The 288,358-nt window shown below is 36.2% G+C and overlaps 1 protein-coding gene and 2 pseudogenes across 4 annotated transcripts; 2 read left to right on the forward strand and 1 right to left on the reverse strand.

The window, feature by feature from the left end:
- Positions 1-6,280: 6,280 nt before the first annotated feature.
- On the reverse strand, positions 6,281-157,564 carry SKAP2 (src kinase associated phosphoprotein 2). Of its 4 annotated transcripts, none has more exons than XM_016135932.2 (13): positions 157,303-157,564; positions 147,710-147,815; positions 147,092-147,117; positions 139,075-139,182; positions 72,119-72,196; positions 70,996-71,079; positions 60,728-60,852; positions 59,793-59,856; positions 59,311-59,442; positions 27,211-27,288; positions 21,587-21,699; positions 9,110-9,211; positions 6,281-6,883 (listed from the first exon to the last, which is right to left on the reverse strand). In XM_016135932.2, exons 1-12 carry the CDS (start codon positions 157,367-157,369, stop codon positions 9,119-9,121), a joined length of 1,074 nt encoding a protein of 357 aa, XP_015991418.1. In that variant the 5' UTR covers positions 157,370-157,564; the 3' UTR covers positions 6,281-6,883; positions 9,110-9,118. The 4 variants fall into 4 exon arrangements, with proteins under 4 accessions (XP_015991418.1, XP_015991417.1, XP_015991416.1 ...); XM_016135931.2 differs by having other exon boundaries at positions 6,281-8,732; XM_016135930.2 differs by having other exon boundaries at positions 6,281-8,735.
- LOC118610935 lies at positions 92,833-92,951 on the forward strand (annotated as a pseudogene).
- Positions 157,565-175,627: 18,063 nt separating the features above from the next.
- LOC107505651 lies at positions 175,628-176,741 on the forward strand (annotated as a pseudogene).
- The last annotated feature ends 111,617 nt before the right edge of the window (positions 176,742-288,358 follow it).

Consider the following 288,358-nt stretch of genomic DNA (forward strand, 5'->3'; position numbering starts at 1 on the left):
ATTTCCTTGTAAAGTAAAAGATGGTAAAGCAGCTTTTATTTTAGAAAGCAAATAACAGGGACACAATATGACTATTTTAAAACATTAATGAAATTAATTAATGGCTCAAAATAATCAAGGAATCACATTACAGAGCATTATTTTAAAGAGAAGTGCTAAAAATGAACTCTATACCATATTGACATTATCAAATAAGTTACTGGAATTATATGCTACATAACATTATAGATTATAATTGCTAGGTTAAAAAAATGGAATCTTCAAAGCTGCTGTATGGTAACAAATATATTAATAATCTTAAATAAACTCAAACTTACTTTGATGTCTACACTTCTAAGTTATTCGAGACATGAGAAATGAATTTTTTAAAAAGTCAGATCATGAAAGCCATTATTATTTGAAGGAATATGCTCAATTTTTTAGATAATTTTAATTATTTAAGAGTCCTTTGCATTTTTTATTAGCTTTGCCTAAAGTTATAACATTAAAGCAATAAGGTTACACATAATATTCTGGTTCATCCTTTATTCTAGCCCTATATTTTTACAAACCGCAGAGATTAGTGCTATATTACAAGGCTAATTCCATCCAATAAAATTGTCTTATTTCTAGATATGCATCTGAAGAAAATGTTTAACCACAAAGTGTGTATTCACAAACACACACAGATATCCATGTGGAAGAAACAGTTCATAAAGGGGTACATATTGGTCAAAGGGAATCTGTACAAAAATTTTCCTTTAGGGAATCTGTTCCAAAAAAAAAAAATTTCAGCTGAGTCCAACTACTGACAACATGTAACAAGGGCTGTTATTCAGATTGATGCTTTCATATATCAAAGGAAAAGTTTATTTTGAAATTTACAGACAGAAGTAACATCTCTGGTATCGGACTCTCCATTAACAGAAAATGGCCACAGCTTGGAGATCAGCGGCTTGATTCAAAAATGTTTAAAGATTATAGGATAATTTAATCCCAACTTCTTCTAGGATGACTCACATCAATTCTCATTATAAAATAACAAAAACCCACAGCTCCTTAACGTTATTCCAAGCAGGATGACATTAGTGCTGAGTGTTAAAATTTTTTTCCCTTTGCTTGTTTCTGGTGTGAAGGAGAAACTTCAATTTTGACTTACTGTTCCATTTCGGTTCTCATATCTTCTGATGCAGAAAAGCTGTGTCTAACAGCACTGACTTTTCAAGTCACCTAAAATATAATCTCGCTGGATCCTCACTACCCCCTGCGAGGTAGAGAGAACAAGTACCACTGGTATTTTGCAGGCAACGATAGCTTTTTCCAGGGCACGACGCAATAGGGCCGAAACTAGAATTTTGATTGGCTGTAGTTCCAGTGGACTTTCTGCTGCCCAGTCCTGGCTGGACACCACCGGGACAACTCTGTCCCCCACTGAAGAAAAAGAGTCCTTTTTCCCAAAGGGGTAGGGGTCACTCTCGGCTTCCAGAATTATGCTTTACCATAATTGGCAGCGACTCTGCAAAAGACGTTCACATTATTGACACGCACAACAATTAGGTTCCCCTCACACTTACTTAATTCAGTAGCTACAAGCATTTTGGAAATTTTCCTGAAGTCAACTTTTTCATTTAAACCAACACAGAAAAAAACCTTCCCTTCTCTCTGTACCTTCAAATATGTATATACGAAAGGATTCCCAGTTTGTTTCCAAGCTATTCTCCTAGATTCTGGTGTGACAAAATTAGAGAACCTTTCCTGTTATGTCTGAGGACACTGCCGGTGATTAAACCTGCTGAGAACTGCGCCGAGGTGGCTACCTGGGGCCGTTCTCCTTCCCTGAGTTAATGTTCTGTCTATTTTGTTTAGACGCTGAGTCTGTTTGGGAAAGACTGTCGAATTCTATGTTTGAAATGCCCCTAGCACACGGTTGGTGCTTAAATGTAATTATTCAAAATGGAATCATTTAATTAGATAGGAAGAGAAATGGCAAGCCCTGAGACGATAATAAAGAATAAAGCAAATCTGCTGACCGACCGAAGCAGAGCAACAGATAACAACAGGCATTCACAAGATAACCACACCGCGAGGTTCCACTTCGGGATGCACATCATCGGGTAAACACATAGTTATGCCCCTTGCTTTTGCTGGGCTCACAGAAAGCAGAGAGCATGACTGATACTGATAATTCCACAGAGTGTTAAGAACTGTATGTTTCATGCCTCACATGACTTAGCTCCTTGGGAAAGCCCATGGAGGAGGAGGAGGGTGAAGGAAGGACATGAAAGCAGACAGTGATGGGGATTCTCCAGACCACGGGCGCTAGAGCCGGGAATCAGGAACGAGTCACCTATCCATCTGGGTGGGACAGGTCATTGTACACCAACAAGGTCTCCTTGGGTGGCAGCTGAAGATCGGGACAATGCCATGTCATCTGCCCCCTTTGGAAGCCCTGTCCTTTGGAAGCGGGCATTCTGAGCACCAGGCACAGAAACATTTCAGAGTCCGATACAGAACGAAATTCTGTGTGGAACCTGAACTTCAGTACGTCCTCCTCTTTGGGATAGAAGAGAGCCCGTACTTCAGGGCTCAGTGTTAGCCCTCCTTTGGCTAAACTCCGGAGCCGCGTATGAACATCAGTTCTTACCTCCCATGCTCTCGCCCCCACCAGCCTCCAATCGCTGAGCTCCAAAAAGAATGTTAAAAAAAGATTCGTTCAAAACACAACAGAAGGCTTTTGTATGGAGCCCTGTACAACGCACCATGTAGGAGCCCAAGGAATAAGACCTCGCACTTCAGTGCCGGATGTTCCAATAAAAGTTCCTAAATAAATTTGTATCTCAGCAAAGTCTTATGTCAGACACTGCCATCGCTTGGTTACTAAATTATAAAAGCTTTATACTACAGTTTGCTCACTGATTATAAAGGCCTGAACAGTTTAACGATCATATTTTAAATTGGTGAAACAAACAATTTAAGTCCACTCCCAAAAAACCACCATATAACTGAAAACTATTTGAGACAGAGGCAGCCGGTTTTCATGTCCGCTCCAAGGCTTCCCTGGCGGGTCTGTGTCCTTGGGCCTGACGCTGAGGAGCTGGAGAGGACAGTAGAAGGTCATCTGAAAAGAGCCCCTTCGGCCTGGTGTCCTCCCTCCACTCTCCGCTGCCCGCACCGCCCGCCCGTTCTCGGCCATGTTGGGAGTTTGTAGATACGGTCCTGCGTTAGGGTTTCTTCCCCATGGTGGATTAGCTGCTTGGGATTTGAAACAGCCATCATGGTCACTTTAACTGCTAAGTGGGGCAAATTCGGCTGTCCAGCTATCCAGCTGTCTGTTCTCAAACTATTCACATGCTCTAGACTATTTTACAGGAATATCAATTAGCTTTGAGCGCCTACTATATGCAAAGAATCAAGCAGTAGTGGAAGGCAGAAAGGTCCTGAATGCAAGGGAGGGAGGCTGGGTAACTTACTACTCCTGGACCTTGGGATAAATTACTTACCTCCTGTTTCCTAATCAGGAAAATGGGGATAAACCACAGAACTTACCTCACGGGGCTGTGAGAAGACTGAGTGACAGGTGGCCAGCATGACGAGTAAACAGTCGATGTTAGCTATTGCTATTACCAGTCTTAGCTGAATTCTTATCATCATTGCAACACGACGGTCAAAGAACACAAGGTTTTCTAAATGGACTCCCAGGGGAGCTGGGAGGGGGCGACTGTGTATGGGAATCTGCTTACTTGTTGAATTTTCTCCTCCTCTAAAGAAGTCATTTTTAACTGGCATACAGTGGTGCCATTAATTTTCTCCTCCAAGAGTATCTGTGTGACCTTCTCCCCAGATAAGAGGCTCAAGCACTTGCTCCTACTCCAGCGGGAGTGATGTTTTTCTATTACAAAGTTGAAGCCGGAAAACAGAAAACAGTAAGCGGTGTTCTATATAACCTCTCTGCGTGATGGTGAATAACACAGAAAAGGGTGGAAACGGTGAAGAGAGAAACCTAGAAAAACACTGCCCAAGGCTCCAACAGGAAGGAAAGCTCTTAAGAGACGGGCATTCGGGGCAATTTCTTTTTCACGCCTCTACGCGCATTCACAAGTTCTTTGGCGTGATCCTCCTCCGGCCCTACGCTGAGAACTGGTGTGGCTCAGGCTGCTTTCTGTACTCGGGGTTCCTGTCTTCTTGGGGACTCACAGGACTCAAGTAAACATAAACATACGACTTGAAAGAAATAGGGAGCAAAGGTCTTTTTAAAAAGACAAACGTTGGACTGTGGTTGGATTTGGCAACGGTTGTGAAACTTCCCATTTTCAGAATCCCTTTTTGACCCATCCGAGGTGGCAACTGGAATGCTCCCAGGTCACAGGCACCTGATGTGGCCCAGGTGGCACCCGGGGCGGCAGCGATTGCGACGAGCTGGGAAGTGAAAGTAGGTGCCTTGCCCCAAGGTGCCCGAGTCGCCAGTGCCTTCCCCTGAAAGAGCCACAACACCGAACACAGGAAGGGAGGAGGGAATGTCTAAGGACTGGCTGCCACACTCAGCCTTCTTGTTTTCCACCATCGCACTCGGTTCAGTTACCAACACGCAAATTCAGTCCACTTGTTGAAGGGATCACGGGGACAACGACACTGCTTTTAAAGACTCCGTCGAGGGGACTGATTTTTTCGACTAAGACAATGTTGTCGAGTCAGAAAGCCAGTGATGAAGGCACTTTCCCTACCAGGCAGGGACGTCACGTGCTTCTTACATCTCAGGTCTTGAGATACTGTGCGGCGCCAAATCAGCTCATTAACAAACAGTCACTGGATCCACACCATCTACTCCGGCGTACCGTGCTGGCGGTAAATCATATGTTTGCGACCAAGTAATGATAGGGAGATTCTACTAGGGAAAACCAGAAAAAGGCCCTTAAACATAGTATTAGTGAAATGTCATTCCCTGTTACTGTGATCATATGCTTTTGTAAATATGTGCTTCATCACAGCAAAATGTTACACAATCAGCGGTTCTAACAGATATTCTAGAAGAACTCAACTACAAGGCCGTGGATAGTTATGTTGGCTGAAGTTGAGGATGTCCCCAAAGTCCTTGTCCCCAATTCAGATGACCAACTACATAAATTATGCATTTGAGTGTAGGTTAAGTTTGTAGAAAGTCACTTTAATAATATACTATTTATTTGTTTCTCTGTAGTTCAGAATACTCAGGATTTTACTAACAAAACTAGGCCAATTTAACAAATGTTTTTATGTTTTATATATTAATTATATTCCTTCAACCTCTGAGTGAAGCTGTGTTTTCTATGGTTTGGTCAAGTTTTAACCTTTACCATACCTCCTTCTTTACCACATAAATTGCTTTTCAATATTCTTGAACCTACTGAACTCAAGGGAAGTAAAAGCGATATCTATACAGTTTGTGTCTATAGTTCCATTCAACAACTGATATACAAACGACCGGCTTACCTGAAATTTAGAAGTACTTTACCTGATTTAAAAATTCTTACAATGCTTTAGTCAGTCTCATTGATGAAGTTCAAGCTTTTAAACAACGTGTATGTTAGGACTAGTTTTCTTACAGTGGCTGAACTGAAATCTGGATCTTTAATATGTAACTCGGTTCTGGGTTCTGTTTTTAATCATGACCCTGGAAGGTACCAGACTCTATGAAGTGAGTAGGAATAGGATAGACGAGAAAGTATAGAAAAAGTAGAAATCAGAGGAACTGTGAGAGAGTCTTGACTAGAAACATTTTAGAAACAACTGAATAGAATTTTTTCTCTTCATGAAAAGCTATGTACACTAGCAACAAAACAAAGGAAACAAACAAACAAACAAAACAACCCACATGTATAGATTTCACTTACAGATGGTTGAAAAGTGATTTTCTATGATCCTATAATACTTTATATCATTATCTGTAATTAAATTACCACGAAGCAAAAATAATCAACTTAAAAGAATATAAAGTATTGAAAACAATTGCTAGGCTAAATGGCATTCTTTTTCATAAAAGAAAGTGACATATACGACAAAGTGGCAAAAACGGAACGGAGTGAGCTGTAGTTAAGTGTAAATCCTTGTAGCGATGCGAGTCATTTGTACTATCCTTACTTCTTTGAATAAATTCAGATGACAGCCCTATTTCATTTCTTCATTCAGTTTGGAGGCCAGATGGCATTAGAATCATTTACTTCACCTTGTTGTGCTTAATTACTACAATCAACACACTATTTTCCAAATTAATCATAACAAAGTAATTTCATTAGTAACACAGCAGGCTGTTGAATTATTAGCATCATAACAGTTTGCAAACAATTAAACTTTATTTGAACCTTAAAAATTTGCAGAGTGGAACATTATTGTAAGATCTAATGGCAATAGAGTACGAATTCAGTATAGAGCAAATAATCAAGCAAAATGCTATATAAAATATGACTTACAATCACCTTTGAAAAAAATTAGCTCTCTAACTGTTCATAGAAAAACAAATAAAACTAAGCAAACATAATGAGAACATAGCGATTAGCATATTTCCTAACAAGCCATGTTGCTTAAATTCACATTAATGATATTATTATGATCTTGAAGAGTGTGTGATGTATTGCCAAGGGTGCCAAGAAAAGTTTCTCTCTGGTAGTACACAAATGATTTCACCAAATGAACACAAAGTTGTCATGAACTGAAAGTAATGATCCTTCTTCCTGTCACTCCAATTTTAAATCGTTTGTTTGCTTTTTCTATCTCCCTCCTAGACGCAAGTTAGAAAAAGAACAAAGGCCAGAGGAGCTCTGGACAGAAGTTAACACTGTATCTCTGTATCGTCGCCATCCACAGAGAGACAGACTATCGGGCTTGGAATTGTTGGTCATCCGTTGGCAAAGGACTCCCTCTCCTGGATCAACTGTAAAAGGAGGCAGAAATGTTCTCAGGGCTTTACATGCTGTGAGAGTTTGTGCCTGAGTGGGGGAGGGGGTCTCCAAGCGGCGTGGTTTGCAATGAAAAGCTGCTGCCATCTACCGGCCCAGGGCTCAAACCTTCACTTAAGCCAGGAACGGGAAACCTGTCTCCATCCAACTAGCAAGTCTACACTGTCAGTGGAAACCTACGACTGCTTCTGCTTTGCAACCTCTCAGGCTTTGCAAACCAGTCCATTAGCTTCATTTCCGTTTATCTTGCTTTTTCCCAAGATGATTTCGATCTGTTCCAATGGCTCGTTATTAGGAAAAGATTAACGAGCGCACAAATTAATTTCTGAACGCTTGAACTCAATAATGTCAAATTTGTATAGAGTTTGCCCACAATCCCTAAAATTAGTATTTTTTAACATTTCAAATCACATGATCATGGTATTGAAGGAATCATGGTAAAATATACACTCGGAAATACTGCTAGTCAGTAGTTCTATATTAATAATGGAGGTTTTAAAATTTTATCAGCTTGTTTGCGTGGTTACACTCTTTATCTTCATAAAGCAAAGATCTGAAAAGTTCAATGAAGGTCGTACCTACTAATCAAGGATTCGGCATGAGGAGATGATGTGTACTCCAAATACTTATCCATTCAGCAGTACGTTTTGATATATATTAAGGCCATACTGGTACCTTATAGGCATTCAGAATACCTTTGATCTCAAATATACATAAGAAGGCATTGATATAATTTTGCAGATCTTGCCTAGGCAGCACAGTGTACAACTCGAATGTCAGGCTAACGCTACCTTTCCACTCACCTGTGGGTGTGTGTGCCTGCTGTGGTCGCTACGCCCTTCTCTCCGAGCCTTCCTTTTGTTTTCGTGGCTCTGAGACGTGTAGCAGAGACGCACGTCTGGGGTCGCGCTGTTTGTGGTGGGCCCGTAAGACCACAGCCATGATCAGGCAGGATTAGAGCGCTCTGGGCCGTGCCTTCTTACTTTGGGAATACACTGAGATTCTTTGGGCCATTGTATTAGTGAGAATGGGGTCTCTTATGAATTTTTTATTTTATTAAATTAAGACTATGGTAGAAAATTTTGGCAAGCCCTTCATCAGATGAGGGTGTTTATTAATGACCCAGGGCTTTACACAAACCAAGGTTCTGGTCTGTACATGCAGAAAGTGACAGTAACTGCCACTTGCAATTCTATCATTTTTTTTCTTTCTTGTACCTATATTTAACATAAGGTAAATCTGCTAATCAGTAAAAATTCTTTCATGAAAACATGTTACTATTGTGAGAAAAATAAATAATAAGATAAACCGCAAAATTTTAACGCCTTCTTCTTTAGGTAGCATCTACCAAAAACTTGCACGATATATTCAATTTAAATTTTTATGAAATTACATATTACAGTCTCAAAAATAATTGATATCTAATTACCATATTAAGAGAAATTACAACTCATACTGGGAGTAGCAGTGACTATGTGGTACATATAAAACAGTGCTGAATTCTTCACAAATCAAATGAGTAAATAGAAACTACAATTATTTCTTTGCAAAATAGCAACAGGTATAACTTTACTGCTTGCATCTAATTTACATGAATATCCTTCACTTAATTTCACATCCCAGGAATATTACAATGAATGCATAAAATAGCAAAGACACATGATGTTCAACAAAACAAAGAAAGGTTATGAGCTGTCACTCGGGCTTTCACGAAGATTCTAAACCCAAAGCATCTGCAGAGTAGCAGGAGAATCTTCCTTTTCTGCAGGCGGAAAAGGGAAGTTGCATTATGATTTTTTTCTTCAATTGAAATGTTGATTTTTCCTGCTTAGAAAAAAAATACTTTTTTTTTTTTTTAGCCAAGGAAAAATGAATGCTTACTCAAACTTCTGTCAATTTAGTTCCTCAGAAAGGCCATAAAAGTGGTATTTTACTAAAGAGGAAGAGGTTTGGCATAACAGCTGGCTATTATGAAAGGGACTGTCTCTAAATAATCTATTTACTCCCAAAGTAAATTCTATGAAGTTATTTTTAAAATTAAACCATTTTTTAAAAAAAAAAAAAAAAGAAGATAATGGTTTGGGAGCACAATCTCTGTGTTCCAGAAAACTACAAATACTTTTAAAAAGGCAAAGACTCGTAACGCAGAGACCAAGAGAACATATGAGCTATTACAGAATATTGGATTAAAATGTACTTACCCAGGACTCTCAAATATCATACATCTCCATTATGTAGGCTTTCGGCACCAAGCCAATGGCTCCCTTCATTTCTCCTACCCACCAGCCATATCTATTGTATTCCTAATTGAAAACAATATGCAATATTAACCTTTAGACTGGTGAAAGTACAATGTCATTTGTATGCAACTTCTTAGAAATGTTGTTTCTTTTTATAAAGTTACAAGAGCTTGAGATGCAAATTGAAACATTTTAATCTTTTGTTTCTGGACACTTTAAAAATGCTGTTAGGCAAAGATTTAAATTAAGTATAAGACAAAGCCTGTTTCTTACTCAGTGTAGAACACGGCAACAGACACTTATAAGAACCTAGTAAGTAGAACTATGCTTCCTCAGTGCTGGAGGAAGCAAGGTTACAGCCAGGACACTTAGGATACTATCTCTGCCTTCAAGAAGCTTATCATCTAGAGCAAAGACAGAATTTTCTTTCCCCACAGTAAACTACTTAATTCCTAAACTCATATGACCGAAAATCATTTAGAATGTAGAGGTATGCCCTTCTTTAAGAAAATCTACTATATGACGTTTTAAACAGATAAGTTAGAGAATAAGGAAACAATAATAATACCAAAAAAAATATTTCTTTACAAAACCCTTCACAAAAGGGCTCCTTTGAAAAAGCTTCCCCTAAGATATTCATTGTTCTTTTTATCGATCATAAACTGCATTACATTAAAGATGAGTAGAAGGGATCGGAAGGTGGTGTTAGAGCCACTGTCACAGTGAAGATCAACAGGAAATAAAAGTATCTCGAGTTGTAAAGGTGAAATTTTCACACAGCTGTGGAAGAGTGACGGATGCGTCGCTCTTGCCTTTACCCCGCGATGTGAGATGAGCTGCATCTCCATCTCCCCTTTGCCTCCACTGACAGACAGCGCCGATGCTCTGGGTATCGCAAACACTCTGTCACCGGTCTCGCGTGTCTGCCACATTGACTAATGTACTTTTATTTCAAATTTATTTATGTTTACTGAGATACAAACAAAATAAAATGAATTACAAGTTTCGAGAATAATATCTTTCAAAAGCAATACTCTGCAAAAGCACTGTAGGACCCAAATTTAATTTTTCATATAGATAAATTTTTAAAATCAATCCCCAAAGTAATTCAATAGGCTATGATTGTCCAACATCTGAGTCATAGATAAATGTGCGTATGTATATTGAGTTATGTGCGGGGTGAGAAAGTTAATACAGGCACAGACTTAACATCTGAATTGATGAGCATGCTACTGATCAGAAAGGAAAATCATATAATTCAGTATACATGTAGCAATATTAATGTGTGTATTGATATGTAGTCAGTCTATCAATACAGAGGCTATTGGATCACAATCTATAAGTGTTTTTTTTAACAGTGAGATATATGAGAATTAGGTTTACTAAAAAGAATAAGGCGGAAGAAAAATGGGAAGAAAGGCTAATTCTGCACTTGTTCTAATTAGGGCACAGCTCTGGCTTACGAGGCAGTGGGTTCAAGATTTTAAGTTTAAAAGTTCACTGATGAAGTAAATTAGTGGACAAAACTATCCAAGAAATGAAAATAGTCTGATGCCCAGAACTCAATGATGATGAGTAAAATGTATGTAGGATATATTTATCAGAAGAACATACCAACTTACTGAAAGCTAAGATTAGCAACCATTATATCCTAATAGGTACCTAATAAAACTGCCCTTTTCAATTTTTAAGGCAATGAATACAATCAGAGCCTAATGCTTAACAAAACAAATGTATTTAACCTTTCAGAGGCCAAAGACTTACACTGTTAAGATTTCAAACTGGATGGTTAATAGGGTAAGCATACGTGTGAAAGCTCCTTACCAACGCCAATCTAAGATTTCCAGTTGATTCTCTGGAAGGAGGAACTGGTCACCCAAAGAAGGCACGGAACACATTCGATGAGAGGGCATATTGTGACCCAAACCGGCTTGCAGAGAAGAGGCCGCAATCCAGGTTTCAATGTTTAGATTCAAATTTTAAACCAGAAAGTTCATATTACTTTATAATATTCTGCCTTGGTTATAGCCTGTCCTCTCATTTAAGGGACTGTTATTCTCAGAATGCTGACTCACATCCAAATTTAAGAAATCGATTTCCAACAAATCACTTCAACAAAGGACCGAAGACATGCTTCACACGTGAGAGACTTCTGCGTGACGGTAACTGGTAAGATTCATTAAGTAGGAAGCACAGTTGTAAACAGCAGGGAGGAGCTTAGTCAGCTGTAAACAAATCCCTTCAAAGTAACATTCTAGGGAAAAAAAAGTTTTAGACTAAAATCATCTTAAATGCCTCACTTAATTAATTTAAAATAATTGAAAAGCATATGAAATAAACACCTCATAAAAGTATTCTAAAATATCACAGGCTTAAATCAGAAAAGGGTAAAAATAAAAAAAAAAAATTAAAAAAACGGAATGTTTACTACTTTACATCCGTAAAGAATTCCATATAATACTCCTGTGTGGAATTAAGAGGTAAGATAAAATAGAGTGAGGTAAAAATCTAGTAGGCAAATTTATGGGTTTACGCTGCAGCCACTGGAGGACGTCCACAAGACTGCAAACACAGAGGCTGTTACTTTTATTATTACCATCCTCTGTACGAGCCTCTTGAGCAACATGAATCCCAATTAAACCATTTGCAGCCTATAAATTGGAATGAACATGCTTCTTGGAGTACAGCATTCTACAGGATTCTAAACTTCGGCCTGAAGATTCAATATCATACAAGGTTGCCTTTTGGAGGAGAAAATCTGCCTTTCTTTGCTTTCCCCCAAACAAATGTTACTTACAGTGGAAAATAATGCAATCCGTACACTGATGTCTTGCGGTCCACATACTGATTACGGAATTGTTCTAAACGTCACAGGTGGGTCATTAAAAACAACAGCCTTCAAACCTGGTCTTGTTAATAAACAAAAAATAAAGAGACAAAACCATGCCAGGCTGCCATCTAAATCTCTGCAAGGATAGGAAGCCTCCCGTCATCTTTACGGCCCGTGAGCGTCAGGTACAGAAGACGTGCCATCTGGTAACCCTCACCCTATTCGGCTCTTAACGTCAACTGAAACGCTAACATAGGCAAGTGACTGTACTTCAGGAGGACTGATAAAATAATGAAGAGTCCTTTAATCTACAGGAAACCATTCTAGTCAATTTATAAGAAATATTGCATCCCTTTGTAGGACGTGTAATTATTTTCTATTAATCATGTGCTATAAAGCTACATTATGCGGTTATTCTGTTATCACTAGGAAGGGGCCTGCAGTCAGCTTCTGACAATGTTAGGCAATTACTAACACAAAGCTTCTTTCTGCCCCCGTAGTAATGCTATCAAGATCCAGAGGTGCAGTGATGCTTATTGTATAAAAATAGTACTCGAAGGAAATTCAATCTCTGCAAAATGGATGGCTTTAAGGCAAAATGCAAAGGAAAAGAGCAAAACTTCCCCAATAATCGAAGAAAGTAATCGTAAAGCAGCTCTGAATGGTGGTGATTTAACTCCTCTGTTTTCAATTCTCATACCATTAAAATCACTTTTATTTGTAGTTAAAATTTTAGGCCTCAATTAATAGGTATTAAGCAATAAATTAAAGCGATTACGTAATGAGGCAGGAAAAAAGGACTAGTTTTGATAACGTGAAACGGGGACTTTCTCCAACACAATAGTAAACACATGTCCATGTTTACTCACTCACTAAATCCTCTGTCTCTGCCAGTGTGTTATTTTACACTTAAAAAAGGCCCCAACGTTTACTACTTAAATCCTTTTCAGCACCACGATTCTCATTTTTCAAGTAGGTTAATCCACTTTCTGCTAACCATATGGTAAAAGAATGCTGCCTTAACAGAAACTTGAAACACTAATAAGGTTTTGTGATGTACTGCCCCTTTCAGAAATTAGTTACCGATCTGTTTGAAAGCAACAGGTGTTAGAAGGGCCCGTTTTTCAAACATATATCTGTCTTCCAACTATTCGCTGTGATATTTTCAATTTTTCAAATTATTTATAAACATTGTAATAGTACAAAAAACTAGACAAAGGTTTAAAATGTGGAAATACTTTCTTCCAGGCTACCTCTTCAGGCTTTTCCTTTTTACTAGCTCCAATTAGAAATTTTATAAGAACTCTTTCATTTCTCATACATCCATCACTCAAAGGTTCTCTTAAAATGTATGAGAACTTGACAGCCTCAGTGTTTTACTATTTTTATCTACACATCTGCTGCTCCAATCAGTCTCCTGACCTGTTAAATGAGAAAACTGACAGACAAGGTCCTCCATGATGTCTGAACACCACCATTCATGAACCTGCTTGAAGACACTAAGTCTCCTGGTAGCTTATGGAAATCAACCTTATTACTTTATAATTTACTACTAAGGTGTGACTTTGCGTTACTCTGATTCAAAGAATTACTATTTTTTCTCCTTGCACTGCGCATTCCATTTTTAAAGCAAGAAAGACAAAGGACAAGTAAGCAAACTGATAGTAAGAATTTAATTCTTATAATAAATTTTAGTTTATATTCCAGAATCAAGAAACACTTAATTCAAATTTCTACCCTGTCAACATTTACAGTACTATACGTAAAAAGTGATCGAACTGATGATTCACAGATACTGTTAGGCAAAGAAAGATCCAGCTGGGCTCAGTAAAGGCAGGTCGTGGTACTCAGTGTGTTTCGCCAACTAATACACGACTGCTAACCCGTCCTCAGGGTCGCCCGCTCCTCTCCGTTCCAACGTCACCACGCCCGCTCAGGCCGTCATCTCCGCAGCCTGGATTATTGCATCATGAGCTCTGCCTCTCTGTGCTTCCCAGAAACCGCCCTTGTCAGGTTGCTCTGCTCCTCCGAGAACTGATAGCAGCTCCTTAGACTAGCCCCTCAATGCATTACCTGTGAACTCCTCACCTTGGCTCTCCCTGACCCTGCTGGCAACCTTCTCTCGCTGCTCTGACCTGCACAGCGCAACCTCCTCCACTGCACTCACTCCTACCTCTGCACCTGCTGCTCCCCACCCCCTCGCCCAAACTCTCACCAGAGACTGAAACCCAGCTCAAGTTACCCATCACCATGAATTTCCTCTGATTATCTAATCTATACCGACGTCTGTCATTTCAAGCTGAGGATTTATTCCTCAGTAGATTTTATGTACTGTACTTTTGTCCTTTCGACTAAAATAAAGCGCAAACTCATTGAGATCAGGGCAATGTCTTATGCTAAATCTGCGTGCCCTACCCTGCAGAATGTGTAAAAGATGTTTAAAGAATATGTACAGGATAATGAAACATACTCTATCTACATTATGGATGATGCACCAGTTGACTATCTTATTTTCTTAAGAAATATAATTTCCAATAAAAAATATCCTTCCCTTTGTGTACATTAGACATCTTGAAGAATTTTAGGAATGACAAACAGTTAAGATTTATTCTGCAGTACGTTTAGCTTCGCAGTCCGAAGCGTGTGCTGCTACTCGTGGCTAGCCGTGGCCCGCCATGTTTCCAAGGCACCATATGCGATGCCTGTGTAAAGAGCTCACGTCCCATCTGCAGAAAGAAAGAGATCTGTCTCCTGCAGAACTGGGACCAAATGATCCCACTCCGAAGAAACGAGTGCAGCTGCATTTATTGTAAGTACCGAGGAGGTTAAGACAGAACTCTGCAAAGGTAGAAACGAAGGGGCAGGTATGAGGGGCAAAATGCTGGGTTTTCAGCTCCTGTTTACTATTCTTGTGATTATTTTCTCAGAAGAGCCAGAGTCTCAATGCTAACTATGTTACTAACTAGCTATGCGGCCTTGGGTGATGCTCAACTTCTTTAGGGATGATGTGTTTAATTGTTTATTTACATCACTCTTTGAGACTCCACAATAATCCAGTTACATATTGAACATAAATCAAGAAGTCTAAGTATTACATATTTGGACCCCCAAAGAATTACCTTCATGAAATCTGTCATCATACTATAAATCTTTTTGTAGAGGGTATTACCTACCATGGTTGTACTGATTATAAAAAGTTGTTCAGGTCAGGTGATCATTGAACATTCTAGAAGTTCATGTGAGATTTTTTTTCTAAGTAGCCAGTACTAGGAAAAGCCAAGATATCTACTTTATGATTAACAGGAATTATTAGCTCCTCGTCTCTTCCTTCTGCAGTCTGGTTGCCAAGAAGCCCAGGGCCGAGTCAGATGCTCGGCTGTGGAGAGTCCCTTGCCCTGGAAAGTCTCCACAGAGGAAGTCTTTTTTTTTTTTTTTGCCTTTCATTCACTTTCTCCCCCATTATCTTGAGCCTTGAGATTTCCTCACCTGTAAAGTGAAGGGCCAGCACTAAGGTTTTGCTAACTCTCTGATTCTACGATTTTAAAGTTTTTAAGAAGTTCAGGATTATTCCCCATTTTTAACTGTCTTTTCATAAACACATATTTAACATCTGTCTGCTGTACGTATTGAGGATACGAAAATACAAATACTTGAGACTCTGTCTCGAGGAGTGCAGAGCTGAGAGGGAAACAGGAGCAGCAAAGCAGGAGGAGAAGAGGCTTCAGGGTCAGATGCGCGCTGACTCCAGCAGGCACTTCCCTCGCTGCTGGGCCCAGGCGGTTTCCATAACAACCTTACTAGCCTCGGTTTCCTCATCTGCAAAATCACAACACCATACACTTCGCGGGGTCACCTTATGAATCAGGCGAGGGGAAGCACACTGAGTGCCTGGAACAGGGTATTGCAGGTGTTTCATTCCCTCGTCTCCCTTCCTACTAACTGGTGAGGCAAAATACCAGGGCAGCAAAAAGAAAAAATAAATAAAAAATAAATAGAGTATTTCGGAGTGCACTATATCTATATATACGGCCATCCGATTGCCGTGAGCAGTTCTCGACCTGCTCGGCCAAAGGGAATCTGGTCGTTAAAGGGATGAGGAGGGAGACGTCTCAAAGGAGTGAAAGTGTGCCATGTATACACATTGGGATGATGGATTTTCCAATTTAGGATTTAAAAAAAAATGATCAGCATAGTGCTTTTACGATGTTGGGTTTCTGTTTGCTTTGTTTTTGCTTCTGGCAAACCCTTGTTTATTCTACGTAGAATTAAACCACACAGGCCCTGCAGCCCGTAGCAGCCCCTCCGCTGCCAACTCCCCTCACCTGGCCGCTCCGACACTGCCTTCTGGTTCCCTCTCTACCTCTCAAGCCGGTGCAGGGCTCAGCCGGGTAGCCTGCCTCCATGTGCACCTTCCCCTTGCACCCGTCAACATTTTCCTGGAATGCTTCCTCCACTTTATGTAAGAGAAAAGCGGGAAGTACTTGAGCATGCTGTTCGCAAGTAAATGACGGGGAGTCCCATGAGCGGAACCAGAACATCCCCGGACGGACGGACGTGGTGCTGTTTCCATAAACTGCACGTCACTACGGGGGAGGGGCGGCTGCCGAGCAGTGGGTCCACTCGCTCCTGCCTCGCTGCGTCCGCCTACCACGCCCCCATCCCGACAGCACAGCGGCGAAAGGGCACCGGCCCAAACACACGCCGCCACAAACACAAACGCTCCTCCGTACTCCTCCGAAGGCTGGAAGACGCGACAACATTTGGGGAATGAGCCTACAATCGACAACCTGCGTCCTATATGGACACGTCCCAGTAACTCTTCAGCAGGTGGTTAGGCTGTTCGTGGCACAATGGGTCAGAAGGTCACAAAGGAAAAACGACCTGTATTTCTCTATGACAGGAGAGCTCAGTGAGACTTTCGACTTATTTTATTTTTCTGGTAGGTTTGAAACCTAAAAAAGCCCAAGTAACTGAACCTTTTCCACATTTTCATGAGAAGCAAATGATCAGTGACAGTCACAACTCACCAGCCACTGGGAAAAGTCACAGACAAATATAAAAAGAGGCAATGGATCTCCAACCAATATATACTAAGAAAGAATTAAAAAAAAAAAAAAAACCCTTTATCGTATATTAGCGAATACCGTCGTCAATCTACATTTTCGGTTTTTGCCTTAATTCACGTCACATATCCCCTAGACTAGATAAAATGTTCCAGGAGTCTTAACTCTTATTTTTCGGTTAATACTAGACAAAGTAGCATGCCTCTTTCCTGCTGAAGCATAGCTCCTCTGTCATTAAGTCTCTAAAAGTAATTTATTGCTTTAAAAGTAAGAATTGGAATGTGGTGAGCAATTTACCGATGAGTCCAGATTGAAAGATAAACTAGGAGAGGATGTAAATCCAGAATAGCAAGTAGAATAGCATACCAAAGAGCTATGTGCAGCTATGGAATATGCCTATAGCTATGCGCCTGGATCCTGCCATAAAATTATAAAATTTCACATAGTTCTAGGAAAACACTATTAACAATGATATCATGTCCACGTTTGAGATGGTAATAAAACTGAAATGCAAACTATTTAAAAAAATTTAGCATGATTTTTAAACAACACAATTCCTAAATAAATAAATGTTTCCCACTTCAAATATAATTTTCACTCCATCAAATTAATCTGAAACAGGCCTTGTGCTTCAGAGTTAATTCATTAACAACGCAGCTGTCATTAAAATTACAAATTTCAGTTTTATCCACCCCAGACAATGTGCTCCATTTTGGGGGGGGGGGGTGAGGGGGGGAGATTTCTACATCACCATTGAATTACGTAAGTATATAAAGTGTTTTAACACATAAAAAACAACAGCAAGCCCTATATGAAAAGAACCATAAGCAAAACGTTGCTGGCTTTTAGGCAAGTAGGATTTAGATTTATTATTAGTGAGGTTCAAAGGTTGAAACTGAGAAGATGTGGGGTACTTTGAAGGAGGGGCTAGCCCAGCCAGGCCTCACACGACAGCTGTTAACTGGAAAATGTTCAAAAGGGGAGGGGGAAGGGCAGGGCCTCTGCCTACTCTTCTCTCTTCATTACAACATTCGATTTTCACTAAAAGTTTAAAAAGAAAGGTTAAGATTTGTATAACTCTCAACAGAGGCCTAGAATAAATAAGTCACCCCCAGACTGAGCACAGCCGATACCCCATCAAGGCTTCCTTGCAAAAACAGAAAAGAAACTCAATTTTAAAATCAAACTATATTTCTATAATGAATTTTAATGAAGACAGCCTAATCGTCAAACTAATTAAACACTATTATAATGCACACCATTTTATTTCATTTGTTTAAATGTTTATTTATATTGAAAGAATGCATAGTTTCTTAAACTATCTTGTGTTGCCTTTTTTTAAGAGTGTTTTAAGAATTGACAAGCTTCTAGGAGGTAAGGCAAACAGTAATAATTAAATACTGCAAATTATAAATCAATTATTAAAAGCAAGTATATTTCCTTAAAATCTTTTAATGGTGTTATTAGAAAGTAACAGCATTAATATCTCTACAAAGTATGCATTTGCAATGTCTCTATAAATACTGTGTTAGACTCCTTAAAATGTATTCTTCCTTACATATACAATTTTTACATTTAATTCAGAATGATGAAAAAATTTTCATGGTTAATGCTAATACTTTATTGACATGAGATAGAAAAGTAATAACCCATAGCTGGATTTAAAGTTGGATTTATGACATCATTTCGATTGTGCACATTAGCGGCAATTGCCTGCACCACCCATTCTGAGCCACTAGATGGTGTAAAAAATAAATTAAAATGGTAAAATTTCATTCTATCACTACGTCTAAATATAACTCTGAGACTAAACAAATTTCTAGGCGTATAACGATGCTAGTGATTTCTATACTAATTGTACTTTTCAAAAAAAGTCTATTGATATATAAACATCAGTTCTACCTTGATCTAGAAACAAGCCCTTTTAAAAATTTTTTCACTCTCTTCTAAGGGCCTTGAGTTCTAAATTTATAATAACACCAAGCATTCAAACTGCTATTAAATGAACTTATGATATTCATTTAAGGTCTGTGTTTGCTAAAGTTTTGATGAAAACTGGAAGGCCAAACCAAATAAAAATTAGTGTCTCTGGAAAGTCCAATCTGAGCTTGCCCAAAGCAAAGCGGAGAAGTCAGAGTTTTCACAAACATATACTGAATCCAAAAGCAGCCAAGATTTAGCTGGTTGAGCCAGTGAAGTCCACAGCTGGGTAACATGGGTAGATAATCACTCTGCCAATGGTGATGATGTGTTGGCTAACAACGTCTCGTCTCTTCCTTCAGGAACCAAATACCCATCCCTAGAAGGCCCATCGTGAAATGGTGCTGAGGGTAGAATTTAAAGCCTTGTGAAGGGCTGACAAGAGAAAGCATTTTAGGTCTACCCATGCCCAAATAATGGCACTTATAAATTTTAGATGGCACTATGTTCTTCCTATATGCTGGACCACCACTCGCCTTGGTTCTATGATCAGGCTTCACACACAGAATTACAATCTCTACAAAACATTTTGGGGAGTACTGGAACCACCTCCCTGAGATCAACCTCTCCTGGAAACTCAGAACTATGATGCACATATGATTAGATTTTAATTTCATATTAATAGGAAATGACTTTCTAAGACAATGGTAGGCATGAGACATGCCTACCACAAGGATGCTTGTTTCTCAGCCCGCCCTGGAGGTTGGTTCTCTGAGGCTTTCAGCAGCAAAGACTGCCTGAATCACAAAGAAGGCTCTCAGAACAGATACACACAGGCTTTATAGGTTTCATATTTACCATAGGAAAAAAATGGCCACACGCTATTTATCCCTATAATCTGAAATTCCAAGTGGAAGCTAATCAACCTTTCGATTCCATACACAATCGTGGCTAAATTGGTGAAAAAAAACTGTGAGCTAAGTAAATTTGAGGAATGATTCCGAGAAAGTTTGTTAAGAACGGAAACTAATCAGTTTCGTTCCTATATTAAGCAATTAACTCAAAAAATGAGTGTCTTAACTCAAGACAATTAAATGCTTAATAACAGACTTAATCCAAGAGTTGTGATATGGCTATCTGTAGCTTCCAAGAACTAAAAACATCTTTCAAAAAAAAAAAAAAATCCCATACTTATGAACAGAGGACTGAGAAATAAATGACAAGTCTTAGCCTTGGCACTTCAACTAGCAATTATCACAGCTGGCTATATTTACTTACTAAATATTTTTCCCTTATAATCTCCAAGTGCGTATATCTTTTTTTTTTTCTTTTTTATCCTTGGTGTCTAAATGGGTCCTGGCACATTATAGGTACTTTATTACAGTTTCAAATAAAACACAAAGAAGAAAGAAAAGAAGGGAGGGAGAGAAAAAGGGAGGAGAGAGGAAAAGAGAGAGAGAGGGAGGGGAGAAGGAAGGAAGGCAGATTCAAGCACGCACACACACACACGCACATGCACACATGAGCAGAAAGCCCTGGTCTGGGAGTCAAGATACACAGTTAAGTTGGCTCTGGTACTTTCTTGACCCAAGTTCTCTTATCTATAAAAACCATGAATAGATAGATGATCCCTAAGATCCCTCACTCAAATGTTCCATGATTCTCTGTTATGATTTTACGCACCAGCCAACCACTGTTAAAATTCAATAAGTGACCTTATTTCCAAATTACTTTCTATATCTAACAAGTCATGTTATCTTTCTGAAAAGTCCAAAATATTTCTGTAATCAAGAAACCACATTAAACTCCTAGACTTATGATTTATACAACGTTTCCACACTCCTATTAAATAGTTTCCATACATCATTTGTTTCTAAAATTACCTCATAAAGTAGACTGAAGGAGATATTTTTGACTAGCCATATTATCGTAGGGAAAGTTAAATGTGAAGATGAAGGGAGTTCACACACAGCATCCGAAGTGTAATCACAGTAAGAAACCTAGACCTAAGGGCAGGAAGATTCTGGATAGTCCAGTATCTTAAGAGGCAGAGGTATGATTTTTTTATATATATAAAGATGAGTTTGTGGCAATACACTTTGCTATTACATTTACCAAAACTATTATGTTAAATTTTTAAGAAATTACCTAAACATGTCTGAATAGAAAAGCATTGCTCTTAAATTGTCGGAACACCCGATATATTTACATAAAGATGAAAAACTTGTTCTATAAACACAGTGTTTCCAGTAGTGAATGGCAGACAAAATCAGAATAAGCACACAGAAGAATAAAAAGGAAGAGGAAAGAAAAACATAATAAATAACCTAATACCTTACAATGTTAACTCTCCCATAAGTATATTGTTTCTGGAGAAGGCAGTGCGTGGATGTGAGCCAAAGGCTGAAGTGATAGGTAAACACAGTGTTAAGTTGAATCCTGTTATCTGATTGTGTTTAAATTTTGATTACATTTCACTTGACAAAATAATTAATTATTGTGAACTCCCAATTGTTAACAAGGAACTAGAAGAATTCCAACTGGCATTTTTCCCCAGCGTTGCATTCCAAATGCATAAAAATTTAGCTTTGTATTCAGTCTTTGCATTTGGGGGCATCTTCTTACCTTGCTAAGAATGTAAATCACATCGCCACGTTTAAATGACAATTCATCAGAAAGAGCACCTGTGCAGTCCCATAAACCCTGGTAAAAGTTAGCATAATCAGTGCTTTTATCACCTAGGAAGAAAGAGAAAACGAGAGTTAGAAGCTTTCGTGTAATGGACCTTCATTTAAAAATGAACCAACAGAAATTAAAGGGCCACCCCAAACCACCAAAATAGTCTAAAAAGATTCTTTCCTGATTCAAGGAGCATTTTGTTATACCCACATAAGAATCCTACTTCTTATCAGCTAATTAAGGACCACTTTCCAAAGAATCTGATTTCGAATGTCTTTTTCCTCGCCTTTCTTATGTATCTAAAACCTGTGACTGCAACGTGTTCTCATCCAGCACCTGAAGATCACTTCCCACTTATTTTATACGTGGACCTAAGCACGTCCGCAACATGGTTTGAACAAGAGACCCATACTGCATAATGAGCAATATCCATGGGCAGCGATAAACACATTGCAAAATAACCATCTTACAGAACTTGGGATACTTCATAAAAATAACGATAAAGGAGCGAAGGTACAAATCTAAACCAAACTAGGGAACGTATGTTTTTTGTTTTTTTTTTTTAACTCTAAAACCTAAAGCTGACTAAAGAAAGATAAAGTGGAAATAAGACGAAGGATTCTTTAGGGACTTTTGTACCCAAACCTCTCTCAAAGTTATTTTAAAAATATTTTAACAACTTAGAAATTGTCAATGCTGAAGCTGCATTTTTCAAGACTTCTGTCAGCCCTAGTTTAGGACGTTAGGCTCTGAATAAACATGCAGCATACACTGGAGTTATCAGCTCATCCTTCTAACAGCATAAGCACAATGGATGTGATGTGCTCAAACTGCCACACAGACCATTAACTGATTGATTATTTAGCGCTCTCCGCTCTGTAATACCACAATAAACTGGGTAATAAATGCTTTGTCACTTATACAATGTGGGTCTCCCGAAACACAGCAGAGAGTTAAATGCACTGGATGCTTTTGCTACACTGAGAACTATTTCCTGTTTTTAATTTCATGATAATTGAGTTTTGATGAGTTAACACAAAAAGAAAGTACGGAGTATCAATGAGATGTCCGAGTATTCACTAACCAGGCAGAACATGCACGTGCTGACAGCTTCCATCACTGGGATGTCATCCCTGGATTCGGACGGGATAACTGTGCCGATGCATGCCGGATCGGGGTTGTCATCTTAGTTTTATCATATGGCTCTCAAAGGCGGGCTCCTTGGCCGTTCCAACACAACTAGTCACATTAGTGTGTCACTAGGGTGTTCGTCTTATTACACACCGTTTGTGATATGTACAAAATGTTACGCTCACTAGAAATCTTTTGAATTCCCTTTAATACCTGAAGTATTTTTAAAAACCAAAAAAACCTGAAATAATATGGAGTCTGAATATTTAGGAAGACGCTACTTCTATTTATTCAATTATACTTTTAAGAGACTAAACGAGGACTAGAATACACAGCCTAGAAAAAGCCTATTAGATCTTTTTTTTCCTCTTCTTTTCTAAGAATTAAAAAAAGAAGAGAGAGGGAGGAAAGGAGGGGAGGAAAATGGGAGCGGGAGGAAAGGAGAGAGGAAGAGAGGACGGAGAGGGACGAATACCTCTGTGACTTCTCCACTCTAGCATTTGAGCACTCATCACTGATAGCAGCAGGGATGTGTACGCGCCTAAGATCCAACCAAGAGCTAACTATGCTTGCCGCCACCCTTCATTATATCCCCCGCCCCCCGCACCAAAGCATGTATTAAGTAAATTCTATAAATGGACACTAGAGGGCACTCTGGCTGGACAGATCACTCCAAATATTGTCAAATTATTTTTTTTTAAGAAAAAAAATTGCTTAATAATAAAGTGACTGATTTCCTTTAAAAACCACTTATTTAGACAAATAGAGATTTAGAAGTTGAAACATCCTAGTCAGATTAAATCAACTGCTAAATGGGTCAAATGTTGCGCCCCATGCAGTCCGTCAGTGTCAGTTTAAAAGTCAAGGAATTAGAGCAAAGAGAGGATGACATCATTTCGCATGCAAGGCCCTCCCCCACAGCCACTGGCCAGGAGGTAAACGGATCTCCATAGCTGGTTTCCCCAACTGAGGTTCCTGTGTGCTCCTCACGCTGCTCTGCCTTAGGCTTGATCCCAAAAGGCTGAAAAAACAAAACTCGGGCTAAAAACTAGAGTACAAGTTGTAGCTTAGCTCGAGCATCCAGTAGCTTCTCCAGCTGTCCAGCCTGCTGCCTGCGCTTCCCTGTTTCAGATGCTCTCACCATAAGTGTTCATTTAAAAGATTTTCGAGAGGTGAGGGGAAGAAGGAAGGAAAAGAATACGATGATTTCGAACACATAATAACCCTTATCACTTAGGGGTCTCTCTGCCCCTCGATGCGCTTGGCGAAACTCCCATTAACACTAATGGGAGTTACAGGAGCGCAGGAGGGGCAGACAGACCCCCACGGTGTGCAAGACGCATCTCTCCCTAGATGAGCATCATGAGCATTTCATTAAATCTCACTGTCGTAAGAGGCGACAGGGCTCGAGATTTGGCGGAACTGGTGAAAAGATACACTTTCTACTGTGCTTTCTATAATCTTGATGATAATGGTACCCAAAGACCAACTTGATTTCTGCATCCCATATGTGAGCTCTGTCAGAGAATAATAAGTTGCTCACGTCACATGACTACACGTACACACAACAGTACACGCCATGTACTAGTCCATCCATTTCAGCACGCACTACCAGATATAAAGTAGAAGAATCACGAGCAGGGAAAAAAACCTGCTGGTGTGTGTATTAGCCTTAGTCTCCTCAGGAAAGTAATGGTAAGATTCTCGGTCTACATCCTAGACCTAAAAATTAGGAATTATCTTGTTTCTTAGAGAGAGCAAGCTCTTCTGGTTTTACTTTAAAATTTTTTAAGTGTGGCTAACCTTACACAAAAAATTACACATAGAAACAGCCTCAGAAGCATGGTGGGTTCATAAAAGTTAACACTGTTCACCTATACACTGAAAAAAAAATCCATGTGAGATACGTTTTTAAAAACAACAAAATATTGGATGGAGCATAATGTCATAAACCACAGATGAGCATACATTCTGAATACAAATTAAGTCTATTTAGTTGTCTTTACTGCATGAATTAATTCTCCTATTCTATCTGCATCACATGACCTATGTTTTCAAAATTATATTTAAAAATATCACCTCTTTATGTTTCTTGTCCTGAGAGGCATTAAGAGTTAAAAAAAAAAAAAAGAAGGAACAGAAAAAAAAAAAAAAATTCTAAATTAGCCAGCCTATGAAGGATTTAAACAATGCACTTGCTACTGCTTTTTAAAAAATACAAAACAGATCATTGGGCAATAATAACAAAGTTATTATGAAAGTATAAACTAAACTTTGGAGATAGTTTTGCAAAAGTGAAGAGACTTTTAAAAATACGGCAACGGATGAAACATACGAATGTAAGATAATGGAGAATCTCTTCTTGAGTAGAGTTATAGATTTAAAAACTATTCTGGGAAGGTAAGCATATTGTACAATGCTCAGAAAAATCAAATGGAATGTTTATTAAACAGATAATAAAAAATATATGCAAGATATGTAAACTGAAACATGAGAACTTATAAGACATACAAATAATTTTGTTTTTGCTTATGCATTTAACATAGTCTGATTTTTTTTCTTTTTTTTACTAAAATCAGTCAATGTGAAAAATATATAACATTCTTGAGTAAGGTTAGAAGTTCACATCATGCGATGCTCAGCAAGATAGTAATACCCTTGTCAGCTCACTGCCCGGCACAGCAAACAAACTTCTAGTGTTACATCTTTGACAGCCTAGGAGAGCAAAGGTCACTGCTATGCAAAAGCATTAAAACTGCTGCTTGAAAAGAATTTCATGTCACTAAAGATAAGAATTATTGCAGTGCTAATTTATAGCTATTGCATGAAAAGCTAGGTCTACTTATTGCATTCCTCTGAGGAAAAACTGATTTTTCCCCGCTTCCCTCAAAGGCAAAAATTTAGGAGATAGTTACTATAAAAGGGGTTTTGAAAAATAGAATCGCTTTAAGCCAAAATACTTATATTTGTGGAAAGGCTATCTATATGTGTCTACCTTCTACACCTGCATTGAAATTTTGAAAAAGGAAACTACACGTCTTTGGCAGAAGCTTTATGACACATAATAAAACACATATACTTAAATTACCATTGAACATCATCCTCGAGGTTTCTCTCGGCCTTAGTGTTTTATAGCTGCGTTCTACAGGACCTGAGAGCTAACATCTAATGACTTCGTCCTTGCTTCCTTTTTGAAAAAAGCGAACGAAAACCTTGCGCAGCAACCTGCTCCCGCTTTCCTGTCCTGGTCCGGAAACCAGGGCTCTGTTTCCTTTCCACATGTCACAGTAGGAAGGACTCTGGAAAGCTACTTCCTGAACACACGCTTCTTGTCCACCCTGCTTCTGACAGCTTGAAAGAGTGATGTATGGACATATCAGAGAGGGGAAGGTGACCCCAAACTGCAGCTCTTTGCGGGACGTGGGATGATATGGCAGACCTTGCCCCAGCTGACATGCGGCGAGGAGGAGGTGTCGAGTCCTGATAAGAAGGCAGGCCTTCTCTTCTTTCCGTGTAAAATAATTGCTGGTTTATCAAAACTAGCCTTGTGCTTGCGCTACAGATGTGGTTTATCTCCCGCTATTTGGGAATAACAACCGGCAAGAGGAGCGGCCCAGACCGTGTGATTCTGTACGTCGCGTGTGCAGTTATTTTTCCAGTCTCAGTCCTAATGAGTACTCGGGGCCACGTGCCAAGCGGAAGTGGATAAGGGGACTATCCTTCCTCGCCTTCTAGGCCAGCAGCGTCCTTTTCCAATTTTTAAGCTGCTGTCACTGGACCCTGGCATTTCTTACCCAATTCATTTGCTTTCTGTGTTAATCATATGCAATGAAGATATGCATGGCCAACATTTAAACAGGCTGCAGATCAATTAGCGGTCTTAAGTTTATCTGATTTTTATCAAAGAAGACAGAGCTGTGGGTCGATTGTCAGAGCCTGTGTCAAGTTGACCTTTTCAGAGATGTCTACATTGCCAGTCCCCTGGGCAACTTGTTGTCCCCTGTTAGTCTCTGAATGGCAGAAGTCTGTTCTGCTCAAGCACAAAGTATACACAGATGTCTATATTACATTCTTATAGGTTTGACAGCAACTGCATGTTGTATCTATAAACTGTCCTTTAGCAGTGACACTTCCTCAATGATGATAAGCTAATTTATGCAACTAAATCTCCTTTGTGCAGAAATGAAAGCTAATTGAGTCATTACAAAGTAATTCAGGAAGGAATACCTTGTATAAATTGGCTTACTTTATAAATCCTTCTCAAGTGGTTTTCATGCATCCTAAATGGGACTAAGCAGCTTATCAGCCATAAGAGATCCAGACCCAGGGAGCCAACTTCAGGGAGCTCTGTGAATGTCTTGAGGGCGGTAAGAAACTGACTAAAAGGAGAGCGAACAAAACCAAAATAAGCCTCCCGGGGAGGCGGCACAACTGGTCACCTGTGGTGTGGTGGGCGCTGTCCTGACTCATCTTCTTCTGCTCGTCCGCCTTCCCGGGACTGCTGTCCTCTTCCTCCTCTGTAAACAAACGACATACACAGCAGATGAAGGGTTTCCGCAGGGAGGACAGTGCCGTGCTCACCCCATCTTAAGAGAAAAACTAAGAGTTTGTGACACATAAATATGCCTTTTCAAAGAAGGAAACCACTCAACATTCACATGCCTTTTTCAATAATCTACAGCTGAATAAATAAACCTCTAGCTATTTCCAAATAGCAACTTCGCCAGTTGGCTTAGTAAATTGAAGATACGTACTCGTGTTTTCACATATGTTGTTTTAAATGCTTATAGAAACTCTCCGGGGACAATCTTAAATCCAGTAAAGCCCTGAAATCCAGTCAAAGGACACCCAGCACCACAGGGATAGACTACATTCTACTGTGGCAGGAGTTCCAAAGATAAAATCATGGTCCCTGAAACATCGAAATAGCAAAGAGAAAATGTGTGATACAAAATACAGTAAACCTATAAGCCATTTATTGAGTATCAGAGACTTCATAGGTTTTCTCACGCGAGCGTCACAGGAGGACACTAGAAGGATCTTCGTCCTTCAAGATGACCCTCCCAGACCTGTACTGAGGACCTACTATGTGCCATATACTATAGCAGATGTTAAGATTTCATAGATAAATATTTTTTAAATCCTCACTCTACAGGAGAATAAACTGAGACTCAAAAAGGTAAAGAAATTTCCAGTGTTTGTTATTCAAATTTGGGCTTGTGATTATAAAGTCCGTGTTCTTTACCCTACATATATTTAGTGGATTAACTATATTATTTCCACACTCTCCCGTCACATTCCTTCCCCAAATTATAGGAATAAATATGATAAGCTTAAAGAGAAGAGTTTTAAACAGAGTCAATAGAGTATTCAATCTTTTACATCAAAAAATATTTATTACATGACCACTTTCCTCCCTTAAGCCTTTATATGCAACTTAGAAATATTTAAGGCAAGACATATGAATGAAATGGCATGCCAAAAAAAAAAAAAAACTGGTTCAAAAGAATCAGTTTGAAAGAAATCCAAACGTTAAATAAATATATATGAAAAGATATAAGTATAGTCATTACAAATGTGAAATAATTCAACCAGCAAATCTTCATTGAGTATTAACTACCTATAAGAGGGAGAGATTCTACCAGGACGCAAGGGTAGTAGGGAGCTTCTGCCTTCAGGAAGCTGACAGCCTAGAGGAGACAGAAGGCAGGATCTTAAGGAAAATGGGACGAGGGGCCTAAAACCTGACAGGTGAGGTCCAGGTACTGAGGAAGTGCCGGGAAGAAACCACCTAACGGGGAATACCATGAAGGCTCTAGGGGATGGACAGAATTTGAATAAGGAGCGATGGGAAGGAGAATATTTCCAGAAAGAGGGAGAGGCATGAAGAAAAGAACAAGGCACCATCATATCCATTTTGGCTGAAGAATGTGGTACCCAGAGAAGAAGAGCAGGACGGGAGGCAGTGCCGGTAGTGCGGGCCAGCTGTTGAAGGGCCGCGAGCACCCTGCTATGGGCTTTCGACTTTCATTCGGTGGGCAACACAGGCCCCAGCAGATTTTTGAGCAGAGAAAGGTGGGGACAGAAACTAGGCTTGAGGAATGGTCATCGGATCCCATTGTGTCGGATCCTGGAGGAGGGGCGCGGGGAGAGAGACCACTCGGAGCCTAGCTGAAGGGGAAGGAAGTCCTGAACTGAAGGGGCAGAGGAAATGGAAAGGGGATGGTTATGAGGACGAAAGGAACTAGAATTGATAAACTCTGTGCCTGACTGGATGTGGAGGGCTAAGGGGAAAAAAAGGCAACCAAGGTTTTGCGCTTATTAACTGAGAAATGGCAACATCATTACTAAAAAGAGAATAGCCAAGATAAGCTATTTTGCTGAGGAAACACAAGGAGCTGTGCTTCTGACGTGACAGATTTAATATACTGGTGGGGCAACGCAGAGGAAACGTCCAGGGGCAACTGGAACGTCTGGTAGAGAGGTCAGGACTGCAGATGTAAACTTAGAAGTCTCGGGCAAACTTTAAATAAAAATCAGCATTTAAATCAAGCTTGAGAGTTACTGCACTTACAAGGCGAACATAACTGTTGAAGTTTTGTAACTCATTTCAAACAAAATAATGAAAGCTCTAATATAAGGAACAGCTGGAAATATTTGTTACTTTATATATATTAAGTCAAACCTAGCACTGGCAATTTAATATGGTTCAAATAGTAATTAATATGTAGAAGAGCTAATAAAAGGTCTAACACTGAACCCTGTCCCTTCTCTCCTCAACAACAGTTACCTCATTTATGCCATGCCTCATGGACTAGTTATCATAAACAGGTTAATAGGGTGTTTTCATACAAATTTTAAAGATATTAGGGACATTTACAGTCATTTAGTCTAACCTGCTCATTTTACAAATAACCTTTTTAAGGTGAAGGACAAAGCTTTCCTTGCTTTTCGCACTTGCTCCTTCCCCAGCACTCTCACTCTTACAATTTGATCACAACCTCAGTAGTAAGGAGCAAATTCAAAAACAGTTGAGGGCACTTGTCCTCAAGTCAAAAGCCATAAATAACCACGCCAACACAGGAAGCACTATTCAGCTCTTCAGAAGAGACTATGAAATTTAGACTCACTACCCAAAGTCAGTGTCAAGATATCACAAAAACTAATTACAATAATTTAGTGGAAAAACTGTTCTTGGCAAAGTTAACAATGAATTTAGAGCAATGCATTACTGTGAATTTGTTCTTACTTTATGAAAATTTAAGTGCCTATAATGTGCACAGTCTATTCTTAAATTATCAGAATATTAAAAATATTTAAGTGCCTATAATGTGCGCAGTCTATCCTTAAATTATCAGAATATTAAAAATATTTAAGTATCAATATTTACTGTGACGTATCAAAACTGAAATGATGTCAGATGCTTAATAAGTAGTATTTTAGAGGATGAGATGCCCTTTAAAAACACTTCCTTTCTCCTTTTCAAACCTAGGGCTGATATATTTCAGTCAAAGCCTTGTGTTTCATATGTCGATTTTTTTAACAGTATTGAAACAACTCATTTCATCTTGAGTGAACAATATAAACAGCTTCCACATAAAAAACATGAACCTGGTGTGTGTGTGTGTCTGTTTCATCTTAGAGAAAACAACTCAACTTGAATCTTGACTAGAATGTAGTACAAAGGAGATGTTCAATAAATAGTGAGTGACAGGGAGACACATCGTAATCAAAATGCCAAAGGTTAAAGACAAAGAGAGAATCTTAAAATTAGCCAGAGAAAAGCACTTAGTTACCTACAAGTGAGCTCCCATAAGACTGTCAGCTGATTTCTTAATAGGAACTTTGCAGGCCAGAAAGGACTGGCATGAAATATTCAAAGTGATGAATAGCAAGGACTTATGACCAAGATTATTCTACCCAGCAAAGCTATCATTTAGAATTGAAGGATAGATAAAAAGCTTCCCAGACAAGAAAAAGCTAAAGGAGTTCATCACCACCAAACCAGTATTATAAGAAATGTTAAAGGGACTTCTTAAGAAGAAGAAAAATAAAAGACCAAAATATAAATAATAAAATGGCAATAACTATATATCTATCAATAATTAGTTTAAATGTAATGAATTAAATGCTATAATCGAAATACACTGGGTGGCTAAATAGATAAGATAAAAAGACCCTTATATATGTTGTCTACAAGAGACTCACTTTAGGTCGAAAGACACACACAGACTGAAAGTGATGAAAAAAATGAAAAAAGATATTTCATAAAAATCAAAATTAAAAAAAAAAAGGCTGGGGCAGCAATAGTTATACCAGATAAAACAGACTTTAAAACAAAGGCTATAATAAAGACAAAGATGGACCAAGTATTTCCACTTCTGGGTAGTTATCTGAAGAAAACCAAAGCACTAATTCAAAAAAACATATGCAACCATATGTTCACTGCAGCATTATTTACAATAGCCAAGATATGGAAGCAACCTATGTGTCCATCACTAGATTAATGGATAAAGAAGGAGTAATACATATGTTCAAGGGAATATTACTCAGCCATAAAAAAGAATAAAATCTTGCCCTCTGTAACAACATAAATGGACCTAGAGGGTATTATGCTAAATGAAATAAGTCAGACAAAGAAAGACAAATACCATATAATTTCACTTATAAGTGGAATCTAAAAAACCAAATAAACAAAAAAAAAAAAAAAAACAGAAATAAACTCATAGATACAAAGAACATTTTGAGGGTTGCCAGATAGGAAGGTGGTTGAGGGGAAAGATGAAAAAGGAGAAGAGATTAAGAAGTACAAATTGGTAGTTACAAAACAGTCATGGGGATGTAAAGTACAGCAGAGGGAATACAGTCAATAATATCGTAATAACTATGTATGTTGTTAGGGGAATACTAGAATTATGGGGTGATAATTTCATAAGTTATATAACTGTGTAATCACTATATTGTATACCTGAAACTAATATAACATTGTGTGTCAACTGTAATTAAGAAATAAAAATTATTTTAAAAAATATGAGTGAACAAATGGATTCAAAAATCCTGAAAATAAATCCTACTCTATTCATTTACTAACAGAGCAAACCTCTCCACACCACTGAAAAAATATGTAAGGACAAGTGACTAAAATTCTAGGCAATAGTCACATTCACAACATATTAAAAATATATACACACATTGTTTTATTTAGGTTTATTATTGTACATATTTTATTTTGGTGTTGAGGCATGATGTCATTATATGATACTAATTAATACCTCAAATAGTCAATGTTTGTGGGTTAATATATTCCATTCAACATTTTAATAACAGTAAACAAAAACAGCTCAGCTATGCAGTAAAATCCATCAAACCACACAGATGGTTATAAGGTTTCCATTATGTGGTTTCCATAGCAATCATATTGCAAATCTGGAAGCTTCTTGCAAATAAGCAGCTTGTATTTACATGCCTCTCAGCTGCAGCACAAAACTCTTCAACATGTGAAGTTATTATTCCAATCACACATTGTTAGAAGAATCACCAGGAGATTTTTTGATCAGACAGGATGAAAACAACAGTAAAGTGAACTCACTACAGAAGATAATTCAACTATAGCTATACATTTACTAAACTGACGAGTATCAGAAATGTTCTAGTAGTCACTGAAAGGTTTTAGCATTAAACCCTGCCAAAAATATGAAACTTCTAGAGCAATCAGACCTGACGGAATCTAAAAGCTTAAACTCCATTCTCACTCTTCCTTTTGACAGTATTGAGCCTTCTTTCTGAGTTGGCAGAGAGGAAGAAGAGCAGAGAATTGAGACGTCTCAAACCTTTTCAGGACGATGACCATTTGAGTAAATGCTTACTGGGGGAAAAGTCAAGACCTTGTTTTTTTTTTTTTTCCCCCTCTGATAGATTAATCAATTTATAAATTAAATTGATCCAGTTCCATAACAGATGGATTATTACTCTAAAAAGGATCACAGATCTGTCTAGCTCTGCAGGTTTTCAAAATGGCTATTTCTGGTTTTTCTAATGTTCTCTATTTTTTTAAGGATAAATAACCCAAACAGAAAAGTGATAACCAATGACACATGTAACCAACATTGCTTGGAAAAGGCTAAAGACGGCCTGTTAGCACCCACACAGGGTGTGTGACGGCCACGCCAGGGCTGAGGGGTGATTTTATCATGTCTTCCAGGGAAAAGAGGACAGACAGCAACATGAGAAAATCTTTGACTTACACATGGTTACCTTTCTCACTTTCAGAAAACACATTCATTTTAAAGACATAAAACACAGAATCGAAAGTTACGTTCTAAAACAAAGTTTGGGTTTAGATCCCTACCTGTCCAGGCTCCATATGATCACGTGACTACATATTTGCCTTGAGAAAAGTTAGTATTTTTTGCTTAAATGTACATACTCTATGCATTTATATCCATTATGTAACTAAATCCTCATAACAACTCTATGAGGTAATAACAGGTACGTACCTTTACCATCATTTTCCAGATGCAAAAACGAGATTTACAGAGCGTGAATAACTCATCCAGGTTTACATGTCAGTTAGAACAGGAGCTGGGACTTCGACCTTAGCACGTGCCTCTAAGGCCGCAGCTCTAAGCGACAGTGTCACTTCCTTGATTTACATTAAAATCTTCGGTTTATAGATGAACTGTTTCCTGAAATTTCATTTATATATTGACTGTTCGTGGACTTGGAAAACATTTTCACATAGGTGGGTAAGTTCTATCCTACCATAGCTCTGCATCTGAAGAACATCTCAGGTAGTGACCCTCTTAGAGATGATTTAGAAATGGGGTTTCAAGTTGGGATGCCCCAGACCTGCATCTTTTCTTTTCTATTCGCCCAGCTCTCCCTCCCCACCTCTAAAGTTCCACACACCCGCTCGCCCCGAAAGCCAGCACACAGTGTTTGACACTCGGTAAAGGTCTCCAAGGCAACTCGTAATTGAAAACAGATTTATTTCTAGGCCAGTCAGCTTTTCTTTCTCACTCAATAAGAAAAACATGTTTAAATGTAGATGGTAAAGGTGAGTCTTTCTACAAACAAAAAGGTCTAAAAGAAGTTCACCTCCATTTCAGAGTGACACGCTATCCTGCACATTTCATCAAGGGTTCAGGCTCCAGAGTGTTGCAAGCAAGGTGCTCCTGAGTGGGAGAAGGTGGGACAGACCGGATGCGGAAATGAAGTCACCTCTGGCTAATCCTAACAGTACAACGCAAAAGAGGGAGAAACGCAGAAAGGATTTACACAAACGGCTCCTCACCCCCTCTTCTCTCTCAAGACCTGAGGCAAGGATACAAAAGGAAGAGCAGAGTCGAGCCTGAGAGGCATGGGCAACGGAATTCAAAATTATGACAATGAGGAAGGTGAGCTCCTTGAGAGCCAAACGTCCTGCACTACAGGTAATTTAAAATATGACATTTCTAAAGAATTTTTCTATGTAATAGACTGACATATATTTTACAGAAATAAGAGAGATACTTTTACAAAGATAGAAGCATGTGCCTTTTAGAATTACAGGATCTTCGCAATGAACAGAAAGACTGAAATGGCTTATTTAGAGTCATGTTTACTCTTCTGGAAATTAGGCAAATGAGGGCCTCTTGTTAAAGTTCTGGTTACTCATGTAACCTTGACACTGTTTCTAATTCTCAGTGCCATCTTTGTAAAGTAGAAAGAATGTCTGTTCCATTGCACTTTGAACAGGATGTGGGGAGGACAATGAGATAATCAGATTTCTCAGGGGAAAAAATGCACAATTAGCATGCACTATCGAGTTCATTACCTTAGGAGCTAGGTGTTTTGCAACCATTTATTAATTTAGCAACTAAGAAGGTTAATGTGATAGAAAAGGCAACAAAATAAGCAATAGTTGTTCAATCATACGATCTAATTTTCAACCTTGACATTCCGTTCTTACAGGGCTTAATAAGAAAAGGTTATCATTGTACTTGAAAAGCAAAAAGAAATGCCATTAGTTTATAGCAAAATTTTGTACTGATATTAAAATTAATAATTTATACACAAATCTGAAAATTCAAAAATAATTATTTTTCCCAGACATTCAACTTGTTAACATCATGGCAAGGGTCTGGGGGGGGGGGTGGGAAACTCAAATTCTAGCAAGCACCTTATTTGACGGAGTCGGGGAAAAAACTTAGATGCTGGTGGTTTAAGTTCCTTCTCTCATTAAAGGGGAACCAGACTGGCAGGGCTGAACTCCTGGATCGCCGCCGCACACCTGGGACCCTGCTCATCTCTCCCTGCACTGCCTCCTGGGCAACGCACACTGCAGACATTTCTGAAAAAGTCTGCTGCTGCTCTGGACGTACCTACTTCTACATCCAGGAACGGTCTCATCTAGACAGACTTCATCACCTACAGGAAACTATGCCAGGCAAAGAAAGCAGTCAGGTTAAAAATAAGGTTTTATTAGGCCAGACTCTGTTAGAAGTAACCGAGTCAGAAAACGATCCTACCCCTAAAAAGTCCTAGACAAAGTAAATTATGAAATGTGGTTCCTTTTTGTCTTAATGTGTTATACTCACTGTCTTCTATAATATAAAATTTCTCTATTCCATAATGTTCAAATGCTTAGCTTTTTAGTTAAAATTTAGAATAGGTTCTGCAATTTTACAATTCATTTAACTAAAGAAGATCCAAATTAAATTATTTCTCAGTTATGATAACAGCTATCTGGCTCCGGATTGCAGGTACAATTGTAGTTTGTTACATGTAAGTTCTTTTTTAAAATTTAATGCTTTTCTCATTAATCTTGTTATAAAAACAGTATCTGTTTACTGATGGTAGTAAAAAAAGAAACAGATATAAGAAAAAGATTAAAAATTTTTTAAAAATCATTCAAGATCTATCTATCCATTGTCACAATTAACATCTCTCCTAGATCAACTTTATTCAGTTTCTGGTTTTGGTTATTTTCATTTTTAATAATAACATCGCAAAGGTATACGTTAAGTCATTTCATTATGAACCATTTTGAATCCCTTTTTAGAAAGTAAAATGTTTCATCTCAACTTAGATTTTGGGTTTGTGTTAAATTTTATTCTGTAAAAAAAATACTATCTAATGATAAAGAGCTCGATGATAAGATCATTTAATTGTAACATGGCTGTTTTATAAGGATCTATGACCACCTACTATCATCTTAGGGGGAAAGTAGACATACGATGTGGAGCTCACTTGGTACAGGCTTGGGCTCTGTTTCCTCCGTTCGCTTATGCAAATACACTCATCCCCTTCACGGGCAGTGAGTGCACCTTAACCTCGTTTTCAAGATCCAAGAAAGAAAAAGCATAGCCCATAAGAGGAACCGTATCTGTTTCTACATCTCTTGCACCAGCAGTGTTTTTCCCAGACCCTTTTGGGGCTGAAGGGTCTATGAGATCAGAACTATTGTCATAATAAAATTAAGATATTTGCCTTTTTCATCGTGTTAACGTTTGCACCGATGCTGCAATGCAGTGATGGGTAACTGCTGACACCTCGCCATAAATCAACGCAGTGGCACCAAACTGTCACTGTATTCTTCACTGCCTTGCATTAGCATTAGAAACAAACAAGCCACTTCCACCTAAGAATGTCCTTGATAAAGCAGTAAAAATTATTTTCATTTCATGACAACTTTAGTACATGTACACGTCTTTTTAATATTCTGTGTGACAAAATGGGAAGAATGCATAAAGCATTTCTGCTGCATTTCCAGATGTTCAAGAGACTGAGTGGCAAGCTGAATTGGTAGCTTTTTTTTCATGGAATACTGTTTTTACTTAAAAAAAAAAAATGACTGACAAACTATGCATATTCAGACTTGGGAATCTGGCAGATATTTTCTCAAAAATGAACCAAGGGAGCTTCTTATTCCAATGAAAACAACAGACAGTCATTTATTGCCAACGATCGAATTTGAGTTTTCGAGCAAAAATTAGAATTTTAGAGACTTATATCTGCCACTCTGAGCTTGACAGCTCCCCAGAATATAAAGACTTTTCTAATGAGATTGATGGTGATAGTAATGAATGTGGTTTTTTTAATTATATCATAATTATGTCAACATTTGGAAGTTCTGCACAATGTGGTAAAGCAATATTTTCCAACTAACCAATGCGTGATGTTACAAAAACAAACCAGGGTAAAGGTCCATCTGAAGTACAAGGCAGACCCATGAATTTTAATGTAACAGGCTATGGAAAGATATGGTTTTGGATTCCACACTCCAACTAATCTTTAACTACCACTTGTCAAGTTTGAGTACAGTATCAAAGAAGAATATCCACAATTACCTTCAAGGGCTATATATACTTCCCTTTTCCTACTACTTATCTGTATAAGCCTGGGTATTCTTCATATGCTCATTGTACGTAACCTAAAACAACGTACCACAACATAGTGAATGTAAAAGCAGTTATGGGAGTCTAAATATCCTCTACTAAGATAAACATTCAAGAGATCTGCAAAAATGGAAACCATGTCACTCTTCTCACTGATATTTTAGGGAAATATAGCTAGTTTTTCCTAAAAATATATTATGTTCGCATGTCATGGGTTTATCATTGTGATTTTTAATTCATTAATAAACATTTTTAATATTTCTGTTTTACTTTCTAATACAGTAAACAATGAAAAGCAAAACCCACATAAATAAAAGCTTTTTGAGAATCCTCAATTGTTAGGATTGTAAGGTGTTCCATGAGACCAAAAAGTTTGAGAATCATTGCCTTGTACTTTCTAGGGTAGTTTAGTTAAATATCTAAACACTGTTGATCCACAACATGAAAAAAATGATATCCTGCAAACCCAGAACACCATTTGATAATTACTTTAAATTCCCAAAGCAGACAATCCTAGGAATGAATTACATTACACTGTTGACTCATATTGACCAAAATCCCTATGTGTTTTTCCCATTTGCTGTGGAGCCAAGTCTTTCCTTTCTCATACTTGTGCAACTAAATTTTTGGAGCAAGTGTGATATCCTATCATATTTCATCTTGTTAGATTTTATCTATGATTTAGGTCTATTGAGAGCACTGCCTATATATCTTCATCCAAGACACTGAATATGATGGTATGACAATACTGAGAATTAAGCCCTAAGGCATTCACCAAATCAATTCATCACCGCCCTTTGGGCACAACTATATGATTGGTTATCCAATGCTCTTTACATCTATGAAGAGTTTATGAGCATTCTGGCCAAAAGCCTTATTGAAGTCCAGTTGTATGTCTGTCATCTCTTTGAACTATGTTGGTTTCTAATAATCATCATTTCATCTTCTAGACAGCACAAAGAACTCTTTGATGCCTTATTTAAGTAGCTTCTCTGGAGTCCACTTCAAAGTCCCTACCCTGTCTAGAATTTTCAGAATCCACTTGTAGTGGATAATGCCATGGTCCTCCCAGATGCCCTCTTCGGGGCCAACACAGCCATCCTCCAGCTGCGGGGACTCAGACTGCTGCTGGCTCCCAGCTGTGTTCCTCACTAGGAATTGCCCTTGGCTGCAGGAAATTGCCTCACTCAAGGTCACACCCCTCCCAGAGGACAGCCTGGAGCCAATGATTAGTTGGTGTAGGGACAGAAAGACAGGCCCCTTTGCCTCGATTTGGCACAAACCTGAAGAGTCATCCCAATCCCACAGCTCTTAAAGTTCAGCCGAGGCCTCAGTCTGCACCGTGGGTCAGCTTCTCCTGTCCAGTTCTGCCGTCCTCGCTTTCACATAAGAGTCTCTCCCAAGATCATTCGCCAATAAATCTCCTAAAAACAGCTCTCTCAGAGTCTGCTTCAGAAAAGTCAACTTAAGATACTATGACTTTCTGCTCTTTTTGAAAAGTTCACAATTCAATTGCCAGACTCTATGCTTCTAACATGTCAAAAGCAGGGACAGCAGCTCAATGACTTCATTCACAAGTTGTCTTGTGAAGCAGTCTTATCTGGGCCAGAAGACAAGCTTAATTCCTACTCATCTGTAAGGCAGGGCTCCAACATCCCCCAATTTAGGATGCTTTCCCTGAACCCCTCCAGGGGGTGGCCACACTCCCCTTCATGCTCTCACAGCCTTGGTACAGGCCTCCATGATCATTCCTCTCCTGGAGCGCTCCAAACATTTTTACTAGTCTGCTTTTCCTGTAAGTGTGAACTCCCCGTGGGTATATTTATATTACACAGCCTAATGCAGGCTAGAACAAAAAAATGTTTTCCATGAATATTTGTTGAGTGAAAATGAAATGGATCTTGGCTAGCTAGGTATTCTATTTGAATCTCTTTGACCGCCCTGGGTTTCTATTACCTCTGACCAATCTTATCAGTTGGCGGATAATTCTTGACAGAAAAGGAGCAAATAAAAGAGATACTGAATTGTTTTCTTTGAATTATTGCCCCTAGTAAATTTCAAAACAAACAAACAAACAAAACAAAACCACAGAGCAATTGCATACCTTTTGTTGTACTTAGCACGATTTACAAATTTCAGCCATTTTCATATGGTCTTTGGTTATATGGCCATTTTGATGGTTAATCTATGTCTCTTTAAAAGTTGCATTCATTAGAATCTAACGCAAGGATATTGACATATTTTAGTTTCTCTCCCGTTTTTCCTCATTGGGATCATTTGAGATTAAACGGTATGTTTAAATACCTGTTTGCCTTTAATACCATATATTTGTGCCTATTCTTTCTCTGGATTTTCTGAAATCTGCCTTCCTAAAGTCTAGGCAAATACATCTGGCTGATGGCCAGTTTTTTTCTCACTGGCTATGATAGATTCTAAATGACAACGGCTTTTGTTTAATTTTTTCCACAATTAAATCTGGATATAACAGCAGTTTCCCTATTTATTCCTATATCCTTCAGCCTCATTCATTTTTTTAATATGCGACTTCCACATTTAAACTATCTAAAGAAAGAAAAAGATGCAACAGTAATGACTGTTTATTGCTTTTTCTTTCTCTTCATATTCTTAGCATCAGTTCCTCTTAGTTGAAGATTCCTAGTTGCTAAATACTAGAAAAACTAACCACCCTGATCTCTGGCTCGGTGTGTCCCAGCCGTAAGAAGCTGAGGCTGGGGAGTCACTCTCCATCACTCTGTATCTGTGCTCAATGGCTGCGCCTGAGAGCAATACTACCCATCTGCTTAGAAGTCCTAAATCCAAGGAATGGAAGGGACTGAGTACACTGTACTGAATATTTAATATTTATAGGGCAATTATCAAATAACAGCCCCACTTGTATATTCCTATTACTACCACGTACTCCCTTTGCGATGCATAACTTCCAGTTTGGGACTAGATATTATGAGCTACATCAATATCTGTGGCATAACTCCGTGATGTGTTATTTACCCAGAGTAGTGGTTTTCAAACTCAAGCAGGCATCAGAATCACCTGGAGGGTGAATTAAAACCCAGGCTGCTGAGCTCCACCCAGAGAGTTTCTGATTCCGTGGATTTGGTGTAGGTCCAAGAATGTGCATGTCTAACACATTCCCACTCATGCAGCTGGTCCTGAAAATGACTGACCTAGAGCTATATCTTCTGAGGAATTTCCTTCCTATAAGGTTCAAATGGTTTGTGTTCTATCATTATTTGAATGAGTTAATTAGAACATTGTATCTTCAAATGTCACTTGCTTTTTAAGACTCAAAATATAGGTATACCTAACTAATACTAATGTAAGATTAATTATAATGAAATTAATAGAACATAAATTAATCTCATATTAATCCCAAAAGATACAATGGAACCATAGAAATGCAAATAAAATTCATATTCCAAAGGTTTGTATTACCCTCTTTCACTGGCTGCACAAACACAGACAATCTAAAAAGTCTCTGAACCTCAATTTTCAATCTGGAAAACAGAAACACAAAGTCAACTTTAGAGAATTAGTGTGGGGCTAACATGAGGTGAAGTCGCCAATACAATGCCCTATGCATAGAAGATTTATAATCACAGTGATTATAATAATAGTTTACTGTATACTGAGCACCACGCTGGCCACTATACACATACATGTCATTCAACCCTCAGAAGCCTATGAAGAGGATATTGCTGTTATTCCCATTTTACAGATGAATAAATGGAGGCGCAGAAACATTTAAGTAACTTGCTCAGCATAACACAGCTATAGGAAGTAGCGTCAGGATGAGAACACAGGCAGCCGCATCCAGAGCCCAAGTTCTAAGGCAATATATTTTTTCTTCCCTTGTATAGATCACTTGTTCCAGTATTTGTTCATTAATTAAACAGCACTTTAACCTATTGCCGTAACATTCAATTTATGAGAAAGTTAATATTCATGTCATATTGCCATAGATTCTTATTTTTAACACTCTTCAATGACAAAATAACTTGGATAACTCTGGCAGTCTTAAAAAAAAAAAATAGCTCCCTTGAAAAATAGTGTACACTGCAGAAAAACAGGAGAGAAGAATCGTGTTTGTAATGACCACAGAAAGCGAAAAGCTTGGCATTTGCCCCCTCCATTTTTCTTCCCGTTGGAAGGCAGCTTGCAAATGGAAAAATCATCTCCCATCGCCTCCCTCTTAGAGACTGAATATGATGAAAAAACAGAGGAGGGCCAAGCCCCGAAGCAAGCAGAGCCGAGAGCAGCTTCCGTCCTAGCCAGGAGCCCGAGAAGACTGATTAATCCTGAGTAAGACAGCAATAGTTCCTCACCAGATTTGACTGTGGTGAGACATGAAAAATGCAGCAAATTAAAGTACTTTAAATAATACAAAAGAATGGCACGCTCAAAATACAGATTTCCATGTACCTAGAAGAAGCTGTGCACAGATTTTCGGAATTACGTTTTTAAGGCATTTTCGGTTCTAGGGTAAGAGGTATTTCTTTGACACGCAAACAAATTTAAGATAAAATATGTTATGGTGCCTAGAAAATGAAAGATCTTCTAGAACTAGAATATTTCTGTAGAAAGGAGTTGCCAAAAAGAAGCAAGGCAGAACCTGCAGGGGGAAGAATGGGAGGTTAAGCACCCATAGCTCGTTTGATGGAGATCTCGATGTTCATTCCTCAAAAACAGTATTGGATGTCCTTCAAAGCACATAAGATTAAAAATCTGAGCTTAAACAACAACACACTTGCTCAGTTTTTGCCCCCTAATGGGACAAGCTGAACTCTCATTTGCAAAGTGTCTCTTTACTTGGATTCTAGAAATAAAGCCAATACAAACAAAATGTCTACTCTCATGTACAAGAGCCAGGGTATTTTTAATATATATGCCGGGTAAGCCAAATCTTACTTTTTTAAGGTCTCACCCAGCAGTGTCACAGGGTAGCAGATGGAGTAATCTTATCTATTCTGGAAGAGACAAACCCCTGCCACCCTAGTGTCCTAGAGTCTAGGCAATGTCAGTGCTCTGAGACCAGCCCCCGGCCTATTTTCCAGTACGACAAAGCATTCTAGGCTTCTCATCCCTAAACCACAACTGTTCAAATTTTTTTAAGTTAAATATGACATTTTACAAACTTTCCTGGCATTTTTAGTTAACATAAATGTTATTCTATAATTGTGTATATTAAAATGCAATTTAGGGTTTATTTCCATCTAATTAAACAATGCATTCACACATGTAAATTTAATGGCACACACAACTATAGTACTTAATTAAAGGGTCATTCGATGTTTATTGTCCTTCCTTAGAGTAAATCATTGATTTAAAGAGAATACATGAAATGACATATGAACTTTCCTGAATAGTCTAATTAGGGGAATAATGTTAATTATCTGAATGTAGTTTAATTGCATGACTTATTTATGCCTACTCTAGCTAAATAAAAGTAATTCTCAACCAGCTATTATAAAATTCAGGTAGTTAGAAACAATTTTATCACATGATCCTCACTTAGCTTCGGAAAATAATTTCTGGATTAAAACAACTCAAGAAGAAAAATTATCTCAATATAGTTCGCTTTAGTGAGGAAATATAATCTACTACTTGGCATGTGTCCACGGGAAAAGTCTGGCTCCCAGATGCTTCTTGCCAGCCCACAGTGGATTCAACAATGTTTAAACAACTGACAATGTACACTCATAGCAGTGATGACATAGTGACCAAAAATTCAGCAGGAGCCAGTCTCATGGCTATTTTCACATACTGAAAAAGTAATATTCAAACAAAACAAATACAGACACACTTCACGAACCCAAAAGATTCAATACAATTCAGTTAGGCATTTTCAAAGTAGATGTCGCCAAAATGCCATAAAAATTTACAAATAAGACTTGTTATACCACTGTTAAGAAAAATAAAACATATTTTTTATTGTACTAGTGTTCTTAAAAATGAAAAATATAATTTTTCTAATTTAGTTCCTATATCAGAAGTCCAACAACAACTCTTGCGAACAATAGATTAACTGTTTCCATAGCTCATTCATTATAAACATATGATTTATCCAGTTGCTAACAACTGTTCCTATTAGTATGAACCAAATAAAATTCCCAACATGTTACCACATTTGACCTCCAAAAAAAGTAACTTTATAAGATTCAGAGATAAAGTGAAACTTCAAAATTTTGATACCAAAGGGGTAGTGTAATTTTTTTGATATATAATATCTATGTTCTTCGAAGCTAGCCCACATGCGTTATCATTTAACTGGAATGATATGCTTTCTAACCAGGAAGGTTCTGAGTAAAATCTATATCCTACTGTACCACTTTCAAGTATAAACAAAATACTGTTAATATTTAATATGAAATCCACTGTCACAAATGTAGCCAACAGTAAAAAAGCCATAATACAAATAAAATTACTTGGTGCGATTTTTCCTAGTTCCAGATGACAAATTTCTTGGAGATGAAATTCTCTCTCTTAATAACAAACAACTTCTGTCACATAATGTTTATGTCATGTAAGTTTTGCAAGTCGATAGTGCAAAAACCGGTTTGACTTTCTGGGAGAGAAAATGACTGATTGGCATAGGGAATAAGGCACTTTATGGAAATTAGACTTCGTTTGATTGGGATGCCAACCCCATTTTTAAGATATATTCTCACGTAACCACATTAACCTTATCTGATATGACCTCCGCTGTAAATATGTTTATTCTTAGCTTATAAAACCAAGGTACAAGTGTGGATCTGGATGGATCTCTACCTTGATAAAACTTTTAAGTAATTCCATGTATACAGAAATGTCATTTTTACCTAAAGAATAATAAGTACCTATTTAGGATCATTTACTTCATAAATTCAGCATCTATTTCAGATCTCTTCCTTCATAAATTCAACAAAAATTTCTTACTGTCAAGAAATAATTAATATTAAGAGCCCATCAGTACTCTTGGAGACAGGAGATATTTGATACCTAGCATAGAACCTTGCCTATTGTATATACACAAATTTTTATTTATTTGACTTGAATTAAAGTTTATAAATCAAGCATTTATAATTAAGCTAAGTCTCTACTGTGGTGTTTCTGCAACAACTGATTACTTATGACTAGAAATTCAACCTCTAGCAATATGGTCAACCGAGCTGAAACAAACCTGTCTCTCCCCACTTGCTCAAAGGGGAATGCTGACCATTTGCAGGGCGGGGCTGAGGCCGGAGTTTTAACATCTTCACAGACACATCCTTGGAGCCATGAGAAGCAAAAATCTCGAAGTAAGATCCCCACCCTTGCCCCCGCCCCACCAGCTCAGGAAAGCCATAGGAAGATTTCTGTCTTTGCAGGGCTCTGGACCACTGTGGTCAGAGGGTGGGGAGAGGGTTTCCTGTGAGAAACCAAAATCCCAGCCTGTACAATGTGAGATCCAAACTTCCACTATCTTCAAGTGTGGTTATTCCCAAGCCAAAAAATTTAACATAAAAACTGAAACTCCTAGGGCTCTGGCAGAAGCAAGTGCAAAACCACTGTACACAGCACTCCCGCGGGGCGGGGAGAAAACTTGATAAGCTCGAAATACTTGGAGCCAGCGGAAGAGACGCCCAAGTAAACAGGCAATTCCTGTGCGGCCAGCTCTAACTGGAGGCAGCACAGAGCACCGCACGAGCGCAGAGCAGAGCTGAGAAATCAAAGTCCATGGAAATGGAAACCTTTATTCTTCAGCATTGCGAAGCTGGAGATTCAAAATACAACTGTACTAGTCTGGTTCCTTCTCTTTCACTCAGTGAAGGATGGATCCCACGTGAATATTTTCTGGGGCTTCGGACCATCTGGTTTTTAATGTCCCAAGCAATGGGGTGTCTTCTACCACTTCCTTTGGAAGGTCTTTGTTGATGGTGGTGGCAGTGGAATGAAAAAAAAAAAAAAGCTTTAAATGTGGAAGGGACTTGGCAGTTGTTTTTAAAAGTCCTTTTCTTTCTTGTTAACTCTTTCTTAAATCTTTTCATGAACATAAATTCCCCTCTTTTCCTATGACATGAATATGCTATAACTGGGCCTCTTCCCAATGTACCAATTGTTCGGCATGCCTAAACATTTTTTTAAAGGATCTTCATGTAATAAACCCCTTGACCTTCACCACTTTGCTTTCACTTTCAGAACGCTCTGTCGCTGGAGTGCAGGACATCTTGCTCACTGAATGAACAGGTCCTTTCAGACACGCCGTCCACTGGCATATGGGGCTTTGACCTTCATTCCTTATCAGTCTCTCTTCGGTATTTCTTAACTTTTTCAGGACTATTCCTTGTTGAACATCTGTTATATTTCATATTTTTATTTAACAAACTCTGAATTATATTGGTCAACAATGCGTCCCCAGTGCCTAGCACAGTGCCCGACATATAACAGCTGCCTAATATTTGTTTCATGAATAATTGATAATAAATAATCTGTAGCATGAACACTAAATAATTGAATTATTTATATAAATGTTGGGTTTTTTTTTCTTTCTTCATTTCATTTTATTTTCTTCATCCTTCCTTTTCAATTCATTTATTAGAATATCAAATAATCTCTTTTGAATACTTAAAATTAATGCTGGGCTCTCAGGAAATATTAAATAAATAACCACGCTCAAAACTCACATATTTTATGGTATTTATATATGCATACTTACATGTTTTAGGGTTACTGTCTCTTACACTAATATCTTTAACGATGTAGGGAAAGAATATAGTTAAGAAGGGTACAGATGACCTTTACCTCGACTCACATCATCAAGCTAGGTTTCCAGGAAGAACTGAGATGTAAGGTAATTTCTGAAAGAAAACACAGGCTGACCAGGGCCGTGAGCTGAGGTTATCTGGTGTATGAGAGAGTGCAACAGGCAGTGTGCAATCAGGAGCAGGACATGTAAACAGCGGGCTAAGGAAAGGGGCCTGCCTAATGGAAGGAAAGGGTGTGGAGTGGAGAAGGGAAACAAAGGGTTTCACGTAAGCCATGGCTGGTACTGGGACTGAGCAAACTGAATCCTGACAATAGCTTCCTATTTTCTGGACACTCTAATGACTCCTCCATGTCCACTGAATCAAAGTAGTGGCTCGAAATATAACTTTTAAACACTTTCCCCAAGCACCTACCTAATTATTAATTCTTATTAACCTTTGTTTCACCATCCTTTAAGCTGCATATGCAACTTTCCATATCCGAGTTTATTTTTAAACATGAAGCCCACTATTTTCTTACTAGTTACATTAAGCCCTCTGATTTTTGTCCTTGATGATGTCAGCTTTTAAAAATCATGGTTATGATACTGTGCTCTTAAGACCTACGTTACCTGTGGTTTTTGTATGAATGAGTGAAAGCAAAGGAGAATGTCATTTCCTGGGAAATGTCTTGCTTGAGATGACTGACCTACCATTGGGAACTGGTAACTCAAGTTGGCCCTGCTGCTCACAGCGGATGATCTATTTTTAATGGTACAAAAGATTAATGATATTAGAGCTTTTCATCACTCAATGTACTTCATTTCATAAGTTTATTTATTGGAGACTATGCTCACTGGAGTAGTAACGTTAGATTTTAATGAGGTTTTGAGAGATCAGCCATACTTCAATTCAACCACTGATAATATACTATTTAGTATCTCATTCTCTTAGGATTCTGCAGTAATTGGTGTTATTAGGAAAGCATCGTCATAGAAAGAGACTTTCTCCTAATTTAACTAACAGCCCTCTCTAACTAAAGACTATATTATTCAGGTATTATTTGTTGACTTCTTATGAGAAAGGCACTTGTCTAAGAACCCTAGGGGATGCCAAGAAGTACAAGGTTTGGTCCCTGCTCTTGAGGAGCTTGCAAATATAATAAAGGTAAGTTATAAAGGCCCCTCCATTTGCTTAGATGCAAAATAAATAATCAAATGAAAAGTAAAATATTAATATAAAGTTTATAGAACAGTAGATAACATAAAATGTCACAACACTTTGATTAATTTTCAAATGCATGGTGCAATAGTAGTTCAGAGAAGCAGAGGGTCGCTTCATGCTGGGATGGGCTGAAGAGGTTTTACTGGGGATACAGTCTCTGGTCTGGGCCTGAAAGTGGGGAAGATCTGATTAGAAACTGAGCTAAGAAGAGAGCATTCCATACAGACGGGAGTGTGTGACCAAATCGTGAGGCTGGAAAAGTACGGTATGTCTCGGGGGGAAGGAGAGTAAGTCAGTGTGTTGAGAGTGGAGAACTGGCATAGTGCAATAGGGGCTGGGCTCAAAGGTGAAGTTTCAGGCAGCCCGTGGGAGCCCTTTGAACGTCAAAGTAAAGAGTACGGGCCTCATCCTACGGGCGGTGGAGAGCCATTCAACATTTTGCAGCAGTAGAAAGATAGGCCTTAAAAACCTTCTGACTTGTTTTTCTTAAAATTATTTTCTTCAATTAATGAAAAAAGAACTAATCAGTTTATAAAGGAGGTTTCGAATTCTTTTATATATATAGTCTCCAAGCATTAGAGTGAGACATTCTTAATAAAACCGTCGATGCCCAGAATGGAAGAAGATATGATATTATAATACTGTATTTAGTATTATACCATTATATACTTGTAAAAAATACTGCACTATGCCCAATAAATAAACAGAACCTTTAAGAACCTTTTAATTGTTTCAAATAGAATTACTACAAATGTTCCATATACGTGTTAAGAGAAAGTATGATATCCCAATACTACACAATGGTATAATATGCAGAGTCAACAAGGATATTGCCATTGTTTCTAGTGGGTGACTATAAAGGTTCTTTATATGTAGAATGACTGTAACAGGTGGGAAGGGGAAGTTTGACCAAGGTGTACAGTAACACTGTCAGACCTGGGAATGGGTAAGAGTGTGATTTAGAGAGATGATAGAGTGACAGATTTATCTATATTTGTTTAGTTTTCTTTTCTATAGTTAGATATCCATAGACCTGTTTATCTGATTAAATTACAGCTTGTGGACAGGGGTTATTTATTCATCGACTTAGCACCCATTCTGTATCTTGCAGATAGTGAGATATATAAGAAAATGTAGTAGATTTGATTGTGAATTGTGTGAATGGAAAAACAGAAAACTTAATGAACCAAAAGTTTGATCTATATGCTCCGAGTGAATTTTCTGTCCTTTAATTACTTCATTAACGCAACATGCTGATTTAGCACACGGCACCTCGCGCTATGTAGGCGATGAAGGCACCGAAATGAAACACAAGACAGCGAGACGGAGCTCAGTGTGTTTGGAGCATAAGGGGTCTGAGCCGCGGGAAGGGGACCGAAAAGGCGGATGAGAGTCAGATCATGGAAGGGGTTCAAGCCCGGCCAGCGAGTTCCAACTTGATTCACTAGACAGTTGAGACCCTTAAAGGTTATTGAGCAAGGGATTCGTTTGGCCATGTTATGTTTTACGAAGATCAATCTGTCAGCAGTGTGTCGAACAGATCGTCAGGTTGGTTAAGAGAGACATATACGTAGGACGTGGACAGAGCACTTAGGAACTCTTATAATGATCCAGATAAGAAATCATTAAAGTTCGAGCGAGTGAAGAGCTAGGGGCGGATGATGCTTTAGACGCAGACTCAGGAGCAGCTGTCAACTGACTGGATAGGCGGGGAGGGGCAGGAATCACGGAAGGAGTCAAGGGTGGTTTTGAGTTTTATGTTTTTTTTAAGTGCATGACTATTGATGCCATTAATAGAAATAGAAATTGAAAAGAAAGGAAGATGAGCAGTATTAGTAAGGAAGATGGTGAATTTGATACAATTTGACATGATGGCCAAAAGTCACTTGAAGTGTGAGGCCAAATCTCAGAGGAGGGGCCAGATATGAAGATGTTCATATATTATCCTTTCTGGTGTCTTTTGTATAGGTGTGCCAGTAAATGCTTACTTAATAGCTCAGACAAAAAGTGATTCTTACCACATTTCTGTGGAGAGGCAATATAATTATTGGCTAAAAGCTTGACCTCCAGAGTCAAAACGCCCAGGTTCAAATCCCGACTCTACCACTTCCTAATTTGTGACTATAAACAAATTACTGAATCTTCCTGTGCCTTAGTTTCCTTGCCTGTAAAATAGAGATAGTAAAAGTACGTAGGCCATAAAATACTATGCTTGTGAAATAAGGTAATACCTAGGAAAATACCTGACACATACTAAATGTTAACCGTTACTGTTATAATTATCATCTTTTAAATTCTTTTGATGAACTAGATACTCGGTGAAGATGTTTTATATTGCTCTAACCAGATACATGTATACGTAGTCATACTTGAAGGTATACAGTTGCCCAGGGAAAGACTGCATAAAGAGAAAGAGCTCTTTAAATCCAAATTTTTCATCACCCAGGACCATTAAACAGCATTTGATACACATGGGTGACCTTACATAATTATACATGTCAGTCTCACTTTAGTAATTCAGCACACATTTTTCAAGTGTCATTTATGCACACAGACTGCATTAAAGATCAGTTCTGTCCTACAAAGGCCCTGCCTGACCTGGCTTTTGCCTACCTCTCCTCTCATTCTAACATCTCTCTGCTCGCTACGTGTGGTCCTCCCTCCCGACTCCTGGACACCTCAGCATTCTCCAGCCTCAGGGCCTTTGCTCTTTCTGCTCCCTGTGCCCAGAAGGCGCTTCATTTGGCTTTTGCATTTGCCAGTTTTATCTAAGAGGTTTCCGTTTAAATGTCACCTCTTCCTTGACCACAAAACATAAAATAGTTACTCTTTTCACATCATCCTCTTATCTTTGCTGCACTTACTACAACCTGCAACCGTCTTAATAAAGACCACCAGGGTCTGTCTTTTTATACCTAAACCCTCAAAGCTAGAACAGAATCTGGCATGCAATGGACTTTCAATAAACATTTGTGAATCAATTAATTAAAAGCATAAGCATCAGAACAAATGATGAAAAGATCAAAGACAAAGTCGAAACTAAAAGCTTCACTATTAAACAAAGGATAAGTAGGAAAAAAATTTGAAATAATCAGTAAGCATCAGGAAATGAGGAAATCTACAACAGTGCTGAGGTGCATCTTTATAAACACTATATGTAACAAGAAAACAAAAATGGGAAAGGACAAAGGAGGTAACAGTTAACAAGAGATGGCCAGTAAAATAACATTTCCAGAGATGGACTTGAGGATAAAGACTGATGACTAGTTAAAGGATAAGGACAGAAAACCAAACTGCCAGGGGTTAAGGAGTGAGCAGGTGAAGAGACGCACAGTGGAGACAGGGGCAGAACACGCTCTCCCAAGAATATGGTGGTAAAGAGAAGCAGAGTTAGGTTGCAGCTCCTTGAACTTGGATGAGGAATGTAGAAAGAGGTGCAGGCAAGGAGGCAGGAGATCTGGGATCGGGTTCCAAAGAGAGCTCGAAATGCCACTATGTATCTGAATTTCCTTGTTCGTCTATGAGAAACATGTTCTGCCCCATCTCGACTCCTTGAAATAAGGAACAAAGGGGCAAATGAATTTAGTATAGGGAGTTATTTCTTTGTAAGAATTCTAGTGACGTTCTAATAAAGAGGAACAAATCTATGGAAGAATGTTTTATTTCAAACAAAATCAAGGTAAAATTTCATGTAAACTTAATTAAGTTAGACTGGTTTTCTTCCACATTAGCGAAAGGCTTTGCACTTACTCAAGTGCAGCACTGGTTGAGGCCAGATATGAAAGTACTTGTATTTATCACTGACATTTGGTTGAACTTGTCCATTCTTATTAATCATTACTTTAAAGTAAGCAGCTGAGTACTCTTAGGAAGCTGATATTCCCAGCTGACCTATCTGCAAAAATAGTGGAGTCTGATGCTCTTCTGCTGCAGTCTGTGTATTCTCAGGTATGTGAGTATGTGTGTGCGTGTGCGTGTGTGTGTGTGTGTATGTGTGTGTGTGTGTGTTTTCTGAGACCTAAAGAAGCAAGTAAATTTTTGTGAAGCCACTACGAATTTTATCATATTCTGTCTTCTGAAAGCATGGAGGAATTAAAAATGAAAGCTGACTCTGATCTGTTTATATTCTACATGGGAGGTAAAACACATCTGTGGAATGAAGACTCCAGGTAAAAAGGCTGATACAAAGGTGATTTGAAGCTATGCTGTGAAACTAATTGCTGAGATTTCTTGGTGCTAAAAGATAACGTATTCAGTTATGTACAGACACAAAACCTATACAGTGTGAATACTTGACCTTCTGGCACAATTTTAGGATCATTCATCTAAGGTTCATAGAAAAATCTTAATAGCCTAGCCTGATTAGTGTAATTTTTCTTCTTGCTTTATAAATGTTAGTCTGATTAGAGTCATTGACATTTCCTACCTTTTGGTTCAGAATTTTTAATACATATTCTAATGGTTCCCCAGGCAATATAAGCATAAATATGCGAGTCTGAAAATTTATACTTTGGTGTCTAAATAATTCAAACAATCAATAACTTCTAGATTGTTCTCTCATCTCCAGCTCTTTAGGGACTCTCTCATTTGTCTTATTCTTCACCATATCCCTCAAAATATAGGGGGAAAACACCATGTCACAAGTTTTTTTCTGTACTGTTTTCATTATCTTTTAGAACTACAGATTTTGTAATTTCCATTGTGATTTCTTCTTTTAACTCATAAGCTCTTTCGATGTTTATATGTCAGCTTCCAAACACAAGGGCTTGGGTATTTTTAGTGTTTAGTGTTGGTTTCTAATTAAATTTCATTGCAGTTAAAGAACACAAGTTTGTATAACACTGATTCATTGAAATTTGTTGAGATAGCAATTGTGTGAACTTACATATAGTCAATTTCCATGAATATTCCATGTGTACTAAAAAGAACATTTTTTTTTTACCTTTTAAGAGAGATTAGATGACATTTATTAATTTTTTGGCTCAAATCTTCCATGTCCTTACTAATATTTTGCCTCCTTGGTCTACTAGTTTCTAAAATTGGTATGTTAAAATCTCCCACTATAACTGAGGATTCATCAAATTTGTCTTTTAAATTTTTGCTTTACAGATTTCAAGGTTATATAGTTAGGTGCATTAAGCTTTATTTTCTTCTAGTATTATTATGTAGTATCTTTCTGTAGTCCTATTATTGCTCTATGCCTTAAATTCTATATTGCCTGATCATAACATTATTATATTTGCTTTTCTTGGATGGTATTGCCTGATTTCAATTCCTTTACTTTGAAATTTTCTATGTGATTTTGTTTCAGGTATATCACCTCTAAGAAAAATATTGCTAGATTTAAATATATATATATATATATTCAATATGATAATTTCAGTCTTTTAATAGATTAATTAAATCAAGCTGCACATATTGTGATTACTTTTGTATTTGGGCTTATTTTTACCATATTTTCTCTTTGCTCTTTTTTTTTCTCTTTTCCTGCCTTCTTTTAGATTTTTTTTTTTTTTTTCTATAATGACCCTGTATTTTCCCTCTGCTGCTGTGGGAACTCCACAATTACATTTCTGTTTATTTAGTACTTACCCTGAAATTTTAATATGCATTTCCTAACAAAGACTAAAGTCACTTGGCATCTCTCTTCCCGCCTCCTGAACAAGATGACAGTCAGCATCTTTCACTGTCCCATCTTGCCCCAGCTAATTTTTCAATTGTTAGATAAATTTAGTTTACCTATTTTTTTTTATTAAAAAGCTTATATAAGCATGATCGATAGCTCAAGTTACTGACATTTTACCTGTGTTCACTATTGTTTCTTGTATTGTCCACTTCCCTGTGTTCACCTTTCTTCTGGCTAAAGCACACGAAGGGGCAGAGCTGGCAGCAAAGCAACGTGTGCCTGTCTCCGAAGCCCCTGCTCTCAACCACAACCATTTACGGGTCACAGAAACACAGAAAGGCACTCTGTGTGCAGAGGCGGTGGGCGGAGCCAGCAGAAAAGAGGTGATGGAGAGGAGGAGGGGAAGTGGAAGATGGCTAGAGAGAAGGTGTCACTACAGTTTTGTCATGAAAGCTCTGACACAAGGTTAATATTGACACTATCTACTAGAAGACGGGATTCCTATATCAGAGAAGCAAAAACAGCAAGCTCGTGACATGAATAGGGTGAAAATGCATAAGACATAAATAAAAACAAGGAATAATTGTAGAAGTATGTCAAGGCTTGGGCCAGAAACGGCAGAGGGAGCTGCCCTTCGAGGGCTGTCTGAGAATGGCCGAGGGATTCCTAGTACCTAGTGATAGTGCCTGGCACATAATATGTGCTCAACAATACTCACGGAATGAAGAGAATGAATGAAAATAAGTAAGAAAAAAAGGATGGAAATGGAAAATAGGTAAGAGGAAAATAAAAGAGTGAGAAATTGAGGCAGGAAATAGGAGGAAGAAAATTAAAGAAAAGGAAATTTTCAAAAGGGTAGAAGAAAGTAAATGAAAACAAAGATTTCATTTTTAAAAAATTTTAAATGTATTTGCATATTTGTAAATGAGTAAAAAAAAAGACCAAAGATTCATAGCAAAGGTATTAACAATATTCAGGTTAGGAGTGAATGACTTTCACTTTTTTATTTTATGCACATTAGCAATATTTAAGGTTTTACCAGTGAACATGCATTATTTGTAAAAAAAGGAAAAAAAAGAAAAAAAGAAAAGAAAGAAAGATTTGAAAAGTAAAACTTAGCAAGAGCAAAAGGGAAATGAACAGAGAATCATGAAGGACCACGTCATGTGGCTCACTGTGAGGTACACTCAGGTGAGCCCATCTTCACTGAGCCCCTGTGGGGCTGCCTAAGTGACCTCTAGGGACAGAGACTATTTTTTTCCGCCATCTGTCCATTAATCTCTTCAAAAATCCAGTCCCAAGAAGGGAGAGGAGTCCCATAACAGGGCTTCCTCTTCTCTTAAAGCTACTTGTCAAATTCGAGCTCTGGAATTGCTTAGCCCTGCATTCTTCCAGGATGCCCGACTCCACTTATAGACAATCCAATCCGTCACACATAAGTCTTTCAATGCTGCCTCAAAAGAAAAACCCTATCAGCATATTATAAACCAGGTATCTATACAAGACAGACACATATTTACAATATCAAAAAAGACTCTTCCTTCACAGATGGTAGCCTGTGAAAATAGAGAAAATGCCTTTCATGGTTTTGTCTTTCATGGTTTTCTCATTTCTCTAAAACTAACAGAACCTCAATCCCCTAAAAGAAACAGTGACAGATAAGTCCAGCTGGTCCCTTATGACCTAGAACCATTCTATATACCCAGTTTTATATATGTAAGAAAACCTATGTTCTGTCCATAAAAATAAACACTCATACAGTGCTAGTGTGGGTTTTTATAACTCAGGAGACAGATATAAAAATGTGATAAACCAAAATCTTGCTATTACATCCCTGTGCCATGATTTTTTGATCTCAGCACTACTGACACTTTAGGTCATATAATTCTTTATTGTGGGAGGCTGTTCTTTGAATTACATGATGTTTAGCAGCATCGCTGGCCCCTATGCACTAGATGCCTGTAACACACACACACACACACACACACACACACACACACACACACCAGTTGTGGCAACCAAAAATGTCTCTGGGCATTAAATCATTAAATGTAGACTGGAGGCCAACTTCTCCCCTCATTTAGAACTAATGTGGCTCCAAGTTGCAAAATGGGTTAGTTTATCCTTCTAGGAATGGAAACCTGTTGCATGCACACAGGTATTTGGGTTTTAATATGTGTTAAACCATCTCTTGTAATGAAAAGAAATCATTTGCAGTATCAACAGCAAAATAGTATCAATAGTATCACAATTGTATTCTAAAAGTTTCATGCCATATTATGAAATAGGCAAATCTATAAAGAACACAAAATCGCATTTATATTCAGCAAAGATAAATATATAAAAAATTAGATGTTTATGAACGTTTTCCTAATATTGTATAACTTCAGATAACTCTCTCAGGAGAGTTCAGAGCTAAAACCATACAAAAAAAATTGATTCTAGCCTAGTTATTTACCTGGGAAAAAGTCTTTACCATACCATATATCAGGACACAATTATCACCTCACTTAACGATTTTATAATTTGGTGCCATAGTTTGAGAAAAAAAGAATGCCAATGGGCTGCCTGGACGAACAGTCTTAACATACCGAAGATACGTGGTTCTGTGCAAACCAGTGGCACCTTTACACTGCGTTCTAAAGGAGAAAGGAGAAAAATCCTTTGGCGAAACCAGAACCTACCAGCGCTTATAATACCAGAGACTCCGGGATGCCCTATAATCTTGATGTTAACTTGGTAATATGAATGATAATCATTCAGCAAGAAAACAAAGCGAAAATGTAAGGGGGGAGAGCTGTAACCACTTACGAAGTCAGCATTCGTGTCTACTTGCTGGAGACTACTTCAAATGTAAGTACCCAAGGCTGCTCATTTTTATGCACATAACAGTTTCATTGAAAAAAATTACAGCTGCATTTTGCTTAATATTCCATTTTCTATACAGATAGCTGAACTGAATAAATTTAAAATGCAATTAAATGACCAAAAGATAAAAACATCCTTTTCTGGCTCAGAATAGTTTAATCTGTCATTACATTGAAAAAAAAAAAAAAAGGAATGAATTAAGACTTTAAAAAAATAGGTTAATGGAACTGGAAATTCGTCTTCCGGTTTTGTGCGGCCCTCCTCTAGTCCCCTTGCCAGAAGAATTTCAATGTAGTTCCCCTGAGAGCTACAGATTTAATAGGCGAATGGGCAGTTACCATTCTTGTTACTGGGCTGACTCTATTCGGTCTCTATCCAGAAAAATCTTTTTGTTGTCGTTGCTTCTGCATAATTTCCTGACATTAAAAACAAGAAGCAAGCAAGTGACATGGAGAAGAGAAGAGCGAGCTAGGTTGATTTCTGTGGCAATTTCCCAAGTATTCTTTTCTGCTTTCAAGATTCAAAATCGAACAAAGCTGCCCTCTGTATTTTTAATGAAAAAACTGAGCAATAACTTCTGAAATTCATGCTAAGCCAAATGAACTCATTGCTGTGTTATGAAACAGTTTAATGCACTTTGATCAATATACTGGCTGTGCAAACACGAATGTGCTACAGTAATATCGCAATGTGAGGGAACCTGAGTGGCCTATGCTGATAGGTGCTAATAAGAAAGGCGTCAAAGCATTCGGGTATCTGAGTAAAAGCCAAACACCTTTAATATTCCCCAGAAATGGCACTCTCTCAACTCTTCTGTACATATGTATAAATCCCCTAAATGCAAAGAAATCTTACAAATTTATTCTTTTTCTTTTATGAAGTTAGTTAAAAATTAATGAACAAGAAATTAAAGAGAAGCTGCTGTAATAAAGTTAGAATATTCTAACTGAAAAACAATTACAATGAAACTACTTATACTCCCACGGAATTATAAACATTTTTCAAGGAATATTTTGCAATATGATTTTTTAAACAATGTTTTCTTCTTCTTGCTCTTGAGACTTAAACACTGCAGGTTTATTTTACATTAAAAATACATTTATTAGAGTAAGAGCTTTAATATCTCAGAAAAAGAACTCTGTGATTTAAAGTAACATGTTGAATGCTTAGCTTTTCGTCAAACACATTTAGATGCTTCATCTTTCAACTAACAGGATTAGTTTTTGACTACATGTAATTGACAAAAAATTATGTTGAAATGGTAATATTAATTATTTGGGGAGTTTGACCAGATTTCTGAGAAATGCAGCTCTTTGTACAGAACTGGAAAAATACCAACAGTTTTAGAATATGTTCACTGCTTTTCCACTGTTTTCACCTCCTCTCAAAACTACATTCCTATTTCACAGAAGTGAAATCAATTTGTTTAATTCTTGCCTGAAAGATCATTTTTTAAAAAAGGAAAAAGGTTACCTTTCTCGTTTTAGATGTTTAACCACACGAAAGCTCTAAGAGAAGACATCACGGCTTTCACTAAAAAAAATCCCCTCCGTAGCGGCGGCCTCGAGCCCGGCAAACCTGAACGGTGCAGATGCTGAAGAGGGTCTGGGTTCCACTGGGACAGAAGGAAGACCCAGACGCGGAACAGCGGCCGTGCCAGCTCCCTGCCCGGGGCACAGCTGCAGGCTCTACAGCAAGCGCGATCCCTCTCTATAGCAACTGGGGTCGCAGGCAGGGGCACGGAGTCCCAAAACAGTTTATTTAGATTTCTTCCAGTCCCACAGCAAGAAAGAAAACTACTTAAAGAGTAACCAGTTATTTCCAACAATTATATGGCCCCAGGCCAAAAAAAAAAAAGAGAGAGAGAGAGAGAGAGAGAGAGAGAGAGAGAGAGAGAGAGAATGAGGAAGAACATCTGTAGTGAAAGAAAATAAAAGATGCTTCATATTTTTAAGATTCTGAGCTACTTACAGGAGATTTTCCTTGAATCTCTGTTATAAAAATGACTATGAATGTTTGATCTTTATTCCTTACCAACATTTATTAGGAAAGGGAGGGAGAGAATGGTCAAGTTGAAGAAACACAGAACTCAATAAAAAGTTAATTCACAATTGTAATGCAACCCATTCATTGCAGGGTTTTAAAGAAATGAAATGTATATAACAGTAATATCACATTTAAAGAAAGCTACTATATTGTTCCATTTTACAGCAGTATACATTCTCACAAGCTCTGTGAACATTTTAAAAACTAATATATAATTGTACTCATGTTACGGTGTGACTAAAAGCAAGCGGTCAGAGAACATTCTTCCTGACTTGAGAAGAACTGATGCTGTAGCAGACGCCATTTCCTTAGGATACATCAGAGAGGAAGGAGCTATAAACATATAGCTCCTTAAAACAACAGAACAGATTATTATTCCCCACAAAATTATGCTTTTATACTAATCATCTTCTTCGAGAGCAGTAAAAGACAATATGTAGACACATATCTTGAATAGTTTTTATAATATTGTCAATTTGTAAATCATAAAAATCATTAATTCTTATTGATAAAGTTATTATTATACCTTCATGTTAAGCACTTGCAAGAATTTAGCAGCTGCAATGAGAACAATAATGATGTTCGATTTATTGTGGGCCTGCTATGATTCGAGCACTGTGCTAAGAGCTGTAAATACGTTACCTCATTCCCCTCACTGCCCATGATATTATTCCCATTTTAGAGATGAAGAAATTGGCTTTTAAGGTCACTGAGCTAGATGGTACAGCCAGAATTTAAACTTTTTAGTCCACATGCTAGTTATTATGCTCTACTTTCACTAAAAATAACATGTGTACATTAATTTGGAACATTTTAAATATTTTTTAAATCAATTTTAAAGGTTTATACTATGTTGCTAAATTGTTCTATTCAGAGAAAAATTGCTTCTACATGAGATGTTAGTTAAATCTCACTTATACTGCTTATAATTCCTTTTTCTTCTCTCACTGCTGATTTCTTAATAGCGTGAAAAAGGTTCATTTCAACCGAGGGTGTTAGTGATGCAATAATTCACGAATATTTTCATATTCTAAGTATCCTAAGATATTAATGGGTTAACCCTCAAAACTACAAGTCAAATGGTTAATAGACAATTAACAGATACTGAGGCCTATAAACACTAAACTACATCTGAAAATGTCTGAATAAGAAAACTTATTCAGACTGATGATAAAATATCAAATAAGAAAACAAAAGCCTTAAAAGGCCTTTGTTTATAGTTCAACGATATTCCTCCAGAACGCCATATAGTACCACAAGGTGGACTCCATGAGGCAGAAGCTGTTGACATACGGGGTGTTCGTAGAACTTCTGGTTAATGGAAGTTCCAAGATGTATAAATAAAAAATGATGTGTGAGTTGGTGAAAAAAACTATAAGGCAAGTCAATTTTTTAATTAAAAAATTATGTAGCATAAACAATGCTAATGAGCCAAAAGTCCCATGAGATTAGGACTGTATCTGCTTCATTTTAACATTCCATTCAATTTTCATAAGTGTATATCCACTCCTTGAAATACCTCAAGCAGCACTCTTTTCGTAAAAGAAAATTTTGAAAATTTTCTTTGTCCCTGTTCTTAATAGCACGTTTTCTACCCAAGTTGTCAGCTTGATGACATTAAAAAAAAAAAAAAAAAAAGCCCTACGATTCTTAAATGAATCACCAGATAATAAATACCTGGAAGTTCTTCATAAATTTCATCACTTGGTTGACTTCCTGCTGGTGAACTGATTGGTAGAGGGTGATCAACATCATCATACAGGTCTCCTCTTTCATCCTCCTCCTCGGGTATAATATCAGATCCCATATCTACAAAACATATTTCATGAAGTAAATTTTTAAGGAATGCTAAGAGATTTTCAAAACTGGTTTCTAAATTAATGCAGTCCTACAAAGTCACGACATTGTTATATTCTATATCCTTAACTTAAAACATTTTTAAAGATTGATTGTTGCATAATGTGTGGATTTCAAAGTTGCCCGTTGGTACTTATACAACAGATAGTTTTATAAATCTGAAGTCAATGGTCTGTATTAATAACCGGTCATGTTCCCTTGGTCATTCTCATAGGAATTCAATAAGCTTTTATAGATAAAAATCTAAATCATTCAGTTATTCAGTAAAGACTGCAATAACTTGTTCAATTGATTGCTCTTACCTTGTAACACAAATTTCAGCTGCTGTACCCATTCTTCAGCATCTTTGGGAGAAGCTGCTGTGAACTAATAAAAAACAAACAATAACAAGAAAAATTACCGCAGCAGAAATGGAAGGTATGTCACATTCTTATCGTTTCTTTAAGACCATTAGTAATTCTTTTCATGTCTAGTACTACTTTTCTTGCAAGGATGCTTCTTATAATGTACAGTTAATTTTGACAAATTTACGTAATTGAAGCAGAGGATGATGGATTTGAAACTCTGATCAGCAGCTGGCAGCTGTGCAGGAAAAAAAGCTGCTTCTCTTCATCAATGTCAAAGACAGAACTGATGAACAAAATTTGCCCTTGACAATTAGAAGACACCCATGAATTTCTTTAGACTGCTGGGTACAGTTTTCTTTAAAATGTTCTTGTCAGATTCCAACACACTACCTGACAACTTAATTAACTGGCTTTCAACTGCAATCTCAGATATTTAAAACTTATTAAACATACATTCCATATTGATGCTAGCTGATAGCTCTTGAATTGCAGAGCTGATATGTGCCTTTACCTTCTTCATTTTCTCCCACAAGCCTAAGCAATATAATATGCATTAACATTCTGATATTTTTCTTTTGATAATTTTACTCTTTCTGCTATGTAATTCTTTTAAGAAATCACACAGTTCTATTAAAATGATATAAAATGCAATGTGAAATAACTGATAAATTATATATTCGCTTGTTCTCGTTCAAGAAGATATCACTTGAACTAATCTGAATTTTAAAAAAATGTTTTACCTCTTATATGAATGTTCAATGTATAAAAGCCAGTGTTCTCTTTATTATTAACATGCCAGGGAAAGCTGTTTTAACAAAATGTTAATGTCTTTATAAATGAAATCAGAACATTTTATCAACTTAATTTCAAAACAACATAAAAACTCTAACCTGATAGACACGTTTATCAGGAGCAGAGACTTCAAAACAGCAATCTTTCTTTCCATCCTTCCTAAGGGTGTTATTCATTCTGACATTGTAGCCATCTATTGCAAATTCACCTTTCTGTTGTTTGTCTGTTGAAGATAAAATGAAAGTTGGAATTTCATTTACTATGGTGAGTATAAATGCCCAGTCGATTATCTGTTAGACTTTCTTTGTCAGTTCTTGGAAAGAGTAGTTTTTGGTCATATTGCTTTCATAGTATAATGTTTAAATAATGTTTCTCGATGTAACTTTTAACTCTAAAATTATAGAAGTATCTGGGATGACTGGATTCAAAAAGGACATCTTAGGGAACCGGAGGAAGAGGTTTGCAGATAGTGGTCTTATTCAGAAAGATGTACAGAAATAAGACACTTTCATGTAGGAAAAATTCAAGAACTGGAACTCAGGGGTTGCTAGATAGACAATCCCACTACAAATCTGTGGCTCTTTCAGACTTAGTTAAGCCTGCAGGAAAACCTGTCCAGTGGAAACCTCACTGGGCTTTCTATACCGCTCTCTCTTCTCATCACCGCCCTCCGACCCCCACCACCTCCAAAGCCTCTAAAACACCTTTCTTTTAAAAAAAAAAAAAATCCTAAATTGGTATGACTTGAACTCTAAATTTAAAAAGAAGGGCAAGAACAAACCAAAATGATTAAAAGATGTGGAGGGAAAACAAAGTATCTGGATAAAGAGGAGTGATAAACCAAGCACAGAAACATTAGTTACCAAAACCAAACCAAAAAAAAAAAAGTAGGTTTCTTAACCAGCCAGTGAACAGTTAAGCTAGCAAAGCACATTCGAATCCTATATGATGAAGTGTCAAAAGAAAAGGTGATTGAGCTTTGGTCAGAGATTGTTTTAAAGACGAAGTAGGAATACAACAAAGGATGTGATACTCTGAAAATGAAATTAGCTTTCCTACTTCGCCCAGTTACACTATGTGTTTATTTCCTAGAGTAACACAATATTAAAATCATAAGGACAACTGTCTTTTTTACTGAGCTTGGGAGAAATACAGAAATGCTTCCATATTGGAGGGTAAAGTGCCCTCTCATCCCAATGCATGAAATAACATTTACCTCCTTTTCTTAAAAATACTAATGCAATGCTTGAAGTAACATACATTTTTAAAAGGTCACCAAGATCACATTTTGTTCAAAACATCAAATGAGAAAAAAAATCTGACTTAGCAATTCCTGGCTTAAATCTAGACATTCTAATCATATTTAGTCATAACTGACATCTCTTTGGATAATGAAATAAACAATTCAAATTTAAAAATTTTGAAATTTGCTTTGTGGAAAAAGTCTATGACTAACTCTATGAGGTTCAGAAAAACTATAAAAATTAGACCAGCATTTCCCATGACCGAGTAAGTGTGGGGAAATGCTGAATTAAACAAAGTTAAACAGGTTTTGTTGATGCAGGCCTTCCAGAGGCCCTTAATACATTTATATATTGATTGAATTACTATGAGAAAGATAGAGTATACAGTATTTCCCAAAATTATTTGTTCATGAAACCCTTTTTCACAGACCATTTTATGTAACCAGTACTACTGGGACACATTTTGCCGAATACCTAACTAGAAAAATAACATTGGAGAAAAAGTATTACATTCTCAAAGAAAACCAAGTCATTCATTCACTCATTCAACAAATTTATACTGAACACTTAAGCAAAGAAACATTATAGGTATGGTGAAACAAAAGCTAGTAATACCTTATCAGACCTTTCCCACCTTCTCACTGAAACACACACACACACATACACACACACACACACACACACACACACACACACACACACACACAAAATACAAACCATAAGTGCTCCAGAAACATTAGTCAATGATCCACTAGACTGCAACAAGGATTTAATTTCACCACAAGATATGGAAGTAGTCAGAAGCAAAATATCGAAGCCCTACTGGGCGATTTTGAGAGATTTCCTTAAACTCCCCAGGAAAAACAGGATTTGAAGGACCAGATGGAGGAAGTAGCTCTCTTGCTCTACAAAGGCTCAGTTGCTCCACTCACGTGGTTCATCCGATCTACAGCCCATGCTTTCGACCTCTACTCTGGGTCTAAAATGCTTAGCCATGTAAGATGAGCAGGGATGAAAAACTCATAGGATTGGGCGCTTACACCTGGAGATGTAAAATCAGTTCCGCAAAGACTGCGTTTGGAAGAACTGCAGGGAGCAGGGTACCTTCCTGTGCTACATTATTTAGGGAAAGACAACGAGGCAGCCAAATTAGGTGCTCTGTCTTTAGACTAACAGATCCACTTTAGACAAGATTTCCAGATATATGTTTTGGGGCCATGAACCAGATTTTCCGCTAGAGTCCAAGAGGAGGACATGAGCAGCCTCTAGTCAGATGAACCAGAGATAAGCCACTAATCCAATCTAGAGGTAAGCATCCCAGATTAGAGATGAGAATAGTACATCCTTAGCCAAATGTAAGTAAAAGAGGAAAAGCAAGCAAATGAGCACAGGTGTTGTAAAAATACTATGTAATACAAAAACATAACATAGCACCCAAGATGCAGAGAGTAAGAGCAAACTACAAGAAACAGAAATAAACGTTAGACAATTGTTTTGCAACTTTTATGAAGTAAATAAAAAGATCTGAAAGAGAAAAAAGAAAACCATGCAATATAAAATAAAAAGAGAAATGGCTGAGACAGGCAGAAATTGGAATGGAGATGCTAAAATAATGAAAAAAAATACTGTACAAGGAACGGAAAATATAGCAACAAAACAAATGATGTATTAATGTGATAAAAAGTTAAAAATTTTGAACATTGTTGAAAAATCAGATCAGATATACTTTAAAAACGCTCTCAGTAAGTAGAAAAAATAAGTAAGAGTGAAGAGGAACAGAAGGAATATGGTGTAGATGGAAGACTGACAAAAGTACCAAAGAAAGCATGGGTGTTCTGGAAAAAGAATTTAAAAAGAACAAATAAAACAGTGCCAATATCAAAGATATAGCAGAAGGAAAAATCACTACACCAAAGAAAGACCTAAATCTACAAAATGAAACGCGTTGTTTAACCAAGGAAAAATAATAAAAAGAAACTAATACCAAGACAAAAAAATTCAGCCGATTGTTGAGTATCTGAGGACAATCATGTAAACATCCAAGTTGGGGTAGGATTATGACACCAGAAAGGTTGAAGAAATAGGGAAGAAATTCATAATTCCTTCTCGATAGCTTGGGCAAATCCGTAACCATAAAGCAGCCATATTTAATTAGCCAACGTGAGGCAGAGCACTCAAGACATGAAACGGGCAGAACACGGCTATGAGACTCTGCTCTTCTCCCTTCACATCGGTTCTCTTCCAGACAGAGAAAAAGGAGACGACCTTAGCGTCAAATGCCAATCCATAATAATTTACATACAGGTTAGTTCTGTAGGGCGTTCCGAGATAGTTTCAAGGACACTTGTTGACTTAAGACAGATTTTTTTAAAATAGTGAAAGGAGAAACCAAATGAGAAACAAGGTCATATAAGTTAATTTACCCAGCTCTAATAAAATATTTTATCTAAGTGAACTCCTCAAATGCAGAACCTTATTTAAGTGCCAAAACTCTAAAATGGTAGTAATGATAATGAAAATCTTTCTGACATATATACTTCCCTGACTTCTCAAACAATTCTTTTAAACACAATTTAACATTTTCTTGATGATCTAGTATGAATCTGAGTATTAGTTTTTATAACAGATTGATGCCCTCAGGATTTTTGAGGTGTCTGTCCCTCTACTAAATTTTTCTCAGTTTCTATTTCACGTTTTCACCTTGCTTATATCATGCTATTCAAATTTAATGTCTATAGAACGGAAGGCTGCCAGGAGAAACTAGATAATGAAATCTATTAAATCAGTAACTGAATTTATACAATTCTAATTCAGTAGGTTCAAGGTAAAAAGCAGTTGGCTCTGATCTCTTACAAAACACATAAGGTTAATAATAGCTATTTCCTTCTACTTTTTCACCGGCTTTTAGGTTTACAGCTGTGTTCTGGGTATTTTAAGTGCCAAAAAGACAACTCACATTTACTGAGCTCCTTCTATATGTCAGGAATTTAATGTAGCATAGCTCATAAATACCTTGTAATAATTCTAAGAGAGAGAAGGTATTTATTACATCCCCAGCATTGATGGCAAACAAACCTAAAAATAACCCACTTGCTCATGGCCACACAACCAGTAAGTGGTAAAAGCCAGGACCCTAACATAAGTCTGATTCCAAAGCCTTGCTTATTCGACCATTTCCTAGAAAAGTGTTTCTCAAGGTATATTTCAAGAAACACCTATGTTAGAATCATCTTGGATGCATGTTAAAAATTCAGAAATGGCTAGCAATCTGTGCTTGCTGTGTAGGATCTCTGGGGGTGAGTCCAGGAACTGAATTTTTAGCAAGCATCCTAGGTGATTCTGATACAGATTTAATGTTGGAAAAACCACTGTTCTAGAACATGTAATTTATGAAGTCTTGGTAGAGAAAATAAACATTATCTTGCATTTCCTCCGGCAACTTGGGTCCACCTTACTCAGCTTGCTTTACGGGCTCCTCCGTGTTTGCCCATCTCTTCTTGCACAGCCACGACGGGTTATGCCCTAAATCCCGGCCCTTTTCCACATTACCGTTTTCGCTGGGCAACCTCACCCAATTCCAAGGATTAAATTCCTATCGATATGCTTGTGACTCATAAGTCTCTATTTTCTTCAGAATCGTACTTCCAAATCTTCATCTGCTCACTATACATACCTCGTCTCTTGAATGTCCTATAGGTACAATGAATACAACACGAGCACAATGGAGATCATCTTATCCCCACTCCCAACACTTGTGATCTTTCTTCTTGTGTCAGTAAATGGCGCCTCCATTAACTGAGAAAACTGAGCATCGTTTTCCATTTCTCGCTTTCCTTCATCAACTATCCCCACTACCACCTACCAAAATTCAATCTGTCCGATTTTTCTTACAAATAGGCTTACTTTTTCTCTTTTTTACTGGCTCTCAGAAAATATGCATAAAACACAATCACTTTAAGTACAGTGTGAATATAGCAACTAAATAATTACAAGTCATTTAGTATCCCTACGAGCTCATCCTGAGACTGTCGGGGGACATAGCCAGGATCCATCCCACTACGGATGCTGGAGGGAGGTAGACTTTCACTGCTCGAGATCAGCCAAGCAGATGCTCCAGTGTAGGACCTACATCTGAACTGAGTAACTAAAGAATCAGAGAAGAGCTCAGAATCCATTTCCGGGCCAATGGCGGTCACCACCGGTGCCATTTCACAACGGCAAGAGCAGGAGTCCAGGCTGGGCAGGACCAGCACTCTGTCCCAGTTAGACTCTCCCTGGGGACAGCACTGGGCTGAAGTTCTATCCACCTTGCCTCCCTTAGTCATTGCCTGCTTTCTGAGCCTGGGCATTGAGCATTCCCATCGATTCTGTCTGAAAAACAACATTCTGCCAATTCCCTTTTCTGTGTAGTTAAACCTAGTTGTTTATACCAAGATTGATAACTTGGTACAAATGGCTAGCAAACAGAAAGCTATGCAGTGTGTTCAGAAATTTTTGACATTATCTACCTCTTATATTTAAGAAGGCCTTTCCCCTAGTGAAGAACTCATGTTATTTCTGGAAGTATTAATGCTCATTGGTGGGAAAGTAGAAAATATGGCCCTTAATACTAAACCCTTCCAATAAACTTTATCAAACTGATCAATGAGCTGTTTTAGGCCCTCAGTTGAAGATATATGAAAATCTTCCTTGTTGATAGAGCTCACAAAAATACAGCTGCCAATGCTAATTCAGAAATATACTTCTGGTGTTTTGAGTTATACCATGAGGAAATAGCAAATTATTACTGTTTTAAGTGAAAAATACAATGTGCTCTATATATTTCTAACTTAGGGGCCCCAGATGGCTCTGAATAATAAACACAGGGCAATACTTACGGGTCTAAAGGGAAGCACGTTAGTTAGGATTGAAAGTTTGGTTCATATGGTCTGGTGGCAGGAAATTTGGGGTATTTCTAAATGCTTTTTTTTTTTTTCCTTTAAAATAAAAGCACATTGCAAGCAAAAAATCAAGTGGTTTTTGTATACAGCCACACATTTTCAACCAAGCTATAAAGGTGATTAAAAAACAAGGTAATCTGAGGGAGTTGTGAAGGGACAATAAATAAATTACAGGCGTTTTTTGTAGACTGGGAATTTAAAATCGTTTCCACTTTTTTGGCTACACGTACCATTTTCCTCTACAACTGAAATTCAGATAATAACTGTGATGTGGTCTCTTAGACGATCACAACATGTAGTTATGGTTAAAATAAACATTACACCGAGAATATCTTCATATCCTCTGTGCGCTATCCTCTTAGAGCCTCCATTGTAACTAGGGAATAGAGGGCACCGTTACGACCCATGCGCCGGGAGAGCAGCTGCAAGGCCGCGGGTGACCTGCCGCTCTCTCAGGCACTTAGGACGGAAAACAACCTCTGAACTCCCGGCCACTCTCGGCTTCAGGACACGTCTTGCCTTTCGTCTCACGGTCTCCTGACAGCTGTCAGCGTGATCTCTTCAACTTCCCATCGGAGTCTGTCGTGCCATCTACTTACCTTCAATGCTTGGAAACATTAAGTGTCACTTAGACAGGAAAGGCCAAACTCCTGACATGTAACAACTTGACCTCACCCATTCCTCGCTCGTAGCCCTCATTTACCTACTGCCCCAGTGAGCCGGCTTCCACATGTCATACTGTTTTACGGGTCCTCTGCGCCCCCTCCTCTGAACCAATGTATCATACTGCTTTGTATTAATAATATCTGACACATAGATGTTCAAATAAAACTTGCTAGTACAGATGTTGCTCGCTCTATCTATCTATCTATACACAGGCAGATACGACATCATCTATATCTTTACATCTATATATATAGATATAGCAGTGCACAATTTGATTTAAAATATATCTACCTTCAATTACTATATCCCTTCCACAATTACTTCCTAGAAACTAACTCTGGTCACAGAACCCTCTGCTTAATGGCATCCTAACCCACCCCTTTAGCCTTCTGTGACCCCTCCTCTTGCTTACTCTATGCTCTGCCTTGATTCCAACCTTGATCTCATCCAAGGTCTTTCATAACTCAGAATCTCAGCAGTTCCACTGCCTGGAATGCCCTTTACCCTCTTCGCCTGACAAACTCAAACTCACACCCAATGAAGGGTCCTCTCCACTAGGACCCTAGGGCTAACTCCCCTAGGCAGTTAGCCATCCCTCCTTTGTGATCCAAAGATATTTTATTTAAATCACTTATTATATCTGGTTGAAATGATCAGTTTACCCACCCAGCCTCCACCTCTAATCCTATGATTCCCTTTCTCCCTCTCACTAACTCTGAGTACCTCTAAGGCAGAATTATCTTTGCAACCCTAGTGGCTAGTATCCAGCAAGTATCCAGTAGATATTTAGCAAATAATAAATAAATAAATAAATAAATAAATAAATAAATAAATAAATAAATAAGCGAGCGAATAAATGACTATCTTGATGGCAGTCTGAGTACCTATGACCAAAGAAGTTTGATGAATGAGATTTGATCAAAGGAAGAAGGAAATGAAAGGATGGATGTAATTTCATGAAGCGATAAAATATGTACTCTCTCAATATATATATTTATTACTTAAGGGACCCAAATGGCCATGAATAATAAATACAGGTAATATTTATGGGCACGAAGTTAAGTGCATTATTTACTCTAGAGGCTGGAACTACTCTTTCTAAGCCATTACTATCTTGATGGGTCAAAATTGTTTTTGGCATACACAGTGTGTTAGAAAATATGAACTATGCAGCTGTCGAACAGTAACAAAGTACAGTTTAACCTAGTAAGTGGTATCAACTCCTTCCGTGCCTCTACAGTCCATCCATCTAAATCCTACTTAGTTAGAGGATTACAGTTTTCATATATCTAAATAGCGCTTTCCGGAAGTTTAGGTAAATAGTTCACAGGTACAGTAAGCAAGACTATACAAATAATCTATCTGATTTCAAAAAAGGAAAGAAAAATTTTATGTGACGAGTACTTTTTCTTGGAAAGAAAAAGATACAAAGGAAGGAAATTAGGATCATGCCGATTAAAACTGTCTCAAGAGAGATTTTTTTTTCCCCACAAGTCCCTGAAAGGAGAACTGGCCATGAATTCCAAAAGAAGCAGCCACAGAGGAAAGAACCACCAGAAGCAGATCAAAAATCTCCATGGAAACAGATAGATAAGAGTTTAAGAAAATATAAACCAGATCTTCAAATATCTACATAAAAAAAGGAATGCTAGAATAGTAATAATTAGGAAGCAGTGGTGGTAGAGGTGGCGAAATGGATCACAAAGTAGTTAAAATACAAATTACAAAGAATATTGTTACCGAAAGGTCTCATCAAATAAGACTAGACATTAAAGTTTAACTCATACCTCCCCCAAAAGCTCCTGAAATTTTTATTTACTGAATTTTAGCTTTTGAAATAAATATAAACACACCTTAGGTTTTGGTAAAACTATTGCTAACCTTTGACCTAACAGTTGGTATATGCCAGTTAGGACAGAGAGTGGATGCAACATCGTAGCGTTCACAGCTTCTTAAAGAAATCAGAAGCGAAAAGCCTAACTATACCAAAGCCACAAGGGTTTGAAACTTCCCTCCCCCTGGTCTTATGAACTAGAGGATATTTCTTTGTAGAAAAGTAAGACTTTGTTCTCAATTCACAATGCTGTAAAAATTATATTTCTATCATAGCACTGCATGCTTATGACCTATGATGACCATAACTGAACTTGGACTCTAAATTTTGTCAAAATCACCTACTTACCCTTAGCATAAGAAGGAAGGCTGCCCATTGATAGTTGTTTATAGTTTACACTTCACTAATGCCATTATTACATTTGAACATATTGCAAATTAGTGACAGAATGCAAACTACCCACTAAATTAATTCTTAATTTGCTAATCCCATTAGCCAAAAGGTGATATCAACTTCTAGTATCATGCATGTATTTCAAATTTACCTGAAATACACACATAATATCTGCTCAGTTTTATAATATGGAAAACAAAAACAAAAACAAAAACGAAATGTTTGAATAATGTCAAATGAATCACAAATTTACAAACAACACTGATAAGTAACAATGCTAATAAGAATTCCATAGGAAAGCTTACAGTCAGTGATACTGGACTTTTATGCCTTTTTTCTCCTTAGACATCTTTTCTGGAAAGGAATGTTAGCTATTTTTTATATGACCCTTACTTTATAATATTTAACTTCTGATCTGCTTTTCTTCGAAAAAAAAAAGCAAAACTAAAAAAGCTTATATTCTTTAAGTTTCAATATTTTATGTCTCTATTTGTTCAAACGATGACCTTAAAATTATGTAAACTATAACTAAGAGATGCATTAATTAGCAAATGAAGTTACAAAACATAACTTCTTGTTTCTAAATTATATAGTGGCAATAGTGGTTAAGAGTATGGACTCTAACCATTATGCCTAGATTCAAATCTCACATCTGCTATTTACCAGCTCTGTGACTTCAAACAAATTACTTAACTTCTCTGTCATCAGCTTTCCAAACAGTAAAATAAATGGGGCTAATAACATAGCTACCACACAGAGTTATAAAACAGTTAATATAGCTATAGTGCCTAGACAGGTTAAGATGTTTAGAACATAACCCCTGTGTAAGTGCTTGCTGCTGGTTAAATATGTAAAAGAAGCCAGAAAATGTGTTGCACATATTTTATTTTATCTAAATTTTTCTTTTAAAATATTTGAAGAAGAAAAATCTTTTCCTCCCTTCAAAACTCTCACAATCCTAATGGTCTGAACTTTTCCAGAGAGTCTACAGCTATAGCCTAGATGATAACTATTTCCTACGGTGAAAAATCATGTAGGTGAAAGTTATTTTTTTCACATTCTTAATTCAATAAAACACCATAGGGTTAATTTTTAGGGCATTCTGGAATTTGGAGCATTTGTCAAATGATGAAATAGAATTCTAAAGTAGTCTTAGACTATAATTATTAAAATTCTCAGTTATTCTTTCTCCATCTGTCTTCAGTTTACTCTGTACCAAAAAGGGAGGAGAGTTAACATGACCCCCACCCTCAGCAGTAGAAGCTGATATAACCGAGCGCCAGTACTACCTTTATCGCTTCCATAGTAGTAGAACACTGTTTTACTGAGAGCACACCACCGTTTCTGCCATTCAAATCCCAGAAAGCTGTGATCTACAAAAAAGGGGGGTTGGGGGGAGGGGGGAAAGCGACAGTTTAGATAACACACATTACATACGTAAACTCGATGCCCTTTCCTTATTATAAAAGGAAAAGTTAGTTATATGACTTGCAAGATTCCTTTTTCAGCTCTAAAATTTTAGGACTAATTAATATTATATCTTCTTTCTCAAGAAACAAACAAAAAGCAAAGCGAAACGGAATAAGGTGAAGCAGAGAGAAGCTGCTACATTTATGGGATCAGCTGTGTAGCTCACAAACTTTCCTGACAGGACAGTTGAAAAGGCCTTTGACTATGCAGTCCTGGGCCCCATTTCCTCATGTTATAAAAAGGAGCGGAGGAGTTAACCTAGATTACTTCTATTATCTCTTTGAGCTTTTAAACTCAACTGAGAAAACTAAGAAAAGCAAATGGAATATAAATAGAAAGGCCTGAAATGACTGAGAGATAAGCAGAATGATAATAAAGAGACTTTCTGCTTTTTGTTTCTCATATCATAGTACCACCTCTATATTAATTTCCATTATATATTGGTGTTGAAAGAGTGAGACCATATGGTCGGCTCCCAATTACCATAGTCAATGGAGAGGAACACTGAATGCATAATAGAAAATGGCAGATGACGCGCCGGACCCGACCTGCACCGTAGCAGACACGGTGTGTGCCAGGTCAGGTGCAGGATAACCTGCCGCTCAGCCGGGCAGGAAGGGCTGAGACGTCTCATCCTGGAGGGCACAGTCACGGCCCACAGCCTTCCCCTACGATGCAGGAAATATTTTCCGAATCATTTACAAATGACCAGTGTTGACAACTAAAAACCTGACCAAATGTTTTGTTTTGTTTTGTTTTAATTAAAAGTTATTTAGACCTAAAAGTTGTACTTTGTGGTTTGGATAATGTCATCCAGATTTTCTTAACCTTAAAACTCTTCAGTCACCTAAAGAGAATACTGGCTCCACATGCATATTGTAAGCATATTTTATCTAGAGATAAAACCATGTTTAGATTTTGCATTAGAATCTTACAGTTCACCTTTTCTGCGTTTTTCAAGATAGCCAGCCTTTAAAACGAAAGGAAGGTCCTGTGCTGCAATTGGAGGGAACTGGTTTCCTGTGGGAAGTGGAGAGGGGGAAAAAACAGTCAGTAATCCATTTCAGAAAAACCAAGTACCAGATCTCATTAGATTCAGCATACTTTTAATTACCCCAACTAATTAAATCTAAGTCCATAAGCTTTGTTTCAGATCCAGTCCATAGTCTAGTCCCTCTCCTTCTGTAAACCACAAGAGCAAAAAAAAAAAAAAAAGTTCTATACTCCTTTCTTAATATATTATTCTCCCAAAGATACAGTAATAGTATATAAATGAATGATCTCTAAAGGGCAATACTTTTGAATCTACAGTGTAGGGAAAGGACTAAGAAATTATTATAAATAAATGAAATAGATCCCTGAAATAGCAGTTAGGAATTTCAAACAAATCATACAAGCGTCTTTACATTTATGTTGGATTAACACTTCAAGAATTTTGGTGCGTATTGACTCTTACCTGTATGTCTCTATTCCTATCAAGTAAAGTATGATTTTTCCTCAAAAAACAAAATATTCCCCAAAACAAATGCTAAAATTTGCTTCTCTTTAATTGCAACAAATATTCTCTTCCTGCTTGTGCTCCTAGAGACATTTAATTTTCTAAACATTTTCTTGCTATTTGTTATCTAGGAGTTTAATGTACATGTAATTTTTAAAATAAAAAAACAAACGCTTATTAATAGGTACTTGGATACGTTAGATTTTAAGTTCTTAGAAGAACCATTTTATTTGTATAGCACCATAAACATGTAAACATTTCATATTTTTGATGGTAGAAATTGAAAATTTATAACACCATATAAAAAGTAGTAATTTCTCTTTAAAAAACATGAATTCTTAGATGATTTAGACCTCATACCTCTACCAACAATGATCATTAGCATGTCACCATTTAAGAAGATTCACGCTGATCCAAAGAATTAAGATACAAATGCAGGTATCAAGACACATGAAGAAAAGGAAGGTAAGGCTGTTATAAACCTACTTGGCAGGGAACAAAAAGAGCTGCCAAACATTTGCCGAACACCACAATTACATTATCTTACCATGAGAAACTATGCAACATGGCTAATTACACATTCTTCTAACAATTTCACAATTATATTATCAGCTTTTTTTCACTATCAAAGTTCACACCCTTGTCCCAAAAACAAGCTTAGCACTGAGCCTTAATCTTTTGGCACACAGTAGGCATTCAGAAAGCGTTAGCTTTTATTAATTGCTATAATTAAATATTATTATATTTTAGTATAATTTTAACGATTAATTCAAATGAATGAATGCCAATGTAAATGTATGACTAATGTTGCTTAGAGAATTTTAATCATAAAGATGAAAAAAAGCATGATTTGTTAATTGCGCAAGTTAAGTGTAGTTATTTTAGAAGCAAAGATTTCTTTTTGGTTAATGGAGATATTATATCCCAACCAAGGAGAGAAAAAATTAAGGTATACTGTAGGGCAGGGGTCCCCAACCTCCAGGCTGGAAAATGGTATACCACCAGTCCACCATGGTCTGTTGAGAACTGGGCCGCACAGCAGGAGATGAGCAGCAAGCAAGAGAGCGAAGCTTCATCTGTATTTGCAGCCGCTCCCAGCACTAACATCACCGCCTCAGTTCTGCCTCAGATCATTAGGCATTAGATTCTAACAGGAGCACAGGTCCCTGGTCCCAAAAAGGTTGGGGACTGTTGTTCTAGGGCTTCTTAATCCTCCTGCAGATGATTACTATACGAGCTTGTTTAAGTGGCCAGAAGTTTTTGGTACCCTGACTAAATAAGTATATATGGACAAAGACTCTTTTCTTTTTACAATATGAGCTGTACTGCTTATATAATAGTCCTATTTTTCTAACGCAGCTCAAAATACTAAACATTAAAACTAACACCCAACAAGAGCAGGCAAGGAATGGGTCTTCTTCCAACTTGCAATTTGGGAATCTAAAACATGTAAAATGGCAACAAGGTCACAGTGAGTGGAAATAAACAATTATCAAGTGCCTATAATATTTCTAGCAACTCAGTGGAAAAAAAAGGCAGTAGTGGAATCCAAATTTTCTTACAGTTACATTGGTATTTTACTCACAAGACCACTATTTTTAAAAGATTACTCAAGAGTTCTAGAACGTGTCTTGAAACTTTTGCCTTAAAAACAGTGTATGTAGTGGACATAGCCCACCAGTAAGCTAAAGGAATAGATTTTAGAATCTGAAAAATGGAGAAGAGTTCCAAAGTATGAAAACAAAAAATAAATTATCTAAAAACTAAGGTATCACTAAACCTTGGCAATTTTATTAAACTATTGTTTTAACCTTTTCCATTTAACTTAGGATTTAAAACACTGGAATACCTAAATACTTGTAATGTATTTATGAAATAAGTTTTATCATTAAAAAAAGTTTTAACTATTAAAAAATTATTTAAAATAAAAAATAATTACTTGAATTTCAGAGAAAAATATGAACTTCTTTTGGCAGGAACAATCATTTTTAGATGTTAGGTAGGTTGTATATAAAACTAGTCTTGGTATCAGTTAGGTAAACAGTTGCAGTCCTGTATGTAGAACTAGAAAAGGTAGAAAAACAGAGTTGAGACAAAAGAAAAATCCAATCATCCTTTCTTTTTTGTACCTCTTTTCTCAAAATAATCTAAATAAACAGACTTTAATTCCCAATTTTGTTTAGCACAGTTGCATTACAGTGCCTTGATGCACTATTTCTGAGCCTTCTCCAACAACACTGACCTGTCTCTTAATCAACATGCACACACGCGCACACACACACGTGCACACACACACTCTATCCCCGTCTCATGCGTCTTGAAATGTATTTATTTTTCTAACACATATAGTGAGGCATCAATTCCAAAGTGCAACTTAAAGAAATTTTTTTTTTAATCTATAGAGGTGCTAACTACTAAGTGCTGGACTTAACTTTTTATTCAGTTTCCTTTTTTCTATATATTTGGCTCTTCCTGTGGGGCTATGAATAGGTAGATTTTTTTCAAAAGAGACACCTGTTTCCCCCCATCTTTTTTATTTTTTTGATATGCAACTTTGATGACCAATTTAAATGTTAAGATTTCTAAGGACTCTAAAGCCTCAGTTTTCCTATGTTGTCATTAATAAATTATTACAATATTATGAGCTTCACTGCATTAATATAGTCATGGTTTTACAGTTGGTCAATCTAGACTTTGTACAAAACCTGTTAGGTTACTGAGTCTCAGCTATTACTAGCTTCCATTTACTCTTTTTTCATTGGCTTTTCCTTTTATTACTTGGAATTTACATAGTGTTCCATATAAAAGCTAAAGTTTCGATTAGTATAATTTTGCCATCTACACAACTGAAGATTATGTTTCCCTAATGTTAGAAAAGAAAGGAGATATATAAAAACGATTGTTTCTCCTCATAAGAATTTTCACTCTGAGCCAGGATCTTGGTCTAGTCAGTCAAATATTCTGTCGCCACATAATGTGAACTGCAAAAAGTTAAGGGTAAGTCTCTCAACAATATCTTTTTTTCTCTCTCAATTCATATGAATAAAATACGCATAAGTTTACCTAGATCTTTTTAAATTCTTCATTTTCACCTGATAGTTGCACTACTGAGTTCCAAAAATCGGCCGCCTCTGGAAAGAGGTAGTACTTCCTCTTATCTCTTCTAAATTTAAAAGCGATAAACTTTATTGAATGACTGTTCATTATAGCATTCCTGAATTTGAGAAATAAACCACTCCTTTTTGTTAAGGTATGCACTCATTTAATGATTGCTTTATATTTAAAACACGTATAAGGCTTCAATTTTCTAAGAACACTAACCATTTTAGTTTCTCATTCCCTGCTAGCAATACCCTCTTCTACCTCCTTCTACCATCTCAGTGCTCATTTTATTTCTAGGTTAACTTCTCAGTTTGAGTTCCGTTTTCCTAAGATGTGGTCATCAGAATTGAAGTTCATTTTTAAATGTCACTATTTCGCGCATTATAATTTTGCATAAAAATAGAAAAATGCTCTCTGTTTCCTGTATCTTTCCCAATGGTGTCCAGGATCCTGTAGATATTTCTGGCTGAAGGGTACATTGAGAATTTAGCTTTAGAAAACAGTGTATAAATGACCTTCAGTTCCCAGAGCTATTACTGGCTCAGAACTCATTTCATAAGTGCAATTTAATTACACTCTACTTCACATTTGCACACATAAACTTAGATGCCAACTTCCCTGTTTATAGAGAATAGATACAAATAATAGATACAAAAACACAGTTATTGACATTTTTTTCCTTATTATTCTAAAAGGGTTTACATGCAAAAATTCACTAGTATTCTAAAACGTTTTACATGCAAAAATTCACCATTATACCTGCAAAACAAAACATAAAGACCATGTCCTAACAAGAGAGATAAACCTAAACTTAACTTGAATATAAATATCAAATGAAATAGTTTTGTTGTATAGCAGAGACCTAGAAGCTTAGTTTTACATTAATAATGACTTCAAGATGCATGATATAGGTTAAAGAGGTCTGTAATGAATCCCCAGTTCTACAAATTCGTGACCTTCAGCAGGTCACTAAGTCTCTTTGAGTATCAAGTTTCCTCAGTCAAAATATGAAAAAATTAGATTAGGTCGACTCTAAGGCCCTCCCAACTCTAGGATTCCTTTAAATATAAACGCACTAATATTTTTTCTCAGTTTTCAGTAACAAATGGCCAAGTCTAAGATGGACTCAATATTTACAACATAAACTTTTTAGAATACCTGATAACTTCCTTTAGATCTTTAATTTTATAAGGAATAACTTAATGTACTATAAAAGTGTGATACTTCATGATATTAAGAAGTAGTCATCAGAATTGAAGTTTATTTTGAAGTATCAATATTTCATTCATTATAATTTTGTATAATAGAAAAATTGTATGTTCCCGATGGACCCTTAATATTAACATTCTAAAACAATTTTAGAACTGTTTATGTCATTTCAAAGGTTTGATTTCTAGCTAGATTCTTGGTCTGGAATATCTATGAAAGAAAACAAATATATAAATTAAACATTTTCATATTCTAATAATTCGCCCTTCTACATAGAATATTTGGACTTTCAAGTCTTTTTATCAGTTTTTTAGTGGCATAAAGAAAATCATTACATATTTAATGGGCATATGAAATAATAACCTTTAAGAAAATCAGTACAGAAAGCAAAAGATGACTAATTATGTTATGTTAGCATAGTCCTTCCACAGAGCTTATTTTCTCACCACCTTTACTGTCATCAGAAAAATTAATCAATGAAGATACTTACTAGTACTGGTGATCTCTAAGACTATCATGCTATCTCCTTTGAAAGAAAAAAGAGGCTTATACCACACTTAGACACAAAGATGGTCAACCTCTAATTACTAGAACAATAGAATTCCCAGGGGGTTAAGCCTAGGGGACAAGGCTTTAAAGACTGATACAGTGGCCCACGTGATGACACTGAGGGTAAAAGCAGAGGCTACAGCTTGCGGGTTTGCCATCTGTTAGTCTCCCCCACCCCACCTCTATAAAGTGGCAAGACACTCTGAAAGCTACCAAGCAAAAACTGAATAATCATAAGACAACTCCAGTGGGAGTTCCACTATGTCTTTAAAAAACCTCTCTGAAACCAAAGAAGACAAGAGCTATTATTATCATAACTATATACATGCAAGAATTACTTCATGAAAAGATATGTTAAGGATCTGTTCACAGTCCAATCAAAATTCTCTTTTATATCAAAAACATACAATACATATAATTGTGGCTGCTACTAATTTTTATGGAAGTCTAACAAAATATATAAAATTCAAATAGTAATAGAATGATTAAGAGAATAATTAAGAATCAGAATTAAGCCAAATCTGAAATCAAGTGTGTTCTTCAATAGTCCAAAAGCCATAGACCAAAAGTATGTGAGTTACCTTATCCATAGAGTTATATTATCCTTCACATTCACTTAAAACTGCTCCTCTTACTTTAGAGTATGCTTAAGTGTATGATCAGAATGTGATTTACCTAATTACATATCTGAAGACTGCTTTTCAGATAAAATTTTAATATAAGACTGCTGACCCTAGCTCATAAATTTAGGTATACAAAAATAAAAACCTCTTTAAGATTTCTGATTCTGAAATCTAAGTTCCGAACTATAAGTTTTAAGCATCTCTTTTTAAAAGTATCATCAAATATAATAACAAATATACATAAACGAATATCAGCATGGTTCTTGAGGTAATAATAATTGTAACAGCTAACATTTATTAAGCCTTTACCATGAGTTAAACATGATACGGTCATCATCAAACTCCATTTTCATACAGCCACAAGAAGTAACCATTATTAGCTCCCTGTTACCAATGGGAAATCAAGGTCACATACAATGAGTGGTGGAGACAGGACCCAAGGTCTGTCCTACAAAGCGCATTCTCTGAAATGCTATGTCGCACTGCTGATGGAATAAGTGAATGCCACCTGTAGACACTATATTAAATCAACATCACAGAATTGTGGCTCTACGGCATTAAAGTAATCATGATTATTTAAAATTAATTCTTTTACAGCAGAAGACATATTTAAAAATATTATACATTTAAAATTCCATAATGTTTGTTTTATTTTCTACAAGATTTTGGAGAAGTTCATTTTGCTTCCTAAAAATGTCTTTTTAAGACTTCCACTTTGGTTTACGAACACACAAACATGAGGCAAATTAGTAATGGGAAAATTGATATTTATGGAAGGAAAAAGAGGCTCTTGGTGTATGCAGATTCCTCTAGCAAACTGCATGAAAATAAGAAATGAATATAACTTAGACTGCATTCTTTTAGCTCCTTTTAATTCAAGTATGTTTTATTTTCATAGCCCACAGGGCAAGTTTTTATTTTTTGTCTTTTGCAACTATTTTATGTTGTGTGTTTTAAGCTATAAATTTGTACAATTACTTTTAGAATATGATTAACATTTTTCTAGCTTGTAATATTCTTTAAGTTCGTTTTTATTCACTTATTTTTCCTGTTCTGTGTACAGTTTAGGGCCATTAAAAAGATCATATCTGAAGTACCTGAAATAGGAATATGAAGTTAGAAGTCTTCTATATTGAATGATATAATAAAGTACATGTTTTTGGTTTTGCCTTGAAGAAAGAGAACAGGGATATAAACAATTGTCATTCTATTCTCATCTCCCCAGATAATCTTATTATTGAGAGTTGATTAACACTAAGTGAAAAAAACTTAGTATAAAAACTATCAAATGTGAAAATATTTTATAACTTAAATTAATAAAAAATAAATATTTCTGAATGAAGACTCTACTTATGGTCCTAATCTGATTACCTGATTACTAAATTGGGTTGGATTACTAAAGCAAATATGTTCTCAAACATTCTTTAGTATTTAGTATTTATTATCTGTTTCTGTTTAAGACAACTCCCTAGTTTTTATTTAAATCAAAATGCCTTTGGCATTTCCCTTCTTCTGCCATTCAAAGTGTTTTAAGTATTCTCTCTCCCTCCCTCCCTCCTTCCCTCCTTCTCTCTCTCTCTCTCTCTCTCTCTCTCTCTCTCTCTCTCACACACACACACACACACACACACACACACACACACACACACACGCGCGCGCTCTCGCCCTGGCTCTCACTCTTCCTCTCTCTGATACAATTTATCTTTCTAACTGAAATAGGTCTTCCCATAGGTCTCTTATTTCGATACAGGTATAAAATGAATACATTATTCTCTATTACTATTATTGTTAATTTAGTGATACACTGCTTCATGTCCCCCCCAACCCAAAAGCATTTCACAGGCATTACTACAGATACAATTGATAAGGAAATTAAAAGCAAACAAGAGAAAAGTATGTGTATATATGGAAAGAGAAAACAAACACCTGTGTAGAAAAATATTAATGTCAAAGGAATTTGAGTGAAGGGTAAAATGGGAATTCCTTGCACTATTTTTGCAACTTTTCTATAAACGGCACTATTTGAAGTTAAAAAAAATAAAATAAAAATAAAAAATGTAAGTAAAATCAAGGCAAAACTAGGATTCAAGGCAGAACACACAAGTTAGAACTACAAAGTCATTTACACTTTGCAGGAGTGGGCCAAAATTTCAGTTATAAGCTTTATAATAACCAACATGAAGCAAGAAATAATAAATTATGTGATTCATTGCCCATAAGATAAATACAGATCATTGCTCAGGGAGGAACATACAACTATTCCTGGTTCCTGGTACTGAAATGAGAAAGAAATTTCTCCCATGTGTTTTCAATGTCTGCAATAACATTTTTACAGTAAGTAAAGTAAAAGTTTATAGGGCTGTTTTGTATAACATCACTCATATTGAGCCAACAGCATAATGGCAAAGCAAAATTTAGTAAAAGCCATTCTACAGAGTACAGAAGCAGGTAGCCAAATACTGTCCATAACTCCAAAACAACACTGTTCAACTCAAAGATAAGACCATAGAGCACCTATAGGAATAGACGCCCTTCATTTTTCAGATCATCCTTCCAAAATACAATTTGTCTTGACCAAACTTTCGGTAAATATTAAATACCAAGCAGAAGAGGGATCCCTGCAAGTCACTAACACAGCTCTTTTATGTCACTGCTTAAGAGCCAAGGCCCGTAACAAGCAGCAAGATGGGGGTAACGCAGATATGCTCTTATTTCTAAATTTACATATATATTTATAAAGTATAACAGCTTTGCAGGGACGTATGCCTGGACAAAGATCACTTTAACACAAAAACAAATCAGTATTTCCCATAAAGTTCTAACTGTGTCAGAATAATTCTAGCTTGCAGAAGGTTCAAACATATGCCTACTTCACATGAACTCCTGCAGAACACATTACTGAGAATGATAAAATGCCCGTGTCTACTCTTTATTATGAACTGGTAATAATATGTGCACCTGCATAACTGGAAGAATTAGAAAGTATCATTATCTATGTAACCTAGTAAATTACTAGAGAATGAATACACAGGAAAATTTCAATATTAGAACAGTTAATGCATAGAAATTTTTCCCCCAGTACCTGAAAATGAAAGCATACCACATGCTTAATCCTCCGATCCTTAGCTTCAGAGGGGAATGACCGTCAACAGCCATATGTGAGACTGGCCAGGGAGAGCAACATTCATACGGTACCTACGATCTCAGGCTAACATGATGTGTTCACAAGTTTGCCTTTTTTACTAAAATTTGAGCAAGAGATCATAAAACAGAGATTTGCAAACTTAAATGTGCATCAAATCACCAAGTGTACTTATTTAAAATGTAGAAGTACGACTTTGAAGTAAACTATATTGCTTTAGTAGAATATTTTTAAAATATCATTTAATATTTGTTTATAGGGTTTATAAAATATGCACTAAGATAATGCTGAATACGAAATCAAAAGAACATCAGTAACTTCATAAAATACAGTTCTGCAATTACCAGAACACTGAAAACAGAAGGGAATTCCAGAAATATAAATGATTGTGAGGATGATGATTGTATTTACAGAGCACCTAACTTTTTGAGACATTAATACAATTGTATGAAAATTTAATACATCTTTCACTGGAGCTGGTGTGGTCCCCCTCTGATGAAGGAGAGAGAAAGAAGAAACTGACGAGGAAACAACAGTGAGAAGCAAGACAGCAAGAATGGGCCATTCAGGAGTCCCCAGCTCCCAGGCCAGGAACTGGGACCATCTGTGGCCCATGAAGAACTGGGCTGCACAACGGGAGGTGAGCGGGGAGAGAGAGGAAACGAAGCCTCATCTGTATGGGCAGCCGCTCCCCAGCGCCGGCATCACCGCCTCAGCTCGCCTCAGATCCTCAGGCATCAGATTCTCATAGGAGCACCCGTGCCTGGTGTCGAAAAGGTTAGGGACTGTGGGGCTGTATCAGAAATGATGAACAAAGTGGCCATCCTTATATTTCTTTCCCCATTTTAATACCTACTTTCACAATTAATCACCCTCCAATTTAGTTCTAAACTTTATAACCACCAACATAAAGTAAGAAACAAGACAAAAAAGAAGAAAAAAAGAAATTGGGACTAAATGTAAAGTATAAAATGTGCCCATGTTTGGCCTTGAGATTTTAGCATGTTTTTCAAAAGTTAGTATCCATGATATAAAAGATCAACTGCCAAATACAGAAACTAATATTTACTATGAGTTAGATATATATCGTAAGGCAAGCCAGTAATTTGCTCACCGTGGACAACCCCAGCCCTGGGTTTACAGAGCTGGCACGGCCCGATCATCCACGCTCTCCTTTTCTCCCCATTAAGGGTCGTCATTACCAAAACAATTTCACAACTAAAGTTTGTTTATGAATCAAATTTAAAATGTCAAAATTAACACTTCAAAAATAGAGTTCAGAGACTATTAAATAGAATAAACTGTTTGTTACCAACATGCAACAAATGATGCAATTTCATGGAAACAAATAGTGTCGTTCCGCCCCGTGTGAACCTTACACTACAAGGCGGGTCAATCGTCGTCTCTCATTGCCGTGTAAGGGGCTGGCAAACACCTCAAGGGAGTTTAAGGCAGTAAAACAGTCTAAACTCTGACTGTAGTTTGCTCATAAATATCTGAAATATACACTGGTCTCTGAAAAACATGGAAAAGGCTTAAAATCCAAAAGATATAAGTGCCACTCAAAGCCCATATGAATAAATGAGATAACACAACTTGTTCAAAATCAATCCATAGATGGTAAGCTCCTATGATAAGATACTTCATTACATGCTTTCCTACAAATCCAGCTGAAATTTGATAATGTATGAATTGATCATGATGTATTTTCTGACTGAAATTTTATTTTACACATTTAATGTCATATCAATCCTCCTAATGAGATAATAGTTATTAATTAAACCAATTAATTCAATTAAGTTCCCTTCATCTGGATAGCCTCAAGTCTTATGTAAGACCTAAAGTTCTAATGTACTGTTTTAAAGTATCAAAATATATTAAATTCCTCAGAAGATGAAAAATTATGGAAATTTAGCAATTGATCCAATAACTTCTTACCAACCAAAGAAATTGGATATTATATTACAATTCCATACATGAATAAAAATTAGTACAATCATTAATTTGTCAAATGATGACTTTTTCAAGGGGCGGATGGGAAAAATATTTTCGTGGGTATCACAATACACAATGAACTCCTGTAAATCAATAAGATAAAGATAAGAAAAAGATAAACAGCTTAACACAAAAACAGGTAAAGAATATGAACCAGGAAATTCATAGAATAAGTACAAGAAATATGAGAAAAAAATGAGTGTTTACTCATTGTCTTTCCCCCAAATCTCCTTACCGTCACTAGGTAAGGAGATGAAGGTACCATGAGCTTGGAGATCACAATTGTCTTGTCCACTGTGTGTCCCAAGTGCCCGATTAGCACCTGGGACACAGGAAGTGCCCACTGAATTTTGCTGAATGAATAAATGAACCTCTCAAAAACTAAAGAAAACAAACTTAAAACAGGGTAGTGCTTTTTAACTTATGAAACTAGCAAAAATTAAAATTACATCAAGTAGCAGGGAGGACAAGAAGAGATAGCATTCTCATGTACTGCTTTTGGGAATGTAACTTCCACAGCTCTATGGGTAAGAATTTGAATTTAAGAATCCAACTCCTAAGAATCTATCTGTTCTACAAAAATAAGGCACGGGTTCACCATGGAGTATGTGCCAGAACAGTCACGGAAATACTATTTGTGAGAGCAGAAAAATAAAAAATGTCCAGCAAGAGGGACATTATAAAACCATTCTAAATAATGTGTATATTTAAATATGCATATGTAGATCTATGTGTATTAATGTGGAGGGACATGTACTAATGTGGAAACTGGCTCGTGATACTTGGATGAAAAATATAAGTTGTAGAATAACACATATAGTCATACCATATTTTTTAAAAATCTGATTCTACATTTATTCTAGCACAAATACATTTGTACAGTCGAGGAGGAAAAAGTCTAGATGGACACGTTTGGAACTGTTACCAGTCCTTCTAGGGAGGATTTTTTTTGGTGGAGGAAACATTTTCTTTGTTACAAGCATGCATCACATTTAAAATTTTACATAATAGAATTTTTTTTAATGGAAAAGAAAAAACGAATGTCTACAGGATTGTAAGTAATTTAAATTAAATCAATGTATATTATTTAAGTCACATCCAGAAAAGCTTCAACCACTAATCCAGAAGATTTAATTTAATCAATACATGTTAGCTGTACGGTAAAATAATGCAACTTAAAAACATTCCTCTCAACTCATATGAAGGTATGACGTGGAGAATAACCGTGCACCTGGCTCTTCTTCAAACAGATCGAGTCTCCTGTTTCCACATCAGCTTTCACTCTGCCTAGAGAGTGCTACCCCGCACGTTTCCCCCTTTACCACCCCTCACCACTCTGACCACCTAGAAGCTTCCAGCTCACCCTTCAAAACACAACTTAACTCTCTGAAACACTGCCTCCTTGGAACATAATGAAAATATCTGCAAGAAAACTAATTTCTTAAAAAGATTAAGGAAGATATTTTCTCTGATATAGATAATTCTTACTACTGATTTTTTAGTGTTCTAAAATAAATGAAACAAAATAGTCACTGATTTTTAATCATCCAGATAGTTCAATATTTTCTAAAAATCTCTACCTACTTATAAAAACAACCAGAGACTTCATGACAAACCCTGTCCTGGAAAAAAATACTGATGGATTTTAGGAAGTCCGCATGGACTAGACATACTCTTGGTTGGAAAATAAGCATTAATGATGAATTCAACACTTTTTTTCAAAATGAAAGAAATCTAAACTTTTGATGTTATAAAAATAACATGATAATGTATTTTTTGCTCTGTTTCAACTTAAATGCCTTTGGACTGATTCATGTAAAGATATGCATAAAAATAATTGTGCCAAGCTATAACTGGTATTCCAAAATCCACTTGGGAAATGAATTTTATGGCTAGACCATAAACTTCTAAAATCCTGAAGTTTTAATAGATATGCTGACACAACCTGAACCATAACAGTTCTAGCAACTGCTGCTATAATAAATCTGTCAGTTTCTATAATGCCTATGACAAATCCATTAATATGAATGATGGACACTTCACAGAGCACGCTACACAGCAACTGCACGAGTTATGTCATCTCCATTCTGAGTAGCAAATCAGTAATCAATATTTGTAAAAGCAGCAGCTAATCCTTTGTAAAATCACTGGTTCAGTGATTGAAGAGTTTGCTCAATCCACACAGTTAATCCCTCTTCATCTGCTTGAGCCCTCTATTTCTCCCAGCCTCTCATGGTGCTAGCTGTGGCAGATTAATACGTCTCCACACGTCAAACATGACCTGACAATTGACACAGGATATTGCTGACAGGATAAGCTCTACAAACACGGGCCTTTTAAAAAGGAAGCTTAAAATTAACATTCAGAAACCCAAAGTTTACAAACGGGCTCACCACTATCCCTCCCCAACTCCAATTGCCTGGTTTACTGAGCTCACACGTCTTAGCATATACATCCTTATTTGGGGTTTGAAAAGTCTTCTGGTTGATTCTAGAATGCTTATTTATAAAGCATGTTTCATTGTAAAATTTTTTAAGTCAAAGTAAATAGAGGTTTTCCAGCCAAGAAAAGAGATTCATACATACAGAACAATTTAGAGAATTTTTATGTATGAAGTAAAAGTTCCTGTTCTTAGCTAATGGTACTTCAAAGTTCTATACTTGAAGAAAATCTCAAAAAATTATTTTAATGCTTAAAGTTTTGAATGGAAAAAACAATGCATTTTCATACTGAAAAGTGACTGACAATATTATAAAGTGCTCTATGCTACTAGAAACAGATATTATAAAGATGTTACCAAAAAAAAAAAAACTATAGTTATCCTTAATGATTAGATGATATAAACAGATTTCTCTTTAGTCACATACTAAATTATGTTTAAAGACCCAACATAAATTTCCTTAACAAAGTTATTGCAATTCAGATATTCTAGGCAACCTTAATTGAGACTACTTGAAGGAAAAGAAAATGCAAATTCATGTCAAATTAAGAGTAAAGAATAGGCGTAGAGAGAAAAATGATTTCTTGACCCAATATACCAAATGAAATGAATTTTTTTGAAAGACGACATGAACAACTCTTTTACACATTCAACTTCTGGTTAGTTGCATCTAAAAAATGAGTATCAAACAAGTTATTAAGTCTCATACTATGTATTGCTCCTGAGAGGAAGAGGAGGCCACAGAAAAGCTGAGAAGACATAACACAAGACGACTGGGAGAGAACAGGCTGACCAGAAGCCAAACGAGCCCGAAATTTCTAGAGAGGAATTAACGAATGGTGACTAGTATCGGCTGTTCCAGAAAGGCCAAGAAAGACAAGTACTAAATATGTTCACTAAATATGGACATTAGGAGGCTGTAATGATCTCGCTGAGATATCGGAGAAGTAGTGTGGGCAGAAGCCAGTAGCAGGAATGTACTGGGAGAAAATGGAACCAGGAGAAGATACATGATCTTTTGAAAAACTCAGTAGTGAAGGGGGAGAAGAAAGGGAACAATAGCCAGGAAGAAAAGAATTTCCAGTTTATTTTTTTTAATTCAGTATTTGTAGCAATATTCCCTTTTCCACATCTCATTCTACTTTAATGCAACCCCTAGTCTTCAAAATAAATAAAAGCAAATACTGCAATTTTTTAAATCTGATCATTTTTAACCTTATTTAATAATAATACATCCATATGTGATATTAAAAATGAATGATAATAGGTCAATAGATAACATTGAAAACTTAAGAGTGACATCTGTAATATAACGCGAAAATGTGTTATATGGTATGTTGCGTATGTCAAGAATGCAATCTTAAAATTTAACCGCTTTTCAGATATCAAGGAAAATAATTTGCTAGCCAGTTGAATTTGCCATAAGAAGAATTACACACATTACCAAATCTTACAAGACAACTGGCTCTAATTAGACTTACTGAAAGATGCTAATACATAGAGTGAATAAAAAGACAGCACCACTAGTTCAACAGTACAGGGGATCCGTCCGTGTCAAAAATATGGCACATTAGATAAGTAGAAAAGTTTGCCAACAACTAAGAAAAATAAATTTCAAAACTCTTTTGAACCGTAAAAATTACTTAAGAGATCACAGTCACCAATGCTATTTCACACCACCTTGAAAAGTGATATTTCTCTGCTATGTTTAAATTATGATATTGCAAAGTTCAACTTATACAAAACTTTTTTTAAAAAAAACATATTGTACAAACTACATATTTATTCATATTGAAATCTTTTTATGTCTACTGTTGCCTTTGAACCTCCTAAGGCAATTCCTTAAGACTCTGGACATATAATTATTTAATGTTCTCTCTCATACAAACACATGTAAAATGTGTGTATAGATGAATGTGCGAAATGCATACACACGATGCTGCTCAATAAATCCTAGAGAAGCTGTTTGACTTATTTTTCAAACCACAGTGGTGTTCATAAACAGCTCATATTTTTCAATACAACTAAAATAATTTTCTAATAAAGAGTAAATGTTTTTTAAGGTGAAGATAACTGAATGTTTCGAAGGAATACAATTTATAACTTTTCAAAAACTTTTCATAATCTTGAGACACCCAAGTAACCAAATCATAACCAAATCATAAACTTGCAAGCCAATTTGCCAATAAGATATCCATAACAGAGAACAAAATAATACCCATATTACGTGTAATGCTAGCCTCCTAACAATACATTTTAACTGAACTATCTTGCATTAGTTTCCTCTTCAGGATATAATGAGGAAGTAGCATTGTGTGTCATTAACTAATCGAAGTTAAATGTTCTGAAAAAAATGTTATCTTCAAGTCTTAGACTTCGGATTTCTATAAATATTTTCATTTCTATTTTAATAATACCAATACTAACTTGCTTGAGTGTCAATAAAACCATTTTTCTAGTTTTCTAGTCACAGTAATAAACCAAAATTATCAAAATCCTCCATATAAGAAAATCTCAAAAAAGGAAAATTAGTGGTCACGCTGAAAATGAGCTAGTAACACCACAAATTTATTTGTAGATTCAAACATAAAGATATAAAGTCTGAATTTTTTATTATAAGGAATTCCAAAAATATAAAGGCAAAAAAATTCTTTTTCCAAATTCATCCCATTATTATGGCACAGCACACTATATCAGAAGGCGCAAGTCAATCTGTCCCATCACAAATGATGTTAATTTTTATATCTGCCAATTTCTCTATTGTCACATTACTATTGTTCATTTTACAGTTAATAAGCATCTTATAGGGAGATTCTTTGAGATAGTGTAAATATCCTGTTATTTCTCAAACTTTCTCACACCAAGTTTTGCATTCATTAATGACTCTTGTCTGAATTAATTATTTCTCTCATGACTGCAAATGGTGATGTGTCCAACTTTTTTAAAATAAAGATATCAGATACTCTTTATATGAAAAAGCTGAATGCTAGACAAATGACAAGTTGGGAATTGAATATTTAGGAATGAAAGACAGTTGATTCTCATCCTGGCAGACTCTGCAAACATGACATGTGTGTGCATGTGTGTGTGGGTATGTATTAACATTTTTGTAATCATAGAGCAACAAGGTATATAACCTTATAATATATAGAGAAAAATTGTGCAATAAAAAAATAGCAGTAGTATAGTCATTCTTGATCGAAGAAAAATAAAAAATTGATTAGGAATCAGAAGACCATTCCTCTCAACCCCTAAACTTCCTTGTGGGTACCTAGATAATCTAATCTTTCAAGATTTCAAATGTAAAATAAAAGACATAGACTAGATAATTTGTAAGTTTCCTTCCGATTCTAGTATTTTACATTCTAATAATACTAAAATATGTTGATTTATGCTAAGATGTCCTTTAAAATCTTATTTTTACAATATATCATTTATACCTATCAGGAAAAAAAATTACATGAAAACTGGAGTAAAGTATATGAAAACTGGAGTAAAGTATATAACTGCTTGGGTAAAGTTTACCCAATAATATTCCAAAGGAAACAAAATCATAATCCCCCTGAGGAACCTTCTGGTTATGATTTATAATACAGCAGTCATTATTCTATTGTTTATAGTAGATGGTATAAATTTCCTCCAACAAAAAGAAAGCATTGTTTCTGCAAGATAAGTGTTATAACTTGTTAATATGCCAACTTATTCAGATATAGCTAGTGATAAAAAGGTTTTTAAATAATAACCAGTCTGAGACTCAAGGACTTAAACCAAGAGGTACGCCAGCCTATACTAATCAAAAGGCTCTTCTCCCAGACCCAACAGAGGATACAAAAGTCTTGTCCAAAATTGCCTTGATGGTTTAAAGGAAAGGACGTCAACAAGTAGAGTTCCAGAACACACTACTGTACATGATAAGCTGGTGATGTAACTGATATTCACAAAGTTGTAGTGAACTTGTAACACCAAAGGATAGGTACAAAATCTAGGCCAGAGTCAGCTGCACATATGTAGATTTTATATAGAATATACAGGAATATGCATGCCTGTGTTTGTAACTAGTAGAAAAATATATAAATATTTATAAGATAAATATTTACATATTTACTAAAATGGAATAAATATTGTCTAGCCAGCTTTCTTTGTATTTGTGACTTAATATTTCCTTTCTTTACCTATAAAAAAACTGAAATTAACAAGTTAAGCTAGTTGTCAAGAAAAGTACAAACCTGACAAAAATACCACAGATATGGTAAATCTGAAAACAGTAAGTACTGTGTATAAAGCAAAAATCATTATTTTTAATAAGATAATTTAAATAATCAAAGTTAAAGCCGAAGCACTTTTATTCAGGTCATTCTCTCAATATGTGGCTAAGAGATGATACCAGAAAAGCAGCAAAGTTTTATTTGATGACAGACTGGTTTGGGGACACATAGGTTTGGGCATAAACTACCTGAGGGCTGGACCACTCAAGTTTTGTTCATCTTCCTTTTCCCCTGAACAGTTCCCACAACAAAGTCATTTAATAAATGCATGTTGAATAAATAAGAGTTACTAAATAAATATATATATATATATTAGAGAGATCATCCTATATACTGAAAGATTACGCTTACGTTTTATGTGCTATTAGAATAACCATAGTGAACCATAAAGTTATATTATAGCCTCCGATGGAAATAAACTCTCATTGACGTCGGCAAGCATTACTCAGGTAAATGTCAGAAAAACCAGAGCCTGCTGAAGTTTTTGTATGTAATGCTTTACAAAACACTTGGCAAACATTCGGCCAGTCAGAGGGAATTCCTAGTGAAACTCAATCCACATGTGTGTTTGGTGGGAGCCAATTATTTTTATGGCATGTAACTTTAATTGGTGGCAGATATAAAATATCACTTTATAGCTACATGGTATGTTCATTTAGTTCTGCAGAGCATAGACAATTTAATTAATAAACTTTTAATACTAATAAGAAATTCAATACTCTTATGACAATGCTGGGTCCAGTGACAACACTTAGCCTCTTCTACCTGGCCTTTATGTAGTTTTATTTGCTCGATCCACTGATGGCCTTGACAACCGGTCGGTCATCTATAAAACACATCCCCATGTGGGATGAAGATGATATTTTCCAGAAATGCACTTTGTATGATTTGGAGGTTAAAATTCCTCAAAACAAAGGGGCTAATTCAGGCACGTACTTCTGTAGGCCCACAACTAAGAGCCACACACCCCCTCCTGACCTCTTACCCCCTGGCTGAGGACACCGGGTGAACGGAACGAGAGGCCACCTTCCGTTTTTGTCCTCCCGTCTCCCCGCTGAGATTAGAAAGGTGAAAACCCTCTTTTTCCATTTCAGGTTATATGAATTGAGATTTATTATGCATCTGAGGATGAAGGCAAGATAATTTATACTAAGTTGGCATTCTCCTTCGATATTTCTTGGCACGCTACGAGCTTTTCTCAGTTACATTTACTCTGCATCTTCTGGCTAATAAGTTTCCAAAGGAGCATACACAAACACCAGTTTAATACAATGATTCTGTAGTTGGAGAGCAGGATAAAATGCTGGATACCTCCCGGCAATTTCTCCCTTCTTCTTCTCCATTTAAACCTCATATCTTCAAATATGAACTTTATTTCAGAATAAATTTTAATCTTTTTCAGTCTCCATCCCCTGTTGACAAGGCATGATAGTAATTCAATGAGCAATAAACATTTATTGTGAGCCTGGCATATGTCAAGAACCATGCTAAACCCAGGGGAGACGTAAGAACAAAGACAACACAGGTTCTGCCTTCAAAGGGTTCAGATTTAACACCTGAAAAGCAACAAAATGTGATGAGACGATAACTATACATGTTACACAAGCTTAATCAATAAACTGAATCAAATGTAACCGAAATGCTAATGCCTGGGTAAGGCTGTTCTAAGGCATGACATGCAAAGCCCAGAGCATTCAGGGCTGGACAATTATCACTCAGTACACTTCTCTTTCTCCCACATGTCAATCTTTTTTACAAGTAAAAACATTTTAAAAGCGCATCAAGGACAACTTTGAAAAGAGACAAGTTCCAAAAAGAGCAATATGCATCTTGAAAGGCAGAAAGGAGGGGAGAAAATTCCAGCCTCTTTGCCTTGCTGAAATTTGTGTTGGTGGAGGAAAGGACAAGATCAATGCTGTATGCCACCAGCCCGAAGGACCCCTCCCAGTGAGGAGCCCGCCCCTTCGCAGCTCAGGGCCCCTTAGCCCAGGGTGACCATCTCAACTCGCTCTTTCTCTGAACGAATGTGAATGACGCCGCCACTTCTTGTCATTCTAAAACTGTGGGTCTCACAATATGCCAACTCAGTAAAACATGTATTGTGGCACCCATTCAAATCATAGCTCAGAAAGAATCGGGAGCGCGCCAGGAACCTGCATAGATTTATTAACCCTGTCGAAAATATTTGGGGTTCGATTAGACTGCAGTTGCAATAATCATAATTTTTTTTAAAAAAGGCAGAGTGCTACTAATATAAGCTTATAAACACCTTATCTGTTATTGCCTCTTGTGGATAATGACATCACATCACATGATTTGGAATAAAGAGTTGCTAATCTTATTTGAAAGGGACCTTTTTGAAGTCAGGATACCTAAATTTCTCACAGTCATTAATCTAAAAAATAATTTGCAATGCTGAGGGTTGTTTTTTCTTAATAAATCAGATAGACAGGGAGAGAGTCAGAGAGAGAGAGATGAATGTGGGGAATAGACACTGTCTGGAAGGGACTCTCAGCTTTCCCCACATAGATACGCACACACTCATGTGCACGCCTACACTTTTCCTCCTGATTCAGAGGAAATTCTCTCTTCCGTGTATCTTGACTGTCTCCCTCTCCACTGCGGCCGCCTCTGCAACACGTACACGTTTGCGGCCCTCTCTGGCTACTCTCTCTTTCCTCCCCTTCGCTACTCGAATTTTTTTTTTTTTGAAATGTCTCGAGATAATTATAGATTCACATGCAGTTATAAGAAATAATACAGCATCCCTTGTACACTTTGCCCAGTTTCCCCTGATGGTAACATTTTACAAAACTGTAGTATACGTATCCAGGTCTATGACCATGCCACCCTGAACAAGCCCGATTCCATCTGATCTCAGAAGCTAAGCAGGGTTGGACCTGGTTAGTACTTGGATGGGAAACCACCTAGGAAGACCAGGTGCTGTAGTGGTAAAAATATATATATATATCATAACCAGGATATTCATATTGTTACAACTAACCAATCTTTTTCAGATTTTCCCAGCTTTGCTTGTGCTCGTTTGAGTGTGCGTGTGTGTGGTGTGTGCGTATATTAAGTTCTATACAATTTTTATCACCCGCGCAGGTTCATGTATGTACTACAGTCAAGACACTGAACAGTTCCGACCCCACGAGGATCTCTGGTGTCACCCTTTTACGACCACATTCGCCCTCGTCTCTAAATTCTTGTAGCCACTACTCTGTTCTGCATTTGTCTAATTTTGTCATTTCAAAAATGTCATATAAATGGAAACACACTCTCTGTAACCCTGAGAGTCTAGCTTTCTCACTCAGCATAATGGCCTGGATGTCATGTCCATCGATCGTTCATCTTTTGTATTGCTGAGCAGTAGTCCAAGGCACACGTGTCCCATAGTTTATTATTACCTAGCTTTTTTAAAAAGAAGTTTGCTCCTCTACTTATCATTTCTCATTCCTCGGCCTGCTGCGATTTGACCCCCCATCACTCCGCAGATCTCTCATACAACCACAGCCTCCTCATCCTCCCCGTCACACCCCTTAATGTTGATGCCCACTCGGCATTCCACCTGCAGTGTTTTTTCTTCTAAAATTCTACACGAATTCTCAAATTCTCCCAGTCTAATTCGCCCACATTGTCCCCTATATGCTGAAGACTCCAGGCAAAATCTTTCTCCTAAAGTCCAAACCCATATTTTCAAATGACTAAATGTTTTACCTTCTAAATTTAATGTATTTAAAACTGAACTAATGCATAACCCCCTTTCTCGTCACTATAACTGACCCGGCTGCAACCATTTCCTGTCCTTCCTCTAACCCCTGTCTCCATGAACGGCACCACGTGTCATTCCAAAACTTCAGACTCATCTCCGCCTTCCCTTCACTTTCCTTCACTAAGGCCCATCGACTCTACCCCTCAAATATCTCTTGAATTCATTCCCTCCTCTTGTTCCCCCCACTACCGTTTCTTTAGTTTAAGCTCTTATCATTTCTCACTTGCAGCTTCTCCACACTTCTGGTCTTTCCAGACCATTCTCCAAACATCCGCTAAGTGCTCTTACCTAAATACAATTCCATCTGTCCTTCCTGCTGTAAGATCTTATGATGGCTCCTAAAGCCTAACTTCGTAGCACAGCACACAAGGCTCCTCAAAATGCATCCCTTGCCTACCTCTCCATTCTCTTTCGCCTTTTATACATTCGCCTCCTAGGATCTCACCATTCCAAACTACACGCAGTTCCCAAATGCTCTGTCTCACAAACCAGTGATTCAGGTCTCTGAATGTGGGACCTGGAGTAACTTATGAGGGAACCAAAATGGTGGCTGGGACTTCTAGGAGATCAAAAGAGTGAAAATCACTAATTGATTTGATATTCAGAGGAAAAAAGAACATTTTAAATGTTTAAAAATATTCTAAATTTAAAGAAAAGAACAAATATTTCAGACATTTAACAGAAAATATATATGTGTCTGGAGATGGTAGCCATTTGGTTTCTTTAACTCCCAAGACCTAAATTCAAAAACCCTCCTAATTAGGTCAGAAAAAGAAGTGAGGTGGTTGATATCATCTTTCTAGATACTTGATACAAAATAAAATCTAAATTATGGGTTTTTCAAATATATCGTGAGATCTTTCGCTCTCTAAAAAAGCTAAATGATAACAGAAAAAAAGGGGAAATAAAAGTCACTTCTGAAGAAATTTGCTAAATTTTAAACAGTACCCATTAACAGCTCTTTGAATACGTGCTATTCCCTCAGATGTGCCAGACTCTCAATGATTTAGCTTTAATCTTCTTTCATTATGTTTGCTACATGCCTTTAAGCACTGATCCTGCACCCCAGGCAGTGTATTCTTCTGCTTATCCACAGGGTAGCAGTGTGTTTCAAAATAAGATCGCCACCATGGGAATATGAATGAGTACCCGGTGTTTGCAGAAAGCAAACAGCCCTTTTTTGTACACACACACACACACACACACACACACACACACACACACGAACATAAGAATACTAGGGTAACGGACTGTCACGAAAGGACAGAGTGTGATGTCAAGACTAACCAACGACAAAAGACTTGTAATAAGAAAACATATCAAAGAAAAGCATTCTAAGGTAAAAACAGAAAAACAGAATAAAGTCCTAGTAAAATATTACCTACCCAGTGTTTTACAATTCAACATCTATAAATGAACTGATCTGTATGCACATAAACTAATAAAATACTGGAAACATATCAATTTATGAGCTGATAATGCCAAATTTTAACATGGCGATGTCATTAATTACATTTTATATAAGTTCTACTACAACAAAAAGCAGTATGGATTCCTTTTGATGATCCTGAATTGATTTGATTTCTGGCCACTGAGACTTAAGTCAGAACACTGCCAAGCTGTAAGATTTGTAGAGACAAGTCTAAAAGTTGTTTGTTATTGGAAAATCATTACTGTTGAATAAGAAAGCCCTCACTTTTAAGAGCCGGAAAAAAACCTTTCAGGGAGGCAGAACTCATAGTACTTAAAAGTACAGAGCTGAGTGTAGCACAGACCCCCTTGGGAACATAAGCTATTTAATCTCTATTTAGCCTGGGTTTCTCCAACTGCAGAAGTAAATAATAGGAGCACAAATCTCAGAGGATTGTTTTGAAAATTAAATGAAATAATTTATGTAAAGCACTTAAAACAATATTTGACAGTTTTCCAGGCCCTCTGGTTCCATATTCCATAATTCTAATACTAATACTCAGTACTACACACATGCTCACAGTTTAAGTTCATAAAAAGGACATTAAGAACAGCAAAGAACTTTGAGCCAATTAGTATATTTCTATCATTGCACTGATTATTCTGCACTGTGCTCATCTGTGAGTCTGTAAAGAACAGCACATTGGTCAAAGTCATGGGCTCGGGAGTCAGAAAGGGCTAGGTTTCCCAGGTCAAGTTCTTCTACTCAATAGCTGGATGACCTTAAGCAAGCTATTCTTCTGGGAAAGAAGGTAAATAACCTTATATCAAACACATATATTTCTTACTAGGTCTAAAAGGAATCTATTTTGGGATAAAATAATATAAATGTAATTCATGTATTTTATGTAATGCAATATATATAAAATAAATTTAAAGCAAATTTATCTCCTTTCCTTCAAGTATTTGATACAATACAAAAAAAAAAGCAAATAATGAACTGCAATAATCTGTTCTGTCAATGTCAAAAGCAGCTAAAAAGATAATTTCTTCAGACTGTAATGTCTGCTGTAACAGCTGAGACATTGTAAACTTAAGTCTAGACTTTCAAAGGACGCAGGCAGTTAAATCCACTAATTGAAGTGAACTACGAGGCAATACATTTGAATGGGTAAAAAAAAAAAAAAATTGAATTATAAAATGTTTATATAAAATACGGCTATATTAAATGTTCTTAATTTTATTGTGAATAGAAATATGAACTTATCAATAATTCCAAATAAAGTTCTGGTGGGGGGCATCTTACTTTTAAAAACTTCTAAGGGTTACCTGTAGTTGCTATCATTAAATACCAATGTATAAAATATAAGAATGATTCCAAGAAGATATTTTCTCTACAACCTTTTTTCTGCACAGTGAATAAACCTACTTTTTCTTACAGAGAGAATACAACTTCCTGCCCTTATTACCACAAATTCTGAATTAATGGAATGGAATTCCATTAATTTTATAAGCAGTTCTCTATGTGCCATCAATCAGAAAAATCTGAAGCCTAACTACACTCAATGAAATTTAATAAAGATAAAATGCAACTTTGTTCATTGATATCAAATATCCCAATTAATATCCAAGACAGAAATGGCATCATTTTAATATTTCTCTAATCCCGAAATTGACAACCATGTGACAAAGCACCTCTATTCATACCATTCTATAAAATATATTCTGCTAAAGTTAGGATTAGCTTCTCATTGGATTCTGAGGCAAAACTTTCATGATGCATATTCAATATTATTGTACCAACAAGATTTATATTAGAGAATCTATTCAAGTACATGATCAAGATCTAAGTGCAGGTCAGGAAATAGTTACAATGGGAATTTAGGGACAAAGGGTTGGATTTACTGGAGAAGGCATGGAAGCTATAGGGCTTCTTATGAGTGTTGGAAAATAGTAAGCATAAAGGACAAATGCCGATGGCTTGTGAAAGAGGCAAGCCCAATTAAGCAATGGCTTATTCGAAAGAGGAGTCGATGATTATGATAGTGGAGAGCCTTAAAACACAAGCAAAGGAATTTAGATTTGACTAAGTAGATGATCTGCCATCTGCTGAAGGATCCTGAGAAAGGGAATGATTCTATCAACGTAGTATTTTATAAAATCAATCTGGCAGGTTAGAATTGAGAGCATAAAAAATTTTTCAGAGATCTTTTAGTTTAGGAGGCAACCACTGTAATTCTTTACAATGAGGTCGCAGACTCAATGGTAGCATTGCAAGCAGGTCTCTTCTATTCATTCCTTTCACAGAGAGCGTGTATATGTTGGGCACTGTGCTAAGCATGGAGATTACAATGGTAAACGAGACTCATGGTTCCTTCTTTTATGGAGCTCACGATATAGTGAAGGAGGTAAACAGAAAAACAAGTAACAAATAAACACAAACATTATAAACTGTGGTAAGTGCTATCAGAAAAGAAACAGGAACGAAGAGTAATACAAGAGGCAGGCAGAGAAGGAGAGACTCATTTCAGAAAGGATGCTCAAGGAGACCTCTCTGAGGAGATGATTTTTAAGCTGAGACTTCAGCCTTATTAAGAAACTGGAATTTGATTTTAAGTCCAATGGGAAACCACTTGAGGATTCTGATCAGGGAAATGAAACATAAAAAAAAAAAAATGAGTTAAAAACAATTGGTCATAAGTTACATACAAACAATAAGGAAAACACTTGAAGTACATTTTTTTTTAAATGTAATTTAAGACTGGAGAGCCTATTGTACAATAATGCAATCTACTAAAGTCATCACTAAAAACAGGTTGAAATCATTTCAATTTGAAGTTAGATGAACTGCACTGATAAAGCTCTTAGGAGTACAAACATAATACAACCCAGGAGTGCCTTGAGTGAGAACAAGCAATTGGCATCACACTAAGGAAAATATCCTTACTTCTTACTCAAGAAATATAACACCAGTAGAAAGTACTTATAAAGTACATACGTGTGAGGAAACCACTGAGATAAATTTAAAAGTCAATTCAACTAGCCTGTTTCCAGCACTGATCCCTTTGGACAAGTTGCTTAACCTCTCTGTGCTATTTCCTTTGAAATGAGACAAACTAGTAGCTCATAGTTAGATGAATTAAATGAGTCAATGTGTATAAGGTACGCAAAAGAGTATTTCACACAAAGCAAATGCACAATAAATGTTGGCTGCTGTTACTGTTGTGGTAGAGATGTTCTGTTCTGCTTATTTCAATTCATATTTCTGTTATCCCTCTTTTATAACCAAGTAATTGGTTTTGAATGACCTAAATAATTTCCATGCTTGTACAGGGGCTATCTAGATCGGGGTGGAAAGTAAATACTTTTGGCTTTTCAGGTCAGAAAGATTGTCACAACTACTCAGTCTATAGCTGTAGCTCAAAAGTAGCCATAGATAATACAAAAACTAATGAGCATGGTTGTGTCCCACCAACTGGGCAATAAAATTTGAATTTCATATTATTTCCCTGTGCCACAAAAAAAAATATTATTGCTTTGATTTATGTTCAAGTATTTAAAAACATAAAGACCACTCCCAGCCTACAGGCTATATAAAAACAGGTAGCAGGCCACAGTTTGCCAATCTGCACACTTCTATGACCCTTTCGGTCATAATTTCTCCATTTATAAAACCAAAGTGAAGGTAATCTCCTTTCCTAACTTCTAAATGTTCAAATGAAGAAATTTACTTTCACGGAGGAACGTATCTAGTTCGTGGGATTAATTTTTCACCAATTTGCCCCAGTGAAACATACCATATAAAAAATCATGGCTAAAATAGTACAAAAGGCTATTATACTGTCTCTTTTGGGCGTGAAGATGTACTGTACTAAAGATATAGTTACACAATTGAAAGCCAACAGACATCACTGTGACATAAAAATTTCCATTATGATGTTAACTTTATTTACTAATGCTTAATTTACAAGATAACTGGAGCTGTTTCCAGTTTCATTAACACAACAAAAGAAGGTATTTATCCAGTCTCACGAAATCCCTGACAACGGACATACTCTTTAATAAAAGAGGAAGATAGAAGCTTATCCCTCAGCAATATACAATCAATACAAATGTGATCTTCTTACAGTGAGTCTTACATAACATTAGCTCTGAACAGAGCACGGTGCATCTAAAACCCAAAGGAAAAATGTTTTGTCAGGTTTTTTCTTCAGTAAAAAAAATACAAAGTCTTTCTGAAAAACAAAAGCATATTTGCTCACTTTACATATAATTACAATTTACATCAGTAAAAATTCCAAATATATGTCAAAGGAAGATGAAACTGCAAATGCCAATCTGGGTGTCACTGCTCCTGGCAGAGAGACTCCATATGCACCTGCTACTAAAACAGTCAACAAATCAATTCTATGACAAATCCTTAGTTCAAAAGGAAATTTATTGATGGAGGCTTTTTAAAAGGAAGCTAGGTGTTATGCCTAAGCTTTGTGTAGTTGCCTTTTTTTTTTTTTCATTTAAATGCTGAATCAGTGACAACTCCTAAATAAAACACAAGACTTTAAACCAAAAGCTAAGATTTAACTTTTGCTTGTCCATCACCCAGTCCCATGACTTGACCTCCTAAGGATCTCCATCCCTCTGTTGGTCATCACCCCCATCACTTTCTAGATTGAGCTACTGTCATCTCCAGACTTCTGAAACAGTCTCTTAGCAGTATCCACTCCATCCGCTCTTCTCCACACTCTTCACACTACGGCCACTGTTTCTTCCCCAGGGACGCCTTCCCGACCTCCCTGACCAGACCAGAGTCCTCCGTCAGCATCATGTATCTCTCCTTTATGGCATGTGAAGTTGTAGATCAGACTGTTTTTATACATTTCTATGCTTGTGTGATTAATGTCTGTTTTCTCCATTAGACTTTAAGTTTCACAGGGGTAGGATTGATGGATTCCCAATATCTGGCACAAGCCTGGCACATAATGGGAATTTGATAATTTTACTGACTGCTATATATGTTATCAGACATTAAACAACTCACGTACACGCTGAAGAATTTTGTTGGCCTTGAAGAATCACCTCAACTGGTAGTTATGTAACTGATAGTTAATATAAGGTAGTGATGAACTTCAATCAGCCATAAAATCTGATTTACCAGTAAATCACCAGATACTATCTCAAATTATAATAAATAAATAGTATCGTAGGCACCTTCTTAAGAGGTTGGCTAAAGTTTATTTTTGTTTTTACAAAAAAAAAAAATGTTAAACTATATGTTAGACTATATTAAACAGTGCATTTTAGAAACAAACATGTACAAAAAGTACACCAGAATGTACCAAATTATTATTGCTTTCCCGGAAACACAAGTATTACGATGGTTCCAGAGAGCGCTCCTGAGTTCCGGTCCCATATCTAACCGCCGACATTGCCATCTGCACGTCTCCGAAGCAATTTCAACTGAACATTTTTTACATCTCCCCATGTCGTTCTCCGCCTTGGATTACCTTGGTGAAATGTATCATTTCCTACTCCTTTGCCAAAGGCAGACATCTAGAAGTTACTGCTGACTCTATACGATCCGAGTAAGTCACCATGTCCTGCCTCCTCACATTCCTAAATATCTCATTCCTGCTCTCTTTTCCATCCTTCCCGCCTTTATTCTGGTCTTCCCCTAATTGATACTGTTACGAGGTTGAGAAAATGCCACTCCCCTAACCCGCTATCCTCCATTATTTCCCTCATTACCTCTAACTCCTTAGCAATATACACAAGAAGCTCTAGTATCTAAACGAACATGCTACTACGAATCCAGAATTAACCAGCCCGTTCCCCCACTCTTCATTGAACTCATATTCGTCCCTCCAGAGCCAGCTTAAGCAGCATCTTCTTGAGCTGTCTCTGCTGGCTGGAAACCCCTTCTACGGACGCCCCTCTGTGAGGACACTCCCGGTGGGTGCTGGAGCAGCAGGAGCTGATCCGCGAGCCAGCTGTTGGCATCTCTTCCCAACTCTGCGGTGACATCGCACTGGTTGCCTGCAGCTGGCTGAAGGGACCAAACGCCCACGAGCAGATGCAGAAATAAATCTTATCTAAATTCTCTTTATCTGAATCAAACAGAGCTTTTTAAGAGTTCACTGCCGTAACACCCCCCCCCCCGCCCCCACTCCACTCCAGAGGTCTCCAGTCAGCGAACCAACTAACTAACCTGGGGCACCGGACCTTTCAAAACATTTGTGTAAACAAGCTGCATCAGAACCTTCCATCCTTTGAAGCCCAACCCCACTCCTTTTGTTAAATTGGTATATAAACCTTTACTTCTGGCAATTCGGGGAGTTAATTATTACTGAATGCTCCCACACACGCAGGAATAAACCTCACCTTTTCTTCTGTTAATCGTTCTACTGTCAGTTAATTCACAACTCCCCTCCCCTTCCTCCCCCACCCCACTACGACCATTCAGACCTAAGTTGACAGAGAAAAAGTTTTTCCTCCCAAATGGCCATGGTGGGAATATTTATACAAAGGAGATCATCAAGTACTACAAATCAGAATTTCTTCTTCCCAAGAGCCAGAGATTAAATATTTACCAGAATATCAATACGTATCACTCTGCATTATCATTCTCCATGTTGCTGTCTGTGATACCCTACTAGAATCCGTTTCTGAAAAACATGAACCATTCATATTCATCTTTGTACTCTCAAAGTCTGATTTACCTGAACGAAATCAGATATAAATTGCCATGCGCTGCATCCTGTTACAATAAATAGTTATCAACACAGGCATCTTTTGAAGAAGACTGACAATAAATTCAAACTCGGTGAAGACTGAAATAATTAAGTTTGTCAAATTAGAGGGAAATTTAAAAAAAAAAAAAACATTAAGTGTAACCTAGAGTAAGGTTTTTTAGTCCCCTATTAAAAAGGAATTCCCATGCTTAAGTATTTAAGGGAAGGTATTCTGGTGTCTGCAATTTACTTTGAAATGCATCAAAAAATAAGATGAATGAATGGAGAAGTGGGAAGCTGATACATGATAAAACAAGGACAGGAAAATGTTAATGATAAGTCTATGTGGTAGATATATAGGCATTCGCTATCAAATTCTTTTAATTCTCGGCAGTATGTTTGAAAATTTTCATAATAAAATGTTAGAGCAAAACTGAATTGTCATTTCTTTTTGGCTTATAAGGTGTGCAAATAGTTTTCACTTTCATTAAAAACCTGCTAAACCATTTTAATACACCCAAGTTCTGGGGGAAAGGACGAGGACGTTAGGATCCTGAGGGAGGTAAGTTTTAGATGCAACATTCAAACCTTCCCGTGACATCTGTGGGCCTGGAACAAGACTAATGGAGGCCGACAGAGCATATGCCTAAATATTAAGATGCGATATATCAAGCTAACAAAATTATTAACTAAAACACGGTCTATCCTTCAAACTTGACAAATACACGGCATCGTGATAATGTGGAAGACCAGGGTCAAATTGAAAATCTTGATTCTCAGAAGTTCCACATCTCTTTACGACGTCCCTCCTCTGCCTCCGTGTCATACCCCCAAGGAGCCCTGTGCACACGCCCCTCCGTTCCATGCTCTGTCCACACGCCCCTGCACAAAACCCCACTACTCTGTATGCCTATGAACGTACACACCAGGACTACAGTCCACCCAGCAGATGACAGACCCAGGGAAAAGGCCCACACAGGCCCTGCAAGCAAGCTTGGGACCATCTGGGAAGGGTTTTCAGGAGTCATGGGTACCTAGAGCATAATGTAGAAAGTAAGGTGAGATGAAGCGAGGTCTAAACATGAGTTGGGCACCTGCCCTTGACCCCAGAGACTGGACCTGTGAAGATGGGGATAACTAGGGAAGGGCCAATGAGGGTCCTCTAATATCCAGGCTCCAAAGCAGGGTCCCCTCTTGCCTGGGTCTGGAACTAAGGCTATACTAGCAATACTATAATACCACACGAACCATTTAGTAATCATGACAGGAGGAATGAGGACCCAGGGGAAAACATTTTTCTTTTTAAGTAAGATTAGAATTCAACCATTTCCAAGAGAGAAACCTAGCACAAAAAGTACTACCTTAATTCTAAGTAAATCCCATCTACAAGTAAAAAGGCATAAAATGAAAAAAAATCAATTCATTCATTCAACCAATTTTTATTAAAGACCTACTCTTCTAAAACCGGGGATACAGTGTTGAACAAGACAAACAAGGTCTCTACCCTCACTGGAATGACATGCGAGAAGAAACAAGTGTGTAAAGAAACATATGAGGTAACTGCAGATAGTGGAGGGGGCTGTGGAGAGTAAAAAAAACAGACTAGTGGATACAGACTGATGGCAGAGGGTAGGGGTGTACTTTAGAAAGGATGGTCCAGGAAGGCCTCTCTACAGAGGAGAACACTGAACTGAGAAATATAAAAGAGCCCAGCAGGTCAAGATGGAGGAAAGAGGGAGGGAGTGGGGGAGAGCACTCCATGCAGAGCACTGGGCAGGGCGCAGCCCTAAGGGAGAAACGAGCCTGGCACCCTCAAAGGGTGCGTGTGTGCCATGTGCACGGGTAAATGAGAAAGTCCTTAATTATAACAAACAAACTCCCTAGCTAGATAGGGTTGTAGCCTCTTCGGTATTTAAATTTTGTCTCTAAATGAAACTTTCTCCCCAAAGTGACAGTTCTAAAATACATTGTTTCAGTGAGTATATAATTCTTTAATTTTATTCTACCTGTGGAGTTCTCTAGCTTTTTTGTTTCTTTGTTTGTTTTTTGTTAGGAAAATTTTATCCCTCGTCCTCCTACAGATCATTTCTTTTAGAGAGTTATCGTCTAATATGTAATCAGTTCGACGCTTTGCATCTCTTTTCTCTATAGCAAATTCATTTATACTCATGTGAACATTTATTGTAAACCTACATGGCACAGAAAATGAAGTAAAGTAGAAGTGCAAGTCCTTCAATTAAGCTGACTTTTAGATTTTGCTCTAATTCACAGCCATAACTTTTAACCGCCTCTTTTAAAACTCCCACTAACTTAGAATTTATATTGGTCAAGAAAGAATATTATGTGTGGATAGATAAAAACAGAATCACCATAGGTTCAAGGAATAATAAAAGAAAATAGGTCTGAATATTTATAAAATACTATTAAAGATGTTTTATTGGATTTTTTTTTTCTTACACCCCTTCCCCGCCCCGCACTCTCATTAGATTTAGTGAAGCTGACTGTGACCATTCATGGTTACAAAGTTACAGTAACAGAAGAGCAGGTAGAAAATTTGAAACAAGCTCTGCTTTCTTGTGACAGCAGTGTCACTGGCTGTGATCTCGAATAAGCAACAGAACCTTTGTATCTCTCAGTCTTCCAAGTGGTTAAGACAAAAAAGATATTATAGGAGAAATCAGAAAGCACTCAGAATTCTTAAGGAAAAAAGCTAATATATAAACTAGGTAATAATTAGCATATCTTTCTTATATTACAAACTAAGAAATGTAGACGTCATACATTAAGTGATTAACCCAAAATTGCCAAAATTTACATTGGTCCTATCCATTTCTAACTGAAAATACAGGGGTATATAAATACCAAACAGTACATTAGTCTTATATCCCTTTTTAATGATTTCAAAGTATGAAAAATCAGGTAAGAAAACTTATTTTTTTGTTACCATGAGTATAAAATGCAACTCTAGCTCTAATCAAATGTTTAAGTTGTAAAATTGAAATTATACTCATATCAGTTTCTTGGAGTTTGTTCCAAACACTAAATTCTCACACCCGTGCATATGCTTAAAATCATAAATACACACACACACACACACATGCAGATATTTAAGAAATAATTATAAAGTTATATGGTATACTCAACAGATCGTGACAACTTTCTGAATGTGGCCTCTTTGGAGTAATTATTACTGGAATATAAAATGACTCAGCACATCCAGCATTGGTGCAGAAATGGCAAAATACGCTGTGAACTAAATGCCGGCACTTCAAATGCAATATGAACCACTATTAGTTAAGTATTATAATCAAAACCAAAGACCACGATATATTTAATATATGTTCTACTCTATTAGAGTATATAGACTTTAATTCATGAAAGAGCTAGAAGGTTGAAAAATAATCTTTTTTCAATTATGCTGACATAATTAGCATAAAGGAGCTTAATTTCTATATGTCAAGATTTCAAGATACAGGTTTTGGAGTTAAAAAAATTTTTAAACTCAAATATTGTTACTATATACTTAAAATCTTAATAATATTTGATGTCCAGCAAACCTACTCTAATAGGGTTTATAAGAGGCACTAAAAGTAAGCAGAGGCCCAGCATATATTGTAAAATAAAACCGTATCATATTAAAGTAGCTCTCATAAAACCAGCTTTATCTTAAACAGGATCTACTTTAAATGGATGCACACTGTGTTAATAACAAGCATCATTCCTACGAAGATATTCAGTTGTTTGTGTTACAGATATTTACAGAGTCGTCACACTGCGTATTCTAACATTCTAGTGTATTTTAAATGGGCATTTTTAATCGCATTGCCTAGTCTGTTTTTTGTTGTTTTTTTTTAAGTAGCCACTGTTCACTTTCAGCTTTTTTATTTTCTCAGCAAAATAATAACTCTTGGTCATCACAGGCAGCCAAATATCAGGTCTTAACCATCTGTCAACTGGCTTGAATTCAGCACGCATGCTCCTGTAGTTTTAGTTCTAATTGTGTTTAATGCTGCACTAATTATTTCAATGGGGAATAATTTTGTACAGTCAAAGTTGACTCATTTTATAAACTGGAAGCTCCTCAGCTATAAATTGGCAGGTCTCATCCTTCATTCCTCCTAAGCGTTGTGCCAAAGGGGAATAAGTATATGGTTGCTCTGTGACCAAATGTCATGTGCTGGGCAGAAACATTGATCCTGGCTATTAATCACTCTGCAAGCCCTCCCAGTAATCAAAGGGCACAGCTGCAATGATATATGACCAGTGTCAGAGCAGAAAGCCCTTTACAAGACTGCATGCTTACCAGCTGATGGCCAGTATATACTACTGCATGCACGCTGGCCAGCCCAAAGTGCCCAGGCTAATTAATCATCACCTCTAACTGTTCCCTCTATCATTAAATACCTTTATTGGCTAAATTATCGGAGGATTCTTAGCCCCCTAATTACTTAGGTCTGGAAGCAAAGAACCTTCTCACCTGGCTACAAAAAGCTACCTATTACCTGTTTCAGACCAGTCTGCCCTTTCATTCTCTTCTCCATAAAAGTTTGCTGACCTAGCAATGAACTAGAAACTGGGAGAAAATTGGATGTTGTAGCAACTGATTTTCGTGAGGTTCATGTCAAATGACTGATAGAAGAGCTATGTGACATAAAATCATCTAAATTTAATAAGGTGAACTTTCGGAAATCTTACATGTGAATTTTACAACACAAGTTACGAAACATTTCGACATAGGAAATTATGAGGTATAGTTAAGGAGCAAATCAGTTTTCAGGAGAAATACTGAGAATAGGTTTTACCAGTTATAATTCAATTACCGATGTGATTTACTATGTTGTTCTATCTGGTGCTGCCTCTACCTCAGTAAGAGACTTCATATATTAGCTACTTTAATAAAATGTTTTTTATTCATATTTGCTTTGATATTAATTAATCTTAACATTTCTAAGTGTTTAAAAGTATCCAGGATACTTTTGGAGATTGTAAAGAAATTGTAGGACAGCAATCACTCGCCCTTAACTTTTATGCAAATAATTATCCCCCTTTCAAAACAGCGCTAATATAAGTAGAAAAGCAAGAACCATGTTATCAGCAGGACCTTGAAATTATTACTAAATAGCCATGCTATATAAAAAGCCTTGAGTACAGCAACACTATTAAGCTAAGACACCAGAGAACTTCAAAGTAGGTAACTATCAAGATTTTAATAGTCAAATATGGTGAAATGTCTTCCTTAGAGAAATACGTTTGAACAGTAGAATGGTGTAACTCTTGAATATCAGCTTGAGATTTTAAAATTTTTTGTCTTAACTTTTTAAAATGTTAGCATATATACAGTTGCCAAGGAAATTCGATAAAATATTTAACAAGAGATAGTCATGTGCTGCTTCAACTAGCATTATTTTCATGTCATATGTCCAGTAGCATGACCAATATACTTCATAATAATGACTTTATTCCTACAATAACAAAGTGATTAGAATACACCGAGTTCAATACAAAAAAAAATTTAATTTGGGATGATTATAATTGGTTTTAGAATCATCAACCAATCCAATCTAGAATCTTTATAAAAGATTCAACTAACAAGCACACAGATGTTATGCTTTGGTTGTTTCCAGTTTTAAGCTCTTAGGATTCAAGATTAAAATAAAGATAAGTAAGTAGGAGAATTAAATGGGAGTATAATCATTAAAACACCTACTTGAAGGACTAAAATGAAAAGACAGACAATACCAAGTGCTGGTAAGGATGGAAAGCAACTGCTATTCTCATCGCTGGTGGGAATGCAAAATGGCACAGCAACTTTGGGAAACAGTTTGAGCATTTCTTATAAAGTAAACATACACTTATCACATGACCCAGCAATCCCACTCCTAAGAGAAATGAAAACATATGCCCTCACAAAGACCTGACACATTTATAGTGTTTTATTCACATTAGTCAAAACTGAAAAGAATCAAAATATCTATCATTAGTGAATGGATAAACAAGTTGTGGTACATCCATACAATGGAATACTACTCGGCAACAAAAAGGCATAAACTACAGATACACACAATGTTATGGACACATCGTAAAAGCATTATGTTAAGCGTAAACAGCCAAACTTCCTTGGCTATCTTCCATATCATTTCACATATATAACTTCCTGCGTAAGGCATAACTATGGGGGCAGAAATTAGATCAGTGGTTGCCAGAAGCTGGGAATGAAGGCATGGGATTGGATACAAAGGAACAAGAGGGAACTCCTTACAGTGATAAAAATGTTCTGTATCTTATCTCAATTGTAACTGTGGTAGTGGTTACCCAGCTCCATATATCTGTTGAAACGCATCAAACTATACACTTCAAAAGGATGAATTTTATTGTATGTAAATTATACCTCAATAAACCTGACCCAAAACAAAACAAACAAAAAAAGCAGTAAAAGTGGAAAAAGATCTCAAGAGCAAAATTAGTTGCCTCATTTCTATAGAAGTCACAAACATTTATTTTGAAACCATTGACCTGTACAACCTAAATGCACTAATAATTTAGTTTAATGAACCATAACACTTTTCATCTGAAAATAAGACTTTAGTCTACATCAATTCTAACTCTAATATAAATGGAAAACTATGAAACACCAAAATACCTTAAAAGAGAGATTACTTTTCTTAACATTTTATCATTCATAGAGTTGAAAAAATTATGATATAAATTATCTAATCTGAAGAGAAGAGTGAGTGAGCTGCTCCAAGATCTACAGAAATAAGGCACTTTAGTTCAATTAAATGATTTCCCTGCAGGCAATGTCTTTTCAATCTGAGTTAATGACATCATTTAAGGAGGATGGTCCATTTAACTAAAAGGATCTTTTACAAGGCAGACAGACAGAAGGCAATCTAAGAATATTTGCAAAGACTTTCCATATTTCAAAATCATAATGGTGAAATGCCTACATAAAATTCCGAAAGTTAGATATTAATCAATACGTTGTAGAAATAATTTCATGAAAAAGAATGTAATAAAGCTCTTAAGAAGTTTTGCTCATTATTTTTCCCTTTTAAGAAACCAATTCTTTCCTAATGGCAATTAGGCTTCTCCAGACTGGCAGTGACATAGAGTTTGCTAGAAATTAGGACCTTATTACTGAAATGCTAAACTTCTTTACCTACCTGCTGTTTCTAAGATAACCCTCTCAGATCCTACAGGCTTACTTTTATCTGACTTTAAACTTCTGCATGTGAAATAGGCAAAAGCACAAGAGCCAACTATCCTCAACAGAACTAGGTTGACCAGATACTAAGCTGTTCATTCTCCCAAGATGAGAAAAAGTTTCAGGAATCCTCCAAAGGGCTCTTTCCTTAACCCTGTGTCCTAGAATCAGAACAGGAAATCTTAAGTCAACTATCCTCACATAAAGATTCTTCACAGCTCAGTATCCAGACGAGAGAGGCCACTTCACCACCATAGCCTGGGAAGAAGACTAAGGACTCAAATCATTCAGTAGATGAAATCACACCAAATTCTCTAGGAAAGGCTTCTTTTTCCTAATTCTAGGTATTAAAATTATTTTTTATTTAGCAGTATCAACAGTGACCACTATTGTGTATAACCTGGCAAGGAAGTTCAACTAAAAAGGACTAGAGATAGAAAGTCTTAATCTTAAATGAGAGCTGTATAATCTAAATTAAAGAAACATTTCTGCCACTAACAGGCTGTATGACCTTGGATGAGTCACTAACATATCAGTACTTCAATTTCCTCCTTTATAAAATAATCTTTGAGACCACTTTCAACATTCACAGTCGATGATTCTCTCAGAAGAACATGATTCATTTTTTAAAAGCAGATAAATGAAATATAGAGCTCCTACTAAATGAGTCAAGTTTTACACTTGCTAATATTGACAGACTTTTTAAAGCAGCAAGATCCAGGCTTTAAAAACAATTAATTTGCCTGAGTGTCAGGAAATGAGCCTGACTTAGGAAATTAGAGCTCAAAAGAAACCAAGACCAGAATAAGAGATTGGTTAAGTATCTATGAAATACTTGATACATTAGCTGAAGCTGCTTCATCAAAGCCTTCCATTTGGAAATGGTCATAATAAGTTAAAAGCAAAGAAAATTCCCTAAAGTCATCTGGTTCTATAATCAATTGAGCTGCTATCCCCAGCAGGAGCTCAATTTTTTAAAGTTGACCGCCCCCCCCCTTTTTTTTTTTTGGAAATGGTATAGTTTATGTTCTCATTTTTTTTAATGCAGGGGTCAATAAAATTTGAATTTGCATTTTTAGAAATTGCAAAGCCAGTATATATCATCTATAATAATTTACCTCATATAAACCTAGAGGTGGTGAGAAGCAGGTAAAGGAGTACAAAACAAGATATTTTACTATATAAACAGAAAAAGTCCTAAAGGTATATACAATAAGAGCCACGGAAATCCAATATTCCTTTGCTACACAGTATTTGCTTCAGTTTATACCATCAAAGTTCCCCATCTCTGACACTCAGGCCGAGTTTCTTATCACTTGTAAGAGGTACACTTCAGTGATTATATACCAGCCAAGGGGGAAGAAGGTAAAAGATTCAGATGCTGGTGCTTTCCCGTAAATAATTTATTCCTTCTGATGAATATCCTAATATTGAGTCATACCACTTTTTCCCACTACAAAGCTCTAAGCTTTTTATAAGATTAAATTATCTCAGTATTAAATATTTTAACCTTACCTTAGATCATAGGATGTATAAACTCTTAAGTATATATTTGAACTTTTCTACTTACTAACAAGTACCTCATTTTGATAACTTTTAATGTAGTATAAATTTATTCAATCAACATTTATTAACAAAGTACAAATCTCAGCACTACAAATGAAATTATAAATTTTCGTCATCTCAAATCCATTTTGGAAAGAGGTGACATATAAAAAACTGTGTGTCATTTAGGCCCCCATGTTCTTTTTAGTTACTAGGCAACAACTATATGATCAAGATATGGTCTTATAAAAACATAAGGAGGCAATCAGCAATAGAATACAACTGAAAAAACCTACAAAGCTCTACAGGTTTGTAGCCTAGGAGGAATGTGCTACACCATGTAGCCTAGGTGTGTCGTAGGCTACACCATATAGGTTTGTGTAAGTGCACTCTGTGATGTTTGCACAACAAAATTGCCTAATGACACATTTCTCGGGACATACCCCGTCGTTGAGTGGCACATGACTATACAGAGTACACAGGTATTATTATTACTGTAACTTTTCTATAAATGTAGGCTATACCAAATATTAAAAGTTAAAAAATCATTATAATCAGGGGAAAATTAAGAGTCCTTTACAGTGCAGAAACCTGACACACCCTACCTCAAACAGGTGATCAAAGTTAACATCGACAATAAGTCACAATGATAGTGTGTACCTTGATATAAAAGATGAAAACAGCACTTGACTTCTGTGGTCTTCCTCCTAAACACCCAAAACCCTAGTCTAAGCATGAGAAAAATATCAGACAAATCCCAACCGAGGGGCATTCTACAAAATACGTCACTCATACTGTCCAAATCTTTAAAACAAAGAGTCTGAGAAACAGTTCCAGCTAAGGAGACATTTTGACTAAATGTTGGTACCCTGGATGGGATCCTGGCGCAGAAAAAGGACATTAGGTAAAATCTAAGGAAATCTGAAGAAGTAAGTATGGCCTCTGGGTAACAATAATGTATGTATCAAAACATAATTTAAATTGCTTTAAGATCAATTGCAATTTCCTTCCTGATAAATCTAATAATTTTTTTCAGTTCTCATAGTCAGTGACCTCTCTGTTGCTTGACTGTTGTTACTCTCTAAACAGAAGCTGTCTCTTCCTGTCATATTATGCCTTCCTAATTCCCGCTCTAGCCACCCTTGCTTACCTCCTTTGTAGCTTCTTCTCTCCTCCTCTCACTTAACAAAGACCCCTATTCTTCCATTTCAGTGTTTTCAATGAGTTCACAGTATAACCTCAAATTTTACATAGATGGCTTCATATTTAATATCTCTACTTCTGTCTTCTCTTCTAATTTCATACCATAGTTCCAGGACTTAAATAGACTTCTCTACATGGATATACCAGCATTTAAACTACTTTTCCCATGATCTAATAATTCTTTGTAACGCCCCCATTATCTCCAATAACTGTTTCTCCTTTCGAAGTTGTGTCTCTAGAACTTTTAACAGGAATTATTGAGCATAGTAGGTAGGAGTTCCCTACATTTTGCTGAATGAATAGATGCCCAAACTAATTTTCTTGTCATTGGACTGACAGAGTTCTCTCCAATCCCTCCTTTTTCTGTGTCCATCACCTTGTTCATTTATCTTCCTCTATCCCATTTCTAAGATTTGATACTCTGCTCTCTAAAATCAAAATTGGGCTTTTTTCACCTTGGATCTTATTTCAAGAGCTTCCCAATCGGTAACCAGATCACGTTTATGTTTCTCCCACAACAGTCTACTTTTTTTTTTTCAGTTTTATTGAGATATAATGGACACGCAGCACCATAGAAGTTTAAGGAGTATAGCATAATGACTTGACATCCATATACTGCAAAATGATTGCCACAATAAGTTAACATCCATCATTTCATATAATTATTTAAAAAAATTTTTCTCCTTGTGATGAGAACTTTTAGAATTCACTTTCCTGGCAACTTTCAAATACATCAATCAGCAGTGTTAACTACAGTCATCATGTTGTACTTATTTATAACTGGAAATGTGTACCTTTTAGCTTTCATTCAGTTTCCCAACTTAGCACTCCCTGCCACAACTTTTTCTCAATGAATTTTTTTTTCAGATTAAAAATATGAGTGAGATCATTCAGTATTTGTTTTTGTCGAGCACATTTTACTTAGCATAATGCCCTCCAGGTCCATCCATGTTGCAAATGTCGGGATTTTCTTCTTTTTTATGGCTGAATAGTATTCCATTCTGTATATACACCACATTTTCCTTATGCATTCATCTGCCAGTGAACACTTAGACTGTTTCCATGTCTTAGCTATTATAATTACGCTGAAATAAACATGGGTACAGATACCTCTGACTTAGTGCTTTCATTTCCTTCAGTTACATATACTCAGAGGCGGAATAGCTGGAAAGTATAGTGGTTCTATTTTTAATTTGCTGAGGAAGCCTCGTGCTGTTGTCCATAGTGGCTGCATCAATTCACAGTCCCACCAACAGGGCCCAAGGGTTCCCTTTGCTCTGCATCCTCACCAGCACTTGTTATCTCTTGCCTTTTTGATGACAGCCATTCTAACAGGCATGAGGTGATAGCTCACTGAGGTTTCATTTTGCATTTCCCTGATGATGAGTGATGTTGAGCACCTTTTTGTATACCTGTTGGCCTTCTGAATATCTTTGGGAAAATGTCTATTTACGTCTTTTGCTCATTTTTAAATTTGATCGTTTGGAAGATTTTTTGGTTTGCTTGTTTGTTTGTTTTGCGGGGGGGGGGTATTTTGTTTTTGTTTTGCTATTGAGTTCTGTGAGTTCACTGTATATTTTGGATATTAACCCCTTTTCAGATACATGATTTGCAATGATTTTCTCCCATTTGGTAAGGTGCCTTTTTATTTTGTTGATGGTTTCCTTTGCTGTGTAGAAGTTTTTAAATTTAATGTAGTCTCACTTGTTTATTTTTTATTTTGTTGCTTGTGAATAGCCCACTTCTCATAAAAATACCAGCTTATCTTTCCATACTACAATTTTTATCCTTTCCTCTGTATATAATCTAAACGGGGTCTAGAATTTGAAGTCATCCGCTGACAACTGGTTCATCTACATTGGTAGCGCCATACACCTCAAGCTCCGCTGAACCCCTCCCTTTACTGCAGCCCCATCATACGCATGGATAACCCCAAGCTTTTGTTCATGCTGTTGTACCCCCATTCAAAGTCTACCAGCACAATGAAGTGTTATATTTCTAGAACTTACAGTGTCTCCAAGTCCTGACTATAAATACAAATATTAAATTATGCTTTCAAGATAAAAGGTCTTAGCTATTGAGCTGAGTATACACAAATTCCAGGTTAGCCCCAACAAAGAACTGTTTTAAAAAATGTACTTATTTGAATTTGTCTTTTTATCTAAAAGTGGTATTGAAAAGAAACTGGTTAAATGACTTCTGGTTAAACAAAGTCTAACCATATATGTTATAGGGTATATTACCTCACCATTAGCTTTTGTTCTACAGGTTTTAGTTGACATGACCACAGGCAGGGACCTTGTCTTACTTTGCGTTTCCCTAACAGGATAATCACTAATTCTTATTAGCATCCTTATCTATTCCAAGAGCACTTTCCTCAAAATATTTACCTATTCTAGGTTTCTTGCATTTTTTCTTAATTATCTCAAAATTTTGTTACTTAAAAATTATACTATAAAATATCTATTATAAAGCACTATTTCATATGCCAATTACAAAGTACTCCACCCTTATTAAAACATTATTAGTTATAAAATAAAATTCACTTATTAGAAGGCAGATGATGTTAAACATCAGAAAAACAGATTTAGTTACTGAAGAAACAAAAGAACATCCTTGTAAAGTGACCTCACTATAAGGCAGTCCCAGTGTACAGGCCCCTAAAGGTGCATTATCACAAGATACTACCTGATTACTTCTGAAGGAGACACTATAACATCATTTTGGAAAAATTAAATCAACTCACAATTAAGTGGTTATTATTTTACCCATTTTTAAATATTTTATACTGACCGGTTTCTCCTCGTACACTGAGTGTCATAAAGTTGCCATCACCTAGTCCCCAAGCATTTTGTACTTCTGTTGTCCAAACTAATTCCACTATTAATCCAATTTAAATGATATTAAGAAAAATCTTTCATGGAGAAAATAAAAAATCATCTACTTCAAAAGCACATGCTGCTTGTTTTAGAACAGTCTGCTGTACACATTGCCACAACTCCCCTTCTTTAAAAAAAATAATAATTACATGTTTATAGCTTTAAAACAAAATTTATTTTGCTAATATTTATACCAATTAATATGTTTTCATACTTATCCTTGTAAAAGGATTCCATCAAAAAAGCCAAGATAGGATACCTATCATCTTAGAATTCTCTCACATAACTGGAGGAAAATGATTTTTTTAAAAGCAGATGAATAAAAGGCTACTTAAATTATTCGGATTTTACATTTGCTAATGCTAACGAATTCTTTAACAAAAATACAGATGTGGTATGGGAGATTACATGTTAGGGAGCAGATTATATTGTACTAGGAACACAGACACTGGAGTCAGACAGATTCCGGTTTGAATCCTGGCTCTCCAACACCCTAGCAGTGTGATCATCCTAAATTTCGGTTTCTTTATCAGTTAAATGGGTTTAACACTTCCTACATAAGGATGTTATAAGTAGTCAAAATAATACAGTAGAAATACCCAGCACAGTGCCTGGTGCACACAAATACCACACACGGTGCTAGCAGTGGTGGTGATGCCATTAATTAGATACAGCAACCTTGAGAAGCCAACTAATCATTCTGTGTGTTCACCTGTAAGATGAAGAAGTAGCATACTAAATGACTTTCTAAACTGTATTAAGATTATACAATTACCATGTTTAGAACTCAAGAAACATGAATTCGACTTTTTCAAACCACGGGGACTTTAGGTGCACCATTAAATTAGAAAAACAATAATCCCTACTGTAAAATACTGTCAGAATCACAAAGAAAATTTGCATAGATGATCTCATTTGGGCCTCAAATAACCTCATACAATAGGTATTATTATCCGTATGTTAATCTAACTAGAAAATGAACTTTAAAGAAGACAAATAGTTTGGCCAGGTCACAAACCTGTTATCAGAGATGTCACCTCCCATTTGCCAGCATCCAAAGCACATGGAGCATTCCTAAACGCTCTGAGCCTGCAGAACAGGATGAGCACTCTGCAGGGGAAAGATATAAGTTTTGGAGGGGAAAAAAAGACCTAAATTTCCACCTCAGCTCTACCTTTGCTTGCTGTGTGGCTCTGTACCAATCACCTAATCTCTCTGGGCCATAGCTTCTTCAGTAATAAAATAATAATTCACGATGCGTGCCACTGAAGTTTATTCTGATATATTTCTCTAAAGACTACCTTAAGACCTACGGAAGTTACCTGAACACTGAAATTTCTGATGAACGGATAATAAAATCCATCTTCTCCCTCAACCTCATCGCCTTGCTCCTTCCCTACTACTAGATCCTCCTGTTCTAGAAGAGCACCAGAAACCTCAATTTGTCCCTGTTTATCTTCTCCCCCAACAAATGTGCATATGTGTAAAAACTAAAGTCCAAGAGAACATCACTTTGTACATTACTTTGTATTCCTTACAGTCACAATAGGAGGTTGAGGGAGGAATGCAGTTAATAATAAAATAGATCCCCCTATCTGTACGTAACAATTGTTATAAAAGTCCCACTGAGAATGTGCCTCTTACTATGTACCCCAGAGTAAGAAATAGTTAATAGGGGGAAAGGACAACTAGAAATAAATGCCATCTAATCATACAGACTAATGAATACAAGTACTTTTAATGTAGTAGATTTTAAATGCCATTTTTGCAACTACTTGCAAGAGAGTTTAGTAATTTAAAGAACATGTTCGTTATTAAATCAAATCCATAATTTACTTTATAAATAAAATTTTTGTAAAAGCTATAATCTTAATTTATATAACATCAAAACTCACATCCTAACTTTGGCAATTTACTTGCAGGCATGTTAATTTTTAAACAATTTAAAACCATTCTTAAAAGTATTTTCCATTTCCTCCTAGAGTTCCAATTTGTTTTTAAAGGGATTGTTTCAAAGATGTTAACTGAAATTGCAGAGGGACAGCTGCTTGATACAATAGGGCATATTACTGCCTTGCAATATCAAATCACTCAACCTCACTTCTTTTCCTGTTTTGGGGCTCTAGGTTGCCACTAAAGTGGCTATTTATTAGTAAGTAAATACAGTGATGGTCATATTATGCACAATGATATGCCCTGAGGTCCTTTTATTGGGAAATGAGAGTATTTGCCCATATACATTTTATGTCTCTGTTAATGTCTACACTTGCTTTAACTTTCCCTAAATCCCAAAACACAATTCAAGATTTGTTAACTGGAAAATTTCACACCAATGCACTTTTTGTTGTTCATTTTAAATTATGGAAACACTCATATCTGTCATGAACCTCAGGAGACAAAAATAGAAAAAACATCCCTTCAGTTGGAAAAAAAAAAATGTCAAATGTTCTAAATATAACATTATAGAATATAAAAAATGTAACCTTATATTAATCTTACATATGTGGTTTCATTTTACCATAAAATGTCAACAATTTATACAAAACAATGAATTTAAATTATGTATATCAAAAACATGGGCTCAAATCATTTCTGCATTATTCCTTGAAGGTACAGTAGGTATGTTTTTTAAATTATCAAAAATAATGCAAGAATAAAATTAATATCATCTATGGTCAAAGCACTTTTTATACTATCTTCCTTAAAATCTTAAAACTCAAGTCCTAACCATACACTTTGAGTGAGAAAAGCCATAAAATCATGTTTAATTAACAAAAAAGAAAAACCTTTTCTCCAGTCCTGGCTTGCCAGGATCATAAAACTCATGACTGTCCTCTCCAAATTTATCCTTTCTCACTTGTTTCTTAACTACTACTGGATTATAAATACCTTTGTTTTCTATTGAAGACACACGTTTTCTCCTGCAGATCATTCCTATAGGAAATATGTTCCAAATTCCATATCTATACTGTATGAAAATTTAAAATTTGACTTCTTATATAAAGATAGTTCTTAAATTTGACAAAACCATATAAAAACTCCACTAAGATTTAATTTTTCTCTCAACATTATAGTTAAATTATCTCCAGCATTAATTCTAGTTGGAAGATAAACCCAGAGTATAGATATATGTACATATACACACTAGGGTCAGAATTGATTTCCTATCATGAACCTGCTGGGCAGAAGAGTAACAGTATGCAATTGTATTCATGCTGTGCAAACCTCCTTGCTAATATGCATATTAAAATTCTAACACGTTGGGGTTCTCCATGCCTATTTACATTATACACACATTTACTTTATGCTTTTTCAAAAAATGTTATGTATAGATGAAAAATTTTAAAGCCAACAACGACAAAAATGGTTATAAGCTTGCCTTGTATTAGAACTTCTTTTGTCACTCAATCAACAATAAAGTATTATTCTACCATCACAAAAGGAAAACCTTTGGAGGCAGTAGAGGACTATGGGTTGCGCAAATGTGCAGTTGCTAAGAAGCAAATATGCCTCTCTTCTAATCAAATAGCCCAGCTCAGCAATGCTGCTGGCTTGGGGCAAGAAGCAAATTCCACCAGCCACAAACTTAGAAACAGTCCTGAATTATTTGTTGCTGACCGCTGGCTGAACCCTTTCTGATGAGCACCATCACCATTAGCCACTACTCAGTGTATTCCATCAACCAATGGCAATAGCAGCATGCTACAGCTCAGGCTACAAGAAATTGATCAAACAGGGTAATGAGACTATTTCTTCATGGAGGTTATTTTAAATGAATATAAATATTTTCTTTCTACATAATTTGCCACCGAAAGGTCACTGAACTCTCTGTGATTCTGAAGAAAAATGCTCTACTGTCTCCTTTACATATTTGAGTTAAGATAAAGCCAACAAACAATTCAGGGCATTTTTTGATATTAGGGGCAAATTCTAATGAGCTGGCTTTTGAGACAACAGACTAACTGCAATATTTTAGCTTCACATTAAGTTATAGCTAAAAGCTGATCGAATGATGCTACTCTATAAAGATAAAACTAATCATGATCTACCAATTAAAAACATTTATAAGAGTACATTTTTGTTTAAAGAAAGCACAATTAATCTCTAATGTAGGTGATTTTGAGAACATGAATCATATGTATGCCTTCTTAGCTGAAGTTATTAAAATTTGATATAATTGTTGTAAATTATTTAGTGAAGAATTCATTTTTCTATAGCCCACCTCCTCCTGCTAGACAGTAGAATAAAATGCATGTTAACTATTCCAGTTAGCACATGAATCATTTCATCGACATCTGATTTAGCTCTTCTTACAGAATGACATTTATTGCTCCTTTTCTCTATATACTTTAAACCAAAACAATTATAAACAATTGGATTGAACATCACATGACCAAATTACAGCAGTTTAGCTTTAGCTGTATATTTGATCTAACATAAAATGAAAGTGTTCTGCAAAGTCCAGTTTCAGTTAGTAGTCTTCTAATACAGTGGTATTAAAATAATCCCAGCTAAATCACCATTAAAGAACTTCGAATACCCATATACCAGTAACAAGGATATGAAGTAAATATTTCTAACGTATCAGTACCCTAACATTTTTATAACTAGCATCAGTTATATTACATCTAGTTAAACTCTGAAAAAACACTTTCATAAGAATTAACACTTCTAAAAACTTTCTAAAAGATTTATCTTATTTCATAAAAAATGAATGCAATCTAATATGATAAACAGATGTCAAAATGAACTGCTTTATATGCAAGTTCTTTAAGAGTTCAGCAATAATTTATTTTTGTTTACAATCTTTGTTTTAGAAAGAAATAGATCAAATAATTCTTTGGCTTCAAAAATATGTGGTTTACTATGTAATATGAAAAAAACTGCTTAAGTGTGTAGAAACGTGTGCTTAGGAAATTTTCTTATACTGAAACTCAGATGTGCTATTCACAACTATTCCTTTCAACTGTTTATGGGTGTTATTAGGCATGAAAGCAAAATCATCTACAAAATAAAACACAAACTATATACAAATGGCCATTTTTTAAAGGGGATAAAGTATTGCTAGATGTTAGAAGGTTATCTGGGCCGCTGATAGGGATTTCTAAATATTCATTGTTGGGAAATGATGGCAGTCATTACAGAACTTTAAATATACATTCAAATGCTTTTAAAGCAGAGATACGAGTGTTTGAATGAAACAGAAAACCTCCACAATTAACTTTAAATTAATCTCTCTTGAAAAGGAAGACTGTTGAAGAACTAGATAGAACACATTACAGAGAGGAGAATCTCAAGGCTGACACATAGTCTTTGTTTAGATGCATTCTATTCTTTTCACAATAAAATTCTCCCATGTTCTCAGAAATGGCTAAAGAAGATTCTCTAAATAGAAATCAATAATTAGTTAAAAGAAAATTAGGATCAAATAGCAAGAAATATTCCATCAGCTGTCTAACAATATGACAAATTCAGCAGCAGCCACAAAGAACCAATATAACTTCTGGTGCCAAGGAGCCAGATGGTACTGCTGGAAAAAATTAAGTCTACAGATTGGCAGCTCGACCCTGTGATTATTGCCCAAGGGAGGACAAAGTGGAAGAAGAGCGGGAGGTTCAGTATGATGGGGATAAATCAATTACGCCACTCACTACATCCTTCCTATCATACCCTAATAACAGACTCTAAATACCACACCAGTGAATTGTTCAAAGTTTAAATAGTCCCAATATTAGCTAGGAATGATAAACTAATATATAGGAAAACTAAGATAATCTCAGCTCTTATAGGCCCTAGCAAAGAACATTGATACACTGACTGACCCAACTGCATAAGATTCACATGGAATAAAAACTAAAATATTTATTTATAGCTTTATTGTAAAAAAACAAATCTATATTTTTTCTATCTCTTTGTATTTATATTCAGTGACAGCATTTGTTAAAATTCTACATATTTCCCAAACAGAGAATTATGGCTTGATAATAATTACTTATGGTGGTCTCATGACAAATAATTGACTTACACATTTTATTTAAAAATATTTGTTTTGTTTTGTTTTGTTTTTTTTTTCACTAAAAAAGCACTTTCCACTTCGTGTTATCTAAGGAATGCTAAAGAAACAATAACATCTCAAGATAAGTTCAAAGTCAAATTCATGGTAGGGAAAGATAATGTACATTGTTAACTTACACCATTATAAGAAATTTAATACCAGTTTTAGTCCTACTTTTGAAATATAAGGCAGTTACCTACTCAGAAGCAACTGGCAAAGCTTATGCTGAGGGAGATTTTTTGTTTTTTTTATTACCACCTTTCCTTAACTTACCATGATCTATGAACATATGCAGCTGATTTGTATTACAGCTTAAGTCAGTCAGATAATAAAGTTAAAAAATTAAGAATATTAAGATATGAAAAATAAAAAATTCAGACTTGATTTTTTAAATCCTAAAAATATATAATCACACAATATAAATATGTGTTGATTCACATAATATATTAGCAGTTATGCTGACAAATGGCCTTTGGATTTAGTCTCAAAAACCAATCAATGACAGATCGATTAGACTTCATTAATAAATAAATGTGAAAAAGCAAAAAAGTGTTTTGGTTAATTATTTTGTAAGTATAAAAGCAAGGACTGAATTTACAAGTCTTCTAGAAAATGATTAATCAAATCACAGGTACACACTAATTTGATCGATGTTCATTGAAATCTTTTCTAATACATTTTCTAGCATACTGCGGAAGGATAGGCTAAGAATTGCTAACATGAGTTACTCAATGCACTACCTGAATCCCTGCTGTAGGTACTGACAGCCAAAGTGATAGAAAAATTAAACTCAGAGGATGTGCTTTATCTAAACTATACCTAACTCACTTTTCCTTATCTAAAGTATACATACAGTTTTCCTAACTAAAACTGTGTATGTATACCTCAAACGGTTTGTTCGAAATGGTTAAAATTTAAAATGGGCATCAGCATTTAACTTTAGGACATATCCCCTCATCATAATTTTGAAATAAATAGCTGTTCAATCCTCATATTTCTGGACTTAATAACAAGGTAGCAATGTTTTTATACTCTCAGAAGAATATAGCTAATTCACAGATGTACCTGTATTCACACCAGTCGAGAGGCTCCTATGTCCATAAAGATTCATAAAAATACATTAAATGTATTTTAATGTTAGAGGAAAATCAGAATGAAAAGAGTAGAGGACTAAAAATAATGTCAACAGAGAAGAAACAGCTCACGATAACAGATACCTTATAAAAGCTAAATGGGTAGTAAAATAGAGTAAGAAAAAAGTATAATGGGAAATAATTTTAAACTAAAGGGAGTACTACTATATAAAATCCAAATATTAAGCAGATAAAAAACAACACTAATTTATATTTCATATATTTTTATCATCCAAAGGACAACTTTGCAAAATTCCAGCTGATACAGTTCAAGACAATAATATTAAGACTAATTTTTCTTTAATTATGAAACATATAGTTACATGATACAGGTTTACTTCTTTAAAAAATATCAAATATTTTAAAACATGATTTTAAAAATTGGGAATAACTGTCAGTAAAAATAACTCTTCCTCTTATAAAACAGGATCTTCTAACAAGTTCTCTTAAAAGTTACCACCTAGTATATTTAAAATATAACTTTATCCTAATATAACTCTACTATCTGTCTGGATTTTTGACCATCAAGTGTGCAACATGTCTGGATTTTTGGCCATCAAGTGTACAAATATCCGACCAAAGAACTAAGTCATTGGAATTTCAAAATTATCCACATTTTTATTAAATTGGCATCTTTCTGGAAAAATAATCCAGTTAATGGTTCTCAGGGTTAAGGCTCATTTTGATAAAATCCATATGCTATTGTTTCACTACTTTTCTATTATCTAACAAAAATAGGAAGCTAAATACAATTCACCCAAATAAAAAGAAACAGATCACTGAAATTCAACATAGGTTGTGATATGTGTGAACCACCACATTCAAGTGCCTGCCATATTTATAGTAAAAAGTTGAATATTAAATCATAAAAAATAACCCCAGAGTTATCATCTTTTACCTACTCACAATATGAAATGATTAAATAAAATATCATCTAACACAACTTAAACTACCTAGGTTAAAACATGAGTTAAAATTCCAGAGAAAATATATACTAAAACTAAGTTAATTATCCAATCCCTTAGTCACCTGTGACTATATAATAGCAGTTAACAATGGACATATCCTATGTGTGAGGCACTTTTCTTTACAACCATCCTAGGAGATACTATAATATTGTTTTTATAAGTTAAGAAACTAAAATTGTTTTTATAAATTAAGAAACTAAGACTTTCCCAAGGTCATAATGTCAAAGTAGGATTGAACTTTGTGCACTTAACTACAACAATACAATTTGATCCTTGGCATTATGAAGTATAAATTTATCCCCTTTAAAGCCCTTGAAAATTCAGTTTTCAGATACTAGAAGTATATCTGGTCTATTGTGAATATTGTTTAATATTGTTTAAGCTACCAGAGCAGTTTAATAAACACAATACCAGAATTACAAGGAGGAAAACACAATAAAAACAAAGAGAAAAGAAAAGCCTAAGAACATACCAGGATTCAAATGAATGCCAAAGGAAATTGTCAAGATAAAATGTACTCCCATATCTATATAATCATATTAAGGAATGAAAGTCATAGCTTCTAAAATTGTATAAATTAGGATCACATGTTTAGAAGCAAAAGCAGCAATTCTGGTTTTCTTGTGAGGAAAGCTGGGGTAGATGTCTCTCTTCTGAACCTCCTGATCTATCTCCTTCTACAATCTCTGGCAAGTCTTATCTTTCTCATGACATTCGACATGTTTAGGCAAACAAATCAATGATTCTCCATATCTCTATCCCATATCTTAGACTGTCTCTTAAGTATTTTTGACTAAACTTCTCAATACTCCTTCAAATTCAAGTCTTGATCTTTCTTATTCACTTTCCCTTTTTCTTTATAGATAGTATCACTTCCTTGAGAAAAGAATCTAAGTGTTGGGGTTTCCCTTAGGCATGACTGTGAAGTCGACCATGGGTTCTTCCTCGTGTTCCTTCTGGGTGGTACTCTCCCTTGTCTCTACCCATCAAGGTGACCAAGTCAGGTCTTCTCAGGCCTATACTCTCCGGAACGGCACCAATCTCTTTTTCTCTTCACTCCCAGCTCCTCTTATACAACAAACTAAATTTTCACTTGTCTTATGATGCATTCCTTACAACCTTTATCTCTACTTGCTTAATCTGACAAATTAACAGTTATCAGGTAATTAATAATAATTAATAATAATTAATAACTAATCTGATACTTTATTTGTCTTATCTGATCTTTCTTATTTATTTCTATGGTAGTAGCTTACCCATTATCAACCTTTTTAAAATATCATAACTGATGAGCTAAAGTAGTAAAGATAAGAGATCTGTCATTTGATCCTCAACCACGCAATTGTCTTTATATTGGGATTAAAACACAGTGCAAGCTCAGTGATGCTAGATAATCCAATTATTCTAGAGCAGGAAGAAATCTGAATTTGTCGGTCTTGGTATGAATTTTCAAAAAAAAAAAAAAATGCTGATTTCACCAAACAAAATACACCTATAGGCCAAATTTGTGATTTGTGACCTCTGCTCTCCACACTGCAGGCCATCTTAATTGTAAACAAATCCATCTGAAAGTTGTATATATAAACCAAGGGTTGGCAAACTTTTTCAGTAAAGGGTCAGATAGGAACTATTCCAGGCTTTGCAGGTGGGACATTTGGTCTCCGCCACAACTACTTACTGCTGCTATTGTAGAAAAAAAAAAATAGTAACAACAACAACAGCCATAGGTAATATGTGGATGTGTTCCAACGAAAAACTATTTATAAAAATAACAGCAGGCGTCTATAGGCCACAGACTGTCAACTCCTGATCTAGATCATTATTTTGGCCCCGCTTTAAATGACTTGTCCTAAACTGTGTTTTGGCATTATGCTACATACCTATGTTGATGGATCTTTTAAGGAAGAAATACAGAGGATTATTGAATGTACTCTTGAGGGTTTTATTCATCACATCACATGGCATCTTTTCTTTTGAGCCTCCTTGAAAGAAATTTCACTCGGTTCCAGTCCTACTAAGAGCTTTATTTCTCTTGAGTATCTCATTCATTATTATATCAAAGACATTATGAATCATGCACCTGTTCAGTCTTCCCTCTTTGCAGTGGCTGATAAAAAAAAAAAAATCTCAGGGCCAAGTACCTGGTTGATCTCTAGCAAAAGTCTAGAGTACTTGTGGAATGCATTTGACATACAAATATTAATCCTAATTTCACTTTAATTTGCCTATCTACCTTCCTTCTCCCCATCTTTGATTTCCGAACTCATTTTTTAACCTTGATGTAATATATTTATCTTTGTTAACTACCTCAGTTTGTGTGTGTGTGTAAAACCATACAAACTAGAAAAAAATAAAAGGCAGCTTTCTTAATAAAAATCAAATTTGAATAATTAAAATTCTAAATATTTTTAGTTCTAATCTAAACAACTCTACCTTTTTTACACAGATGCTAAAAGTAGATGATTATTTCATCTATTTAATCTTTAATATTTGTAATATTTTATAGTTTTAATATTTGTTTCATCTATTTAATCTTTTAAACACTTAAACTGCTAAAAAGAAAAAAGAGAGAGAGAAGGAATATGATAGCCAAACAGCAAACAGATTTAAAAGAAAACAAAAAACAAAAAAACTTTGCTAACTGTAAAATCAGACACTAAAGAAAGGTTTTGAGATTTAAAAAAAAAAAAAAAAAAAGTTAACCAGTCTAGACAGTTAGCCTTATTAACAACATTTTTTTTTCTTTTTTTTGGCCTCCAGGCCTTTCTATAAATCAATTCAAAATTTAGCAAGCTGAATAATGATTTTAACCCACTGCTTTAATGGCATTAGCCTCCTCTGACTGGTTTGAAATACCCACTGCTAAAAATACTGTCTACCCTGGCCCTTTATTTTCTATCTCCTTACACATGTTTTAACAGCACCTAAGTGTAGTCAAACCTTTATAACATCCTATTTCGTAGCAGATGCCTGTTTGTGCCTGCCCTGAATTGCTTCTTCCTATCAGTAAGAGTGCCTCAGTTTTCCTTTAGGGAATGACACCTCTCCCAATCTCTATGTGGTTCAATCTTTTTTGGGCATATGACCCAGTTCTGGCCAATTGGAACACTACTACCCCCATTCCCCTAATCCCACTTCCCCACCCAGACCATAGTGACTGATTCAGACCAAGCCAAGGGCTTTTGCCACAACTATTAAGAGATCTCTCTTTCCATTGGGGTCACTAAACTGGTAGAAAATACCTAAGAAGCTGCTGGTGGCCACCTTAAAGGAAGCTACATATAGGAAAGCAGGATGTGAGTGAGAATATTCATTACAGTTTGAACATCCACCTGCATCCAGGTGGGCATGAAGCAAGACTCCAGCTCTATCCTTCCCTCATAGGCAAACCAAGAAGTTTCCCCTTCTGCTTGTTGCTGGGTTTGGGCTGGGTTTCTTTTCTGTCCCATGCACTCATCAAAGAGTCTTAACCAGTATATTCTTTTACCAGGCTGTTTCACAAATCTGAAGTGTTATTACCTCCATATTTAATGTATCAGAAACCATTTTATTCTCTCATAACTGGCTCAAATGCCATCTCCCTTATCAAGGCTGTCTTCATTCCAATCATAATTACCATCTCCTTTCTCCCTTTATATGTCTTACAGTAGTGATTATATCAATCTGCCTTGACATCTCTCTTTCCTCTACAAATCTATAAGATCCTTAAAGGCCGTGACATGTCTTACTAATGATTTTATTTCTCTTGTCTAAAAAAATAACAAAAAAAATCTGTTGAATTAAATTTTTATGCCATCTAGCACTCTGCCTAAAATATACAACATTGTTACCTTCTTTCATTACTTATATTTAAAAAAATCAATTCTTTACCTCCTATAAGACATACTTTCTTTTAGCAAAGAAATCCTATTCTAAGCATATTAGAAGTGTATAGCATACATACATCCAAGAACATAGATCCCAGAACACCAATACCAAAACAAGTCCAGGTCAATGAAAGAAATGTGTGTGCATTTCTTTCTCTCCGTGGTAAGACATTTTACTACTTTTTGATATTAAAATACTATTTTTATCAACTTCCTTTGGTGTGTTGGACATATTCAAAATAGTAAACCTTACAGGTGGTATTAAAAATGGGGAGGAGCTTTTAGAGACATTTAAACAAAATGACACAAAAGCACATCTCTGAGATGAAACTACTTTTCTATATAATTAAGTATATGATCATGATATTGGAATTTGAAAGTATATTTGACAAGAAATATGGGTTTAGAATCACTAAAATTTCTTTTTAGTTAAAATGAACCTAATATTTAAATTAGAACATGACTACAACTATGAATGAAGCTATAGAGAGAGATATAGGACTCTCAAAAAAAATCAGAATTGAATAGTTCTAAGACTATTATAATTAAATCTCTCTCTAACCTTAGACCAATGTTTCTAGCTGTGGTAAAAGACTAGTTTCCCCCCAAGACATCACAAATTAATATTTGGTTAAAAATACACACACACGCACACACATACATACACACATTATATATACAATATATGAATTACTAGCAAAAATAATTATCATACACTTGGATAATACAGGAATGTCAAAATGCTATCAACATTTATAAGTGCTTACTCTCAACTGCAGTTCAGTAACAAACGGATCACAGACCTGGACCAGTCTGCGGACTACTCACTGAATAGCACTGCTTAGATAACTCATAAGGCTTCCTTGTGTCTCGGTGCCCTTATCTGGCAAGACTGCTTAGTTTAATGACTGATATATAAGGAGAAAAAAAAAAGAATCCTACATGCCCTTACAAAGAAGCAGAGACAAATTCAAAGAAATAAATCAATCTTCTTTTTGAAAGCTGAAAATAGTAACCATTTTTCTAAGATGAGCATCCTGGTCCCCCTTAAATCCTACCACTAAACATAGACAAAGCGTAGCCCAAAAAAGCCAGAAAATCACAAAATAATCTTCTTAGACTGCATGTTCTCTGAAATGATTTGTTAAAGTAAAACTGACCTGAAGAAGAGCTATGTGATCATACATTTATTTATATTTCTAATGTAACAAAATTTACTGCATTTACATTTCAAAAGCCATGGATGATATTGATAGAAACAAGAGGAGTGATATCTTATACAACTACACAAAGCAAGAATTCTTTTTATCAATGATGTTAAAGGCTATAGAAATCAATAATTCATTGAGCTGAAAAGGTACAGTAACAAAATTACTTTTTGTCATTTTTTTAATGCATTAAGCAACAATAACATTAAAGGTGGGCTAGACTATGTCCTTGTTTTAATTAGTATATTAATGTCACAATTCTTTAGAGTAAAAGAACTCATTATTTTGAGAAATAACTTAGCCTCAAGTATGAACACCTTAAGAATCTTTAAGTAGGTAATGAGTTCTTAGACATGATACCAAAAGTGCAAGCAACAAAAGAAAACATAAACAAATTAGACTTTATCAAAATTAAAAACTTTTATGCTTCAAAGAACACCATCAAGAAAATGAAGTTACTACCCACGGAACTGGAGAAAATATTTACAAATCGTATATCTGATAAGAGACTGGTAGCTAGAGTATATGAAGAACTCTTAGAACTTGACAATTAAAAGACAATCCAATTGAAAAATGGAAAAAGAATCGGAGCAGGCATTCTTCCGAGATATACAAGTGGCCAATCATGAAAAGATGATCGATATTATCAGTCATCAGAAAAATGCAAATCAAAACTACAATGAGATACCACTGAATACCGACAAGGGTGGTTAAAATACAGACAGACAACGACAAGTGTTGAAGAGGACATGGAGAAATGGAAACCTTCACACATTGCCAGTGGGAACACAAAATGATACAGTGCTTTGGAAAGCAGTTCCTCAAAAAGTTAAACTTAGGCTTACTTTATGACCCGGCAATTCCACTCCTAGGTACATAATCAGGAGAAATGAAAATATATTCACATAGAAACTTGTACACACATGTTCACTGCAGCATTTTAATAACAGCCAAAAAGAAGAAACAACTGAAATCCATCAAATGATGAATGGACAAACAGAATGTGGTATGTCCATAAAATCAAAGCACTACTGGGCTACAAAAGGGAATGAAGTACTAATGTATGCTACGACATAGATGAACCTTGAAAACATTATGTTAAGTAAAAGGAGCCAGACACAGAAAGGCCATATATTATGTGACTCCATTTACATGAAACAAGGCAAATCTATGGAAACAAAAAGTTGATTCATGATTGTCTCAGCCCATGAGACGGTGATGGGGGCAGAGTTGGGGAAAATGGGGAATGACTGTTCATGGTACAGAGTTTCTGTTTTGCAATAAAAATGTTCTAAACATTGATTGAGATTTTGCTTGCACAACTCTTCGAATATTTTAAAAACTATTGAATTGTATACTTTAAATGGCTAAATTCTATGGTTAATTATACCTTACTAAAGCTATTATTATAAAAAGAATAAGAACCCTAGACTCTATCCCCAAACTGATGAACTCTGTAAAATCAAAGTTATCCTTTACCCTAGTAAGTGCATATGTTCTCAAAAGCCATAATTTTAGAAGGTTTTATAAAGGAATTGCCTTAATCTTACCCCCAATTCTATACAAGTTGCTTCTCATATTAGAGAAAAAGCTCAAGAAAATAATTTACTCAAGTTGATTCTTACACCTTCCTTGCAGAGACACTTTCTTCAGTAGTATCTATATTATTTTAAAATCTATATCATGCTGTATCCATTCTTTCCTCAAGTATTGAAGAAAGAACCCTGGTATCAACTCTTAGTTTGAAAAAATACTTTGGTAAACAGATAGCGAATACTGTATTCCATGTGTAATCTTGTAAAAATAAAAACAATTTTTGCCTTCACCCGCTCTGGGTTTATTTATTAACAGAGCATTTATTTGTTATTAATGACTCTCTAACCCTGAATTTTGAGTTTTGTGCATTCTTCTTTCTGTTTAGATCTGTTTTTGTCTTCAACATTATCCCATTTGGCTCTTAAATTAGACTAATGAGACATTAATTTGTATCCTTGTTTCTTAACAATTTTGGGCCACTTCGTTCCCCAGTTTTTTCCATATTAGTTTTATAAGTCTTCTAATAGAGTTTAAACTCATTCAAATACTCTCAAAAGTTCGCAATTTTTTTAGTCACTGGCTACTGAGCTCAGGTATAGAATGAGTGACTCCTTTCATGGGCTCATGATGCCAATCCACAAAATTTTTCTAGGTATAAAATTTCTTTATTTTCATGATCTCATTATTTACTCAATAGAGAAAAGCTAAGGCACAGACAGGTAGAATGGTTCTGAGAAACAGCATGATAAATTCCCTACAGAAAAGTTAACCACTAATACTCAATATAAAAAATGATCACGTATTTTGTATCTCTAAAACTTCCAACTGCAAATCGTACAAAATCCACCTTAGCCAGTGAAACAGCAGAGCTATCTCAGACTACAGCTGGGTCAAACACAGAAAGAAACATTTATTTAAGGTGATCCCCCAAATAAGCTAGATAACAACAATACCTTGCATTTAGTACATCCTTCTGATGGGCCCGGAAGTATCCTAACCATTTTATGTTCTTTATCCTGTTCAATCCTCATAATAGCCATAGGGTAGGGGTGGTGTATTTATCCTCATTTATAGATGAAGAAACTCAAATAGGTTAAGCAACTTGCCAGAGGTCACAGAGATAAGTAACGAAGAGGCCAACATTTGTACCCAGGCAGTATCATCATTGTAGAACCTGTTCCAATTACTATGTTTCATTTTTAGGGCGACTGAAGTAGGTCTCACCCCATATTTGCCCCAAAAGGAATGAAACTAGAAAGAGAAGGGCAAGCTAAGGCTCACTTAAGCCCTTTTCACATATTTCTAGATAATTACTAGTTTGCCACAAGCAGAGTGACGGACGGTAAAGAGGGTCACGCAATCAAGAACTGTGATCAAAGCAGCTAGAACCATTGGGTCCATCTTCCGAAGTGGCTGGCGGTAAAGCCATCTGTGCTCAAACTAAATCCCGAACTCTACTCTCTAAACAGAGTGCACCAGCTCTCTGAGGCCAGCTCCCAGGGAAGACAGTGAGCCTGGGAGTAAAGCTGAGCAGAGCTTCAGCAGTTCCAGACTGCCCCACTCAATATCAAAAAAAGGATGCAAGGGGTTAAAAAAAACTGTTAACTAGACATGAAATAAAAGCACTCACCTTCCCCCAAGTACATCTGACTTATTCTGACAGCTGTGGGGGTTCCGGTCTGCCCCTTTGCTCCTCACTGGATGCCTGGTAAGCAGGCTGCCCCCGAGCAGGCCCGGCCCACTCTGCTCACAGCCCCCTACCAGACCTTCTTCAGTGACGGGGGAAACCTCTCAGGGCGGCGGACATGCAACAGCAAAGGAACCCACGCAAAGCGTTCGACCGGGTCCTTCACTCATGGGCATGAATCAACAGCCGGCGCTCTACAGACACTTGAGGAAAACCAATAAACAGGAAGGAAAAGGACCGATGTTTAAAATCCAACTTGTAGACAAAGCATAGTCAACTAAGAGTTAGAGGTAGAGAATCGAATACAAGTGTTATAAACCTTAATACAAAAATAATTTAATTAGCAAAATCGGAGTTGAGGAATGCACATATTTTATAACAAAGAGTCAACGGGCACTGTCTGAGGTTGGCACTCTACAAAATAAGAACATTACTTAAGTCAAAATAAGAACCTTACTTAAGTCAAAAGCAAACACAAAACGAACTAAAAATGAAAGAACACAGTATCAGGAGGCAGAAGTAGGGCAGGCTGTGCGAGGAGCCCCACGCGTGAGTAAGGAGGGAGCCCCCAGACACTGCTCAAGGTTGATCAAACAAGAGCTAGAAAGAGTGTCCAAATTTATTACTGTAACTACAGAAGAAACTGTACCAAGTGGCCGCCTGTGGGAAGCAGACATAGGGGTTAAGGTCTGGTGGAAAAGAATGTTTTACCTTGTATTGAATACTCTTCTGTTCTTTTTAATTTTTAACCATAGGCATGTCTCTTGTAATTAGAAAAAGAAACTAATTTTTAAGTAGCATGGCACAGAAAGACCAGAGAAGTTGAAGTTGGCTACTTATGCGTTGGACATCCTGGTCAAGAGACCTAAACCTTTCTGGGGCTCAATCTCCACCATGGCAAAATAGGGGAAATGTCTCCCTCAGAGAGTAGTTTTGGGCCAATTAAAGGAAATAATCTGATTCTGAAAAAAATCTAGTTCAGTACCAGACTTATTTCTCAATAAATATTAATTGAAGATTGCTGCATCCCCTTTCCATCCTTAGAGATGCTACCCCAGCCACCAGCACAGCCACCATGCCTTCTTCAGTGTCTTAAAGAACCTTTGCTTTTCAATATTCAAACACTAAATTCACACTTTTGCTCAAACAGAACTGACATTGCAAACAGGAAATACAACTGAGAACAGGAAGCTATACACTGCAACCTCTCCAAAGACTACAGGCAAAACCCACCTATATACAGCAAGAAAGAGAAAATCCGTTATGTGCCTAAATCTCCTGAGATATGATGCTCTGCAACAGCCAAAAACAACTTTCCACTGTCCTGGGGCTGATACCTAAGATCTCTGAGTGGGGCTTGAACTCCCTCAGGTTAAGGCATTGCCCCTATTGCTCTGCGAATATTTCTGGGAGTAATCTGTCAGAGCCTTTCCAATGCACTTAGCCCTGAGTTTCAGTTGCAAGGGAAGAGACACCAAAAACAGGTTCAAAAACGGGACAACTACCCACAGACAGCAGTCTCGGGAAGGGGCCCTGTGCAGTCAAGGAAGCCATAGCATTAGGGACCACAGAAGAGTGCTGGAAGTTAAAGTAGGCGTACACACAGAAGGATGTTTGTTACCTACTTTAAGGCACTGCCTAGTGCCATGCCTGGTCACACATCTGCACATGCAGCCCAAGTGCGACCACATGGTCTGGCTCATTCTTCTCTTCAGCTGCAAGGCCCAACATGATAAAATGCCTCTAGGACAGGGCTTCTCAAACTTTTATGTGTATCTGGGGATCTTGTTAAAATGCTAATTCAGACTCAGCAGGTCTGGGTGGGAACAGAGATGCAGCATTTCTAACAAGCTCCCAGGTGACATCATGCTGTTGGTCTGGCTGCCGACCATACTTAGGGTAGAAGGGGGCTAGAAAAACCATTCCTTTTCAATGCAGTGTCCACTCCTCTAACCCTGGCTCATTGATAGTCCCTGAACCAAAAGCAACAGGATCCTGGCTGGGGAAGAGGTGACATACAGTGGTTTTGAGGGCAGAGCATTGCCTTTGGAGTCACACAGACATGAATTCAAATTTCAGTTGTGCCACATAGTAGCTACGTGACCTTGGGCAAATCACTTAGACCTCTCTATCCCTGAGATTCTTCAATTGTCAAACAGTAGAAATATCTACCTCACAGAGAGGCTGTCAACATTAAAAATAAATAATGCAGCAGCAGAGCGTTTAGCTTGCTGCCACTAGATGGTCTCTGCCTTAATTCATCTCACGTTTAAACTGCCAGGACGACCTCCGTCTAATCTGCATCCATCACATCAGTACATTGCTTTAGGAACTTCTTAGTGACTGCCAAATCAAAGGGAAACTCCAGCTCGCACTCAGTATTCCTGCCTACTATGCACGGACCTCTCAGATCCCTCCCACTCCTTCCTGTTCAGCATCACCTCTGGTTATTACCCCCTCTCCAGGCAAATCACCTCTGTGTCACCATAAGATTTACCAATTCTGAAAGGTGGACACAAACATTTAGAGATCTAAGGAACTTCTAAGCAATCACCTGGTCCAAACTCTTCATCTCACAAGCCAGAAAATAAAATCCAGAGAGGTTAAGTGACTCGGCCTTGATAACAAAATTATTACCACTCAGTACAAAACCTGGTTTGTGGATTTCCACTTCAAATGTTCTTTTCTGTATCATTTCCCACCTTCTCTCCAGCAAATCTCAGGAACCATGAAAAACTCAGTTAAATAAAAGCTGTTCCCCCATCTCACCCCAATTTACTCCACAATCTCTCAGAATGTAGCATAAAGTTTATGCTTTGGTTTATTCAACGTGATGCCAAAACATATGACTGACTCAGTCGACAAATTAAAAAAGAAAATCAATGCAATCAATTATTTGCCTTGGTATAGACAAAATCAATTATTATAACACATACTAGTTACTATTTTTGTAATCTGTCTTGCTAAAACTTAGATTGCTAATTATCTTATTTTAGGTGACTGTCTTCTTCCCATCTAAATTACATCTCTTGAAAATAGTAACTTTATCTTATTCATCATTGAATTCCCCACTTCTCTGACAAGGCGTCTTGCTCCCTTCTTCATATACTCTGTATATAACTGCTAATTTACTGTATTAAAGGTGCATTATTTTTCATAATGTTGCGTTTTATTACCTTTGCAATATTTCTTATCTAACCTACTTTGTTATAGTCTTATTTGCTCATATTGTTTTATTTTGATATATTTTCCCATTCGATGGCATAAAATTTAGAAAGATGATTCTCAATGGCTATGTGTTTTTATTTATTCATATATAGCTTTGTAGCACAAAAATATTTCACATCTGTGTACTTTATATCTCCGATCACACAACATATATCTTGAGTGTTAAAAACATGTGTTCTACTTTTTATCATTTCCCCAAACTATAATCCCTCATTTCTACCAAAGTACTTGAAGCTATGCTATACACATAACAGAAAGACTAACAGAATCATTGTTCTTATACTGCTGTAACACACACAAGCTAGCAATTGGTATAACTGAAATTTTTAAAAAGTGAAAAAAAAAATCCAATAATGGTATATGCTATACACACAAAGATATGTGCAAGTTGCACACTGCTATAAATTCTCAGAATAAAATTAAAAATATGATTTTAAGTATCAAAAACCATATAATACCATTATAGAAAAACACCTGCATTGTGAAAGTTCATTATTTACAGGAATCCTGGAGATAATCCTTTTTAAAGCAATCCCTTGGAATATGTGATTTGTATATTTTATAAATCCACATTTTCATATACTAGATTTTCTTAAAGAAATGTATATGAAAAAAAAACATTTACTATTATACACTATGATGAAAACAGCTTTTTTCTTAATCTCTAAGCTTTAAAAAATAGTTCCATTCCTAAACCAATATTTTTTATATAAACCTATCTCCTTGAAATACCCACAGTTTTCAGTAACCTATTTAAGTTGGGAATTTTTAGTTAGGAAGATATCTGGACAGTAAGTGACTGTTTTACCTCTTTAGCTTCATTTTAACCTTCCGATATTCACACCCTAGAGGTTCCAGATTCTTATCCACAAAGCGATTATGGTCTAGGACTGAATCAGATGTGTAGCAAATGTCCACTGGGATCCTTCGACCTATCATCGACGGGCAGAACCGATATATCTTCTAGCTCACTAAATCCTTTCTCCTGACCTCAGGGACTTTCCACAATGTTACATGGTTAGAAGCTTTCTTTCACAAATGATAAAAATGACTAAAAAAAAAATGGTTTCAAAATACAAAAATGAAAACCCAAGTCATTATATAGCATCAGAAGGCTACCCTGCATCTAAGACCTTATGCCTAAACAAACATTCTCATGTGTACAGTATGGAATATCCTTCTTTAAGATTTTGAGTTTCATTATCTCTAATTTTATCTGATTACTGACATGCCCCATTTATATTAACACTTCAATATATCCAGACACACAATGGCGTAAAATTTCTGACAGTGATCTATAATTGTCTAGAACTCTTTGTGATGTGTCTTAAATTTTCCAGAAAAAAAATAAAGCACAAATCTAATAAAATGAAATCTCTGACTTTGTAATAAATATTACCATATCAAAATAAAACTAACAGCAAACATTGATAAATAAAATACATGCTCTTACTCTTTTTTCTTAAAAGGTAATTTAGCATGTCATTTTCTCCTTTTTTTGCTTCTGGTCTTAAAATCCATTTCTCCTCAACAAAAAAAAAAAGCATATCCAAAGAGAGAAGAAAAAATTACAAAGTATAATATTTTTTAAACTACAAACTGTACAAAAATCTGTCACCATCCATGTTACAATTCTAGTCATCAATAAGGTGCTTTTTATCAATGCACTACTCAAAAATCAATTATATCAACTCTTTTGTATAGAGAAGCAGCCAGCACACCTTTCAGACAACTGGTATTAATGAGTAGACATGACTATAGAATCTCCATCTGTTTCTCTGACAAAGCTGTGGCTACTCTAGTCTCTCATTGAAATTCCATTAATCTGGTGTACCAAGGTCCAATGCGAAAATCAAAACTCCATCTAACCCTTTATCAGCTCACAATAACCTACAAGTGAACTCTGCCTGTTAGCATGCAGCAAGTTATGATTTTGCTATCAATCAGGCAGTTGGCCAATGTGGGGGGAAAAAAAAAAAACGCAGGCTGGAAACAGCATGTCTGGCAGGGCTGGGAGACTTTGTTTTTGTTTTCTGTTTTTACCCTCTTTCAATTTCTATAGGGTGTCTGGACCTTGTGAGATTATGCATTATTCTCCTTGGCTGTGATTTAATTGCTACCAGCAATCAAGTCGAAGCATCACTGAAGTGTGCTTGAATTTCATTAGAAGATATAACTTATGCTACTTTCCTACAGTACCTAATAAACCATAAAGAAACCAAAACACATATGGCTTGAGGGAATAACTGGAAAATTAGGTAGCCATTTGGGAACTGAGTGAACTTTTGAACCAGAGGAACAGAGAAAAAGAAATATTAAAGGAAAAGACAGATTCAGAATGCACACAGAGATGTGCAGGTTTGACCTTTTCAGTACCTTGAAATTACATTAGCATTATGAAAAATACATATCATATTTGGAGTTTATAATCCATCAAAGTGCAGATACTTTGTTAGTGCCTACCATAAGGTAAAAGTCAAAAGGACAAAACAACAATCTGATTTGACAAAAGGCCTTTGGGTGACCTGTGCTAATTTAGTTATACTTATTGTTAAATGCATTATCTTTTTATAATTAATATGTCATTAGGCTGAAGTCACATAATGAAGGAAAATTTATTCAGCAAAGGAAAGAACAGATACAAAATCTAAGCTGCAGGAAGGAAAACTGATATGACTAGATGATATTTTAGAGTAGGAATTAAAAGTCCAAGTCTTAAAATTAATTTATAATATTCTTAGAAAATATAAAACTATCAATAATGATATTACTTATACACCAAAAAGAATAATAAAAGTTCAATTTTCGATCCTCTTAAGAATTGCTTATGTGTACACTAATGGAAATGCATCAATATTTAACAAAAAACAAATTTTAAACATGTTATTAAATAATACCAAAATATTGATAAAATAACCTTTTAACAATAAATCTTTTTCATGTTATTAATGTATTTCCTGTCTGTTTGGTTATGAAAATAAACATATGATAAATTACTTATTCATAAAAAAGAAAACCTAATAACCATGTAAATGCATACAATGTAATAACAATTACTTTCTCTAAGAAAGCACTGGCTCTCATAGATTTTACCTGTTGGATTTCTTAAGTTGTAATTTTTTTAAGAATGCACATAATGTTCCCTTGTACATCAAAATATTTATGTTATTTTTAGAAACCTCAAGTATACATTCTATGAATATATTCCACGTGTATGTATATGTATATTTATATGCTGCTAAATATAAATATTCTGTCTCTGTATATGTATACAAACACACATACTAATTTCTATCTACCAACATTTTGAAGAGAAGCAAAACGAATCATTGTAATGTGTCTGAAAAATAGTTCTCAAGTAATAATTCACTGTTTGCCTGAAAATATTAATTCATAGTTTATAAAACACTTTTGAAGATCAGGTTAGAAAGGGTAATGTTCTCTTCTGCATAGGAGGTGTGACTGAAGAAGAATGCGCATCTTTTTTAAAAAATAGATAGGAAATAGAAGAGAAAGAAATCCTTTCCTTTAAAAACAGGAATTAAGTGTTTGCCAAAATGTAAAATTCAACATAAAATGGATATAATTATTATTGCTACACACTGCAGAAAGTTCTGAATATAAAGAAAAGATTGTGTTGTTCTGAATCAGTGGTTAGGATGTTTATCACTTATGCATGGCCTTGACTTTCCCTGTTCTGCAATAGACATAATTTTATACCTCATAAAAGCAATTTATGTTTCCAAAGGGAATAATCTGGATAACATAAAATGTGGAGTGCTCTGTTGCAGGAAGCATATTTTCATTCAGCAGTTGTATTTAGAGATGGAACTGCACAGTTTGATCATCATATAGTGGCAGAAGGCATTATTCATTTCTATGTCTATGTGAAACTTTGAGTGCCACAAATTAATATGCATGGCTAATTTATCGATACACATTCTTAGTTTATAACTACATATCACCCTTACAAGGGCTCTATAATCCAGATGCACTCAACTGCCTATAATGGAGAAAGTACACATTACACTAAAAACAAGTTTCGTAACTTTGGCAAGTTTTTAAAAATTACTGAGATAAACAATCAACTTTACTGCTAACTCAATCAATACAAAGCACTATAACATAACTGCATAATGTGGGCCATTTTTAGGTGACAATCAGAAAAATGAAAATGTGTATTAAAAGAAGCATTTGATGAAAACCTGTCTCAATGTGAGAAACAATGTAGGAACAATTGATTTAATATTTTATGAACTCATTATATATGAAGTTTTCAGGGAAAAAAGATCAAAACCCTTTTCATTATTTATAAAATAAATAATACAACAAGCCATTAACAGCATTATAAAATTAAGCAAGAATCTGATAATATTAAATTAACCAACAAACTTACTAATAATATTCATACAGTGATGTGAGCACTCTTCTAAAAATTCTAGTAAAAAATATTTCCCAGGAAAAGAAGGAACTACATACTTAGGAAAACCACTAGAGAGAGCTCTTCTGTTCCTTAAAAGGTTCTAGTAAAGATAAGTTAACTGAAGCCTCTGCATTTATCTGCTTTCTGACAAGACCACCACCTCTACATACTGCATTGTTTTGTGTTAGAGTGCCAAGAGGTATATTCTATGGGAAGATATCACATACCATCAGAAGGGGCTTCATCATCTTTATCATATCTTTCAGAGGCTAAAGAAACAGTGTCTGGAGGCCCAGCAAAAAGGTTATCATATTCTTCCCCATCTTCTGTATCACCTATAAAAGAATCAGAGAAAAGTCTTTCATAATGTAGCCATCTTTAAAAAGTTACTTTTTCATAAAAGTTAAATTTTCCTCTCAAACTCAGTCAGTCCTATTTTAATGTATATCCGCTATAATTTAGATAAAGTTTTTGAAGGTCTGTATGTACCTGCTTATTTCTGGTACAAAAGAGTACAAATTCTAAAATTATAATGGTCTCTACAAAGATAAATACAAAAAAAAGTAAAAGCAGGGTAAAACAGTGTATATCCAAAATAAGCAAACAAACAAAACCAAAATAATGACAATGACAAAACACACACACACACACACACACACACACACACACACCATGGGAAGCACAACTGAGAAAATAATTCAATTTACCTAGTTAGTATTTAAAAAATTATGATGAGAAATTGATCATTCAAAGCCATATGAACATGTTTTCATTAAAAATCACAAGATAACATTAGAGTAGATAAAAATGGTAACATATTACTGAATGAAAATTGAAGGTGTCTAGTTTGTAAATAACTTTGTTTGTATTTAAAAGGTTTATATGAGTTTTAAAGCAACTTTTCCCATAGAGGATTTCTGTTCTTAAAATGAAACTGAGTATTTTAAATATATTGTAAAATGTTCTAGCCAGTTTTAATATACTAGCCAGTTTTCTACATGATTTACAAATCCTGGGATGGATGGATGGATGGATGGATGGATGGATGGATGGATGGATGGTTGGTTGGTTTGAAGTCATTTAATCCCCACAGTTAAATCTTGTGGTTTGGGTTTTTCCCACATACTCAACAACAAAGAAAAATGTAAACTTAATACTAGATCAATTATCTAACTGTTTACAATTCTAGTTACTTGCTAACAATTCAAGAGAAAACCAGCCACCTTAGAGATTACCCAAAAAACATGGCGAAAACCTCCACGGGAACCCTAGAGTACCTACAGTGTTACTTTTAGATCATAGTTGCTGAGTAGATCCAAATTAAAGCTCCTAGTTTCTCCAAAAGGATATCCGTATCCTCTGACACCCATTTGATGGGCAGCACCCTACTTTTCACCATGTTTTTGGTAGAGGAAATAGCCTCTTTCAAGACATTAACAAAGTAATAAAAAATCAATATTCACCTCTATTTCCTTATAATTGTGATAGTTCATCAGCATTTGTCATCCTTATCCTGTAAGGAAAGATGGGAATATCTCCCATCAAGACAATAAGAGCAGAAGAGATGACTATCTTATTGTCCTTAGAGATCCAACTACTAGGTGCACCCATACATGATGATGTATCTTCCCCAATTAAAATTCCAAGGAATACATACAAATACTACTCATTTTTCAGATCTTAATTTCTCTTTCTTATGAGATATTCAAAGGATTTTTCAGAACATTCAATGATCTCTTACCATATTGCTTTTGTGGAAAGAACAATGCTCTAATTTAAAACATGAGATAAGAGAGAACCTCAAAAAGTGCTAGTAAAAATATGTTTCGACATGGAATGATGGCTCATTGAATGTGTAGTAGTATAGACCACAAAATTCTCAGTTGCTCTTAGTTGTAATAGTATCCTTATATCCTTAATAAAGAATTTTTATAAAGTGGATTTTCTAAGGATATTTCATATTATGAGGTATAAAATAAATCTTGCTGTAAAAAAAAGTATTAGGATACTTCAAATACACCACCAGAAACTAGCACTCAGCATATTACACTATTATGAATATAAAAATACAACAATAAAACCAGTGAATATATAAAAAGAATTTTGAAAAACATTTAGATGCTCAGGCTTAAATCAATTAAACTCTATGTGGAAATAAACAGAAAAAATTAAAACTTAAAAAGTTTTGAAAATCAGAATTAGTTTTTTATCCTTTGATAATATCCACTATGTACTTTACATGTATGTCCATGTATATACACACGCATGCACACACCAATCTATATTTACATAGCAAAAAATTATTACTAAAGTTATAAATTCAACAATACTTAGTATGAATTAAAAATATTCTATATGAATTGGTCATCCACTTGCTAAAACCTCTGTGGTTGTTGTTTTTTCAAAAATAAAAAATGTTTGGATTTATTTTCAACTTATCCATTCTAAGAACTGCAGCCCATTTCAAATATTTTTTTTAATCAGTGTGGTATTTATATTTATCTAAGACAAAAGAAATTAAGTACTGCTACTAGACTCATTTCGTCCATTTTTTAAAAAGATTTCCTTGAATTAACTCAGAAAGTAAAGACAAATCTCTGTGGAATTTCACAGGGTTATTCCCTTTTTAACCCACATTAAGTTGAAGGGACACATCATTTTTCAAAATGGTCTTCTTCGTTTTACTGTTGTTCCAGTGATGATCCGTCCCTTTCCCTTCCTCCCTAATTACTTTTTTCAACCCAATAAAGAGCTGCTATATTATAAGGAGCTTTAATTAAACACAGGGGTCGCTGTTGAGTAGTGCAAACCTTTTTTTTTTTTTTTCCTCCCCAGGGAGTGAGTATTTGCAGCTATACCTGCAAAGACTTCTGTAAATTAAAAGGAAACTGTTCAACTTGTGTTTATGTAATAGAAAACTGAACTCCAAAGCAACGATGGGCATCAGGTAAACGTATCCAATACAATTTACAGACATAATTGAAAGCATTACAGCCTAATCAGACATCTCAAAGAAAAGCATGCTCAAATGAAATGTCTACAGAATCATTAGTTGGCAGCCATTCTATTACAATCACACATAATGTCAGTGGTGCCTTGAGCCTGTGCCAATGACAACAGCATAAATTTTGCATCTCATTTCTGTGGTCATAAAATTAATGATCAGTTTAAAAATACTTCTTTGTTAAAGTTATTGCGCAAAGAAAAGACATGAATGTGTCCCTGTTATGTACTCAGAAGGATAATTATGGGGTTGTTGCTCATTAATACTGTTTCTTGTTTCCTTAGAAAAGCATTTGATTTATCCCACAACTTTCAAAAGTTTAATTAACGATACAAAGTTAACAGTCTAAATGACAACAATCTAAGACTTCCCTTCCCATATTCAGTGGCAACTTAAATATCACAGCACAACCAAGGCTTAATTGTAATACAGCAGCATATTTCTCTGGAAAACATTCTTAAATTTAAAATAGTTGGGTTTATAACACTATTTTCCCTTCTATTTTATATGGCTTATCATCGATTAACATTCTCCTAAATGCCTGGAGTTGAAGCCCACCAGCAACTGAACCATCATGATCTCTACCACAATTGAAGCTGATTTAATCAACTTACTGTTTATTTTGCCAGAGTCCTGTTTTAAACACACTCAGGTAAACATTAAACTAAACGGTATACCTAAAATTTAGATGATAACCATTCCCTTGTATAGAGCATGAAAGACAAACTTGAAAGGAAAAACTACTTGAGTGAAAACGAGTTAATTTCTAATTCTCTATTCTGTTTATGTGTCCAAACTAATTTCTCAAATAATAATACACAGCTAAATAGACAAGCATTTAACTTGTCATTTCTTCCCCTCCCTTTTTTACTTTTTCAATTAGAGTTGACATTCAATATTATTTTATTAGTTTCAGGTATGCAGCATAGTGGTTAGACATTTATATAATTTACAAAGTGATCCCCCAGATAAGTCTAGTACCCACCTGACACCATATATCGTTATTACAATATTATTGACTACATTCCCTATACTGAACTATATGTCATTTCTTAAGGGACTCTGTAGTTTAATTCTAAAACTCTGAAAGGTTTAGTTCACCACAAATAAGAAGATTCTCTTCATAATTCTTCTACTGTAGGAGAGGTGATTTATGGTGTACAAATACAAGGCAGAGTTTTAAAACAAAGATACCATTTCTCAAGCACTACCTCTGAAATATACTCCGACTACTTCAGGCCCCATAAGCTCAAATATGCTTAACACATTTTTACAAAGCCAGAGGTAGGAGGAGTTGCTCAGGTTTCTTTGGGGAACTAACTTTTAACAGAACATATACTATGTTAGGAAGGGTAAAGGAAAGGAAATTAAATGTCATTCAAACTTCTGACTTTTCTGCTGTTCTTAAGGATTCCATTAGAACAAACTAAAAGGGGTCCCTTCTTACCTAACAATCCTATTATTTTATAAAGTAGTTAGTCCATTAATAAAAACCTAATAAAAATGAGGTCAAAGGAAATTGCTAAGTAAATCTATGCATATTTAACAATATCAATGATGTCTCAAGGAAAAAAATTTATTAAATATTTTGAATTAGAGAAAAATATTTTTAAGGAGAAAAGTGAGAGCTGTTTAGCTATGTCATCTAAAGGGAATTGAAAGTAATATATTCATATTTTTTAAAGCTGTAGACACTAATATTTCACAAATTTGAAAAAGATTCTCTTGAAATATTTCTCACACTATATGCATGCCCTTCTTTTAACGCTTCATAATTTCTTCAACCAACATTTAAAAACCAAATTATTCAGTCAAGATTTACTTAAATTCTCTTGCTAAATGAAGTTGAATCTAAGTAGACACATTAATATATTTATTGAATACCTGCTATGTGTCATGCATAGGTATCTTCACATTATCTTAATCGTTCTATATAGGAATTAATCACACCTAAATTATCACTGGAGTAAAACAATTAATAGAAGGGCAACATACAACTATAAGTAATGCTTTTTTAAATCATGTGTCTAATATATATTAGAATATTCTATTTTCTATTCAGTTAATAACAGTCTTTACTCAATTAGTAACATTTTTATTACAAAAATATTTATTTCAAGTTACATTTAAGAGACCTATGACCTTGTTACATAAGGGAGAACAAATTCTAAAATAATCATAATTCTATTCTAAAATAATTCTAAATGAGCATAATTCTAGTGCATAAAGCTTATATTCAGGAATAGTCTATATATCGTGGCTAGACAGTATTCTAGGGTTAGATAGTTATTCTGTCAAGTACAATATTTGAAGGATTTAAGAAGGAATTCTTTATTCTAGATAGAATAAGCAATATTTCAAATGAATGACAGGGACTAGACTACGCAAGATGAATCCTAGTTGCTGAGATCCAAATCTTTATGTATAAGCAAAATTAATGAATTTAGAAAACCAATTGATTATTTATTCTAAAGTAACAATTAGTCAGACCTCCTCAATGGTGAATCCCAGACTTGAGGATATAAAGAGATAAAATGAGGATCTTCATAAGTTAAAGAAATGTAAAGGGAAGTATTAAGACCTCATATTGCCATGTAAATGAATGTAAATATAGCAAGATGAAAATTAACCTAATGGACAAGCTTCAATATCTAGGATCCACTGTAATAAAATAAGCTTCTACCAATACAAACTATTCTCATCCACCCCCTCCCAAAAAATAGAAATTTTTTTAACTCTCCTAAGATCTATGCAGCTTAGTGTTTCAACAATCATATCGATTCAAATAACTTTAAGAACTGAAACACTCCAAACTGTAAATCCCGTATTGTTCAGTCACACAGTGTAAGAGGAGACATGGGAGGGAAGTAGGGAAGGCTAAGAGACAGCTGTGTACCTTAAAGAAAGTAATGACTGACTTAATAGAAATGAATAAATCGGAATTAATTCATTTTGTTTAAAAACTCTCTACCTGATCCTTTTTCTTCCCACTAATGATATTAAGATGGTACTTAACTGTCATTTTAAGAGGAAGAAAAAAAAAAAGGTATGTGAAACAAATAGGATTCCAAAGGTAAAAAGAAGGAAAACAGCCTCTGTTTATTTCATTGCGACCCCATATTGACCTGAGGGGGGGAGGGGGAAGGAAAAGAGGAGGAAGGGGGCGGGGACAGGCGGGGAGCAGGGGCAGCAGAGGGTAGGGGGAAGAAAGAGAAAACAGCCAAAAGGAATCTGCCCAGGTCTCCTTGGATGAAGACAATCCAAAACCCCAAGAAAAAAATGTATGGAAAAGAAAAAAGAAAAAAGCAGCACTATCAAAACATACATGGATACACTGAATTTACTCAGTGTAGAATCCGATAATTAATAAATTCCTATTTTTGAAAAAAGATGCATCTTTGATAATTACTTTGCAACTATCAACCGTGCACTAATTTCCTTTTACTATTTCTAACAGACTACAGGAATGGTCCTTTTAGAACAAAGCTAAATATAATTTGAGGGTAAATGGCATAAAATTACTCTGTTTCTCATATTTCTCCAAGGTATACATCTAATTTATCCACAGGCTTACTTCTGAGCAGGACTCTTGGTGATTAGTTAACTCAATACAGCAGTATTGAACTACAAAATAACTTATTCAGAGGAAAATGATTATAGGGAATCTCTGAATTCTATGTTATTTGAACTCTTATTCTAGGCTCATTTTTCAATTTCTATCAAATACTATACAAATTTCCATTCTCTTTAGAGACAGAGAATGTATCTCAGTAATGTAATTTTAATTTCCACACACCTGAACAAGTCCTCAACCAGAATGCCAAAGGGAAAGTTCCTATTACTGAATCATATGCAATCATACAGTGACTTCATATTATCGTGCTTTCTTAGCTTAAAATTTTTAATACATAAATAATTAAATCACAATGAGAGTTTGATAAATAATCACTGGGACAAAATATGCCTTTTAAGAAGAGAGGCAGAATCTAATATTCCTCGATAAACAGTGTACTATATAAAAGTTATCATAATTAAAATATATAAATTCATTACTTCTATATCCAACTAACCAAATGCAACATGATTAATCCCATAGGTTAAGGTTCATTGTAGACTATACAGAAATGGGTATTCACAGGGAGAGTTTCCTGTTCTTCTCTTTATTTAACAGTGTTAAAAATATTAATATAAAACAAGTCTCTTATTCCTCCAATCACAATGATTTTGATGATTTACTGTGAAAAGACTCTATGGTTTCCTTTTAACTGTTTAATTTCTGGCTTGTTTGGTTAAGTACTTGGTTTACTGAAACTGTCACTACCCTCTCGCTTATCAGCTGGCAGAGATATGAACTACTTTGTGTTGTCTGCTAACCCCAATCAGAAGATACCATACTGTTTTCCCCCAAATCCAGATCCTAGCTCCAACATAGGTTAACTGACCTCATGTTGTGACCCTCATACCAGCATTCACAGGCTTTAGGTCATGACCTATGAATTAGCATCATGGAATTAAGGGCCATACCCAGTTTCCCTTATAGAACTGAAGCTGTGAAATAGTGGGAACTTCCTATGCCTTTCCTGATTTAGATTTCAGTGTGCTAAGCAGCTGCCTCTCAAAACTAAAGGCAATCAAGTTACCAGCACTCTCATAGATTTCAAAAAAATTAAAACAATATTTCTATGGCATACATTTATTCATATCCAAAGAGTCACAAGGATAATTAATAAAAACCAGCATTTGAAAAAGATTTTACTCATATCCTCAAACAAAAATTGATCTTGTTTTTAAAACAATTTTCCTTTAGAAATATTACCTATGAGCACCCAGCCACAAGGGCCCCCTGCTCCCACTGCTGTTATAAAACCATCTCTGTCACATTAAATGGTGTTGGGTTGGTATCTCACCTCTGCTTTATCAAACTATTCCATGTGTAACGCAAGTATATACCTTTCTTAACAAATTTCTGCCACAAAGTACTCTAAGAAACATAAAACCTAAGAAGGCTAAACAGAGACAATTACTTCATCAAAAGATTCTGCAGAGTAGATTCTGGATATGCTTTTTAATTTTTTTCTCAGTAGGGGGAGCTAGCACTCTCATCTTGAAAGTCTAAGTATACAAGTCGGATATTTAAATTTTGATTCCAACTATCACATTTTAGTATGTGTTAGATTATTCTATTGAAAAATCTCCAGAAGGAAAAAAAATGTTCAAGTTTGACAAATTTTAAAATTTACCTTTGTCTTGAAATTCCTGAAGATAGCTGCAAAATAAAACATTATAATTTTAAATGAGGGTGACAAATCAAAACAAGGTCTCACCAGTAGCAATAATTCATACCTATTTTAAAATATATATTATAAACATACATTAAAAAAAACTACTTCCTATCCTGAAATGACGATACCAAAGGTTTATGGATTTATAATAAAAGTATTTTTAAAAACAAAAGTTACAGTAGTAAAATCAAAATTTATCTTTAATACCTACAACTTACATTCATTCATTTCAGTATCTGGAAGTTATTTTCCATATTTACATTAAAATTCTCAACCTAATTATGTCTTATCATTAAACCAAATATATCCTCAACTAATCAAAATAAACAGTGAATTTTGCTAGAATGCTTAGAAATATATATATTCAAGAACCTTCAAAAATGATACTAAGAGAAGCATATTAATTTTTTAAATTATTATAGTGAAAATATATTTCATCCTTTAAAAATACTTAATAGCAATTAAATTGCAACATTAAAAATTTAATTCTATCACAATGAATTCTTTATTAAAATGTTAATTATAAAGTTGCTTCTAAGTAAAAAATTAGTAATAAAAAGCAAGCAAGTGACTTACGTAGTCTTTACATCTTTTATCTTCTTAATAAGAGATTCTCTCTTTTCCTTTGCTTTCTTGGATAAATTTTCTCCCCCCAGTGTGTCTGCTACAAATGTTTCAACATCTAAACCATGAAATATAAGAAACAGGATACAAATCATAAGAAAGAATCATTTTTTGTGAAGACAAATAGGACAATGATTGTTTCCACCCATAAGTGTTAATATCTGTACAATTTGTTACAGTTATTTATCAATCCAAAGCATAACAGTTGAAGTATGTTTCAAATACTAAGTTGGACAAATCTGTTCACCACTTAGCTAATACAATTTGTATGCACTACTTGTGCTTAGCACAGCAAATGCTATTTGGATGTTTGGCATCATTAAACCAAGAATAAGCACACAAGTTTTAATAAACTGTGGTGTCCCATAAAACAAATTTTCTCGTAGAAAAGCAAGCACAGAGCTGTTATGTATGTGTTACTATCATTTTATAATATTTTCTAAGTTCCTGTATGAACAGGTCATTCACAAATTATATCAATATAAGTAAATGTCTCTCTCTGGCAAGAGCCTGTTTTTCCCAGTATAAGCCATTTTCAGGTATACACAATGTTTAATGCTTTATAAGATGAAAAGTTCCTTTCTCTAGCCAAGATTCCTAAATCAAACCCTCCTACTTCCTACCTGCCCCACCCACTCCAGCCAACCACCCACAAATAAAAAGATAATCAGTTGTGTGGTTTTGTGTGCTCTAGCTTCCTGCCTTGGTATTACCACCTGGAAATATTTCTTTAAATAAAGGAAGAAGTGGCAAAAATAGATTCATCCACTACTTTAAAATGTAGTAACCTAGAGATAAGATTTCTATGGCTTCACATAACATTTCCGCATAGCTTCCTTTTTAAAAATTTAGCAAATTACTACATTATTCTTCTTTCGAGTTCTCTCTAGTATAAAATTCCTACAAATCCTTACTGGTATGATTTTATAATAGCCCCATTCTTATTTTTCATGAAATATTGTACAGCTTTAAATTTTATATTCAGAATTTCAAATCTCATTTTGAGTTCTCTAATAGAGGATACCATTAAAAAATTAGGTAGGTATAACTATAAACCATCCATATTTCATATTGAAGAGATGCATGTTTTACTTTTTTTACTTAACTACTTTATCTCCTCACACTGGTATCAAAGCATACAATAATGTTATATGAATGAATTAAAACCAGTACAACTGTCTTTCAACTGTACTTAGAATTAACAATTTCAAACCCAATATTTGAGATAGAATGTAATCAATTTTAAATTCTTGATTACAAAAATATCTTGATCCAATGAGCAAAGGTGATTAAACTGTTATTCTACACACTCACAATAAGATTTTTACTAAATCAATATGACAAGTGAAAGAATTAAAATTTAATCTTGACATATATTTTTAAATAGCTTCCTGTTTTCAAGTCTATTAACGACTAATATTAAAAGTTAAGTATCAAAACAAAATGAAAGCAAAGTGTCACGGCAACTCTCCTTGAGCTGTCCACGTTTTTGAAGAAGGGTATATAGAAACATAAATCCAATACCAGTGCAAAAATTAAGACTTCTAAAATGAGTTCAAAATAATGAACATTAAAAAAAAAAAAAAAAAAAAAGGTGCTCTCCTCTAAACTCCTTAAATTTTGAAGCCAGAGGAGCCAACTACCTTTGGACATTCAGATATCTGCTGAAATGGAAAAGATCATTGGCTTCTCTGAGATGGTTACAATAAGTCTCCTAAGAAGTGAAATTAAAGGGGTAGCGTTTTTACTGCTGATTCTTCCAATTGGACCCTGTACTTGTAAGAACCACTGGCACAATGATTGGTGAAGAGTCTGCTTAATGTTACTTTCACTCAGTGTTTGTCTTTAATTCCCTCATCCACGAGTATTTAATTGCCTATTTTACATTTTCATTACACAATCCAAGTTTAAATAAACGGGATCTATTTTCTATCTCCGGAAGCAATAACAGAACGAATTACAGCCCAAGAGTTATTTCTTTGAAAGGTCATTTCATTTCTATAAAAACAGAAACCATAAAAAGCTGCAATGTTCTATACAGCAGTTCCTAACACCCCCCAACACTGATCCCTGCTACTATTTAAATACTGATCCCTGCTACTATTTTATGAAGAAATACTTGTTGAGAGTGAGACTGAAGGGGGAAAATATCTATGGTAGTTGTTTTTTTCAGGGAGAGGAGATTCAGAGATTAGACAAGGGAAAAGATCTTTTCTAGAGTAGACTTAATGTATTTTTCCCTAAACTTGTCCCAGAAAAAAAAGGGTTCAAGGCAACTAAAAAGATTAAATAAACCTTGACTTTAAAAAACGTACTTCTCCAAAGAGGTAGAAAGTGTAGAAACTGCTTTGCAGTTTTCTTTCTTTTTTAACAAATAAGAACTTTAAGGTGGAAGCGATTCTTTAAATAATCTTAGTTTGCTGGTGCCCACTGACTCGACTAAGTGTTTAAGTTTTTGAAATCTGAGTTCCTTCTTAAAATCTCCACTCAGCCCATTTATTTTTGGGTCCAACGAAAGGAGCCTCTTCCAGGTACAGGAGACCCGCTGGACGTGCCGGGGGCCTGCGGCCGGGTCCCCACGCAGAGACAGGGCGAGCGCTGCAAAGTTACTAGGGCTTTACTGGGAGATGCTCGGGCTCCTCCGTCCGCGACATTCGCCCCTCGGAGTGTTAAACCCCAGGGTTTCCGTCACAGGAGCTGTGAGCGGGGAGCACCGGGTTGGAGGCAGCGTCTTCGCCAGACAAATGGGACTGGATCAGGGGCTTTGTAGCTCAGAGCCAGGGTAATATTTCAAAAGCGAGCAATAAAAGTCCTGAGCGAATCAAGCGCTCCTCTGGCTGGTTGGAAAAGAGATTTGAAGCTTTTTATTGTGCTCTGAATAGCCCTGCAAACGGTAAACGAGCGAGCGCGGCAGCCCTCTTCCACCGTCCCTCAGGGGTCGTGTCCCTCGGTTAGTATGTAGATTTCACTGACTCCAGGCTGCCTGTAATTCGGGAAGGGCCGTAATTCGATTACAAGGAAATGTCAGCCTGCCTCCTCTCTCGCCTCTTGGCCTGGTTAGAATTCCTCTTCCTCGGAAGGAGGGGTCTCGTCTCCACGCACACGCGCACACATCACCGGAGAGGAGAAAGCGGGGACCTACCGCGCCCGGGAGGAGAACGTGCAGTTCGCGGGTGCCCCCCACGCGCCAGGTCTAACTACCCCCAACGCCCCACCCGCAGCTGTGTGGACCGCAGGTCAGCACCCCGGCATCCCCAGACTTAGTCCTCTGCGTCAGCCTCTTCCCCCAAGTTATCAGCGAGGAAAAAGTTATCCCAGAGAATGGAAATGTGGTGAGGATTTTTGCTCCTGTTACACCTTCAGCATTGTCAGGAACAAACCTCACCTCCCAGTACAACCGTAAAGATCTGGGGGAAAGGGTCTCTGAATAGATCAGATTTACAATTGCACTGTAGATAAATGTTAAGGTCTGGAAACAAAATTTTTAAATGGGATCATGTCTTGGCTCAGCAATCCTCAAGCAGTTTAAGTTAGAAACCTCTCAAAAGCCACCTCACCCCTTCAGGGAAACGCTTTGCACAAACCAAACTACCAAATGGTACTCCCATTGTCCTTTTTTCCCATTTTTCTGTACCTATAGACTCCCTAAACATGTGGACCCCCTAGAAAAACCGCCACCCCATCTTCCCTTAGAGTCTTGAGTGGCTAAGACAGGTATCTAACAGGCACATGCGCGCGCGCGTGCACACACACACACACACACACACTAACTGCTTTCTACCAACTTCCATACATAGCGAAAAGGTGAAACCACACAATGTTGTTAAACCAATTTTTTAATTCTTGCAAACAATAAAAAAAAACTGTTGGCTTCTTGACTGAGTACATAGCACAGGTTCCCACTCTTGAAGAAAAGCGGATGTTTGACCACTTGCCCTCACCATCCTCCACAAGCAAACAGCCTGGAATACGAGTTCCAGGCTGGACGGTGTAAACAAGTCACGAAGGTAACACCTGGTGCCTTAAGCCTGCTCTCCAACCACACAATACCTCCGAGAGGCATGCGCGCGTGCGCGCACACACACACACGCACGCGCGTACACACACACACACACACACACACACACACACAGCCTCTGCGATAGCCTGAATTATATAGGAGAGGGAAGCAAGAATTGAACTGAATCCACTACCGTTTGCTCAGCCCCAGATCAATAAAATAAGTGTAAAACCAATCACACCACACCCCAAATGGCTTTACTACTTAATTCCACATCTTTCACTCCTTTATGATTTGGGCCAGGTTTCAGTTTGTATTCGCTGAGGTGCTATCACCAAACTTAATGTAGTAAGGATCCCAGCCAAATTTAAGCTGAAATCAGAACAAAAAGTCATGCTTTTCTTCTCTGTTAAAGGGGGTATGACCTGACCAAACACCTACTGGTGAAACATAAAAATCAATTAAACTGGGTACATGTTGATCAATGGTGCCGAATGCCCAAAGCTGGAAAATGGCTAATTGAAAAGTTATTGATTGCTCTAATCAATGTCTTTCTCTTGATTACCTAGCACTTTTACAGGTTATAGCTGCACTGTGGACTTTGTGAACATAGAAGAGACATGAACAAGCACAAGGAGTTCTCACAGAAAACACACCTGAGTCTGACAATCCAATTATCTGACAAAATTTTCAAAATTGGTTTTAGAGGCTTAAATGATTTATTTTGGTAGAACATTGGGATGTTGAAGGATAGGGATGAACATCTTTCGCCTCTAAAAGCTGACTTTGATAAATAGCACCTTATAATAATCAAAATCTTTTTACCAAACATTTTCAAAGAAGCCACAGTGAATACACATTAGTCTGAGATTTACACTATATTCACTGTTAGGCAGTATCTATTATAATGTGTTCAGCATGTGATTGAAAAAGAAATGTAAACTCAATGGAATGAAAAAAAATAGACTTGGCTTTAATTGAAAAGGACAAACTAAGTGAATAATGAGTATATAAAAACTAGCCTATGCCACTTTTATCACCCATCTATGACACTTAATCTTAAATTTATGAGAGACAACTGAACTGTGTTTCAAATCACCAGAGGATTTTCCAACTCCGTTGTTTCTATCTTCTTTCTAGTAATACTTTAGTGCTGATAACATACAGATAAACCCATTTGGAAATTTTCTACATACATTTTTTAGTATATTTAGATTCTTTTTTTTAAAAAGAAAATCAGTGATAATTTGGATTGAATAACTATAATAACTGCACATACTATCAAGAGTCTTAGTTCAGTAATCTGAAATGAAAATACTGCCAATGGAAAGCCATGTGGAAAATAAGCCAGCCAAAAACTCCCTCCCAAGAAAAAGTAGAATATCATATGCTTCAGATAGGTAAATAATTTTTCTAATATCACATCTTAATTCTATGTTATTTGACTCAAACAAGAAACTGCGAATTTCTGGTCCCTTGATTTACACACACATTTTCTTATTTCTAGAAGAGAAAATCTTAGAGGTGTCATAGACTGATTTCATTTTGAGATAAATGTTCTCATAGCAACATTATGCTCATTAGTTCTGACTGCCAAAATGAGGCAAGCTTGTTCTTGCTCTGTAGGAAAATCCAGGTGCTAAAGAAGTAGGTGACTATTGGTGACTCAGTAGGTGGCACTCTTCCCTTTACATACTCAGGCAATGCACCAGAAGAAAGTGATGGGACGTGAGATATAGTATAAATAATATTCATAGGAAAAATAAAGCCAAAATGTTGACTAAATCATAAATGGAACTTTGGAAAGGCAGAAATCAAACGATATTATTTTCAGCACTGAAAAAAATTCTACCTCCATTTCAACCAAATTGCATTCTTTACTTAGTGCCCCTAAAAAGATTGTCGATTATAATGTACAAAGGTTTAGAAAAAAATGTTCTGAAAATCCCCAATATGAAAAAATGTAATATTTCAATACAGGACTGCCAGATGAACAAAATCTCAAGGCACTTGGCAGAAACCATATAGCCACTTTGTTTATTGTTTGGTTTGGTTTAGTTTTGATTTTTCAGAGTCCTGATATCCACTATTTCTTTTAACACTGGTTTCATTTTCTAATTTAATAAAAAGAAATCAACATCTTCTTACAGCTTTCCTTTTTAAATGTGTTGTCCTAAAAACAAATGAATGAGAATATCTGATTGCAAACCACCAACACTCCAATAGTCAAAGGGTGATTAAACAAATGAAGGAGGCTGGTGTGGCAGTGATTGGTTCCTCTCACTTTCTTGACTGCATGGAGGAAAAACTCATATACATCAAGATTATTCTTGCTGCTTAGTCCTAGTCAAAATATTTGGATGTCGAAGAAGAGTAAATGGACAAGATTTGGGATTATCCTTTGATTCTAATAATCCAGGCTAAACCTGTTCTTCCATTGTTGTGAAAAAAATTAAAGGTTGCCTGTAGTACCATATGCCAGTTCAAAATTTGCCTTTAACAACAAAAATCTGTAACCCTTTTTCTACTCATAAACAAAATAATTCAACACTTATAAAAAGTGTAAGCTTTCGAGATTTAACACACTGATTCCACAAAAACATAAATAACAGTCAAACTATATAGCCACTTTTTCAAGCGTATCATTAAATGTGAATTAAAAATGATAGTCTCTATGGTTTTCGCATTTTTATAGAATGTTTTTTTCTTTTTAAGGGGAAAGGAATGAGAAGAAGAGGGAAGTATTAAAAGAGAAGCCCCAAACTATTATAATCAGAAAGAAAAATAATGAAGAAAATATTACATTGATGAGAGTGTATCTGTATTGATGAGAGTGTATCTGTATACCTGTAACAAGCAGTCAAAATGTCAAAACATTTACCACACATGACACATAATGATTTGCATCACAGGCACATGAACCACAAAGAAAAAATGCCCACGCAACATCATTTTGAAAGACATTATCTTTTGACTTTATATTCTCTTTTTTCTGAAGGCAAGGGATTTTAAACACCAGGAAAGTTTAGTTCCTTATCTTCTCTGCCTTGGAATTCTAGCATAGTGCCATGAACTTTAGGAGCACTTAACTGTTAATTACGACCACCACTCCAAAATCTCCATTCTGAGTTTCAAAGAAAGAACTAAGTAAGCCAGTAATATCTCTAAAATTCAAACCAAAACCAACTCTTCCTCTACAGTTGAGTAATTTTAAATCTAACCTTGTACTATTACCCAATACATTAGAATTATGCAAATCATCATGCACAATCCAGATTTTTTTGTATGAAAATTTTGAAAAAGCTGCTGAGAACATTTTATTCTTGAAACCTTCCCTACCCCAAAAAGATTTTAATTACAGTCAAACATAAAATGTTAAGAGTCATCTTTGAATACGTTAAAAAGAAAAATGAAAATTAGTTTCACTTGTTTCATTTCTTTAAAAAATATTTTTCCTCATATCTATACCTCTTGAAAATGTGCTCTAAAAATGTAAGTCAAATTTACAATCTCCAAAATTTTAATGTTTTAATATTTCATGTGTTTTAATATGTAATTTGCTTTAATAATATAAAATATTGGAAATGTCAATAAGATAACTTTTAAAGTGCTGATTTCATACATTATGCAAGTATATTTTCTGACTAAAAAGAGAGATGGGTAAAGTATACAGAAGTTAGCACTGGCAAATAATTTAAATATTATGTAATTCTAAGCTGTCAGTTAAATTACTCAAATAAAGGCCACTTGAAACACCTGCAGTCTGTGGGGATCAGAGGATAAAGGGTCTCATAACCTTTTTATCATACTATCTGCAAATTTATAACTGGATCCAAATAGCAAACTGGTTACTGTGGAAGCTGTCAAGCTTTAAAATCATGCGCCTAGAGGTCTGTCTGTTATTTCTTAAATTCAAAATTTCATACCTAAAAAAAAGAGAAAAAAATTCAGACCTAGACTTAGAATATCCTGAAAAGGGTGACATCTATTTTTTGGAGTAATGACAAACTCTGCTCTGATCTGGTTATTAAAATAATACTCTAAACAAGCAATTCCATCAACAAAAATGTTAACTGTAGTAAAACAAAATAGTACTCATGTGGCACTCTCATATAATGGAATGAAAGCTGCCTTAAATCAGTCTTTACAATTCTTTTGATATTTCCCTTAGTGGTATCCATTAATGACAACAGGCATTTCTTAAAGTAAAACACTATCCCACCACAAATGCATTAATCACATTGTAGTCATGTTCACACAAACATAAGTCTACATCCACACACTACTGGTTTTATTTTCTCTATCACATTCATGATACCAACCACCAAAACAGTGTAACAGTATTAGATTTGGTCTCACACTATAACAATAACATATTATTTAAAATGTCACATTCCAAATTACTTTTAAACGTTCAAATAAGCAAACTTAACATAGACATCTAAGAGAAACTCTTTTAATCAGGTATTAGCAGCCAATATTGAAAGAGAAATGCCTAAGAGACAACTAAAGTAAAACTATCAAAATTGAGTTTCCAGAATTCTGATGTACGCATGACAAAATGAATAATGGTAAGAATTCCAGAGCATCAGGGTAAGATTTGTGCTACCCTAACACATTTTCTACGTTGTGCAAAAATATAAAATTTCCATTGGCTCTTAGTGAAATACACATTTCCATATCTAGTAAATAGCCTTGAAGAACTGCATCCTTAACTCCTAAAGCAAGTTCCTATAAATGGTCATTTAAAACTGGAAAGGGGAAGATGAGGGTGCAAAGATGAAGTATTTTCATCATGTGACACAGGAAGTTGGACTTTAACACATCCTTCCTTTTTATTATGTTACTCCGGCATTGAAGAGTAGTGGCCATTTGAGAATCAGGCCCTCTTTCAAAGTCTTAAATATGAGTGAACTGAATGTTCAAGAAAAATGGGAGTTTCAGAAATGACAAACCCTTCCATCCCCTAACTCCTAACCCTTAACCCTGCAGCTCAAACATCTCTTTGCATCTTTACATCCTTCTCCACTGGCCAGGACACCAAAGAACTACTTCTTTGGCTACTGATCCCATCACAGTTCTCACACTTGCATTCATTATCATGTTCTCTCTGCCCCCCCCTCCCCTCTCCCCTTTCCTCTTTCTTTCTCTCCTTCTCTCTTTCTCTCTTTCTTTCTCTTTCTCTTTCTTTCTCTCTCTCTCTCTCTCTCGCCCCCCCTCCTCTCTCTTCTCTCTTCTCTCTCTCTCTCCCTCCCTCCCTCTCCCTCTCCGCCACCCCACCCCCCACACGGCGTTTTTACAATACATACACAATAGTGTAATCCAACTACCAGGGCTTCCCCACCATCCAGCACCAAAATTCCACACACACGCCCCCTCCCTTTCTCAGCCCCCTCTCCCCACTCCCAGTCCCACTCCCACAGGCCAGGAGATGCGGGGAGCGCGGGAAGGGAGGGCAGAGACTCTGAATGCTGCTGTCCCCAGAGGCTCGCCGTCCCCTCGCCCCTGCCCCTGAAGAGTTACCCGCCCCCTTCCCGCTCTTTACCTGCCAACAGGTTCTTAATATCTTCAGGGAGGGGATAGGGAGAGGAGGTACTGCTGGGATTGGGCATATTAGGGAGCGCGGGGCGTGCGGGGAAAGGACCTGAAAGGGTAACCGACGGGCTGGGGTTGCGGCTGCGACCTAGACTCTAGCTAGAGGTCCGGGTGAGCACAGCGGGGCTAAGATTCCGGACACTGCCGGGCCGGGGTTCACAACAAGGAAGTCACTGAAGCCTTAGCCAGCAGCTGCCGGACTCTCGGCCCAACCCCACCGGGCAGATCCGGGCGGGGCGATGGGCGGGGCGAAAATATTTAAAAAAAAAAAAAAAAAAAGCCGAAGGCCTGAAGGACCCAACTGCGCATACGTAAGCCTTGGTTTTTTTTAACCTCCTAAACGAACCTCTGGACAGGCCACGCCCACTGTACGTCAGGGAGCTGGAGGAGGAGCGACCAGTGGGAAAGGAGGCGACTGGGCTGCATCACCTGATCCTGCCCCTGAAGCGCCTTGCCGCCATTTTGGTTCCTGGCACCAACTGCTGACCATTTCAACAGGACATTGGAAAATAAGGTAGCCGTAGTGCCTCCAGATCTTACGACTAAGAGGCCTTCTGGCCAAGGGTCAGCACCGCCGAAGTTGAACACCTCGCCTAGTAACCCACAAGGAATTTTCGACCGTCCTGAACTACCGGGGCCTTCTTTGTCCGATTGAATGAAGGTTGGAAAGTCCCATCTTCCGCCAATCCTCCCTGTGGCTCCAGAGGAGCTGCCCCAGGGAGCGATCTGATTGGCTCTTACATACTCTTCTCCCTAACTCGATGCTTGGGTGATGGTTTTCCCCCACTACAAACTAAAACTGGGGAGTACGGTCACTATTCTGAGTTTAAAAAAATAATAAAAGTAAAGCTAAATAGACAGTAGATACTACTATAAGCATCATATTGATGGTAATTAGAATGAAATTATAAAATTGTAAATTATAAAATTATAAAATAGGTTCTCTACAACCTGATCGTTTAGTCAACAAACACTTACTGTTTGCTATCTGTAAATCTTACAAGTGTTTTCTAAAACCCAAAAAGGCACGTTCTGGTGCCGTGTGTGTGTGTGTGTGTGTGTGTGTGTGTGTGTATACATATATTTACATATATACAGACAGGTAGGTAGGGTAGGTAGGTAGGTAGGTAGATAGAAAGAAAGAAAGGAACTGACATGGCAAAGCTCTTTCCTAGATGTTACTACTATATTTTGAAGATTCTATCGTGGCTCCAATCGCAATGTAAATTGTAAATTGTTTATTCCTCTACCCTCCAACCCTCACTATATCTGTAGCCCTTTAACTTTAGTTTTCATTAGAACCACAGAGAGAATCTATTACAATACAGAGTCTCAATTCCCACTCCCAGAGATTCTGATTCATCAATTTAGATGGGACCTAATTATTTAATTTTAAACAAGCCTTGTAGGTGGTTCTGATGCTAGACATTCTGATATTTGATTTTGAGAATCACTTGACAACTTTCCAGCTCCAATAACGCTAAAAATTTGCCATTACTTACATCCCCTTCCCCCCCCCGGAACCCTAAACCTAACACAAAATAATGGTTCTATTAATATTCCATACCAGAAAAGTTTCAGACAGTAATAGTAAAAAAATTAAATAGTCAAATGCAATGACATTTCTGAATAATTCTCTAAAAGGCACATGACATACAAATTGTAAAAGAAAAATTTGGAACATTTTGGAGTCTTCTCAAAACAAACCACAAAAAAAATTACAATTGAAGTAAAACATGCAAAATAACAACAAAAAGACAACCACAAAACAAACTTATTTTGTTTTGGAATCTGAAATTCCTACTCAGATTTATAAATGTGACGAATTATAGAAAACAGAATTAGAATTCTTTTGGGTGGCAGTAAAAGTGAATAGAGTCATTTTACAACATAGTGTCCTCCAACTTCAAAGAACTGAGAATTATTATTCTTAAACTACAAAATTATCTTACTTCCTAAAGAAGGAAGAAACTACTTCATGGACATTTTATATTAGTGAGGATTCTTCCTCCCTTTACAGTTATCACATATAATTCTTTGTCCTGTCACATTTTTTTTTATTAAAGTAGTCCTCCAAATGTTCCTATCCTTTGTTTCTTACTGATAGAACTGTCTAGATATTTTTTTTTCTTGTGTCTCATTTATTTATTTATACTCCACTCATTCCACAAAGGAATTGAGGTGATTTGCTCTTATATCAAAGAGACAGCTTTCTGGAGTGGATCAAATGGACAGTGTCTACACTGCTCATTATGACAAGTCATTCTTGTTACTGAGAGACAGGAAACTATTAAGATTGCCTTAAAATATATAGCATCTAGTAGTGCAAATAAAAAAGGCAATAACAGAAAATGGACTTTTTGTATGAAACACATTTACCCTATTTAGGAAACCATTCTCAGACACAGGTTCATGATGAATTCACTGGGGCAATGCTTTGTATACTCTATCATTTTTACTGTTTATTGTTAAAGCTACTGAAATTGAATATAAGACAAAAAGAGAAATAAACAGAGGCTAGAAGAAATATATTCTTATTTCTCGTTTCCATAACCAAATCTAGGAAGGAATCAAATCATACTTTACATTCTTTAAACTAGTTATATTAGGCAAAAATAAATAATAAATGAAACTTTCAATCTCAACCCAACAGAGGTAGTAGCTACTCTAACATTCTACAAAGAGATAAGACTCTGGGAAAATCTCATGATCTATCTTCTCAAAAGTCCTCCAGTTCAAAGAAGGTATATATACAGTCATGTGCTGCCTAACAATGGGGATACATTCTGAGAAATGTGTTGGTAGGTGACTTCATTATTGTGCAAACATCATAGAATAACTACTTACACAAAACTAGATATAGAGCCTACTAACACACCTAGGCTATATGGTATACCACTGTCATATATGCGGGGTATCGCTGACCAAAATGTTGTTACCTAGCACACGACTGTATATCTCCCTATAACTAAAGCTAATCCCCTTCCTTACATCTTTCAAATTTAGCTGAGCTAAATAAATATTTGCCCACAGGCCTAGGTTTAAAAGAATCTAAACCAGCATTGAAAAAGAACAATGAGCTAAAACACTATTTTCCTCTGCCTACCTTATCTTCCTTTTGTTTGGCTTTCATAGACATGTGTTGTATCAGTTGTCTGCTGCTGCATAACAAAACATAGCTTAAAACAAACAGTATCTCGCACAGTTTCTGATGGTCCAAATCCATGAGTAGATTAGCTGGATGGTTCTGACTCAGAGTCTCCCATGAAGTTACAGTCAAGTCATAGGCTGGGTTGCACTCAACTGAAGACTTGGCCATTACTAGAGGATCAACTTTGAAGAAAGCTCTCTCGCAAGACTGTTGTTTGGGATCCCTCACTCCTCTTTGGTTGTTGGCAAAACGCCACCACAGTTCTTCAGCACATGAACTTTTCCACAGGGCTACTCAAGTGCCTTCTTGACAGACAACTAGCTACCTCCAGAGCAAGTGATCCAAGAGATAGGACAACCAGGACAGAAGCTGCAATGTCTTTATGACTTAATATTCGCAATGGCATAATTTTACTGCTGCCATATTCTACTGATCACAAAGACTTGGTATATAGTGGGGAGGGACTACAAAAGGCTATGAATACCAGGAAGTAGAAATCGCTGGGGCCATATGGAAAGCTGACTACCATAGTCAGCTCTCTGGCCCGCAATGATTCACATCTCTCCTGGTGCAAAATACACCCATCCCTTCTCAAAGCCACCTGCAAAGTCTCATCAGCTCAAAGTCCAGAATCTCATCACAGTAAAGTCCAGGTATGGATGATGCTTCTTAAATACAGCTCCTCAAGTACAGTTCTCTTGATTAAAGATATATGAAGTAAAAAGACAAGTTATCTGCTCCCAATATAACTTACAATGGTGAGACAGGCATATGATAACCACTATAGACATTCCTGTTCAAAAGGGGTGGGGAGAATAAATATATAGACATCACTGGTTCATAGCGATTATGAAGTCCGACCAGGAAAATGTAAAAAGTTCTTTGATTAGAACACAGTTTTACTCCTACATGGGATAATTTCTCCATGAACCTGGCTCTGCACTCTGATTCATCCTTTCTTATCCATTGAAGGCAGCCCGTGTTCTCAGTTGCATAGTGTTCTCAATCTGCTTTTCATTTCACACTGTCACTATCCCAGTCTCTATCAGGGTTCAATCAGAGAATCAGAATCATGAGATTGGAGTTAGAAATAGAGATAGAAAGGAATTTGTTATGGAGATTTGACCCTACACAGTGTGGAAGGTGGTTAAACTGAAGCTGCAATTTGAAGTCCACAGAGCAGAATCAGGAAGGGATGACGGAGGAGATTCATGACAAGCTGGAACACAGAAGCACAAGCCATAGTTCATGAGGACAACCTGAAACCCGAGTGAGCTCTTGCTGCCTCTAACTTTGATGGTGTGGATGTCTTGCAGAAGCCGAGTCCTTCATGACAGAGCTAAACACACACTTAGAAGCCAGGGAGCTGAAAGGTGGAGCCTACAGAAAGTGGAGCAGTTGCAGGCCCAGCTGCTGCCTTGAGCCAGTCGAGATGAACGAGGAAATAAGCGACAATATATATGTGAGCTACAACATGACTGCTGCTCTACTTCTGCACATCTCATGTAAAACCTCTTTGGCGGCCCACCCTGACCAGAAACACACAGACAGGGAATTCCAGGAAATAGAAGTCGAAAAATTGCAAAGCCATGGAGCAGACACCTGTACTATTGTTAGTAAAGGGTGGATTAAAGAAGCAATTGAAATTTTCTATTTATTTTGTAGCCTAATACATTTTTAAAACTTTTAAACCCATTGTGTCTTTTAAGTCATCTAGTAAGAGGTCTTTTAAAAGTTTTTAGGAATGAAGATTTGTTTTATTTTCTAAATTCTTAACCCTCTCTTCATTTGAATCTTCTAGGGCTAGTAGGTATAAGTTTATCATTGTGTGGCAATCAGCAGGAAGAAAAATCATATTCTCACTGGAATTCATATGAAGTCATTTACCCATCAAAGAAGTGATACGGAACCCCACCAGAACCAATAGGTTCTGACAGATATGGCTCACTGACTTGTCTTTTGCATTTTTAGGTCATAATTATTATTAATCCTGTTAGTATAATTTATTTAGCAAGATGAGGAAACATTCTTTCTCTTTTGCTCTCCATCTCATTTGCATACACACAAACATACACACAGGCATTTTGCTGCCCTGGCCATTTTAATATAAGATTAAGAAGCAATTTAATACGGAGGGATTTGGGTTCTTAAGATGCTGTATGTCTTTAGAATTATACAAATTAGGAATAAGGTTGAGGGACTGTCAGTCCCATTCTGGACTTGCCAAAGGCTACCTGGTGCTCTTCCCAGGTAACAACCCTCTTCTTCCTTTAACTGAAATTGATTTCCCCTATCCAGACTCAAAATGCTTGGAGACTTCACATTGTAAGGTCAGCTCTGATGATAATCTGGTTCTGACCTTATGCCCTAGTTCTAGTAGCTGAGTTTCTCCTGCCTGAGTTCTGAGACCAAATCATTTACCTTGTCTACGGTTAGTAAAGGACCATATTTATTTTGATTACTTCTAGCCCTCTTGGACTATGGCTCTCTTGGAGGGTTGATTTATAGGCTGGCATTATATTCTAGATGGAACTCCACAGAAGAGATAGACCCAAATCCCTGTCTTTTCTACTAATCAGGTTTGGTCTCAGAGTATGTGTACTAGGAACATACCGAGAGAATTCTCATTCACTAATACTATACAAAATTGAATGCAGACTCCCTCCTTCTCCATGTCAACTGTTTTGCTCCACTGTGGTTTGCTGAGGTTACCTTGAACTTGGAGCATGTGCATAAAAGGACAAGAACCTTTGGTTCTTCTCTATTTCTTTTCATCACAATCTGTACTTTCTACCTCAGAGGCGCAACTGAGTGACCTCAATGATTCCATTTTATTCTTCACTCATAACAGACTTAGGAAGAATTATCCTTGAGCTTAAACTAAGAGGTAATGTACAAGGTCAATGGTATATTTTAATACCATTTTAATATATCCTTGGGAATGCCCAAGGATAACGATGACCTGCACTCCCTGAAATTCTACCAGTTAGAGACTTAGAGATGGGTAACTATCTCCCTTCACACCTCAGTCTAGATTGGTTTGAAAACTCAGGTCTTCTAACACCTGGATTAAGCATACTGTGGCTCTGAATGAAAGATAACTGTGACAGTATTCAGGAATTTAGAAATTCCTGAGAGAAAGCAGGCCAAATGGGCCTTCCAAGGAATGGTTTCAGGACTGGCTATTTAAAGCAGGCAAGGTATTCATGGGCATATTTTATGTCGTGTGACCTCTTTATTTAGAATAGCTCTGAACACGCAAAATTCTTACCAACATTCAATGAGAAGACAGTCTTCTAGAGTAATGAAACTGAACAGCATGACTTTGAAACTTTGGAGGACTCACACCAATATGAATTATGTACTCAATTTTCTCTATCCTTACCCATATTATTTTTGTCATAGGAATTTTATTGTTGTTTTGTTATGATAGTTATTTTTTTAAATGTGAATTTAGATGAAACAATTTTCTAATACACTTCCAGAGATCATTATATAACTAAGTTGGCAGAGGTTTTAGAGCATTAAACTATTAGAAACAGGTCTAGATTTCCTTCTCTATGTAAAGTCAAAATAGTAAATTGTGTACAGGGTCCTCCCTCTATTATAGTCCATCTATTCTCACTAGGCACTTTTAAAATACTAAGCGGTCTTTGGCAACAGTAGTTCAGTGGGTTTGTGCCTAATATATTCATGAAGGGCTTTGATGGATTTGATAAGCATAAGCAGCTGTTAACATTAAATTGCCATTTATTTTTTTCAATGACTTTCACAGTTGTCAATATTAAACAGTGGTGCTTTACAAATGATGACTTTAAGACCAATTAGAGTAAAATTAAATAAAATTTAAAAGGCTCAATCAAATTCTTCCTTTTATCTATAGTATCCCACTACTAAGAAAAATAAAACATTTTTACAAGACTTTAAGCACTGCCTTGTATATTTGCCTATAATTTGCATTGTATATTACTATACTCAGAAATTCTTTCATTCCTTCCCCATCCCACCCTCACTTAATTTTTGTCATTTTTTCATATATCTCTGCTTCAGTTGAAAAAAAAAAAAAACTAATCTAGAAAACTACTGGGGTGGTCCACTTAATTATAAAAACCTTAACTAGTGACAAAAAATTAAGTATATTTGTCCTCAATCTCCTATAACTAGATAAGGTATGTGGTTATTTTTAATTTTTATTGATTGATTTTTCCAGCTTTTATGAGATATAGTTGACATATAACATTATGTAGGTTTAAAGTGTACAATGTTGTGATTTGATATTAATGCTAATCTTACCACATTAAGATTAGTTAACACATGAAGACTGTTATTCTTAATGATCTAGGCACACCAAAAAAAAAAAAAGCAATGGACCACAATAAAGTTTTAGCTTCTGTGCTGATACCTTATTCTTCAAGAATTAAATAAGAATTCTAACTCTTATTTAAAATTATCTAATAGTATTTGCTTACCTGAGGCAATAAACTAGATTTATTATATATTATACTTTGGAAAATATAAATACAACACTGAACCTATGGCATTTGCTTTTTTAAAATGGAAGTAAATATTTTCAAAAACTACATAACAATAAGATCTTTTCAATATTGTGACTACGATTTGTTAATGATTATTCATAGAATAGATGCAATTCATTCAGGACTAAAGCAGGAGCCTGGACATGTAGTAATTCAATGTGTGATTAGGTGAAGACAAATATTAATTCAAAAGATTAAACAGGAAAAAATGAGATCTGAATATTATAGAGAATATTATATTTGCATATATAAAAACACAGAATATTATACATAAATATATATCGAATCCATGTGCAATCTCATTTCATAATACAAAACATTTTTTTACTTTCATCCCTAATCGCATAATTTTGTGACATTTTTCCTTGATAGTCTGGATCTCAGTTCTTCCCCTTTTATTTTTTACTTATTGAATGGCTACTTTAATGTGATTGTATGGATTAAATTTTGGTAAACAAAGAAAGTCAGTGCTGTTGCCAATTGTGACCCAGTCTTCACAATTTATGGACTGCCACAGACACGCCTGTGGCACAGTGAAGGACATCGAGAGCCACTGATGGACTTTGCTGTTCCTCAGTCCACTTGTTCAGCATCCTGAAGATACACTGCTGTCTACGGGGAACTCCTTTCCTCATTTCAGTTCTCAGCTTTGGTACTGAAAGCATTATGCCTCCGCCAAGAACCACGCATAAGAGGAGAAAGCACTGACAAGCCTGATTCCTCTCCAGCCAGCTTGCTCTATATGTCTGTGAGCATTCAGTTTTATATTTTTAATAGCCATCTTAACTTTTTTCAGAGAGGTAAAAAATTATATTTTTATACAGTTATGTCAAAATGTATACTTTTTTAAAGTCTAGAAAAATTACTTTAACTTGTTGGAGCACAAAAATATGAATTCCTGAAGCATTCCCAAGTTACATGCTTTCATTTATTGTACTTTACTACACATTAGAAGATATTCTTCGCTTTTATGTTTTCAAATAAAATATAGCCATGCACTTGCTGGGGGAAAATGTTCATATGGAACATTTTCTGGGAAATATTTTTTTTTCAAAAGTGAAAATCACGCTGCCCACATTAAATGACCTGAAAAAAATACTTTTGTTTGTGCTTTTCTATATAGAAAAATATATTACATATCTGTAATACCTGTACTGTCAGGCCATTACCTAAATAAAGAACTATTTAGACCCTACGTTGAGATGGCAAGGTTAAACATTTTCAAAGTCATTCAAATAATATTTTAAAATGTACTTGTATAAAACAAAATATTATACTGTTAAAGGTAAAATTATATTTTAATGTAATATTTGTAAAAAAAAAAATTGTGCAGCACAGTGATGGCAAAAGAGAATGACTTACATAGAATCAATGTTAATTAGATAAACTTGACAAAATAGATTTAGCATATAATCTGCCAAAGGGCAAATCTTAGATAATATTTGAAATAATTTCCTCTGGCAGAAAACAGAACAAAGTGTCTTCTACTTTTCTAGATATTTTTGTGGTTCACCTTTTTGTTGTGGTAGCACATTTTTTGGTTTATTTGGTTTCGTTTTTTTCCTCAAGTGAAAATACTTGAAAACCATTTTTCACAGTTTAAAGTTACAGTCATTTTGAGATTTTCAGTCATTTCGGTTTCAGTCATAAGGCATGGCATGTAGCTGAAGATGGAACTGAATGAATAAATAGAAAGCATACCCCATTTTCATTGTCGCATATCATTTCTTAATTTTAAAGATAAAAGCTAATATAAGAAAACAATAAACTTGGCACATGAATTATTAGTTAAAGTCCTCAAATGTTGCGCATTCAAATATTATCACATTCTTGTTTTTCATAGAAAGAGATGGTATCGGTTACTCAGCATATTACAAACAGGTGCCAGAGCAGATTATGAAAAAAAATTATGTTTTTAAAAATCAAAACTGCAATACTTGTTATGAATACACAGTCAAAATGAATAAAATAGAAAGAGTTCATTAACTTAGTGTCATTTTTATAACACTATGACGAGTAATATAATTTCTAAATACTATTTAAACAGCCTATGTCTTCTTCTTGTATATATCCCTAGCACCTACCATACTCACAAAACTAGCTTCTAAATAAAAATTTGTTCAGTTAATGGCACATCAATGTAGATCGGCCATGATAAATCAGGTCAATCAAATCTTTGCTATCCAACTCGGAATAACCTCAAGTTTTGTCTCTTCCCTATGCCCTTCCCCTCCTTTGGGAATGTCCATGAGCTCCACGGGAATGAAACATGAAGGTTTAGCTTCCAACTGTCTGCCCAGAACTTTGCACAATATCTGGCACCTAGTAGTTAAATAATTGTTGGATGTATAATGAATAAATGCTATCTAGCAGTAAAATAACCAAACGTGGAGAACAAGATCAGGAAAAAGGAAAATCCAAGCTACTGTATCAGATGGCTATTGCCACAAAAATGAGGCACAACAAGCTACCTCAAAATTCACTGACCTACAACCATAATAATTATTCTCAGGTATCTGTGGATTGCCCAATGGTCAGCTGGATGTTAACTAATCCAGGCTGGTCTCGGCTAAGGCTGTCCAACTTTACTCCACGTGACTTTGTCTTGGGCATGTTCTTCTCACAGCAATGACAGAGATGCAAGAGCGCATGCCCAGAGACTTTGATTGCATCACAGCAGCTAAAATCTCATTGGTCAAAGCAAGTGAAAATAAAGAACTATGCCTAGAGCCAAGGTAGGGAAATACTCCTTAACCACACTGAGAGGACATTGAAAAATTACTGCAAAGGATATGGATATACAATCCTATTTCTGGAGGAAGAACACATTGTTGGGACAATAATCCAGTCTACCACACTGAAGTAGGCAGGATAATGACCCTCCCTCAAAGATGTCCACATCCTAATGCCCAGAATCTGTGAGTGCATTACCTTACATGGGAAGGGACTTTGTAGAGGTGATTAATTAAGGATCTTGAAAGAGGGAGATTGTCCTGGATTATCTAGGAGGGCCTAAAGTGATCTCAAGAGTCCTTCTAAGAGGGAGGCAGGAGAGTCAGAGCAAGAGAAAGAGACATGATGGCAGAACCATGGAGAGATTTTTAAGATGCTGTGCTGCTGATTTTAAAGATAAAGGAAGGAGCCACAAATCAAGGAATGTTGCTGACCTCTAGAAACTGGAAAAGGCGAAGAAAAGGATTCTCCCCTGGAGCCTCTGAAGGAACACAGCACTGCTGACACCTTGACTTTAGCCCAGCGAAAGCCATTTCAGACTTCTGATTTCCAGAACTGTCAGATAATACATTTGTGTTATTTTGAGCCCTTAAGTTTGTGGTAATTTGTGACACCAGCAAGTGGAAACCAATACACATACCTACAAAATCTGTAAACCGAATAAGAGATTTCTAAACAATCAACGGAACCAGCATATGTAATCATACTACCACTTAAAGATCATTTTAGTTAACGGGACTATTTGTAGAAAATTTATGAATGTCTATGACTTTAGTTTCCTTATTGTTGTATATAACTGCAAACAGTTTTCTTCATACATCAAACACGTATTCTCTCAACAAAAGCTACTGAGACCATCATCTCTAAACTCCCAGCTTGAATAATGAATGTAGTTTGACAGCGTCATATTTCAAAGGCAATAATTATTGCAGTCCAGACTTGATAAACTTCCCTGAGTTCCTTCCCATCTTCATATTCATGCCAGTCTGCCTTCCAGTCTTCTTTTTAGATCTCACCATCCACTCACCAAACTTTTTCCAATGTAGTTGTACCCATTCTCATCAGCTTGCTGAGACTCTCAGCTCAGAGGGTACTCGTTCATTTATTATTGGTTTAGAAATCTCAAAAGTTCTTCCTGATTGCCAAAATCATATCACTTTTCCTTATTTTATGTTTAAAGTATAATTTTGGTAGGTGGAATTCAGAAATATCTCAAGTAAAAATATATAATTTTAAAAACTGAATTGCATAGTGGTTTGTTTCAGAAACTTTTAAAATTATATTGTAGTTCTATAAAATGCATAAAAGCAATTTAAGCTTCAGTCTTTAAAAAGGCTTAGCTTTTTTTAAAGTGAATTTTCACTGAAAGTTATTTTCAATTGTTTATTTTTAATAATGAGACAGTGCCTCTGTTGTGCTGATTCTCTGAAAAGAATGCCACTTTAAGAATTAGCATGTGTGAGTTAAATGAAAGTCACCTGGTTTAATCATAGTGACCCTAACTACCTCATCACACACTCATAGGACTGTTTTTTATTATTTCTACTATCCATGAAGATTCATCCGAAGGAATCTAATATTGGAATTTTTCAATACTACATTTTCTGATGTTTTGAGGATTCGATGCCCTTATGTGATTGCTTTAAGTAGTAACAAATCAGAAAGCCATCATAAAATTCAGATGAAGCAGCCATTCTTGCTGCCTGGATTCAACACTGGTATTTGAAAACATGTAAATGAAAGTGTGCTCCTAAAATATATAAATAATCTTCTGATCTGCTTGAATCAGAAGTACATCTTTTTTTCCCATTGCTTTAACATCTTTTCCATGTGGGTCAGACATTCAAATTCTTTTTACTGATGCATATAATCATAAAACACTTCAATAAATGCAAAGCATTTATTATTTCTCTACAAATATTCACCCTGGTTTCATTAAATTGTATTTTTAAATTCCATAGCACTGGGTTCCATGTAAATAGCTAAATACTAATTTGTAAAATAGGAAATCATGGTAAACCCTTGATATAAATGCAAATTATTTTGATAAAGTCTATTAAGAGTAAATGCATTTTTTTCAGAGGAACTACTCAACACTGTACTTCTCAATGAGTTTTATATATGAAATTTGAAGATTACAAGACTAGGAGAAAAAATCTGCTGTTATCTGTGTAGTGCAAGCATGTACACTGATTCTGAGGAATTCTTTTATTTAGAAAAATACTGTAAAATTTAACACTGTTTTTTTTGTAGCCACAGTCAAGTATTCTCCAAGAATAAGGAAATTAGGAAAATAAGATTCACTTCTGAGAATTAAATCAAGAAATCAGCATATAAATGAGACAGGAGCAGATATGTACAACCACTTAAAGGAAGACAGAACATCTGTTTCCTTGGTCCAAAAGACTTGGCTGTAACCTGATCAAATATGGAGACTTATTTCAGCCTCATGGTCAGTTACGAAAGCACAGAAAAAGAGAATCATGAAGATAAGAATCAGCAGTGTTCACCTAAACACTATCTGGGCAGGAAAGAGACTTAGCCAGGAAACTTTACAGCTTAATGGGTGAAACAAGCTTATTTGTTAGCAGATGTGAAAAACGCAGATGTGAAAATATTTAAAATATTTAAGATAGAGGCGAGAGAAGTAATGATCTATAGCATTTGTTTCCTGAGAAGGCAGGTGTTAGGACTCAAAGCGCTGACCTTGGATAGGAAGAGAGACATCCCTTATATTATGACATGAGAAAAGGAGGCCAGGATGAATATAGACACGGTGGGTTTGGAAATCTAGTATTGAAAAGTGGAGGGACGTCCCATCTGAAAGCTTCTATTTTCCCTGAGAGGAAGTGAGATCATCTACTGAGGGTGTGTGGAGTGGAGGCGGGGGTGGCAGGAAAGAGGAAGAACTGAAGATTTGATTTTTCTTAATGTTGATGAAGACTCATCTAGCAGCAGCAACCCCTCCTTCAGCCAGCTTTTGGCTTTCACTCAATTCAATTCAAGAAGTCTGAAATGAAAGTATCATTATCTATATAAATAGAAGTAAATATGCTCTATGACATCAACACGACGAAATGACTAGTCACACATTCTTGAGAACAAATAATGTGCTGATTTGTATCAAGTATAATTTATATATTTATTTTATTTCATTATACAGAAAATAGAAATTAGTACCACAACTGGGATAAGAATTCAGGCTTCAATTTACATTTCAGCTATATTGTAGAAAATGTTTTTCACTATGGTGTCTATTTTTGTTTGTTTGCCTTTTTATCTATGTTATCTACACACACACACACACACACACAAGTGTGTCTTTTTAATTGGATTATAAATGGGTAGTGGTTTGCTACCAACATGGGTTCAGTGAACCTTAAAGCTGGTATATTCATTAGAATTAAGTTTGACTGGAAATGACAAAAAGCCCCAAGTATAGAGGCTTAAGCAGGATAAGTGTTTTTAAGTCTTCTCAATTTAAAAGTACAGGCAGGCAGTCCAGGGCGGGTACCGTGCTCTCTCTGCAGGGATCCTGGCTCTTTTTCTCAGGGTCCTTCAAAATGTGAGGTTTTAACTTCATTGTCCAAGATGGCAACCTCTGTGTTCCAGGCAGGAAGATGGAGGAGTGTCAAAGAGGAGTGACAAAAGGCACGTACTAGCCTTCTCCTCAGACAAGTTCTCAAGCTGCCACAGGACAGTTCCACTTACATCTCATTGACCAGAACTTAGTTATGTGACAATGCTAACCCAAATGGAATCTGAGAAGTATTGATTCAGGGCAGTCTCATGTTCAGCTAAAAACTCTATTAATCTAGAAGAAGAGGATAGATATTAGGGAATGACTAGCCGTCTGTCACAGATTTTGAGTATGTTGTTTCTTGCTGACTAACAGCAGAACAAAATCCACACCAGCACCATTTGTTAATCCTTAGTGATTTGTTGTTGCTGTTGTTTTAAAATGCTTGTAGGGAGTAGTAGCTTTACTTTCCTTTTGTCACATGCTGCTAGCACCTTTGCTCATCTCTCCCTGTCGAATATTCTTGTGTGTTACAAAATCTATTCCCTTGTTTCTCTATTTGGTTTGATAAAACTTTTTATTACAAATTTTATTGTGGCATTCTCTGAACTTGGAAAATTAGCACTCTGTTTCAAGTTCCAGATAATGGGAAAATTAATCCACAATAATTGTATTACATTTTCTTAGAGCCGCTTAGGTGTACAGTCCACTTAGTTAGATAAAAGGAGAGCCTTATCTGATCGACTGACTAATCAAGGAAAGTATATTAATCATAAATTTAACTGAAATAGAATTGAACTCTCACATATGATATGCTTAATAAAAATCTACCTTGCATTTTGAATGCCTTATACAAAATAACTGGATGACAGTAAAAAAATACTTATTTTCAAATAGAAAAGGTTTACAAAGTTTTTTATATGAGAAATTAATTCAGTACTCACTAATGAAAGGCCTTCAGTATACTCAAGGCAGAATTTTCTAGCATAAAGTAGTTTCAGAGAACAAATTGAAGCAAGAGATTTAAACATTTTATTATTTCCATATTGCTAAGGCTGGTTCTTTCTTGGGTTGGTTTTAAACTTTTCTTTTTTTTTCCTTTCCCCTCTTCCCTCAAGATTTTCTCCAATAATTCCTGTAATAGTAGAAGCGTTAGGCAGGTAATGTATCACCTCATTAACGAAGATTTGGAGGTCTTTTTTTTTTTTTACTCTAATTCTTCTTGTTGCTCTCCCTGGCATTAGTAGAATGCTACTTGAAGAAATCTGAGATGGAAAGACACAGCCGTTTGACAATTTCTTAAAAGTGCTTTAAGGCTGGCCAGAAGCATTTTCATTTGAGCTACTATATCCTATGCTCAGAAAACAGAATATGATAGTCTTATCATGGCACACTGAGCCATGAATATGTTACCATTCTAAAATAAAAATTAAGCCTGAACTAGGTAACTGAGTTGTCTTCAACTGCTCTAAGAAATAAAAACAAATATTATTGATTCACTTCTGTTTAGAGCATTCCTTCTTCAAAAATGAGTGTATTCTTTATTTTAAATGACTTAATTAAAAATGATAATATAACACATTCTCATGCAAAATAAAGATGGCAAACTGGTATAAAGTGAAATGTAAAAGTACCTTTCCCCTTCTCCAATATTACTATGAATTTTAATAGGTATTTCCGAATGCCTCCTAAAAGGTTTGTACTCGTTTACATCCCAGTATTCTTTAAACATAGTTGTAAATAAATGTACTTAGTAACCTGTTATCCATTTACTCAGGCCCTTTCCATATTTATTGGTTACTAATTTAATTTAGTTTCACAGCCTTCTTTTGAGATCAAGACATTAAAAATCTCCCAATTTTATAAATCAATAAACAAAAATAAAAAGACTTTAAGATGCTCTACAGTGACTCCATAGTGTGCTAGGAATTGAACTTAAACTTCATACATACCTCGTGGTAACATTATTTAGCCACTAACCTATATTCTCAGGCTAACTGGGAAAGAAAAAATTAAAGCCTACAGAATATTAGAAGATGTTTGAATACTGAGAACCCAGTCAGCCTCAAATTTCAACCAACTATTCTGATCACCTAATTTTTTCTCTGACTTAGAGTAAAAGTCATATTTATGACCAATTTGATATCCTTTCTATATATGTGCCAATTGGGACTCATTAGCCAACAGTTATGGAGACTAATAAAGGTATCACTAATAAAAGGCATAGCGCACTGGAAACAATGCAGTTCCTGTATTTTAGAGATTCTGGGAAATGCTTTATCTTTAGTTTCACATCTCATCACAAGTCTCTGTGGTACCTGAATAGCCACTGTGTCTAGTTGTGTATTATTACTTGAGAGACAAAAAAGTCCCTCTAGTGTAGAGCAGCACTGACTCTGGAAGGTTCGGTCCTGACCTCAACTTTGACAGTCATTCTATAGATTATCTAGAAACTAGATGAAAGCTTATATGAGGATTAAAATTGCAGCTCTTCTCTGCCATAAAAATATGATGGCCAAAACTCTCTCCTAATGTCCCTTAGGCCGTCAGATCAAATCATGCCCGTAGTTCTCACTCAAAGGTTTTAAAAGAGGCTCTTCCCCAGCCGCTATTATCTCTCATGTCCACACTTGGCCTTCACAAAAGTGACACAGGATAGGAATTTACAGTACAGGGATATCTTTGAGTAAGAAAAATGGATGTCCTCTTCTCTGTTGAACTAAATAATAACTTTGTTCTAGTAACAGCTTTAGAACTAGGTTGTCAAATTCCCATTCAATTCAATTCAATAGTCTAAACCTACAGGAGTGGAATTGTATTTATTCAACTGATGTGTTATGCAAGGTCGTCCCTGGATGAGAAGTGAAAATGTTAGGTAAACATCTTGAAGGCTAAAAGCAAATCAGGTTATTTTGAGAATATCCAGGTAGCAAGTTCAAATTCAAGTTCATTTGAAAATGAAAGTTTGAGTCATGTAGGTACAATTCTACATCCTCATATGACTATGTAAGAAGCAAGAAAGTAACTGAGCTTTCATACAATTTTTGTTTACCCCATCAAATTTCATCTCTCATTAACGGCCCACATTCTCTCATTTTGATGCTTCTCAATCTCTATGCTCAAATCCTAATGGTTTCTGATGGCATCTGCAGGATTGGATTGGGTTGGATTCAAGGTATCTAATACAGATTTGGCTTTTCTTCATTTAATTGTACATTTGGATGAGAAGTAGCTTTCCTGGTAGAACTGGGAATAGAGTCAGAATAGATCGAGGCATGAGCAGAAGGGAACCTGACCTTGTATGGATGAGCTGGAGAAAAAAATCAGTAGCCTGATATCTAGTCATCTCTGTTTCTCACTTTAACCCTGTCCTATGTGGCTCTGAGCAAGTCTGGAATTTCAGCTCTGTTAATTTATGAAGAAACTTGGGCAAGTTACTCACCCCGAGTACCAGTTTACTCATCTGAAAGAGGAAGATGACAAAATTGTTGTAGGAAGTACTGATTACATCTGTATGCCTGGCATACAACAGGCATTCAATAAATAGTGACTTTAGAACTAATCAGAAAGTAGTAAACATTACCAAGCTGCCAGCTGAGACATAAGACATTTATATCACCAGCCCTTCCTGTTAAACTCTTTCAAGGGGTCTGGAACCATAGAAACACAAAGAACTAGTCTAAAATTCATAAGGAGAAGAAACTGGAAAGTTCATTTATCTTCAAATATAAGCAAAGAGGACAATGCAAAGATGTCAGCCCATGAGGTAAGTCACGTACACACATCACCATATAGCACAGTGGAACAAAGTACATGCTACAAGATAAATCAAGTTAAAGTGCCCAGGCACTTTGAGAAAAAAAAAAAAAATTTCTTTCAGCTGAATTATCAGAAAATATTGTACGGAAAAGGTAAATTTAAGCAGGGTGTTAAACAGGCAAAGTGTGTTTATGACAAAGTCTGTCTGTGACTAATTCAATTTGACTAACTCGTGGAGTAAATGAAGGGGTAAAGTGTGAGATAAGGCAAAGAGGGCAGGTTTGGACTGTGCGATAGAGGCATTTAAAGGCCAGGATAAAGAATTTTAGATTTTTCTGCAAAGGGATAATAAAATAGTTGATATAATAGCTTTACTACGAGACAACCCATCTGGAAACTGTGAAAGATCAGAGGGAAGAAATGGCAAATCCACTGAGAGACCACGCAGTGACACAGGTGAAAGCCAATAGGGGGCAGGCTTGAGGGAAGAGCAATGGAGCTGGAAGGGAAGGAGCGCGTTTTTAAAATTCTAAGACCCCTTTAACCAGGCCCCGGGCTTGGGGCGCCGTCCCTCGCCATGGCGGGACACCTGGCTTCCGACGTTGCCTTTTTGCCCCCACTGGGTGGCGAGGCGACTGGTCAGGAGGGCCGGAGCGGGGCTGAGTTGACCCTCAGATCAGGCTGAGCTTCCAGGACCTCCTGGCGGGTCAGGAATCGGGCCAGGTTTTGGCCTCAGCACCGAGGTGTGGGGGATCCCCTTGTGTCCCCCACCATGTGAGTTCTGCGGGGGGAATGGCCTACCGTGGACCCCAGGTGCTGCCCCAAGGCGGCCTGGAGACCCCTCAGGCTGAGGGCGAGGCGGGAGCCGGAGTGGAAGGCAACTCTGAGGGGTCCTCCCTGGAGCCCTTCGCTGCCCAGCCCGGGGCCATGGAGCTGGACAAGGCCACCCTGGAGCAAAAACCCCGAGGTGGCGGCGAGGGAAGACATGGAAGCTCAGCAGAAAGACCTCGAGCGATCTGCCGAGCTCCTGAAGCAGAAGAGGATCACCCCAGGGCACACCCAGACGATGTGGGGCTCACCTTGGGGGTTCTCTTTGGGAAGGTGTTCAGCCAAACGACCGTCTGCCGCTTTCGGGCGCTGCCACTCAGTTTGAAGAACACGGGTAAGGCGCGGCCCCCACTGCAGAAGGGGGTGCAAGAAGCTGACCACGAGAATCTACAGGAGACGGGCGGAGCAGACCTTCGTGCAGGCCTGAAAGAGAAAGCGATCAGGGATGGAGAGCCGAGTGGGGGCAACCTGGAGAGCTTGTTCCCGCAGCTCCCAAAGCCCACCTTGCAGCAGGTCAGCCAGATGGCCCAACGGCTCGGGCTTGAGAAAGCTGTGCTCTGAAGGCGCTTCAGCCACTGTCACCAGGAGGGCAAACGATCGAGCAGTGACTATTCTCTATGCGAGGATTTGGACGCTTCCGGGCCTCCTTTCTCAGGGGGACCAGTATCCTTTCTTCTGGTGCCAGGGCCCCATTTTGGTACCCCAGGCTACGCGGGCCCTCGCTTCACTACAGTGTACCCCTCGGTCCTTTCCCTGAGGGTGAAGCCTTTCACTCCGCATCTGTCACCACTCTGGGCCTTTCACAGAAAAGGGGAGAGCAGGGACAGAGGAGCCTGAGGATGGTACCACGGCTTTGGGATTAAGTTCTTCGTCACTATTGGGAACACTATGGGGGCAGGGAGTTTAGGGAAACTGGTCAGAGGGAATTCCAGTGAACTTCGATGATGCTCTCGATTTTAATCCCCACATCACTCATCACTCTGATCTTAAATAAAGAAGCCTGGGACACACGCACACACATGAAATTCTAATATCTGCTCCAGCCCTGGGCAAATGAATCAGAATCTCTGGCAAGTGGACTTGGGCATCAGTATCTTTCCATTTTACTCTCCCCAGTGATTCCAATGTGCAGCTTCAGTTGAGAACTACTGACCTTGAACTAGATATACTGCAGTCTCTAAACACCCTTGCTCACATTGCTTTCTATACAGTTGTTATAAAATTCACCAAGCACACTCATGGTGGTTCATTCCTAAGTCTCAAAAGAGGGGGCAGTTCCCCAGAATTCCTTGATGTTCAGCATTCCTGGCTGGTCATTCCCCATTCCATAACATTCCATCCTGGGAAAGCGAATAATCCCAAATCCTACTAGAAGTACAGATATGAGAAAAATCAACCTGAAGATAAAGTAGACGCCACTGATAGCAGAGAACAAAGACAGAAAGAACGCAGGTCCTTGATGAATTGAACTGTTATATCGATCAATCCAGAAACCTAATCTACCACTGGATTTCAGGTTATATGAGCCAAGAAATTTTATTTAACATTCAAGCCACTTTGAGTTAGGGTTTCTATTACAGCTAAGAGAATATCACATTATATTATCAGTCCTTTATGTTCTCGAAATAAATAGTTTTAGATTTTTATCTGTTGATATCGGACTTCAGAAATGACAACGTGCAACCTGAAATGTAACATCTTTTATGGGACACCCAGCAACAATAATCTTGTCTTAGTGGCATAAACACTAGGGCTGTAAGTGCTGTGCAGCTGTAGAAACCCGGACTTTGAAATCTGACACATTTTCCAGCTGTATCCTGACCATCTGACTGTGTCCTTTTGTTTTTGGCAGTATACACTGCATTACATGAAATTTCCTTACAGTCCTGTTTCAATTGATTTTCAAAGAAGAAAATAAGTCCGAATCCTAGGCTCTGAATCTGCCCTTGAAATTTAATTGCACCTATAATTTTACCAGAAACTACTATTATCTATTAAAATTTATGTGTTGAAAATATACCGAAAATCCATTTCTTCAAAAGATGCTTATTAAGATACTGAAGAGTACAAAAAAAGAGGGAAAATAAGAATCTACACTTACATTTGCTCATATATATATCAGGAAACTGGAAAGAAGAAATTATGAATAATGGTTAATTTCAAGGGGAAAGGGGAAACTGAGCAGATTAAGGATCTTAGGAGGAGACATATTGCTGTAAACTTTTTTAATACTTTCTTGTTTTTGAAGTAATGTGATTGTATTACCTATTCACAATTTTAATTAAAATATCACTTTAATAAAAATAAATTTAAAAAATTCTAAAATATATTATTTACCAGAAGTACCCCTAAGTTAATTGTTTATTCTACCATCAAGAACCCACCAATGTGAGAAACCCTACCATCTCCACTAACCGCAGAATTGGACTTTTAGCTAAAACAGTACTAAATGAGAAATTTAAAAGCTGCTCTGTGAATGCTCTCCTTAGTGATTCATTCCATTAGGACATCTAAAACATTAAGCAAACTTAGCGATGGCCCTGAAACCACACAGAGGAAACACGGAATGTCCAAGGAGTAAAGCAATCGGAGTAAAGGGAGAGGAGACACGGTTAGAGATGAACAGGAGGCTGAGTTGGCATTCCAGTCCAGAACATCTTAAAAATAAGCACGACTCACAGATATAACGGCTAACAATTAGATGGCTTACAAATGACACATGAGTATCAACTGGTTACAGCACATTAAAAGTTGCTGGCATCATTATCCTCCACCTTGCCCCAGCTGCCATTTCAAACCAGATCTTGTTCTTTACTTTTCCATCTCTAGGAATAGACGATGGAGTCCGATCTTAATGATACCAGCTAACATTTATTGATATTTATTAGACTCATCTCCTACCAAGTATATATATTTCAGGATGAAGCTAAGCATCTAAGAGGCTCTCATAGACATTCCAGATCACTAATAAACTTAACTTTTAAAAATTTACCCTTTGAATGAATTTAGCTAAAACAGTATGTGTCAACTATGTTAAAACATAGAAAAATATGTAACATGTAAGACTAAATCTAAAAAAGCAGAATGTCATTTCGGAAGCTAAGCAGAATTGGGCCTGGTTGGTACTTGGATGGGAGACCACCTAGGAAGACCAGGTGCTGTAGGCCATAAAAAACAAAAAATAAGGGATCGTAAACTGAAAAGGTCCTTGCAATCTGTGAGGTCAACCAGGGGCTGCCTCATCTAAAAAAAATAATAATAATAAATAATTTAAACATAATAAATAAATAAACAAACAAACAGAATGTTGAATGGTATATAAACTCTTTACAATTATGTAAAAATGTGAATGAAGTTCAGAAGATAATATACAAATATTAAGATAGTTGTATTAGAAAAGTGGTATTGCAGGTAGGATTTTTTTCCTTTTCTCAAAATTTCTTTCAACCTTATTGTTACCTATGCACTATTTTAACCTATATTAGTCAGCACAGATTTAACTGCATAACAAGATCCAACATACTGGCAAATTAAACATGACTGTAGTTTACTTCTCTCATATTACAGTCTAAATACAAGCCACGCAGAGCTGACATGGTGGTTTTAAACAATGTGCTACCTAGAAATTCTGTTACTAAGAATGGGAGAAGGGATGTCGGGAGTCATATTTTTGCCTCACTGCTCCTTTCTTTTTCTACGACACAGAAACCAGTTTGCAGTTGTTTATGCTTTTAAACCCATATTAACTGCAAGCTCTCCACCCATCCTTATCTAGTAACTAGTTCCTTAAATCAGTGATGCTCTACCTTTTAAACAAGCACATACTACTACTGCTCATCAACAGATTGTTTTATATTTCCCCAGATGCTCACATGACTGGCTCCTTCTTATCACTCAGGCCTCTTCTCAAATGTTGCCTCCTTAGATATGCCATTCCTAAACACCTTTTTCTAAAGCAGCCTCTCACCCAGTCACTATTTCTTACCCTGTTTATTTTTTTCATAGTCTATTATTATTCGAAACTATTTATTTGTCTATGATTTGCCTCCCCCTAATTTAAGTTCCATGAGAGCAGACACTTTGTTTACCCCTGTAGCCCGAGCACCAAACACACTGCCTGATGCACAGGAAGAAGACAAAAAATGCTGAATGAATGAATGAATGACCAATCCTGCAATCCTCTAGTGTTGAATTAGCAGGGAAATAATAAAAGATACTTGACAATTACCAGATACAGGCCTCTGCTGCTTTCTCATTGACAGATATCAATGTATTTGTCAAAGTAACAAATATCAGCTGGGGCAGGGAGGGGAGGGAGTAAGATATTTTGCAAGCTAGTGGGAAAATATCTAATTGTTATTTAAACTCATTAATCTCAGAGGTCTGATTCAAGGTTCAGGCGTATGCTTCTCAATAGGAATGGCATACCAGTCAGCTCCATTAAACTCCTTTATCCAAACTCCCAGCCAGTTCATCTTCCTATAATCTTCAGAGTTCAAGGTCACAGCTGATGGTACTAACTGAAATCATCCTAACTGGGACAGTAATAACGAATATCAAAAATTATTGTAAGTGAATTGTTATTTCTCTTCCTTCCAGTCTGAGGCATGTATAATACTCACTGAATTCAAGGGTACACCCCAGGATGAATACATCTGTGGGTGAGGAAAATAAAAGTGCTGCCATCTAAAAGGGAAATCTTGTTCTAAATTCAATTTGCTGACTCTTCAACCAAATTTAGCATTACATGAATGTTCAGCAACAGCTCTTGATGCATGCCTTATAGATAAGCCAGTAACAAATTCTTTAAATATGCATAGGAGGTAATGCTAGGAAATGCAAAGCTAAATAAACAAAAAGTGAAGAGATAATCTTCCTCTAAGTTATCAGTAATCATACTTTAGGTACTATGCTTCCTACTAAGGTATGAGGGGATGTTGAAAGGTTGCAGAGAGTGCCTGGCATGTTAATATTGCTAATGGATTCTTGTGCCAAAAGCATATAAAGTAATTCATTACATATTATATGACTTCCTGGCATGGTACACAGGAGGCCTCTTGAAAGTCAAAATTATTCATATGTTATTGGCTCTGGAGCTACATAAAACTTTAGCTTTCATATAATCATTGATTTAAGGAAACTCTTCTTAAGAAAATTTTTTAATAAACTTGAGAACTAAAAGAATCACCTATTTCCTAAACAGATGTCATTATTTTCCTTGTAAACCAGACCTTGCTCTCAAGCTCCACGTTAGTTTATAGTGACACAATCCTCCTAGGCACGTGGTGGGATCTACTGTCTTGTCCACATTCCCAGCGTCCACAGAGAAGTTCGCAAGTGCCTTCCTCATCTCCTTGTAGCTAGAGAACAAGAATAACTTCTTAACTTTTCTACCAAAAGCATAAACTTGAACTCCTTTCCTATGGCATTCCAGGCGCATCCCAACTTGGATTCATTTCACTTGCCAGCATTATCTCTCACGACGACCCCCTAAGCGTAGCTGATCCCTCAATAAGTTTAAATAAACATTCATAGCTCTGTGTCATCATGTTCCCTGAGTCTGAAATGCTAAAATACTATATCCCCTTCCTTCTGTTCCATCTTTCAGTGCTCAGTTCAACTGGCGCTCCCTGAGTTAACTTTATCTCAGTACCATCAGCAGGAACTCCCTCCACCTTGCTCCCACGACAATTTGCTTGTTTATAATAAAATTTAAAATATTTTATTATTACTATTTCTATTATTATTATTATTAAGACCCACTATGTGCCAGATGCTTTGCTGAGCAAGCACTAACTCACCTAATCATCACCATTATTATTCCATTTTACAGAGACCTCTACAAGATTAACCCGTTTAAAGCCATGCAGTTAGGAAATGGGGAATTAAAATCTTTTAGAGCATTCTGCCTGACGCTACAGTTGTATTCATAACTCTGTCTCTCTATTAAAACTGAAAACTCCTTGAGATGATGGGTTGGGTCTCTCTAGCTCTTTATCCCACAATGTCTAGCACAGTGTTTTGTGCATCATAGCTGTTCCAGGTTCTCTATTGAATAAACAGAAAGGAGGGTGTGGAAGTTTGAGAACTCTAACATAGGTTTCTTACACTGCTTCTTTCTTTCCTACTATCTGCCTCCCAAGCTCATTCATACAGGTTACAAAAACTGCATATAATCCGCAAAGCAGAAGCTGCAGGTGTCACAGAGCTCTGAGACCTGCATTAGCTGAACTATCCGGAGAAGTGAGGCTGTAGAAGTACCACATGATGAGCAGCCTAATACAGGCTAACACTTGAGAGTCAGCTAGAAATATTACAACAGTTCGAGCTAATTTCCACACAACTAGTGACAGTTTTGTCTAAGCTGCAAGCATCCCAGCCCTCCAAGCATTACTACCATAATATTTATTGAGCAATAACAATTGCTAGATGCAATTCAGAATGTTAAATTGAACATCATCTTTACCCAGGAGGCTGGTAATTTAAATTCCACAGAGCTATAGAGATATAAGGAGTACCCCTGGGTACTGAATTAGGCACTCAGCAAAGATGCATTAACTAACTCAGGCTGAGATGATGGCATTTAGTGTGCTAGAGCAGTGACTTGTCATATAGACCTTAGTGTCCCATACAAGTTAGTACAGCTTCTAAATGTGATTGATGCTCTAACATAGTTTATGATGTGAGATCAAAGATGTAGCCAAGGTTAACCTTAGAAAAAGACTGTAACAGAGCTACAAATATAAATCTCACCTCTCCTAATAGCATCACCTTCTGCTCTCTGGTATGTGCCCCCTTCATTCCACCAGGCTCCATCTCATTTCTAATTTCAACTAATCTCTGCTAAACATTTAACTGGCAATGGGCCAATTAATGCATTACATTTTAAAGTTAATTTTAATTTTGATCAAAGTAATACATGCACATTGTTTAAATGGCAAAACATGACAAAAAACAGTCCTCTAACCTACCCTTTCCCAACCCCTATTCCTGTTTCTTCGTGGTAACCACTTTCAATTCTTTTCGCTGTTTCTTTTGCTATTTATATCCATTTTATAAATAATGTTTTACTGTTATTTCTTGATTTTTTAAACATTATTTACTTCCTTCCTTCTATGGAAGATGAGGAATTACCTCTCTTAACACATCCCCATGCATACGCCCATTTCCCTGTCTCCATCTTCCCAACTTAACTATAGCACAATTTTAGGTTAAATCTATAATCAAAGTTTACATATTTATGAATCTATTAATATTATTTATAGCTCAGTCATACAGTATAACGTAATTAGATCTCCTATACAACATTTTATTTCCCACGAGTTTATACATTCTTCTATATTTTTTTTGGTTGTTTGATTTTTATATAACCTATCATCAACTCATTCGCAACGTCTCCATTAGAACTGAAACTTCTTCTCGGTGTAGCCAAACACCTCACGTAATCTATCAGTTTAATTTGTTTTTTGGACACTTCTCTATGGATTGCTCTGTTTTTCCATTATGATCTGGACTAATTGTTTTCTAAGCTGCTGGATACCCACTATTGTGGGGCTTCCCTTTGCCATCATCCTGGGAACTCTCTCATATTAGATCCCTCATCGTTTTTTATGTCACACCTTCCTATTTCTTATTTTACTTATTCATTTCATGGAACATATCCTTCCATATTTTTTTCTGAAAAAGAGAACAGGGGAGTCACTCTGTTGAAACCTGATATATCTGAAAACACTTATCCTCATGTTTAGACAGGTATAGAATTTTAGTTTGTTAAGCATTTTCTCTCCAAATCTTTATAGCATTCTTCTAGTTTTCTAGTTTTAAATATTTAATATACAGAGAAATTGAGATCCAGTATAGCCAGTGGCAAAACGAGGCCTCCAGATCACATCTAATTCTAAACTCAGGAATATTTTTCCCCTATAATACCCAGCCTCTACTTACACTAAAGTATAAAAGGATAAAATGAAACTACTTCCAGCAGTGTTTGTAATTAGGTAAAGGGCTCATTTGAAGACCTAAAGCTTGAGTCAAAGGAGTAAAGTTATAATGGTAAAATAATTGATGATAGGTAGTTAATTTGAGGGACAGGACCTCTCAAATCATAGAACATAACTTCTATTTTTACCCAATGTGTCAAGCTGGTAGCATATCCTAAAGTTTCTGGGGACTCCAGAAATTAAGTGTCAGGAGACAGTTCTGCATGGCTCACTCACATTTCTGCACATCTTACAAGCAGAACCACTGACTGCTTTTGTTCTGAACTATTTTATGATGTGTGTGCAGCAAACAGCCACAGGAGGCACAAAGAATGCCTTGCTCTGGAGCAAAGGGCAGGTTTTACTTTCGGCCTGGAAGACAGGGTCTCCTGGAGGAAAAGGCAGACATGCTTAGTGCCAACAATAAACAATCTGGGTTCCCTGAACTTGGTATTGCTCACCTGTAATACTCCTCGTTGCATGTGCAGGTGTCACCTGATCCTCTTCACATTGCCCAGCAGGAGTTATGGCTCGGGAAACTGGCACAAATGCTGATACTTTGGTTACTGCTAGTGCTGTAAGTAACAAATTGTCCTTGGTTTCTGACCCAGGAGTATCACGTCTTTCTGCCAGCACTTGTGGAGAGCAGGTTGCAACCTGACAAGGTCCTTGCAATCTGTGAGGTCAACCAAGGGTTGCCTCACCTCTACAAACCCTCCTAAGAATGGGGATAATCTATGGAAATGCAAATGATTATCACAGGATGTGTAGGTTGGGTGGGGATAATCTTATTTTAGCCAGCAAATGTATGCTCTTGTATAAAAGCAGCTTGCGAAAATGAAATCGCTCTCTACTCCATCATCAGTGGATAGTAGGCCTCCCAATCTCAGCTTTCTGTCTTCTTTCTTTTCTCAATCTCCCACCGTTCCCACTCAGGTTTATTTTCTAGAGCCGCACAGGACGTGGCAGGATTTACCACTTGCTATACACGCAAGCACCCATGAAATGGTGGCAGGCGAACTTCCTGGCCTGCAGGTAGGACAAAATTTCAGACCCTTTCCTGTAACTGAGAGAGATGTAGCCGAAAATATTTAAAAGAAACATTTTGGGGGATATATGAATTAAAAAGAGTTTCCTATTTTAAAAAATCTTTTGGCTTAGGAATACAGAATTCAAATATAATTTGAATCCAGAAATTAAATATAATTGATATTTGGCTCCAACAAGTTAAATATGTTTGCAATGTACCTAAAGTACCTTCGTGTTTCTCAGTAACAGTCAAAATTTCTATAATAAAACATCCCCGGTTTTTGCAGAGTTCTTCACAAAATATTTATCCTCTTAGACATCACTATTTGGGAGGCAGCAGGAAGAATACCTTATAATTAACTAAAAGCTTCAAGAAATATTTCAATTATTCTTGTAGACCAAAAACACGATAAAATCTCTCAAATGTATTAGAAACCGTAACTTGAGCTAAATCATATCAGGAAACGTCTTTCGAATACATTCATTTCTGCTTTTGGCATCGCTGGCAAGACCACTGACTTCATCAAAGGCTGTGAACTCTGACTCTGTAAAGTGCTTTCTGTTCAGTGTTACTGCAAGTTAATTTTCCTCATCGTATCGCACTTTAAATACTCAGAATAAAACATAACGTCAAGAAGAAAACACCTACACGCCATCATGCAGTCCTGACCCAATTAGAAAGAACCGTTCAGAGCCAAACATATATGAGAATCAGTCCCTTAGACACTGTAATTCTAAAAAGTCCATTTATTTTGCTGTCACCTGCCCAAAGTCATCCTGGTATAGAAGTCACTTAAGAAAACTATAAGAAGGTTCTAAGATGAACCAAAACATGATGGAATTCTGCAGAACTTGATAAATTTCTGCTGGAGCTGTGAAGAAAGGGAGAAGTACACAGATTACAGATGCGGGAGAATGGTATTCATACTCTGGCTCTGCTCTGACCAGTCATGAGGTTTTGAGCACTTTTTTTTTTTTTTTTTTTTTTACCTTTCCTGAGTTCAACTTCTTTTCTTGGTCTGAAAACTGGCTGTGGTAATACCCAACAAGATTGTTTTCTCGACCACGAGATGATGTTATGTGCAAATGTCTGACACATGAAAGACTCCTCGTGAATATCTGTTGAGTCCAAATGATAGAGCAGGCCTGAAGCAGCGCTAGGCCTTCCAGATCAAGATGATACAGAATCCTCAGGCCCATTCAAAACCTGAAATCTCTGCCTAGTTAGGAGATAATCTTTTCCTTAAGTAAAGTACTTTTTCATAAGGTTAAGAAAAGTTAACTTCTTGTCTGAGATTACTGTATTAAAATGAAGGTGAAAAATAGGTGTGATACCTGCTAATAAAGAGCCTTGAATGTCAAGTAGGGAATTGGGGCTTTATTCCAAAGGCTATGAGGAAATGGTTAATGTTTCTAAACTCGAGAACGACAGCTTAAGGAAAATACTCTGATCACAATGACTAAAATGATTTGGTGGCGATTAAAGAGTACAATAGGAAAGATCTGTTAGGAGGCAATTTAAATTTTCCAGAGCAGAGGCATCAGACATTCAAGTTATGGTGGTGGTATTGATGGTCCTGATATGAAGTCAAACAATCTCTTACTAGTTATAAACCACGGAAAATGAGTAAAGAGTTTACCCTTCAGATGATAGTGTGTTTATCATACATTAGTGCCAGCAACCACTCACGAAGTAACTCCTTCAAGTAGTTAATATTTTTACATGCTGGTCTTAATAAAATGTGTATAAAAATGCATCTTGGTTGAAAACAGACGCTTTGAAGTAAAGTTTATTTATTCTAATACAAACTCTTCACTTTTGAGAGAGCAAGATAGAAAAATTATCTTAAAAGTACAGGATATGAATTTGAGAGTTCAATGAAACAAAGTCAGAATTGCGGCTTAAGCTTTCAGTTTATAGACATGTTAATAAGTTTTTTATGCAAGTAGAATAGGAAATGGCTAAGAATAAAAATACACTGAGTATTCTCTGTGTGAAAGCAGAAGGCTCACCAGTTGTGGCTCCATTTCAGGCTGTGCAGGGCAAAAGAAATCATCTCATTATTTGTGTTCCATTAATGGCCAGAAACTCATCTTCTCGAATACTGCCGTGATTTTCAGCAAGCAAGATCATTTAGGTTTGCCATCTCAGGGGCTATTAGGAAATATTGGGTGGACATCACTAGGTTTGTGTGTTTGTTTACTTCTTTCATTTTTCTCTTTGCTGACCGAAGGACATCACAAATCATGATGTGGAACTATGCCATCATTACAGATTTCTGAGAGAAATAAATGACTACTCCATTGGTGGATTTAAAAACACAGAAGCCTTAAGTAGATGCTTTCCTCAAAACAGAATTCCATCTCCCACTTCCAAACCTGATCTCTCTCCAACTCCCTCCTTGGACCCTCTAATGCTGATGCAGAGAAAACAGATTTTTTTTTTTTTAAGTTTCACATAACCTACCACTATAATATTCAATTCTTCAAGCAAATTCATAATTGTATTCAATATTCATCTTCTTAAGAGAAAGTTAAGTTTCATGGAAAATGTCAGTTCCCTAATGATAAAGAAAGGGGTCTAAAAGCTCACGAGTTAGGTAAACCATGCCTCCCAATGTATGATAGTTTTAATCAACTACATCTCAAATAGTGAGGAATAACTGAATATTTTTAGTATGGAATTCTCAAATAGAAACTGGGAAGAGTTAAATTTGCCAAAAAGGTCCAAAGGAACATAGTTCAATTAGGTATTGAACAACTATTATGCCAAATGCATAGTTTTAGTAAATCTTCCCACGGCCTTGAAAGTCAGCTAGCCTAAAAAGTCAATGACTGGTAAGACAACCAATGGAGCTAATAACAAAACCAACTCTTATCAGTACTTGAATAACAAGGAGAGAAATAAGTGGAAAGAGGAGGAATGTGGGAGACTGCAAAAGGTGGCCCACAATTCCTCCCATTCCTGTATGTGTTGTGCACTACGACGCTGTATCATGTGGATGATCCTAGGCTAGCCTACTGATGATGACAGACGTGTCCTACCACTCCGGCAGATACAGAGCACACCAGACACGAATAGACCCATCCTAGACCTTCTGGCCCCAGCTGAGCCAGTTTTTGCTTTTTTTTTTTTTTTTTTTTTTTTTGATAAATTTGCTATGTTACAGTTTGTAAATTTAAGGTTCACAGTGTTACTTCACTGCATGTGTATATCATAATAATTGCCATTGAAGCAATATTTGTCACATTACAAAATTATAGTACAATATTGTCTATATTCATTATATCGTGTACATTAGATCTTTATGGCTTATTTACTACTCATTACAAGTTTATACCCTTAAATACCATTGATCTTATCTCCTTATCCTCTCCAGGAACTGAACCAGTTTTGATGAGAAAGAACGCCCTGCCAACCCACAAAACTGTGAGAAATATATCATTGTACGCGTCCAAAGTTTTGGACAGTTTATTATATAGCAAAAGTTAACTGATATAGAAAGTGGCACTAGGACTGGACTGCTGCTGTAATAGCTAAAAATATGTAGCATTTGAGCTTTGGGGCCAAGTGGTAGACAGAGACTGGAAATGTGGCAAAAGGATGTTAGCCAAAATTGGAAAAAAATGGTGAATAAATGTCGGTAGAGGCTAGAAAGTTAGTAAAGAACTGCTACAACGCCCTGGAAAAATGGCAATCTGTGTTACATAGTAGTGAAACAATGGCAAGGCTGTTGTCTACGATAATTTGGAAGACAGAGAATTTACCTAATGAATTTGTAAATTTGGCTAAGCAGAATCCCAGGCAAATGTCGAAGGAGCAAGGTTTGTTTTTTTTGTTTTGTTTTGTTTTTTTTTAATTGCATAAGGTACTAAAAGAGAGATGAGCTAAAAAGAGAACTGTGCAGTTTTCCTGCGCAATTCATAGGCAGTATAAAGGAGCCAGGACCTGAGAGTTTGGAAAATAGAACTATTTCTTATCTCTGGTCTCTCTACCCATTAAAAGAGTCTCAAAGTAAGAAATGACATCAGGGTAAAGGTTCAAAATCAAGGGTGTGGCTGAAAGACCCTTCATTTTAAATCACTGATTGGTTTAAGGTAGTGCCTAGAATTGTAAGGATGTCGCAGCAATGTGACATGCACCCCGAAGGTGACAGTGGCCTCAAAGAGTTAGTGACGTGCTCTTTAGGATAGAGTAGGCCCAAATTAGCTCCATAGGAAGCCCATAAGTTTTAAAGAGAGTTGTACTAATAAAATCCTGCCCAGCTTGGACTAAAGCAATTCAAAATGGAAAGATTTCTCTGGATCCCCGGTTTTCTGCATGCAAGAAGCAGGCTGAGAAAGCAACCTGGGTTACAAACAGGAGCTTTTTTTTTTTTTTTTTTTTAATTTAAACATGAGCTATTTTTTATTGAAAAGGAAAAGTGTCTTATAGGGAAAGGAAAGAGCCCGGAGGGCAATAAACCCCCTTCCTCTGAGAAGACCCTCACAAGACAATAAGCCAAGAGTCAATTCCAGGAAGAACTGAGCCCTGACATGCTTCTTGAGTAGAGGGAACCCAGCAATGCCAGGCTCAACTTTGGATGTGCTATGGACAGTTTTTTTAGGTATTAGTAAAACTTTATTACTCTGATTGTTACTTCTTAAGAGTGTTAGCATATAAAGTGCTCCAGGGGTGATGGCTTGGTCCCCTGGCGATGGAAGATGGAACCACAACAAAATTGTCCACTCAAAACTTAAGATCCTTCTTGTATCTTAAGAAGGTGGTAACTTTCCACATTAAAAACTATGTTAGCATACCCTTTTCAATCAGTAACCTTTGAATTTTATATTATCAGAATAATAAGCTTTGATGAATTTGAATTTTATTTGCAGTTTTTTCTTCCCTGATCAGATCTATATATGCTGATGTTTAGGTCCCAAATGCTCATGTAGGGTTCCTACTGTATCTTTTATGTTGAATAGAAAGGGATTTGTGTTGGTAGTTCCTGGGAGAAAATAACAGACTCTCTGAAATTAGTAATTATTAACTATAAACAGAAATATCACAGCTCTTCCTGGAATTGTACCTCCCTTTTTTTTAAGTCACTTCCATTGAACATTTCAAAGGGCCATTGAGAAAGCAGTAGCAAATCATGCTATCTGGCCAGGTACAAGAGCACAAGGTTCAGGCCTAGTGTCCTTGGCAGTAAGATTAAGGCTTCAAGCAGTCAGGAAGGTGGGACTTCGAATGGCGGTGTTTGTTGCAGTTACCCTGTCCCTGTCACTATTTTACGTAGAGTGTGAGGTCTGATAACTTGAAGAGGAACTGCACCTGAGAAGCTACATTCAGGAAGCCTCATCTACATCTGGACCAGCTGCATATCACAAAATCCTAGACTTCGATCCCAATACTTTAGGATCAAATTATTGGGCTTGGCGCAGGGCTGTTCCTGTGATGAGTGAGCATATTTTACAAGTAGGAGAAACGTGAACGATTCGTGGCCAGAACATAGATTGGCAAGTTGTAAAAAATGGCTACATATTCCTTTCATCCTTGAATGCAAACCCTTTTGCCATGTGACTTGACATCCAGCCCATCAAGAGGTAAAATCTGTTTTTCTACTCCTCAAATCTGAGCTTGACCATGTGACTTACTTTAGCCAATAGCACATTGGCGAACACATAAATAGAGGCTCGAAAAGTGCTTGTCCACTAAGGCTTCCCCTCTGTTGCTACTTGGGATCTTTCCGCCACCACATAAAGGAGGTGAGGCTCGCCTGCTCAGTGATGAGAGCTACATGGCTGTTATCCCAGCTGACACAAAGCAACCCTCGGTCACGGCAGGGAGGCTGTCCTAGACCACATCCAGCTTGGCCAAGCTAGTCCAGACCAGAAAACGCCCCACAGAAAGAATAGATGTTGTTTAGTTCACTAAGTTTGGGTGCGGTTTTTACCCAGAAAAATTCAATGGATAAAAGGGGTTCTTCCTTAAAAGTTTGTTCTTTAGGAAGTCTGTAGCAAGAGCAGAAAAAATAAAGGAACCTGTGACGCAGGAGTGAGATGTCACAGAAAAGTTTCTAAAAGAAAATGGAAAGAGTAAAGCAAGAGGCAAATTCAAGAGAGGAAAATGAAAGACAATATAATTGACACATTAAGAATTTGACTTTTAAAGTAAAAACTATGTGGGAATCTAGACATATTCATTTCATGCATCAATAGTTTTACATGCTACAGTAATGGACAACTGGAATTTTCATCTCCAACCTGAGGCAAGTAGATCATTAAGCTATATCCATAATACTAAGGTAGAAAAATTATTCATTATTAATCAGATTATCTTATTTCCCTGAGTCTTGCAATTAATCAAGAATGTAGTTTAACTAGATTACTTTCAACAGGCCTCAGGACCTTTCTACTTGCTCTTCTGTCTGGAACACTCTTCCCTCACTATTTCCACACCGCAAATGTGACCTGTTGGCGATGCTCTTCCTGACCACCCTTTTTAAATTGTAAACCGCTTCCTATTTCCCTTCCCTGCTTTACTTTTCTCCAGAGTTGAAACTCTCTCATGTACTATGTAACTTATTTACTTCCTAGGCTAATTATATCTCTCCCCACACTAGAATGTAAATTGCGTGAAAGCAGGGATTTTTCTGTTTTTCTCATTATTGTTCCCAAATACCCAAATAGTGGCCTTATGGTAGGCCCTCAATAGATATTCATTCATTAGAAGAATAAATGCTTTTGTCCTTTCATTTTTATTTGGTACTATATTAGCTGACACTTGTGGTTTTCAAGTGTCTGCTAATGCGGCAACAAAACAAAAAACAATGTGCCTTTAAATGTGGTATCTTGTTCCCAGCAAATCAGTGCTTCCAAAAAGAGGTAAAACGTGAATATGAATAGAGCCACTTGTAAGGAAATAAGAGAACTCCTGCAAAGCTCCTAAAATGATCAACTTGCGCCTGAAGCATGAGATTCTATTATCACTTAGTATTCATAACTACAGTATTATGACTGCCATAAAATCACCAGCCCTTTCTAATTCATCCGTTGACTAAATCTATGACCTCCCAGGGTGGTAAATTCCACAGGTTGGCCATATCTTTGGTGAAGAAATATTTTCCTTATGCTATTTTTATTCTAAATTTATATCAGCCATTAATTTTGTAGAATGAGTGACCCTTGTCTTAAGAGTTAGAAGACACAAAATTAAGTAAATTGAGCCTGCAATAAGAATGTCATTTTAGTCATTTTGCGTGGTCATGTTCCATTTATCATATGAACATGTGGCTGTATAAGAAGAGAATGAATAGCTAATTATTTTCCTTTTAGGTTTTTACCTTTACGGGAGGATAGAAAGGAAATGTTAAGATAGAGGGAAAAGGAGGAAAGGAAAATGAACAAACAAAAGGATATATGAGACCCAGATCGTGCACTGCTATCGTTTTACTTGTTTTGTTTTTTAATTGCTATGGTCTAAGATAATAAGATAAAGGAAATTGACTTAATCAGTTTTAAAGCTGAATTATTCCTGGGAGGCCACAACAAGCATTTGACTACTTTTATCCCTTAGGTTAGAAGCAAACGAAAGAAGGATTTGCTTTTGACACAATCTTATCCTTAAGGCTAAGGTTGTCTTTAAAATCTGTTAACAATATTTTCTAATATAATTACTGCATGGGATTTGGGTGTGTGTGTCATTTTTCACAGGCTATAGTCCATTTCATGGAAATGTATTAAGATCAGCTAGTTTGCTGCCTGCTGCATGATTAATCAGGGTAAGGGCCTCAATAGCATTAAGCCTTGAAATGAACAGGGATTGTTTGTTTGTTTGTTTACGTAGCTTTGATAATTCAGAAGATCTTTCCTCACGGTACTAATTACAGATTTTTGCAACAACACAGATTCTCCATTATGTAAGGTTAGACTTCCAGTTAATTCTTTTAGGGACAATACACAGTTTTAATACAGAACAAGAAATGGTGGACATATGAGTGCAAAACAGTGAGGTATTTAGCCACCTGAGGTTTTTAGGGAATGAAATGTGTGCACACTGATGAACAATTAATTTTGCAAATGATAATACGTTATTAATTAATGTCTACATACGTTGGCACACATGCATTAGAAAAATAATCATCATGGCTAGAAAGAATTTTACAATCGTATGGTATAACATAAACATTTTACAGAAGAAATGAGAGCCTGAGAGGTGAAGTGATGTGTTCAAGATAACAGAGCTACTTAGTGCAAGGCAGAAAGGTGGGGCAATCATGCTGACTTTCATCAACAGCCAACGTTTCTGCCTAGGTCATAACACTTTGAAAGAGGAGGACCCTCTGACATGTTACTGAAGGCTGGTCAATTTAAGATACCGTTCCAGGCCTTGTTTGCTCAGGTCCAGAGACATCTGCTCTTCCTTCGGATCCAAAACACTACACAGACTACTTCACCCTGGGCATGATCAGTGCGGAAAAGCAACTTATAAATTTACAAGGAAAGAGTTGAAGTCATGCTCCTTCCTCCATGATGCTCCTGCCAAAGGATAAGTAGAGTAAGTCTTTTCCGCAGTGTGCCCTTCAATGCATATGACAATACCGACGAGTACATGGATCTAATATATACTAAAAAATTACTTCCCAAAACATACGATTCCAGTTTTCTTTATATTATGGCACATAATTATAACTTTAGTTCGCATATTATGGGTCTGACAAGAAGCATGGAATCATGCCACTGTTGCTTCTACTATTACTAATTCTCTATTCTGTAGAGATATTTCTATGCTTTGTGTGTCATTCTGTCACACTGAGTATGTCGTAATGAGCATATTTATGAGTCCAGCCACTGGGAGTGGGAACTAATGTATTATGTAGCCTTGCACCTCATGTGCAGCTGAATTATAACGCAGACCTTAACAGCCAAGAAGTCTGTATTCAGAGAAAAAAAGAATTTCAAAACATAAACCATGTTCTTGGCACTAGCCTCGAATACTGGACATTCATAACCCACAAATGCCCAGACTATAAATTCACAAGTTGCATTAATATGGCAGTAAAAGTCATTCTTCTGAAAGCTGCACTTGTAAAATATTTATAAATTCACATGGTTGTTCCTGGCAAATAACTACATCTGTCAGCTCTGTCTTTTTGCTCCCAATGCAGCAGGGTTGGTGTCCTGTGTAATTCACAATATGTTCATAAAATATTATTTTGGAAAAATCAAGATGGAAGATATTTTGTTCTGGGGAAAATATATCTGCTCCTCCAAAGGTTTAGGTGTTGCTATTTGATCTCCTGAGGTTTTTTTTTTTCTCATTAAGTCTTTTTCTCTAAACAAGTTTTCATTTTACAGGACTTATCTAGTTTGCAAATTAGCACACTAACTCCTATGGGGTAGTCTTAAAAATCTCACATTAATATGTACAACACAGTGTACTTTTTAAGTCCCAAGGTCAATATGTATCAATGTCACACGGCGAAGGAATTTTCTATGTAAATCGTTATCTCCCTATAGTATTTAGGAGACCCTTTACATAGGGAGCTCTCTAGACAGACTTGTCTGGAAAGTTGTTTATTTGTTTATTTTTAAGATAGGAGAAAAATAAAAAGAGAAAAGACACCAGACTGCATTTTCATACAGATGTATGCCATCTAGGGTTATTCTTTTGAGCCCACTGTTTCTGAAAAACACAAACAAAAATCATACTTACTAACAGGCTGAGTACTTGACAACAAAATGTGCTGTTGTATTAATATTTGTATAATTTTTACTGTTGTCTACCTTTTGCTTTCCTCTCCCACCACAAAAGATATTTAGATTATTTATAATTGAAATATATTTCTTATACAGACAGAACGGTTAAAGGTGAAATCAAAGGTCCTTAACTTTTTCTGGTTAATGCATCCCTTTGAGAATCTGATGAAAACTTGGAGCTTTTTCCCCAGAAAAATGTGAGTTCACATGCACACACAACACACACTTTTGAGGACAAATTCAGGTGTTCGGAGACCACCAATACTATTTCACAGACCACCACACAGGAAGGGGAAAGAAAATGTGTATCAGGAAACTAGAATAAAATTATCAGTAAAATTAAGCATTGAATTTAGCTCTAATTTTTTTAGCCAAAGCAAAAGAGAGAATTCAATGGGTTGTACTTCTCAGTGTTTAATGGAGAACACACACACCAGGTTTTCAGGAAACACATTTCAGGAGGAATCTGTCAGGTGGATGGATCTCTAATTAATTATTAAATACTGACTGAACAATGTCTTTAACTGCAGTTTTGCAAAGGTGCAGAACTATTTTTCACATGGCCATTCCTACAGTGTTCCCTTAATAAATCCTGAGGATATCCTTATTAAATAGTAATTTTTATGAGCAGTTACACCAACTGAGCCTGGGTAATCCAGCTTCTGTATCCGACCTGACATAGCAGTAAGTGATCTTCCTCTAGAGAAAGCTCCAATATTCATAAGGCACAACGTACCTGCAGTGGCCTTCCCTGAACTACAACTAAGAAGCTGCGGCATCAGCAAGGCCTCCCGGGAAACTGTGCAGCCTCGCCACCCACACATATGTGATGGGCACAGCCTCATGTAGAATGAAGGTGGCTCTAAGTAAGGTCCCAGGAAATACTTGCGTTTAAGAGACAGAACTAAAAACTATAAATAGGTTAAAGTGGAACTGAAGTCTTGCCTGATTGATTTCTGCACACTGTGGAGAATCCTACAGTGTATGAGTTCATCTTTTTTCAGCCATAAGGTATATCAGTCAGGTATATCACCTGGGAATGGAAGGAAACTGACTCAATACCAACTAGTCTATTTCTGAGGAAAAGAACTGGTCAGGGAAACCCAAAACTAAGGAACGAGGAGTATTATTAGATCACTAGATAAAAATGGATTGCCTAATTATACTGATCCAGCAAATGCTATTCTGGCGATTAGCAGACCAAATCATATCCACATACACTTTTTTTTTTCCATAAAAGCTGTCATATTTCTTTACGCTTCTTTAAGGCATTACGGAATGTTGTCTTACGAAGCCAGAAGAGCAAAATTTCTTGTTAAGATGCTTAAGACAGAAAGACCTAGAATCATCTGTAGAAATAATGTCAAAATCGCCATTGATTCCTTCCATGAGTGGAGGCGTGGGACTGGGGATTTACTTTGCGGAATTCCGTTAATTTTGCACTTGGCATAGCATATGGAAAGAGCTTCCGACATTTGGGCTTGGAGGACTGAGCTGCATATTCATACCATTGCCTGGGACACATTCAGTGGCTAGAACATTTTTAGAATGGCGGCCTTTCTCCAGAACTTTCTTTTGAGTGACATCTGGGGTGAATTAAGTTTCTGTTCAGTTTAGCTACAGATGTAGAGGTGTAAATGTGCTTTCCAGGAACTGTAGATTATATGGTTATGATGTAGACCACTTTTATTGGGAGCTCAAGTACCACATTTCCAGAAATATGAAGAATGACAGCAAGGAAAAAAGCCTTTAGAGCTTAAATTACAACCACATCTAATGAACTCAGAGGTGTTTTTTACTTACTAGGGTATTGCTTTTCAACTCCTGTAGCTTAAATGAATCTAGTGATCATAACAGTAAATATGGGTTCCAAAGATATCCCAAGAGGTATCATTAGTCACATATTACATCCTTTTCTAATTTGTACACTTTCCTTGTTTCAGGGTTTCACAGGACTGCTGAAACCTCCAGAATTTCATGTTTCCCTCAGCAGTCTACAATAACCCTTAGTCTGAATGACATGTATTATTTCCTTAACAAACATGTGATGTGGGAAGCTTAGTAAAAGATTTATTATAAGAAACAGCTCGATGTTTTATTTCCTCCCTTAATTGAATACATTATTGCTCTGTGTTTAGAAATGCTGTGTTGATGTATTACACCTCAGAACAACCATGCACATGCCATCTGCAGCAGGAAGGTTTATTAGACTACAAATCAGGATACAGATGTTGGAGGGAAAGCTATGTATGTTAAGTCGCAACACATTACAGCACTTTTTAAATCTATAAATCATGGTGGTCTGGCAGGTTTTTACTTTTAAAAAATTAGATATTGGTACTTATGAAAACGAAGGAACTAGAAGCCCTCTCTTTCATCATATGTATGATAGTGATAAGCCACTGAGGTGGATGCTCTGTCCCTGTACATGGGGAAAAAGGACTAAGTAACTTTGAAAGAAAAATCTCACCTTCTAATTCCTTACTACTAGTGTAAAAGATCCATATTTAAAGTCACACTCTAAAGCGAATGAGCGGATAAAGCTTCCAGGAGTATAAATGATCACATCTTTATTGATCTATTTCACAAATTTAAATTTTCATCCATTTATTCAAAGAGCATTTATTGAGTACTTGTTACTTGCTAGGTGATACTGTATTCTAGGGTTTTATTCAAATGAGACTCACTTGTATTATTTTGATACAAGAGCAGTTGTTGAATTTTCCTTTTTTTCTCCAACTATGTCAAGTTCAGGCCTATTAATGCACAGACTGCCTCCAGAAATTTTACAAGACTACACCAGCTACTTCATTGGTCAAAAGGATTAACAGATGAAGCTTGGCCAGGGCAGCTGAGAGGATTGCTTTCCTGAGAGATGATGCGCTTCTCTTCCATTAGATTCTCAAAACTATAACTCAATTGTATCAATCTTAAATAAATAAAATCTAGGATGCTCACACTTTTGAGAGGGATTAGTGTTCCGTAGATTTATTGATCTTCTGCACTCTTCTTAAAGCATCCAGGGTAGTCATTAACAACACTTTATTCTGATCTACTTGCCTGTCATCTGAGGCTCTTCCAGCTCTCTACAAATACATTTGCGCTTTATTCATCATGCTTATTCTATAGATAAAGACCTAACATTACTGGCACTTACAATTGAGAGGCTTGAGATTTTTAAAAATTAGATTAGATACGCCTTTTAAATAGGGTGTAGATTTTCAAGATAAAGCAGTCTTCCCTTGCCCTGAAAATATTCAGAAAAGAATCTGCCTTTGGTTGAGCAGCACAGGCAAAGGCAATGATTCAAGAAACCACTGTAAAAATGCACATGTCACCAGGAAAAGGAGAACAACTTATTTCCTATTAAGCAGAGTCAAACGGATGATGATTATTGACCATATATCACATTTATATAACAATTAAGTTACAAGGCACTGTCATATACATTGTCTCACTTGCCATATGAAGGAAGGTATGTATTCATTTATTCCTCAAATATTTCATGAATGCCAACCAGATGTCAGGTATCTTAATCTGTACTAGGGACACTAAAGTGAATAAGACATATTCTCAGCAAGCTTACTTTCCAGTTGAAGAGTAAAATGTAAACCATTTGGATCATTCTAACACGTTACAGTGTAGACATAATGAAGTACTGAGGCAACATGAGGTTACTGGTATCACAGCTTCATTTTACAGAAAAGAAAACTGATCAGTAGCATTAATATTAATAATATAAAGTGGTTTTAACAATTAAATGAAAAACTGTATTGAAGTACTTAGTACGATGCCAGCCCATAATAAGGACCCCGTAAATGTGTAACTAAAGAGGTAGCATAGACTAACAGCTAGGAGCATGGACTCTATCAAACTTTTTAGCTTGTATTTTGGCTCATAATTCTTAGCTATGTGAGTTATACGATCAATCTAGATCTCAGCTTCCCCAGGTCTAAAATGGGAATAACAATTGCAACCATTTCCTGGGGTTGCTGTGAAATGGTGGTTGTTGAGAGAATTAATTTCACATACACAATCAGAAAAGGTCATCCATGGTAAAGATCAAAGCTCGAAGGAGGGCTAAAAATTTTAAATCACACCAAACTTCCAGCTGACTTCTTAGAAGATAGCGCTTTCTGGCCCTGAAGGGTGTAACACCCATAAGTTTCACCATGGAGAAGAGAGCCCCCTGGAAAGAATTCAAGGTAGAAGGCAGCAAAGGATATTCGGCATCTTGAGAATTAGGGGGAAACTGGCTCAAAAGGAGGGGGCCCAAAACAGAGGGAGGGCGTGGAAACCGATGGGATGGGGTGGGGGCAGGGGTCAGAGTGACAAAGCAGACGAAAATGGCTTTGAGAGGAGGAATATGTCCTCCACACACCTGTACTTTTTCTGGTACTTGGCGGAGGATAATTTTTCCTATATGTCTGATCTGTATTTTGCTAAATTTTTTTTTTGGTTAAAAAATTCTTAAAATGTTATGAATAGAGCTTAATTAACTAAGTAAAAGTATTCAAAGCAGTACAATAATGACCTTTGAACATGTTAGGCAGAAACATCTTCTTTTCTCTCATTTGAGTTCCACAAGGAAACTGCTGGACATGAAACAGAGGCTGATATTGCTCTACAATATGTTTCATCAGACGGAGAGGGTTTTCATGTTTGCTACTTTTCATTCATTTTTTTTGAATGAGTGATTTCAATAATTCTTCTATACATGACGGGATAGGAAGTGGCTTAAAACAGAGTCCATTATATGGTCCTGAAAGTGAACATGACCTAGAAACATTAATAGTAAGAGCAGTAGTAACAGAACTAAGAGAATTCCACTGTCTCCTAAGCAGTAGCCACTATAATAAACCCCCCAAAACACCTTGCTGTGTTATCTTTGAAATATGTCTTCTCTTGGTAACTGAACAATAAAGAACCATGGACTTTGAGGGCTGAAAGTAAAGTTCAAATAATTTAACCAAATTCCCTTATTTTAGAGTTGACAAAACTAAGGCCTTTAAACAATTACTGACGTGATAGCATTTAACAGCCAGCTAGAGTAAGGGCATTTCTGTCTTCAATTCAGAAAAAAAAAAAACAATGATAACTGCAAACTTTTATTGAACATTTACAATGGATCAAGCACTAGTTGCTTTGCATGGATTATTTCTTTCTTCCCTCACAACAACCTTGTACAAAAAGTCCTATTGTAAGACAAGTCTCCATTTTGCCAAAAAGAAAATATAAGCCTGAGAAAGATTATTTAATTCTCCCTAGGTCTCATAGCTAGAAGAGCCAAAAATTAATAAAAACCCTAGGCCTGCATGAAATCAAAACCTAAGCCCTTAATTATTACTATTGCCTGTGACGACTCAGTGGCAAGGATGCTTGGGCTCTAGTGCCAACTTAATAATAACCTGAACCATGGTTTTAGAAAGTCACCACTAGTTCTCAATTTCCTAACACTAGAAAGAGGAATCATTTCTGTCCCGTTTGTCCCACAGTGTAATTGTGCAGATGAGATGAGATAGTAGTTATTAGAGTTATTTTTAAGGTATTTTACAAATGTAAGGGGATATCTAAAACTGGAGAATAAAACATTTGGGTACAAAGAGACATTTCTCTCACGAGCAATAAGGCATATGGATAGTTTAATAGCAGCAAATCAATCCATGTGCTTGTTAACATTTTACTCACTAGTAGCCATGGAAATGTCAGCTGTGACCCCAATATAAAAGCTGTTGTCATTTTTCTGGATAACTAAGCTACTTCATAAGAGTCAGAATTAGGCCTCAGTTTACCCACAGGGCAGGTAGTACAGGTTCGCTGCATCACTGTTTCCCTACAGCAGGGTTTCTCAGCTTCGGCACTATAGACATTCTGGGCTAGATAATTCTCTGTGGGAGGTGTCTTATGCATTGTAAGATGTTTAGCTGTCTCCCTGACATATGCCCACTCAATGCCAGTAGCACCTCCCCCAAACCAATTGTGTCAATCGAAAATATCTTCAGATACTGGCAAATTGTTCTATTTGTCCTTCCCTCAACCCCGACTGAGAACCACTGCAGTAGAACATCAAAGTAACTCCATATTAAGGCATTGAAAAGAATTAAATATGTTGTTTTAAATACTAAGAAACGAAGAAGAGGAATATATATATATATGTGTGTGTGTGTGTGTGTGTGTGTGTGTGTATATATATATACACACACACACACACACACACACACACATGCCCCAAATAGCCAATTCCAAAGTGAAACCAGTCAGTACAAAATTATGGTGTCACACAGCAATGAAATTAATAGAGATCCGAGAAGAATAGGAGACACCAACGAAATGACAGGGTTTTTTAAAACAGATTTAATGAGATACAAATAACAAACCATACAACTCACTCATTTAAAATGTACAATTCAATGATTTTTAGTATATTCATAGATCTGTACGACCAACACTACAATTCAATTTTAGAATAATTTCAAAGAATAAAGGAGTTATGACCTATGGTTTCAATGCTGCCAGTTTAATGGGTCCCTGTTCTTGTTCCAGAGATTACTGAAACCCTCTCTTCAGGAGCAAACATCCTAACCAGCAATCACCACGTAGCTAACTAAAATACGAGTATATTTTACTGTGAGTGGCTAGCTTCCTGTGAAAAAATATACACATTGTTTCTCCTCTTTGATTACCTCTCAAATGTCATTGTTTATGCTGTAGGCTAATTTATTAAACTTGGGAACATTTGGAAGGAAACATTCCTTAAAGCGCTTTATTCCTAACTACAGATCTCTGCTGTGCGCCCTTATCACTAAGATTACTCATAACTAGTGCAGCATGTCTAGGCCAGTTCAGAGCCTTAGCAGTAATAACAGTAATCTTTTTACTAGCAAAGCTCCAATAGGTAACTCTATTGCCTAGGTGACAAAGGCATTTATTATTTATTCTGATAGCTATCGAACCAGTCTTTGCATACTTGGATGCATAAGCTTGCAAAATGGAAATTTTTTTCTAAGTTATGTGCTAAACTTTGCATACGGAACAAAAGTTGTTTAAATATATGTGAGAAATTCAAATGGATTTCCTCCATAAAGAAAATCGATCTGTGAACAGTGGACTAATTTGAGATCGTACAGAAAAGGCAAACACATACCCTCGACACGCTGCTCGGTCGGTCCCCAACCTCACTCCATCCAAATCTCCTCATTAACAAAAAGTCGTCAGAGTACTTTTACATGATGGAATAAGAATGGTTTTTCAACAAAAGATGAAAAGCTAAGAAATTCTCTCAAAAAAAAAAAGAAAAGAAAAAAAAAGATAAAACAGGTTATTCGCTTAGCCCTAAATCAATAAGCCAGCAAAAACTAGATGATATTTGATCTGGCAAAACCCCCTGTGCTTTCAGAGTCAATGAAAAGAAAAAGGAAAAAAGAATTCTTCCATATTCTTTGTGCATAACAAGAGTACTCATTGAATGATGTTTATATATGACGATGACAGAATGTTAAGGTCGGTTCATTGCTTGGCATTGGAAGAGCAGTGTCCTGGAGTCTTCCCTCCAGTTCAGTTTTAAATAAACAATACTACTATTAGTTTTCAATGTACTAACTTGGCTCAAACCGTGCCATGAATTGTTTTTATATGAAGGCTTCCATAAAAAGAAAAAAAAAATTACTACAGAATGCTCCACTGGCAGCTAGAGCCAGTACAAGCTAATGCAAGCAAGTTATGCAAGTTAAATAAATATCAGAGAATTGGGTGTGAAAACAATATTAGTCAGGTATATCCATCTGACCTCTAGAACTTTAAAACATCTGCAGAGTAAAGCCAGTTTTTGTCAAGGTCACTTACTATTCAGAAAAAGCTTTTCAGCTTCAACAAAAATATCCCAGAAACAAAACGAGGGCAAAAAATAACATTCGAATAGGTGTGTTTCATTTTATGCCACTTGTAAGAGGCAGGATTTTCAATCTAATGTGAGATTACCAGGTCTTTATTCCTCTCTAGAGACACTGTTCCAAGAAGTTCAAGAGCTTCAGACACAGAAAATATTTAGAAAATGAATGATCACCCATATCATCAACAGTTCTTTGAGAGTTAATGTGGCTATTACTGGAGGAAGTCTCAACAACCCACTTGCCCCCCAGACAATTGCCCCACAAGTATTCCTTGGCTTATGAAGACTCTCCTACTAGTATTACATTGAGCATTTTGTCTTCAGAAAGCCCATTGTTAAATAGCATATGCTGTCCAAAAGGATTAAGACCACATGCTAGATACTTAGATCCACCCTCTCCATCTCCATTTTTCTCACCTTCCTTTGGAAAGATTAGATAGCTAAACACATTTCCTCAGAGCACAGACTCTGGACTCAAAACTTGGCCTTCACTTATTAGTTTTGTGATTCTGGTTAGTTTATATTTACATCATAGCCTTTCCTAGGACACTATGAGAAATATTATGAAAGTGACAGACACAGAAATCGAGCTTATTGGAAACAGAAAAATAAAATGATGGGCTACTGGACCCTAACCAGGGAATTGAAGCAGTCCACAGTTTCTGAGGTCTCGTGGCCCCAGGCTAGGAAGGCCAACTTGGTTTCTCAACTATAAAATAAGGATGATACTAATAGTATCTACTTCAAATGGCTTTTAGGAAGATTAAATAGGATAAAGAGTATAAAGTGCTCAGACACACCTGGTACACAATAAGAGCCTGATACATGTTAGCTATTTTTGTTTGTAGGTCCTTATGAGGCTCTGGCAGCAGGGAGAGGGAATGAAAAGAGGAGTAGGAGACCCCCCAAGGCAGTGGCTGTGTCCTGGCTGAAGAACCCTTTGTCTCTAATTTACAGTGAAAAGAAAAAGAACCAGTAGGACTCTGCAGCAGATGCGTGAGAGCAAAAGATTAGCCATGGACACCCTTCTAGCTTAAGGTGGCAAAGTTCTGTGGATCTTGCTGTCCCAAGTCTCCAGGAGTACCCCATCCCCAATCTAGATGTGCAGCCACTTTTGGATCCATTGGCACATGGGCCAGACAGGGAGCCTTGTCTAAGCTACATCTGTTTCTCTCTGCTCTGGAAACAAAATCTAAGTTGTGATGAGGTTATTGGCAGAAATAATAAGAAATAAAGAGGGGTAAGCCCCTACCTCAGCCACTGGGAATGAGCTGAACTAGGTTTAAATCAGTCATAGTAATCTCCTTCCCCTTCATCAAGGATTGGCCAAAGAGTGGGCATATGACCCAATTCCAGCCAATGAGACATAGACCAAATCCACTAGGGAAGACTCTTTTCCTAAATAAAAAGCCAAGACTTCACAAGGAAAACATCTCCACCTGTCCTCTCTGTCCTGAACATGTGGTAGTGGGAGGCATGGCAGCTATATTCTGAACAGGAAAATGACAAAGAAGTTGGCCCTGAAATCATTAGATCAACACAGGCAACTTTCTACCTCCAGACTTCTCGCTATGTAAAAACTGCCACTTGTTAAGGCATCTACAGATAAGTTTTATATTTCTTACAGTCAAATGCATTTTGATACAGTGCTCTGTCTGCTTCTTTCTCATCTCTAACTGAACCATCTGAGGGATGGAATCCAAGCCACTTTTTCTACTTAGCTTTATTTTAACAAAGATTTTAATAATCGACCAGAAGAAACCAGTCTGTTGATCCACTGCTCTAATATAAAAGAGGATAATCATGTCCTGCAATAAGAATTTTGTATCCAACTGGCTTGTAAGTTGAAAACACAGGTTAAGTAGAAAGGTAAACCACATTTTCTCTTAGCTATTTGCTTCTCATCTCTCCCTCTGTAGCTTTTAGCTTCAAAGAAACATAAAGGGATGCCACTCCATCATTTTTGACAGAACAACATTTATGATGCAAAAATATGCTGAAATTTAGTTAACTCTTTGGGTTCCTTGAGCAACTGGAATGAGCCACTTGTGTGTCAATGATCTCTTCTCCTCTGTCACCTGCCACCACCCTAACCTATGCCCTCTCGGACATCAACTGCCACAAGCAATATATCATCATTATTATTCTAATGCCTTACATATGGATGTTGTTGGACAATATTTCAGAGCGCTTCTACAAATATTCTCTCCCCGAAGGCTCACAGCTCTGCCACTTATCAGCTATATCATTCCCACAGAAAAAAACTGCAGAGACTCTGAGGGAAGGAATTATCTTTTTAAAAGAGAGGTATCGCTTTCTTTCTCCCCTAAGTCTAGCTCTGCTGCAGGCACTAATGACCCCCTATTATCTACTCAGCACTACTCCACTCCTGAGCCAACCTTGACCCAGCAGCAAGACGCCTGGGCCCTAAGCTGCTGGGTTGTGTAACTAGTCTTGTTGCCTTTAGCAAAGTAAGAATTCACATCCCACATCTGGCCCCTCTGGTCATCCTCGTGTAAGGAGTTTTTTCCCTGTGACTCAACCTCTGCTATGGTTTTCTGTTGTGATGTTTGAATCTCATGTGGGAACAAGAATTCTCCTCAAATCTACTGCCCAGCCTTCACCAATATCTTATGGCCACAGACTGAATTTCTGTTCTTAACTGGATTGATCCTCCGCTAAAACATAAGTGACACAAGCCAGGGAACTTATTGCTATTTTACTGAGCTATACTTTACTTATACAGCACATAAAACAGATTCTGGTTAGGTCACAGCAACTGCTTCATAAATATTTGTTGAGTGAATAAATGACTCTGAGAACTGTCCCTAACTAAAAATTTCTGCTATGTGCCCTAATCACCAGACCAGACCCTTTGGGCACTAACATCTACATAGGTCTATTTATAGTTTTCTTACTTCTTTAAATGACATCATATGGACTGTTGGACACCTCTTCACCACTAATTTCTTATTTTCATCTTACTTCCTTTTTCCTACTGGCCCATGCAGGTAAGGTCTCAGGATACTGAACCCCCAGCTGAGACTGCTTAAAATATACCTTGATAAATAAAATTTTAGAGAGATTATAACACCATAAAAGGGCAGAAGGCCTCAAAAAATAAAAGAACACTAAAAACTAACCTTGTCTCTTGAATTTCTCAAATGGCCAAAAAGTAGTCCACATGAAGACACGATAAACATTATTAGCTATCAAAGAAACACAAATCAAGACCACGATAAATAGTATTTCACACCTACTAGAATGGTTATAATAAAAAAGAATGAAAATAACAGGTATTCATGAGGAAGTGGAGAAACTGGAGCCCTCAAACATTGCTGAAGGGAACATAAAAGGTACAGTCGCTTTAGACAATGGTTTGTCTAAATGTTCCTCAAAATGCTAAACACAGATTTACCATATGAATTAGCAATTCTACTCCGAGGTACATACTCAAGAGAAATGAAAACATAATGTGTTCATGCAAAATTTACACCAAAGTTTGTAGCATCATAATTGTCAAAAAGTGAAAACAATGCAAATATCCATCAACTGATAAATAGGTTAAAAAATGTGGTGTACCCATAAATGAAATGTTATTCAGCAATAAAAATGAATGAAGGAGGATTCTGGGAAGATGGCAAAGTAGAAAGCACCAGAAATCTGTCTCCCCACCTAGACAATAACTACACGGCATAATATATCTGATGTAACTATTCTGGAACTTTGGAATCTAGTGAAGATTTGAAACATCCCAGTGAAGACTAGAATTGATAAATTGCAATTAATTTCAGTTAGTTTCACCTCTTAGCACAGTAGTAGCTACCCATCCAAACCCTCTCAGCCCAGGTAGCGGTACATGTATTACTGAGGCAGAGAGGCCACCCTGTAGGATTCAAGGTAGACAAAAAAGTACTTTTTCCTCCAAATGACATAGATCTTGTGCTCTAATCACTAATTGCTGCTTTTGATCACAGAGGTAGAGACAAAGAGGTGGTGCCCATTGTTGATGTACTTGCCTCCACTGTTGCAAGCCCTTCTTCCTTGGGCTGAAGTGGCTTCCTGAGGGAGTTAAAGGGCCAGTGCCTCCCTACCTTTCATTTTACCTTTTTCCCCTTTTGTAACCCAACCATTGAAGAGTAGGACATTCAAAAGCAACTGCATATATAAGGAAAATTAGAAAGTCACCATTTATGCTCAGGATAGACCCAGAAAAGACTGGAGAAGGCCTTAAGTTTACACCTCAGGTTGATCCTTGCAGAGACAACCTACAACAATTAAAAAACAAAAAACAAACAAACAAACAAAAAAAAGCAAACTCTGAAGAAGGGAATCGATTTCCATAGTTTCTACATTATTAGATTTAAACAGTTTTCAACAACAACAAAATCATGAGGCATACAAAGAAATAAGGAAGTATGGCCCATTCAAAGTACCAAAATAAACCAACAGAAAGTATCCCTAAAAAAAAGACTTGATGAATATACCAGACAGACTTTAAAACAGCTGTCTTAAAGATGCTCAGTGAACTAAAAAAAATATAGAAAATAATCAAGAAAACAATATATGAACAAAATGGAAATATCAATAAAGATGTAGAACACTTAAAAAGAAACCAAAAAAATTTTTTGAAACTGAAGAATACAGTAACTGAAATGAAAAATTCACTAGAGGGATTCAAAGGCAGATGTGAGTAGGCAGAATAGGCAAACTTGAAGATATGACAATGGGAATTATAAAACCTGAGGAATGAAAAGAAAAAAGATTGAAAAAAATAAAAAGACTTTAAGGGACACCATCAAACAGAGTTGTGTACGTATTGTGGGAGTCCTGGAAAAAAGAAGAAAGAGAAAGGGCAGACAGAATATCTAAAGAAATAATGGTCAAAAACTTCCCAAATTTAATGAAAGATATGAATATAATATCCAAGAAGTTCAACAAACTCCAAGTAAGATAAAATCAAAAGATCCACAAGAGACATATTATAATCAGACTACCAAAAGACAGAGTTTTGAAAGCAGCAAGAAAAAATCAACTTATCAGACACAAGCGATCCTCAATAAGATTATCAACAAATTTCTTGTCAGACATTTTGGAGGCCAGAAAGCACTAGACTAAAAGTTTTAAGTGCTAAAAACAACAACAACAACAACAACAAAAACCTGTTAACCAAACTTTCCTTCAAATGTGAGGGAGAAATTAAGACATCCCCAAATAAACAAAGGCTGAGGGATTTTGTTACCACTAGATCTACCTTGCAAGAAATGCTAAAGAGAGTCCTGCAGGTTGAAATAAAACTACAGGACAGGAACTCAAAGCTTTATGAAGAAATAAAGATCTCAGTATAAGTAAACACAAGGACAATTATAAAAGCTGTATTATTATAACAATGGTGTATAACTCCACTTTTTGTTTTTTACATGATTTAAGAAATTAACACATTAAAAAATTATCAGTCTAAAAGCTAGTATTATTGTAACTTTGGTTGATAACTCTACATTTTGTTTTCTGCATAATTTAGGAGATTCATGCATTTTTAAATTATTACTTTATGTTTTTGGTCACACAATCTACCAAGATATAATTTTGTGACCTTAACAACAGAAAGGGATAGGGACAAATCTGTTAAAAGACAGAATTTTTGTGTGTTATTGAAGTTAAGATGGTATAAATTCAAATTAGAAGATTATAATTTAAGGTGTTAAATGTAATCCCCATGGTAACCACAAAGAAAATAGCTAAAGAATATGCACAAAAGGAAATGAAAAAGGAATTTAAACATCTCACTACAAAAAAAAAGCAACTAAATACAAAAGAAGATGATAATAAAAAAATCAGGGGCAAAAAAAAGCTATAAAGCATATAGAAAATGAAGAGCAAATGACAGAAATCCTTCGTGTCAGTAATTATTTTAAATGTAAATAAATGAAACTCTAATCAAAGACAGATTGGCAGAATAGATTTCTTAAAACGACGTGATCCAACCATATATTATCTACAAGAGAGAAGGAGTTCTTATTTAACAGGTATAGAGTTTCAGTTTTGCAAAATAAAAGTTCTGTAGATGGATGGTGGTGATAGTTGCTTAGTATTAATGCACTAAAATTTAATACCACTGAACTGCATTTAAAAATGGTGAGGATAGCAAATTTTGTTATGTGCATTTTACCACAATAAATAAATGGAGGGGAAAAAAGGAAGGAAGTATTGATACATAATACTACACTATGTATGAACCCTGAAAACATTAGGCTAAGTCAAAAAAATCAGACACAAAAGACCACATCTTACATGATTCCATTAATGTAAAATGTCCACAATAGAGAAATCCATAGAGACAGAAAATAAACGACTGCTCGCCAGAAGGGAGAAAGAATGGGGAATGACTGCTAATGGGTATGAGGTTTCTTTTGGGGGTAACAAAAATGTTCTAAAACTAAATAGTAGTAATAGTTGCACAACTCTGTGAACATACTAGATAGCACTCATTCTACTCTTTAAAAGGATGAACTTTATAGTATGTGAATTATATCTCAACAAAGCTGTTATATTAAAACAAAACAAACAAAAACCCTTTTCTCTCTACAATGTTTTCAGGGCTAGAAAGACTAACGTAAAATGAGGCTGAGGTGGAAACTCTGGTCTTCTGCTTCCTACCCCAACGGTCTCCCCACTACTCAAGCACTCTGTCACTGCCGCCCCCAGGCGCTCACCTGCTCCTTCAGCACACAGAAACCGTAACAGGTATAAAAGCAGCAGAAAATCACTTTACCAAGTTCCCACTGTGGGAGCACAATTAAACTAGAGACAAACTCTGCTCCCCGTAACTGCTGTCTCTGCCTTGGCTTTGTTTAGGATAGCATTCTCCTCATAAATTAAAATAATGTAAACAGGAAATATAAAATTTTTCCATCTTGTTTATTAATAAAACAAAAAACAAAAACAAAACCAAATGTTTCATTTAGCCTTTAATATATACTTAGAGATAATGGCAATCTGAAGTATGAATGTTTTACTTTCTTGTCATTTAAACCACATGGCTTCTATTTTTTTTCTCCTCTTACTGCTGAATAGTGAAAATTCCTTCCTTACCAAATATAAATATCATTGCAATGTTCCTTAGATATTCTAACTTTCAGAACCACTTTATACTTTATCTTTGCTTTTCAACAATTCTCAATCTGAAAGAGAAAAACAAGATAATCCCTTATTTAAATGATCAATGAAAGAATTAGTACAGAATAGCTGAGCATTCTCACTATTCTATCATTCAGAACTTGTAACATTTTTAAATAATATTTCAGAAACAAAAATATTTTAACAGCAGATTTTCCTGTCGCTCCTAGGCTTCTAGCATCTACATATCGATATATCTGGCATCTGCCTTACTGCATGCCAAACACTGTGCAGGCACTTTACAATATATTTATTTTCTCATTTCATCCTCATTACAATTCTTCTTTCTGTCAACTCAGGATACTTCCAGTCTGGGACAAAAACCAAGAATCGAAAAAGAGACTAGTCAGGTGGGGATTGAGTTGGTGGTACCTGCTCCGAAATACCTTCCTTTCTTTTGGTTTGTTATACTGCCTGAAATTCCATCATTAGATTTTGAAGCCAATTCTGTCTGGTTTTAGAAAGTAGATCTTCCTTAAGCCATCATCAAACATGACCTCAGTCTCACAGATTCTGGGAGCTCAGACTAAAAATAAGTAAGGATAGGCAGGGGAGACCAGAGTATCCAATGCCAAATTCAGCAGTTTGGTCCAAAAAGCTGTCCCCATATGAGGATCATTGGTCACAACTCCTATTTCCTAGATGACCCGGGCAGGTCTGCATTCTACAAGGACTGGGTGATTTTCAGAGTCCCTGTTTTCTTGATTAGGTATGTTCATCTCCTACCTGCTATTTCACTGGCTTCTGACCAAAAAAAAAAAAAAAAACTTTTTAAAAAATCTGTCCACCCCTAGTAAGGCTGAGAATGTTTGAATGGTTTGCCTAATCATTCAAGTGGTAAAACTAGGATTTGAACCCTCATAAGGTTGGCGTTCTACCCAGCATCTTAATTGCTATCCGTTATCTTTCCCACTACACTACTACGGTTCCAAGCAAAGTTAGGAAATAACTCAAAAATGTTTCGTTTTGGGTACCCCCAACAACTTACTTTACTTTTCGAATGCCATTTCTCTAATGCTTTCTCAAACCTAACTCAGCTGCTTTATTTATACTAGGGTGAAAAGTAACTAAATTGTTAGCTTTCTCAGAATATCTTTGGTTTAATAGAAACCAATAATTTAAACTATTAAATGAAGATTTAACCTTAGAATTTCAGGCTTTATTGAGGATGGTAGTTAGTCTCAAGTGTGACTAAGTGGATTTAGAAGAAATATCCTAAACTTGGAAAATATCGAAGACCCTTCAGCAAATTGAAACATGTTTTCAGCATTGTATTACTATAAATAAAAGTGTGGTTCAAAGAGGATTTTTCCAAGATCTGAATTTAAATCAACAAATGAATGGTTTTAAGTCCCCTTAACACAGACTGACCATTTGATAGGATATTTTATCAAAAAATATGAAAAACAGCACTGCTATGATGCTTCAAAAGGGGAGATAAGAACAGTTGCTAGCTGAACTCCTTTATTCTTGATTGGAACAAAAAGCGGAAGGGGAAAAAGCCCTGATTTTTAAATTCTCCTCAGTCTAGATTCCCTGACAAATCTGTTTGATGGGCATCAGAGACCTGAAGCCAAGCTTCTGGGGAAAAAGTAGCCATCATTCACACTTCATTGGATTTCTATGACAGAATGATCACATTCTGTAGAACCTGACATAAGCACATCATTATTAAGCCTTGCTTTTGCATTTCTTAACTGATCACGGATGCTGTGGTCCTTGGTGGCTCCTCTCTGCTGGCACTGTTTGTAGTTATTTGACCTTTTCTGTGAATAATCCACACAAAAAGCCCTAATTACTTCCCCAGCTTTGACCAGCCAGCAGTGTGAATAATCAATGACACTCATTTAGGTATTGCACAATCAGATGCTTATGGTGTTTAAAGAACATTTTTCCATTGACCTGCCACAGCTGTAGGACAATTACAAGCAGTAAAGCTGCTGTTGTAATCACGAGATGACCAAGTGACCTTGCAGGTTTAAAGTTGATGACTGGAGCCTTGACTGGGACGTAGTCACGATACAGAACATCTTTTGGGAGAGAAAAGAGGTTTCATTGTATGCGAATGTGACAAGCTGAGTCCCAAGAGCAATGTTCTGAAATATTGACAGATCAGAAGACTCATATTGGCAGGTAAAATTCAGTATTTGTATCAGCAACTTCTTCCTATTGTATATAAATAGTAAATAAACAATATTAGGGGGGGGGAATTGAACTCTAGTTACACCTTTCTACATTTTTTTCTTAAGGTAAACATGAAAATGAAATTGAAGCAAGAAGGTTTCCTATCTAAATAGATATATAAAGATTCCTAGGATGTTAAACTTTTTGAACATATTCAAATTACCATAAACCCTTATCCACTCTCTGAACAAACTTTTCCCACAAAGATCACTATTAAAAAGATAATGAAGTCTGTGGTTCTTTGGAATTTTGATTAGTTGTCGAATTACATATAAAGCTGAATTATAAAATAATAAGTTATAGAAAAATGGAATACGACAACATTTCCAAGAGTGTGCTCCTAAGAACTACTCCATTGAAAATCCTTTGGTCACAAGGATTCATCACTTAGTAAGCTCAGGAAATGCTGCACATAAAATCCTCTCGGAGATTTACAATGTGTGTTAGTGTATCAAAGGTTCTGGAATGTGGTTCGTGTTTCACAAATCCACTTTGGGTAATACTAGTAGATAGGTCTTTTTTCTTTATCACCATCTACATGAAAACTGAATTTGTAAATATTGGTTCTTGGCTCAGAATGTCAATGAATAGACTTTCTATTTTTCTTTTGAACTCCCTTAAAATTTTCATAAGGTTGTGTACTTATTTATTAAAAGGAACATCAAGTAAAATCAATAAAAACAAGCAAGAAAACAAATTGGCAGGACAATGCAATAGTTACATTCCTGGTAGAAAAGATGAAGGAAAGGATGTACCCTAAATTGAGTACATAAAAAAAGTGAGTTTGGGGAAAAGTCCCAGATGAAAGAAAAGATAGAAAGGTCAGAAGTAACGGCACAGACCATCCTCTCCCTTTCTAAACTGGAAGCCTGTCCTGATTAATCTGGCAAAAGAAGGCAAACCAGCTCATCAGCATGCACTTGATGATTTACCCAGGCTGCTGTCAGAGGCAGCACTGTGTAAAGACACAGCAAAGAATGAGGAAAAACAGGCAAAGCCCAGCTGGTGAGCCAAGAAGTAAATCACCAAAAAACAGTGAAAAGACTGCACATTTGATAGTGTGATCTTGATTAATCCCAAGATAGCTGAAGTTTTCATATCTGGGGTTCTAGGATGTGTAACACAAGTTTTTACTGAGACTAGCAAAATCCAATTCATAATATTTGTAGAGAGCAGGCTGTTTTTCAAACATTACTTTTAGTTTCAACAGGCATCACTGTTTCCCCTTAGTGTAAGGCGTGCTTGGGTGATAGTTATAACTCTTTGTTTACACATGCTTATTGCTTCGTTGGACACTGAGACCTTTATTTTTCTGGGTTCTGTAGCGTCCCAGGATTAGGGCAGGTCTTGCCCCTTACTCTGCAGCACTTTCTTTCAAGGACCCAGTAACTTTGCAACTGGTCCCAGCTTGTAATACATCTGGAAATTTTCAGGCTTTCGGAATCCTAATTTCATCCCAAAACATTTAATTCTTACATGTTGCCAAGTTGTCAAGAATATGAGGTTATTACTCAGGTCAGTGGTGACAGGTGGTAAGAAACATGGGGTGGGGGGAGGCAGGGATAGCAGCAGCAGGAACATTTACCCATGGAAACTGCTGAGTATTCTTTCTGCGATTCTGAAAACCTCAACCTTGTAATTAAAGGCATACCAGTGAGTGTGGCAAGACTCACCATCCGGGATGTGTTCAGAAGGATTATTACCCCTAGTCACACATTTCACCTTCGACCCCATCATACCTGTATATGGCTTTTTTATAACTCGTGGCCCTTTAGATCCCATTCTAAATTTAAGCAAAAAAAAATTTCTAAAAGAATAAACTAAGAAGTAAAAGGTTGAGAAAGCACACACCCAGGGAATAAAATATATGAATATCTGCCTTCATATTGAATCTCTGCCCAATTTTTAATGGTTTGTAGATGAGAAAACTGAGGCACAGAGAAGTTAAGTGACTCAACGAAGATCATAGCTAGTATGTAGCAGAGTGAACCATAAAGAGCTGATCTTAATTTAGTGCGCTTTATTTTCATTGTAACGTATTTCTCCTAAAAAAAAAAAGAATATATTGCCTATTCAGTATAGGGTATATAAACATGGTACACATATAACAAAAAATTTGCAGATATATCAATTAAACTTTCATATCATTCTTTTTTAGTATAGGAAAATACCAGGTTTACTGTAAGTATCAGGAAAATAGAGGCATCTCAGGAAAAAAACTAAAATAATTATAAGCAAGCAATACAATCTGAGCCTGATTTGTGGATTATAAAAATTGTTCTTAGCCACAGTAATTCAGTTGCGAACATATGTTTCATTTAGAACATCCAAAATTCCGACCCAGAAGCACAAACAGCAGGACGGTCATGTTGAAAGCATTTGCCATGCGTTCGCGCCTCCTCAGGGTTGCACCATCCAAATCTGCTGGGCATTATCTGGACAATGTGGAGAAGGATACCTAATATTTTTGTTCCTTCTTTGATTAAACTGCTGTATACAAAAGAGCAGCTTCTATATTCACAACAAGTTGCAGCATGCTTGAGAAACCAATTCAAAGAAAAGCTTCTTAAACTTGCAGCAGCTTAGCAACTCATTATTGTTAATGTTTTTATTAAATCATTCAAAGCTTTCTCGACATAAACAAAATTTCCTTTTTCTAATCAGTCAGTATATCTGAACATTAAAGCTTGTTTAATTTTTCCTAGAGTTTTGTTTGGCTGTTTGCTCTGGGGTATTTGGCCACATTATAAAGTTAAGAGTTTGGGAAAAAAGCTGTAAGAAAGTTTCTGATAATGTAATGAGTTTGTTTACTAAGTATTTCCAAGAAAAAAATTTGGTCAGTCACTTGAGTGTTGTATCTACAAGATGCCAAAAATATAAATGTCACATACATATTCTTGCAAGTTAAATACTAAAAATTGAACTAATTAAACTATATGAAGATCTTCATAACATTGTTTCTTATGAAGATGAATTCTAAGTTCAAGTTTAGCTTTCCAGGTACAAATCCCTAAATAAATAGACCCTCAGCTGAGAATCTATCTCATTATCCACCCAGGAAGGCACCTCCCTCAGCAAGGAGTAGATATTCTTGAAAGCCAGTAATCTAACTCTAAATTTAAAAACAGGAAGAAAAATCTTTAAGTGAAATACTGCCATATGAGACCACAAATTATGGTCCAGGAATGGTCTGGAAACAGACTTTACATGAACTCCTGCATGAGAATATTAGAACCAGGCTGTCCTTACTCTTAGGAGTACATGGCAGCCCTGCCAACTCCTCTTGATCCTAACAACATTCAGATCCTAGGGCATCAACCTATTAATCAGATGCTAGGAATGGTTCTAGGGCTGAAAGCTGTCATAGAATCAGGCAATATGGGAACGTCATAAAGATTATCTAGTCCAGAGGTACTCATAGCACTATCAGTGTTTTAGTAAATTTTTCATGATTCCTCTAGGCCAAAAGCAATAAATAATAGTCTCATTTATTAAGTAGTTAGGCCCGAACATTTAATAAGTATTTATGTCCTAACAACTTAGTAGCTGTTTGTTAAATACACAAATTAAAAGAAAATCATACTTTTATTGAACTCTTAAACATTCATAATTACTCCCTAATGAGATGTGTGTCTCTGTTCGGCACTGCACATCTCAGACCTTGGAATCAAATTGGACACCACCCCACTTCTTTCCTGTTCTACAATAATTTTCACATAGCATTTACTCTTTATTACAGCAAAGAACAAAATCCCAGCTTTACAAAGGTAGGCCATCAAAAGAAATGTAGCATGATCTAATGTGTGAACTATTTCAAGCTAGTATTTTGCCTGGTATATGAAAGATATCAAGTATCACTGTATTTTCCTTGAAATTTTCAGATATCTTACAACTCTCCTGTGAGTTCATTGCAGCATTCCAAGGCACCTTAGCACATAGTTAGGAACTGTGAGTCTAGACTGATAACCCATATCTTGGATTAGCAAAGTGAGACCAAGAATAATTTTAAAACTGTTCCAAGATTATCCAGCTGATTGTACACTAAGTCAAAACAAGAAGGTATGTTTAAAATACTGAAAATATAGCTCATGTTCTTAAATTAAACTAGATACCACAGATATTGTATCTGCAGAGTAAACCTACAGATATAGATCTACCTCCCAGGGCATTCCTGTATTCACATTGGCTACTAGAATCTTTAACATACTCATAAAGAAAAGAAGGGACAAAGAGGTAAGGGACTTGCCTAGGAGAACAGAATTAATTTTAGAAGCAAGAGTAGCTCCTTGTCTCGCTTGCTGTCTTCATCCCTTCCTCAACTACTACTTTCTTTCTCCTGTTTCTCCTTTCTTTATTATTTCGTGCATTCTACTTCCAGGGACGATAGGCCCTTATTAAGCCCAGTTCCTACATACAAGAGCTTAGCTATTGTGATAGAAGCTAGTAGTTATTTCCCAGTATTCATCCCTCCATCTTTCCCTGTAATAGAACGTAAAATTTTTATTGGACGATCTATAATAAAGGCTACATTTTTCAGACTCCTTTGGAACTAGATATAGCCACAAGGTTAATTTCTGGCCAATGAATTATAAGTAGAAGTAATAAATCCAATTTTTGGAAAGTGTCCTTTAAGAGAGGGGATATGCCTTTCTTCCCCTTCCTTCTATCTGCTGGCTAAAATGAGAACATGATGAGTGGAGTTCAGGCTCCCATCTTGTACCATAAGCAGGCAGCCACAGACTGAGGATGACAAATAAAAAATATAGAGGGTCTGGGTTCCTGTTGATCTTGGACCTCCTAACAAACTGTTGTCTGCTTACCTCTGAACTTTGCTTATATAACAAAGAAATAAATTCGTATATTATTTAAAACACTGTTATTTGAGAGTCTTCATTATTTATTAGTTAAACCTAGTACTAATAAATATAGATTATTTTCATAATAATATAATAACACATAACACATAACATACTACTTTAGAACAACTTCTTTAAATTTCACTAGTATACAATTAAAATTTGTAAAAACTTAGACCAGATACCCCCGGTACCTGTCAGAAGTATATGCAACCACTCACTATTATCCTGTCAAGAATTAACCTATTTCTTCACGCCATATGCCTCACATGGCATAGGGTTTATATTTGGTTTATATTTTATAAACTAAATTATATCTGAGTAAAATAAAAAAGAATATATTTTCATAAAGAAAGAAATTCTTTCATAAAATCAGTCCCATTTAAAACAATAAGTTAAACTTTCATTTTTAATTAAATTTATCAGGGTGACATTGGTTAATAATATTATATAGGTTTCAAGTGTACAATTCGATAATACATCATCTGCATATTGCATTGTATGTTCACCACTCAAAGTCAAATCTCCTTCCATTGCCATGTATTTGACTCCCTCTACCCTCATCTACCTCCTCCGCCCCATTCCCTCTGGTAATCACTAAAAACTGTTGTCTGTGAACACTTTCATTTATCTCCACGCCCTTCCCCCAACTCACTAATTATGGTAGAGAGTTTTTAAGACAAACCCACAAAGAGAGCAATAATGAGAGAGGGTGACGTCACAATATTTTGGAAGCTCAAAAGCAGATAAACAAGCAATAAAACTTCAAACAGCTAAATCCTAAACTGGCAGTGGGGGAAACTAAAAAGCAACCTGATTTGGTTCTAAGAGCCACCAAAAGGTCCAGGAACTGACAAGTGAACGGAAATGAAGAGGTACATGAAGAACTATTCATTCCTCAATTCCGTGAAGCGAGACCACTGTCCCTTCCCAATCTCAGTGAAAGACAGGAGGCTGATTGCTGGGAAGAGTGAAACAGGAGGGCCCGGCCCGGAGGAATACAAACGCAAGTGACACAGAGGTATCGTGCTGAAAAGTGGGAGATTAAATAAAACTTCACATCCTAAACTTTAAAACCCCCAGCCTTCTTGCCCTATTCTACTCCCAGACTTCGATAGCCAGATTTATATCTTCTAAGAAGGAATTGTATGGTTCTTTTGGGGGAAATATGACCAACCTAAGATGACAGACCTAAAGATTCTGGGGTGTTCCCCAAATAGCCCACAGAAATCAACCTACAGTAAAGCTCAAAGTCACCAAGCTCTGCTCACATGCTCAGAACTTCCAATGAGCTTTTTAATCTCACCATTCTTAATCACCAACAGACAGCCAAGACACACAAAAAAAATCTCTAACATGAAACTCAACTTCTGAAACAAATAAAAAGAAAAAAGCTGGAAAAAATAGAGACTGTGTAGAGAAGAAAACTTCCAAAGCACAAAATAGATATCTTTTTTTACTGCACCTCAGAAAGATATGAGAAATGATCACAACCATGAAAGATAACTAGGATTTATTTTGAAAAAAAAAATCAGAGAACAAGAGTTCCTAGAAATTAAAATAAAAAATCATTACAATCCATAAAAGCAAAAATCCATAAAAAACAAAAATTTGTAAAAATCAAAAATCCATAAAATTAAAAATCAAAAGTCACTCAAATGTGATTAAGATCATCTCCAAGAAAGAAAAGAGACAAGCAGATTTTTTTAATGAAAAAAGATGAAAAATATAGGAGGATCATGTAGGAAGTCCAAAATCTGCTAACAGGAGTTCCAAAAAGAAATTCGGGGAAATCACTGAAGAAATAATTCCAGAAACTTCTCAGCAATGGAGGACATGGGTTTTCAGAATGAAAAGATCTCTGGAGGACCTTGCACAATGGGTAAAAATAAGCCCACACCTTTATTTAAAATTATTGTTATGAAATTTCAGAACCTTAGCACAAAGAAAAGATTTCATATTAAAAAAAAAATCAAGGACACCTGATTAAGAATCATAATGGTATCAGAATTCTCAGTAACAATAATGGAAGCTAGCAAAGTAATAATGCCTTCAAATTTTTAAATTTTAGACAAACGTGAAAATAGAATAATGAATTTCAGTAATTCAAGCTCTCAAAAATTTCTTAGGAAGTTGTTAGAAGATTTATCTGTCAAAATAATGATGTAAAATAGAAAAAAGAAAGATATAAAATCCAGGAAACCCGGGATTTGCTTCTTCTACATGAAGAAGAAGCAAAAAGAATTCCCTGAAACAAGGGTCAGCAAATGCCTATCAGCTATCTATAGCCTACAGGCAAAATCCATCCCAACACTGTTTTTGTGTGGTCCATGAGCTTTTCACATTTTTAAGTGTTTTTTTAAAATCAAGAGAAAAATATTCCATGACACATGAAAATTACATAAATCCAAATTTTAGTATCTGTAAATAAAGTTTTATAGGATCATAGCCATGTTTATTCATGTACCATCTATGGCTGCTTTTGTGCTACAATGGCAAAGTTGAGTCAATGCATCGAAGATGATATGGCCTGAAAAACTCAAATATTTATTATCCGGCCCTTTACAGGAAAAGTTTGCCTTTGCCCTGGAGGGCGGTGAAGGAAGACCTTGGAATAATAGCTATATACAAACATGGCAGCAAATAATCCAAACTAGAACAGATCAGAAAGTCATTGGAGGGAGATCTCCAAAAAATATAAAATTAATGAATTGCTGAAATGATAGAATATGCTAAAAGGAGATTTGGACAATTTGAGAAGAATTAGGGGATAAATTCTTTATAAGTTCATAGAAAATTAAACAAATGAAATACAAGAGCATTATTAAAATAAACTATTTTTTTAAATAGTGGTACAAGAAGAAAAATTAGTTTAGCATTGTACATTGCTCAGCTATGAATAGCATTTACATAGTCATAACAATGTAAGTACTGAATATTAAACAAAATTACAATATAATTATATGAGGAAAATGGGGAAAGTAAAAGTGTAGCAGGTAAGAATGAAAATACTGGTGGCAAGAAGAGTCAAAGAAAAATAAATTCTTATTTTCCACAGTGGGATGTCAATAGATTGTGCCTAAAAATAAAAAGTCAAGAAGTATCCGTATACGAATATTTAGTGACATAGAGGTAAATATGAAGAGAAACAGCCACGAGAGTTAAAAGTGGTTCCTCCAGTAACTGGGAAATGGGGTTATGATGGTGGAAAGAGAGGGACGGACCTCCGTTTGTCAAAGTAAAGCCTGCAGAACTATTTAATTTTTTAAACTATGTCTCTATATAACCGTGATTCAAATAAAAAGCAAATTTGATATATAACCCAAAAATAGAAAATTTCTCACATAAATTTCTGATTGTTTGGCATGTTTACCAGGTAAGTTTTTCAAATAATGTTTATAAACATACCTAATTTGAAAATTTTTAAGATGTTTAAGAAATAAAGCTTTTATTTTACTTCTAACCCTTTATGTTATTTACCAACATAGGGTCAGTAAGTAAAATGAAGGGATTTCTTAGATTATTTTTAAGGTATTCAATATTCCTTTATACTGTTCTACTGTGTTTAGATAATATTAGTGAGAAGAATTTATCTAAATACTAAGCACTTTACTAAATCACATGAAACCACTTAAAAAATCTAATGCAAGGGTGTTTACCTTATGAAAGATAATAAGATAAGATAGGTAATGTAAGAATAAGCTATCTTATTAAACGGGTCTTCCAAAGAAGAGCCTGTACTCAGCACTTCTGGGTTCTAGCTAAAAAACATAAACGAATGTAAAATGAACATGTTAGTATTGCTAGTAATCAGACACGCAGTTTGTCCCAAATCTGTTTTTCAGTATTATCTTAAAAAGTCGCTCGAATCTGGCACATATTTTTTAAATGTCCTTGGTTTTGTATGAATTGTACACGGGGCTTTTATCTGAGGATTTATACTGATATCTGACAAATGAATTTAAAGCTGGTTTAATTTGCAGTTTTGTACCCTAACATACTTAACCTTGGTGTTCTTTGTTTTTCAGTTTTAATGCTCCTCATTCAAATGATAACCAGTTTCTGGCAACTAACATTTTAGCCAGGGAAATACCTTACAAACTTCCCTTTCACATCCACTTTCTAAAGAGAGGAGGGAAAATGCTATTTAGTTTAACATTAACTCTGTCTTTAAATTGTGCCTTCAACTCATTTAGAAAATACCTTTGAAAAATCAGAATAGTTAGGAGTATTTACCTGCATTCCTAATTGGACTAAATGGCTTTTTCTGAGGACTGCAGGCACCCTCCCTGTTGTAAATGAAATGTAGCAATTGCTTCTCAAATCACCATCAGGAGAGCATTATGCAATTTTATCTGTCTACACTCTGTTTCTGCTTTATGTTGTGGTTATATGGGAGCTATACAGGAGTGTGTTTTCTATCATTGCAAAGGCCAGATAAAATAGCTTAACTACTACATCAGATTGGGGAATTATACATATAAATTCTCTGCTGCTGTCTATAGATTGTCTGTAAAAGATAAAAGCATTTTTCTCTTTTTAGAGAGAACACTCCCAGTTCCTTCTTTGCCTTGCATATAAATTATCTTTTCAGGGACCAGGTGCAATGGGCAAAGAATTGGCTGTCTTCCCAACCTAGCTTTGAGTTTTGATTTCTAAATGTACTTGTCGAGTTAGGAATCGCAGAAATGCAGAATTCAGAGTTTAAAGACACCAAGTCAAGAAGTTTTCTCTTGCATGTTTTGCCTAGGGGATAGGAAAAGATTGGTGGAGGGGGGCGGTGCTTTAGGAGAAGTCATCTGAATTGAAATGAACTTAATTGCTTTTCCTGTGGATCTCTCTGCCTGGCAGGTGGCTATGAGAGTTCTCTGTGTCCCCACTGATCCATATCAGTCTAAACATAAGAGGAACCTAGAAATTGGAAATCAGTTTAGACATTCAGGCAGCTCTCCAGCTTTGCTCCAGATGCAAGATGAACATGCTGCCATTGTGTGACATGATTAAATTATTAGTATTCAGCAAAACACCGATGCAGTAGTGGCCCATTCCTCTCAAAACAGTTTGGAGCCTATCCCTTTAAGTATAAGTCCGCACTGGCATGGGACCTTTGGTTAATTAAAGTTAACATTCTATAAGTGTTTTTTTACTGATACAATTTTGAATTCTGAAAGGCCTGCTCCAGAGTACCGTTGGTAGTACAAAAAATTTCCTGTTCTAACTAGGTAATGGCTAGCAGGGAGGCTGGTTGGGGTATTATTCAGAAAAAGAAAAGCAAAACTACTCTTTAGCCTGGCTTGTGCACGCGCCACCATTATTCCTTCTATATTCCTATGCCCAGCGTGCTATAACCCAATGAGAAGATGCATTTTAGATTCTTTTCTATTTAAGGAAGGCAGTGCAATCCCATGCATTTCTGATGGATTAAACTGAGATCTATCTCCTAAAGTGACTTACAGCACAATTTCTCAGAATACCATTATTATCTTTTAGACAGAAGTCAAGCTGGAAGTAGAAGAAAGACTTGGAGCCTCTGCATTTGTTTTTCCATGATCTAGAATGCTCTTCATATAGCCGGCATCTTATTCGTCAGGTCTTTGTTTAAATGTCACCTTCTGAAATATATCACTACCATTCTTTACAAAGTAGATTCCTTGAACCTCCATCTCTAGTTATTATCTAGTTATAAGCATTCTGCTTATCTCTTTTATGCAATTATTACAGCCATAATTATTTTAATTGTGTGCGCTTTTTTTCTTATCTCTTGTCTCTCTACCCCACTGAAAGCATCCTCAATGGATGCTTCATGAGGTACTGGATTTCCAGGACCTAGCAAGAACCTGGAATACAGAAGGGATCCACTAAAATTTATGGATGCATGAATACTAAAAGTTACAGAGAAATTTTACTTAAATATCTAAAATGTTTTATTTTTGATAAGTATTTCAGTCAGCTTTTACCATATTCAGCACCAATAAACAACTCTAAAAAAATCTCAGGACTTAAAAGAAAAAAAATTGTTTCTTGCTCACTTTTTATGAGAGCTGTAGATTGGTTGTGCTTTGCCTAATGATCTCCATTCCAAGGCCCAGGTTGAGGCCATAGCCCCTGTCTGGCACATGCCCTAAGTTAGCTCACTTTCATAGCAGTGGGAGAAGAGCAAGAGCGTGTCTTAAACTAGGATCTAGTATATAGCACTTAGGCTTACAGGAAGATATTCTCTTACAATAGAAAGAGGTACTGGGAAAAATAATATGATTAACTATAACAGGATATTGCTTAGAAACTGTTACTTCCTAATAATTTGCAACTTTGTTTACATTATTGCCCATTTGCTCCAAATCCACTAGGTTTCTTGAATTACAGCCTGGTCAGAGATCTTCTATATAATAAAAATTAAGACCCGTAGGTGAGTGGTACTATGATTCTGTTCCCTTGCTGGAGTATGCCCTTGCAATTCCTGACTCATGGACTACGTATTTCCTGAGAATCCACATGTCTTTATCTATACACTGGAAAGCCAACAGCCTTAAATTCCCAAGTGACTTCAGTCCTGCCCATATCAAAGGAAGCCTGCATGAGAAGTACCTTCCCCAGAAATAAGTTCTTCCCAGTCACAGTAAATGACTGGGATGGATGAAGAGAGGCCATGTCAGGCCTAAAACCAAGGGGTGACAGTTAAATAATAAACATCATCCTATATATAATACACTAACCTGAGGCTCATTATTTAGTCATAAACTCTTATATGTTCAATCTTGACTGTTAACTTAGGTGTCTGTCTACCTTTATTCTCTAATTTCAGTATTTATAAACATTGATAGAAATTTTGGGAATGCCTATGTAAGATATAATCTTGACTATGGTCTTAGCCAAGGTTAAACAGAGAAGTAAACCAAAAACAATTCTCAACTAATAACTTGTATGTTGAAAGTTGTTTTTTATTTTGGTCTCATGACCTTTCTCCAATCTGGTATCATGTGGAATTATATGCTGTAGAATACTATAAATGATATTTTTTAGAATTTACACAAAATTTTCTTCTAGAAACTATTTACAACGTAAATCAACATTACAAAACTTTATGTACATTTTTGAAAGCTGGATATATGTTTAGATGGGAAAAAAAATTAAAGATATGAATTCTATCTAGTTTGCTCTGAGAGTTTTATCACTCATGTCATCCAGAAGAGTGGGTACAGAACTTGAGATCAAAGTCTCTCCAGTTCCATAGACATTCTCTATGTGCCCGAGCCAAAGAGCGCAATTACCATCTCACTGAGAATCTCCCTTTGTTTATGCTTCTGGCCTCTTCCCGGATGTTATTTTCAGTTGCCTTGTCATTTCCTTATAAATCTCATTTTCCACATTTTTTTTGTCACTTTTATTACCCACCACTGAGCCTGGGCAAGTCCTCACTTCAGTTTAGACATTAAGGCTCATAGACAATAACGAAAGTATGCATCCAGGTTTTTATATTGAAATTAAGGAATTTCTCAAGTTTCACATGTAAATTCAGTGGAAGACTCCAAATAGGAACCATCTTCACTAAGTTTCATTTTCCTCAGTATTTAAAACATGCAAAAAAAAGAAAGCAACAATAGCCCCTAGTATAAAAGAAATAGAAGCAGGTTCATTTTCTGTTCCTCTTCTTTAGAGATAACTGCATCCATTTCTGATCATTTGAGTACCTCTATGGTTCAATCAACTTCTCTAATAGTTTTGGAATATGAAATGTCTATATAAAATTGTGTGAGACCTTTTTTCTTCCTAGAGTCACTACCAGATGCAAACAAGGTGATATGTCCCTGCATGCTACTGTTGCTAAACTGTGAGCAAAATAAAGATTGATTTAGATAGTATATCCATCTAAGATGCTTGTTGAGTGAAATGTCAAGTAGATTCTTGTCTTGCCTTGTCCATCATCAGCCAATCAATGACACTTGAACCTGGATGACCAGGTCAACTTGCTACCACTGCTACCAGAGTGGAAGAGAGAATGCATACATCACCTCTCAGAATGACAATTACTATGTGGAGCTCTGGTCATTCCTCAAGCCCTGGTCATTGTCTTGCTTAGCAAGAGGCTTCCTCTGCTCCCGCAGATAAATACCAAGCTCACTCAGATCTTGACACAAGGGAAACAAAAAGGCCTTTGGGATATCAACTCCCTGGTGACTTAGGTCTGCTCAAAATTGAATTTTGCTCAGCTTAAAACAAGTTTGAAAAATAAAGAAGAAAGGAAGGAAGAAAAAGGATGAAAGTAAATGAAGCCTTTGAGTGAGCTGTGTTCTTTCTTTTGCATATAAATGAATATAAATATGGTCAACAGACAGACTTTTGTCATCTTCCTCCCACTCCTACCCATCCCAGTGACATTTATTTTTTTAGTGATTCAGACTAGAATGTCGTCATAAGAAATAAATCCATCATATTCCTGTTTGGAATCAATACTACATATTTACTGTTAATTTGTCATGCTTTCACATGCGTACTTGTTGTAGCTGTAATCCTGAAATTTGCTCTGGAGATTTGAAGATTTCATCAAATTCCCAAGATTAAAAGCCTTAAAATTTTTGTTTGCATTTACAGACAAAGCTTACAAAGTTCTCCAGGGAAAATGGTGGTAAGAGCATTCTTAAAACCCTTGTTAATTGTTAACTGTCAAAGCCCAAGGGTGAAATCTCAGAGGTTTGTTTTAATAGGGGGGAAAAACATGATTGTTAATTTTAAATTTTCTTAAAACTCAGTGGTGAACATGAACAATATTTTTTCTCATCAGCTCACTTAAAATATAAATGTAATTGTTAGTCAAAGCTAAAAGGGTATATGAAAACATTCACTTTTCTCTCTTTGAAAGACAGATGTAGAGGCTGCCTATAGGATCATAATTGAGGCAAACTAAGTGAGAAAGCTACTATTTTAGGTACATTATTTAAAATGACTCAAGTCCCTAAAGAAACTTTCAGTAACAGCTGTTAACTTTGATCATTCTAATATCATTAAAAAATAATATGTAAAATTAGACCACTGTATATTTATCCCTAAAATTAGCAATAAGCTGAAAGACATATAAATCACATTTTTAAATCTGCCTGTCTTACTACAGAATGACTCAATTGTCAATGACACTATCTGAAAAGACAATGCTAAATCAACTCAATAAAGAGACCTACCATTTCATCATTTGAGAGCATGAATTCAAGTATATTATATAGTGTATTTGTTTATTAATATATTATTTCATATATTATTGTATTTCTGTAAAATAAAGTTTAATTAGTCATTTACAAAAAGAAACAAAATTCACTTTAACCAGCTGATTTACTAAATAACTATTTTTTAAAGCCTCATTTATATAATAAAAGGTAAAGGACTATTACATGAACACCTCTCAAAAACACTCAGAAATTTTAATAAATATGTTAGAGTTCATTTATGATCAGACCCCCAGTTATGATCCCAGTAGATATGGATGACATTCTCTGTACAGACAGGCTTCAGAATTGATAGGATTTTCACAGAAACTGACCACTGTCCACCTTAAAATATTCAATAATAATGATGGCCCTACCATTTTTTATCTCCAGATCAAGTTATTTTAATAATTAATACTACCAAAGAAGAAAAGCATAAAGACAAAATTTTTAAAAACACAAGTTTTGTTTTGTTTAGAATAGTATACCCAGGAATATTTCCTTACATTTAGGAGGTAATAAAAAGTGACAGGAGAGAATTTTGCTTACATAGTTTATGTCCTAATATTTCCTGTATATGATATATACTGTATATCCTAACATTTTCCATTTTGTATTTCCTGAAGAGACTGAATCAGTGCAATTTCATGCCTACAGATTTTCAGTTTCCAATGCTCAATGACTAAATAATTGGTGACTGAATGATGCTAAATTATGCTTTTAGGAGAAATAACTGTCCTAAAGGAACTCATTTAACAGCTCCCTTTCTGTGTGAACATTTGTTATTTACTTTCCTTTTTTTCTTTAACTGTTTATTGCAATTAGTAGAAATCTTTTACTATTTCCGTTTGTTTTTCTCTGATTGGCCAGAGCTGTAACATTAATCTTGGAAATGCCAGTGAGGGGAATGAGAGTACTTCCAGGAATATAACCACAACAAAGTGATTTGGCCTAAATACAGGCATTTTAATTGAGTATGTGTAGGCACGGAACATTTCTTAAAAGCAGTGTGAATATTAGTCTTCTCAAACTGCAATTTCTAATTAAGATGCTATTGAAAATTTACAAGCGTATTTCCTTAGCTCAACTTCACTATTTTAACCCTCTGTGAGGGATGGAGGTTGAGGCGAGAAGTCATATGCAGACTCTGAAAAGGCTAACAATTTTACTCTAATTGCTCTTTTCTTTTGAAATTTGCTACAACCCCCGTACACTCTTCTCTAAGTAACTACATTGATCTGAATTTATAACAGAGATAAGAATATATTTTTCACCATTTGCATTCTTCAGGGCCAATAAAGCATTTAAGTATGCTACTGGTGGTGGTCAGGGGCAGAAATGTAAAGGGAGACCCTTTTCTCTTTACCTTTACATTTCAGTGATGTTTTAGGTGTATAACGTAATCCTGTATAAGATCTGAATCACTAGAGTTTGAATAAATTATGTGCAATTTCGCTTCAGCATTAACTGAGTTTTAATATATTTTATTCTTTGAAAATCAATTGTTGACGTAGAACTACTCTCAATCATATGAATACTTAAATAACCAGAACATTCTATTTTCTAACTACCTATTAGAGTTGATGTTTATAATAAAATGATCCTTAAAAACTGGTAGTTGATACTCCACTAAAATACTACTTTTTCCTTTATTACTTTAATATATTCCTTAAGATGCTGCTTCTAATTGAGATTATCACTTTCTTTGTACCAATGCTTGGGATTCTTCTCTGATTAATCATAGAATTTCCCACAGCCTTTTATCCTGCTCCTAATTGCAAAGATTCCACATAGCATTAAATATCAAGCATTCCAAAGTTTCACTCATAAAAATGCACCAAAGTATAAGTAAATTAATTATTTTTGCTACATAAGATAACATAAGGCAAAACAAATAGATCTTCCTTTTTGCTTACCCTTGGCATCCCAGCTCTCTATTTGAACGAATCCCTCAGCACATCACAATTGAAGATAAAGTTGGCTCAAAGAACCATTGAGATTAAACCAAAGATACTTTTTCTCCCTGAGACCTCTCTTGAAAACAATATAAAATGATTCTTGTTCTGAGAATGAAGACTGACTAAGCACCAAGAGAGAAGCTGTTTGTTTTTCTGTCTCTGTCTGTCTCTGTGTGTGTGCGTGTGCGTGTGCGCGTGTGTGTGTACACGGGGAAGTACCAGCAGTGGTAAGGGAAAACAACGACAAGAGGTCTTATCCTATGGCGGGGTGCTACCCAGCAACATCAAATCCTGAGAACTCAGAATTTGATGTCCTGTGTGTGCTCGTTAATTTCTACAGTTGCTCCATGTAATTGTCTTGCAAGACTTTTATTTTACACTAACTAGGTATATTAGCTTCCTACTGCTGCTGTCACAAATTACCACAAATTTAGTAGCTTAGAACAACACAATTTATTCTCTTATATGTCTAGAGGTCAAAATTTAGATTAGCTTTACTGGGTGAAAGTCGAGGTGTCAGCACAGCTAGTTGCTTCTGGAGGCTCTAAAGGAGAATTGGTTTCCATGACTTTCAGCTTCTGGTAGCCACCTGTACCCCTTGACTTGCGGCCCCTTTCTCCATCTTGAAAACATCTCCAACTGCTGCTTCTGTCATCATCACATGGCCTTTTTCCCATCTCCCTACCCCTCTATCCCTCTTTCTCTCTCGTTCCTGCATTCCTCTTAAAGATCACTGCAATTACAGTAGGCCCACACTGATCATCCAGGAAAATCTCATCTCAGAATCCTTAATTTATTCACATCTACAAAGTCCCTTTTGTCATATAAAGTAACAGGCACAGGTTCCTAGGATTAGGGTGTAGACTTATATGGGGATGATTATTCAGCCTACCACACTAGGCTAGGGGTGTCTGCACTAATAATAGGGCTATCTATGGAAGTGAGCTGGACTCTCCCATACGTGCAGCTGTAAAGCCCTGTCAACCACACATACGTGGTTCTGAGTGTGCAAGTGGCAGAGACTGAATTAGGCATTTTCTGTCTTCATAATTCATGGTAACAAACAATGGGATAAGGGGAGCTGTGCAGAAAAACAAGGCATATTTAAGCTTAAATGAAACTCAGGTCAGAGACAATATTTCACAATGCAGTGCAATTATTATAAAGTATAGGTCAGAGACAGAATGTAATTTTAAATAAGTGATGTTTTAATCACAATGTATACTAAAGGAAGAAGTTAATCTTAGGAGAAAAATGAGGTGTAGGTCTGATTATTTTAAGGTTTAAATGAGACTATTTATGTAAGACACTAAGCACAGTGTCTAACACATAGTAAATGCTCAAAACTGTTCATTATTATGATTTCTTCTAATTCTCTGAGATAAAAGCTATTTTCTTTCCCTCAGCTTGTAATGATGAGCTCATCCCTTGTCAGATAAGCCCTCGCATTACTGCCCCACACAGGCGCTGACAGTGAGCTGACGGAAATCCTGGAAGACAACCATGCCCAGCCGGCCACGATCTTCCCCAGCAGCCCACCAGCACAACCTCTGCCATGCTTTTCTTTCCTAAGTTGACCTCCTTTTACCGGGTTAAAGTTGAGTACCCGGGCATTAGCTGCTACTTGGAAAAGTGCTGAGTGGCTGACGTGTGCTGTCAGCATTGTCCAAGGCCAGCCGGACAATGTCGGCTTGGCTCCTTCCTTTCTACTCGCATTTGGCAAAGACTTCCATCGTGATGTTTAGAAAGGTGGGAGGTGATGAAAATGCACAGTTCTTTCCAGCCATATCATTCACCCACTTAAAATGCCATCTTCCCAATAGTTTATTAAGACAGTAGAAACAATAATGAAAATGACAAAGCGAAACCATCTCTGAAAGGGGAGTCTGATCACTTATATACAAGTTAAAGATCAGTCTGTCTGTTCCCTATTCTCCCACTGATCTGCAAAAGGTTAAATGGCATCTATTCCCCATCTGTAAAAAAAAAAAAAAAAAAGAAGAAGAAGAAGAAGAAGAAGAAAGAAGAAAGAAGGAGGAGGAGAAAGAGGAGGAGGAGGAGGAAGCGGAGGAGGAGGAGTAGGAAGAAGAAGAAGAAAGAAGAAGAAGAAAGAAGAAGAAGAAGAAAAAGAAGAAGAAGAAGAAGAAGAAGAAGAAGAAGAAGAAGAAGAAGAAGAAGAAGAAGAAGAAGAAGAAGAAGAAGCAGCAGCAGCAGCAGCAGCAGCAGCAGCAGCAGCAGCAGCAGCAGTAGTAATAGTAAAAATTATAAAATCTGCATCTGTATCAACAAACGGGAAACAATGGGTGATCTACCTTTGGGATCCTACTTGGGATCCTACTTTTGTCCTGACTTGACACAGTTTAAGTTCATCAGTGGACTTGATGGACTTGACTTTTTCCTTCTCCCCTCACCATTTTGAACCCCAAAAAGTATTTTGGCCTTACCATCCACTTTCATTTTTTTTAAAACCTTGTGACATTTTCCAGCAAAGTCACAAAGAGGCAACCATGCCTCAATTCAGAATCCTTTATCATTCTTGTTTTTCCAAAACCCTTTCTTCTTCTCTCAGAAGTCACCTCTGCTTCTCTGTAATCCTGACAGCCAAGTCCTTTGGTGCTCTGGTTTGCCTCTAGGGAATTACTTCCCATCCTTAATTTGAACACAATTTGTTTTTATGTGAGATATAATAGAGGCAGAAGGAGGTATTTTGTTTTGCTTTTTTTAAGCCCCTCTGTGAAATGCTCCTAAAATACTTGATAAATGTCACCTACCTTGTTAAAATGTTTTTGTCTTCTAAATGGTATTGAGGGAACCATCTAAGTATTCCGTCTCAATAAGCAAGAATTATAAACTGGATCAAAAACCTAAGACTTGGTCTTCTTAGTGAAAATAATGATTCCCTGTTATCCAAATAACTATCACTTGCAGATAGAAGAGCAACACAAATATTTAGATGAAAATTGTTAACTACAGAGCTAGGAAAAGGAAGGGAAGATCAGGTCATAAAAGAATAAAGAACTTAAAAAGTTAACCCTCTTCAAGTATTCAAGATTATCAAGTCACTGGAGGTTCCGGGCAAGGCAAACTTAACTGGGTATAACTTAACTTCCTTTCAGAGAGCGATTACCCTATTAAATAGGTTAACCACCTCATCCAAACTCACATACAGAAAGAAGGATGAATCAAAAAGGGGAATATATATATATATACATATATATATTAATATGTCGAAGTTCAAGGTACAAGGGTATAGGGGAATTAATACATAATATAAACTCAGAAGGAAAAGGTAAGCCAGACAATATTTATTATGTCCCTTTAAAGACTGTGACCTATTAATATTTCCCGCCCAAGCCTTCAAAATTATTCTCACTCTCCAATAATCTTCCATCCTCAGACATTGAAATTATATGTACACATACAATCACCCAGGGAGACAACTAGGTTACATATACCATTCGTACTTCCTCTAGGGTTTCCTAGCAGTGCTTGAAATCTAATAGGAACAAAATGTTATGAAGGAAAATGAGTCTGTACAATCTGCTTTAGACTTACTTTCATATAGTACATTTAAAATGTTCCTATAATTTCCTTGGATATCTGTGTCCACTAGGTAATAAAGAGAATGATTAATATGTGGTGAAAGGGAATTGGCACCCCCAGCCATGACCCTTACCTAGTGAAGTCAACAATCTGCATGGCAAATCATTAATATTTCCCTGCCCCTGAATGGCCAACCTCACACTGAACAACCTTTCTCTAATGTATATTACAAAATATTGGATATAGAAACCTTGCTTCTTAAACAAAATGGCTACCACAGCTTATAGAACATAGCCTGTCACTCAAAGCCTCCCATACACAGACCCAATCTTCTTTGCCAACCATCCCTTTCAGCACTTGCTCATAAAAACTCTACTCCAGCCAGACTAGCATACTCCCTATCCTCATGCACATTCCCATTTCACTTATCTCAGGCCACCTGGAAAATAAATGGAATTCATCCTGCAATCAAGCCATTAGGATATGATTTTTGAAGTCATTTGGTCTAATCTCCTAATCTACAGTGTTCCCCAAAGTGACACAACTTAGACTCAAACACCTATTTTTTCTGCTTTTTCATTCTGAGCTTTATTGCCATGCAAATTATCTTCATAAGTAAAGAAAGCAAAAGGAATTTGGTGCTCTGTGTTGAAGAATGCCTGGTTCATTATGCTAACAAATGGAGTAAAGGGGCGTGGGGACCCCAGGCTGTAAGGAGCACATGGAGAGCCTAGACCTCTGTGTTTAACACTATTCTCCAATAAGAGGAAACAGAGCTCCTTGGAGATCAGCTGATTTTAGGGCTGGACGAGCATCTTGTAGTACCTGAAAGTAAGGAAGTATTCAAAAAACCCCACGACGTTTATATACATCAACGAGCCACACAGGAGACAACTAAGTGAGTCCCCAATAGCCAAAGCTGGAACAATGTGAGGAACAAAATAAATAAAACACTATTGTATTATAACCTAAAAAAATAAAATAAATATCTGAGTCCATGCCAATATAAATGCATAAATAAATAAATAAATAAATAAATAAATAAATAAATAAATAAATAAAAACAGCTCTCCTAATTAGAAGCATTCCCAACAATTCATGTAAATATTCTACCCTCAAGGAAAGGTAACTCCCCACTCCTTAGGTATGAACTGCACATAGTGACTTACTTCCAGGGAATAGAGTATGGAAAGAGATGAAAAGAGGCTAACTTTACAGTAGAGAAATCTGACAAACACTTTATCAACCAGGTGGTGAAGGCTATCAACAGTAATAAGTCATGTTGACAGTATAGACCCTTGATAAAATGTAATAAAAATGGCACTTTACCCCTGTGGTCTTCTTCCTCAAAACACATAACCCCAGTCTAATCATGAGAAAAACATCAGATTAATCCCAATTGAGGGACGTTCTACAAAACACCTCAATGTACTCCTCAAAACTGTCAAGATCATCAAAAACAAAATAAAACAAGGAAAGTCCGAGAAGCTGTCACCATCAAGAGGAGTCTAAGGAGGAGACATGACTAAAGGTAACATGACATCCTGGATGGTATCCTGGAACAATAAAAGGATATTATGGAAACACTAAGGAAATCTGAATAAAGTATGGACGTTAGTCAATAATTATCTACCAAGACCCATTCATTAATTATGATAAATGTATCATCTGGGTGTGGGGAACATGGAACTACTATCTTTGCGATTTTTCTATAAATCTAAACTATTCTCAAATTAAAACTTTATTTAAAAACGGCAGGAGTAGTGAGGAGTTTGGAGGGGTGCATGGGCACTGGGATGGAAAAGAAATAAGGGGATGGAAATATGGGGCCATTAGGGAGAAGCCTGCATCTAGTTGGAAGCTAGAGGGTCCCTAGTTGCACAGTACCCTGGGTTCACCTGGGACCCTTCTACAAGTGATTCTTGCACTCCTTCCCATGCACCCTCACCCCCACCGCAGTCACATCTCAGAAGTGGTCTCAGTGCTAAGAGGATGCTACTAACAAGCAGGCAACCATATGGTTTTAAGTAGAGACAGAACAAGAGTGGTACAGGGAAAGTAGTAATAAGAAGGAATACCCTGAAGGCCTTTCTTTCCTTCCCTTCTTCCTTCCTTCCTTCCCTTCTTCTTTCCTTCCTTCCTTCCTTCCTTCCTTTCCTTCCTTCCTTCCTTCCTTCCTTCCTTCCTTCCTTCCTTCCCTCCCTCCCTCCCTCCCTCCTTCCTTCCCTCCCTCCTTCCTTCCTTCCTTCTCTCCCTCCCGCCATCCTTCTTTCCCCACATCTTGTCTCCTTCTTTAGCTTCTCTTGGAAAAGGATAAGGTAAAATTATTCTTCTTAATATTGCATATGTATGAATTAGTCAGTTTACTCAGGGAAACAAGCCACTAAGAATATTTGAAACAGAGGAAAATTGGTAACACGAGTGACAGAAGAGCTAAAATACAAACTAGAGACAGTGAGGCAGAGCAAGAGAAACAAAAGCAGGAAGCCACTGACCTACCATCCCCTCAGCTAGAAGGCCAAGAGAGGAGGCAGTTATTAGAGCCTGGGGAATGGGGTCACCTCACAGAAGCTAGAACCACAGCTGAAAAGAGTTGCTGCCTGAGGCACAACAAAAGAGAAATATGGTGGCTTCTTCCTTCCTCTTGCCTTTCAGTCTCCCACATCTACTCAGAAGCCAGAAAAATGGAGCCTGCAGTGGACCGCCCTCCTGTAATACAGTCCAGGCAGGGAACAGTGGGGATGAATCTGCGGCGATCAGATCTACACAATAAGCTAACTTTAAAATTATTTCTAGTTTGATGCACAATTAGATCTGGGTAGAACCAGCAGATTGTTGAGGTTTTTTAACGTGGAACATTTAAAACCTGTTTTATAAGCACTTTCTGTGATAAACATGAATGATCATTCCCAATGTATAAGTAGAAAGTTTGTATGAGATCTCAGAGAAGGTCAGGAACAGTTTAGAGAGAAAATGATGATGCAAACTTAATAAGGAAGTAGGAATAAGCTTTATGCCTCTCAAGATATTTTTCGAGTTTAACTTCATAATCACTAAATATCAAATCAAGTTCTGTAGGACTTGAGCTCCACAGATGCAAATAGCAATCCTGCTGCGTACAAGCATTCATTCAAATTAAATTGGTGTAAACCATATAGTTTTCCATCTTATTATGTACAAATGTAGATTAACTTTATTTCATCTAGACAAGGGTAATTTATAATGTTTATCAATGTTATTATTATTATTATTTATTATTATTATTATTATAAAATTCATCCAACTGCATATCAATCACTTTAACAAGAAGTTTACTGAACTTAAACCAAAACTAAAGCTGCTTTAGAACTTCAAATAAAAGATTTATCAATAAAAGTCCTTTGAAGTGATATAAAAATCACCACTGCTTCATTATCTTTTTTTCTGGGGAACTTCCTAAAATAAAAAATAAAAAAAAAAAAACAGCTTTATTTGCATTTGCAAACAGGAAACTCTGCAAGCTATAACAAAAGCAAAGCTTAGTTATTAGGTCAGTTGCTTACAAATATTTTAGAACAAGCATTACTTCGGCATTTCGATATTGGCTAAAACAGCTTTAATATGCAAGACAGGATGTAAGATGCTTAGCTGATCCAAATGCCAGTCTATGGATTTGAAAGACTAAAGATCACATCACTAGAAGGTTGACAGAAGTGACACTTTGCAAAGTGCCAATGATTTATGCCAATGTCTTGCTTGATGATACTGTTATAGACAGCACTGTCATTAAAAAGTCCCTGCTGACTTCCTTCTACATTTATGGTGCACAAATTATAGGTGAGTCCAAAGATCGAATCCTTCCTGCCTTTTAGATTTCAATGGCCATGTATTTCTCATTTAGGTTAGTTATTGCATGTACTCTCCTTATTACCTGCTTCTTTATTTCAACTATAAACACAGCAATGAGAAGGGAAGGAATGAAATATATCCTGCTAAGAAATGTGAAAGTTATAAACACATTCCCTACAAGCTCCCACAACCATAAACTGGAAAGAATATTTTTTGACTAGCAAAAGTCTTTCACAATCTGCTCCTATTATGAAAAATAAAACACCAAAGTCAGTTTTTAAAGAGAATATTTGGAAGCGAAGCTCTGCCGTAAACTGTCAGAATTACTATGGCCTGACCTTTAGCAATGTGTACAATATTCTATCTCTGCGTGGTGACTTAGGCAGTTCCAAAATAACTCTTAACACAGCAAAAGAGCAGATGAGATTATTCTTTAAAGTACTTAATTTTTAAAATTTTCTGCTAAACTTTTGTTCAAATATGTGCTATGCAAACAGAATTGAGTTTTTTAGAAATACTCTGAAGATAATTTTTAAATGGCATTGTTCTAAAAGACCATTTACAGAGACCAATATTTTTATAAAAAGTCAGAGAAGCTCAGAAAAATTTATATGTGCTAATTGGTTTGAAATAGCTTCTTTTAGTTTCTTTATGTCTGTATCTAATAGGAAAATAGATGACTTTGAAAATACAGTGTGAAAAGAGACTGGCCCAAAAGATTTAATTGCAACTTTATTATTTAGAGTTTATAGTATTAGTTTGTTCTTTCCCTAGTATGCTATTAAATATAGACTTATACTAAATAGAATTCATAGAATACTGTAAGGCCAAATTTTTCTAAATTAAAACTATGAAGATGAAATTTATGTTGAAAACTCAAATTTGTAAAACAAAAACTATCTTTTAACTTTTTTAGGAAAAGGAAATGAAATAGAGAACTCAATCTAAAATAACCTCATGACAGGATTAATTCAAGGTTGGTTTTTCAGAAAACCAAACATATTGAGAATTAAAATACACATTACCTTCTGTTTGCTGGAGGCAACAGGGGTTAACAGCACAGAGGCAAGGGAAACAAAGCGTCGGCCAAAGAGACTGGGATTTAGGGACAGCCCCGACCCCAGTGCACACCAGTGCCAGTGGAAAGCTGAGACACCTGGCCAAGCAGGCTGACTGGCTATACCTATCACAGGAAGGGGGATAGACCAGCTTGGGGAAATGTTAAATGGTTGCCCCAAAATAAGTGTTATTAAATGCTTAACTTTTAATTATACAAACAGTACGTTAACATATCCTTCTTATTAAAAAAAAAAAATACACATAAAAAACAAAGCTAAAATTTACTTTAACCCTCTGGAAGCTCTAGATCTTCATTTACATATTAGAGATGACCTAAGTGCCAAGTAACAAGAAGATTGCTAAAGACGACAGTATATACATACCAGGAAGTACCATGCCACTTCAGGATGACATAGATCTTTTTGTGCACTAACATGGAAATATCTCTAAAGCATACTGCTGAGTCAAAAAATGAATTATATAATGAATATATCTTATGATAGATATCATTTGTGTAATATATGTGATTTATGTAAAACAATATTAACACTCCTCTTTAAGAATCTTCTTGTGGATCTCAGCACCTATATCTGTCATTTCTGGCACATAATCATGGATCACCTTGTGACTTGTTTTCTAGCATCATACACTATTGGTTAATTTTTCATTTAAGTGAACTTTGAGGAACACTCCACAGCCCCAATATGCTCAGAATAAGCACTCAGCAAATATACTACTTACACAAATAATTTTATGCCTAATAAGACTGGGTAATAGCTGTAATTCTTGAAAGTTTATTTTAATAGACTTAGAATAATATGAAATTCAGTTTAAATGTTTATTCATCTTCTTTTAATGAGAAAAGCAATGACATTTTTGATTTATAACCTTTAGAGTTTTCATGAATACAGAAAGGCTGCTGGTCCATTTACACTTACTGATAATTAGTCACCATTTACTGCAGGGGTCCCCAACCCTCTGGCCACAGACCATCAGAGGTTCATGGCCTGTTAGGATCCCGGCCACACGGCGAAGCTTCATCTGTATTTGCAGCCGCTCCCCAGCACTAGCATCACCGCCTCAGCTCCGCCTCAGATCATCAGGCATTAGATTCTCATAGGAGCACCGGTCCTGGGTGAAAAGGGTTGGGGACTGCTAGTTTACAGTACTTAGTAAAAGCTATTTTAGAGCCTTTTAGTCATTTTATTCTCCATGTTGCATATTCACTATGTGGCAGGGCCAGTCTAAAAAATTCTCAGACTGGTAATTTGTACCTTCATATAAATATTTGTCTATGATTTTAGAGAAAACACACCCTTGACTTTGTCTAAGCTAAAATATAATTTCACTATATCCAATAATAAATGGCACCTGATCTAATATAGAATCTGAATTAAGTCATGACATGAGGTTTTTGCCTTAAAAAAAAAAAAAAAATCCTACTGCTTTTTAAAAACACCGCAGTGGGGTCAGCTTTAGCTCAAGCAGTTACTTTGTTATGGCAGACTACTAAAAACACTGCGGCTTCTCCTCACTGGATTGCTCCTTACTGTAACAATCCATACTTTTAATTACTCTTTAATTACTCTTTTAACCTAAGGAAAATAAGAGAATGTTCTATTCTGTATCTAAGGTCTATAAAGCCTACAGTCAATATGTTTTACACTGTAATAACTGCAGATAATCTAAAAACACACAATGATTTATTTTAACCCAAAAGTATCACATAAAAATTACATGGTTTAAGTGATCAAGTTTTAGTTCTGTGGATCAGAACTTAAAGGATCATCTACAAACAAGTTTTAAAAATAATCCTCAAGTTTATATTTTCCCTGCCTTTCACAACGTATTATTTCATACAGAATATAATCAAACCTTCTTAGTTAAAATCAGCCTCAATCTAACTTCTCGATTGTACCTCCAGCTGTTCCCTCAAACACACCACATGCTCCTTTTTCTTGCTTTCTGGGGCACTTTTCCAAAAAAGGGGGAGAGTTCTTAGCACATGTTATTTCTTCTACCTAGAATGCTTTACATACTGCATTTTGCAAACTCCCATGGCTCCTTTGGCTCCTTTCAAACCCAGCTTCAATGATAACACCACAGTAAAGCCTTCCCTATTGCCACCAGGAAAGGAAAGTTATTACATGCTTTGCACTTTTCACCATAATGATACTATATTTACCTGTTTATTAGATTCTGAATTTCTTGATGGCAGGTATTGTGTCCTTTTCATATTTGTATTTCCAGAAACTAATTATGGCACCTACCTCAAGGAGGTGTTCACTAAATGTTTATGGACTTAATGAATTTCTTTTCATTTCTTTTCAATATAATTGTCCCAGATCACTTAGCATAAGTCATTTGGTGGCTACAAACAGAAGGGTGTAGAATGACCCTGCAAGCCAATGAAGCCTAAATGGACACTAATGGGAAGTCTGTCTTGACCAGTGAACAGGAAGTTCACAAAAATAGTTTGTTTATTTCAAAACGTAACATTTCTCCATAATACAAAAGGTCTCAGTTGATAGCCTTAAAGACAGAAAATTATTTCATATTACATTGAAAGAAAAATAACCTTAGAATCTTAACCTAAAAAAATATATAAGTTTTCCTTTGTTTAAAAAAGAATATAATGGAGAAAACAAGCTGAGGAAGGAAGCCAAGAAAAAAAATCTCAAGTTATCTGGGAATTAAACAACCTATTTCAACTTTTCAGATTGCCTAAAAATAAACAAAATGCAATGGAAAAAAGCAAAAACAAATGCCCTCTTTTCTCTCATCTTATGTAGTCCACTCTTACTAAGATTATAAATAAGTAGCTTACCACACTGGTTCAAACTGAAACCTTTAGTAGCTTGAGCGCAAACAGAGCAAACAGAGCGCTAAGAATTCACTGCCTGCTTACTCCTGCATACTAACTACATGTTCAGATTCTTTTGTTTAAGAGTGTGTGCTAAGGTCTTCAGCAACATTTGGGAAATCTGCTCTCACCTGTTAGCGGGTGTTTAAGGAATACTGCTGGAAATGGCACTACATGCATTTACAGAAAGGGGGGTAGCACGGAGTCATGAACACGTTAATTTACCATAACATTTACCAAAAAGTTTCTAACAATTTGCTTTCATGGTCATGTGTTTTTGTAAATTTTGCAAAAATAAGATACTTCAGTAAGGTAAGACCATTGTCTCTTACCACCCTGACTTTCCTTCTGTCATACTTCTTCATATGGAGATGCCATAAGAATAGCTACAAATGTTCGGAGAGCCAAGGGGAAGTAAAGTTGGTGATACATTTAGTCGGGGCTTTGTGAAATATTTTTGTAATTTGCAATCATTTCCATGTATAGGTAAGTTATTACCAGTTGCTCCCAACATAGGAACGACCTTCAGGAATACATCTACCACCCATTATGTAAACTGTCCCAATGTCTGGATGTGAATGTGCAGGGCCAGATGTCTTGCCATATGTTTGGATAGTACGATGGAGGACACAACTCACTTTTTCCCAATTATGCTTGCACTATATCCTCTGTGTCTTTGCTCGAGCCTTGCCTTCAACTTCCTCCAATGAAAATCCTGCACGAGATCTGATCTAATGCTATCCCCAAATGTAGAATAAATCTCATATGTTTTCCAGTATATTGCTTTTGTTTGTGTCTATTTAAAAACAAACACTAAGTTGTATTTTAGTTATTTGTGAGCATGACTATTTCTTCCACTAAACTATAAACTCTTTAAGACAGAAAATATCATACTTAACTTTTTACTTCCCAGTGTCAACTATGATGTCAAACAATGGTGCCTAGAAAACGTTGACATATACTTAATTTTAGAAATCGGTCTGTTCTTTTGTTAACATGAAGCTGAATATATTTACTTGTCTCATGTACTGCTTCTGCTGTTAGAACAGGGCTCCCCTACAAAGATACAGAGATTGAGACAGAGACATACATACATATCACTGATATGTAAACAATTAAAATCTAGTAATATAAGTCCTAGTGGCTTCATAAAATGAAGTTCTAGGTAGTAGATTAATCTCTGCAAGACTAAGGGCTTAAAAGAAGACAGAAAAGACCATTGAAGGTCACAATTTGCATATTGATCTAACTATGCTTATTCTGTTACAAACACGTAATTAACTTTGCTTTTATTGAATTTTGGTTCTAAACCAATTTTATTAGTCATAGTTTCACAGGTAATTTCAGTGAAGCATGAGAGACAGATGTTAGTTAAGAAGATAGCATGTATACCGATCTATCTGGATAACAGATTTAATACACACTGAATGTACTGCTTTGTAGGCATTGAATTTGATCAATAGCTGTGTGCCACTCCTGTATTTCATGGGGCATGAAGTACTCTACAGTTAAGACTAAATTCATTCTAAAGGTTATCACACAAAGGAGATTTACAAATAAGCCATAATTAGAAGCACCAATTATCTGGTGCGAAAGTAGAAGCATTAATTGCAGTAATATGGTCTCTCCCTAAGTACTGAAATTTTAAAAAAGTCTTTCCTCTAATCCGCGATAGTAAAAGAAAGTGCATCAATTTGGAAATCAGAAGACCTATGCTGAGTCCTGGCTGTATCATTTATTAGTTGTATGACTCTAACCAAGATGGTTTAACTCAATAGCTCTCACTCTTCTCATGTGCAAAATGAGAATGATGATATTCAATATTAACATTTTTCTACCTACTTTATAGGTCTGTTTTTGGGGAGCTGATGAAACTCATTTATTTATTTATCAGCATGTATTTAGTACCTATGCCAGATAATAGATATTAAATAGATTTGTAAATTTCAAAGAGCTACAGAAATAAGATTATTTAATTGAGAATATATTTGACTTGGTTACTTAATATTAGAGTAAGAGACATAAATGTGGAACTTTCGCAATATCTTACTGAACAGGAAAATGACTGTCATTTTAAATAGTACAAAGCCCTGCCTCCATGGCTTAGGTAAAAGAAAAATATTTCTGTACTTTCTTCCTAACCAAATGCCAATCCTGAAATCATATATTATGTAGGAAATTCTAAGTGTATGCGTGTGTGTGTACATATATACATATACATAGTGTGTATGTATTTATGTTTGTGTGTGTATGTGGTTTTTACAAATATCCAAATGTTGTACTCCAAAGCCACAGGACTTGCACATAGTTGAATTCTGAGACAGTTGAATTCTAATAACTTTTTAGTAACATTTTATGAGGATACCAACAATTTTCTAATCATTGCAATATCAACATCCCTTTACTAAATAATCCAATGTTTTCACCAGTAATCACTGCTATGGGATTAAATATGGACTAGGATGGCTCCAGTGGGAGAGCAGAGTTCAGAGTCACATCCAGGACGCCCTGGGAAGTCCAGGATATAAGCCAACCAAAAATATTCACATGGCTCACTCCTTTGTACAGTCAGTCCTAACTGCTATAGAGAGAGAAAAACAAACAGAAGAAAAACAGTCCCTAACCTCAAACTGCTCACAGTTCAACTGAAAATCAGAAAACACATCAGCAAATGTCCTCAGAAATCATTAACAAAACAGCCCAAGTGCAAATGAATACCATATTGTGCAGCTTTTCTCTTTCTTTAGTATCTCACTTGGGCCACATCAGAACAGTCAAGAGAGGGAGAGAGAGAAAGAGAGAGAGAGAGAGAGAGAGAGAGAGAGAGAGAGAGAGAGAGAGAGAGAGAATGAGAATGAGAGAGGAGAGAGGGCAGTCAATAAACTGAATATTTTAGTTGACGAAACAGACTCATCAATTTTAAATGTTTCCCAAACAAGGTCATAAACCTAGTAGGTAACATAACCAAGTTTCAAGCCAAAGTCTATCTGATTCCAGTGCTCTTAACCACTACACTATATGGCAACTTGTAAGAGTAATGAAAACCATAATAAGGTTATTGGGCATATTTTTTGAGAATTCTTAGTAATTGTTAAGAAAATTCTGTTTAGATTACTTCTATGGCTTATCCACAATACATGAAAATCACAGCAGTAAACTGAGTTCAAAGGGATTAAACAGTGAAGATGGGTCCAAACTGACTCTGACATTGAATTGAAGGGATATCAAGAGGCTAAGTTAGTAAGAGTTGCCCAAGACCCCTGTCTGCTCTTTAAGAGAACCCTGTGAGAGTACAGGGAAGAATGCTGGACAAGCTGGTGTGGTGAGAAAGAGGCGTCTGAGTGGCAGCCATACACTACTCCATGTAGAACAGACTCAAGTTCCAAGAGTGCCCCAAACCAAATGATATTTTTAGGGTCAAACGAGTTGCTCTTTTCTGAACAAAATATACCGCAATGCCTTTTCACATGCTATTTCCTCTCCTTGGAACACTCTTCCCCACATATCCCTGGCAAAAATATATATATATATCTTTTAAGACTCAGCTCAAATGTCAGGTCTATGGCATTGCCTTCCCTGACTCTCCCAGACAAAGAGAATTACTGATAGTTAACACCTCTATTATAGAGTGTGTGTGTGTGTGTGTGTGTGTGTGTGTGTGTGTGGCATTCTGATTAGCTAAATTCATTTCTAAACTGCTTAGTCCATGCAGCAGTCGGTGTTGCACAAGAGTGCAGATTGTGCAAACCATTCTTACAGTAAAGAAAGTAAACATTGTTGGCGTAAAGTCAGGCTCTCTCTCTAAAAAGTTTGAAATTATATGCTTATTTATAAAAATAGACATTACTACTACAAGCGAACTATATCTTTACTTGAAATGACAGTGTTGTGCACCTCACATTAGGCCAGAGGGAATGTTCATTCTACTCATTTTCAAGTATTATTCTAAAAAAACCTTTAAACATTTGAGTTCCCATAGGGTATCTCATTTACCTTAAGACTGAAGCGCCTCTGAATATGAAACAATATGGAGAAGCTACATGGTGAAGTAAAAAAACCACTAGTTTAGCAATCAGAAAAACTGGATTATAGCCCTAATTGCAGATTTTTAAGTCAGTGAAACCTGGGCCTTTGCAATCTTTCTCTGAAAGAAGGAAGTTGGTTAGAATAGATGTTTTCTTGAGGCCTTTTTTGCTTAATACTATATTATACAATTCTATCATAAAAAGAAGGACTAGAATTCAAGGAGCAATGCAAACTCAGAAACAGGCTTTGCGTGCCAACATTTCAGTGCAGTGAGCCCATCCACAGTCCTGCCGCAGGGCACAATGCAAGCTCCTCAGAGAGCAAGCAAACAGGGCCCCCCTCTTCTACCTTTACCTTTAAAAGTCACGCAGCAGAGCTGTACCTTGCTTGAGCCTCTGCTTCTTTGTCGTTCCCTGATGGCCTCCAGTCAAATCATTCTTGATATTTCTGGTGGATCATAAGTTCATCAGAAAGTGATAAATTGTAGAGGAATTCTGCATTATTACTATTCCTAGACTCAGCAAAGAAGTGTGTGATAGAAAGACTTAGAGACTATTTCCCCACTGGCATTTGTGCGTGTACATATCTTAAATTTAATGCTGTTCTCTTCACACACATACACACACACAAATACCTTCATAAAAACCATAACCTACATTATTGAAATCAATATATTGGTGTTTTGTAATCTGAGTTCTATAAAAATGTTTGCTACTAACATTTCATCATTTTATACCTCAGATAAACATACAATGCTTTTTAAAACTATTTAACTTTGCTATGGAACAAATATTTTTATCGAATAAATATTTGTCAATGATAAAGAACTAACTATTGGGGTCGAACCTTTTAAAGTTACTAATCTGTCTCTAGTAAAAATGTTTTAAAAATCCAAATTTCCAAAACTAAACTTCATAGTCTAATGCAGAAGAAGCATGTATATCTGAATGCTATGATATCTGGGACTTGCTTTATCCCTCCACTACTGCCCCTCCCAGATGATGGAAGGGCAGATGAAACTAGATGGACAGATGCCGCGATGTAGTGAAACTGAATGAGGGGTACACAGGGATCTGTTGTATACTATTCTCTCTACTTTTGTGCATATTTGACTTTTTCTATAATAAAAGGTATTTTTTTTTATGTCATGCCTCTGCACAGTACTTGGCACATCAAAAATTCTTAACACATGCTGAATAAAGTATATTAATAAGTGGAAATGGTTTCAAGTTCTAACGTAGATTTAGATAACCATTGAAAAAATTATATTATCTTCCTTGGTCCCTTTACTGTTTGTTTCCCTTATGTATTGTGTAATTCTTTGACCTTATTGCCTTCTTTTGTGATCTAGAGATCACATCAAAGGGTAAAAAGAGGTTTGTATATTATCAACAACTAACATTTATAGACTATCTAATACATAAACACACACAACTCTGCTGGGCTCTTTATAATACACAAGATAATAGCTTAGAGTGTTGTCTACTAAGAAACTTCTCTAAGAAGCCATGGAAAGACCCTGAGTGAAAAAACCAATGTCATTCCAATATGTAGAAAATGTATTTCATCACATTTATGTTTATTACATGTTCTAATTCTACTATTCTTGTTATCACTCACTTTGTTAATCCAAACGAGCCTGAATATATTTATAGCTGCCACTATATGTAAAATTAAACCACACTGACTCAACTCATTATGTATCAACTTTTAGAATTAAACATCACTTTTGAGATGATCTGTCACTCCCAACTATGACTTTTCACCATAATCATAATGTATTCATTGCATCAATGTGGCCATTCAAGTTCTCCTGCTATTTGGTAATATATAATTACCTATATCAGTTATAAAATGAATAAGTTCTAATGTACATCATGATGACTATATAATAATGTACATCATGATGACTATATAATAATGCATTGTATACTTGAAAATTTGCAATATTTAAACTTGGTCAGAATTTCATCAGCTAGAATCTAAATTGCTTTTGATTTCAGGGAGTAGAGTTATCTGTTTCTACTTATAATAGAATCCGAGATTAGAATTTCTCTCTTAACTTTTTCCATGCTTTTGGGACATTAAAAGGAATTCTTTTGACTTAAGAGACATAACAATCAGATGTAATACATTAACTATAAATAGATCCTAGTTTGACAAACACACTATAGGCATTTAGCAGGGAATGAAGAAATTTGAATATAGACAGGTTATTAGATGATATTTGAGATTTATTATTAATTTTCTTAATTAATGGTATTGTGGATAGGTAGGAAAATTTTCTTACTTTTTGGAAGTATTTGCTAAAGTATATAGGATTAAGCTATCATGATATCTAAAACTTTATTTGGAATGGTTCAATATACAAAAGCAATAAACTGAAATATTAACAATTAGTGAATCTAGGTGGAGGTTATAAATTCCTGTATGCTTTTAAAGTTTTCAAAATAAAAACTTAAAAAGCAGCTCGTTTTTGTACTTAGAAATGCTAAAAGATGACCTAGGAGAATAATGCATGAGACCTGATGTACCCTTTTGACCTAGAAGTGTAGTTTTAAAACCAGGCTACTTACTGCCCAAGGGTTCTATAGATGGGAAAGAGACAAGGAGAAATCAAGCCCATCACAAAGGTATCAGTGATGGTTATCATCACCTCGGCAAACTGCCACACTCTCGGTACACAGTGCCCTCAGCCACCATCTCTAGATCAATATGGCTATCAATGACAGATGGCCAAAGCATCCCTATCCACTCAGGTCATTCTTAGTTCACACAGTCCGACAGGATTTAGGAGTCTTGTATCATTAGACTGTCTTTAGAAAACAACCTAGCCATTAAAGGCAGAAGCAGAGTAATGCTGTATGTCAGACAGCACACTGTTGACAGTTTAAATATACTCAGAAAGCTTAAAATGCTTGATTTTCTATGTGCTACAATTACATTTTTACTGGCAGAGAATGTATCATTAAAACATAAATGTATGTTGAAAGCAAAGCTATAAAAAGACTTTCTGTCACAAACCATTTCTAGACACACCATAGCTAGGAAGAAAAAGTAACACTGTTCAGCATTGATTTAATCAAAATTGTAATTCCTGTGGAAAGGAGAAGGGACTTTCATCCAAATATAATTTTAAATGTGGTACATAATTTGAAGAATCTGATTTGAGATCCATTTAGTCTGGAGGTGGCACACAAATGGCTCACCTACCACAAAAAGAACCTTTGCAGTAATATTTCATGAGGACACCAATAATTTTCTAGTCATTACAATATTAACATCCTTTTACTAAATAATCCAATATTTTCCCCAATCACTCAGGCTATCCTCTGACTTACCTAAGGTAATATATCACCATCTCTGCCCCAAAAGGTAGACATGCTTAAGCAACACAAAGCAATATTGATGAGGCCCTGTATTTACTACAAATAAATATCTCTTCCCTATTTCAGTCCTTAAATAAAGCCTACTCACTACTACTTCAGATCTAAGTAAAAACGGTTCTACAAATAGTCACTAAATTAGTTATGGATGCATAAGAAAATTCATTTAACTAATTTCAAACAAGACCTTGGAATACATTTAGCTATTTATGTTTATGACATGCAAATAACAGATTTATTACTATCATGGGGCAAATTACTCCTTGCACAAGTACTACTGCCTTTGTTATTTGAGGGTTGGACTTGGCCCAAAGTATATTGACTCACAATATTTTCTTTCATGGCAGGATTTCCATGAACAGTTGCTTTAAATTGAAAAAACAGACCCAGAGTTGTTGGAGGAGGCAGAAGGAAGAGGACGGTTCAGCATTGGTGAGCAATGTGGTCACTGAAAACAATGACCTAGTTCTGGGCCAGGAAAAGTCACGAATACACCATTTAGAAAGAGAATTTAAGTACTTTTTTAGAAAGAGATAAAAACCATTTTTTAGGGACAAATGTCTTCAGGCAAATCTCAAAAATAAATTGGGAACATTTATATAGTAGTTGCTATAATGCTCCATCATGACAAAAGAGAATTCAAAAAGGAAAGAATCTTGGCCTCTAGAACAAGCAATGGGAAACCTCTGGCCTTTAGTTTAATTTCTTCTAGCTAGACCATGAAAAGTTTTCTAAAACCAAGTGTCTTTTGAGCCTCCCTTCTCTACCATTAAGAGCAACAAATACAGCTGTGCAAACAGCAGGAATGTGTGTTCCTGTGGTAAGATGCTTGCCCTGGCCTTCCTGAGGGAATTCTCTTCAGACATGTGCACAATCCTCTGAGTCAGCAGGCTCAAAAGGAATGAAGAAATGCAGGCAAAAGTAAATTCCAGCCTGAACCAGTAAAAGAAGAGACAAGGCTGACTGGTGGGGATTCTTGGGCAATGAAAAGGGAAAATTCTGATAGCTGACAAGAAGGAAAAGTTTGAAAGCCGCGCGATGGGAGCTGCAGGGAATACAGGCTGAGAAGGCGAGAAATGCTGCTTCTCCCTTCTCGTCCACTTCTAGATCTTTCTCTCCTTTTACTCCTTTTGCCACCTTCTCTTTTTTGCTAGTGACAACATGGGCTTTAGAGCCACTGTCAGGGTTTGAATCTAGCCCATCATATATTGTGTGGTTTTGGGAATTTGCCTAACATCTTTAAATTTCAGCTTCCTCATCTGTAATATGGATGGAATGATACCTCATGAAGTTGTCGTAAGGATGGAATAAGGTAATGTAAAATACACAGCAGGTGTCTGGCTCACAGTGGGTGATTAAAAATGTGTTAGCACCTTTCCTTCTTTTGGTCTGTTAGTCTACATTTCTTCTTTTTAACTTTTGCTCACATCTGCTAGAACTTTGGACCCTTTACTTCATTATTTATTTTCTATGGGTCAGTGACCTTGGATAGAGAGCTTTCCAGATCTCTGAAGTAAATGAGATGTTCAGTCAAAAGGGCTGATGGCCTTCATAGTTGTCTAAATCCCTAAAGGCTAAATTTCCTGTTGATCTGATGAAGAACAATTTTCATAACAGGAAGTTTCAGGGAATCTGGGAATTTGGAAAGAAGAATGCCTGGCTCCTCTTAATCAGAGGGTGTTATTCTGGATTCTCTTTCAAACAATGTTAAAGCAGTTAAACAGAGACTCTAAAGCACTGAACATATTTCAATCCAGCCTGAGCTCGGGACAGGACATCTATCACCTCCTGTGCAACAATAAGACTTTCTTTATTAAAAGCAAGTTTCAAGAGCAGACAAGTAAGTCTGAACTGTATCCACAGAGAATAAATTCTGTGTTCAAAGTGAAATTAATCATAGCTCAAATTCAACTTTGTTAGTTTCGAGCCAGAAATACAAGTACTGCAAACTGGGTTTTTTTGTGCGCAGGGAAGGGGATGAGGTGGGTGGCGTGGAACTCACCCCAAATTCATTGCTGGAAGTAACCACAATTTAAAAAAGAAAAAAAAAAGAGTAAAGGGGTAGGAAAGAGAAAGAGGAAGAAGGAGAGAGAAGGAAACATCTTCTCAAGGGGAAGCAGTTTTGCACTCCTGGCCTCCAAGTGACCACTCCCCCAACGGGCAGCGGAGGAGAGTGCTTCAGGTGCCATTTGCCTACAGTGGGCGGCGCTGTTGAGTGCTCCTCCTTCTGGGAACTCCTCGGCCCCTTGACTTCCACATCTCTATTCTATTCCTCCTCCTCCTGCATCCTCCCTGATTAGTCCCCAGAGTTCATTCCTCAGACTGGCTCTCACTCCAGAAGCTTTATCTGAAAATTTTTACTTATTTCAGCGGCTTTTCTTATCCCTTAAATAATGACAATTTTTCTTACCCCTTAAATAATGACAACTCCCCCAAAACACATCTTTAAACCCATTCTCTCTTATAAAACCCACTAGCAAAGCTGCTATCTCTATTCTTGTAAACGTCTTCCCACTACCCACATCCTATCTACCAGTTCCTACAATAAAAGCAGCTCTGATGTCAATCTTGTTTATTTTTTCTATTTCGACTCCCAAATTCAATCTATCACCAGGTGCTATTGATTCTACTTCCTAAACCCCTGTTCAATCTAAACTCTTCTTCCAATCCTACCGCCACCGTCTTAGATAAAGCTCTCATCTCTGCTTCTAGTGTCTTCTCTGGATAATCTTCGTATCAAAGTGATCTTTCTAAAACATAAATCTAACACTTTCTCTTTTATTAACCTTAACCTCTGATAGACCCTCCGTGCTTCCAAAAGTAAAACCCAAATCCAAACAGTTCTTCATAACCTTGCTCCCATCTTCTTTAACATCCCCATCTCTTGCAACTCCCCTCCCCACTGTATCCCACAACCCTTATTTCAAGCCCTACAGTTCAGCCCCCAAGCTGCTTGCCACTTCCCAAATGATTCCTTTGCCTTTGCATGTTCCGTTCCTCTATATTAAATGCTGTTTCTTGCCTGGTGAGCTTCTCCACCATCTTTCAGATTAAGCTCAAATGTCACTCTTCTGTAAAGCTTTCCCTCACTGCCCAATAAATTACTTACGTGTACTGGGAGATCTTTGGTCTTTTACCAGGGCACTTTTCGAGAGGCACTGAAAATACTGGTTCATATATTTATCTCCCTGGACAAGTGAGACTAAGATTGTGAGCTCCTAAAAGACAGGCATCGGCTCTTACTCCTTTTGGTGTCCCCAGCTGTTCACTAAACACTCAATAAATGCTAATGGATGTCAAGAGAATCAGCTTCCCACACAAAGAACTCGAGGAGCCTCCAGAAAGTGCTGTACCCTCCCAGGGAGAGTGCTCGGTCCAGAGCTGGAATAAGATCAGATTCTTCTCCTTCAGCTTAAAAGAGGAATTGATGGAGGGTAGGGGAGAGAGGGAGGGAATTATCGCTCCTTTGATGATTCAGTGTAATTTTCCCACATAGAAAAAGAGAACTAATTCCTTGTTTACGAAGTTGAGGACTAAAGAGAACCTTTCCACAGTGTTCTGTTTTTAGTAGATACAAAAAAGACTTAAATAAATTAATGTACCAATAAATGGTGCCTAATCAGTAGGAAATTTGCACAGAAATAAAAAAAAAATCAGTTTATCACTCACATCAGCTTTTGTTTCTCCAGTGTCTGTCTCTCTCTGTCTCTGTCTGTCTGTCTCTCTTTCTCTCTGTCTCTCTCTCTCTACCTCTCTCCGTCTCCTTTTCCCCCGTCTTCTTTATTTAGCTGAGTTCATTTCTGACAAGCAGAGAAAAGTTAAAGTGGCCACTAGGAAATTTTTCTAGGCTCTATATTCAAACACTTTCTGGAAATCTACACTTGATTTACAACCACTACACATACAACTGGGTATCTTAACTATAAATCTAATGTAATGATTGTTCCTTTAGATATTTTCTTAATTTTATGTGAGTAATAAATACACCCTTTAACAACTAGTTTCTAATCATTTCCAAATGACTGATTTTTACTGCATTGCTATGGTATATTTCCTTTATGTAAATAACTAAATATTTCTAAATTGCTCCATTAGCATATAGAAAAACATTTGCTATTTGTTTTTAAATGGCTGGGGAGGGGAGGTATAAGCATATTGCCAAAAAAAAAAAAAATGAGCTTTATAACAATTCTCTAAGCATGTTATATTTTAAAATGTAATATTTATACAGTAGAAACTATAATATTAAAACCCAACGAGCTTCTATAAATTTGTCCTTTTAAAATATAAACTATTAAAATATTTTCAGAAATACAAAAAGGAATCTTGTAATGCCAATCCATATCAAAGTCCTCGGGATTTTGCATTTATACAGAGCAGAGTTCGTGAACTCCTGCTAACCGTGTTAACAATCTACCAGGTTTCTAAAGACTCAGCAGGGGTTGGAGTTAGAAGGCTCTGCCATCAACATCAATAACAAGAACAGTGACACTCAGAGTTTTCCACTGTGCTCTCCAAGGAGGGTTCAGCACATTCAGGGACTGTAGCCCATAAAGGAAAGAGGTCTATAGTTGGTAATTCCAAATAAAATCTAGAGGGACACTTTTCAGATTCTGTTTTTAAAGAGTGAGAGTCTTTTAAAAATTACATATACATGTATGTATGTATTCTGCGTGTTAGTATAGTATATATAATGTCGACAACCATACTTATTTTAAAGAGCCTTACCACTTAAAAGGAATTTTGACTTTCAATTTTTGTTTTGATTCATAGGGAAAAAAATGTGAATAAAATCACAAATGTTTTTGGGGGAGGCAAGAAAATGGCTTGACTCTCTAATTCAAGATGGAAGTCAATTAGTTATATGATGACCCAAGCAATTCAGTATGTTCTGTGCCCAAGGCAGGTGGCAGAACAATTCAGAGATACATAAAAACAAAATCAAAACATCTAAATTTACAGATATACATTAGAAGCTAATTTTGAAGCATTTGTTGAAATAAAAAATGAAACTTTGTACAATATAAATTCGTTATCTCTGATTTTCACAGGCAAGAAAAAATATTTCCCCTCCTCTACTCCCCCTTCTTTTTTAAACAATTCTTACCCAATTCTCTTTCTTCACTCCCTTCTCCCTAACAGCCTGCTTTTTTTAAAACTGAGTTATTGGGGCTTGGTAAAAAATGGCTCAGGAAAAGACAACATTCAAATCTTAAGGCCAAGTTAACCATCAATCTTCTGGTGTCTTTTTTCTTTTTGGAGGCCCAAATAGTATAAAATATCTGTGTTTCCTGTTGCTGCCTGTGAAGATAGTATATCACAGTCTATTAATTTGTGTTTGAAGCTGAAGGAAACATGGCAGTGATCTCTATAGGTAGTGTTTATTTTGTGGTGGATTCAGTATTACGACTATTATTCTACATACATGATTTGCATTCTAGCCTTATGGATCTTAAATTTTTAGAAAGCTCAAACGTTATAAATCCATGTATTTATAATGCTCAAATTTGTTGTCCTTTCAGTTCATCATCACTGTAGTAGTTATTGCACACTAAACAAAGACTTCTGTGAAATTTTATGGGGTTTGTGTTAACTGTTCTCCAATTAAGCTAAATGATAAATACAATTTTGGATCCTTTCAGATAAAGCTAATTCAATAGGCCAAAACTAGTGATTTCATAATAATCTCAATCTTATCTGTCCCTAATTTCAGGAAGCATATCTATAGTAGTCATGGCGATTTACACTAGGGAGCTAAATTATCTCTTTTCTAAATTACCACATGCACGAATTCTGCCTTTGGGAAAAGTGCTATGTTATTTGCATCCATGGACAGCTATTTATATATGCAGACACTCAAATTGACGTAAAGGATTTTTAAAAAGAGAGGGATAAGTTAACAGGAAATATTTAACAAGAGTCAGCAATTTTCTCCCATTACTCTTTCTATAGTCAGTTTACCAGAGCAAATGGTCACAGATTGAACCAAACTCTTGTCTGACTTGGTTGTTTGACAATTCCATTTCTGTTGCAACATCTTGCTTAAAAGGAAGCAATATATTCCTTTTAATTTCCTTTAAAAATAGAATTTTCTTTCCTTTTAATATTAATATTTTAATAGACATATTTGTTTTACTCAATTATGATATTTGCTTGACATTTCTAAAACAGCACTTTTTTATTGTGGTAAAATAACTAACATAAATTTACCTTTTTAACCATTTGTAAGTGTACAGTTTAGTGGCATTTAAGTACATTCACACTGTTGTGCAACCAGAACCACCATTCACCTGTAGAACTCTTTTCGTCTCCCAAACTGAAGTTCTGTGCCCACTAAACAAGAACTCTTCAGTCCTCCCTCGCCCCCGGCCCCTGGAAACCGCCATTCTGTCTTCCGTCTCTATGAACTGACAACTCTAGGTACTGCATATAAGTGAAATCATATAGCATTTGCTCTTTTGTGATGTGATAGGCTTATTTCAGTTAGCATATTCTCTTCAAAATTCATCCATATTTTGTAGTATATGTTAGAACATTCTTCCTTTTTAAAGCTGAATAAAATTCCATTTTATGCACACACCACATTTTGTTTATCTATTCATCTGTCAATGGACACCTGGGTTGCTTCCACGTTTTGGCTACTATGAATAACTGCTATGAACATGCATGTACAAAAAGTTGGTCAAGTCCCTGCTTTCATTTCTTTTAAATACGTATCCCGAATTAAAATTGCTGGATCATATGCTAATTCTATGTTTAACTTTTTTAAAAGTCCCACACTGTTTTCCATGGTTGTAGACCATTTTACATTTCTACCAGCAATGCACAAGGGTTCCAATTTCTCCACTACCTCATCAATACTTGTGCTTTTGTGTTTGTTTGGTTTTTATAACAGCCTTCCTAATTAACATGACGTGTGAAGTGGTACCTCATTGTGGTTTTAACTTATATTTCCCTAATGATTAATGTTGCTGATCATCTCTTCAGGTGTTTACTGGTCACTTGCATATCTTCTTTAGAGAAATGTCTATTCAAGTCCTTTGCCCATTTTTCAAATTGGGTTGTTTAGTTTTATTTATTGTTGAGTTATAAGAGTTCTTCATATATTTCTCCTATTCCCTGTGTTGCATTTTCACTCTGTTGATAGTGTCTTTACTGCATTTTTTAAGCTTTAATAATTTAATGCTACAATTTTTGAAAAAAATCATTTGAAAGTTAATTATTCAAATCTTTAGTTTTGCTTAGTTTTATAACTTTTGACAATAAACCTTTAATTTTAATTTTTTTCTACTCTGAAGATGTAAAACAAAACACCAAAATTAAAATTTGCAAAATTAAATATAAAATCAAATACACATTTAAGTGATATTTTTATAAGTTTGTAGCACTTATACTTCTGAAATTAAAGCTTAAAACTGTACTAAGACTTTTGGGACAACTTGTTGTAATTGTAGAATTCAGGTAGTAGATATATGGGTGTACTATACATTTCTTTCAACTCTTTTGTAGGTTTGAAAATTTTCACAATAAAATGTTGGGAAAAGGGGGAGTCAAGAGATCTAACTTAATTTTGGTAAATTAATAAATATTATGAAAAAAGCAAACACAGAAGCAAAGTAACTATCAATATTATTGTACCCAAGACAGAAATTCTTGGTGCAGTCTTGGCCTCCCTAGGGAACTTTTTCTAAGATTTGTATTTACAGCCAAGAATGTTTTTTAGATTCAACTAGTTTGTTTGTTTCGGGTTGTATTTTGTCTTTAAAGAATGACTGTGACACTCCTCAGACTCTCTGGTATTTTCAAAAGCAGTACCAAGGTATTTTCTGAACTCATTCAGTTCACCAAAATCTATTCATTATTTCCTACATGTGAGGCACTGTGCTCAGCAGTGGAGACACAATCATAAACAAAACACAATCTTCCCCGCCCCCCTTTAATCCCCTCCCCTCACTTCTACCTTTGACCTATGGATGTTGCTGTCTCCCCTTAAGAACTGGATCTCTGAAGGCGGGGCATCTCCTCTCACAAGCTCGAGGCCAGGCACCCCTGGTGCACCCTGGGGTAAGAGGGAGGCCCGGTGCACCCAGGATATGGTCCGTGGCTCCACCTGGAGTGCGAATCCAGGACCTTCTGTATGTAAAGCAGACGTGCTAACCATTACACTATGGAACCACCCAAAACATAATCTTTAACTAATAGAAAAGTATAGTCGTGGAGGAGAGAGAAGAGGGTAGGTAACTGGAGCCTTATGACAAAGTACGAAGTGCTATGACACTATGTTTAGTATTACGACAGTAGAGTATTATAAGGGACAATGGAACCACAAAAGAATCGCACCTAAGCTGCCTTACAAATATAATAAAGACTTTCCTACATAGGAGACAGGCTCGGCGACAGAGTGTGGTAAAGGTACACAAATTAACCAGGTAAAGCAGCTGTAGAGGAATGTTACAATCAGAAGGAACCTCATATATTAAGTCTTAGAGGTACCAGGTAACGTGATATGTTTGAGAAAAAGCAGAAACTACTGTTGAGAGCAAGTAGATGTCTGGCATAGGATGTTAATGCCTTGGTCATAGAAGGAATTTAAGATACTCACAAAAATAATTCATTCTCAGTTAAAGAGAAAGAAAGCTAACCTATTTGTCCAAATACTTCAGTTAGAAGCAGATGTGTTTTTGGTTTGATTTCATTTCACTTTATGAATCCCATGAAACTAAATTTTAAAGTTTGAATTATCCAACCAATTACTTTGCTATTGCTTTCTGTGAATTACAATAGGCTGATGTGTAGAAAACATGAAATGCATGCATGGATGCCACGAATACACTGAATCTGGTGCACAAGGTAACTTTTTACCAGCAGTCCTAAAACTTCAGTGAGCACACAGGTGGACTACATAAAATGCCATTTTCTATGTATCACCCTTGAGACTCTGACTTGGGCGATCTGCAGTAGAAACCAGGAATCTAAATTTTTAACAAGACCACAAGTAATTCTTGTCTTAACTGTTTGCAATGGATATTTTAAACCATACAAAATTAGAGAGAATAGTACAAGATTATCCCATACCCATCACCTAGCTTCAATAAATAATCAACACAGAAACAGTCTTTTTTCTTCTATATCCCACCCATTTACCCTTTATCACTATTTTATATTGAAGATAATCCCAGATATCTTAACATTTTATCCATTAATGCTTCAATTTGTATTGCTAAAAGAAATCTTTTTTTTTTAACATGGCTACAATATAATAATCATACTTAATGACCCAAAGTGATTCTAATGTAACTGACAAACACTTTTTAAAAAACTGGACTGTTAGCCTGTGGAAGAGGATAAGTCAGTGTACCAGTAGACTGCTTAGGAAGACATAACTTGTTTTATTTCATCATGGATTCCAAATCTTTTGGTTCGAGAATAAATAAGATAGTCATGTTTCTGAAACTGCCACCTTCAAATCTTTAAAAAAATATTTTTCAAGAGCATAAAATTATTAAACTGAATTGTATGACATTTTTTCCAGTTATTGATTAATTTTTTTAAAGAAAAATACCGCTCTGGTTAAATAATGTCTTTACATCTTATCAATCTTCATAGAAGAGAAAACATGTTACTAAATTTGCTTTTCCTCCAGAGCACTTGAATTTCACAATTATTTAGAGTTTAAAAACGTTTATGTCAATGAATCTTAGAAGTTTCACAAAGTAACAAAAAATACAAAATGTATCTTGATAAACACCTTACAACTTAATTAACTCCAAATGTTAAAGAACATTGTTATGCATGCTTTGGTCATATGTAAACTCTTTTTTTCTTTGTTTTGTTTTTTTGTAACTGCGTTATCATTCTCACTCAGGATCAATATTTGTAAAATTGAAACTAATATTTCCTTGACATTTCTCTTCTTTCATCTGGCTTTTAAAAAACAAAAGAGAATAAAAGAAAAGAAAGAGGAAAGAGAAAAAGAGAGGGAAGGAAGGAAGGAAGGAAGGAAGGAAGGAAGGAAGGAAGGAAGGAAGGAAGGAAGGAAGAAAAAAGGAAGAAGCAAAAAGAAAAGAAAAAACAACCTTTGGGTTTACATCTGAACATCAGTAATAATATTGTTTTCTTTCTTAATCATGCAAATCAAGAAATTCTTTTCAACAATAACAAGTTTAAAAGAATATTCCAGTTCACTATCAATCCATAAAATAATGTTTGTCTAACGCATATAAATTATGCATTTGTTTTTTATATACTTCATTTTTTAAGTACAGTGATAATCTATGATATCAGCTTACAAGCTATTCCTTATTAACAGAGGGTAACCATGGATCCATATCAAAACTATGATATAAAATCCCACATATATGGTTATTAACTTTAGAAAAGCATAAGATTAAACTGCTTCTTGATCTGTCATCAAAACAAGCATTTAGTAAACTGCTAAATATTATATATTTTAGATATACCATTTCTACTTCAAATACCTAACCCTTTACTGAGGTTTTTCATTTGACATGTGTCCAAGGTACAAAGATAAATCTTCTCCCTTGCTCTTTGATAAGGTGTCAGAGCTTACTTAAAGGTTTAAGAATAGAGCTGTTGAACTAATTTTTTTTCTATTGCAAGTAATATATGAGAATTGGTAGCAGCCTGTTGAAAGAACTTTACCTGTGGATAATAGTCTTTATCTCACCTCTATCTATCATGCTATCAATTTCTTTATTACAGGAGTTTACCTTTGGGCAGCTCATACACAAGCTGTCAATCTGTCCTCACCCTGAGACTTCGCAGCAAACCACACTCAGGTGTACTGAAGCTTTACAAGAAGAGATTGTTTTCCTTCTCTTTCCAACTAGGACAGGTATAGTCAAAATGCAAGCCTCCGGCGTTCCAGATGTGCTCTGCCACAGTACACAGCCAGAATATTTTTATCCCTGCCTCCCAGGTCACAGCTTCTTATCTGTAGTTTTTCCAGATTTTGCTTCTTGTCCTAGCTTTACCTTTGCCCCTCACACCCTCTCACTAAGGCAGTTTTGAAAAAGTAAAACAACTCAATGTCCATCAATAGTGGACTGGTTAAATAAAATACAGTATTCTAGAAAATGAATGAATTACTATGCGAGAGAGAGAGAGAGAGAGAGAGAGAGAGAGAGAAGGAAGGAAAGAAGGAAGGAAGGAAGGAAGGAAGGAAGGAAGGAAGGAAGGAAGGAAGGAAAGAAGGAAAGAAAAGGAAGGAAGGAGAGAGGGAGGGAGAGAGGGAGGAAGAAAATGAGGATGTTCTTAAATACTAATATGGAGAGATTCTGAAGGTATATCAAGTAAAAAAGGAAAATACAGAATAGTATTACCTTTTTCATTAAAAAAGAAGAAAAACATTCATGATTGCTTCTACATTCATAAAGAAACTCTGGAAAGAACATTAAAAACTAAACACTGGTTACTGGGGTTAAGGGTAGGTGGGAACAAGGCATAATGAATGACAGGAGAGTGAGAAGAACAATTTTCATGACACGCCTTTTTATACTTTTTATTTTTGAACTATATGACTATATTGCTTATTCAAAATTTTAAATTAAAAAGAAATAGTAGGTTTATTCAGTGTAACGAGGCTCAAAGAAAGAAAGAATATATGAAGAAAATCTCATTCTTAGGCTATTGGCATTATACAGACAGCCCCTGACTCACAATGGTTCGACTTAATAATTTTTCAACTTTACAATGGTGCAAAAGCTATACACACATCAATCTTTTCACCAGCTAGTGATGTGTAGTACAATACTCCCTCATGGTGCTGGACAGAGGCAGCAAGCTGCAGCTCCCAGTCAGGCACCTGACCATGAAGATAAACAACCAATACCCTAAAATGTACTGTGTTGCCAGCATCTTTTGGATATTGTTATTCTGGGCACATGTAACGTAGGCTAGGCAAAGCTATTGGGTTTGGTAGGTTAGGTGTATTAAATGCATTTTTGACTTACAATATTTTCAACTTACAACAGGGTTATTGGGAAATAACCCCATCGTAAGTCAGGGAGCACCTGTAGTCTGGTGGAGAAAATAAATTATCAGAAAATAAAAAATAAAAATTAGAAAAGCATCAGTGAAAGAAGCTAGGATTGGCTCTGGTTGAAGAATAGGCTAAAAGACCTCGAAAATATTATCTAGCAATCCTATGGCTTTATTGATTTGTATCCATGTAGGTGAACAAAAGTCTTCTGAAGAGAAATTGCATTTTAATCGGTTTGAATACTCTCTCCTTAAGTATTTTCTCCAATTTTCTAAAAGACAACCCACGTACTGCCTCATTCACACTTCTGATTCCAAAGGCAAAAGGTGAAGGGCAAAGGCCTGAGCACTGGAGCAAAGCTCAGCAGCCTCCCGCCAGCTCTAGGCCCCGAGCTGCGTGGCCTGCGCACATTATGCAACTGCGTGTGCCTTCCTTCCTCACCTGGACGTGGAGATAAGCATAGTGTCTGCCTCGAAAGATCACTACAAGGATTAGTTAATACCCAGAAAGCATACAGAACAGTGCTCGGCTCACAGTAAGAACTGCATAAATGTCTGCTTTTCTACCTACTCTTCAATGTTTTGCTGTTTATCTTTCTTTAAAAGTGCTGCCTCCTGGCCTAATACTTACCCTTCCCATTAGTCCTTGTTCTTATTTTCTTTTTTCTTCCTCTTCTCTTTTTAATAAAAGGGTGCAATCAGTCACTTAAATACTTCCAACGGAGTTTGTGAGACAAGATCATCCCAAAGAAAGACATTTAGAAAGGAAACAGACAGTATGGGGAAATGCACATTAAAACAATGGCATAAAGTTAATTCTTTACATTTCCATACTACTCTGTAAAGCTATTATGTTACCTTATTTGATCCTCCCAACAACCCTCTTGAGACCATCAGGTAAAGAATAAAGGCAAAGCAGGTCAGAAGGGTTGCCTGAGGCCCAAGTTAGTGACAATGTCTGACTAGCTCAGTTCAACAATTTATTGAACACCTCTGCTAGAGCCTGGGCCTGTGCTGACCTCCACATTCCAAAATGCTCTTCACTACAAAGAGTTTCCATGGTATAAAGCACCTCTCATGGTTTCACTCAAGTTGCTCACCATGCTACTTAAAAGCTACTGAAACGTCATATAACATATAACTGGAGAGTCCCTGGCAAACGATCTCAGGCTTAGTGGTCTTGGGCAAACGTAACCTCTCTAAGCCACTTTCCTCATCTCTAAATGTATGACTAACACCACCAGATGGTTGTAAGGGTTAAATGAGATAATGACTATAAAAGAAGCTTGTAAACTGTAAAAAACTCCATAGCAGATATTAGGCACCGCTATCTGATTTAGCAGCAGAATGCAAGAACAAACCTAGGTGAAAAAGAAAAAAAAAAAAGACCTGAGAGAAAAACATCAGTAGGTCCCCAACCCTTAAAAGACCTCCCAGAGAGGGTAGCAAGATTACAAAAACTCATACTGCCTCCCCTGCAGAGGATACCCACTGAGCCAACAGGGCTAGGCAGCGTAGGTCAGTTTCATTCCAGCAAATGTATTCTTTTCCATTTGCTCCAATTCGTAGTAGGAGGTGAAGGGGGCAAACCAAGACAGTTGGTGCTACATGAAACAGAAAGATGTTATACCTTTAAAAAAAAAAACAACTGTGGGAAGTCGTGAGAGAATGAAAGAAGCAGGTAAGTGCTTGGGGCATTTCAGCTGGTAAGTGAAAGAAAGAGAAACTGCCCCAAGACAGATGCAATCCACACCCTACATCTGCAATTGGGAGAGAGGCTCACATGTCAGAGAAAAAGTTTGTCCTCCCTCAGGGGAATTGTGAAGGCTGTCAATGTTCTAGCCATGAGAAAATAAAAAATCTATATAGAACATTCCAACATGTGGAGGCCTGATGGAGCTCAGAGCAATGTTCTATGGGAGTCTGACTCTTGCAGGCTTCTCACCTGGACTGAGGATATCAGCAGGAAGTATGCTTCATAGGGAGGGGAAGTGGTGTCTGAACCTGCTTGGGGACAGTCCCACTGCTTATGATTTAGTAAGTCAGTAGAGTAAGACAGGTGAGCGTCAGTCACACTACTTGGGTTCGCATTCCAACTCCTCTGTTTCCATACTTAACCTGTGTGACTTTGAGTTGCTTACATTTGATCAGTTGCTGAATTTTGTTTTCTTATCTATAAAATGAGACCTAATAATAGTATCTTCCTCAGGAAGATACTAATTATTTTTGCCCAATAATTAAATAAGATAATGTTTATAAAGTAATTAGAAAGTGTCGAGCACACAGTAAGCAGTCTAGTAGTGGACTAGTATTACGGTATTGTTTCAAAAGGCAAGTTTACTAGCTTACTTCAGTTTCAAAGGCTTAGAGAATAGGGAGAGAGAGAGAAAGTGAAAATTTTCCCATAGCATCAAACATAAAAACGGACCTTGCATACTTACTGGCAACTGAGAAAAGTTTCAAATATTTCTGTGTTATGAGCTATTTTAGATAACAAGTTTAACTTCTGTATAGAAAGGCAGCAAATCCCAGTGACTAAATACCTAGAATCAGCTGGGCTTGGATACCAGCTCCTCCTCTCACTAGCTCTGTGACCTTGGACAAGTCACAGAAGCTTTATGTCTCTGTTCCACATTTGTAAAATGAGGATAATAATAGTATCTACCTCATAATATAGGAGTAAAGATAAAATGAGACAATGCATATCTTGGTATAGCCCTTAGTACCGTCCCTGGCATGTGAAAAGGACTTAATCATTGGTAGGTATTACTGCCTCCTTCACTGCCAAAAAAAGAATTAGAGAGTTGTTTGTTGACTAAATTTAAAGCCCACCTCTTGGAGTAGAGAAAGCAAAATACACCATCTATTGGGAATTAGTTCTTGCTCTCATCAGAAGTAACGTCCTCTTTTAAGACAATTTATCAGTCTTTCCTAAAAAGAAGTAATTTACCCAGGGTATCAAAATACTTTTAGATCGGTCCTTCATGCAATCTGGTTCTCATTATTATGCTTTAACTAAACTGAGCAGAAATTTTCTCTGAGGTAATTGAAAAATCTGAACCGTCTCTAAGAGCTATAATTAATATTCTGCCATAGTTATGTATTGTTTTATAATTAAGTCATAGTCATAAAAGCAATGAAGCAAATGTTTCAAAAGTTCTAGCAAAAATAAAACAAAACACATTTGCTTAAATATAATTTATAATAATATTCATTCTACATATTTCAAAAGTTTGCCAGTTCAGTAGTAGCAAAATTTTAAAATGCATATTAAGTACAGCAGAAAATATAAATATACCCATTCATTTATTCAGTCAATAAACATTTCTGAATGCCTACTATGTGCCAGACACTGCCCTCCATTTTAAATCAAATATACTGTATTTGTTCACTCCTATAAAGTTCTTTCATTTATCATTATCATTATCTACACATCATTCAGATTTCACACGATCCAATAATATTGCATCCTGATTAAATCAGTTAAATATTCAAAACTCTGTCACTTTAAGAATTTGGAACATTTTCCATTAACATTCCTCTCTTGTTTTATGTACTTGATCTGTGCTATGGGATGTAGCATAAATTATCTGCCTTCAGCAAAACGAACAGCTGAAATGCACTGCCACCTGACAGCGCTTGTTAGGCTGTGAGTTGCTGTGAGATTGTTTGCCTTTCACTAGCCTCAAGGAAAGACTTGAAATAGTTCAAAACACAAGAGTTTGGTCACCCAGTACCCAAAATGAGCCCAGTACTTTAACACCATACTTAGGGATTCATTTAATAAACAAAAGAATAAGATGAAACAATATTTTTAGCAAAATCCTTCTAATAGAACCTAAGAAGTATATCTGTAAAACACAGAAGTCATTGTTTATTTAGCTAAAAATTATTCTTCAAATGTCACTTCTGACAGTCTCCCCGCATGCATTTGCTTGCTCAATCTGGAATACCCCGCCTCACCTCTTCACCTTCCCCTCTATCCCTACGCCGAGCCTCCGCCACAGGTGTCTTCACACGGCCCTGGCTGGAATCAGTCTGAGCACACTGGGCACGTGTGCATTGCACTTCTGACCGCTTCTGCAGCTTCTCCCAGGTCACTTTGTTTTGGTTATTGGTGTCTCTATCTCTTAAACTCAGCTTCGAGTTTATCCATTTTTTATTTCCCACAGTGCCCACCTAGTTCAAATCTGTTAATGATCAGCTGAGTGAGCCTAGGTAAGACATTCACACTTTATATATCTCGATTTCCTCATCTAGTAAATGGGCATAACAGTATTGGTCTCGCCTAACTGGAGTTTGACTTGCCATCAAATTAGATAATAAATGTGAAAGTATTTTTTAAAGTACTACACATTCTTTGGAAAGCAATTTGACACTATTCGCCAACAACCTTAAATTTTTTCATTTTTCTATTACTCACTAATTAAAATTCTAGTTATCAATCCTAAGGAAAAACTGTAAACATGGAATAATTTTTAAATTATAAATATTATTTAAAATAAAAAATATGAAATAATTTAAATATCCAACAAAGAATAGCTAAGTAAATTAACAGCACATCGACTCACTAAAACATTATATACCATTTTTAAATCACAGAAATTATTTTAAAAGATGATATAACAAGTAGCATGAGAAATATTTAAGATGCAGTATTAAAAGAAAAAATGAGTACCAAAATTGCACATCTAATTTGACAAGTACACAAAAAAGAAACACCTACTCACAAAAAAACGGATAAGAAGAAAGTACACCAAAATACTAATAATGGTTATTTGGGAGCAAAAGGATAATTAGTATTTTTCTTCTTTATATTACTCTGTATTTTTAAAATATTATATAATAAATACACGTTACTTTGAAAATAAAAAGAAAAATAAAGTTTAAATAGTAGTGAAAAAGTTATATAAATACAGGCTATAAATATTGTATCCTTAGATTACATTATTTCATTCTTGTATATAGACTCTGGGATTGGTCATTTTCTTAAATAAAAATAAACTAATTAAGTTAGGCTATGTTGTATTTTAAGCAGCTTGTTAGACAACCAAGAAAAAACTTTAATCAGATTTATTCTGCCTGGACTCAAAAATAACCTCAACAGTTTTAACCAGTGAGTACAAAAAGTCACTCCTCTCCTTTTCGTTACTCAGATAACGAAACCACTGTAAGGACACATCTTCTAACTCTACAGGTGAGTCATAAATGCTAATGTTATCTTTGAAGTATTTTAGAATCTGAAGCTACCTTTTACTTTTACTTCTGAACCTTATCCTTCTTAAATAAAGTGTTCCGCTTGAAAGACTAATCTTTGTTCATGTGTTCAGAAAGCTTGAGTACTTTTCTAGGTCATCATCAAATGCCAAGGTTAACAATTTTTTCAAATATAGTTCAAGCTACTAAAAGTTTCCATACTGGAGGAAATTTTTTTCAAAAAGGAGAAGAAGAAAAAAAACAAGTGTCTACTTTCCTTTCATCAGAAATCTCATTCCGTGAAGTCACATTTTGAATATAAGTGGTTTTGTGTCACCTTAAATATGAAATTCTAAATATTTGCTTCTCACTTTCAGGTACTTTCCAAGCACATCTCTTAATGAAGGTTGTAATTCCACTTCTCTTTCTAGTGATATCTATACTGACCTGACACAGAGAATAGTTTTTACTGAGGAAGAAAGAAATCTAACCCTTGAATTTATTCCAAACCCAAACCTTCCTTTTAAGCACATGAACTGCTTTATTTCACTATGCCATTTCTCTTCCCAAGTGAATTTTATTAATATGCTCTCATTGAATTTGTCCACTCACATCTAACTGACCCAAATGCCTTAACAATTGCCCAAATCGGGTCAAGGATAAGAGCTGCTAATGATGCTATTTTAAGAGGAAACAAAATGTACTGAAGCTAGACCAGCTCCTATTCTGTCAAAATGCACCATTTCTTTGGCATACACGTGTTACGGTTCACCAGTAGGAGAAACAGTAACAAGCTGACAAGGTAGCTCATTCCAGAAAATGGTTTGGCTATTTTGTCTATGGATAAGCACTGATACCTTTTAAAACAAAAATATGGTTAATATATAAAATCATATATTTGATTGATGACTAGGGGATTTAAAAATTACTTGCTAGCTATAATCACCTAGATCTTTCATGGACCATAAGTGTGTCTTTTTTACCTCTATCCACTATCTAGGACATTACCCGCCTGTATGAGGTGTTCAATAAATATTTGTTAAACCAGGGACACAATGACATAATTGACTTACTGCAAAGCAATTGCCAAGTTGTACCATGCTGCAATAGACAGGGCAGCTAAGGAACTTAGCTTACTAGTGTAAGGAGGTGAGGTCAAGGGTTTAATCACCAAAAAGGCCTTTTGGCCTTGTTCTAGTCACAATTTCATTTTTTGTTCCAACAAGCCCCTCTCCCATTGAGATATGGAGAATCAGACAAGCATAGAGAAACCATTTAAGATAATTCATCATCAAATAGATAATTTAGAAATTATTCATTTATAAATTAAATGATAATAAATGAGCTGTGCATCACTTTGATATGGAAAACTCCAACACTTCAGTACATGAGACTTGGTTATAGGAGTAAAACAGTAACATTAACTACTGATCCTTGAACTAATACAAACTAATATTTGACCCCTGTCTCATTTTCTTATAACTAAAATATTTTGTCACACAGTTCTACTTCTGAGGACAATAATCTTCTTTCAATTGTTATGAAAGACCATTTAATTCAAAACATTTGGCTAAAAAAAGGACTGCTACTTTTTGGAAAAAGGAATTTCAATAATATGCTTTGCAAAATAAATAAATAGTATGAACATATGCAAGACATATAGACTAAAAATATACCTTTTTCAAAGACCCCCAAATTATCATGAATGGAGCATGTTTCAGAAGTTTGAATACAGGAGAGTTTTAATTTCTATTAAGATCTCTTTGGCTTTAATATCTCAGGAAAACAAACTGGCTCCTGTCTGTACACATTTTCACTGTGAAAGTGGAGCTAATGCTTACTGCTTCACAGGGGATGCTGTGCAAATTAATTGGTTAATGTTCTTAAAGCACTGCCTAAGTGCTAAACGTAATCATTAGCATGCATTGTATATCTTTTTGTAAGTATCTGCCACCTTAAAATTCTATGGCTTGTAAGGGTGCCTCACTCTTGGAATACAAAAGGGGGAAAGTTCAAGAAGCTAAAAAAAAAGGGCACATCAGCTAAGTTAGGGTAAAAGAAAGGGAAATTTGGAATTCGGCACATTTTATTACATCCTTCTTGTTACATCAATTCACATGCTTCTTAGACTAAAAACCATTGAACTGTACATTTTAGATGGAAGAACTGCATGCTATGTGAATTCAATCTCACTAAAGCTGTTATAAAAATACTAATAAATCCAAGCTCGTCATCATACCAAAAAAAGTTATATACTCCTTGAAAGTGTGGATCATCATACTAAAAGAAAAATTTCTATCCACACACATTTTGAGTTCAAAATACACTAAACAGTTTTAAAAATCAATTTACCATAGGACTAAGATATTAAGTTATGCATTGAGAAAATTATAATTTACTTTTAATAATTTAATTATTAATTATGATAGCTATATATTTGATCTGATCAATTGAAACAATCTATCTTGACATCAATGAGACCAGATCCAATAATGCCTATCTTTGCTTTTGCTACTGTTAATGTCTTAGAATATTTGGAGGGAGGGAAATTCTTAAATGAAATTTCAACTGAATTAATAATAATAGTAGTAGTAGTAGTAGCAGCAGCAATACCTTACATTTATGTAGTGTACCAGGTGTAATTGTACCAGGTGGCAAGAAATGTAAAGGGTTTGAGACTTTACTATATTTGCAAACTAACGAGTTGCCTGACACAATTTCTTGGCAGAAGATACAAGTCTTAGATCAGAGACAAAAGATAGTTTACTATCCACAGAATCACAGTAGCTAGAGCATCATTTTCTTATATCAGTTCTCCATGTCCCAATTTCCGCAAGGTAACACAACCAGGACCAGGAGACACCTGTACACACAATGGGTTGTGTTAAAGGAGAGGAACCCTGAGCTTAAAAACTTCAATTTTTTTCTTTCTCCTCTAAAGAGAGGCACTCTCTTTTTCAAGGCTATTTGCTATACCAACATTCTTGAAAAAAATAGTCCTATGTTCATAAGACATGAAGAAATGTTAGAGAACCAAGAAGACTTATGTCCTAACACCAGGATGACCATATGTCTTAGTTTGCTTGGGACAGCCCTGAGTAATACCTATTGTCCCAGCTTAATCATTAACAGCATCTCTTTCACTCTCACAAGTGTCTCAGTTTGGACCAGAAATCATATGGTCACCACACTTAAAATTCTTAAGAAATTCCTGTCTGGTCAGAGCACTGATGATCTCAACACTTAAGGTGTAGATCAACCAAACAAGAATGGAGGTGAACAACAAAGGCAAAAATTCACTCAAAATGGATTAAAGACTTGTATGTAAGACCTGAAACCATAAAGCTTCTAGAAGAAAACATAGGTGGTAAGCTCCTTGGCATTGGTTTTGGTAATGATTTTTTGGATTTGACAACAAAAGAAAGGCAACAAAAGCAAAAATAAACAAGTGGGACTACATCAAACTTAAAAGTTTCTGCACAGCAAAGGAAACCATCAACAAAATGAAAAAGCAACCTATCTACCAAATAGGAGAAAATATTTGCAAACCATATATCTGATAAGAGATTAATATCCAAAATATACAATTCGATAGCAAAAAAAAAAAAAATTTTAATGGGCAGAGGATCTAAAGACTTTTTTTCCAAAAAGAACATACAGATACATGAAAAAGTGCTCAGCATCAGTAATCATCAGTAAAATACAAATTAAAACCACAATGAGATATCAGCCTCTCAATAGTCAGAATGGTTATCATCAATAAATCAACAAACAACAGGTACTAGAAAGGATGTGGAGAAAAGGGAACCCTCATGTACTGTTGGTGGGATTGCATATTGGTGCGGCCACTATGGAAAGCAGTATGGAGGTTCCTCAAAAAATTTAAAATAGAATTACCATATGATTGAGCAATTCCACTTCTGGGTATTTTCCCAAAGGAAACAAAAACACTAACTCAAAAAGATATATGCATTTTCATGTTCATTGCAGTATTTTTTATAATAGCCAAGACATGAAAGCAACCTAAGTGTTCGTCCATGGGTGAATTGATTCATTATGCTAAGTGAAATAAGTCAGACAGAGAAAGATAAATATGTCCGATCTCACTTTATATGTATGATCTCACTTATATGTGGCATCTTAGAAAACAAAAACAAACAGAAAACCCAAACACATAGATACAGAGAACAGACTGGTGGTTGCCAGAGGCGGGGGTGGGGGTCGGGGAGAAATAAGTGAAGCTAGTCAAAAAATACAAACTTTCAGTTATAAAATAAGTCCTGGTGGGGGGCAGGGAGTGGGGGAGGTGGAGCGGGGAGGGGAATGTCCTGGGAATATCATGTACAGCATGGTGACTATAATTAATAATACTATATTTTATATTCGAAAGTTGCTAAGAGATCAAATCTTAGAAATTCTCATCACAAGAAAAAAATGTGTGTGTGGGATAGATATTAACTAGACTTATTGCAGTGATCAATATAGACAAACACTGAATCATTACGTCATGTACTTGAAACTAATATAATGCTATTTATCAATTATATCTCAATTTTTTAAAAAGTGGAGGCCAAAATAGAGGCTATATGTCAAACATGTGCATCATTTTAATAATCACTAAATAAATGGGACTTCAAATACTTATCTAAAAGGAAAGAGATTATTTCAGGAAAAATTAAAAGCTGTTGATCATTAGGAGAAGTCGCTAAAAATGACAACTAAAGCCTTCACATAGCTGGTATATGTATATACAATTATAGAACAACAATTATACTATTTTACCCAAATACTTGTATATCTTTACTAAAAATTTTCAGGCAATTTTTACCCCAAGCATCCCTGAAACTAAGAAATAATTTTCTGACTTTCTATTTTTAGTTGTAAAAAATACTGAAAACATCTAATGCATTCATTTAATCCATTCTTGCCAGGCTCCCCATCCTCTCCGAGACCATTCAATCTGTTTGACTTCAATCACATTCTGCTATCTCCTCATCCCCTTCTCCAACTCTCACCCCAGCTCTACAATCAATCCTGACCTTAGACAATAATGACTTAATGAGTTTTAACTCAATACTGTGGAACCAAGCCAAATTTATCCTTCTAACTGACCCAACAAGCCCAGTTTTGTCAAGTGAACTTTGTTTTTATTCCATAGGTCAGATCTCCTTTTACGGTTAGTGAATCCTTGGTGGTCTCACTCCCTCAATTTGACTTGGTACTTCAGTCCCTGGGGATTGAGGCCCTGTCAGGCTCTTGTCAGGCCCCTCTCAGGGAATAGAATCCTGCAACAGATCCTAAGTCCTGAAATAGGGTTTTGTAATATCAGCCAGACCTTGCCAATATCCACACACCACCAGCTTCTGGATTCTCGTTACCTGTGCTTTGTGTGCCTGTTGAGGAACACCATTATTCCCACATGGGACTTTCAAGATACATACATATAATTTTATTGGCATGTCGACCCTCTCGTATCTAATGGAGAGTCCAAGACCCTGGACTCCCTCTCTAGACGTACCCAGAGTCTCATGATAATTAATGATCATTTCAAAAACCTCAGTTCAATTACAGTCATTCTTTCCCACTCTGCCACTTCTGCCCAGGTGGCCTGTTTGTGCCTGACTCTATTTTGAAACATCATTGAGAATTTCTGTATTGGTGTTCTCCTTTCAAAACTTAGCCTAAAGAATTAATTACATTCTGTCAGGTTCTCAGTATGAAGTCAAGAAAATTTAACAAAATAGTCTGTTGCAAAATAGTCTCAGTATGTGACAGATTATTACAATGCCTAGACTTGTTTATGATTTTATGAATTTTCAATTAATATGGGTCCTTAGGGAATTACTTAAACCTCAATGTAAAATAAAATCATAAAAATCTAAAGTAAAAATTGTATGTATATTATGACTGCAATTAGGGAAAAAAATTACAGATACGAGTAAAGCTTGAATGATAATCCACAAATGGCAATGTACTTTATACACAGGTAAATAGTTACGTCAGAGTAATGTAATTATGGAGTTCTTTTCTTTTGGAAAAAAAATGCACTTTTGCATTTTGATAAAGAAATTATAATACTTACTTATCTAAGACAACACTCTGCAAGTAGACTGAGATAACTCAATGAAACACACTGTAGTTATCAGTGCTTCCTTTTTAATGAGCTCTTCCTTAATAAAAGCTTGGTTAACTGTATATTGATTTAAACATACCCCTTTTCATATGCACATGTGTATACTCCAGAGGTCTCAAAGGTTAACAAGTGTTATATATCATTATATACTAATAGTTTGGTCTAATGGATAAGGACTGAATCAGCAATCTTAATATCTTCCTCTTAGCTCTATGAACCTGGCAAGCCACTTAACATCTATCACCTCAATTTCTCTTTAAAAATGAGTAATAATAATTGTTGAATTAGGAAAATATCTATAAAGTGTATTAAGAGCCTTTATAAAAAATGAAAAATGAATGTAAACTATTATAAAGACCAGTTCAGCTAGCCTACTTTTCTAATATAATACATGAAATTTTAACTTGATAGAAATACGTTCTTGATTATAACTAATATTATTGGCTATGGAATGCAAATTAACAACTATTAGTACATTAAAACACTTTGCTAAAAACATTTTGACATAAATTTTCAAAGAGAAACATATTATATGATGTAATGGCATATAATTCTTTCCATGGCTCAAAGTTAGGGTTTACAGTTGTAAAGAAAAGAATTGTTGACTGGTAAAGATGACTAAATTTGTAAATGGTAATCTCTAATTTAAAAACGTAAAATTCCTTTAAAACGTATAGTAGTAATTCCACAGATTCACCAACTGTAATGATATCCTTACGACAATCCTGCTTTTTCACAAGTCATTGAAGAAATATTGCAGTAAAAATTAATTACCATTCTACTGTCTAAAAAGTGTACTTTCAAGCTGTTAAATGAGTGAACAGAGATCTATTATGACTTTAACGAGAACGTTACTCTCCATGGGGACTACTGCTATTAACAGTAGGAAATGTGTCATTTAAAGACATTAAAACTGAATGGAAATGTTTTCACCATTTAAATAAAAGTCCTTGTTCTTTACTTTGCCATGAAACTTGCTTTCACTAGTCTTTATTGTAGGAGTTTATGCAAAATTATTCTGGTTGTTCCATTTCAGATAGCTTTTATATTTTTAAATCTCCACATTCCAATTTCTTTTCTGTAGAGACAATTGTAAATAAGTATTAAATTATTATAATTTAACAATGTTTGCAATTTGATGCATAAAGACTCTATTATAGCTACAAACATATTAATAGCACTATTAGCTACTTATTCAAGTTTAGACAAATTATTCACATTCAAGGATTAGATCTTAAATTGATTAGCTTTCTTCCCATATGTGCTAGATTCTATGTAGGGAATTTGATAAACATAAAACATAATTTGTCAATATAGAAAAAAGAAGTGGGGGAAAAGAGAACAATCTATATATTAAAATATTTTAAAATGATGAAATACCACATCCAAAAATCAAACTGGAAAATATTTAAATTTATTTTCATTCCCTATACTGTCCAGAATGCAACAAAATGGATATTTGTGCTCTCTTATCCTGTTGATTATAGCTATTCTTACAGGTGTGAGATGGTATCTCATTGTGGTTTTGATTTGCATTTCCCTAATAGCCAGCAATGTTGAGCATCTTTTCATACATTTGTTGGCCATTTTTATGTCCTCTAGGGAGAAGTGTCCGTTCAGGTCCTCTACCCATTTTTTTATTAGATCGTTTGTTTTTTTGTTGTTATTGAGTCGTATGAGTTCTTTGTATATTTTGGATATTAGGCCCTTATCAGAGGTGTTGCTTGCAAATATATTTTCTCATGCAGATAGTTGTCTCTTTACCTTGTTGACAATTTCTTTTGCTGAGCAGATGTGGTCCCATCCACTTATTTTTGCTTTTACTTCCCTTGCCTTTGAGGTCAAATTCATAAAATCCTCTTTAAGACCAAGGTCCTTGAGTTTAGTTCCTATGTTTTCTTCCATGCATTTTCTTGATTCTGGTCATATTTTCAGGTCCTTAATCCATTTTGAGTTAATTTTGGTGTATAGTGATAGACAACAGTCTGGTTTCATTCTTTTGCAGAAGGCCTTCCAATTTTCCCAGCACCAAAATGTGTGTACAAATATTTTTAAATTAAAAGCCCAAATGCTGATGATAAAATGTTAAGTGAAAAAGGCAGGATATAAAATTGTATGTGTTCTATGATCTAAATTGGAATGGAGAGAGGAAAGTGGATTTTAAAAAGATAAAAACGAAATGCGCCAAAATAACAGTAGTGGTAACTTTGAGGTTGTGAACACTGCAGGTGCATTTTTTTTGGGGGGGGCTCTTAATAATTTTCAGTATTTTCTAAACATTTTATAATGAGAATAGTATTTTTATAATCATAAAAAATTTAATGGATTGAGAATTAAAAGCAAATAAATTTTAATTTAAAACAATGGGACATGGAAGAAAGTTCTTCAAACATGGTCAAATTTTTTAAAAAAGCAAATTACCTAATAAGAGATGCAGATTGATCCTTTTTTTTTAATTCATAGAATTCATGGTCAAATTCATAGAAACAGAAAATGGAATGATAGTTACTAGGGGTGAAAGTTACGAGAGAAAGAAAAAATGCAGACTTGTTTAATGGGTATGGAGTTTCAGTTTTGCAAGATTAGAAGTTCTGGAGTTGCAAAATAATGTGAATATACCTGATATTACTAAACTGTACACTTAAAATAGTTAAATTGGTAAATTTTGTTATGTGTTTTTTACCACAGTTTTTTTTAAAGGTACAATTTTATTAATTTTGGTACGTGCATAAGTACGTATCAGGATAAGTATCACATTGTTAGCAAGAGTTATCCTTTAGAAGTAGAGAAAGTGACTCATCAGGAGGAGACTTTTTTTACTTAAATACTTCTGTATAAATTTAATATTTGCAGTGAACCAATGCTACTTTTACATCTTTAAAAAAAAATTTGGGATGGGACCTAGATCCATTTGTGGTTTCTTGATCCTAATTGCTATAACTTTCAATGAAACAGTAATGAGCTAAGTCACTTGTATCCAATTTAGTAGTCAATAGAAGCATGCAGCCTACAGATCAAAGCAGAACTGAGAAATATCTGAACACATGTATCATTTTTCTAAGAAGTTACCTAAACTTTTTCACCAACTCTCAATGTCAAAGTGTTGAGTAGTTAAAGAAAAGATTTTTATACTTAGGTGATAGAATAGAATAGGTTAAAGATTATCAAACTGCTTGCAAAATTATTGATTAGCTCACATTCAAACATAATAAAAATAAATTGGAAAATGTTAAGTACTTATTAAAATTTCCTACATAATATGAGCTAATTAATCAATAGCAGAAACACAACTATTTGTAATCAAAATTGTATTTCCACTGACTATGGCTGTTTATTTACAACAGCACAAGGACAGATGTAGAGAAGAATCCATGTGTCAGGCTTAGTGATCATATCTACATGCTCAAAGTGCTGAGAATCAGTGTCTGAACTCTCTGAATTTACTAACAAAGAACATTCGTTCATTTATTCACTAACTCACTCATTAATCTTTACTGAGCAGCTATCATGTCAGGTATCATGTGTCTGAAACAACCAGAATATTGGTTTTAAAATATTTCCTGGGCACCACCTATGTATTTAGCACTGTGGTAAGTATGGTGGTTATTATAGAGGAATGTGGAAAGGCAACTATCACCTGTATAATATCAGCTATTACAAAAGAACTTTAGAATTAGAAGGAATTTTAAAGCAGTCATTTCTTACTTTTTTGGAGTTAGCAATTTTTAATGACCTAATAATTCCAATACACTGTATTTATTTTCCTGAATAGCCTTAGTTGGAAATGTAGAACATTTGCAATATATATAATTTTCCTTACTTTATTTTAAAATTTTACAGGTACATGAAACCCAAAAGTTTAGAATCATTGTCCTAAAGGTCATCTAGAAAAAAAGGGTATATTTTATTATATGGGCAATTTAATGGTCTCTAATGCAATGGTAAGGTTGGAGCAGTATATGGTAACAGATTAGAGGTTCATCATTTATTGACATCTCCTTAATAGAGTTTAGCAAAGGTAAATTAGTAAAATATTAAAAAATAAAAATATATAAAAAGAGAAACTACTAATTTAATACAGAAAATATAAAAAACAAATAGAATGAACAGAATATGTTTTAGTGGTCCAAACTATTACCCCCCCTCCACCCCAATGCACACACATACCTTAGCAACAATAATGTTAGTATGTGTGTGTAAACTGAGATATCAGAATCAACTCAATACATTACGAATATCCTGTTCAACTCTATTATTCACAAATCCTAAGGAAAAAGTTAACTCTTAAAGTGTTGCCTCTAATTTTTCCAAGTCACTAAGATGCATTATTATTTATTTAATATTTTTGTAAATGGTATTAATAACCCACTTTTAATTCTAGGTCATGACACTGACCCAAATGTGATGTGTCAGTCCCTGCCTTGGCTTTCTCGGAGCATACAATAAGAGAAAAAGTAAAGACTGATAAACACTGTTATTTATTTTGTATGAATGTACCAAGAACAGTCCTACAAAGCATAGGATGAATCACTAGATTGCAGAAGAAAGCATCTGCCAACGTTCCATTTTAAAAAGCTAGCATTTCTTTTGTTCCTCCCTTGCTGTAGGGCAGATGTCTCACACTATTTAGAACATCAAATAGTAGCTAACCATCAGGACTCAATAATTTGACTGTCAAATTGATAGTTTCATTTTTATTTCTCTTCTAAAATATGTATGTTATCTCTGATTTTCTTATATCATTTTTCTCTTGAAAAGCTACTATTTTAACTTTTTTTTATTTACACAAGAGTCATCAGGCTACCTACTTTGGGCATTATGATTATCCCCTGAACATATTTCTTCATGAACATGAACTTCCGGACATTGATTCTGGCCTTGATCTTCAAGAAAACTTGTGCTATACTTGTAGTTCCTTGAGTGAACCTGCTTGGAAACTACCAACATCTGCCCACTGGAACCAAGCCTTTGTCTTTAGCAATAGTTCACACCTTCATAGTATTAGAATCACCTGTGCCACTTCTTAAAAATATGGCGGCCTAGTCTCACCTCAGTTCAATTAAAATCGGAAATTTTGAGAATAGCACCCAAGCACATATAGTTCCTTTCTCTAATTTGCAGCCATAACTGAGAGTCACTGATAGAAGGCAGAAATCAACTATTTCCAAATTTATCACATTGATTTGCCATTATTTCTTTAATGTCTGTCTCCTCTACTAGACTGTGAACTCCTCAAAGACAGTATTTGGCATAGCAGGTTTTTATTAATCTCATTTAAAATAAAAATCTCAACTCTCTACCACAGTGTGATCCTTTCTCTGCCTGTCCACCTCACATTTCCCCCTTGGCCCTAAGTTTCTTGCAAACATGCCAAATTTAATCCCACCTCCAGGCCTTTGCATTTACTGTCCCCTCAACCAAAAACACTCTTCTCCTGGTCCTTTCTCTGGCTCTCATCATAGAGGTTTCTGCTCTGTCCTCAGAAAATCCTTCCCTGGTGGTGAATATACAACGCAATACACAGATGATGTATTATCAAACTGTACACTTGAAACGTATATAGTTTTATTAACCAATGTCACCCCGATAAATTTAATTTAAAAAAAGGAAGTCCTTTCCTGACCAGTCTACATAAAATAACCACTTCCCTGCAGTCTTTTTAACCTCCCACTGTCTTATTTTCTTCATGGAACTTATTTCTATCAAAACTTAACTTTTTTAGTATGTACTTATTTATTTTCTGTTTCTACTCACCTATTCCACCCATCTCCATACTAGACTGAAAATTTCAAGAGTCAGAACTTTGACTTCTTTGCCATCACATCCCCCAGGCTTTACTTACTGTGCCTGATATGAAGTAAATCTTCAACACATATGATTGAACACTGAATAAGCATTTGAATGAATGAATGAAAGCATCACCCTGGAAGACTGTTCAAAAGTTCAAGATCTCTTGGCCTATGTTTTAGTAATAACTTTTTGATGTTACTTTCTTAACACTCTATTTTCCTTTGAATAAGGGCAATAAATGTACCATCCCATTTGTTAAAATCACTGTTTATTTTAAATCATTGCACTGGCTTTTTTCCTATAACTGACTCCCTCTTTTGCCCAAATCAACTTGTGTTTCCTAAGGTCAACAATGTCTAAAGGTACCAAGAAACAGAATATGAAAATCACATGCCATCCTGCTATAGATGATAAAAATTTGGAGGTTGACAAATTATGAATGGTATTTATTGTGCTACAGTATAATTAATCAAGTCATTGGCATCTTTCTGGAATGACTTTATTTCATTGTCTTAAAAAATCCTAACTGCTTTCAATTTATATAATAAATACATATAAATTTATACATTTAAATTTGAATTAAATTAATATATTTTCATTTCCTTTCAACAGATGATGTTTAAAAGTTTAAATTTTTTTATCTTAAGATCAACAGTCCTTACAGAAGTATCGATTTCTAATTCTATAATGAAATTTAGTGTAGAAAGACTTAAACTGCAGAAATTTACTTTACAGAGAAAAGAATTTATCTATTTCATAAAATAAGCTCCTGTTAAATGGCTCATGTAAGAAATGAGATACGAGAAATATCAAATAAGATAGAGTAAATGTATTACGTGATATCTGTTACTGTTTACTACTCTGTATAATCACATTGAATTTTTTTCAGTTGTTTATATTATATTTAGATACTCTTTGATCACACAATCAACCCTTATCAAATTATCATTATGGAGGGCCTTGCAAGTCATGTAATGGAATTCAAATTTTATCTTAAGAGCGATACAGTGCCATGGAAAAAAATTTTTTAATTTTATCAAACGTTACCAAAAATATTAGATTGGTGTTGTAGAAATTTCACTCTGCAGGAATGGAAGAGAACAGAGCTAAAGGGCGGGGGTCCTAAATGAGAACTACTGACCTGGAATTAGATAGTGGCAGTGAACACGAGGAAAAACAGAGAGACAGACTTAAGGAGGTGAAACAGATAGAACTTAATCATTATTGTTTATTATATCTTGTCCCCTTTTTTATATACTTTTTGTGTATTTTACATATGGGAAACTGGTTCAAAGTTTATGAATTAAAGTTATTTCACATTAAAGACTGATGGAAGCAATATCTTGTTCCCTATGCATCTTGGAGGAGTTACAGAAGCAAAACTACAACAGATCCACAGAATACTGATAAGATATAGTAGCATCAGAATATTTGACATGCAATTTCTTTTGTCCCTTTCACAATTAGTAACACAGTTTGTACATAACACATAAGTAACATATAAGATATAGGTTGACAAACAGCAATAGCACTTATTTGTCCTTATACCCGAAAGACCATGGCTCTTCTGTAAAAGGTACAATGGTTTGTAATGGTCTGCAGGGCCTGTACTTTATTGCTCATGTCTATATGGGCAAGAAATCCAAAATAAATGCTCCGGCTCATGTCCACTGCTGACTCTCCATGCAGCTGTCTCAGATGCCAGAATCTGGAAATAACAAGTCATTTCCTCTCTAGAATTCCCACATTTCCTTTTATGACACTTCATGTTATACTTTGTGTTAAGGTCTTATCTCCAATTGACTATAAGCTCCTTGTAACCAGGGTCTTTGTCATTTCTTTTTTAATTTACCCATGCTACTTAGCACAGTGCCTAGCACATAGCAAAAACTCCACAAATATTTGTCAAATGAATAAATCACTAGCTATTTCCAGCTGCTCTCTCCATCCCTGCCTTGTTTCACTTAGATCAATAGCAATGGAAATGCTGCCAGAGACCAAAGTCTCATGGGACCTTCTGAATTATAGGGACCGAGATTCACAGGCAACTTTGTAGAAACTATACCAGATACTTTACTTAAAGAGATACTGATAAACCCCAGGTCTACACTTTGATTTATAACCTCTCTGAAAACAGTCCAAATCGAATTTTTTTAGCATAAAAATTCTAACCACAAGTTTATTTTGTAACTTGGTTATCCCTGAATATCAAACTGTACATGAGAAAATGGCTCAAGCTAACCTGATTAGGTACCTGATAGTATTAATAATATTAAAATAAACTTTGAGATTCACACTCATTTTATAGGTAGTTTTCTAAGGAAATCAATTTCTAGAAAACATCAGGTTGAAATCTCAAAGGAGAAAATCTTAACTCCCTAAAAAAAAGACATCTGCTAAAGATGATTAGATTCACAAATCTGGTAGCTATGGTACCTTTCAAATGTTTAAACTGCTTCAACAGGAAGCCAGTCAAAGTCCTGTCCATGTAGACATAGAACGTACCTATCTGTTTAATTCCTTTCTTATTGTTTGGAATGCTGCAGTCTTTCAGTATTGTGAATATTCTGTAAGCTTGGTACTGACTGGGTCAGAAATGTATTTGGCTTCTGTGGTCTTAAAAAAAAGGACTTCAAGCTCCTGATGCCCCAGAATAGATTTATAGTCATTCCTAGTTGTATTAAATAACAGAAACAAAACAAAGTTATTTTAAAAAGAACATTTGATACTGAGGTGGTAGGGGTAAAATGGCATGATATCTAGAATGTGCTTTACAATATTTCAACAAAAGAGGAAAAGGAGATGATAGATAAAGAAAATGAGGAAATCTGGATAGCAACAATTCGGATAGTGAGTAGATGGCAGTTCATTGTACCTTCTTCTCTACATTTGCACGTGTTTGAATTTTTTCCTTTTTGAGTGTTATATTATTGCAAAACCAATTTTAAATTAAAAACAGAAATCCAGACAAACAGTGCCCAGAGTCCTGAACATCTTTGAGAACTCTAGGGCCTATTTCAGCATGGGCCATCTCTGTTAAACTCTAGACTCACGTCTTCAAAGTTGGCTCTCAGCTTTGATTTCATTGTTTCATTGGCAAAAAAAAAAAAAAAAAAAAGTGCTCTTTCAGAGAGTCAATTGGACCTATGGCCCAGAACACTGAAACACAGCTAGAAATTTTCAGAGTGGTTTCTAACTTCATATCTCTTCTCTAAATTTCTGGAGATGCAGTATCTTCTTGGTAGAGGTAACTTGCTTTCTGCTTGTGGTAGACATGTTACTTTTGCTGTCGAGCATCTATTCTGCTTCCAGTGATAACCATTCCTAAATTTCCATTTGGGGATCCACTCTAGGCCCATTCTCAATCCATGATGAAGCCGATTCTATCTCTACATTTGGAGGTGGAGTTGAAGATCAAGACTAAGCTGATAAGAGCATCCTATTCCCCCAGCCACCGATTAGCTCGTAGATGGATATATGATGTAAATAGGGCCAATGAAGGCTAAAGAGGTTCAGGCCTTGCACTTCTGTTTATGCAATGAGAAAAGTGAATAATCTTTCCCACTGGATTTGATATTGGGTTGATGTGTTCTTATAGTTGCTCGAAACCATCATGTATAGCCATAAACCGAATAAAGCAGAAGATAGTCATATAACCACTGGAGGTGAAAGAAAGGAAGACAGGTTCTAATGACATCATGTGAGCCCCGACCAGCTGCCCTTGAAAATTGTCCCTGGCCTTTCAACTGTGTGAGTACAATAAATTACCTCAAGAGCTCTGATAAGCAGTTTAATAATCCCCTTTCATAATTAAGCCACACTGTATAGTCAGATGGCCTGACAGCATATCACTTTGTAATGTATGCACACCAAAAGAAGATGCATAAACTTAAAGCATAATTCTTACTTATCAAAATATGTGAATGAGTTCTGAAAATGTAGCTTCAAGGCCATTAAATTCTGTGATTAATTCAACCAATACCACATGCTTACTCTGCGACTGTGCTAAGCACAAAATCCAGCATGGTCAGGGCAGGTCAGCAGTAGGAAATAAATGCAGTTCCTAAATGTTTTCATTTGCTCAACTGACATACCTAGCTGTTTGGGTTTTTTATAACAAAAGATTTTAAGAGTATCTCAGTAACATAACTGTTATTGGCCCCACTCCCTCTCAAATGATTGGGAATCCAAGTGACACACCCAGGCTGAGGTTAGAAGAACATGGGTGGGAATCTACCTAAGGTTTCCCCTGGCTCCTTGGCCTGAAACATGGAAGGGTCCCAAAGATAGCTTCCGGAAAGAAAGCTGAGATCGAACAACACAATCCCAAGGCAATAGTGTGAGGGAATGGTCACAGAATGAGGCAAAAATAAGTGGGAGCCAATGGAGACATCAGGAACAATTGACTGGACCAGAAGATGGAGAATCTCAGATACCCGGGTTTTTACATCTTCAATTAACAACTGAAAAGGAGTTGTGAAGGTACTAAACTATTTCAGACAAACAATAAATAGAAAAATATTGTAGAGTCATCATTACTTTTACTACTTTAATGAAAAAAAAAATCACTTGTCTAAATGAAAATCAAAGGGCACTCATAAGAGAAATAGACCCCATGGATTTCCTATCCTATGACACGTTTTTGCTTCTTTAGTCTATGGGATGGAAATGGTGAATGAGATATCAACATTCATTCCAACTCCCCTCTAGCATGCCTTCTAGTACTGCAAACACCAGAAAGCATCCCCCTGCAGCAAGAGTTCTGGAATCAGGACCCACCAACTAGATGCAATCGCATGAGGTCTGGAAGGTGGAAGGGAGGTGCAAGCAATCACCCTGCTATTCTCCTTTGCTGCTGCAAAGTAGAGTTCAGGAGGGGAAGAGACTGGCACTGCACAGTCCCAGTCACTAGCTTTGTGAGGCCACTGTGGTGAGCTCTCGAATCCCACAGATCCAGGGAAGCCTCTGATTCCCCGCACCTTCCTGGTCAAGCAGTAGCTAAAATTTCAGGCCAGTTCAGCAGTATTGTTCTGGGAGTCACTCCTTCAGGCTCAACATTGGGCTCACAACTCTAATTTTTTAAGGACAAAATTCCCTATATCAAAATCTCTTCTTAAAAGTTTCTTTTGAAACTGAACCAGGAAACACTCTGCTTCCTAAAACATTACAGATGTGTAATGATAAACAAGTTAAGCCAAAGATGAACCTCATTTATAGGAAAGTACCATTTGAGCGCAAAAGGAAGAACTTATAAAAGAAAAAGCACTGGGGTACATGCAAATGAGCAAAGCAGCACAACCTATAAATCTCTGCAACCACCGACAGTAAAATCGTGTCTTACTATCTCTGTCCTCAGGTAGAAAGGTTTCCGTAGGGCAAACTTCCATAATGCCAAGCTATCCGTTTAGCAGCATTAGCCAAGTTAATGAGGTCACTGGTACTCACTTGTTGTCATTTCCCCACTGTAGGCACTTAGGCCCAATGTGAAACATTAATAAATTGAACAGGTCACAAATACAGTGGGCTGGTCAAGATGGAGCTGTTTGTAAAAGGTTATGAATCAGATTAAAATCCTCATTTGTCACAAAGCCAGGGAGGCAATATTCTTCCCTTAGCCACAGTTCCCTCCACATTTTTCAAAGAAGAACTATTACATAAACCCAGATTACAACATTATTAGAAAGCATTACTAGTGTATGCAGCTTGCTACCTGTTTCTCTCGTTAAAAGCACAGCAATGAATAATAACCATGAAACGCCATCCTGGGAGAATAATGGGCTTGAGAGTAAAAGCGGCAGTCGAATTTGGCATCCTGTAATGGCCCTGGAGGGAAGGCGATTCAGCTAAAATTTCGTATTTGCAAAGGTTTTATTCTAAATTTCTATCATTTTTCAGCACAGCAAGTAGGAGGCAAAGGGGCTTTTTTTCCCCCTCAATGGAGTCAGGGTGAGAGCTCCATCTCTATCCCGTGTTTACTGCTGCCTCCGCATCGCAGACCCCCAAGGACCTGGAAGTCCAGTCCCTATGGTGTGGCCTGTGGAACTTCCGAAGTGACCGGCAAATTCCCAATGCAGGATCTACTTGCAAGCTGCAGTGGTCTTTGAAAAACTGAAAACCACAGAGATTACAGAGAAAAAGAAGATTATTATGATTATTTATTGTTCGTGAATAATCTTTTAAATTTATTTTACACTTGGAAGATGCTGAACAGATAACACCTTATTTGCATTTTCACTGATTGATATGTAAACATTTTAGTCATTATGCTATTAGCATTTGCTAATAGTACAAATAATTTGATCTATATATTTTTTTAAGGTGAGTATATCTACTTTTCATTCATGAAAATTCTAGGGGAAAAAAAGTGTTACAAAAAGCCAGCAGCCCAAAACTCTTTACTTTAGTAACCAAAAGCTAATGAGGTAACCTGCATTCATATTGCTTAGCTCCTCCAAATGTCTATTCTCTTATTAACAACTCTGCTTTATTAAGATAACCGTTTCATATAATGTTTCTGCAACAAGAGCATGACAATCAAACCTAAATCCATATTCTGCAACTCTATACATGTGCTTCCCCTAAAGTATCATTCCTGACCAAGTTATAAAGATTTAAGCAAGAAATTTAAAATGTAAGCAAGACTTAGGGATAAAGAGCTACCAGAAACAAAACAACAGGTACATTTTATCATAAAAGGCCATGTGTGATTTTAAGCATTTTAGAATACATTGTTCCACTGCCATAACTTCTTGATGTATATATATGAAAAATTTATACAGACACAGTGCCAACATTTGAATACATGGTCAAATTAGAATATTTTAAATAATATAAAAACTTGGTAATTGTTCTTTTATGAATCTTAACTTCACAAAGCAGGGAGCAGCTAAAATAAACATTAAATGCTCACAACTCTATTTCTAAATATAAAATAAAAGAGCATGGAGTTGGCGTCACTGTTTGTCACCTATGTGTACATCAGACCCTGCAACTGATTCTGCAGTTGCTGCACAGTGGGGGCCTCCAGGCCTGTTAGATATCTGATTCCTGTGCTCTGCAACATATCTAACTCCCGCACCCAGCAGAGCGCAGGGTCATTCTTAGGTCATGGTGGCTAAAGATGGCTGTCAATTCACTGCTTGGGCTAGGTTTCAAGTCTCCTTTATCTCTGTTATATTGATGATTCCTAGTGATAGCATAGGAAATTAACCACACCATCCATATGCATCTTAACGGTGTGCTCCATAGCACCAAAGTGCTGTATTAAAAGCTCAGTGTGTTGTATTTGAAAGAATCTGTTACCCTTTGAAAGCTAAGAACTGGAACAAATATACTTTTATCTGAATAAACAGTTATGGTTCTATGCTGTCTTGAAAATTCAAAAAAAGGGGAGTTGTAATAAAACGAGTTGAAACTAGCTAATCCTGCCTTTCCTCAGTGCAAAAGTAATTATTATTCAGTCAAAAAATATGCAGTGAAAAAGAGTAATTGTGTAAAAAGGCATTATAATCCTGAGAGCATCCACCTGGTGTTTCTATTTTGATGAATACCCTTTTGGATCCCTATGGCTGCACAACTTAATGTTTGTCACAACTCTAGGCTAAGGAGAAAGACGAGCCTTAACTGTAAATTTGCACATGCTTTATTGCAATGCAATGGCATGAACGCATTTAACAGGACTGTCATTCCATCTAATTACACTGATTTTGACATGGACCTACCACAGATAAAATTGATGGCATGAGTTATGAGCACCATAAAAAAAAAAAAAAATCACTGCTTGCTCTTCGAGGGGTGAGTATTCGTTCATATTCTCTACCGCTATCTGCATTAGGTGAAGAAAAAAATAAAGCATAGTAATAGGATAGCCATCCTCAGATTGCTTCCTTCCAAACTGAGTTTTGCCTGTGACATGACAATAATGCAGGTCATTTTTTTTTTCAGTTTACCTGAATAAGATCTGTGACATCTAAAGAGAAACAAACAAAGAAGTAGGTGATTGGACAAAAATAGAGAAAAGCTTTCTACCAAATTAATCTTGTGTTTGATTTCTATGATATTTGTTATTTCTCAGCTTTTTCTCAACAATATTTGATGGTGTTGATACTCTATGCTTTTGCCTGAGAAAAGTGAAAAAAAGACCCAGGAGCTGGACACTACACTCAAAATTTGTTCAGACAGGAAGAATGACAGGGCTATGGTAATAGTTATTGCCAGAAATTTAAAACTGGCAGTAAGAGGAAGTTAGCAGCTCTATTCAAGTGAAAGAATGCTGGTATGGCACCTGGCATCTCAGTGCATTGCCAAATAGAAAGGTGCCAGAGATTGGCTAGAAAAGCATAAAGTGCTGGCTTTCTCTTCTACAAGCTGAGGAGAAAGCTCGAGCAGCACAACATCAATGTTTTATGTAGCCAAATTAAACTGTTGCTACTTGAGTTCATTTTCCACATTCTTGTTTATGACTCACTAAAAAAAGAAGTTAGTGTCTCCTTAAAATGTTTCTGTAAGATTTCTTCCTTTGCCCATAGAAAAAAATCTAAATTTCTAAATACATCTATAAATCGATTACCCAAATAGACAATGAATCAAAGTATCTCCTTTTTTGGTCTTTTAAATTTGAAACTGTCACTGAAAATAAGTTAATATTTATTTGGCTATTGATCAAGTAGAAATCCTCAATAAGAATATTCTGCCACATGGCTTCATCCCAAGCTTCATCTTTCAATTAAAAAATGGTTTTATGCTATACCAATAGGGTAAGATATTCAGATAATTAAATCAATAGACTATAAATTATATGTAAAAGAAAACATCAGGTCACTGCCCTGACACTGCAGATTTATTATTAAAGTAGGTAACTCCATGGCAATTCACTATATTCATTTTTATAAAGTAAGAGAGAGAGAGAGATCAATGGTAACTTTGGCTTACTGTTGCTTTTAATGGTTCATTTATAATAGCTACTTATCTCTTTTTATTTCAGCTTGCTATAATAATATCGAGCCAAGAAAAAAAAAAAAGATAATCACCATTATGGGAATATATATTTAATTCAAGTCTAACTGACTATTCCTTAATCTGATTCATGTATTTGTTGAGTGGCCAGAAATACTCTAAAATGTATAGCGATTCTTAGGTACACATAAAAACTCCATTATACAGTCTACATTAGGTGGAAAGTACAAAATATCTGTCAGTTTGGCTATATTTTCCTAGGCATGTTATTAGATGAACGACCACATTGCAAGGCCCACTCACAGCCCACCAACTCAAACCTTCCTGGTGCTATCAACATCAAGAATAACTGAATCTCTAAATGGACCTTTGGCCTCCCCATGTTTCCTGGAAACTATCTTTGACAGTAGAAAGTATGCTTTTACTCCAGACATGTACATGTACCCACACTCCATTTGTGAATTCTCTGTAGCCACCTTGCCATTCTTGAATGTTTATTACCCTGATTTCAATGGAGGTTTGATACAGGCTTCCAAAGCCATCTCAAATGAAAAAGAATAAACTCATCTATTTCTTCTGATGAGGCTGAAGGAGGAAGGTCCTCACCAACTAATCCCCTAAGTATTTTCTTCTGGGGAAACTAGGAACAAATATATATTAAAGGAGAGAGGAAGCAATGAATCATGAAGGAAAGGCTCCCTACTATGACCACTATTTCTTAGTGATACAGGAATGAGAAATTTTTAAAACGTAAGCCTTTTTGGCAACAAAAGCTGGCTTCATTACTGCTTGCCCCTGTTGGTTGTCTTGTTACTGCTCACTCCGGGTTCTCTGAACTACATACGGCATTGGTGTTGCACATGTAACTTCACTCTATTTAAAAGTAGAGATTACTAATATCCAGAATATATAGAGAACTCCTACAACCCAACAACAATAATACAAATAGCCCAATTAAAAAATGGACAAAGGACTTGAATAGACATTTCTCCAAAGAAGATATACAAAAGCCAATAAGCACAAGATGCTCAATATCACTAATCTTCATGGAAATGCAAACCAAAACGATAAGATACCACCTCATACCCTTTAAAATGGTTACTATTAAAAAAGAGAAACAAACAACTGTTGGCAAGGATATGGGGAAATTTTAACCTTTGTGCACTGTTAGTAGGAATGTAAAATTGTACAGCCATTATGGAAAACAGTAGAGCAGTTCCTCAAAAAATTAAAAACAGAATTACCATATGATCCAGCAATTTCACTTTGAATATGTACCTAAAAGAAGTGAAAGCAGGGTCTCAAAGAGATGTGTGTACACCCATATTCTTAGAGGCCTTATTCATAATAGCTAAACCATAGAAGCAACCAAAGTGTCTGATACAGCAGGTAGACAGGTAAATATAAGTCAAAGAGAGGACAGTGAGGGGTTAACAAGGCCTCAAGACCAGTTTAACAGTAAAATGTACACAATAAGATATCTGACGGCTTCGGGTGACTCCCTCGGTTTCCCATGATCAAAGCTAAACAAAACAATAAAATACCTAACCTGTTTTCCCAAGCAAGGAGTGGGAAGATTCAGAGGGAGGCACAGAGGATTCATGCCATCTGAGGAAGGAGGGACAGAAGGATAACAAAGAAACCCTACTACCCATATAAACCCCCAACCCCAACTTCTTGGAGCACTCGATTCTCTATTGAGCTGTCCACTTGGACTTTCTTCCAAGTGTACTTTGCTTGCTTAATAAAATCACGTCTTTTGCCTGCTGTCTTTCTTCTCCAAGCATAAGATCTCCACGCAAATCTTTCACAGGGGATCCAAGGACAGAGCCCCGGACTCACACAATACACGGACATCTGATTGCCAGTGACGTGTCCACTGACAAAAGAATAGATAATCAAAACGTGGCATATACATACAATGAATATTATTTATCCTTAATGAGGAAGAAAATTCTGCAATACGTTATAACAGGGATGAACTTGGAGGACATTATGCTAAGTGAAATAGGTCACTCACAAAAAGAAATACTATAAGATACCACTTACATGAGGTACATATAGTAGTTATGGAGACAGAAAGTAGAATGGTGATTGCCAGGGCTAGAGAGAAGCGGGGAATGGGGAATTATTGTTTAATGGGTACAAAGTTTCAGTTTTACAAAATGAAGATTCTGGAGATGGATGGTGGTGGTGACAATACAACATGATGAATGTACTTAATACCACTGAACTGTACACTTAAAAATGGTTAAGATGGTAAATTTTATGTTATGTGTATTTCACCACAAAAAAAAAAAAAAAAAAAAACTAGCGGGAAAAGAATTGGTAACTCTACAATTCTCCACAAAGCTAAAATATGACTAGCGATATCAACTGTTGGTAAGTATGTGGAGTAACTGGAACCCTCATACATTGATGGCAAGAGTACGGATTGGTACAACCACTTTAGAAATCTGTTTTATGGCATCTATTAAAGCTAACTATATGCCTAGCCTGTAATCCAGCAATTCTACTCTTAGCATTCCACTCTTAGGAATATATCCAAGAGATGTGAATGCATATTTTCAAAAGTCATCAACAAGAATGTTCATAACAGCTTTACTCAAAATGGCCAAATATTAGAAGCAACCCAAATACCATCACAGTAGGATGGATAAATGAAATGTGGTCTAGTCATACAATGGAATACTATACAGTGATCTTTTAAAAAATAAATTATTAGCTATAATGTGAATGAATCTTACAGATATTATATTAAGAGGAGGAAAAGCCATACAGTCACTACTGTGTGATTCCATTTTCATTAAATACAAAACTGATAAGACTAATACAATGGTAGAAGTCAGAATAGTGGGAGGAGGGTATTAACTGGAAAAGAACACAAGATAACCTTTTGAGGTGCTGGAAAAGTACTAGATCTTGATCTAAGCAGCAATTATACAGGTATGTGATAAATCTTAAAAGCATTATAGAAAAAAGTCAGACAGAAAAGTCCACATATGGTATGACTTCATTTATATGACATTTTGGAAAAGACAAAACTATAGGGATAAAGAATAAATCAGGAGTTGCCAGGGCCTTAGGGTGGAAGGAAGAGATGGACTGTAAAGGGGCACAGGAAACTTTTGGGGATGATGGAAATGGTCTGTATCTTGGCTGTGGTGGTGTTATAAAACGGTAGACAATTATCAGATAAAACTCATCAAAGTATACATTTTAAAAGACTGAATCTCATTAGAATCATAATTCAATACCTACTGCTAAAATATTCAACAATCTGTATACTTAAGATTAGTGTACTTTATGCACTTATAGGCAATAAAAAATTATAAGTTTTTTTTTAAAGTAGAGGTTAAACGAGTTATAAGACACATTCTAGTCCAAACTCTGCTACTGGTTTGCTATGTCAAATATTCTATTTGTTCCAAATGAAAAGAAACATAGAAAATGTTAGGTTGGAATGAGCCCTGAAGTTTATATAGTTTCATCTGGACCCAGAGAGAAGTGATCTATCATATATTACATGGCCAAAAACCAAAACCTAGGACATCTGATTCTCAAACCAGTACTCTACTTCAATTCCAACTCAAGGAGGTTTAAAAAGAAAAAAAGTCAAACTGATCATGGCATTGAATAAACAGCCACGTCTCAATCAGTTGTGTAATTCGGAGCCTCCATTGCACATATTTGCTC

Source organism: Rousettus aegyptiacus, unplaced genomic scaffold (assembly GCF_014176215.1).
Source record: "Rousettus aegyptiacus isolate mRouAeg1 unplaced genomic scaffold, mRouAeg1.p scaffold_m13_p_13, whole genome shotgun sequence".
In the NCBI taxonomy this organism is placed as follows: Eukaryota; Metazoa; Chordata; class Mammalia; order Chiroptera; family Pteropodidae; genus Rousettus; species Rousettus aegyptiacus.

What these genes read in the sequence shown, in the direction of transcription:
- SKAP2 (XM_016135932.2), bottom strand. Translation starts at nt 157,369, where the DNA reads ATGCCCAATCCCAGCAGTACCTCCTCTCCCTATCCCCTCCCTGAAGAT. An exon ending in CTGATAAACGTGTCTATCAG is followed by an intron (nt 59,857 to 60,727) that starts GTTAGAGTTTTT and finishes GTTTTTTATTAG; the next exon opens with TTCACAGCAGCTTCTCCCAA. An exon ending in TGATTTACATTCTTAGCAAG is followed by an intron (nt 9,212 to 21,586) that starts GTAAGAAGATGC and finishes GTTTTCAATTAG; the next exon opens with GAATACAATAGATATGGCTG.